Source organism: Danio aesculapii, chromosome 22 (assembly GCF_903798145.1).
Source record: "Danio aesculapii chromosome 22, fDanAes4.1, whole genome shotgun sequence".
Classification (NCBI taxonomy): Eukaryota; Metazoa; Chordata; class Actinopteri; order Cypriniformes; family Danionidae; genus Danio; species Danio aesculapii.
Genome location: NC_079456.1, coordinates 22811583 through 23099940, shown reverse-complemented (window position 1 = coordinate 23099940; position 288358 = coordinate 22811583). Strand labels below are relative to the sequence as shown.

The 288358-nt window shown below is 35.3% G+C and overlaps 3 protein-coding genes, 1 long non-coding RNA gene and 5 other non-coding genes across 10 annotated transcripts in view; 6 read left to right on the top strand and 3 right to left on the bottom strand.

Annotated features, from left to right (window-relative positions):
• The window catches only part of nr5a2 (nuclear receptor subfamily 5, group A, member 2), an 86347-nt gene extending 83857 nt beyond the window's left edge, over positions 1 to 2490 (top strand). For both annotated transcript variants that reach the window (XM_056448215.1, XM_056448214.1), the window contains exon 7: positions 1349 to 2490. In XM_056448215.1, coding sequence (XP_056304190.1) covers positions 1349 to 1596 — 248 coding nt within the window. In that variant the 3' untranslated portion in view covers positions 1597 to 2490. The remainder of the gene's footprint in view (positions 1 to 1348) is intronic.
• A 6270-nt stretch (positions 2491 to 8760) lies between these two features.
• LOC130216278 (uncharacterized) lies at positions 8761 to 42830 on the bottom strand. Its single transcript, XR_008835779.1, has 2 exons — positions 42744 to 42830; positions 8761 to 9195 (listed from the first exon to the last, which is right to left on the bottom strand). It is a non-coding gene; the product is annotated as an uncharacterized LOC130216278 (long non-coding RNA).
• Positions 42831 to 55048: 12218 nt separating this feature from the next.
• Positions 55049 to 201149, bottom strand: LOC130216579 (adhesion G-protein coupled receptor D2). Its single transcript, XM_056448474.1, has 25 exons — positions 201061 to 201149; positions 200860 to 200896; positions 200675 to 200702; positions 200233 to 200451; positions 199296 to 199934; positions 198786 to 198938; positions 196414 to 196484; positions 195961 to 196233; positions 195749 to 195860; positions 195385 to 195522; positions 195190 to 195295; positions 193522 to 193633; positions 192706 to 192761; positions 192484 to 192610; positions 190747 to 190850; positions 187060 to 187162; positions 185635 to 185788; positions 182430 to 182563; positions 180201 to 180316; positions 178717 to 178837; positions 119882 to 119923; positions 110507 to 110560; positions 106335 to 106494; positions 88902 to 88984; positions 55049 to 55315 (listed from the first exon to the last, which is right to left on the bottom strand). The coding sequence occupies exons 2-25, from the start codon at positions 200893 to 200895 to the stop codon at positions 55193 to 55195; spliced, it is 3264 nt and encodes a 1087-aa protein (XP_056304449.1). The 5' UTR covers position 200896; positions 201061 to 201149; the 3' UTR covers positions 55049 to 55192.
• Positions 201150 to 202568: 1419 nt separating this feature from the next.
• Positions 202569 to 240031, bottom strand: kif14 (kinesin family member 14). The gene is made up of 29 exons (XM_056448350.1): positions 238957 to 240031; positions 235639 to 235893; positions 235468 to 235555; positions 235284 to 235382; positions 235140 to 235192; positions 233242 to 233272; positions 233033 to 233140; positions 232483 to 232599; positions 231282 to 231400; positions 229930 to 230102; positions 229300 to 229447; positions 224981 to 225044; positions 224691 to 224875; positions 222767 to 222869; positions 222533 to 222687; positions 221178 to 221325; positions 220941 to 221093; positions 218638 to 218770; positions 218463 to 218556; positions 218183 to 218324; positions 215625 to 215728; positions 214630 to 214730; positions 210365 to 210595; positions 208122 to 208309; positions 207622 to 207774; positions 207398 to 207511; positions 205249 to 205314; positions 203399 to 203540; positions 202569 to 203306 (listed from the first exon to the last, which is right to left on the bottom strand). The coding sequence occupies exons 1-29, from the start codon at positions 239700 to 239702 to the stop codon at positions 202996 to 202998; spliced, it is 4524 nt and encodes a 1507-aa protein (XP_056304325.1). The 5' UTR covers positions 239703 to 240031; the 3' UTR covers positions 202569 to 202995.
• Positions 240032 to 249144: 9113 nt separating this feature from the next.
• On the top strand, positions 249145 to 249216 carry trnae-uuc (transfer RNA glutamic acid (anticodon UUC)). The gene has a single exon. It is a non-coding gene; the product is annotated as a tRNA-Glu (tRNA).
• An 89-nt stretch (positions 249217 to 249305) lies between these two features.
• trnay-gua (transfer RNA tyrosine (anticodon GUA)) lies at positions 249306 to 249392 on the top strand. The gene is given in 2 exon segments: positions 249306 to 249342; positions 249357 to 249392. It is a non-coding gene; the product is annotated as a tRNA-Tyr (tRNA).
• Positions 249393 to 249665: 273 nt separating this feature from the next.
• On the top strand, positions 249666 to 249738 carry trnah-aug (transfer RNA histidin (anticodon AUG)). The gene has a single exon. It is a non-coding gene; the product is annotated as a tRNA-His (tRNA).
• Positions 249739 to 264562: 14824 nt separating this feature from the next.
• trnae-uuc (transfer RNA glutamic acid (anticodon UUC)) lies at positions 264563 to 264634 on the top strand. Its single transcript has one exon. It is a non-coding gene; the product is annotated as a tRNA-Glu (tRNA).
• A 1791-nt stretch (positions 264635 to 266425) lies between these two features.
• Positions 266426 to 266498, top strand: trnah-aug (transfer RNA histidin (anticodon AUG)). Its single transcript has one exon. It is a non-coding gene; the product is annotated as a tRNA-His (tRNA).
• Positions 266499 to 288358: the final 21860 nt, after the last annotated feature.

The window sequence follows — 288358 nt, the reverse complement described above, 5'->3', positions numbered from 1 at the left end:
GAAAAGAGTGTAGAGCCTATATATATATATATATATATATATATATATATAGGCACAGTATATATAGACACAGTCAGAATGATAAAGGCAGACACATACCACATATAGACAGATAAATAAACACACAAAGAAACACATGAGACATGTGTATATAAACACACAATAAACACACAACACAAATAAACACACACAAATATAAATAAAGATACAGAACGACACAGACAGATATATAGACACATAAAGACAAAAACTGACATATACAGTCAGAAAGACAGACAAATATACAGATATATAGACACACAAAGAAACACAGATTGTAAGTACAGTATATAGATACAGAAAGACACAGATATATATATATAGATAGACAGACAGACAGACGGATATATAAACACACAAAGAAACACACATACTGTAAGTATATATAGATACAGAAGAACAGACAGATATATAAACACAGAAATACTGTACACAGGTAAACAGATATATACACAGTCAAAAAGAGACAAACAGACAGAGCTATAGATAGACAGACATACAGATATATAGACACACAAAGAAACACACATAAGTATATATAGATACAGAAAGACACAGACAGATGTATAAACACAGAAATACAGACAGACAGATATATAAATATTCAAAAAGACAAACAGCAATATATCTAAACAGGCAGACATATAGACAGACAGAAAGACAGACATAGATAAACAGACAAATATATAGGTATCGATACATAGACACACAAAGAAACAAACAGAAGTATATATAGACAGAAAGATATACACACACACACACACACACACACACACACACACACACACACACACACACAGAGATATATAAACACAGAAATACAGATAGATATATAGACAGTCAAAAAGACAGACAGATATATATATATAGACAAACAGACATATAGACAGACAGAAAGACAGACAGATAAGCAGACAAATATATAGACACAGGCAGATAGACAGATACAAAGACACAGTCAGGAAGGCAGACAAACAGACAGATATATAGACAGACAGTCAGAAAGACAGACATATTTACAGAAAAAATATAGACAGACAGCAAGATATATAGACAGAGACAGACAGATATACTGTATAGACAGACATAGAGAGAGACAAAAAGGCAGACATATAGATAAACAAACAAAAATATAGACAGACAGCGAGATATATAGACACAGGCAGACAGATATACAGTATAGACAGGCACCGACAGATAGACAGTATAGATCGACTGAAAAACAGACTGATGTAGATGCTGTACATACACAGACAGACAATCCCAGCACCACACTTCAAGACTCATAAAACCTGTCTGTTTTCCTCAGACGTGAAGAACCTGGAGAACTTCCACCTGGTGGAGAGCGTGCAGGAGCAGGTAAACGCGGCGCTGCTGGACTACGTGATGTGCAATTACCCTCAGCAGACGGACAAGTTCGGCCAGCTGCTGCTGCGGCTGCCGGAGATCCGCGCCATCAGCCTGCAGGCCGAGGAGTACCTGTACTACAAACACCTGAACGGAGACGTGCCCTGTAATAATCTACTCATAGAGATGCTGCACGCCAAACGTGCCTGAGAACCGGCCGCATCTCCAAACACACACCCCGCGCGCACACACACTGCTCCAGCACCACCTCAGTCCAGCGTCATACACACATAGCCTTCCAGATACCTACAAACGAGTGCGAGATGTGCACCGAACGCATGGGTTTGCGCTGGGTGGACATCTGGATCTGAAAAGCTGAAGGCGAGGGTTGGGCTCAGTGCATTTCTGCTGGAGATGCCAGTGTTTAATGACCTCTAGGCTGTGGATTTGTTCAAGTGTTAAAGTGGAAGCAGTCCTTATTTGTTTCTGTGCAGCTGATCCAAACGTCCACTTTACAGTCAGACTCGAGGAAAGACTGGGTTTTCCAGCGGTGACCCGAAGTTTGGCCGTTTGGCCCTTCTTTGTCTGTTTTAAGGCACACAAGCTGGGCCCGAGCCTGTAGGCGGAGGAGGATGGACAACTAGCCATTGCCTGCATCTGCGCCAATTATAAAGACTTTTATTCCAACCCCTCACCAAAAAACTCAACAAAACAATGTGTTTCTCCTTTCAAATTGGCAGTTGTTTCTTCTTCTTAGTCACTCTGAGGCTGCTTTTTGACATCATTGCTTCTGCAAATGTGAAGAAAAAAATGGGAAAGTCACAAAAACTGTCAAGAATTTTTCCATGTTTTATATGAAAGTCTTGAAATAGAGATGAGAAATTATAGTTTGAGCAAAGATACTGATGTCTGATATCAAAATTATTATTTATTTTAATTGTAAAGTACATTTTGTCATAAAATTATTTATAAACCTGAAGACGCCAAAGTAAAATCCCAATAGGTGATGAAACAAAATAATTCAGTTATTATATGGGAATATTAAATAGATTTGTTTTAATTAACCATTTAAAATTACAATTAACTTTTTTTTTTTTTTGGAAAATATCATGATGAAAACATTTTCACACCATTAAAATTAAACAATTTATGATAAAATTGAAATTTTGAAAATTTTTATTATTAATTTAAATAATCATGAAATTAATTTTAAAACTAAGTTAATTGTCATGAGGTGAAATAAAATTATTAAATATTTTGTTTGTAGAAAATCTGCAAAATCTGAATCTGAAAATAGAAAATCTGTGAGTATAAATGATAAATTATAATACAAATGAGAATTAATAATTAACAGTTTTATTAATACTTAAAAAATTATTAAAATTAAAAATAAAATAAATAATAATAAAAAAATATATATAGATAAAAACTGGCATGTGTGCATACGCATAATTAATAACTTAAAACAATAAACAAACTAACTCATCTTTCAAAATAATTCAAATAAAAGCTGCGTGATAACATTTACCTCACAACACACCTTTTTTCCCGTTATTTGTGTGGTATTTTTATTTCAAAATTTTGCAGTTTATTGATCAAAATGCAGTCCCAGAGTGAAGAAGAAACGCCACCTCCATCAACACAAGACCAAAGCCTGCAGAGAAGTAAAAAAGAAGAAAAAAAAAAGAAGGAAAAAAAATACAACCTTAACTATCAGTATTAATAATTTGTGATGTCACAGTCATGTGAGTCTTGCCTTATTTCATTTCCATGCTAGCTAACCGTGCTGATGTGAATTACGATATGTAAAATAAAAAGTACATATATATAAAGTATTAATGTTATACAATTGATCAAGAAATAAGAGGTGTTTACATTCATGTGGTCATGTGGGAGATTACTGTGATGCGTTCAATTGCAAAGCAATGATTTCGTAGAAAAACTAAAAAAACGAAACGGTCAGAACAGATTATATTCCTCTTGTTTGCTTTCTTAGGTGTGTACAGTTTTCATCTTTCTTGACCAGTACTTAATTATGTCGCGAGACACTAAATCAGAGAGGAATCTCACTTAATACTGAGTTTCGAAATGTTTTTTGGTAACATTTTGTTGTATTGTGCTGGCTTATTTCTGTGGACACCTGTTTTACGTTCTACGTTTGAAATGTACGTCACTGGTTAAGCTTAATTTATTGTTTTTGGCCTCATGACTCAATGTATTTGTTTACTGTAGCACGTTTTCTTTTTTCTTTTATATGTAGATACGAGATGCAGTTACGGAGCTAAATGGTGATTGAGTGATTGGCATTAAACGACCATCAGTCCTGCCACTGTAAAATATCAAGAGCTGTACTGACGTGACTGACTGGTGCATCTTTTCTAATGAATGTTTTCATGATAGCGTCTGTGTTCTTATACCAAAGACAGCGTCTGTCCTTCACCTGTACTTACCTGTTTGCTTCACAATGAACGAATGAGAGCTTTCATACTTGGGGACTGCCATTGTTTTGCTTCTCTTTTTTTTTTCATCTAATTGGTGTTAGGAGTCAACATGAAATCAAATTTGAGCCAATTTACTTCATCAATACTCAATTCTGCTCTTGTGTGTATAGATAAGTTTGTTTGATTGTTGTAATCAGATTACAAATGTAACAGGGCACAAAATAGTGTTGTGTTGTAGCCATACTGTTCATACAGCAAAGTCAAACAAACATAGAAAACAAAAGCAAAAGAAATGAGAAAAAATAAACAGCAAAGCAAAACTAAAAAGGAAATGACAGAAGGAAATGAACAAAAATAGAAAAAACAAGCAAACAAAATAGTAGAGGAAAACAAAGGTAGCCAACTGAAAGAAAAGCAAATGAATGGAAAAGAAAACAAAACACATGTCAATTAAGCAAGATGAAACAAATGCGAAACAAAACAAAAAGCAAAGGAGAACAAAATAAATCTATACAAGCTGTGAATAAAAGCTAAATAAAATGAAACAAAAATTAAAACAAAATAAGAAGCAAACTAAAACATAAAACAAGATCAATGGAAAGCAAAAATGACCAAAAAAATCACAGAATGGCAAAACAAGCAAAAAAAAAGCGAAAACAAAATTATAAAGTAAAAATGTTACTAACAAAAACAAACAAATATAAAAGAAAACAAAATGAAACAAAATCAAAGTTAAGCAAAACAAAATGAAACAAATACAAAACAAAACAAAAAGCAAGGAAAAGCAAAGCAAATTAAAAAGCAAAGTAGAGCAAAATCAAAACAAAATGGGAATAAATGCTAAATAAATTGATACCGAAAGCAAACATAAGCAAAACAAAACTAGAAGCGAAAACAAAATAATAAAGAAAAAATTTTACTGACTCAAACAAAAACAAACGAATATAAAAGAAAACAAAATGAAACAAATGAAAACGAAACGAAATCAAAGGAAAGCAAAACCAAATGAAACGAATACAAAAATAACCCCCAAAAAGCAAGGGAAAGCAGAACAAATTAAAAAGCAAAGGAGAGCAAAGTTAATCAAAATGGGATTAAGGCTAAATAAAATAAAACAAAGCAATTGGAAGCAAAACAATAAGCAACCTAAAACACGATTAAACAAGATCAATGGAAAGCAAAAATGACCAAAAAAATCACTATGTTACTAATGTTACTAACTCAAACAAAAACAAATGTATATAAAAGAAAACAAAATGGAACAAATGCAAACTAAGCAAAAAGAAAGGGAAAGCACAACTGATTAAAAAGCAAATGAGAGAAAAATTTAAACAAAATGGGAATAAAAGCTAAATAAATTGATTTCAAAAGCAAACGTAAGCAAAACAAAACTAGAATCAATCTAAAACATAATAAAACAAGGTCAATGGAAAGCAAAAACGACCAAAAAAAAAAAAAACAGCATAGTAAAACAAGCAAAAGAAAGTGAAAACAAAATAGTAAAGAAAATAAAAGTAAACCAAATGCAAATGAAAGCTAAATAAAGTGAAACAAAAAGCAAATGAAAGCAAAAGAAAAGCAAAGTGAAACAAAACAAAAGTAACAGTATCAACAAGCATATAAAAACTAAAATAACATTCCTGCAATAAACAGTACAGGAATAATGATAGCGCTAGTTATTTTTTTAAATAAAATTTTAGCATTAGCATACTTCTACATGCTATTTTATTGACAAACTTGACCTTCAACCTTTTTATCTGAGCATAAAAATCTCAACAAACGTGTCCATTAGTATTGTGTGGGTTCCCACAACACTTTACAAACTCATATTCAGCTTCATTGTAGCATATAATGGACACTATTTGTCAAATAAGAGTCTTTACACAATCTGAAACGATGCGTCATCTATTTGTTTTTAAGCACAAATAAAAGTAGGATGTAAATTTAATGAATGTAAATTGGCTCGTAAATTTAATTTCGCGTTGACTTTAAGGTCAAAAACTACAATGACTGTTGTAGCACACTAAAACTAAACGTCATATGTTCGTTCTTTATTTGAAACTAAACATAAATGACCATCATGGTGACAACATTTCACATCATCGCAATTTTTTAACGCGTGTTCTCAATGTAAATCCTTTCAGATGAAAATGGTGTAAAAAGTCTTTTGTACAAGTGATCAAATTTGCTGCATGGCATCACCCCCCCTCCCCCCATGTGTACATAAGGCCAATTTTTTCCTTTCTAGGGAAATTGATTTGTATTTGCCTCGTTTTGTGACTCTACTGTGTTGTGTGTGATCAGACCGACAATCTTAAGGAACCCCCATTTTGTTCCCATCAGCACCAGAAGTCCTGCTTACCTGCCTGAATGTTGGGATTTGGGATTTTTCTTGTTTGTTGCGCTGGAAGGCCTGCATCTCTGACGCCCCGTCTTGCCATAAAGAGTTTCCATACAAGCTCTTGGAATCTTTCCGTCATATTTTAATAAATGACTATTATGCCAAGCGTTGTCACTTTTATTTCCATGACCAGCAAACAATGCTTCATTCTAATAATCACTCAGACAGATTCACTCTTGATGGAGAAAGATTTGAGAATATCCAGTTGGCACCTTGATAAAAACGACATCGAAAACACATCCAAAATGCTAATCAATTTAATGTCAAAATCTTGACGTCTATTTGACATCAGCGCATTGATGCTTTTTTGACCACCAATAATGATCAAAGCAGTCAGGTTTTATTCATCTATAAGCTTCAATTACACATTTACACTGGATTTTGTATGCCTTCAATGCATGTAAACTACCTTGATGACAGAGCAACATCAAATCTAGCATGGCATAAAAAAAAAATCAATTCGATGTAATTTGACATCAAGGTAGTTTACATGCACTGTAGGGATTTAAAAAATCAGGTTTAAATTTGGAATTGAAACTTTCAGGTGAATAAAATTGTTCTTATATTATACTTTTTGCGTCATTATGTTGGTGGTCAAAGAAGCATTATGTGCGGATGTGGACATATGGACATAAAAAATTTGACATCAAATCAATGTGCATTTTTGACTTTTTTTATACCGTCCTCTCCAAGGTATATGCTTCATTTTATTATTTGGTTAAAAAAAAGATGAAAAACTTGATAAAAACGACATAAAAAGCACATGTCAAACATGCAAATTGATTTAAAGTCAAAACCTTGATGTCTATTTGACATCCGCGCACTGATGCTTCTTTGACCACCAAAATAATGATCAGCGTAGTCAGGTTTTATTCATCTGAAAGCTTCGATTACACATTTACACTGGATTTGTATCCCTACTATCCATGTAAACTACTTTTATGTCAAAGCAATGTCAAATTGACATCTAACACTGGTATCAAAAAATGTCTATTTGATGTAATTTGACATCAAGGTAGTTTACATGCATTATAGGGCTTAAAAAATCAGGTTTAAATGTGGAATTGAAGCTTTCAGATGAATTAAACTGTTCTTATAATAATTTTTTTGTCATCATGCTGGTGGTCAAAGAAGAATTATGTGCGGATGTCAAATGGACATCCAACATTAGGATCAAATCCATCAATTCCATGTGCATTTTAGATGTCGTCCTCTCTGAGGTATAGGCTTCATTTTATTATTTGGTAAAAAAGATAAAAACCTCGATGAAAACGACATCGAAAAACGCCAAAATGCTAACTGATTTGATGTCAAGATCTTGATGTCTATTTGACATCCACGCACTGATACTTTTTTGACCACCAAAATAATGATCAGCGTAGTCAGGTTTTAATCATCTGAAATGCTTCGATTACACATTTACACTGGATTTTGGTTTTTGTATCCCTACAATCCATGTAAACTACTTTTATGTTAAAGCAACGTCAAATTGACATCTAACACTGGTAAAACGTCAATTTGATGTAATTTGACATCAAGGGAGTTTACATGCATTAGGGCTAAAAAATTCAGGTTTAAATGCAATAGTGTCTGGATGCAGCCCTTATGATGCAAGCTAAGATTGCATCACTCAGCGATACATGTCAGACACAATGAACTCAATGGAGTGAGTGATGTCACTGTGACGAGTAGGGTTAGGTGAGCGCATTAAACAGCATTGGATGCAGCTCAGATTGCACTGCACCATGTCTGCATCCAGTCCCTCTCTTTAAACCTGGAATTGAAGCTTTCAGCTGAATAAAACTGTTCTTAAATATTATAATACTTGTGTAATTATGTTGGTGGTCAAATCGATGTGCATTTTTGACATATTTTGATGTTGTTTTGATGTCCTCTCCGAGGTATAGGCTTCACTTTATTATTTGGATAAAAAAAGATAAAAACCTAGATAAATATTACATTGAAAAGCATGTTAAAAATGCTAACTGATTTTATGTCAAAACTTTGATGTCTATTTGACATCCGCGCATTGATGCTTTTTTGACCACCAAAAATAATGATTAAATTTTATTCACTCATTCATTCATTTTCTTTTTGGCTTAGTCCCTTTATTAATCTGGGGTCACAATAGCAGAATGAACCACCAACTTACGCAGCATATGTTTTAGGCAGCTGATGCCCTTCCAGCTGCAACCTATCACTGGGAAACATCCATACACACTCATACAGACAATTTAGCTTACCCAATTCACCTATAGCACATGTCTTTGGACTTGTGGGGAAACTGGAGCACCCAGAGGAAACCCACACACACACGGGGAGAACATGCAAAGTATACACAGAAATGCCACTGACCCACCCGAGGCTCAACCAGTGACCTTCTTGCTGTAAGGCGAACGTGCTACCCACTGCACCACCGCCCAGCCCCAGCCCAGTTTTATATTCATCTGAAATTACTACAGAGCAACATCAAATCTATCGTTTTGATGTCCTCTCCGATATAGATAAATAAACACACCCAACTCAAAGGGCTCCTAAAAACATCTTTTAATTGTTATGCTGTATCTTTTATGTTACTTCCTTGATGCCCTAGATCAGGGTTATAACAATATCAAGGTGCCAACTGTGTAAGAATTGCATTTTCAAAACATACAGTACACACACACGTACCTGATCCTGCTCTCAAATACAGTGCGAAGATTAGTTAAAAAGATGCAAACTGCCAATAAATTACAGCCTATTCAAGAAGAAACCTGAACAAAGCATACAAATCTTGTGTTTATCATCTAAAGTGAACAGGTTTAGAGTTTGAATACCAAAACACGCAGATTTGAGGAATGAATTCAGTGAAGACACATGATGTTGTTGGGCTGAAGAGGTGAATTGTGGGATATTCGTTCGGCCTCCATGGGGTACATTCAGACTGCACTCGTTTGTAGGTCTGGCTTTAGCTTTTCTGAGAACCTCCTGTTAGAAATGAACAGCAAATACAGCACGTTAGCATACTTTATACATTTAGCATACATATGCCTTCAAACATGAAATATGTAATTTTTAAATTAGATATACGTTTTAGGAAAATATTACACTTTCATTCTCAGTATTTACAGTTGTTGCTTTTGAGTTTATAAAATAAAAATTCTACAAATTGCTTCATTTTTAGTTAGAAAACAAAAGTTTGCTAGTGTTAAGACCCTTAAAATGCACATTTTTTGATTGATGGATTGATTGATTAATTATTTGATTGGGAATTTTATAAGAAAGTTATAATCATTTTAATTATCTGTGGAGCACCTTTAGCTGTTAAAATGTGTAAATACACCTATTGACAAACCATTGCAGTATAAAAACAGTTTTAATCACAAACTGAACATTTATTAAAATTATAATAATAATAATAATAATAATAATAACAATAATAATAATAATAACAATAATAATAATAACAATAATAATAATAATAATAATAATAATAATAATAATAACAATAATAATAATAACAATAATAACAATAATAATAATAACAATAATAATAATAATAATAATAATAATAATAATAATAATAATAATAACAATAATAATAATAATAATAATAAAATAATAGTAATAATAATAATAGTAATAGTAATAATAATAATAATAATAATAATAATAATAATAGTAATAATAACAATAGTAATAGTAATAATAATAATAATAATAATAATAATAATAATAATAATAATAATAATAATAATAATAATAATAATAAAAATAATAGTAATAATAATAATGCATTTATTTTGAAACCTTTACAATTAAATTCCGGAAAGTACACTGAAAAAAGTGTTGCATGCAAACTGTTGCAAACAATTTATTTGTGTTGAATTTAAACAAACAAATTAAATTGAGCAATGTTCAACTTAATTTGATTGTTTAAATTCAGCCAAAATAAATTGTTTACAACCACTTAACGTAAAAAAATTGAGTAAATCCAAGGAATCATCTTTAAATAATTTTTTTCAGTGTATGTTCTTATATGTTTTTATATAATTTACAGCATTTTCATTTATCACTTTTTTTTCATTTAGCATTTTTTAATCAATTAAAACTGGTAAATAAAGTAACACAGTTGTAAAGACATCTTAACAGTTAGTAATTAATGAAAAGTTGCAGATCAGATTCAATATGGTTACATGAAAAATAAACAAAGCTATGTTTCAAAAATATTGTTTCAAAAATAACAATTCTTTAGGTCCAAACAGACCAAATATATTCATATATTTTTAGATGAATATAACTTCATATTATACGTACAAACTTTAAATGCAAAGAATATTTTTAAAAAATCTGAAATTTAATGAAATATTATGTATATTAAATGCATTTGCTTAAACTGCTTTTTTTGAACATTAAACTGTGTCCAAACTTGCACACGAAAAAAAAGTACAGTAGCAGACAGTAAAACACCTTAGAATATACATATATTTAAAAACCACCACTTCATTATTCTCGATCACAGAGGCATAAAACTAAACTGTGTTTCCCCTTTAAAACTGACTGAGCTGTATATCAAGTTCCTCACAGGAACAGATCTGACCTGTATTAAATGTTAAAACCGAGCGAGCAGACAGAATCTACTCGGGCCAAAGCCCTAAACCAACATAACCACATCATTTACTGAAGGCCGTGATTTCCAGAGCCGTCCTGCTGAGAGAACACACTGATCCGCTGACAGATTCACTCACACCGACACGTAATCCATCAATACAGTAGTCAAAGACAACAAGAGAGTAAGACTGGATTATTTCACAACGGCGATGAGTAAATACTGTATAACCTGGACTGGCAGCGATATGATCAACACTATTTACTATTGCTTAAAGAAAAAAATATGAATTCAGAACTTATTGTGGAAATAAAATACTAATGAGAAATGAATTATTTCAGACATTTAATGACATGTTAATCATATTCATGAAAATGTGTTAAATGATTCCTATGATGCTTTACATAAACAAGTTAAGTAAAGTTTCAGCTAAAATACCATATGGACCATTTGTATTACAATGCTGTAAGTAACAAAAAACACATGTTTTTATTTGTGTGTCTTTAAATGCAAATGAGCTTTTGATCCCCGCCCCCTTTTTCCAAAACAAGGCAGAGGCTTTATAGCTACTGCTACTTCTTTGATGCCCTAGACCACGGTCGTAACAATATCAAGGTGCCAACTGTGTATGCAATGCAATTTAAAGAAACACACACACGCGTGCACGCACGCACGCACACACGCACACACACACGTATCTGCTCCTGCTCTCAAATATAGTGCAAAGACGAATTAAAAAGACATAAACTGCCAATACATTACAGCCTGTTCAAGAAGAAATGTGCCTTGATTTCTCCGCCAATAACAATCGTGTCTCGTCAGTTTAAACTCTTTATTGATGGATTTCAAACAAAAAGAGTGTGACAATAAAATCCACACACACAAAAACATCAACACACAAGTTCATATAATGTTGGTTATGCCTGCAAATGTAAATGCTTGGAGAAGAAATCATACGTGTATTGGTATAAAGTGAATCTGTGAAACAACAGGGTTCCACACAATTCATTCATGTTGTCCCAACATAAACCGATTAAGTTGACAACACTTTTAACAGATTTATGTGCATTGAGCATAAAAAATTAAGTTGTCTCAATGAAATCTCAAGAAATCTGTTGTTTCAGCTCATTTTAAGTAGTTTGAACGGTGTAAAAAAATATTTTTTTGAGTGCAGTGCCACACTATCAGTTAGGGAATTTGTTCACTAAAAATGATCACAAATAAATTTTAAGCAAGTAAACTGGCTTCTGAATTGCACCTAAAAAATGACTTTTGCAGCTTTTAATTTGGCATTCCTGTTTTTAAGGCTCGCCAGTGGTTTACATTTTGTGGAGAACCTTCTGTATTCACTCTGGTGTAGTCTTCTCTTGATTGTACACCTAACTCCTGGAGAGTGTTCATGATCCGTCCAACTGTTGGGAAGGGTGTTTTCTTCACAAACAGTTGTTTTGGCCAAACCTAATGTTTTTGCTATCTCTCTGATGGGTTTGTTTTGTTTTTTTCAGCCTAATGATGGCTTGATTGACTGACAGTGACAGTTCTTTGGATCTCATATTGAGAGTTGACAGATTCCAAAAGCAAATAGCACACTTGAAATGAACTCCTTTTATCTGCTCATTGTAATTGGAATAATGAAGGAATAAAACACACATCTGGCCGTGGAAAGGCTTAGAAGCCAACTATCCGATTACTTTTGGACCCTTAAGAAATGGGAAGCAAATATGCAAACTGTTGTAATTTCTACACCGTTCACCTGATTTGAATGTAAATACCCTTCAAATTAAAGCTGACAGTCTGCAGTTAAAACACACTTTTTTTTTTCATTTCAAATTGATTGTGTTGCTGTATAGAGGCAAAAATGTTAGAGTTGTGTCGATGTCCAATATTTATTGACCTAACTGTGTATATATGCATAAAATACGCACATGCTCACCAGAGCTTAATTTGTAAATTGAGAGGTTTACATTTCTATGTAGTATACTTTTTCCTGCTGCTTGCAAAAATGTTACTGTGCTGTCATGGCAATGCTGGTCAACTAATGCCTCTTGACATTCATTGTCAAGCACATTTTAAAATGTGTAAAATTTAAGTTATTGCATAAATTTAAAAAAGTCTTACAAAATTGCTTTATATTTTTACATTAATTATTAGATAACTATTACAAAGCATTTTCGATTTAACATTTCGGTTTAGCCCAGAATTTTCCTTTCGGTGCATCAATACTATTAATTCAACTCAACCTGGCCTCATCCACTTGAACAGGATTTTTTTTTTAATCAGAATATTTAGATTTATTGTAATTTAATATTGGGAGGAAGAAACTTCAAGATCAAACTCTTTGAAGTGACTTTTATTTTACAGTATGCTAGAACTGCAGCGTTATGCACTAAGGACACATTTAAAACATGACAAAATATTATTAAATCAACGACTAAATGTGCTCCCAAAGTAAGAGATTTAATGTGATATTACTGCAAAGTGCACTCTTTTTTTATCTTTAAAGTGTTGAGAAAGTACAAGTGTTTTTTTTTTCTTTAAATCTCTCAATACAGTTTTTTAGATATAATTTTTAGATCTGAAGTACACCACAAGTGCACATTTACTACAAATAAGCGACCTTCCTTTTCTCCTGAATTTAAGATTTATTCACTCTCATGTTGTACAAAACCTGTAAGATTTTATCCCTTCTGTGCAGCACAAAGCAAATGAGCAATATCACACAAGGAGGAAACCAATATATCAGTACATCTGAGATTCATCCATAGGCATGAGACTATAGGCCAAGTAAAATATAACACAACCTAACTGCAATTCAGAACTTCAGAGGCTAATTCAAATTTATTTGTACTCTCATCTCATTCATACATTTTGCCAAGACTTCCTCATCCCCCAATGATAGTTAAGATTTAATAATTATCCATTTCTGTACAAATGAAATCATATGAATTTGTACGAATCATCTACTTTTTTGACAATGTGTTAAACAGTTATGTTTCCTCATGAGCTAAGTAAGGCTGGATTTAATGTTTAGACAACAGCTTGACAGCACAAGTGTTGAGGTCAAAAAAATATTGATGACCGTGTTATAAAATGCATGACATATTTATAATGGCTTCATGACAATCATGTTTATGACAGATTTATGACAAGTTTTTTGTCTTGGCAATGTCAAGTTGTGATGATGAAGACAAAACGAATGATCATGAGCGAATGACACTTGTGATATAAGCATGCATAAAATCTCATTTACATTCACAACATATGCTATGTCATGATTATAAGATCTAATGACAGTCTTATCAACAGCCCTTCAAATAAAATTTTACCGAATCAACTAAGGAGGTGATTAAAGACAACTACAATCTGTGACACAGCTGCAACAGTATTTGTACATTTCTAGTGATTTTGACCTTTTCTATCGCATGGCTAGAAATACCTTTCAGCCAATCAGATTTGAGATATTTTGAACTTCAATACATTTAAAGAAAAACGGGGACCAAAACCAAAGTAAGGCTTGAGATTTGAGTATATTATGATGCACTTTTCTAATTTCAAACACTTCAATATGCATCCAAAATTCAATAGAATAAGCCTGCATCTTCAACACAAACTAATTTTTGGGTTTAAAACACGCCTAAAGGACATCCAAACATACACATCTAGGCTAAAACAAGACTAAATTTGGACTGTCAATGATAGGTGGTAATCCAAAAATAGAACAGTCATCAATTAAATGACTACACATGTCTAATCTGTCTATTTGATCACAGTCAAAACTTAATCTTGTTTTAGCCAAGGTATCTATGTCTGGATGTCTATTAGATGTGTTTGCTTGGTAGATAAATGCCTATAAATAATCACTGTCCATCAAAAGAGGCCACAATTATATATATATGCGTGAAACTTTTAGCTGTTCTTAAAATACAGCTCGGAGGCCTTGACCCAAACTTCCCAACTAGTAATATGGACGAATTAATAGATGCATACTAAATAGGAGCGGTTGTATTGTTATGCTAAACCTCACCTCAACATGCAAAACAAATGTGGTGGGTTTGAAACGGAACACAGCGAAGGTCACCGTCCTTTCATTTAAATGCATGTATTATACATAAGTTTGTATATTAAAAAAAGAAGGACCACAAAAGCACTAATGTGTATTTTCTATCCTTATTAGTAATGAGGAAAAAGAAAACGAGATTAAAAAAAAAACTCTTTAAGCACCTGAACCTCGCTCTCAGCATTCCATTAATTACCCAGACAATGGCAACAACTTCAGAAGCAGATTTTTCAATTTCAGAGAGAGAGAGAGAGAGAGAGGATGGAGAGAAAGAGGAGAGGAGAGAAACAGAGGCAGGGAGAGGGGGAACGAGATAGATGGAGAGAGAGAGAGAAACGCATGTATTCAGGCTCTTCATGCTATACCAGCACTTAAATCCGACGGACCTCCCATAAAAAGACTCAAGGTTACGTCCGATTGAAAATCCTCACAAACAACCACTTCAGAAATCCATTAGAGCCAGTGCTAGAACATCTAATTCAAACATGTTGTCCTGTTAAAATGCTCGCGCAGTTCCTCTAAAACTCTCTTTCCCGCCGCTGCCGCTCGCCGGGCCTCTTTGTGAAGGCGATTACATTTCCACATTCTGTAGCACAAAGACATAATACACAGGGTCCAGAACGCAGCCCAAACAGAAGGTCAGACATTAAAAATGACCTCTTATTGTCACAAATGATAGGCCGCTTCGCCAAGAGTAATTTGTAACAATACCTCCAACTCGCAGTTCGCTGGAACGGCCAATGGAACAAAGTCCAGATATGAAAGTGTGTTTAATGAGAGTCGAGTGCACTAAGAAGCTCACTCAGTAGAAATTGTTTTAATTCTGTCTTCATTGCTCACATTGCCAACCTGTTTGATTTCATCTGTGGAAAACGGGATGTTTTGATGAACGTTAATGCTGCTGTTTTTCATTTAAGCAAATATGGATGCCATGAAGTGATTCATATTTATGTGTGATTGCTTATGAAAACACATAAGAATGCATCTTTGCATCTGAAAACACAAGACCACAGCAATTAGGAATGTGGTTTTAAAGCAATTCCTCTGCCATTGTTGCCATCAATTAAAACTCCACTGCCCAGCAATGTCCACCAGAGTGAATGACTTTGTATTAAATGTTTATTTCTCTACCATAAGCTGTCTCCAAAGATGTTTCAGAGAAAATTGGCACTAGATTTCAACCAGCCTCAAAACCACAGACCGTACCATCTTCACCTCTAAGGTCATCTGATACCAGCCACCCAGACGGCTGCTCCAATAATCGATTTACAGAATCAAAGATTTTCTGCACAAACTGTCAGAAACCATACTAGGGACGCTCATCTACAAGCTTATCGCTCTCATTGGGTCTCTTCCTGATAGCAGCTTCCCACCGTAACCAATTTGAGCTGTTTGGAGATGTTCGCTTCATGGATGAATTCCAGTGGCCTATGGTGGTGGTGAGGTTATGGTATGTTATCCAATGAACACAGCTGCATGTTATTAGTGGCATTTTGAACACACGAAGATACGGCAAGGAGATCCTGAGACCCACTGTTATGCCATTCATCCACAAACATCACCTCATGTTTCAGCCTGATAATACATGGCCCAATGTTGCTCTCATTCATTCATTTTCTTTTCGGCTCAGTCCCTTTATTAATCTGGGGTCGCCACAGCGGAATGAACCGCCAACTTATCCAGCATGTTTAATCCAGAGGATGCCCTTCCAGCTGCAACCCATGACTGGAAAACACCCATACACTCTCATTCACACATACACTACGGGCCAATTTAGCTTATTCAATTAACCTATACCGCATGCCTTTGGACTTGTGGGGGAAACTGGAGCAGCCAGAGGAAACCCACGGCGAACACGGGGAGAACATGCAAACTCCACATAGAAGTGCCAACTGACCCAGCCGAGGCTCAAACCAGTGATCTTCTTGCTGTGAGGTAATCGTGCTACCCACTGCGCCACCGTGACGCCCCCCAATGTTGCTCTGGATTGGCAAATACAACAGTGTGTTCCAGCTCCTGCCAATATCCAGCAACTTCGCACAGCCATTTAAAAGGACTGGACCAATATTCCACAGTTCACAATGTACAACCTGATCAACTCTATGCAAAAGAGATGGTTTGCACAGCGTGAGGCAAATATTGGTCACCAATTGTCCACCCCGGACCCCCCAACACAGTAAAACTGCACATTTTACAGTGGCTTTTTATGGTGGCCAGCCTAAGGCACACCTGTGCAATAATCATAATTTCTAATCAGTATTTTGATATGCCACACAAAGAAGAAGAGCTCACGTACACAGATTTAGACAAATGTGTGAATCTGAAAAATGGGAGGTAATAGTGTTCCATTTATATTTTTGTTGAGTGTAGCATTACAATTATTATTGTTGTTGTTTTTTTTTTTTCAAACTGCTGAATACACTTTATTGTATGAAAACGAGCAGTGTGAACATACTCCTTTTGCATTCCACGAAGAATGGTTTGGAAAGCATCAGATCTCTGAAATGAAATAAGATGTTGTTTAATTACTACTCAGTTACTTATAAAACAGAATATATGTTATGTAGACATAAGTAAACACAGTTAAATATTTGAGGCTACTCAGTTTGACCAAAGCCGCACAAAACAAACCCCAGGAAATTACACCCCGACTCTAAACAGAATCAGTTTCACCGTTAAAAATACAACCTCCAATCGTTTAAATTACTGCAGAATTATCAAAAAATCTATAACCTATAATAATTTCATAAGCAGTGAGACTCAAGCTTCATTAATGAGATCTGAGTTGCCTGAAACACTTAAATACATCCCAAGAATAATACCTCCAAAATGACATGCCAACAAATAGGCGCTTATGATAAAACCAGATCACTGACCACTGTTTTACAAACCAACCCAAATCCTCAAACGTGAAAAAATCTGCTTATTTTTAAAAAACTAATACCATTATTAAGGCGAGACACAGCAGACATAAACACTGGTTTCTCATGCACCTGTCAATTTAGAGAGCTTTTGGCTTTACAGTGGGGATTTTTATGTCTAATGTAAAGAAAATACATTTTAAAGTGTTTCTTTGAATGCATTTTAACAATTTCTGCTTGTAGATTTTAATTACAGTACATGTTTTAACTCAAAATTATTAAGTTTGATGTATTATAAATTATTAAGTCATAAATCTCCACTGAAATACACTAAACTGCATAGTTTTATTCATATCTATAATCTGAACGTTTCTACAAAAAGGCATGATCATCCACTCAAAAAATAGCTCATTGGATGTACTCAATTTAACTGAGGGCAGGATTTCCATCCAATAAATTTGTTAAGCACCAACTAAAAAAAAAACTATTTAGACAATCAAATACAATTGAGTTGGTCCAACATGATTTTATCAAATAAAAGTTTAAATACATTTGTATCTTTAATTAATTTAAACTCCAAGCTCTGATAATACAGTATCATGTCTTTTATGTGTCATACATTTTGAAGTCTCTCAGTTTTAATTAAAGTTATCCTAAATGAACTAAAAGACCGATTTTTGAGCATATTTCATGGATTACATATACAGTTGATTGAGACTGATCTCAGAACTAATTTCAGGATAGTTATTGCTCACTAAGCAAAGCATCAAACTGCAGTTTTGCTAATTACGCTGCCAACACACAAAGCATGGGTCCTTCTTTCTGCAAGGTGTTAATCTCCAAACTCAACGCATTACATGAAAATCTGCTAAATCTTCAAACTAAAGTGAAAATTAAACTCTAACAAGTCTTTCTATTACCTTTAAACACCCAAAATTTCTTTAATTGTCAACATTTCCCTCCCTTAATTCAATAAAAAGGTAATTCAATAAAAAAGGTAGTTGGACCAACACAATTCCTTCATGTTGTCCCAACCCAAAACGCTTAAGTTAACTTAATAGTTTACAAATTAAAGTGGACTGAACATAAAACAAAGAAATTAGCTGAAGAAATGAAAAGAATTGTGTTGTTTCAGCTCCTTTTTAAACAGGTAGTTTGAACAAGAAGCAGTAATTTTTTTGAGCCTACATTAATTGCCTGATTATAGAAAAAAAAATACTGTTACTCTAAAAAGTAAAATCCTAAAATCCTCTCTTTAAATAAGCTTTCATTTTAAAGTGAGGAATTTTGAAACACTTCATCCAATGCTTAAATGTTTGTGCTATAAAATGCATGCGCTTAATTCATCAAATAATGCCTCATTTGCAAATTTAAACAAAAGTCTGAGAAACTTGTGGATCACTGTGAAAGTGTGGTGAGAACCACTAGAGCATTTTTATCCTATACACCTGCAATGTAAAACAATAAATTTAGTCCATCAAATACTAAACGGCATACCAATATGGGTGCAAAAACACGCAAATATCTTCCGTTTCAAAGGTCTTCCAGTTTCACCCTTTTAATATGAGGGGAGGGAGCATCCAAGGCCACTTCTCTCCAATGAGGCGCAAGATTGAAGGCTTAAGTGTTTCTTTGTGGCCTGACAATGGCAAGTGTCAGGATGTTCAACGCATATGCTTGAAAATGTCACTCAAGGTCGTTGGAGCAGACAAACATGAATATATAACAAAATCAAACACTCTTTGTAGACGCGGCTGCATCTGCGAAATCACGCGTGTGCTGTATAACATGCACACAAATAGCATGAATCTCTAATAACAGCCTGGAAATACAAAAAAAAGCTGAACTTTGCAGGTGTTGAGGCAAGTCTCGCTCTCTGGCAAGGACGTTCAACCTTGAGTCGTGACCCAGTGATGGAGCGTTCAGGAAATAGCAGAGATTGGGACGACAAATAGCAAATCAAACACACAATGAGCACATGTACACACACACAGACACACACATACTGTACAGGTCAAAACTGCAGCTCTGGAATTCATCCATCCAACAGGCTGGCAGGTCATTTTGACATGGCAAGCTAACTGGGATTTACGTGTTAAGATAAAACATTTACATTATTAGTGTTTTGCAGAAGTAATGCTTCTAGCAATTTTTTTTACTTTTTTAACAGTTGATGACATTTCCATGTTGAAAAAATATTCTGACTTCAGATGATCCACAGATAAACCAAAGACAACTTTGTCCTTTGTATTGTATTGTATTCTGTTCTGTTTTTTCCAGCATAGGCTCATTTTAAAAACGAAGCCCTATATATGATTTCAGAGATCGCAAATTATGTAGCCAGAGCTACACATGGTTACATTTCATTTTTAAAATGAACGCTACTGGCCGGTATGACGCCATTCCTTTTCGCGATTCACATATGGTCTCCATATGGACGGCTTTCCTGCTGTTACCAGTTTGTCCCATTAGCTTTGACCATGATGACGGTGTTCGAGTACGGTGAAGAACAGTTCCAGAAGCAGGTAAGACAAAACAGATCCAAAAAGTAAAATCAACAAGTAAATAACAGGGTGAGAACGTGGTAAAATTTGAAAACGTGGTAAAAATCAGGCGAGGGCTTTTCTTTTTCTGGATTGCTTTTGAAAATTGTTGGTTGGGTTTAGGAAAGTGGGTGAGTGGGTCAATCAAAACAATTGGTTGGGTTTAGGGAAAGAGGAGGGTGGGTCAGTCAGTCAGGTCAGTCAGTCAGCCAGTCAGTAAGTCGACAGCGGCCTCTGATGGGCTTACACGAAAACAGCAGGCGCGAATGGCACTCTCGAGAGAAATTTGAGATCTGAAAAGCATTCACAGAGGCCTCTGGTGGATTCACGAAAAAAAATGCTAAAAAGTACCTCCTGGGACGTATTTCATGTTTCCAGAAATGTTTATGGAGGTACGTTTTCAGAAAGAGCCTGGGTTGTTTTTTTCAGGGCAGAATCAACCTTCCACCAATCAATCAATAAATCATAATGATTGAATAAAAGTATTTTAACCTTTGAAATAATTTCGGACCTATAGATGATAGATTTTCTAATTTATAATGAACACCAAACAAAAATCATTTAAAACAGCAGCATCTAATTACATTTCTACACACCAATTTGATTTTGATTAAAAATCATAATTTTTCGTTTTTTTTTTACAGAACAACCCCTTCCCTAACAGTTTAACCCCTTACATATGAGAAAATAAAATAATAATAGAAAAAATTAATAAAATAAGAAAAATAATACGACATAAATAAAGATAACTGCTATCCTAAATTCTTTTCAGGGGATGCATTTGTACATTAAGTTACATAGTTACCAAATTACATTGGTGACAGGTTAATTCATCTCTAAATGTACATATTTAAATATCTTGTAATACGTTTCCACCTCTGTCAGTCATTTTTTTCCTTTACACAGACCTGTTTAAGTCTCTGAATCCACCGAGCCACCTTTGGAGGACCTTCTCATTCAATGTACTCAAACAGCATAGTTCACCCAAAAATTGAAATGACCAATAAATGTATTCACTTTCAATTTCACTCAGTGTATATGACTTTCTTCTGTGGGATAAGCACAATCAGAGTAGTTTTAGTTATGCCTGGCCCTCCATGCCCTTTTTTTAGTTTAAAGTGCATACATCCATTGTAAAATCAACCCACACACCACCAGTGGGTTAATAGATGTCTTTTGAAGTGTGTTGATGTGACTTCCAGTGGCAGCCCAATGCACATAAGTTTCGGGAATAGACACGTTTCATGGGAATCAAACTAGCTTGCTTTACGTGCTTTGCGTACTGCATCATTTTTTCATAGAGGTCAGCCAAGATGTTGATGAGAACGTGCATTCGGCAGCCACCGGAGGTCAGTCATTTGAGTTTATAATTTAAAATTGTAAAAAAATTAAATACAATTGCGTTAACCCCCTAGTGGTGTACACTGAAAAAAAGATTCAAAGATGACTCCTTAGATTTACAAAATTTTTTAAAGTTACTTGGTTGTAAACAATTCATTTAGGCTGAATTTAAACAAACAAATTAAGTAAATAAATTTTATTTGTCTGTTTAAATTCAACCCATTGAAATTGTTTGCAACAATGTTGCAGACGTCATTTTTAGTTCTACGATGGTTTTATGCGTCTTTGGAAACTTTAAAAAAGGGTCACTACCTAATACCATTATACACCATGGAAGAGAACATTGTAACTATTCAGAAGATAGTCAGAAGTCATTTACACTGAGGGCCAGTAAATAATGGGGCATTTTTCATTTTTGGGTAAACTATTCCTTTAATAGTCTTCAAACAGCACTTCATTAAAGTCCACTTGAACTGGGAAGCTGCAACCTTTTTTTCCATATTGTGACGCAGTTCCTAGAGAAATGGAATATTACATATAAAAACAGTGCATGTGGCGTGCATCTTCAACTGAGTGAGCTGACTGGGTGTAGTGAAGTAGGCATTTCATTCAGAAAGATTGGGAAATGGTTTCGGACAGCCGATTCGAATGTTATCACTCGACTGAATAGGCGTTATCAGTGGTTATCAGCTGATATAGGTCAGTGGTAGGCTCAGAAAGCTGTTATCATCTATCCACATGGTTAATCAGCTATAGATCACATACGACTGTGGCCGGAAGTTAACGAGAATTATTTTTATTATTTATTAAATTTCCTGTTAATTGTGTTTTATTAATGTCTACCCTATACCCTAGCCCTAAACCAAACCATCACAGTAATTGAAAAACAGATCTGGAGTTCTCTATTATTATAGCTAAATTACCATGTGGATGGATTATAACAGCCTTCTGAGCCTACCAGTAGGCGCAGAAGGCCACTACAGTCCCATATCTATCAGCTGATAACACTGATAATACCCATTCAATCGAGTGATAACAATCGAAGCGGGTGAGTTTGGAAGAGTTATTACAACCTACCAGACACCTCCTTACTATTTCTGTTTGTTGTCAAAACTGATAGAGAGTTAGAGGGGCGCGGTTATGTATGTTAGCCACGCCAAATACCTCAGACAGACGTAATCTGAAAATTGAACTGAAAACAAACAGGAAGCGTAGTAGAATACAAGGGCAAACGTTTTTTTCTTAATGACATGCACAGATGAACTGTTCACCACACAACTAGCAATGTTCTTTCATTTATTCATTTTCCTTCGGCTTAGCCCTTTATTTTTTAGGGGTCACCACAGTGGAATGAACCGCCAACTCTTCCAGCACATGTTTTGTGCAGCGGATGCCCTTACAGCCACAACCCAGTACTGGGAAACTCCTATACAATCACACACTAAGACCAATTTTGTTTACTCAATTCACTTATACCGCATGTGTTTGGACTGCGGAGGAAACTGGAACACCCAAAGCAAACCCACGCCAACACGGGAGACCGTGCAAACTCCACACAGAAATGCCAACTGGTCCAGCCAGGACTTGAACCAACGACCTTCTTGCTGTGAGGCGACAGTGCTAACCACTGAGCCACCGTGCCGCCCAAATAGCAACATGAGCAATCAAAATCATATGGTTAGTTTTAATGTCCTTTGTACTTTAACAATTTCAGCCAATTAGCAACAAATGCAAGTGATAAGAAACAGTCTATCGTTCATCCATTGTCAATTTTGTCAGAGAAACAGCACTGAAGAACTCTTCTGATAAACAGCTGTTCGTACACAGCAGAAATAGTTGATGTCAAACGGCCAGTTATTTAGTCTGCCAGCCGATCCTTAGAGACCCTTCAGTTCCTCTACAACACAGCAGCGGCTTGATATCAGACACCCAGGCGAACATGACACGAAAAGAGGGCCAGATCAGACCAGGATCCCATCAAAGAGAGCGTGGAGGAGCTCCGGGGGGAGCCGTGGTGTTCATCTGTTTCAGTCTGCATCAGAGAGGAGGGCTGCTTTCTGTCACCTGCGGAGAGAAGAAGCAGGCAGAGCCGTCAAGCTGTCATTGACCTGTGGCAAGACTGTGGTGCTGCCGCCGCTGCTGTTGGCGAACGGACAAAACTGGATCTGCTTAACTTCAGAGAGATGGAGGAATTCAGACTGACGTCGTGTGATGTGTCGACTACAACAGGCCGTAGATCATGTGCAGATGTGAGATATTTCGGAGAGATTCAAAGTGAGTTTTCCCACATCTTAGGTTAATTGCTCTGGGGGAGGCATGCTAATTCAGAGACAATGGCATTCATCCGCAATTCATGAGCAAACTGATTTCAGATTCAGCTAGACAGCATGGAGGTGTCCATTTGCTATTGAGAATCCATAGAATGCTGGTATGCAACCAAGTGAAATGCAATCATAGCAGTGTTATATAAAAAAGTCAGACAATAGTGGTTTTCCCTAAATAATGAAAAAAACCTTCTTAGTGTGTTTCCTTGTATTATCCATGATTAATATTTAAATTAGTTTGATGATCTGAAAGTAAAAGTGTGACATGCAACAAAAAAGAAAATAAATTGGTCAGGGGGAAACACTATAAACAGTAAATATGAAGGTTTAATTCGCTGTGGCGTCCCATGATAAAAGCAGCAAATAAGCTGAAAACATACCTGTCCAACTGCTTGTTAACGCAACTTTCTAATCAGCCAATCATGGCAGCAACTCAGTGCATTTAGGCATGTAGACATTATCAAGATGACCTGCTGCAGTTCAAACCGAGCATCAGAATGGGGAAGAAAGGTGATTTAAATGACTTTGAACATGGCATGGTTGTTGGTGCCAGACAGGTTGGTCTGAGTATTTCAGAAACTGCTGATCTAATGGGATTTTCACGCACAACCATGTCTAGGGTTTACAGAGAATAGTCCGAAAAAGAGAAAATTTCCTTTGAGTGGCAGTTCTGTGGGCGCAAATGCCTTGTTAATGCCAGAGGTCAGAGGAGAATGGCCAGACTGGTTTGAGCTGAGCATCTCTGAATGCACAACACGTCCAACCTTGAGGCGAATGGGCTACAGCAGCAGAAGATCACACCCGGTGCCACTCCTGTCAGCTAAAAACAGGAAACTGAGGCTACAATTCACACAGGCTCACCAAAAGTGGACAATAAAAGATTGGAAAAAAACGTTGCCTGGTCTGATGAGTCTTGATTTCTGCTGCGACATTCTGATGGTAGGGTCAGAATTTAGCGTCACCAAATAAAAGCATGGATCCATCCTGCCTTGTATCAACGGTTCAGGCTGGTGGTGAAGTGGTGTGGGGGATATTTTCTTGGCACACTTTGGGCGCATTAGTCCCAAATAAGCATCGTGTTAACACTACAGCCTACCTGAGTATTGTTGCTGACCATGTCCATCCCTTTATGACCACAGTGTACCCTTCTGATGGCTACTTACAGCAGGATAACGCACTATGTCATAAAGTGTGAATCATCTCAGACAGGTTTCTTGAGTATGATAATGAATTCACTGTACTCAAATGGCCTCCACAGTCACCAGATTTCAATTAAATAGAGCACCCTTGGGATGTGGTGGAACGGGAGATTCGCATCATGGATGTGCAGCCGACAAATCTGCAGCAACTTCGTGATGCTGTCATGTCAATATGGACTAAAATCTCTGAGGAATATTTCCAGTACCTTGTTTAATCTATGCCACAAAGGATTAAGGCAGTCCAATACTAGTAAGGTGTACCTTTATAAGTGACCGGTGAGTTGTATGTGTTTTGATATATACAATCAACATTTTTAAATGAATAGTTTTACATTTCTTCAATTTATTATTTTAAATGTGTGTTATTTGAAGTGCTTCATGGGATCGTAGATCACTGAAGCCAATAAGTACAGTCTTTGTTTTTGTTTTTTGTCAGATTTTCTTGCTTTAAATTAAAGTTTGGCTAATTTGCTTACAAGGCTTACAACACTTTAATGAAGACTTTTTACAATCTATATGAGAAAAAGTCCTCGGGAAATGCACTAGGGCTCTATCTGGAATTAGATGTGCCACAGATGAGCGAACTTTGCAAAGGGGCCTTCAAAATAAGTGTTTGCATGATAGGTAACGTGCTACACTTCAAGAAAGCAGACTGTTACTTTAGATTGCTAAGTTTGGAAACATAAATACTTAAATATGTGAATACATTTGGTGCAACATAAGCAATTTACAAAGATATCAGTTTAAGTAGATGCTACAAACCAATTTTTGACTAAAAGCTTGAGATAAAGCATTTCTCAAATGAGCGAAAATAAACGCTAATTATAACCATTTATTTAGTTTTTTTGTAAATGAGCGACGTTTTTATGAATTTCTTTTGGCTGGCACTGGACACACATGGGGAGATCAGAAACCAAACTGCGTCTTTGATATACATGTCAGATGAAAATTTGGCGTTCATGAATAATGAATGCATGTGGTGGGGGAGCATCTTCAATGAGCTGTTCGTCCAGGGTCTAATGACTTCACCGGGAGACCAGCACCAGTCATTTCACACCACCAACAACCAGTGCTTTCATTAAGGCAACACACTGCAGGTCAATGAGGTAAGAAAAACTAATAGTTGATGGTTACATTAAGAATTGCAAATCGTTTCTAAAATAGTGTTTAAATATGCAAATAATGCATTATTAAATGAAATATGTGTTAATTTGCAAACATTTCTAGCACAAAAAGTCTGGCTCAGAATGTGAGATGTTAAATGTTTTAGTTGTACAAGAGAGCGTGGTCCTGTTATCTCAAAAAGCTGACCTGCATTTCAGTGTAAACAGGAAAATATGCTCAACATGAGCGGAAGCATCTTTTTTTTTTTTTTTTTTTGCTCGTTTTGTCCCAGCTGTGTGTTGGCAAGAACTTCACACAGTGCTAACAGATCTATTTCACAAACAGACAATACGGCTAATTGAGAAACAGTTGAGCTGTTGACACAACGCTTGCCAAGATGCAAAGCCATTTTTTTAATGTGTTGCAAAGATTGAGTATTTATTATTTAAGTTGTGACTGCTATGACCTTACATGAACTCCATTTGGTATGGGTGACTGGCAGTGCTAGGATTAAAATACCTTTGCATCCTGAATTCCAGGAAAGAAAGAAAAAAGATTAAATACTTTTAGCTGGATCTTTAAAAGTTAAGATAAAAATTATGGTAAGGAAACGTTATCGATGGGGAAAAGGCTGATAATGAATGTTTCCAACAAGCAATAGCTTAGAAACATGAGTAAACTGCAAAATTAAGTATAAATAAAATGCCAATGTTGTTTGATGGTAAATATAAAATATACAATTATTTTAGTTTCATTAGCTACGTTTCCCATCCACCTATTTTTATGCTCATTTTAAATATGTGCATAAAAACGGTTGATGGAAACGCCAAGATGTACATAAATTTTGAAAATGCGCATAAAAAACATGCGCATAACTGAGTAGGATAAACTTTTTATTCGATTATTATTAAAAGATGCACATAAACTGCGATGGAAACACTTTTACTGAACAAATTCCAGTATGCGCATTACAAAAAGTCATGTGATTTTGTTATAAGAGAGCATGTGATGATAAAACTGTGAGTGAATGGATAAACCAGCAGGCTGAGTACACTGTAAAACATCGGAAATGTTGTTTTCGTCATTCTAAAACGCCTTAACCATTTCAGTATTAGTATTATCATATTATTAATTACCTCCAGAATCAAAAGCATCTGTGCTCCGCGTCTCAAGCCTTAAAACCCCACTGTGCGTTCAATGCGTGTCAGGATTGCCTTCTGAAGCGCAAGTCATTTATTAAATGAAGAAAAGATTCACGCAGCTTCTCTTATCGCAGCAAATGAAATTTTTACTGGCACCAGATAATCAGGAAGTGACGATTTTGTTTGCTTTGACTTGTTGGATGGAAACGCCGCTTTATTTGCACATCTTTTATGCAATAATCCAGTTTTGTCCATAAAGTTAATTCGCATTTTTGGATGCAAACATAGCTATTGTCACTTAAGTGTCCTTTATTTAAAAAAAAATTATCTTAATGAACATGAAATAAAATGCTAATTTAATTCAACATTAGGAATAAGAAAAGTTAAGAAATAAATAATACAAAAAATTTATACAATTAATAAAAGATCAAACAATATTTGGATAGAATAGTTGGCAGTTCATTCATCTGCTGACAACCTCTGACAAATTAGGGACTAAGCCGAAGCAAAATGAATGAATGAATGAATGAAAGTATAAGTGTCTAACAGTACCATTACAACATCATGAACCTCCTTGGGTGACCTAAGGTCAAGTGCCATGCCGTTAAAGGGCAAAATGAAGACAGGAAAGGTCAGCAACTCTCCTGTCAAACTTCCAGCGTTTAACGCAAGATCTTTGAGTTGTATCATGATGTAATAAGTGTCACATTTGATGCAAACATCAAACAAATCTCTCCAAGCAGCCACATATTCAGAGATGTATAAATAAATGCACCTAAAATTGAGTGTTGTACGCAGGGCTTCTGATTTCTGTCTATCTGGGTGGACTGGGGTCAGTAAAGGGCCTGTAGGAAGTGACTTCATGAGTGAAAGATGTCAGCTTGTTTTCCTTTTTTCTTTTCCTGTTGTGTTCTGATAGGAACTTCCTCTCCAAAGGGGGTGGAAGTAGGTGTCACTCTCCAATCCACCCACATCACGAGGGGAAATGTCCATCACACGCCCCAACAGCCCGACGATGAGCAGACTTCAGATCCCCCGAGTGGCGATTAATTAACATTCTGTCTCCGAATCGATGACACCAGGATGACCATTTCCATTTGTCTGTACTTTATCTACAGTGTTGCACATCCATTCACAAAAACACATGTAGGTGTTCAGAACATGACTGTTTAATGAAAAAAATATGTAGAACCCTATGATTTCCGTATTGCGGATATTGTGGGTGTAATCATGGAATTCAGTTGTAAAAAAAGGGATTGTATAATTTTAACATTTAATGGAATCTGTTTATGAACTAGTGACAGATGTCTAGCTTCTCCAGCGCCTAGACTGCAGCTCCACACACAAAGTTTGGCCAGAAGAATAATAGTCATGCCCAACAGAGCCTGGTATCTCTCGAGGTTTTTTCCTCACCACTGTTGCCACTGGTTTGCTTGGATCGAGACTCGTGAAGCTGCGCTTCGGTGGATTTGCTCTTTAGTGTTTCAACTTTCAGCAGTGAAATTAACCACACTGAACTGAACTTCAACTCTGAAATCTTGACTAGAACTATGTTAAGCTGCTTTGGCACAATCTACATTGTAAAAGCGCTATAGAAATAAACATGAATTTAATTCATGAATATTTGGATTCTATTTGCCATGTTTTACTCACTTTGACAGTTTCTACACAAACGCAGGGTTCCACACAATTCCTTGGTGTTTTTCCAACACAAATCAATTAAGTTAATCATTTTTACAAATTTAAGTGGATGTTTTTAAACATAAAACAATTAGTTTGTTCCCCCCAAAAATTGTGTTGTTGTTGTGAATTGTGTTGTTTCAACCCATTTAAAATAAGTAAAATCGTAGGAGGTTGAAGACAAGGACAACTTTAAAAAAAAATTGTGTATGTCTGTATGTATGTGGTGTGAAATTATGGAACAGATTCTCAAACAATGTCAGGGTGTGTTACGTTAAGGAAAAACACACTAGTCAGATAAATCCAATAGCAAGTGATTTAACGTATTTAAAGTCAAGAAATGCCCAGAGAGCAACAAATACAAAGCGTCCAGCGTCAGGAATGGAAGTAGCAGAATCGGGGGTACCCGAGAGTCCAAAAGTGAACCAGATCAACGAGGTTCCCGACGAGACACAGAGAAACCATAAACAGGAGTAACGAATTGACAATGAAGCACGTAACAACGCTTCTTAAATAGGTGAATCTGAGTACCAACAGCTGGGCTGAAGACAGACCAGCTGATCCTAGTTAGTGAATCACGTGATCACAACACACAACAGAAGTACATGGAAGAATACAAAATCCCACGTGACAACATGACAGAAGGAGCGCATGCATCATCAATCGTGACAGGGTATTAATCAATATAAAAAGTTGTATACATGTATATTATTAAAGGAATATAATGAATAATAGAGTTGATTGAAAATGAACAAAATGAGAAAGGTATGTAGAAATTTCAATAAATGGCTGTTTGCAATACTACGTATTTTTTTGGGTCTATGTTATAAAATGTAAATGTACAAATGGAATCAAACATATAATTTGTCAAAGATGCCAAATAAATAAAATAAGTCTCATGTAAAGCTCATATGTCTCATGTAAAAAGAAGAGATAATAAACGAATGATGTGTGCGGTAATGAAGTGGGGAAAATGATAAGCTTGTACTTCATCTTGCTCCATTTTGACCATGTTGAAATGTATTTTGTTTAAAGAATTGTTTTGTGTATGATTTTTCTGTTTGAAATAAACCGAATCAAATCAAAGTTGTTTGATTATTCAGGTGTATGTAGTATGCACAAAATATTATTACAAAAATAAGCTGAATTACTGTGAACTGATTTTTGTGAACCGGTTTAACAAAAGCAATGATAAAGCTGCTTTCACAGGCACTGCAACTGACACTTTTAGGTATGCCATCCTTTTAAAAAAATGTCTCAGATGTGGTTGCAGAGGGAAAACTGTGCCCAGCAAACAAGTTCTGTTGTTTACATCTGTACAGTAGCTTCCCTCAGTGGGCCTTGGTGATCTAAAGCTGCCGGTGTTTTGCGGTCTGGCTTTTTTTTCCTGCAGAGTTAGTCACAGGAGCTCAGGTGGCCGTTCCAGAGTGACATAACAGCTCTGCGCCGCTCTTCCTCCAGCCGATGAAAGATTGGTAGGAGCAAGTGTCCTGCTGGCGATGCCCCGAAGCCACAGGAAACCTCATCGGCTGCGGTGTCTAACAAGGATGTGAGCTGTGGTGATGGCATATTAACGCCCGAGCCCCCCGATGGACAGTGAGAATAAAAAGACAACATGGCGATGATTCAATATGAATTGTTTCAGGTCAAACAATGGTTTTCACGACTGGCCGTTCAAAGAGTGTGGGAGAGGTGAGTCCATCTGCACTCTGAGGTTTGAAATATTTGTCATTGTTTTTCAGCTAAATGCCTCTTTATTTTGGTGTATTGTCAGTGGGATTGAAGGTTCAGCATGTTTTCTTCTGGTAGAATGTGTGTAAAGTTGAATATGTAATAACATTTACATTTATATAATGTATTATAATATAATTATGTAATTATATATTATTATTATTCATTTTATACTGTAATTATTTGTTTAGCACAAAAAAATCAACATACACATCTATGGTGAGAACAATAAATCACAAATTACGTACATGTAAAAAAGTAATGAATAAGTTAATACAATTCTTTTTTTTTTCTCAAGAAAATAATTATTTATTAAATAAAATGAAACACACTGTTTATATATTATTTCAAAAAGTACTATGAATGAAAGAATTAAGAAATGAATACCCAAAGCCCAAAGGGCAAAGTTGGCCTATGCTAACTAGTGTCACTCATCAGCAACAGCAGTAATCGGATCCTCAGAGGAAAGAAAGTCTTTAGCAGAGGCCTTTGAGGAGTTTGGCCTCATTGATCCAATCAAATGCTGTTTGAAACTGGCTACGCGGTCAGTTACAAAGCTTTGAAGGAGATCAGTCATATACTACTGATCATTTATACATTAGAAAGTCTAAAAAGGTCTCAATCAAACCATATTTCTATAGTGATTTAATTGAAATATTATGAAGCTATAATAATTCTTTTGTACATGCATAAATCAAAAATAATGACTTTATCCAATAGTTGCTTCTCCTTAGTGTCAGTATAGGGCGCCATTCATGAGCTCTGCGCAGTGACGTATTTTTCTGGATTTTGAACGTGTCTGAACTATTCCTGTCTATGGAGGATCAGAAAGCTCCTGGATTTCATCGAAAATATTTTAATTTGTGTTCTGAAGATGAACAAAAGTCTCAGGGTTTTGGGGTATGTGAGGTTAATTCATAACATCATTTTCATTTTTGGGTGAACAATCCTTTTACGACCTCTATAAAGTCCACCTTTTCAAGAGCCTACTCTGCTCTCATTGGCTCAAAGTGTTGTGATTAGTTCTACTATCCTTACAGCCCATATCAGAAACCAAACTTCCATTACCATCATCTGAATTTCAGCTCTGGAGTCATCAGCTCTAGACCTTGGTGGGCAGCAAACAAGTGGACCAAGACACACTATTTCAGTGGACAAACTATGATGTGGTATTTGAGTTAGAGAATTCCCTAATTAAAAAGCCTAACATCTGACGAAAATGTCTGAGACCTAGGATTTTTCAGTTTTCTCTTCCTCGCTGTCACAGAAAAAGAAGAAACAAGTGTGGTTTATTTATAAACTAATTTCAAGAGGATCACATCATTATGATCAACATGGCTGGCACCTCATTAGCTCTGTAATCTGCTCTATTAGATGATTACGGAAGCATTATAAATAACCAGAGTTTTTTACTTATCTTCATCTTGAAGTTTCCCCCCTTCCACCCCTACTTCCCACCCTTTTTTTTCGATAGGGCGACACGGTGGCCTCACAGCAAGAACACCGCTGGTCTAACCTCCTATCTGGCCAGTTGGCGTTTCTGTGCGAAGTTTCTATGTTCTCCCCGTGTTCGCATGGGTTTCCTCCGGGTTCCCCAGTTTCCTCCCACCGTCCAAAAAAAACACCATAGCCAATCGACTAAACCAAATTATCACCCAAGATAACCTTAGTTTACACTTCTCACACGGCGATAAGCAGGGGAGTTCTCGAGTCCTACCTGAGCTTGAACTCCCCTCTCGCCTTCTAACGGGAGGGAGCCCCGGGCTCGAGGATATTACGAGCTCAGGGCTCTCTCCCAGGACAGCAAGCCAAATACGCTTTATTGATTATCAGTGTGAACTCTTGCAAATATATCAGCAGAAACGGCCTCGGCTTCAACAGAACAAACAGACCAAATTCTGAATGTAATAGGATCACTAAGTATCCAATTGGGGAATATATAGATGGATGTTTCGACACTAGCGAAAGTCGCCTTGATGCTATATCCAATTCGGTCTCTGTAGTTCACGAGACTTTATCTAATTTGTCACAAAGAGTGTCTTCGACTGACTCTCGTGTAATGGAAACCGAAAACAGGATCTCTACCACAGAAGATACACTGCAGGCCCGCGAGAGTGAACTATCTACTTTGGAAGACGTAAGAATCTGCGAATAGTCGTTTTACACGAGAAAGCAGAGGGCTCTGCCCCGCTCGCTTAATTCCTGATTGGAAAGATGCCAAAATGGCTCGACCTTTCTTTGATCTAAGGCTTGAGATTGAGAGTGATCGTTCTGACCTGCTCCAGGAGGCAGTGACCCACCACAGAGCATACTGGTCAGATTTCTACGCTACGCTGACAAAGAGCGCACTATACAAGCAGCACTTGATTACACTCAGCTCAGCTCATCACAAGTTCTCAACTGATAAAGGCTGACTTTTTTATGTTTAGATTTGGTCTTATAATGAATTGATATTATAATATAATGATGCGGTGCTCATGGACATGCGCAATATACTGACACTGAGTAGAAGAAACTGTTGAAATTTTTTTGTTTTTTTCAGGTTTCTGCCACTCCAGTCTTTTAAATTATTGTTATGGTGGCAGAGTCCAGATACTAGTTATGTCTTGTCCTGTATGTTGTGCTCGGCTTGAGTTTTCTCAGGTCGAGCACTCCTTTTGTCATTGTGTGTCTCTGTGTAGGCGCCGTCGTGAGTGCGCTCAGGCCATGCACACTACCGCTTAATGCAGGCACGCGAGGTCTGTGCATGCTTGGGACACGCGCTCTTGTACTTCTGTTTGTGTTTTGTTCTGTCGGCATCGCGCTGTTTTTTCTCAGTGTTTCAGTCTGTCAGTTTTGGTGCAGTTAGCGCAGAGATGAAACATGCGCGTTGCATACTGTATGTGTGAGCGCACGGTAAGGTGTCTTCCATCTGTTGGTGTTTCTAAGCACGTGGCTCAGTGTTTACATTGTGGCCGCGTGCATCAGTGTTGTGCTTTAGTGTTGTCTTGTGAAAATGCGGTTAATGAGTTCTCTCATTGGCTGCGTGTTCTTGTCCCGTTTTACATGAGCACATGGCTTGTGGTGTTTTCTTGTCATGTGCTTTCCCGTCTATTGTCTAGTCCCACCCTCCTTTTAACCCATTATTAGTTTATCCTGTTCACCTGTCTGTTTGTTAATTATTTCTGCTTATATTCTCCTCATGTCTGCTGTCCTGTGCCAGTTCGTTGTCGTTTATTCCCCTGTCCTGTCGTGGTGTCCAGTCCTGATCCCTGCCACCCTGCCCAGTCAAGTTTGTTTGTTGTTTATTTGTTTTATTAATGTTTCCCCCTCAGGGTAGTTTGCTTTGCCTTTTATTTAATTTTATTTTAAATAAATACTTATTTTTACTGCACCTGAGTCCTCAGTTTTTTTCCCCACCCACTGATCGTGACTGTTTTCTGTAGGCAAAAAAAGTTTTATTATAGTTTTCAAAATATTTTAAATGAACCACTGAAAACATACGATCTGTTTAGAGGATGTTTTTGGTATCTTTTTATGACTCTGGACTTTGCTGTCAATGTGAGGTTGAGGGAGGTCTCGAATTAAATCTAAATATATTCATTTGTGTTCTGAAGATAGGTCTCAGAGTTTTGAAACAATATGAGGGTGAGTAATCATTGACAAAATTGCCATTTTTGGGTGAACTATCCATTTAAAAATCCTAGATTGGACCAAAATGCGATCAATTTTTAAGAAGAAACACTCATTTAATTTTTTAAATGTATTTAAGAGACTGTCAGTCACTAGTGGTGTTCATTTATGTCATTCTCCAGACCTTCCGCCCCACCAGAGCCTTTTCAGACTCATTCTCCATGTTTTGGCACGCGGAATGTTTAATTAGCTTTGACTGAAGTGCGATTGACCTCTCGTGTGGCTGTGGAAGAAATCCTGACAGCGCTGTGCAGGTGTGAAGTAAAACAGGAATAAGTGCAGCGGCCTGAGCCTGCAGTCAGGAGATCCCAGTGTGTGTGTGTGTGTGTGTGTGTGCACGTGTGTGTGTGTGTGTGTGTGTGTGTGTGTGGCTGACAGCAGCTCTCCTGCCAGGATGTGTAACCTCACACGGCCAAAACAGGAAGGCCTGCCAGTCACTTAGTGATTGACGCGTTGGCGGAAATTCATAAAGGTTCCAGAAGGGCTGCAGTCCATGTTCAAGGGTTGGTGACTCTGGGCCACCTGGTACAGTGCAATAAGGACGCACGAGAAAGAGCTCTGGTTACATGTAAGAGCATACTTGCCTGTCTTCCAGTTCTCCTCTGGGTCAAATAATGCCATGATAAATACTTGAATAAAGCAATAAATACTGACCCAGAAAAAAATTGTTTATGAATAAACAACAAAATAAAATAAAATAAAATAAAGCAGTAAATGAATGATAAAGATGGCAGAAATTATAAATACTAAAGATGGCAGGAAAATATGTAAATAATAATAATAATTTACATTTACATTTAGTCATTTAGCAGACGCTTTTATCCAAAGCGACTTACAAATGAGGACAAGGAAGCAATTTACACAACTATAAGAACAGCAGTGAACAAGTGCTATAGACAAGTTTCAGGTGTGTAAAAGTCTAAGAAGCAAAGCATTAGACATTTTTTTTTGAGAGAGAGAGAGAGAGAGAGAGACAGAGAGAGAGTAATAATGATACCTTTTAAGGTAATTCAAATTAATTAAAATAATGAAAAATATATGATAACTATGATAAATTATATCCACTTATGCATAATATAACATATCTATCTATCTATCTATCTATCTATCTATCTATCTATCTATCTATCTATCTATCTATCTATCTATCTATCTATCTATCTATAACAAACAAATGATAACTAAATAAATAAATTGATAACTACAATTAATTAATAAAACAAATTCCTTTTATATTTGAGCATATCAAAAGAAGGGCAACGCAGTGGCGCAGTATGTAGTGCTGTCGCCTTACAGCAAGAAGGTCGCTGCTTCGAGCCTCGGCTGGGTCAGTTGGCGTTTCTGTGTGGAGTTTGCATGTTCTCCCTGTGCTCGCGTTGGTTTCCTCCGAGTGTTCTGGTTTCCCCCACAGTCCAAAGACATGTGGTACAGGTGAATTGGGTAGGCTAAATTGTCCGTAGTGTATGAGTGTGAGTAAGTGTGTATGGATGTTTCCCAGAGATGGGTTGCAGCTGGAAGGGCATCTGCTGCGTAAAACATATGCTGGATAAGTTGGCGGTTCATTCCGCTTTGGCGACCCCAGATTAATAAAGGGACTAAGCCGAAAAGAAAATGAATGAATGAGTGAATACCAAAAGAAACTACGTAAACTGTAAAATGTCTGCAGTTCTGTTCACAAACGAATAAACAATATAAATTTAAAAACGTAAAATTAAAAAATTTACAGAAAACAGAAGACAAAAAAATTATAAAATATATAATTAAAATAATAAACTAAATAACTAATTAGTGATGCAAACATTTCACAAAAAAATGTTAATTGAAGCAAAAAAATATAATTAAAACTGTAAAAATTAAATAGCAGAAGACAAAACCAAATGAATAAATAAATACAGATAAAAAATTAAACGTATTTAAAAAATAAAAATACTATTCAAACATTGAGCGTCCAAATTACATTTCTAATAGCTAGAAATTTTTGTACCTGACACACACACAAACACAAAAAAAACTTGAGGGCCAACAGACACTAAAAAGGTTTGGAGTTAAATGGGATCAAGATGTGGAGATCTCGGCCCCAGAGCCCATCTGATCAAGTGAAAGTGTGAACAGGCTTGCTGTCTCACAGCTGAGAGTGATCATGACTGTTGCATCATGGGATGTGTCACAGTATGACACAACAAACTGCCAATTATCAATAACCACTTCAAACTGATTCACGCCCCTGGGAATCTGGAAACTTCCATGTAAAGCTTCAAGAGTGAATTATAGTCTGCGTACTGTGGTATTACCTAGATTTCTGTTTACGGTGAGCAAAAAAAAAAAAACTTCTTTTGATCAGATGACAATATCGCTCAGAGACCACCCAAAGAAAGTCATTTTACAAATTGCAATCAGATATTCAAAGTGTAAAAGGCCCAAGCAGAGATACTGACATCTTTTTTTCCTTGCCGGCCACCAGAGGGCTGCTGCTTCCTCTCACTGTTACAGGTTATTATTGCTGAATACTATTCCTAGTGTTTGTAAAAGATTCCAATGTATTATTATGTTGCCAACAATGAGAAATGATACAAAAAAATCTAATTTTGTTTTGAAAAACAGTTTTCCTGATTTATATGCAGATTAGTTATATTTTATATAATTCAATATATATATATAAAATGGCAACTAGATCATACCTGTCAAAATAAGGGATATGCCCACCAGAACACATCCCCGACCCACCCCAGAAAAACCCCCAAATTACTAAATATCTAGAGCTGTTTCACAGTAAATAAACAGTTAAACGGTCAGTAATATGTTTTATTATTAATATTCACAAAAGAAAAAACAAATAGTATACATTATCAGCAAATAAATTAGCAAACAATTTAGCATATTAAAATTAATTATGAAGCTGTTATAAATCCCATTAATCTTTTCTTAACTGTAGACACATTCTGATTAAAGAGCAGCGAATAAATCTCTTGTTTTTGTTTGATTACATTAAATAACAGAGGTGTCACTTTAAATACGCATGCATCTAACATTATAATGAAAGCATTCGATTGCTTTCATAAGTTTTTATGCTAATTTAGGATAAAATTAGTTGTGTTTGAAAAAAAAACCCACCAAGATTGACATCTTTAGAATTATTATTATTAATTATGTGCATATGTCTGTTCAAACATGCACCCAAAACCCAGACTTTCGCTCCTCTTCATATTGCATGTACAGAATCAGAACCCCCGCCATGTCTTTCAAATATGACAGTTTATTGTACACCAGTATTTTCAATGGAATTTCTGTGCAAGCTTGTTGCTACTGACGGGCGCTAGCGGTTACAACTGTCTTTCATCTCGTTTTACGCTTGAACAACTAACTGAACGCTAAGTCTATTAAACTGAATGTATTGTCATTACATTACAACATCGATGCTGTAAAAACAATCTTGTGAAAGTGAAAAAAGTCACATTAAGCTTTCACCGGAATTTTATCATTTGCTTTAAAACTCTAGCTGTGCATAGAGCCCATTCAAGTTCTAGTACAAATCTGAGTTGAAGACCGGTCAAACGAGTTGGGTTGGGATTTATATAATCCAAGTGACTCCTTTGAATTGACTGAATAAAAAGATTAATTTGTTTACTGATTTACTGATTATTTATTTCTTCTGCAAGCCACACCATTATGCTTGTAAGGTAGATTATCATAGGCGGGAGTTAGCTAAACCAATGTCTTGTACTATCAGCCAATCCTAAATAAATGTATATCCTATATTGTAATGTACTGAACCTTTTTATTTGACTCTATACATTTTCTTATTCAGATTATTTCACAGATTCGTTGACTCTTTCTGTGGGGGTACGGACTTATGCTTATAAATGTTTTAATCAATGAGTCACATTTCTGGTATTATTATTGGCTAGAGGAGGAGCTATAAAATTATTTTTCACAAAACACCATCCCCAATTAGGGCTCCATAATATATATTTTCAGCATCGATATCCTAATGTGATCATCCACAATAGTTACACTGCAAAAAATTTGACCTTAAATTCACAGTAAATTACTAATAAATAATAATTGCATTACTTTCACAGTAAATACTGTATGTAAATTCACAGCAATTACCATGAGGTAGTTCACAGTAATTTACTGTGATTTTGTTACATTAAATTACTGTAAAATTACCGCCATATATTGTAACTTCACAGTAGATAGTAATTTCATTACTGTGATTGTTACAGTATTATCTGGTAGAATTAACTATATTTTACTGTGGAAGCAGGCATTCCTCGACTTTTCATTCTGACATTTAACCTGACTTTGAAATCAATTTGGGTGTTTAACAGTGTTTGGTTTTATGAATTAATTAATTTTGGTTCCAGTTTATAATGTTTTGGCTAAGCACAAAGTTATAAAAATTTTATATTTCCATGTTAACCTTAAAAAACTAAACAAAGGTGCAGTGCACCCAAAAATGAAAATTTACTATGGCATTCATGTCGTTTCAAAACAGGATGATATTCTTTCAAGTTATTTTTGAAGATGTAACCAATTCGTTTTTGGAGCTGCAATAACATTATGTTATTTCTAAATATCAAACAAGTGCCAATACTGGCATAAAAGTTCATTTGTATTAATGTCTATGCTGAATAAAATAAAAAGATTTTGAATTCCCATAACTAACATGAAAAAAGATATAGACCTTTTTACAGTAATTTGCTGTAATCATGCAACTTGCCATACTTTCACAATAAATTATGAATACAACACATTACTGAATTTTTACAGGTAAATCATGTAAAGTGATACTAATGTAATGTACTGTAAAAATTTACAGTACCTGTCAGTTCCTGTGTTCCATTTGTTTTCACCATGTGACCTTCCCCATGTGCTCCTTTGTTCCAGTTCCCGCCATTTGTTAATGTTCATTATTTCCACCTGTGTCTCACCCCTGTACGTAATCAGCTTAATTATTAACCGTGTATTTAAGTCCCTGCGTTCAGTTAGTTCCTCGTCCAGTATTCTAAGTTGTGCTTTGTCGTCAACCCATGTCATTCCTGTGTCACCTGTGTTATTGATGTTCTTCCAAGTGATTGTTTGTAAACAAATATACATGTTTAATAAATCCTGCGATCATTTACTTTCCTGAGTGAAGGCGTTACATAATACTGTACCCAAAGAAAAAGTTTGTGACGTGTTTTCCCCTTGTTTTATTTTTAAAGTATTTTTTTGCCCCAGTGTTTTCTTTTCCTTCCCCTCGCAAACCCATGGATTCTATCTACACCCCTGAATTCCTGATCCACATGATGAAGCAGGGGGAAAGCAGCCTCAAGGATCATACAGACAGATTCCTGTTTCTGGCGAATCGATCCTGCTGGCCGGACGACATCCTCTGCGGGTTCTATAATTCCAACTTGAATGCCGCTTGCAGAGCACAGTCGCCCGAAGATGGTCCTCGGGGCAATCTCACCGCTTTTGTTGAGTGGACACTGGTGAGGAATAAACCATCATTAACCACCCGTATGGAAGAAGAACTCGACAGTGCCACTCCAGACCCAGGGACCAGCTCAACTACCATCTGCAGGGAGGATTCGAAAGAGCCCACTGCAGAGGGAGAGCCACCCGAGGTATGTAAGCCATCACCATTGAGAGCGACAGAGCGGAACATCACCGAGCAGGAGGAGCTTAACCAACCATCTGACCAGGTGTGTGAGCCGGCAACATCGCCGAAAGTGGGAGTCCTAGTGGACATCAAGGGACTGAGCGAGAGTCCCACCCACCTACCCACAGCAGAGGGTGAGTTTTCACTGGACCAAACCCCGTTGCTCATCGACTTCTGGAGCGAAGTCATACCCCTTCCGCTGTTTCCAGACAGCAAATGTTTGATTGCGAGTTCCAAGCAACTGTTCCCAGACAGGCTTTCAGCCCTGTTGATCCCCGAAGACGATAGCTCCAGGGTCATGAGCAGCACCTCACCCAATCCCATTCTTCACCTCCACTGATGTCATCATCCACAGCCATTCAGCCTACTCCAGCGCTACAGTCAGCTAGTCCCCCAGCTCACCCTCCAGAGGTCTTACCGAGGGCCTGCCTACCTGTTTTGCCGACCAGAGGTTGTAGCCCTACGCCATCTCCTCCATCCTCCGAGCTACGGACTCCGCCTCGGCCCTCGTACCCAACGATTCCACGTTGACTCTCTCCTCCCTCATCTCCTCCGTGAGCCATCAGCTTACCAGCTCCACCAGGCTCCCTCGTCCCTCTGGCTCCACCTTGGTCAGTCGTCGCCCTGCCTCCACCTATGGACTCCGCTCCTCTGGCTGCGCCTCATCCCTCCATCCTGCCAGCTCCGTTGAGCTCCTCCTTCCCTCGAGCTACTCCTCGGTCATCTGTCGCTCTGGCTCCGCCCCGGGCTTCCGGACCTGTGTCGTCGCTTCAGTCGTGTGTGCAGTCTGCTCTACCTCGGCCCTCCGGGACCTTGATGTCACCTTCGCCCTAGGGCTCTCAGTCTCCTCCTTGGGCTCCACCCCCAGCTGCGGCATTTTTCAGCGACCAATCCTCCTCCATGGCTCCTCCCTCCATCGACTCCACCCTGGGCCGTCCTCCTGGCTGTGTCCTGGGTCCTACACCTCCTGCTTCACCTCCCTTCCTGCCTCTTCCCTCCTGTGACTCCTCCCTGGCCACCTCCTCCTTTCCACACCCTCCAACTCATCTCCCGGTTTCTTCCTCATAGACTCTTCCCTGACCAACTCCTCTCACCCTTCTTTATTTTGTTTAAGGAACGAGGACACGCCTTTTAAGGGGGTGGGGGGGGGGTTACTGTCAGATCCTTTCCCATGTGCTCCCTTGTTTCAGTTCCCACCAACGTTCATTATTTCCACCTGTTTCTCACCCCTGTATGTAATCAGTTTAATCATCTGCTGTGTATTTAAGTCCCTGCGTTCAGTTAGTTCTTCGGCCGGAATTCTAAGTTGTGCTTTGTCTTCACCCCAAGTCATTCCTGTGTCTCCTGTGTTCTCCATGTCCTTCCAAGTGAGTGATTGTAAATAAATCTATGTGTATGATAAATCCTGCAATCCTTTTGCCTTCCTGGGTGAGTCAAGACGTTACAGTAACATGTTGTGAAAATCTGGACATTTTTACTGTGCATATCGCGAATACACGCATAGTTGAGTCTAGGCATGGGACGATAACCATTTTCAAAGTATACCATGGTTTGGAAAAGTCAATACCATTCTTAAGGTATGAGTAAGATTTTTTTTATTTACGTTTTTTTTTGTTTTGTTTTTTAGAACCACAGTCTCTTCAGCAGAAAAGATATCCAAAGATGCAGTTTTAAATTGTAAAAAAAAATATATATATTTAATTCAATAATTAATTTAGCCTGACATGTTTACTGTTCCAAAATATTTTATTTTGTTTCTCAAAATAAAATATATTGTTTTCAAAAGATAAGTTTTTTACCCAGACATTTAAAAAGAATATATTTTAGAGCAGTAATCGCAATACCGCAAAACTGAAACCGTGTTTTTTTTTATCCAAGGTTATCATGCTGTCAGAATCATATACTGGCCCATGCCTAGTGAGTCTGGATTATAATTTACCAATTCACAAATGTTTTTAAGGCCTGTGTGCATGTGAGGGTTTTAAAAGCATTCAGGCCTAAGACACTGTACCATTTGTAACTAACAAATTAATTAAGATTAATTTATTTGTTAATAAAAAAAAAAGACAATGCAGTATTATATTACATTTGGTTATTCAATTACTGTATACCTGAATAAAGTTTGACTCCTTGGGAAACAATAAAATGTTTATTTAAATTGTGTCTTTATCGAATTTATTTAAGCTTGTATATTGCTTATTATATTTTTGCACTCCTATACAGAATCATCCAAATAGTTATTCAACTCATCTGGTATATTTTGCAGAATAAAAAAATATCTCAATGTTTGATTTTTCCAATATCGTGCAGCGCTAATTACAATTGTGCTTTTTTTGTAAAACAGTGCTTCATTTTCAAAAAATCATAAAATATGAGGAATAGTAGCATCACTTTAATTCTATTTTAAATTGAATTGCTTGTAGATTGGCTAGATTAAAAGTAAGTTCATTAATATTGCTTGAAAAGAACAAAAAAATACAAACAAAGCATTGCTTAATGTCAGATTCTGGAGTCTGAGAGAATGGTTTGATATGGTTTTTGTGTCAGTGTAGAGGTTGCAAATTGATTTTCTTTTCAGATGTCAAATAACCTTGGATCCTTATTGATAGATGGCATGAGGCCTTACCTGTCCAGAGAGGTGGACACCAGTGTCAGGACATCGCATGTCTTCATTCAGGCTGTCATTGACACAGAGGAGAGACAGATGCCCTGTAGAGTCACATGACAGAGAGACAATTAATCAAAGGGAGGTGCAAACACCAATTAAGAGGCCAAGAGCTACAGAGGATGTGAGCATCAAACCACCAGCAAACAGTAAATAAAAACATTTGGAAACAATTTTATAGAAAAGAGTTCAAATCTATTAATACAGTGATTTACAACATAATATACTTGCTTATTATTCTGACCAATAGGTGGCGCTGAAATAAAGTCAACAATCTCAAATACTAAAGTGAAAAAAGATGTTTTGTTTGTCAACTTTTTTTCCAGGCTTGATCTGGAGATGTTTAGTTCAATTTGGTAAAACATTTTCTAGGAGTTCAAAATATTTAGAAAGTTTAGTAGATTATGGCTAGATTTAGCAACCACATATTGATTCTGATGCTCTCTACATGACTTGAGGATTCTATCAAGACTAATCTAAAACAATAGGGAAAAACTAGCATTTTTTTCAAAATTGTGAATATTTGACCACAAGGTGGCACTGTCTGAAACTTATTATACCTTCAGGACATGGTGCCAAATCATATACGAAATAATAATATGCTAATGTATGCATAAAATATAGCATTTCATGACAATTCAAAATGGCTGTTGGTTCCGATAGCCCATTCAGCAGTGCATTAACATGTAGCATAATGGTACGATCACACCAGACAAGGATTAAGCATCAAGCGTGAGTGATTACATGTTAAGTAAATGCATAGGCGCGATCAAACATCCTGTGGGAATGAGATGGCATGAATTACATGATTCAAGCAATGACATGGCACATTTTGGGTGCGCTTAACGAGTGATTCGAACAAAACGTTAAAGTTAAAAAATCGTAACTTTGGTGGAAATTCACGCTTTGTTAAGCAATCAAGCCATGTCTGGTGTGATTGCCCCATAACTGCCGTTCGGGTATCCCGAGATCCAATCCCCTTTTCTCTTCAAGTTCATATCCAACTACAAAAAACCCCCAATAAATAATAAATCTTTTAATTTATATAAAGGGCTGTTAGCAAAAATAGCCATTTATCCGATCTCCTGAACACTAGGCGGCACTGTGCATAAACTGTGTAAATAACATATGGTCATGGTTGTCATGAAGGCTGATTTATACTTTTGTATGAAACGTACAGTATGCGGCATAGCCCTCGCCGTGGCTGACGGCGAGGATGATGCACACCTCTCAAAAAATGTAACTAAATATTGCATAGCGCAAGCTCTGTGATTGGTTGGCTTGGTAGTGGTGTCAAATGTGGGTGGTGCTGAGAGCCAGATGGAGTGATTGTTTACAAGTGTCTTGAGAAGAAGCTCCAGATGGAGACTTTTGTTTTGTGTTTACCTTACAATTAAAGTTGTTGCATGTCCGCTGGTTCCCGCCTCTGAATGAGCAAGTTTTAGCTACTTATAGCATTTACAAAAAACAAAACACCCGCAAAAAAACAATACACAGAGGAACATAAAAACCTACTGCCAGCTAGCGTTTCGGAAGTGTTATTGCAGAGCAACACAAACAGCACGCAGAAGTATAAATGTACAATTACGCACAAGGCAGGTGCCGTGGGTCATGCCGATCACTCAACTCAGAAGTATATATCAATCTTAACACATGCCAAGTGTAGTCTAAATACACTTTATTAAGGTTTTGTCAAATTCCGTGGTTAATCGGTTTGAATGATCAGAAAATTACACTTTTGGTTCTTAGTAAAATCTGTTGGCAAAAATAGTCATTTATCCTATCTCCTGAATACTAGGCGGCACTGTGCATAAACCGTGTAGGTAACATATGGTCATGGCTGTCATGAAGGCTGATTTATACTTCTGCGTCGAGCACACATAGCATAGCCCTCACCCATGGCTGACACGCACCTCTCAAAAACTGTAACTACACATCGCAGTGACGTGTAGCGCAAGCTCTGTGATTGGTCGGATTGACGAGTGTGGGCGGTGTTGAGAGCCGCGAGTCCGATGGAGTTATTGTTTACAAGTGTCGAGTTGTGTGAAGGAGCTCCAGATCTCCAAGTTGTTGCATGTCCGCTGGTTCCCGCCTCTGAATGAGCAAGTTTGAACTACTTATAGCATTCACAAAAAACAAAACACCCGCAAAGAAACTTGACACAGAGGAACATAAAAACCTCATTGCCAGCTAGCTTTTCGAAAGTGTTATTGCAGAGCAACACAAACAGCACGCAGAAGTATAAATGCATGACTATGTGCAAGGTAGGTGCCGTGGGACACGCCAATCACTCAACACAGAAGTATAAATCAGTCTTAACACACGCTAAGTGAAGTCTGAATACACTTTATTAAGGTTTTGTCAAATTAAATTGTGTTAATCAAATACGCTTCAAATGATCAGCTTGAATTCAGTAAAAAATAGCAGAAAATAATTATCTACAGAAAACTACACTTTTGCTTCTTAGTAAAATAATAAGCACAAATTTATAGAGTTGGTTGTGATTGGGATTGAGTTAGCAACTGTGTTTAATATTCAGACTCTCCTTTTCATTTGTACCAAATTACACAGCTTTTTACCAAATAGGTGCCGTAGAATTAAACAAAATCTCTGTGGTCCCTAATTAGCCAGAAAGGTGGTTCTGTGCAAACAATGTACAAATAAACTTGTAAAATCCATATCTAACAGCTTGTAACTCTTCAATTCAACTCTCCAGCCAAAAAAAGAAGACAATCCATTGCACAACCTAATATTTTACAGCCCATCAATATAGTACAAGCTATATTTTTAAAACCTTTATCAAACGCCCTCAGAAAAAAAAGACACACAACAACTCAATGGCATAAATTCCCCAAATTTATGGTCGACTTGTGTTTAGATGCTATGATAGTATGGTAGGAATGAGCACAATCTTTGCCTGCCATCCCAGAGGGCTCAGTCCCCAATTGGTGGGTCTCTGTGTGCCCATAAATCTGGGGGGCACTTTGTAATACGCATCCAGTATAAGCGCGACATCAGGCCTACGAGCAGCATGTCCTGAATACATACTGAGCTTTCAACATCAGATGGATTCCAGAGCTACTGTTTCATTCAAGAGTCACTTAGTATTGAAGAGAGAAGTCAGATAAGCGCTAAAGAAAAAGTGTATCCTTCACAAAGCATAATCACTGACTTCTAAATACAAAGAACTGCATGGAGCAGATGTTTGAGAGCTTTTTAAACTACAAGGAATAATAGACTTCTTTGTACGTGCGGATTTACAATTGTGCCACAGTGAAATGGAAAAGGAAGAATGTTAAAGGCAAATTTGAAAAGAGGAGTAGGCCATTGCATAAATATGTTTTTTTTAAAGAACAGATTCCACAATAAGGATGATTTTGTAATGTTTTAATTAATGTGAAAAACTTTTAAATAGTTTTGTGTACACTACCTGACAAAAGTCTTGTTGCTTATCTAAGGAACAAAAAATGATAACCTGATTCTAGTTGATCATTTGGTATCAGAAGTGGCTAATATGAAAGGCAAAGGCCTCTAGATTACGGTTATTTAAGGTCTGGGTTTGCTTAGAGAAAAGCCTTGTCACTTAACAGAAATAATGTACAGTATTGAACATAAAGTCATAGTGCAGTTGAAAAAGAATTAATATTGTGTATGACTCCCATGAGCTTGGAGGAATGCATCCAAACATCTCTGCAATGACTCAAATAACTAATTAATAAAGTCATCTGGAATGGCAAAAAAAGTGTTCTTGCTGGACACCCAGAGTACATTAAGATTCTTTGGAATTATCCTCAATCCCTCCTCCTTCATCTTACCCCAGACATGCTCAATAATGTTCATGTCTGGTGACTGGGTTGGCCAATCCTGGGAGCACCTTGATCTTCTTTGCTTTCAGGAACTTTGATGTGGAGGCTGAAGTATGAGAAGGAGTGCTCTCCTGCTTAAGAATTTGCCCTCTCCTGTGGTTTGTAATGTAATGGGCAGCACAAATTTCTTGACACCTCAGGCTGTTGATGTTATTGCCATCCACAAAGATCTCTTGCACGCCCCGCACTGAATGTAACCCCAAACCATGATTTTTCCTTCACGAAACTTGACTGATTTCTGTGAGAATCTTAGGTCCATACGGGTTTCAATAGGTCTTCTGCAGTATTTGTGATGATTGGGATGCAGTTCAACAAATAATTCATCTGAAAAATCAATATACCTTTTGCCACTTTTCCAACTGATCAACTAAAAGTCAAGTTATTATTTGCTCTTAAAACTGTAATCGATGACAAGACTTTTGTCCGGTAGTGAATATATAAACCCATGTATGTGTCTATACACAAAACTATATTTTTAAGTAAATAAAGATACAAATTTAAAATCGGAAATTTTGTAAATTTGCGATGTTAAAAAATAAAATATGTACTAAAGTATGTTTATTTCCATAAAAAAATTTAAATATTTGTTGTGTTTAAAGATTTTATAGGTTTTTCTATGGTATAGTTGACAATAGATATTTAATATAATCAACAAACATTGATTATTAACTGGTGCCATATAATTATGCTAATATTTCATATTGTATAATTTATCAAAAAATTTAATACACTTCAACACTTTAAGGAACACTACATTTTTTGTAAATAGGCTAATTTTTAAGCCCCCTACAGGTAAACAGTTGAGTTTTACCATTTTTTAATCCATTCAGCTGATCTCTAGGTATGTCGGGAGTACTTTTAGCATAGCTTAGCATAAATCATTAAATTAAATTAGACCATTAGCATCTCGCTCAAAAACAAACGTAGCATCAATAAATTTTCTATTTAAAGTTTGAGTCTTAAGTAGTTAAATAGTATACTAAGACCGACATTATTTTATTTATTTACGTTTATTCATCTAGTTTCATTAGATGCAGGTACTGAGAGTAAACTCAATTCTGACCCCAAAGAACAGCCTCCTCGACACCGATGACTGTCATGGTCGGAAAGCGTTCTGTGTCAGGATTAATCTTCTGCAAAGGAGGGTGGGCTGGAAAAGCCAGAACTCATTTGGTGTGTTGCTATGAAATGGCTGCCCATCAGAAACATCTTCATCTATCTCTGTCTCATCTACATGGGTGGAAATGGAAGGATGACGGGCTGGATGGAGAGAGGGAGGGTGAAAGGGGCGTCCGGAGGAGAGAGGTCAACACATTCAAGGAGTCCATCATTCTGGCATGTCAAACGTCTCTTAACTGAGTTTGTGGAAGTGTCGGTGTGTGTTCAGTGATGCTACCCTCAGTTTCTTCAGGCTGTTCTGACATTAAACAACTCTGAGGAGACAAATCAAATGTGAGAAAATACATGTACTATTAAGTTATAAACAACAACAGCAATTGCAGCAGTAAAAATACTGATTGTTTCCAAACAGGTTTCTGAAACACTCCCTGGTCTGCCATTGTTCTGCGCTGTTACTTTCTTAACACATGGTTCAATGTTAGTCTTACATCAGCATTTCAGAAACTTCAAGGTTTTATCACTGGCCTGGATCTCAAAGTAGTTTTGATAAAGCAGTACCAGCTGAGGTAAACAGCTAGAGGTAAACAGTGTTAAACTCAGCGGAGGATTTAGTTTTGGAGCATCTGTTCAAATCATTGTGATCAGACAGGCGCAATTGTGTCAGAAACCAAGAATGAAATACCTGTATGAGCTCCAGGGACAATGTAAGACTCTGGTTTTTTTGCTGCTGTTTCTTGTCTAATGTTATATTTTAAAATTATGTGAGATCACAATGTTTGGGGGGGGTCATCAGATATTATACTTCTGGACAACTGGGTAGAAGGAGGTCCTTTTGTTATCAAAATGTTACAAAACTGCAAGATATCAAGCTCAAAGTATTGTTTTTATGTGCACACTAGCGGTGTGCATTTCATCATCCTCTTGTCAAATGCACAGATAGTTATATTCTAACTGCATATACTTCTTATGATAGCTTCTACTCTGGAATTGAAAGTGGGTGCACTAACAGGGCTAACAGTCACTAATGTACCTTTTGAGGCCATGAGAAGTGAGGTTTGCTAAGGGTGTACTCACACTAGGCTATTCAAACCATGCCCGGGCACATTTCCCGGTTTGTTTGACAAGTGGGAGTGCTCCGAATAAAGAGTGCAGTTCAGTTGGGCGGTCCTGGCCCAGTTGGAAGAGGTGGTCTGGTGCACAGTTCGATTGGGCTTTGGCGCGGTATGCTAGAAGTATGAGTGCAAATCGCGACTGAGTGCGAAACTGAAGACGCAACATCACTTTTAAGGGACCGTTTCATATGATTATTATTCACTCTTACTTTTCAATGAATGCAAATTGTCATCGTTTATCAAAGATACAAACCCCTGGATGACTTTCATGAAAATTTTCGAGCGTGTGTTATCGCATCCCAAACGACTTAAAATAATACAAAACAATATAACTAAAGCAATCTCCATTCAATTGAGTGAGAGCATTTTTCTTTAAAACTGAACAGTTGCATCATCAATGACATGATAAGCATGCTCAAGCTTTGAAGGTAAAACTGCAATGTGAGGCACAGTTCAAGACAACTGTGCCTAGTGTGAGTGCACCCTAACAAAGCTCTTACTAGATGGTCTCGTTATACCTACTTTTTGAATGGGAGATTGGACAAATCTGAAAAAGTGGGATAAATCGGCAAAACACAGGCCTCCATCACACTTACATATGTACCACACTGTACTTGTCCATTGTTTACAATGTTGAGGAAAAGTTAACAAGGGGTTAAAATAGGCAAATATCTAGTTTTAACCAGTACAAATACATTTTAATGCACATTTCAGCATCTACATCTGCAAATGGCAATATATGTACCTCAACATGGGCTGACATGAAGAACTCAATAGTTTCAGAAGACCTGGTAAACCTTCGGGGCTGTCAGGAAGTTTTTACTTTCTGGAAAAACCTGACCGTGTAGTTTTGGCCTGCTCTCTCCTTCTCCAACTTTGAGAGAAGCCAGGCACTGTAGGATAATCACAGTTTAATAGGAGCAAATATTGAAAGCAGGGGCTGACCAACCAGATCCCCTTTCCGAGCGCTCTATCCCAGTGCGCCGGAGAAAAACGCTAGCACATGGGAGTGTAAGAAATCGATAATTCCATGATATATCAATTAACGTGAAAAAATGGAGTAGAGCTTCGTATTGACGTCCGTTCTTTGTTTGTGTTGGAATCATCCAGTCGGATAGTGTTGGAAATGCAGGTCTGTCGAAAATCTGACAAGCAAAACAATTCACGTGTACTGATCTAAAGTTTCAGCATGAAAAACTAACAGAATCATATTGCCAGGGAATGAATGAACCATCCAAGAAGTTGTCAAGATAAACACATCCACGTCCTTTTTTTCTAGTAGGCATGCTCCTGTTTTTTTTTTTTTTTGTTCTTAAGATGAACTTGCGAAGTGAGTTCCCTCTCAGGCGTCCTATTTGCAATGCAGAGCCGCTGTATTCTGGGAGAGGGACATGTCCACAGACTGGGGGCTCTTTCTAATGATTTCCCGCACCTGCACATCTGCTGCCGTTTTAATTAATACTCCAAGGAGGTTTGTCGCAAGTAATCAAAAACATTGTCACTTACAAAATCCTTCATTATAGAACTACAATCAATACTTTCCATGAGTAAAAATAAGGGCACTTACAAAGTAAGCCACTTCGCAATAAACAATCTAATCAAGCAAAGCTGGGATAAAAGTGTAGAAAGATCTTATTTTGGGTTTTGTATGTATCCTAATGCACGCAGCAACACGTGGTGAAGTGCTGGGCATCATTTTTATTCAGGCCTTGGTTCCTCTGCTTCATGCAGGGGGAAGGGGTGGGGGTAAGCACGGTGGAGGCAGTAGTCGCATCAGCTTTCCTCAGCTCTGCAGCATCACCGCAACCTCTCTCCTTGCTGATTTATGACTTGCCGCTGACCTCTGAGGTCGTAACATGGTGATGGGTGACTGGCTCTCAACGGTAAGCTACTGGCACTTGACAAAGTGCCGAGAGCAGAATGAATTTACTCCTCTTTTCCTCAATCATCAACAGGCGCACGCCGGCTTGCTGCCCTGACCCCCTCTCATCCTGACTGCTATAACAAGATCTCCATCTCATGGAGGAGCGAGGGAGAGGGAGGCTGAAAAATTTACTGTCATTTCTACTTTCCAATGAGCTCCAGTGAGCACTTCTTTCACCTTCAGGTAGCTTCGTGTGCCAGGGATAAGGAGGGGAGAGATGGTTGGATGGGATGTGGACGAGGGCACTTCGATGCACCTGTCTAACTTTGGGTCGTTCGCCGGAGGTACTTCAATCTGCGTTCGCTTCCATCAACTTGATAACGACGAGTTAAATTTAATAAGCAAATAAATCTCCACAAATGCGAACATAGCTCATTCGTCAATGATATCCACCACGGTTGTGCCTGTTAGGTGCAAACAAATATTTACTAACACATTCATTAACTGTATAAGCAAAAGATCCATTCGGTTACTTCGCCTTTTATTGTTGCTACAGCAGCACTGGGAGGAGGATTGTAAATTTAGGCGATATAAAATGCATAATTTCCTAAAGTAGGGTTTTAAATTATCCAGCAGTGCAAATGTTGGCCCACTGTGGCAGGCGAGACACGGTAGGTTATAATTGAAAATAAAAAAGCCATTTAAAAGACATTCAATAAGCCACTGGGAAATTGATCAGGCTATAAAATCTGTCGCTACTAGGGCGGGTGGCTGGCACTCTCACAGAGAAGCTGCTTCAATCCTGACACAGCACTATCCCTGCAGGCTTCACGCTCTATATGACGGCATCCAAACACGAGATGCCGTGAAAATACACTTCCCGATGGAGATGATTTTCCTGTGTCCTAGGGCATGCATTTAAATTGCATGGGAAACATAATGCTGTAGTACACAGCAGAAGCCTCGGACTCTCTCTAGTAAAAAAAGAAGTGTCCATTGATTGTGTGGGTTCCCACAACACTTTACAAACTCATATTCAGCTTCATTGTAGCATATAATGGACACTATTTGTCAAATAAGAGTCTTTACACAATCTGAAACGATGCGTCATCTATTTGTTTTTAAGCACAAATAAAAGTAGGTGTAAATTTAATGAATGTAAATTGGCTCGTAAATTTAATTTCGCGTTGACTTTAAGGTCAAAAACTACAATGACTGTTGTAGCACACTAAAACTAAACGTCATATGTTCGTTCTTTATTTGAAACTAAACATAAATGACCATCATGGTGACAACATTTCACATCATCGCAATTTTTTAACGCGTGTTCTCAATGTAATCCTTTCAGATGAAAATGGTGTAAAAAGTCTTTTGTACAAGTGATCAAATTTGCTGCATGGCATCACCCCCCCCCCCCCCATGTGTACATAAGGCCAATTTTTTCCTTTCTAGGGAAATTGATTTGTATTTGCCTCGTTTTGTGACTCTACTGTGTTGTGTGTGATCAGACCGACAATCTTAAGGAACCCCCATTTTGTTCCCATCAGCACCAGAAGTCCTGCTTACCTGCCTGAATGTTGGGATTTGGGATTTTTTGTTTGTTGCGCTGGAAGGCCTGCATCTCTGACGCCCCGTCTTGCCATAAAGAGTTTCCATACAAGCTCTTGGAATCTTTCCGTCATATTTTAATAAATGACTATTATGCCAAGCGTTGTCACTTTTATTTCCATGACCAGCAAACAATGCTTCATTCTAATAATCACTCAGACAGATTCACTCTTGATGGAGAAAGATTTGAGAATCCAGTTGGCACCTTGATAAAAACGACATCGAAAACACATCCAAAATGCTAATCAATTTAATGTCAAAATCTTGACGTCTATTTGACATCAGCGCATTGATGCTTTTTTGACCACCAATAATGATCAAAGCAGTCAGGTTTTATTCATCTATAAGCTTCAATTACACATTTACACTGGATTTTGTATGCCTTCAATGCATGTAAACTACCTTGATGACAGAGCAACATCAAATCTAGCATGGCATAAAAAAAAAATCAATTCGATGTAATTTGACATCAAGGTAGTTTACATGCACTGTAGGGATTTAAAAAATCAGGTTTAAATTTGGAATTGAAACTTTCAGGTGAATAAAATTGTTCTTATATTATACTTTTTGCGTCATTATGTTGGTGGTCAAAGAAGCATTATGTGCGGATGTGGACATATGGACATAAAAAATTTGACATCAAATCAATGTGCATTTTTGACTTTTTTTATACCGTCCTCTCCAAGGTATATGCTTCATTTTATTATTTGGTTAAAAAAAAGATGAAAAACTTGATAAAAACGACATAAAAAGCACATGTCAAACATGCAAATTGATTTAAAGTCAAAACCTTGATGTCTATTTGACATCCGCGCACTGATGCTTCTTTGACCACCAAAATAATGATCAGCGTAGTCAGGTTTTATTCATCTGAAAGCTTCGATTACACATTTACACTGGATTTTGTATCCCTACTATCCATGTAAACTACTTTTATGTCAAAGCAATGTCAAATTGACATCTAACACTGGTATCAAAAAATGTCTATTTGATGTAATTTGACATCAAGGTAGTTTACATGCATTATAGGGCTTAAAAAATCAGGTTTAAATGTGGAATTGAAGCTTTCAGATGAATTAAACTGTTCTTATAATAATTTTTGTGTCATCATGCTGGTGGTCAAAGAAGAATTATGTGCGGATGTCAAATGGACATCCAAACATTAGGATCAAATCCATCAATTCCATGTGCATTTTAGATGTCGTCCTCTCTGAGGTATAGGCTTCATTTTATTATTTGGTAAAAAAGATAAAAACCTCGATGAAAACGACATCGAAAAACGCCAAAAATGCTAACTGATTTGATGTCAAGATCTTGATGTCTATTTGACATCCACGCACTGATACTTTTTTGACCACCAAAATAATGATCAGCGTAGTCAGGTTTTAATCATCTGAAATGCTTCGATTACACATTTACACTGGATTTTGGTTTTTGTATCCCTACAATCCATGTAAACTACTTTTATGTTAAAGCAACGTCAAATTGACATCTAACACTGGTAAAACGTCAATTTGATGTAATTTGACATCAAGGGAGTTTACATGCATTAGGGCTAAAAAATTCAGGTTTAAATGCAATAGTGTCTGGATGCAGCCCTTATGATGCAAGCTAAGATTGCATCACTCAGCGATACAATGTCAGACACAATGAACTCAATGGAGTGAGTGATGTCACTGTGACGAGTAGGGTTAGGTGAGCGCATTAAACAGCATTGGATGCAGCTCAGATTGCACTGCACCATGTCTGCATCCAGTCCCTCTCTTTAAACCTGGAATTGAAGCTTTCAGCTGAATAAAACTGTTCTTAAATATTATAATACTTGTGTAATTATGTTGGTGGTCAAATCGATGTGCATTTTTGACATATTTGATGTTGTTTTGATGTCCTCTCCGAGGTATAGGCTTCACTTTATTATTTGGATAAAAAAAGATAAAAACCTAGATAAATATTACATTGAAAAGCATGTTAAAAATGCTAACTGATTTTATGTCAAAACTTTGATGTCTATTTGACATCCGCGCATTGATGCTTTTTTGACCACCAAAAATAATGATTAAATTTTATTCACTCATTCATTCATTTTCTTTTTGGCTTAGTCCCTTTATTAATCTGGGGTCACAATAGCAGAATGAACCACCAACTTACGCAGCATATGTTTTAGGCAGCTGATGCCCTTCCAGCTGCAACCTATCACTGGGAAACATCCATACACACTCATACAGACAATTTAGCTTACCCAATTCACCTATAGCACATGTCTTTGGACTTGTGGGGGAAACTGGAGCACCCAGAGGAAACCCACACACACACGGGGAGAACATGCAAAGTATACACAGAAATGCCAACTGACCCACCCGAGGCTCAAACCAGTGACCTTCTTGCTGTAAGGCGAACGTGCTACCCACTGCACCACCGCCCAGCCCCAGCCCAGTTTTATATTCATCTGAAATTACTACAGAGCAACATCAAATCTATCGTTTTGATGTCCTCTCCGATATAGATAAATAAACACACCCAACTCAAAGGGCTCCTAAAAACATCTTTTAATTGTTATGCTGTATCTTTTATGTTACTTCCTTGATGCCCTAGATCAGGGTTATAACAATATCAAGGTGCCAACTGTGTAAGAATTGCATTTTCAAAACATACAGTACACACACACGTACCTGATCCTGCTCTAAATACAGTGCGAAGATTAGTTAAAAAGATGCAAACTGCCAATAAATTACAGCCTATTCAAGAAGAAACCTGAACAAAGCATACAAATCTTGTGTTTATCATCTAAAGTGAACAGGTTTAGAGTTTGAATACCAAAACACGCAGATTTGAGGAATGAATTCAGTGAAGACACATGATGTTGTTGGGCTGAAGAGGTGAATTGTGGGATATTCGTTCGGCCTCCATGGGTACATTCAGACTGCACTCGTTTGTAGGTCTGGCTTTAGCTTTTCTGAGAACCTCCTGTTAGAAATGAACAGCAAATACAGCACGTTAGCATACTTTATACATTTAGCATACATATGCCTTCAAACATGAAATATGTAATTTTTAAATTAGATATACGTTTTAGGAAAATATTACACTTTCATTCTCAGTATTTACAGTTGTTGCTTTGAGTTTATAAAATAAAAATTCTACAAATTGCTTCATTTTTAGTTAGAAAACAAAAGTTTGCTAGTGTTAAGACCCTTAAAATGCACATTTTTTGATTGATGGATTGATTGATTAATTATTTGATTGGGAATTTTATAAGAAAGTTATAATCATTTTAATTATCTGTGGAGCACCTTTAGCTGTTAAAATGTGTAAATACACCTATTGACAAACCATTGCAGTATAAAAACAGTTTTAATCAAAACTGAACATTTATTAAAATTATATAATAATAATAATAATAATAACAATAATAATAATAATAACAATAATAATAATAACATAATAATAATAATAATAATAATAATAATAATAATAACAATAATAATAATAACAATAATAACAATAATAATAATAACATAATAATAATAATAATAATAATAATAATAATAATAATATAATAATAATAACAATAATATAATAATAATAAAAAATAATAGTAATAATAATAATAGTAATAGTAAAATAATAATAATAATAATAATAATAATAGTAATATAACAATAGTAATAGTAATAATAATAATAATAATAATAATAATAATAATAATAATAATAATAATAATAATAATAATAAATAATAGTAATAATAATAATGCATTTATTTTGAAACCTTTACAATTAAATTCCGGAAAGTACACTGAAAAAAGTGTTGCATGCAAAACTGTTGCAAACAATTTATTTGTGTTGAATTTAAACAAACAAATTAAATTGAGCAATGTTCAACTTAATTTGATTGTTTAAATTCAGCCAAAATAAATTGTTTACAACCACTTAACGTAAAAAAATTGAGTAAATCCAAGGAATCATCTTTAAATAATTTTTTCAGTGTATGTTCTATATGTTTTTATATAATTTACAGCATTTTCATTTATCACTTTTTTTTCATTTAGCATTTTTTAATCAATTAAAACTGGTAAATAAAGTAACACAGTTGTAAAGACATCTTAACAGTTAGTAATTAATGAAAAGTTGCAGATCAGATTCAATATGGTTACATGAAAAATAAACAAAGCTATGTTTCAAAAATATTGTTTCAAAAATAACAATTCTTTAGGTCCAAACAGACCAAATATATTCATATATTTTTAGATGAATATAACTTCATATTATACGTACAAACTTTAAATGCAAAGAATATTTTTAAAAAATCTGAAATTTAATGAAATATTATGTATATTAAATGCATTTGCTTAAACTGCTTTTTTGAACATTAAACTGTGTCCAAACTTGCACACGAAAAAAAAGTACAGTAGCAGACAGTAAAACACCTTAGAATATACATATATTTAAAAACCACCACTTCATTATTCTCGATCACAGAGGCATAAAACTAAACTGTGTTTCCCCTTTAAAACTGACTGAGCTGTATATCAAGTTCCTCACAGGAACAGATCTGACCTGTATTAAATGTTAAAACCGAGCGAGCAGACAGAATCTACTCGGGCCAAAGCCCTAAACCAACATAACCACATCATTTACTGAAGGCCGTGATTTCCAGAGCCGTCCTGCTGAGAGAACACACTGATCCGCTGACAGATTCACTCACACCGACACGTAATCCATCAATACAGTAGTCAAAGACAACAAGAGAGTAAGACTGGATTATTTCACAACGGCGATGAGTAAATACTGTATAACCTGGACTGGCAGCGATATGATCAACACTATTTACTATTGCTTAAAGAAAAAAATATGAATTCAGAACTTATTGTGGAAATAAAATACTAATGAGAAATGAATTATTTCAGACATTTAATGACATGTTAATCATATTCATGAAAATGTGTTAAATGATTCCTATGATGCTTTACATAAACAAGTTAAGTAAAGTTTCAGCTAAAATACCATATGGACCATTTGTATTACAATGCTGTAAGTAACAAAAAACACATGTTTTTATTTGTGTGTCTTTAAATGCAAATGAGCTTTTGATCCCCGCCCCCTTTTTCCAAAACAAGGCAGAGGCTTTATAGCTACTGCTTCTTTGATGCCCTAGACCACGGTCGTAACAATATCAAGGTGCCAACTGTGTATGCAATGCAATTTAAAGAAACACACACACGCGTGCACGCACGCACGCACACACGCACACACACACGTATCTGCTCCTGCTCTCAAATATAGTGCAAAGACGAATTAAAAAGACATAAACTGCCAATACATTACAGCCTGTTCAAGAAGAAATGTGCCTTGATTTCTCCGCCAATAACAATCGTGTCTCGTCAGTTTAAACTCTTTATTGATGGATTTCAAACAAAAAGAGTGTGACAATAAAATCCACACACAAAAACATCAACACACAAGTTCATATAATGTTGGTTATGCCTGCAAATGTAAATGCTTGGAGAAGAAATCATACGTGTATTGGTATAAAGTGAATCTGTGAAACAACAGGGTTCCACACAATTCATTATCATGTGGTCCCAACATAAACCGATTAAGTTGACAACACTTTTAAACAGATTTATGTGCATTGAGCATAAAAAATTAAGTTGTCTCAATGAAATCTCAAGAAATCTGTTGTTTCAGCTCATTTTAAGTAGTTTGAACGGTGTAAAAAAATATTTTTTTGAGTGCAGTGCCACACTATCAGTTAGGGAATTTGTTCCACTAAAATGATCACAAATAAATTTTAAGCAAGTAAACTGGCTTCTGAATTGCACCTAAAAAATGACTTTGCAGCTTTTAATTTGGCATTCCTGTTTTTAAGGCTCGCCAGTGGTTTACATTTTGTGGAGAACCTTCTGTATTCACTCTGGGGGTAGTCTCTCTTGATTGTACACCTAACTCCTGTGAGAGTGTTCATGATCCGTCCAACTGTTGGGAAGGGTGTTTTCTTCACAAACAGTTGTTTTGGGCCAAACCTAATGTTTTGCTATCTCTCTGATGGGTTTGTTTTGTTTTTTTTCAGCCTAATGATGGCTTGATTGACTGACAGTGACAGTTCTTTGGATCTCATATTGAGAGTTGAACAGATTCCAAAAGCAAATAGCACACTTGAAATGAACTCCTTTATCTGCTCATTGTAATTGGAATAATGAAGGAATAAAAACACACCTCTGGCCGTGGAAAGGCTTAGAAGCCAACTATCCGATTACTTTTGGACCCTTAAGAAATGGGAAGCAAATATGCAAACTGTTGTAATTTCTACACCGTTCACCTGATTTGAATGTAAATACCCTTCAAATTAAAGCTGACAGTCTGCAGTTAAAACACACTTTTTTTTTCATTTCAAATTGATTGTGTTGCTGTATAGAGGCAAAAATGTTAGAGTTGTGTCGATGTCCAAATATTTATTGACCTAACTGTGTATATATGCATAAAATACGCACATGCTCACCAGAGCTTAATTTGTAAATTGAGAGGTTTACATTTCTATGTAGTATACTTTTTCCTGCTGCTTGCAAAATGTTACTGTGCTGTCAATGGCAATGCTGGTCAACTAATGCCTCTTGAACATTCATTGTCAAGCACATTTTAAAATGTGTAAAATTTAAGTTATTGCATAGAATTTAAAAAGTCTTACAAAATTGCTTTATATTTTTACATTAATTATTAGATAACTATTACAAAGCATTTTCGATTTAACATTTCGGTTTAGCCCAGAATTTTCCTTTCGGTGCATCAATACTATTAATTCAACTCAACCTGGCCTCATCCACTTGAACAGGATTTTTTTTTAATCAGAATATTAGATTTATTGTAATTTAATATTGGGAGGAAGAAACTTCAAGATCAAACTCTTTGAAGTGACTTTTATTTTACAGTATGCTAGAACTGCAGCGTTATGCACTAAGGACACATTTAAAACATGACAAAATATTATTAAATCAACGACTAAATGTGCTCCCAAAGTAAGAGATTTAATGTGATATTACTGCAAAGTGCACTCTTTTTTTATCTTTAAAGTGTTGAGAAAGTACAAGTGTTTTTTTTTTTCTTTAAATCTCTCAATACAGTTTTTTAGATATAATTTTTAGATCTGAAGTACACCACAAGTGCACATTTACTACAAATAAGCGACCTTCCTTTTCTCCTGAATTTAAGATTTATTCACTCTCATGTTGTACAAAACCTGTAAGATTTTATCCCTTCTGTGCAGCACAAAGCAAATGAGCAATATCACACAAGGAGGAAACCAATATATCAGTACATCTGAGATTCATCCATAGGCATGAGACTATAGGCCAATAAATATAACACAACCTAACTGCAATTCAGAACTCAGAGGCTAATTCAAATTTTATTTGTACTCCTCATCTCATTCATACATTTTGCCAAGACTTCCTCATCCCCCAATGATAGTTAAGATTTAATAATTATCCATTTCTGTACAAATGAAAATCATATGAATTTGTACGAATCATCTACTTTTTTGACAATGTGTTAAACAGTTATGTTTCCTCATGAGCTAGTAAGGCTGGATTTAATGTTTAGACAACAGCTTGACAGCACAAGTGTTGAGGTCAAAAAATATTGATGACCGTGTTATAAAATGCATGACATATTTATAATGGCTTCATGACAATCATGTTTATGACAGATTTATGACAAGTTTTTTGTCTTGGCAATGTCAAGTTGTGATGATGAAGACAAAACCGAATGATCAATGAGCGAATGACACTTGTGATATAAGCATGCATAAAATCTCATTTACATTCACAACATATGCTATGTCATGATTATAAGATCTAATGACAGTCTTATCAACAGCCCTTCAAATAAAATTTTAACCGAATCAACTAAGGAGGTGATTAAAGACAACTACAATCTGTGACACAGCTGCAACAGTATTTGTACATTTCTAGTGATTTTGACCTTTTCTATCGCATGGCTAGAATACCTTTCAGCCAATCAGATTTGGAGATATTTTGAACTTCAATACATTTAAAGAAAAACGGGGACCAAAACCAAAGTAAGGCTTGAGATTTGAGTATATTATGATGCACTTTTCTAATTTCAAACACTTCAATATGCAATCCAAAATTCAATAGAATAAGCCTGCATCTTCAACACAAACTAATTTTTGGGTTTAAAACACGCCTAAAGGACATCCAAACATACACATCGTAGGCTAAAACAAGACTAATTTGGACTGTCAATGATAGGTGGTAATCCAAAAATAGAACAGTCATCAATTAAATGACTACACATGTCTAATCTGTCTATTTGAGTCACAAGTCAAAACTTAATCTTGTTTAGCCAAGGTATCTATGTCTGGATGTCTATTAGATGTGTTTGCTTGGTAGATAAATGCCTATAAATAATCACTGTCCATCAAAAGAGGCCACATATATATATGCGTGAAACTTTTAGCTGTTCTTAAAATACAGCTCGGAGGCCTTGACCCAAACTTCCCAACTAGTAATATGGACGAATTAATAGATGCATACTAAATAGGAGCGGTTGTATTGTTATGCTAAACCTCACCTCAACATGCAAAACAAATGTGGTGGGTTTGAAACGGAACACAGCGAAGGTCACCGTCCTTTCATTTAAATGCATGTATTATACATAAGTTTGTATATTAAAAAAAGAAGGACCACAAAAGCACTAATGTGTATTTTCTATCCTTATTAGTAATGAGGAAAAAGAAAACGAGATTAAAAAAAAAAACTCTTAGCACCTGAACTCGCTCTCAGCATTCCATTAATTACCCAGACAATGGCAACAACTTCAGAAGCAGATTTTTCAATTTCAGAGAGGAGAGAGAGAGAGAGGATGGAGAGAAAGAGGAAGAGAGAAACAGAGGCAGGGAGAGGGGGAACGAGATAGATGGAGAGAGAGAGAGAAACGCATGTATTCAGGCTCCTTCATGCTATACCAGCACTTAAATCCGACGGACCTCCCATAAAAAAAGACTCAAGGTTACGTCCATTGAAAATCCTCACAACACCACTTCAGAAATCCATTTAGAGCCAGTGCTAGAACATCTAATTCAAACATGTTGTCCTGTTAAAATGCTCGCGCAGTTCCTCTAAAACTCTCTTTCCCGCCGCTGCCGCTCGCCGGGCCTCTTTGTGAAGGCGATTACATTTCCACATTCTGTAGCACAAAGACATAATTACACAGGATCCAGAACGCAGCCCAAACAGAAGGTCAGACATGAAAAATGACCTCTTATTGTCACAAATGATAGGCCGCTTCGCCAAGAGTAATTTGTAACAATACCTCCAACTCGCAGTTCGCTGGAACGGCCAATGGAACAAAGTCCAGATATGAAAGTGTGTTTAATGAGAGTCGAGTGCACTAAGAAGCTCACTCAGTAGAAATTGTTTTAATTCTGTCTTCATTTGCTCACATTGCAAACCTGTTTGATTTCATCTGTGGAAAACGGGATGTTTTGATGAACGTTAATGCTGCTGTTTTTCATTTAAGCAAATATGGATGCCATGAAGTGATTCATATTTATGTGTGATTGCTTATGAAAACACATAAGAATGCATCTTTGCATCTGAAAACACAAGACACAGCAATTAGGAATGTGGTTTTAAAGCAATTCCTCTGCCATGTTGCCATCAATTAAAACTCCACTGCCCAGCAATGTCCACCAGAGTGAATGACTTTGTATTAAATGTTTATTTCTCTACCATAAGCTGTCTCCAAAGATGTTTCAGAGAAATTGGCACTAGATTCAACCAGCCTCAAAACCACAGACCGTACCATCTTCACCTCTAAGGTCATCTGATACCAGCCACCCAGACGGCTGCTCCAATAATCGATTTACAGAATCAAAGATTTTCTGCACAAACTGTCCAGAAACCATCTAGGGGACCTCATCTACAAGCTTATCGCTCTCATTGGGTCTCTTCCTGATAGCAGCTTCCCACCGTAACCAATTTGAGCTGTTTGGAGATGTTCGCTTCATGGATGAATTCCAGTGGCCTATGGTGGTGGTGAGGTTATGGTATGTTATCCAATGAACACAGCTGCATGTTATTAGTGGCATTTTGAACACACGAAGATACTGCAAGGAGATCCTGAGACCCACTGTTATGCCATTCATCCACAAACATCACCTCATGTTTCAGCCTGATAATACATGGCCCAATGTTGCTCTCATTCATTCATTTTCTTTTCGGCTCAGTCCCTTTATTAATCTGGGGTCGCCACAGCGGAATGAACCGCCAACTTATCCAGCATGTTTAATCCAGAGGATGCCCTTCCAGCTGCAACCCATGACTGGAAAACACCCATACACTCTCATTCACACATACACTACGGCCAATTTAGCTTATTCAATTAACCTATACCGCATGCCTTTGGACTTGTGGGGGAAACTGGAGCAGCCAGAGGAAACCCACGCGAACACGGGGAGAACATGCAAACTCCACATAGAAGTGCCAACTGACCCAGCCGAGGCTCAAACCAGTGATCTTCTTGCTGTGAGGTAATCGTGCTACCCACTGCGCCACCGTGACGCCCCCCAATGTTGCTCTGGATTGGCAAATACAACAGTGTGTTCCAGCTCCTGCCAATATCCAGCAACTTCGCACAGCCATTTAAAAAGGACTGGACCAATATTCCACAGTTCACAATGTACAACCTGATCAACTCTATGCAAAAGAGATGGTTTGCACAGCGTGAGGCAAATATTGGTCACCAATTGTCCACCCCGGACCCCCCAACACAGTAAAACTGCACATTTTACAGTGGCTTTTTATGGTGGCCAGCCTAAGGCACACCTGTGCAATAATCATAATTTCTAATCAGTATTTTGATATGCCACACAAAGAAGAAGAGCTCACGTACACAGATTTAGACAAATGTGTGAATCTGAAAAATGGGAGTAAATAGTGTTCCATTTATATTTTTGTTGAGTGTAGCATTACAATTATTATTGTTGTTGTTTTTTTTTTTTCAAACTGCTGAATACACTTTATTGTATGAAAACGAGCAGTGTGAACAATACTCCTTTTGCATTCCAACGAAGATGGTTTGGAAAGCATCAGATCTCTGAAATGAAATAAGATGTTTTTTTAATTACTACTCAGTTACTTATAAACAGAATATATGTTATGTAGACATAAGTAAACACAGTTAAATATTTGAGGCTACTCAGTTTGACCACCAAAGCCGCACAAAACAAACCCCAGGAAAATTACACCCCGACTCTAAACAGAATCAGTTTCACCGTTAAAAATACAACCTCCAATCGTTTAAATTACTGCAGAATTATCAAAAAATCTATAACCTATAATAATTTCATAAGCAGTGAGACTCAAGCTTCATTAATGAGATCTGAGTTGCCTGAAACACTTAAATACATCCCAAGAATATCCTCCAAAATGACATGCCAACAAATAGGCTCTTAGATAAAACCAGATCACTGACCCTGTTTTACAAACCACCCAAATCCTCAACGTGAAAAAATCTGCTTATTTTTAAAAAACTAATACCATTATTAAGGCGAGACACAGCAGACATAAACACTGTTTCTCATGCACCTGTCAATTTAGAGAGCTTTTGGCTTTACAGTGGGGATTTTATGTCTAATGTAAAAGAAAATACATTTAAAAGTGTTTCTTTGAATGCATTTAACAATTTCTGCTTGTAGATTTAATTACAGTACATGTTTTACTCAAAATTATTAAGTTTTGATGTATTATAAATTATTAAGTCATAAAATCTCCACTGAAATACACTAAACTGCATAGTTTTATTCATATCTATAATCTGAACGTTTCTACAAAAAGGCATGATCATCCACTCAAAAATAGCTCATTGAGATGTACTCATTTAACTGAGGGCAGGATTTCCATCCAATAAATTTGTTAAGCACCAACTAAAAAAAAAACGATTTAGACAATCAAATACAATTGAGTTGGTCCAACATGATTTATCAAATAAAGTTTAAATACATTTGTATCTTTATTAATTTAAACTCCAAGCCTCTGATAATACAGTATCATGTCTTTTATGTGTCATACATTTGAAGTCTCTCAGTTTTAATTAAAGTTATCCTAAAATGAACTAAAAGACCGATTTTTGAGCATATTTCATGGATTACATATACAGTTATTTGAGACTGATCTCAGAACTAATTTCAGGATAGTTATTGCTCACTAGCAAAGCATCAACTGCATTTTGCTAATTACGCTGCCAACACACAAAGCATGGGTCCTTCTTTCTGCAAGGTGTTAATCTCCAAACTCAACGCATTACATGAAAAATCTGCTAAATCTTCAAACTAAAGTGAAAATTAAACTCTAACAAGTCTTTCTATTACCTTTAAACACCCAAAATTTCTTTAATTGTCAACATTTTCCCTCCCTTAATTCAATAAAAAGGTAATTCAATAAAAAAGGTATTTGGACCAACACAATTCCTTCATTTTGTCCCAACCCAAAAACGCTTAAGTTAACTTAATAGTTTACAAATTAAAGTGGACTGAAACATAAAACAAAGAAATTAGCTGAAGAAATGAAAAGAATTGTGTTGTTTCAGCTCCTTTTAAACAGGGTAGTTTGAACAAGAAGCAGTAATTTTTTGAGCCTACATATGGCCTGATTAAGAAAAAAAAAATACTGTTACTAGCTAAAAAGTAAAATCCTAAAATCCTCTCTTTAAATAAGCTTTCATTTTAAAGTGAGGAATTTTGAAACACTTCATCCAATGCTTAAATGTTTGTGCTATAAAATGCATGCGCTTAATTCTCAAATAATGCCTCATTTGCAAATTTAAACCAAAAGTCTGAGAAAAACTTGTGGATCAACTGTGAAAGTGTGGTGAGAACCACTAGAGCATTTTATCCTATACACCTGCATGTAAAAACAATAAATTTAGTCCATCAAATACTAACGGCATACCAATATGGTGCAAAAACACGCAAAATATCTTCCGTTTCAAAGGTCTTCCAGTTTCACACCTTTTAAGATGAGGGAGTGAGCATCCAAGGGCCACTTCTCTCCAATGAGGCGGCAAGATTGAAGGCTTAAGTGTTTCGTTGTGGCCTGACAATGGCAAGTGTCAGGATGTTCAACGCATATGCTGTGAAAAGTCACTCAAGGTCGTGGAGCAGACAAACATGAATATATAACAAATCAAACACTCTTGTAGACTCGGCTGCATCTGCGAAAGTCACGCGTGTGCTGTATAACATGCACACAAATAGCATGAATCTCTAATACAGCCTGGAAATACAAAAAAAAGCTGAACTTTGCAGGTGTTGAGGCAAGTCTCGCTCTCTGGCAAGGACGTTCAACCTTGAGTCGTGACCCAGTGATGGAGCGTTTCAGGAAATAGCAGAGATTGGGACGACAAATAGCAAATCAAACACACAATGAGCACATGTACACACACACAGACACACACATACTGTACAGGTCAAAACTGCAGCTCTGGAATTCATCCATCCAACAGGCTGGCAGGTCATTTTGACATGGCAAGCTAACTGGGATTTACGTGTTAAGATAAAACATTTACATTATTAGTGTTTTGCAGAAGTAATGCTTCTAGCAATTTTTTTTACTTTTTTAACAGTTGATGACATTTCCATGTTGAAAAAATATTCTGACTTCAGATGATCCACAGATAAACCAAAGACAACTTTGTCCTTTGTATTGTATTGTATTCTGTTCTGTTTTTTCCAGCATAGGCTCATTTTAAAAACGAAGCCCTATATATGATTTCAGAGATCGCAAATTATGTAGCCAGAGCTACACATGGTTACATTTCATTTTTAAAATGAACGCTACTGGCCGGTATGACGCCATTCCTTTTCGCGATTCACATATGGTCTCCATATGGACGGCTTTCCTGCTGTTACCAGTTTGTCCCATTAGCTTTGACCATGATGACGGTGTTCGAGTACGGTGAAGAACAGTTCCAGAAAGCAGGTAAGACAAAAACAGAATCCAAAAAGTAAAATCAACAAGTAAATAACAGGGTGAGAACGTGGTAAAATTTGAAAACGTGGTAAAAATCAGGCGAGGGCTTTTCTTTTTCTGGATTGCTTTTGAAAATTGTTGGTTGGGTTTAGGAAAGTGGGTGAGTGGGTCAATCAAAACAATTGGTTGGGTTTAGGGAAAGAGGAGGGTGGGTCAGTCAGTCAGGTCAGTCAGTCAGCCAGTCAGTAAGTCGACAGCGGCCTCTGATGGGCTTACACGAAAACAGCAGGCGCGAATGGCACTCTCGAGAGAAATTTGAGATCTGAAAAAGCATTCACAGAGGCCTCTGGTGGATTCACGAAAAAAAATGCTAAAAAGTACCTCCTGGGACGTATTTCATGGTTTCCAGAAATGTTTATGGAGGTACGTTTTCAGAAAGAGCCTGGGTTGTTTTTTTCAGGGCAGAATCAACCTTCCACCAATCAATCAATAAATCATAATGATTGAATAAAAGTATTTTAACCTTTGAAATAATTTCGGACCTATAGATGATAGATTTTCTAATTTATAATGAACACCAAACAAAAATCATTTAAAACAGCAGCATCTTAATTACATTTCTACACACCAATTTGATTTTGATTAAAAATCATAATTTTTCGTTTTTTTTTTACAGAACAACCCCTTCCCTAACAGTTTAACCCCTTACATATGAGAAAATAAAATAATAATAGAAAAAAATTAATAAAATAAGAAAAATAATACGACATAAATAAAGATAACTGCTATCCTAAATTCTTTTCAGGGGATGCATTTGTACATTAAGTTACATAGTTACCAAATTACATTGGTGACAGGTTAATTCATCTCTAAATGTACATATTTAAATATCTTGTAATACGTTTCCACCTCTGTCAGTCATTTTTTTCCTTTACACAGACCTGTTTAAGTCTCTGAATCCACCGAGCCACCTTTGGAGGACCTTCTCATTCAATGTACTCAAACAGCATAGTTCACCCAAAAATTGAAATGACCAATAAATGTATTCACTTTCAATTTCACTCAGTGTATATGACTTTCTTCTGTGGGATAAGCACAATCAGAGTAGTTTTTAGTTATTGCCTGGCCTCCATGCCCTTTTTTAGTTTAAAGTGCATACATCCATTGTAAAATCAACCCACACGAAGGAGGCCACCAGTGGTTAATAGATGTCTTTTGAAGTGTGTTGATGTGACTTCCAGTGGCAGCCCAATGCACATAAGTTTCGGGAATAGACACGTTCATGGGAATCAAACTAGCTTGCGTTACGTGCTTTGCGTACTGCATCATTTTTCATAGAGGGTCAGCCAAGATGTTGATGAGAACGTGCATTCGGCAGCCACCGGAGGTCAGTCATTGAGTTTATAATTTAAAATTGTAAAAAAAATTAAATAGCAATTGCGTTAACCCCCTAGTGGTGTACACTGAAAAAAAGATTCAAGATGATGCTCCTTAGATTTACAAAATTTTTTAAAGTTAACTTGGTTGTAAACAATTCATTTAGGGCTGAATTTAAACAAACAAATTAAGTAAATAAATTTATTTGTCTGTTTAATTCACCCATTGAAATTGTTTGCACAATGTTGCAGACGTCATTTTAGTTCTACGATGGTTTTATGCGTCTTTGGAAACTTTTAAAAAGGGTCCACTACCTAATACCATTATACACCATGAAGAGAACATTGTAACTATTCAGAAGATAGTCAGAAGTCATTTACACTGAGGGCCAGTAAATAATGGGGCATTTTTCATTTTTGGGTAAACTATTCCTTTAATAGTCGTGTCAAAACAGCACTTCATTAAAGTCCACTTGAACTGGAAGCTGCAACCCTTTTTTCCATATTGTGACGCAGTTTCCTAGAGAATGGAATATTACATATAAAAACAGTGCATTGGCGTGCATCTTCAACTGAGTGAGCTGACTGGGTGTAGTGAAGTAGGCATTTCATTCAGAAAGATTGGGAAATGGTTTCGGACAGCCGATTCGAATGTTATCACTCGACTGAATAGGCCGTTATCAGTGGTTATCAGCTGATATAGGTCAGTGGTAGCTCATAAAGCTGTTATCATCTAGCCACATGGTTAATCAGCTATAGATCACATACGACTGTGGCCAGGGAAGTTAACGAGAATTAATTTTTATTATTTATTAAAGTTCCTGTTAATTGTGTTTTATTAATGTCTACCCTATACCCTAGCCCTAAACCAAACCATCCACAGTAATTGAAAAACAGATCTGAGTTCTCTATTATTATAGCTAAATTACCGATGTGGATGGATTATAACAGCCTTCTGACCTACCAGTAGGCGCAGAAGGCCACTACAGTCCCATATCTATCAGCTGATAACACTGATAATACCCATTCAATCGAGTGATAACATCGAAGCGGGTGAGTTTGGAAGAGTTATTACAACCTACCAGACACCTCCTTACTAGTTCTGTTTGTTGTCAAGAAACTGATAGAGAGTTAGAGGGGCGCGGTTAGGTATGTTAGCCACGCCAAATACCTCAGACAGACGTAATATCTGAAATTGAACTGAAAACAAACAGGAAGCGTAGTAGAATACAGGGCAAACGTTTTTTTCTTAATGACATGCACAGATGAACTGTTCACGGGGCACACAACTAGCAATGTTCTTTCATTTATTCATTTCTCCTTCGGCTTAGCCCTTTATTTTTTAGGGGTCACCACAGTGGGAATGAACCGCCACTCTTCCAGCACATGTTTTGTGCAGCGGATGCCCTTACAGCCACAACCCAGTACTGGGGAAACTCCTATACAATCACACGAGCTAAGACCAATTTGGTTTACTCAATTCACTTATACCGCATGTGTTTGGACTGCGAGAGGAAACTGGAACACCAAAGCAAACCCACGCCAACACGGGAGACCGTGCAAACTCCACACAGAAATGCCAACTGGTCCAGCCAGGACTTGAACCAACGACCTTCTTGCTGTGAGGCGACAGTGCTAACCACTGAGCCACCGTGCCGCCCAAATAGCAACATGAGCAATCAAAATCATATGGTTAGTTTTAATGTCCTTTGTACTTTAACAATTTCAGCCAATTAGCAACAAATGCAAGTGATAAGAAACAGTCTATCGTTCATCCATTGTCAATTTTGTCAGAAAACAGCACTGAAGAACTCTTCTGATAAACAGCTGTTCGTACACAGCAGAAATAGTTGATGTCAAACGGCCAGTTATTTAGTCTGCCAGCCGATCCTTAGAGACCCTTCAGTTCCTCTACAACACAGCAGCGGCTTGATATCAGACACCCAGGCGAACATGACACGAAAAGAGGGCCAGATCAGACCAGGATCCCATCAAAGAGAGCGTGGAGGAGCTCCGGGGGGAGCCGTGGTGTTCATCTGTTTCAGTCTGCATCAGAGAGGAGGGCTGCTTTCTGTCACCTGCGGAGAGAAGAAGCAGGCAGAGCCGTCAAGCTGTCATTGACCTGTGGCAAGACTGTGGTGCTGCCGCCGCTGCTGTGGCGAACGGACAAAACTGGATCTGCTTAAACTTCAGGAGAGATGTGAGGAATTCAGACTGACGTCGTGTGATGTGTCGACGTACAACAGGCCGTAGATCATGTGCAGATGTGAGATATTTCGGAGAGATTCAAGTGAGTTTTTCCCACGATCTTAGGGTTAAGTTGCTCTGGGGGGAGGCATGCTAATTCAGAGACAATGGCATTCATCCGCAATTCATGAGCAAACTGATTTCAGATTCAGCTAGACAGCATGGAGGTGTCCATTTGCTATTGAGAATCCATAGAATGCTGGTATGCAACCAAGTGAAATGCAATCATAGCAGTGTTAGATAAAAAAGTCAGACAATAGTGGTTTTTCCCTAAATAATGAAAAAAACCTTCTAGTGTGTTTCCTTGTATTATCCATGATTAATATTTAAATTAGTTTGATGATCTGAAAGTAAAAGGTGTGACATGCAACAAAAAGAAAATAAATTGGTCAGGGGGAAACACTATAACAGTAAATATGAAGGTTTAATATTCGCTGTGGCGTCCCATGATAAAAGCAGCAAATAAGCTGAAAACATACCTGTCCAACTGCTTGTTACGCAACTTTCTAATCAGCCAAGCCATCAGGGCAGCAACTCAGTGCATTTAGGCATGTAGACATTATCAAGATTGACCTGCTGCAGTTCAAACCGAGCATCAGAATGGGGAAGAAAGGTGATTTAAATGACTTTGAACATGGCAATGGTTGTTGGTGCCAGACAGGTTGGTCTGAGTATTTTCAGAAACTGCTGATCATAAGGGGATTTGTCACGCACAACCATGGTCTAGGGTTTACAGAGAATAGTCCGAAAAAGAGAGAAAATTTCCTTTGAGTGGCAGTTTCTGTGGGCGCAAATGCCTTGTTAATGCCAGAGGTCAGAGGAGAATGGCCAGACTGGTTTGAGCTGAGCATCTCTGAATGCACAACACGTCCAACCTTGAGGCGAATGGGCTACAGCAGCAGAAGATCACACCCGGTGCCACTCCTGTCCGCTAAAAACAGGAAACTGAGGCTACAATTCACACAGGCTCCCAAAAGTGGACAATAAAAAGAGTGGAAAAAAAACGTTGCCTGGTCTGATGAGTCTTGATTTCTGCTGCGACATTCTGATGGTAGGGTCAGAATTTAGCGTCACCAAATAAAAGCATGGATCCATCCTGCCTTTATCAACGGTTCAGGCTGGTGGTGAAGTGGTGTGTGGGATATTTTCTTGGCACACTTTGGGGCGCATTAGTCCAAATAAGCATCGTGTTAACACTACAGCCTACCTGAGTATTGTTTGCTGACCATGTCCATCCCTTTATGACCACAGTGTACCCTTCTGATGGCTACTTACAGCAGGATAACGCACTATGTCATAAAGTGTGAATCATCTCAGAACAGGTTTCTTGAGTATGATAATGAATTCACTGTACTCAATGGCCTCCACAGTCCCCAGATTTCAATTAAATAGAGCACCCTTGGGATGTGGTGGACGGGAGATTCGCATCATGGATGTGCAGCCGACAAATCTGCAGCAACTTCGTGATGCTGTCATGTCAATATGGACTAAAATCTCTGAGGAATATTTCCAGTACCTTGTTTAATCTATGCCACAAAGGATTAAGGCAGTTCCAATACTAGTAAGGTGTACCTTATAAAGTGACCGGTGAGTGTATGTTGTTTTGATATATACAATCAACATTTTTAAATGAATAGTTTTACATTTCTTCAATTTATTATTTTAAATGTGTGTTATTTGAAGTGCTTCATGGGATCGTAGATCACTGAAGCCAATAAGTACAGTCTTTGTTTTTGTTTTTGTCAGATTTTCTTGCTTTAAATTAAAGTTTGGCTAATTTGCTTACAAGGCTTACAACACTTTAATGAAGACTTTTTACAATCTATATGAGAAAAAGTCCTCGGGAAATGCACTAGGGCTCTATCTGGAATTAGATGTGCCACAGATGAGCGAACTTTGCAAAGGGGCCTTCAAATAAGTGTTTGCATGATAGGTAACGTGCTACACTTCAAGAAAGCAGACTGGTTACTTATAGATTGCTGAAGTTTGAAACATAAATACTTAATATGTGAATACATTTGTGCAACAGAAGCAATTTACAAAGATATCAGTTTAAGTAGATGCTACAAACCAATTTTTGACTAAAAGCTTGAGATAAGCATTTCTCAAATGAGCGAAAATAAACAGCGTAATTATAACCATTTAGTTATGTTTTTTTGTAAATGAGCGACGTTTTTATGAATTTCTTTTGGCTGGCACTGGACACACATGGGGAGATCAGAAACCAAACTGCGTCTTTGATATACATGTCAGATGAAAATTTTGGCGTTCATGAATAAGGAATGCATTTGTGTGGGGGGAGCATCTTCAATGAGGCTGTTCGTCCAGGGTCTAATGACTTCACCGGGAGACCAGCACCAGTCATTTCACACCACCAACAACCAGTGCTTTTCATTAAGGCCACACACTGCAGGTCAATGAGGTAAGAAAAAACTAATAGTTGATGGTTACATTAAGAATTGCAAATCGTTTCTAAAATAGTGTTTAAATATGCAAATAATGCATTATTAAATGAAATATGTGTTAATTTGCAAACATTTCTAGCACAAAAAAGTCTGGCTCAGAATGTGAGATGTTAAATGTTTTAGTTGTACAAGAGAGCGTGGTCTGTTATCATCAAAAAGCTGACCTGCATTTCAGTGTAAACAGGAAAATATGCTCAACATGAGCGGAAGCATCTTTTTTTTTTTTTTTTTTTGCTCGTTTTGTCCCAGCTGTGTGTTGGCAAGACTTCACACAGTGCTAACAGGATCTATTTCACAAACAGACAATACGGCTAATTGAGAAACAGTTGAGGCTGTTGACACAACTCTTGCCAAGATGCAAAGCCATTTTTTAATGTGGTTGCAAAGATTGAGTATTATTATTTAAGTTGTGACTGCTATGACCTTACATTGAACTCCATTTGGTATGGGTGACTGGCAGTGCTAGGATTAAAATACCTTTGCATCCTGAATTCCAGGAAAGAAAGAAAAAGATTAAATACTTTTAGCTGGATCTTAAAAGTTAAGATAAAAAATTTATGGTAAGGGAAACGGTTATCGATGGGGAAAAGGGCTGATAATGAATGTTTCAACAGCAATAGCTTAGAAACATGAGTAGAACTGCAAAATTAAGTATAAATAAAATGCCAATGTTGTTTGATGTAAATATAAATATACAATTATTTTAGTTTCATTAGCTACGTTCCCATCCACCTATTTTAGATGCTCATTTTAATATGTGCATAAAAACGGTTGATGGAAACGCCAGAGGTACATAAATTTTGAAAATGCGCATAAAAAACATGCGCATGAACTGAGTAGGAATAACCTTTTATTCGATTATTATTAAAAGATGCACAGTAAACTGCGATGGAAACACTTTTACTGAAGCAAATTCTTCAGATGTCGCATTACAAGAAAGTCATGTGATTTTTGTTATAAGAGAGCATGTGAATGATAAAACTGATGAGTGAACGGATAAACCAGCAGCTGAGTACACTGTAAAAACATCGGAAATGTTGTTTTCGTCATTCTAAACGCCTTAACCATTTCAGTATTAGTAGTATCATATTATTATTAATTACCTCCAGAATCAAAAGCATCTGTGGCTCCGCGTCTCAAGCCTTAAAACCCCACTGTGCTTTCAATGCGTGTCAGGATTTGCCTTCTGAAGCGCAAGTCATTTATTAAATGAAGAAAAGATTCACGCAGCTTCTCTTATCGCAGCAAATGAAATTTTTACTGGCACCAGATAATCAGGAAGTGACGATTTTGTTTGCTTTGACTTGTTGGATGGAAACGCCGCTTTATTTGCACACTTTTATGCAATAATCCAGTTTGTCCATAAAGTTAATTCGCATTTTGGATGCAAACATAGCTATTGTCACTTAAGTGTCCTTTATTTAAAAAAAAATTATCTTAATGAACATGAATAAAAATGCTAATTTAATTCAACATTAGGATAAGAAAAGTTAAGAAATAAATAATACAAAAAATTTATACAATTAATAAAAGATCAAACAATATTTGGATAGAATAGTTGGCAGTTCATTCATCTGCTGACAACCTCTGACAAATTAGGGACTAAGCCGAAGCAAAATGAATGAATGAATGAATGAAAGTATAAGTGTCTAACAGTACCATTACAACATCATGAACCTCCTTGGGTGACCTAAGGTCAAGTGCCATGCCGTTAAAGGGCAAAATGAAGACAGGAAAGGTCAGCAACTCTCCTGTCAAACTTCCAGCGTTTAACGCAAGATCTTTGAGTTGTATCATGATGTAATAAGTGTCACATTTGATGCAAACATCAAACAAATCTCTCCAAGCAGCCACATATTCAGAGATGTATAAATAAATGCACCTAAAATTGAGTGTTGTACGCAGGGCTTCTGATTTCTGTCTATCTGGGTGGACTGGGGTCAGTAAAGGGCCTGTAGGAAGTGACTTCATGAGTGAAAAGATGTCAGCTTGTTTTCCTTTTTTCTTTTCCTGTTGTGTTCTGATAGGAACTTCCTCTCCAAAGGGGGGTGAGAAGTAGGTGTCACTCTCCAATCCACCCACATCACGAGGGGAATGTCCATCACAGACGCCCCAACAAGCCCGACGATGAGCAGACTTCAGATCCCCCGAGTGGCGATTAATTAACATTCTGTCTCCGATCGATGACACCAGGATGACCATTTCCATTGTCTGTACTTTATCTACAGTGTTGCACATCCATTCACAAAAACACATGTAGGTGTTCAGAACAGACTGTTTAATGAAAAAAGATGTAAACCCTATGATTCCGTATTGCGGATATTGTGGTTGTAATCATGGAATTCAGTTGTAAAAAAGGGATTGTATAATTGTTAACATTTAATGGAATCTGTTTATGAACTAGTGACAGGATGTCTAGCTTCTCCAGCGCCTAGACTGCAGCTCCACACACAAAGTTTGGCCAAGAAGAATAATAGTCATGCCCAACAGAGCCTGGTATCTCTCGAGGTTTTTCCTCACCACTGTTGCCACTGGTTTGCTTGGATCGAGACTCGTGAAGCTGCGCTTCGGTGGATTTGCTCTTAGTGTTTTCAACTTTCCAGCAGTGAAATTAACCACACTGAACTGAACTTCAACTCTGAAATCTTGACTAGAACTATGTTAAGGCTGCTTGGCACAATCTACATTGGTAAAAGCGCTATAGAAATAAACATGAATTTAATTCATGAATATTGGATTCTATTTGCCATGTTTTACTCACTTTGACAGTTTCTACACAACGCAGGGTTCCACACAATTCCTTGGTGTTTTTCCAACACAAATCAATTAAGTTAATCATTTTTACAAATTTAAGTGGATGTTTTTAAACATAAAACAATTAGTTTGTTCCCCCCAAAAATTGTGTTGTTGTTGTGAATTGTGTTGTTTCAACCCATTTAAAATAAGTAAAATCGTAGGAGGTTGAAGACAAGGACAACTTTAAAAAAAAATTGTGTATGTCTGTATGTATGTGGTGTGAAATTATGGAACAGATTCTCAACAATGTCAGGGTGTGTTACGTTAAGGAAAAACACACTAGTCAGATAAATCCAATAGCAAGTGATTTAACGTATTAAAGTCAAGAAATGCCCAGAGAGCAACAAATACAAAGCGTCCAGCGTCAGGAATGGAAGTAGCAGAATCGGGGGGTACCCGAGAGTCCAAAAGTGAACCAGATCAACGAGGTTCCCGACGATACACAGAGAAACCATAAACAGGAGTAACGAATTGACAATGAAGCACGTAACAACGCTTCTTAAATAGGTGAATCTGAGTACCAACAGCTTGGGCTGAAGACAGACCAGCTGATCCTAGTTAGTGAATCACGTGATCACAACACACAACAGAAGTACAGTGGAAGAATACAAAATCCCACGTGACAACATGACAGAAGGAGAGCATGCATCATCAATCGTGACAGGGTATTAATCAATATAAAAAGTTGTATACATGTATATTATTAAAGGAATATAATGAATAATAGAGTTGATTGAAAATGAACAAAATGAGAAAGGTATGTAGAAATTTCAATAAATGGCTGTTTGCAATACTACGTATTTTTTTGGGTCTATGTTATAAAATGTAAATGTACAAATGGAATCAAACATATAATTTGTCAAAGATGCCAAATAAATAAAATAAGTCTCATGTAAAGCTCATATGTCTCATGTAAAAAGAAGAGATAATAAACGAATGATGTGTGCGGTAATGAAGTGGGGAAAATGATAAGCTTGTACTTCATCTTGCTCCATTTTGACCATGTTGAAATGTATTTTGTTTAAAGAATTGTTTTGTGTATGATTTTTCTGTTTGAAATAAACCGAATCAAATCAAAGTTGTTTGATTATTCAGGTGTATGTAGTATGCACAAAATATTATTACAAAAATAAGCTGAATTACTGTGAACTGATTTTTGTGAACCGGTTTAACAAAGCAATGATAAAGCTGCTTTCACAGGCACTGCAACTGACACTTTTAGGTATGCCATCCTTTAAAAAAATGTCTCAGATGTGGTTGCAGAGGGAAAACTGTGCCCAGCAAACAAGTTCTGTTGTTTACATCTGTACAGTAGCTTCCCTCAGTGGGCCTTGGTGATCTAAAGCTGCCGGTGTTTTGCGGTCTGGCTTTTTTTTCCTGCAGAGTTAGTCACAGGAGCTCAGGTGGCCGTTCCAGAGTGACATAACAGCTCTGCGCCGCTCTTCCTCCAGCCGATGAAAGATTGGTAGGAGCAAGTGTCCTGCTGGCGATGCCCCGAAGCCACAGGAAACCTCATCGGCTGCGGTGTCTAACAAGGATGTGAGCTGTGGTGATGGCATATTAACGCCCGAGCCCCCCGATGGACAGTGAGAATAAAAGACAACATGGCGATGATTCAATATGAATTGTTTCAGGTCAAACAATGGTTTTCACGACTGGCCGTTCAAAGAGTGTGGGAGAGGTGAGTCCATCTGCACTCTGAGGTTTGAAATATTTGTCATTGTTTTTCAGCTAAATGCCTCTTTATTTTGGTGTATTGTCAGTGGGATTGAAGGTTCAGCATGTTTTTCTTCTGGTAGAATGTGTGTAAAGTTGAATATGTAATAACATTTACATTTATATAATGTATTATAATATAATTATGTAATTATATATTATTATTATTCATTTTATACTGTAATTATTTGTTTAGCACAAAAAAATCAACATACACATCTATGGTGAGAACAATAAATCACAAATTACGTACATGTAAAAAAGTAATGAATAAGTTAATACAATTCTTTTTTTTTTTCTCAAGAAAATAATTATTTATTAAATAAAATGAAACACACTGTTTATATATTATTTCAAAAAGTACTATGAATGAAAGAATTAAGAAATGAATACCCAAAGCCCAAAGGGCAAAGTTGGCCTATGCTAACTAGTGTCACTCATCAGCAACAGCAGTAATCGGATCCTCAGAGGAAAGAAAGTCTTTAGCAGAGGCCTTTGAGGAGTTTGGCCTCATTGATCCAATCAAATGCTGTTTGAAACTGGCTACGCGGTCAGTTACAAAGCTTTGAAGGAGATCAGTCATATACTACTGATCATTTATACATTAGAAAGTCTAAAAAGGTCTCAATCAAACCATATTTCTATAGTGATTTAATTGAAATATTATGAAGCTATAATAATTCTTTTGTACATGCATAAATCAAAAATAATGACTTTATCCAATAGTTGCTTCTCCTTAGTGTCAGTATAGGGCGCCATTCATGAGCTCTGCGCAGTGACGTATTTTTCTGGATTTTGAACGTGTCTGAACTATTCCTGTCTATGGAGGATCAGAAAGCTCCTGGATTTCATCGAAAATATTTAATTTGTGTTCTGAAGATGAACAAAAGTCTCAGGGTTTTGGGGTATGTGAGGTTAATTCATAACATCATTTTCATTTTGGGTGAACAATCCTTTTACGACCTCTATAAAGTCCACCTTTTCAAGAGCCTACTCTGCTCTCATTGGCTCAAAGTGTTGTGATTAGTTCTACTATCCTTACAGCCCATATCAGAAACCAAACTTCCATTACCATCATCTGAATTTCAGCTCTGGAGTCATCAGCTCTAGACCTTGGTGGGCAGCAAACAAGTGGACCAAGACACACTATTTCAGTGGACAAACTATGATGTGGTATTTGAGTTAGAGAATTCCCTAATTAAAAAGCCTAACATCTGACGAAAATGTCTGAGACCTAGGATTTTTCAGTTTTCTCTTCCTCGCTGTCACAGAAAAAAGAAGAAACAAGTGTGGTTTATTTATAAACTAATTTCAAGAGGATCACATCATTATGATCAACATGGCTGGCACCTCATTAGCTCTGTAATCTGCTCTATTAGATGATTACGGAAGCATTATAAATAACCAGAGTTTTTTTACTTATCTTCATCTTGAAGTTTCCCCCCTTCCACCCCCTACTTCCCACCCTTTTTTTTTCGATAGGGCGACACGGTGGCCTCACAGCAAGAACACCGCTGGTCTAACCTCCTATCTGGCCAGTTGGCGTTTCTGTGCGAAGTTTCTATGTTCTCCCCGTGTTCGCATGGGTTTCCTCCGGGTTCCCCAGTTTCCCTCCCACCGTCCAAAAAAAACACCATAGCCAATCGACTAAACCAAATTATCACCCAAGATAACCTTAGTTTACACTTCTCACACGGCGATAAGCAGGGGAGTTCTCGAGTCCTACCTGAGCTTGAACTCCCCTCTCGCCTTCTAACGGGAGGGAGCCCCGGGCTCGAGGATATTACGAGCTCAGGGCTCTCTCCCAGGACAGCAAGCCAAATACGCTTTATTGATTATCAGTGTGAACTCTTGCAAATATATCAGCAGAAACGGCCTCGGCTTCAACAGAACAAACAGACCAAATTCTGAATGTAATAGGATCACTAAGTATCCAATTGGGGAATATATAGATGGATGTTTCGACACTAGCGAAAGTCGCCTTGATGCTATATCCAATTCGGTCTCTGTAGTTCACGAGACTTTATCTAATTTGTCACAAAGAGTGTCTTCGACTGACTCTCGTGTAATGGAAACCGAAAACAGGATCTCTACCACAGAAGATACACTGCAGGCCCGCGAGAGTGAACTATCTACTTTGGAAGACGTAAGAATCTGCGAATAGTCGTTTTACACGAGAAAGCAGAGGGCTCTGCCCCGCTCGCTTAATTCCTGATGGAAAGATGCCAAAATGGCTCGACCTTTCTTTTGATCTAAGGCTTGAGATTGAGAGTGATCGTTCTGACCTGCTCCAGGAGGCAGTGACCCACCACAGAGCATACTGGTCAGATTTCTACGCTACGCTGACAAAGAGCGCACTATACAAGCAGCACTTGATTACACTCAGCTCAGCTCATCACAAGTTCTCAACTGATAAAGGCCTGACTTTTTTATGTTTAGATTTGGTCTTATAATGAATTGATATTATAATATAATGATGCGGTGCTCATGGACATGCGCAATATACTGACACTGAGTAGAAGAAACTGTTGAAATTTTTTTGTTTTTTTCAGGTTTCTGCCACTCCAGTCTTTTAAATTATTGTTATGGTGGCAGAGTCCAGATACTAGTTATGTCTTGTCCTGTATGTTGTGCTCGGCTTGAGTTTTCTCAGGTCGAGCACTCCTTTTGTCATTGTGTGTCTCTGTGTAGGCGCCGTCGTGAGTGCGCTCAGGCCATGCACACTACCGCTTAATGCAGGCACGCGAGGTCTGTGCATGCTTGGGACACGCGCTCTTGTACTTCTGTTTGTGTTTTGTTCTGTCGGCATCGCGCTGTTTTATTCTCAGTGTTTCAGTCTGGTCAGTTTTGGTTGCAGTTAGCGCAGAGATGAAACATGCGCGTTGCATACTGTATGTGTGAGCGCACGGTAAGGTGTCTTCCATCTGTTGGTGTTTCTAAGCACGTGGCTCAGTGTTTACATTGTGGCCGCGTGCATCAGTGTTGTGCTTTAGTGTTGTCTTGTGAAAATGCGGTTAATGAGTTCTCTCATTGGCTGCGTGTTCTTGTCCCGTTTTACATGAGCACATGGCTTGTGGTGTTTTCTTGTCATGTGCTTTCCCGTCTATTGTCTAGTCCCACCCTCCTTTTAACCCATTATTAGTTTATCCTGTTCACCTGTCTGTTTGTTAATTATTTCTGCTTATATTCTCCTCATGTCTGCTGTCCTGTGCCAGTTCGTTGTCGTTTATTCCCCTGTCCTGTCGTGGTGTCCAGTCCTGATCCCTGCCACCCTGCCCAGTCAAGTTTGTTTGTTGTTTATTTGTTTTATTAATGTTTTCCCCCTCAGGGTAGTTTGCTTTGCCTTTTATTTAATTTTATTTTAAATAAATACTTATTTTTTACTGCACCTGAGTCCTCAGTTTTTTTCCCCACCCACTGATCGTGACTGTTTTCTGTAGGCAAAAAAAGTTTTATTATAGTTTCAAAATATTTTAAATGAACCACTGAAAACATACGATCTGTTTAGAGGATGTTTTTGGTATCTTTTTATGACTCTGGACTTTGCTGTCAATGGAGGTTGAGGGAGGTCTCGAATTAAATCTAAAATATATTCATTTGTGTTCTGAAGATAGGTCTCAGAGTTTTGAAACAATATGAGGGTGAGTAATCATTGACAAAATTGCCATTTTTGGGTGAACTATCCATTTAAAAATCCTAGATTGGACCAAAATGCGATCAATTTTTAAGAAGAAACACTCATTTAATTTTTTAAATGTATTTAAGAGACTGTCAGTCACTAGTGGTGTTCATTTATGTCATTCTCCAGACCTTCCGCCCCACCAGAGCCTTTTCAGACTCATTCTCCATGTTTTGGCACGCGGAATGTTTAATTAGCTTTGACTGAAGTGCGATTGACCTCTCGTGTGGCTGTGGAAGAAATCCTGACAGCGCTGTGCAGGTGTGAAGTAAAACAGGAATAAGTGCAGCGGCCTGAGCCTGCAGTCAGGAGATCCCAGTGTGTTGTGTGTGTGTGTGTGTGCACGTGTGTGTGTGTGTGTGTGTGTGTGTGTGTGGCTGACAGCAGCTCTCCTGCCAGGATGTGTAACCTCACACGGCCAAAACAGGAAGGCCTGCCAGTCACTTAGTGATTGACGCGTTGGCGGAAATTCATAAAGGTTCCAGAAGGGCTGCAGTCCATGTTCAAGGGTTGGTGACTCTGGGCCACCTGGTACAGTGCAATAAGGACGCACGAGAAGAGCTCTGGTTACATGTAAGAGCATACTTGCCTGTCTTCCAGTTCTCCTCTGGGTCAAATAATGCCATGATAAATACTTGAATAAAGCAATAAATACTGACCCAGAAAAAAATTGTTTATGAATAAACAACAAAATAAAATAAAATAAAATAAAGCAGTAATGAATGATAAAGATGGCAGAAATTATAAATACTAAAGATGGCAGGAAAATATGTAAATAATAATAATAATTTACATTTACATTTAGTCATTTAGCAGACGCTTTTATCCAAGCGACTTACAAATGAGGACAAGGAAGCAATTTACACAACTATAAGAACAGCAGTGAACAAGTGCTATAGACAAGTTTCAGGTGTGTAAAAGTCTAAGAAGCAAAGCATTAGACATTTTTTTTTGAGAGAGAGAGAGAGAGAGAGAGACAGAGAGAGAGTAATAATGATACCTTTTAAGGTAATTCAAATTAATTAAAATAATGAAAAATATATGATAACTATGATAAATTATATCCACTTATGCATAATATAACATATCTATCTATCTATCTATCTATCTATCTATCTATCTATCTATCTATCTATCTATCTATCTATCTATCTATCTATCTATCTATAACAAACAAATGATAACTAAATAAATAAATTGATAACTACAATTAATTAATAAAACAAATTCCTTTTATATTTGAGCATATCAAAAGAAGGGCAACGCAGTGGCGCAGTATGTAGTGCTGTCGCCTTACAGCAAGAAGGTCGCTGCTTCGAGCCTCGGCTGGGTCAGTTGGCGTTTCTGTGTGGAGTTTGCATGTTCTCCCCTGTGCTCGCGTTGGTTTCCCTCCGAGTGTTCTGGTTTCCCCCACAGTCCAAAGACATGTGGTACAGGTGAATTGGGTAGGCTAAATTGTCCGTAGTGTATGAGTGTGAGTAAGTGTGTATGGATGTTTCCCAGAGATGGGTTGCAGCTGGAAGGGCATCTGCTGCGTAAAACATATGCTGGATAAGTTGGGCGGTTCATTCCGCTTTGGCGACCCCAGATTAATAAAGGGACTAAGCCGAAAAGAAAATGAATGAATGAGTGAATACCAAAAGAAACTACGTAAACTGTAAAATGTCTGCAGTTCTGTTCACAAACGAATAAACAATATAAATTTAAAAACGTAAAATTAAAAAATTTACAGAAAACAGAAGAGAAAAAAATTATAAAATATATAATTAAAATAATAAACTAAATAACTAATTAGTGATGCAAACATTTCACAAAAAAATGTTAATTGAAGCAAAAAAATATAATTAAAACTGTAAAAATTAAATAGCAGAAGACAAAACCAAATGAATAAATAAATACAGATAAAAAATTAAACGTATTTAAAAAATAAAAATACTATTCAAACATTGAGCGTCCAAATTACATTTCTAATAGCTAGAAATTTTTGTACCTGACACCACACACAAACACAAAAAAAACTTGAGGGCCAACAGACACTAAAAAGGTTTGGAGTTTAAATGGGATCAAGATGTGGAGATCTCGGCCCCAGAGCCCATCTGATCAGTGAAAGTGTGAACAGGCTTGCTGTCTCACAGCTGAGAGTGATCATGACTGTTGCATCATGGGATGTGTCACAGTATGACACAACAAACTGCCAATTATCAATAACCACTTCAAACTGATTCACGCCCCTGGGAATCTGGAAACTTCCATGTAAAGCTTCAAGAGTGAATTATAGTCTGCGTACTGTGGTATTACCTAGATTTCTGTTACGGTGAGCAAAAAAAAAAAAACTTCTTTTGATCAGATGACAATATCGCTCAGAGACCACCCAAAGAAAAGTCATTTTACAAATTGCAATCAGATATTCAAAGTGTAAAAGGCCCAAGCAGAGATACTGACATCTTTTTTCCTTGCGGCCACCAGAGGCTGCTGCTTCCTCTCACTGTTACAGGTTATTATTGCTGAATACTATTCCTAGTGTTTGTAAAAGATTCCAATGTATTATTATGTTGCCAACAATGAGAAATGATACAAAAAAATCTAATTTTGTTTTGAAAAACAGTTTTCCTGATTTATATGCAGATTAGTTATATTTATATAATTCAATATATATATATAAAATGGCAACTAGATCATACCTGTCAAAATAAGGGATATGCCCACCAAGAACACATCCCCGACCCACCCCAGAAAAACCCCCAAATTACTAAATATCTAGAGCTGTTTCACAGTAAATAACAGTTTAAACGGTCTAGTAATATGTTTATTATTAATATTCACAAAAGAAAAAACAAATAGTATACATTATCAGCAAATAAATTAGCAAACAATTAGCATATTAAAATTAATTATGAAGCTGTTATAAATCCCATTAATCTTTTCTTAACTGTAGACACATTCTGATTAAAGAGCAGCGAATAAATCTCTTGTTTTTGTTGATTACATTAAATAACAGAGGTGTCACTTTAAATACGCATGCATCTAACATTATAATGAAAGCATTCGATTGCTTTCATAAGTTTTTATGCTAATTTAGGATAAAATTAGTTGTGTTTGAAAAAAAACCCACCAAGATTGACATCTTTAGAATTATTATTATTAATTATGTGCATATGTCTGTTCAAACATGCACCCAAAACCCAGACTTTCGCTCCTCTTCATATTGCATGTACAGAATCAGAACCCCCGCCATGTCTTTCAAATATGACAGTTTATTGTACACCAGTATTTTCATGGAATTTCTGTGCAAGCTTGTTGCTACTGACGGGCGCTAGCGGTTACAACTGTCTTTCATCTCGTTTACCGCTTGAACAACTAACTGAACGCTAAGTCTATTAAACTGAATGTATTGTCATTACATTACAACATCGATGCTGTAAAAACAATCTTGTGAAAGTGAAAAAAAGTCACATTAAGCTTTCACCGGAATTTTATCATTTGCTTTAAAACTCTAGCTGTGCATAGAGCCCATTCAAGTTCTAGGTACAAATCTGAGTTGAAGACCGGTCAAACGAGTTGGGTTGGGATTTATATAATCCAAGTGGACTCCTTTGAATTGACTGAATAAAAAGATTAATTTGTTTACTGATTTACTGATTATTTATTTCTTCTGCAAGCCACACCATTATGCTTGTAAGGTAGATTATCATAGGCGGGAGTTAGCTAAACCAATGTCTTGTACTATCAGCCAATCCTAAATAAATGTATATCCTATATTGTAATGTACTGAACCTTTTTATTTGACTCTATACATTTTCTTATTCAGATTATTTCACAGATTCGTTGACTCTTTCTGTGGGGGTACGGACTTATGCTTATAAATGTTTTAATCAATGAGTCACATTTCTGGTATTATTATTGGCTAGAGGAGGAGCTATAAAATTATTTGTTCACAAAACACCATCCCAATTAGGGCTCCATAATATATATTTTCAGCATCGATATCCTAATGTGATCATCCACAATAGTTACACTGCAAAAAATTTGACCTTAAATTCACAGTAAATTACTAATAAATAATAATTGCATTACTTTCACAGTAAAATACTGTATGTAAATTCACAGCAAATTACCATGAGGTAGTTCACAGTAATTTACTGTGATTTTGTTACATTAAATTACTGTAAAATTACCGCCATATATTGTAACTTCACAGTAGATAGTAAATTTCATTACTGTGATTGTTACAGTATTATCTGGTAGAATTAACTATATTTTACTGTGAAGCAGGCATTCCTCGACTTTTCATTCTGACATTTAACCTGACTTTGAAATCAATTTGGGTGTTTAACAGTGTTTGGTTTTATGAATTAATTAATTTTGTTCCAGTTTATAATGTTTTTGGCTAAGCACAAAGTTATAAAAATTTTATATTTCCATGTTAACCTTAAAAAACTAAACAAAGGTGCAGTGCACCCAAAAATGAAAATTTACTATGGCATTCATGTCGTTTCAAAACAGGATGATATTCTTTCAAGTTATTTTTGAAGATGTAACCAATTCGTTTTTGGAGCTGCAATAACATTATGTTATTTCTAAATATCAAACAGTGCCAATACTGGCATAAAAGTTCATTTGTAGTAATGTCTATGCCTGAATAAATAAAAAGATTTGAATTCCCATAACTAACATGAAAAAAGATATAGACCTTTTTACAGTAATTTGCTGTAATCATGCAACTTGCCATACTTTCACAATAAAATTATGAATACAACACATTACTGAATTTTTACAGGTAAATCATGTAAAGTGATACTAATGTAATGTACTGTAAAAATTTACAGTACCTGTCAGTTCCTGTGTTCCATTTGTTTCACCATGTGACCTTCCCCATGTGCTCCTTGTTCCAGTTCCCGCCATTTGTTAATGTTCATTATTTCCACCTGTGTCTCACCCCTGTACGTAATCAGCTTAATTATTAACCGTGTATTTAAGTCCCTGCGTTCAGTTAGTTCCTCGTCCAGTATTCTAAGTTGTGCTTGTCGTCAACCCATGTCATTCCTGTGTCACCTGTGTTATTGATGTTCTTCAAGTGATTGTTTGGTAAACAAATATACATGTTTAATAAATCCTGCGATCATTTTACTTTCCTGAGTGAAGGCGGTACATAATACTGTACCCAAAGAAAAAGTTTGTGACGTGTTTTTCCCCTTGTTTTATTTTTAAAGTATTTTTTTGCCCCCAGTGTTTCTTTTCCTTCCCCTCGCAAACCCATGGATTCTATCTACACCCCTGAATTCCTGATCCACATGATGAAGCAGGGGGAAAGCCAGCCTCAAGGATCATACAGACAGATTCCTGTTTCTGGCGAATCGATCCTGCTGGCCCGGACGACATCCTCTGCGGGTTCTATAATTCCAACTTGAATGCCGCTTGCAGAGCCACAGTCGCCCGAAAGATGGTCCTCAGGGGCAATCTCACCGCTTTTGTTGAGTGGACACTGGTGAGGAATAAACCATCATTAACCACCCGTATGGAAGAAGAACTCGACAGTGCCACTCCAGACCCAGGGACCAGCTCAACTACCATCTGCAGGGAGGATTCGAAAGAGCCCACTGCAGAGGGAGAGCCACCCGAGGTATGTAAGCCATCACCATTGAGAGCGACAGAGCGGAACATCACCGAGCAGGAGGAGCTTAACCAACCATACTGACCAGGTGTGTGAGCCGGCAACATCGCCGAAAAGTGGGAGTCCTAGTGGACATTCAAGGGACCTGAGCGAGAGTCCCACCCACCTACCCACAGCAGAGGGTGAGTTTTCACTGGACCAAACCCGTTTGGCTCATCGACTTCTGGAGCGAAGTCATACCCCTTCCGCTGTTTCCAGACAGCAAATGTTTGATTGCGAGTTCCAAGCAACTGTTCCCAGACAGGCTTTCAGCCCTGTTGATCCCCGAAGACGATAGCTCCAGGGTCATGAGCAGCACCTCACCCAATTCCCATTCTTCACCTCCACTGATGTCATCATCCACAGCCATTCAGCCTACTCCAGCGCTACAGTCAGCTAGTCCCCCAGCTCACCCTCCAGAGGTCTTACCGAGGGCCCTGCCTACCTGTTTTGCCGACCAGAGGTTGTAGCCCTACTCGCCATCTCCTCCATCCTCCGAGCTACGGACTCCGCCTCGGCCCTCGTACCCAACGATTCCACGTTGACTCTCTCCCTCCCTCATCTCCTCCGTGAGCATCAGCTTACCAGCTCCACCAGGCTCCCTCGTCCCTCTGGCTCCACCTTGGTCAGTCGTCGCCCTGCCCTCCACCTATGGACTTCCGCTCCTCTGGCTGCGCCTCATCCCTCCATCCTGCCAGCTCCGTTGAGCTCCTCCTTCCCTCGAGCTACTCCTCGGATCATCTGTCGCTCTGGCTCCGCCCCCCGGGCTTCCGGACCTGTGTCGTCGCTTCAGTCGTGTGTGCAGTCCTGCTCTACCTCGGCCCTCCGGGACCTTGATGTCCACCTTCGCCTAGGGCTCTCAGTCTCCTCCTTGGGCTCCACCCCCAGCTGCGGCATTTTTTCAGCGACCAGTCCTCCTCCATGGCTCCTCCCTCCATCGACTCACCCTGGGCCTCCTCCTGGCTGTGTCCTGGGTCCTACACCTACCTGCTTCACCTCCCTTCCTGCCTCTTCCCTCCTGTGACTCCTCCCTGGCCACTCCTCCTTTCCACACCCTCCAACTCAGCTCCCGGTTTCTTCCTCATAGACTCTTCCCTGACCAACTCCTCTCACCCTTCCTTTATTTTGTTTTAAGGAACGAGGACACGCCTTTTAAGGGGGTGGGGGGGGGGTTACTGTCAGATCCTTTCCCATGTGCTCCCTTGTTTCAGTTCCCACCAACGTTCATTATTCCACCTGTTTCTCACCCCTGTATGTAATCAGTTTAATCATCTGCTGTGTATTTAAGTCCCTGCGTTAGTTAGTTCTCTCGGCCGGAATTCTAAGTTGTGCTTTGTCTTCACCCCAGTCATTCCTGTGTCTCCTGTGTTCTCCATGTCCTTCCAAAGTGAGTGATTGTAAATAAATCTATGTGTATGATAAATCCGGCAATCCTTTTGGCCTTCCTGGGTGAGTCAAGACGTTACAGTAACATGTTGTGAAAATCTGGACACATTTTTACTGTGCATATCGCGAATACACGCATAGTTGAGTCTAGGCATGGGACGATAACCATTTCAAAGTATACCATGGTTTTGGAAAGTCAATACCATTCTTAAGGTATGAGTAAGATTTTTTTATTTACGTTTTTTTGTTTTGTTTTTAGAACCACAGTCTCTTCAGCAGAAAAGATATCCAAAGATGCAGTTTTTAAATTGTAAAAAAAATATATATATTTAATTCAATAATAATTTAGCCTGACATGTTTACTGTTCCAAAATATTTGATTTTGTTTCTCAAAATAAAATAATTGTTTTCAAAAGATCAGTTTTTACCCAGACATTTAAAAAGATATATTTAGAGCAGTAATCGTCAATACCGCAAAACTGAAACCGTGTTTTTTTTTATCCAAGGTTATCATGCTGTCAGAATCATATACTGGCCCAGCCTGTGAGTCTGGATTATAATTTACCAATTCCAAATGTTTTTAAGGCCTGTGTCATGTGAGGGGTTTTAAAAGCATTCAGCGCCTAAGACACTGTACCATTTGTAACTAACAAATTAATTAAGATTAATTTTATTTGTAATAAAAAAAAAAGACATGCAGTATTATATTACATTTGGGTATTCAATTACTGTATACCTGAATAAAGTTTGACTCCTTGGGAAAACAATAAATGTTTATTAAATTGTGTCTTTATCGAATTTATTTAAGCTTGGATATTGCTTATTATATTTTTTGCACTCCTATACAGAATCATCCAAATAGTTATTCAACTCATCTGGTATATTTGCAGAATAAAAAAATATCTCAATGTTTGATTTTTCCAATATCGTGCAGCGCTAATTACAATTGTGCTTTTTTTGTAAAACAGTGCTTCATTTTCAAAAAATCATAAAATATGAGGAATAGTAGCATCACTTTAATTCTATTTTAATTGAATTGCTTGTAGATTGGCTAGATTAAAAGTAAGTTCATTAATATTGCTTGAAAAGAACAAAAAATACAAACAAAGCATTGCTTAATGTCAGATTCTGGAGTCTGAGAGAATGGTTTGATATGGTTTTTGTGTCAGTGTAGAGGTTGCAAATTGATTTTCTTTTCAGATGTCAAATAACCTTGGATCCTTATTGATAGATGGCATGAGGCCTTACCTGTCCAGAGAGGTGGACACCAGTGTCAGGACATCGCATGTCTTCATTCAGGCTGTCATTGACACAGAGGAGAGACAGATGCCCTGTAGAGTCACATGACAGAGAGACAATTAATCAAAGGGAGGTGCAAACACCAATTAAGAGGCCAAGAGCTACAGAGGATGTGAGCATCAAACCACCAGCAAACAGTAAATAAAAACATTTGGAAACAATTTTATAGAAAAGAGTTCCAATCTATTAATACAGTGATTTACAACATAATATACTTGCTTATTATTCTGACCAATAGGTGGCGCTGAAATAAAGTCAACAATCTCAAATACTAAAGTGAAAAAAGATGTTTTGTTTGTCAACTTTTTTTCCAGGCTTGATCTGGAGATGTTTAGTTCAATTTGGTTAAAACATTTTCTAGGAGTTCAAAATATTTAGAAAGTTTAGTAGATTATGGCTAGATTTAGCAACCACATATTGATTCTGATGCTCTCTACATGACTTGAGGATTCTATCAAGACTAATCTAAAACAATAGGGAAAAACTAGCATTTTTTTCAAAATTGTGAATATTTGACCACAAGGTGGCACTGTCTGAAACTTATTATACCTTCAGGGACATGGTGCCAAATCATATACGAAATAATAATATGCTAATGTATGCATAAAATATAGCATTTCATGACAATTCAAATGGCTGTTGGTTCCGATAGCCCATTCAGCAGTGCATTAACATGTAGCATAATGGTACGATCACACCAGACAAGGATTAAGCATCAAGCGTGAGTGATTACATGTTAAGTAAATGCATAGGCGCGATCAAACATCCTGTGGGAATGAGATGGCATGAATTACATGATTCAAGCAATGACATGGCACATTTTGGGTGCGCTTAACGAGTGATTCGAACAAAACGTTTAAAGTTAAAAAAATCGTAACTTTGGTGGAAATTCCACGCTTTGTTAAGCAATCAAGCCATGTCTGGTGTGATTGCCCCATAACTGCCGTTCGGGTATCCCGAGATCCAATCCCCTTTTCTCTTCAAGTTCATATCCAACTACAAAAAAACCCCCAATAAATAATAAATCTTTTAATTTATATAAAGGGCTGTTAGCAAAAATAGCCATTTATCCGATCTCCTGAACACTAGGCGGCACTGTGCATAAACTGTGTAAATAACATATGGTCATGGTTGTCATGAAGGCTGATTTATACTTTTGTATGAAACGTACAGTATGGCGGCATAGCCCTCGCCGTGGCTGACGGCGAGGATGATGCACACCTCTCAAAAAAATGTAACTAAATATTGCATAGCGCAAGCTCTGTGATTGGTTGGCTTGGTAGTGGTGTCAATGTGGGTGGTGCTGAGAGCCAGATGGAGTGATTGTTTACAAGTGTCTTGAGAAGAAGCTCCAGATGGAGACTTTTGTTTTGTGTTTACCTTACAATTAAAGTTGTTGCATGTCCGCTGGTTCCCGCCCTCTGAATGAGCAAGTTTTAGCTACTTATAGCATTTACAAAAACAAAACACCCGCAAAAAAAAACAATACACGAGAGAACATAAAAAACCTACTGCCAGCTAGCGTTTCGGAAGTGTTATTGCAGAGCAACACAAACAGCACGCAGAAGTATAAATGTACAATTACGCACAAGGCAGGTGCCGTGGGTCATGCCGATCACTCAACTCAGAAGTATATATCAATCTTAACACATGCCAAGTGTAGTCTAAATACACTTTATTAAGGTTTTGTCAAATTCCGTGGCATGTTAATCAAGAACGGTTTGAATGATCAGAAAATTACACTTTTGGTTCTTAGTAAAATCTGTTGGCAAAAATAGTCATTTATCCTATCTCCTGAATACTAGGCGGCACTGTGCATAAACCGTGTAGGTAACATATGGTCATGGCTGTCATGAAGGCTGATTTATACTTCTGCGTCGAGCACACATAGCATAGCCCTCACCCATGGCTGACACGCACCTCTCAAAAACTGTAACTACACATCGCAGTGACGTGTAGCGCAAGCTCTGTGATTGGTCGGATTGACGAGTGTGGGCGGTGTTGAGAGCCGCGAGTCCGATGGAGTTATTGTTTACAAGTGTCGAGTTGTGTGAAGGAGCTCCAGATCTCCAAGTTGTTGCATGTCCCGCTGGTTCCCGCCTCTGAATGAGCAAGTTTGAAACTACTTATAGCATTCACAAAAAACAAAACACCCGCAAAGAAACTTGACACAGAGGAACATAAAAACCTCATTGCCAGCTAGCTTTTCGAAAGTGTTATTGCAGAGCAACACAAACAGCACGCAGAAGTATAAATGCATGACTATGTGCAAGGTAGGTGCCGTGGGACACGCCAATCACTCAACACAGAAGTATAAATCAGTCTTAACACACGCTAAGTGAAGTCTGAATACACTTTATTAAGGTTTTGTCAAATTAAATTGTGTTAATCAAATACGCTTCAAATGATCAGCTTGAATTCAGTAAAAAATAGCAGAAAATAATTATCTACAGAAAACTACACTTTTGCTTCTTAGTAAAATAATAAGCACAAATTTATAGAGTTGGTTGTGATTGGGATTGAGTTAGCAACTGTGTTTAATATTCAGACTCTCCTTTTCATTTGTACCAAATTACACAGCTTTTTACCAAATAGGTGCCGTAGAATTAAACAAATCTCTGTGGTCCCTAATTAGCCAGAAAGGTGGTTCTGTGCAAACAATGTACAAATAAACTTGTAAAATCCATATCTAACAGCTTGTAACTCTTCAATTCAACTCTCCAGCCAAAAAAAGAAGACAATCCATTGCACAACCTAATATTTTACAGCCCATCAATATAGTACAAGCTATATTTTTAAAACCTTTATCAAACGCCCCTCAGAAAAAAAAGACACACAACAACTCAATGGCATAAATTCCCCAAATTTATGGTCGACTTGTGTTTAGATGCTATGATAGTATGGTAGGAATGAGCACAATCTTTGCCTGCCATCCCAGAGGGCTCAGTCCCCAATTGGTGGGTCTCTGTGTGCCCATAAATCTGGGGGGCACTTTGTAATACGCATCCAGTATAAGCGCGACATCAGGCCTACGAGCAGCATGTCCTGAATACATACTGAGCTTTCAACATCAGATGGATTCCAGAGCTACTGTTTCATTCAAGAGTCACTTAGTATTGAAGAGAGAAGTCAGATAAGCGCTAAAGAAAAAGTGTATCCTTCACAAAGCATAATCACTGACTTCTAAATACAAAGAACTGCATGGAGCAGATGTTTGAGAGCTTTTTAAACTACAAGGAATAATAGACTTCTTTGTACGTGCGGATTTACAATTGTGCCACAGTGAAATGGAAAAGGAAGAATGTTAAAGGCAAATTTGAAAAGAGGAGTAGGCCATTGCATAAATATGTTTTTTTAAAGAACAGATTCCACAATAAGGATGATTTTGTAATGTTTTAATTAATGTGAAAAACTTTTAAATAGTTTTGTGTACACTACCTGACAAAAGTCTTGTTGCTTATCTAAGGAACAAAAATGATAACCTGATTCTAGTTGATCATTTGGTATCAGAAGTGGCTAATATGAAAGGCAAAGGCCTCTAGATTACGGTTATTTAAGGTCTGGGTTTGCTTAGAGAAAAGCCTTGTCACTTAACAGAAATAATGTACAGTATTGAACATAAAGTCATAGTGCAGTTGAAAAGAATTAATATTGTGTATGACTCCCATGAGCTTGGAGGAATGCATCCAAACATCTCTGCAATGACTCAAATAACTAATTAATAAGTCATCTGGAATGGCAAAAAAAGTGTTCTTGCTGGACACCCAGAGTACATTAAGATTCTTTGGAATTATCCTCAATCCCTCCTCCTTCATCTTACCCCAGACATGCTCAATAATGTTCATGTCTGGTGACTGGGTTGGCCAATCCTGGGAGCACCTTGATCTTCTTTGCTTTCAGGAACTTTGATGTGGAGGCTGAAGTATGAGAAGGAGTGCTCTCCTGCTTAAGAATTTGCCCTCTCCTGTGGTTTGTAATGTAATGGGCAGCACAAATTTCTTGACACCTCAGGCTGTTGATGTTATTGCCATCCACAAAGATCTCTTGCACGCCCCGCACTGAATGTAACCCCAAACCATGATTTTTCCTTCACGAAACTTGACTGATTTCTGTGAGAATCTTAGGTCCATACGGGTTTCAATAGGTCTTCTGCAGTATTTGTGATGATTGGGATGCAGTTCAACAAATAATTCATCTGAAAAATCAATATACCTTTTGCCACTTTTCCAACTGATCAACTAAAAGTCAAGTTATTATTTGCTCTTAAAACTGTAATCGATGACAAGACTTTTGTCCGGTAGTGAATATATAAACCCATGTATGTGTCTATACACAAAACTATATTTTTAAGTAAATAAAGATACAAATTTAAAATCGGAAATTTTGTAAATTTGCGATGTTAAAAAATAAAATATGTACTAAAGTATGTTTATTTCCATAAAAAAATTTAAATATTTGTTGTGTTTAAAGATTTTATAGGTTTTCTATGGTATAGTTGACAATAGATATTTAATATAATCAACAAACATTGATTATTAACTGGTGCCATATAATTATGCTAATATTTCATATTGTATAATTTATCAAAAAATTTAATACACTTCAACACTTTAAGGAACACTACATTTTTTGTAAATAGGCTAATTTTTAAGCCCCCTACAGGTAAACAGTTGAGTTTTACCATTTTTTAATCCATTCAGCTGATCTCTAGGTATGTCGGGAGTACTTTTAGCATAGCTTAGCATAAATCATTAAATTAAATTAGACCATTAGCATCTCGCTCAAAAACAAACGTAGCATCAATAAATTTTCTATTTAAAGTTTGAGTCTTAAGTAGTTAAATAGTATACTAAGACCGACATTATTTTATTTATTTACGTTTATTCATCTAGTTTCATTAGATTGCAGGTACTGAGAGTAAACTCAATTCTGACCCCAAAGAACAGCCTCCTCGACACCGATGACTGTCATGGTCGGAAAGCGTTCTGTGTCAGGATTAATCTTCTGCAAAGGAGGGTGGGCTGGAAAAGCCAGAACTCATTTGGTGTGTTGCTATGAAATGGCTGCCCATCAGAAACATCTTCATCTATCTCTGTCTCATCTACATGGGTGGAAATGGAAGGATGACGGGCTGGATGGAGAGAGGGAGGGTGAAAGGGGCGTCCGGAGGAGAGAGGTCAACACATTCAAGGAGTCCATCATTCTGGCATGTCAAACGTCTCTTAACTGAGTTTGTGGAAGTGTCGGTGTGTGTTCAGTGATGCTACCCTCAGTTTCTTCAGGCTGTTCTGACATTAACAACTCTGAGGAGACAAATCAAATGTGAGAAAATACATGTACTATTAAGTTATAAACAACAACAGCAATTGCAGCAGTAAAAATACTGATTGTTTCCAAACAGGTTTCTGAAACACTCCCTGGTCTGCCATTGTTCTGCGCTGTTACTTTCTTAACACATGGTTCAATGTTAGTCTTACATCAGCATTTCAGAAACTTCAAGGTTTTATCACTGGCCTGGATCTCAAAGTAGTTTTGATAAAGCAGTACCAGCTGAGGTAAACAGCTAGAGGTAAACAGTGTTAAACTCAGCGGAGGATTTAGTTTTGGAGCATCTGTTCAAATCATTGTGATCAGACAGGCGCAATTGTGTCAGAAACCAAGAATGAAATACCTGTATGAGCTCCAGGGACAATGTAAGACTCTGGTTTTTTTGCTGCTGTTTCTTGTCTAATGTTATATTTTAAAATTATGTGAGATCACAATGTTTGGGTGGGGGTCATCAGATATTATACTTCTGGACAACTGGGTAGAAGGAGGTCCTTTTGTTATCAAAATGTTACAAAACTGCAAGATATCAAGCTCAAAGTATTGTTTTTATGTGCACACTAGCGGTGTGCATTTCATCATCCTCTTGTCAAATGCACAGATAGTTATATTCTAACTGCATATACTTCTTATGATAGCTTCTACTCTGGAATTGAAAGTGGGTGCACTAACAGGGCTAACAGTCACTAATGTACCTTTTGAGGCCATGAGAAGTGAGGTTTGCTAAGGGTGTACTCACACTAGGCTATTCAAACCATGCCCGGGCACATTTCCCGGTTTGTTTGACAAGTGGGAGTGCTCCGAATAAAGAGTGCAGTTCAGTTGGGCGGTCCTGGCCCAGTTGGAAGAGGTGGTCTGGTGCACAGTTCGATTGGGCTTTGGCGCGGTATGCTAGAAGTATGAGTGCAAATCGCGACTGAGTGCGAAACTGAAGACGCAACATCACTTTTAAGGGACCGTTTCATATGATTTATTATTCACTCTTACTTTTCAATGAATGCAAATTGTCATCGTTTATCAAAGATACAAACCCCTGGATGACTTTCATGAAAATTTTCGAGCGTGTGTTATCGCATCCCAAACGACTTAAAATAATACAAAACAATATAACTAAAGCAATCTCCATTCAATTGAGTGAGAGCATTTTCTTTAAACTGAACAGTTGCATCATCAATGACATGATAAGCATGCTCAAGCTTTGAAGGTAAAACTGCAATGTGAGGCACAGTTCAAGACAACTGTGCCTAGTGTGAGTGCACCCTAACAAAGCTCTTACTAGATGGTCTCGTTATACCTACTTTTTGAATGGGAGATTGGACAAATCTGAAAAAGTGGGATAAATCGGCAAAACACAGGCCTCCATCACACTTACATATGTACCACACTGTACTTGTCCATTGTTTACAATGTTGAGGAAAAGTTAACAAGGGGTTAAAATAGGCAAATATCTAGTTTTAACCAGTACAAATACATTTTAATGCACATTTCAGCATCTACATCTGCAAATGGCAATATATGTACCTCAACATGGGCTGACATGAAGAACTCAATAGTTTCAGAAGACCTGGTAAACCTTCGGGGCTGTCAGGAAGTTTTTACTTTCTGGAAAAACCTGACCGTGTAGTTTTGGCCTGCTCTCTCCTTCTCCAACTTTGAGAGAAGCCAGGCACTGTAGGATAATCACGGTTTAATAGGAGCAAATATTGAAAGCAGGGGCTGACCAACCAGATCTCCTTTCCGAGTGCTCTATCCCAGTGCGCCGGAGAAAAACGCTAGCACATGGGAGTGTAAGAAATCGATAATTCCATGATATATCAATTAACGTGAAAAAATGGAGTAGAGCTTCGTATTGACGTCCGTTCTTTGTTTGTGTTGGAATCATCCAGTCGGATAGTGCTGGAAACGCAGGTCTGTCGAAAATCTGACAAGCAAAACAATTCACGTGTACTGATCTAAAGTTTCAGCATGAAAAACTAACAGAATCATATTGCCAGGGAATGAATGAACCATCCAAGAAGTTGTCAAGATAAACACATCCACGTCCTTTTTTTCTAGTAGGCATGCTCCTGTTTTTTTTTTTTTTTTGTTCTTAAGATGAACTTGCGAAGTGAGTTCCCTCTCAGGCGTCCTATTTGCAATGCAGAGCCGCTGTATTCTGGGAGAGGGACATGTCCACAGACTGGGGGCTCTTTCTAATGATTTCCCGCACCTGCACATCTGCTGCCGTTTTAATTAATACTCCAAGGAGGTTTGTCGCAAGTAATCAAAAACATTGTCACTTACAAAATCCTTCATTATAGAACTACAATCAATACTTTCCATGAGTAAAAATAAGGGCACTTACAAAGTAAGCCACTTCGCAATAAACAATCTAATCAAGCAAAGCTGGGATAAAGTGTAGAAAGATCTTATTTTGGGTTTTGTATGTATCCTAATGCACGCAGCAACACGTGGTGAAGTGCTGGGCATCATTTTTATTCAGGCCTTGGTTCCTCTGCTTCATGCAGGGGGAAGGGGTAGGGGGTAAGCACGGTGGAGGCAGTAGTCGCATCAGCTTTCCTCAGCTCTGCAGCATCACCGCAACCTCTCTCCTTGCTGATTTATGACTTGCCGCTGACCTCTGAGGTCGTAACATGGTGATGGGTGACTGGCTCTCAACGGTAAGCTACTGGCACTTGACAAAGTGCCGAGAGCAGAATGAATTTACTCCTCTTTTCCTCAATCATCAACAGGCGCACGCCGGCTTGCTGCCCTGACCCCCTCTCATCCTGACTGCTATAACAAGATCTCCCATCTCATGGAGGAGCGAGGGAGAGGGAGGCTGAAAAATTTACTGTCATTTCTACTTTCCAATGAGCTCCAGTGAGCACTTCTTTCACCTTCAGGTAGCTTCGTGTGCCAGGGATAAGGAGGGGAGAGATGGTTGGATGGGATGTGGACGAGGGCACTTCGATGCACCTGTCTAACTTTGGGTCGTTCGCCGGAGGTACTTCAATCTGCGTTCGCTTCCATCAACTTGATAACGACGAGTTAAATTTAATAAGCAAATAAATCTCCACAAATGCGAACATAGCTCATTCGTCAATGATATCCACCACGGTTGTGCCTGTTAGGTGCAAACAAATATTTACTAACACATTCATTAACTGTATAAGCAAAAGATCCATTCGGTTACTTCGCCTTTTATTGTTGCTACAGCAGCACTGGGAGGAGGATTGTAAATTTAGGCGATATAAAATGCATAATTTCCTAAAGTAGGGTTTTAAATTATCCAGCAGTGCAAATGTTGGCCCACTGTGGCAGGCGAGACACGGTAGGTTATAATTGAAAATAAAAAAGCCATTTAAAAGACATTCAATAAGCCACTGGGAAATTGATCAGGCTATAAAATCTGTCGCTACTAGGGCGGGTGGCTGGCACTCTCACAGAGAAGCTGCTTCAATCCTGACACAGCACTATCCCTGCAGGCTTCACGCTCTATATGACGGCATCCAAACACGAGATGCCGTGAAAATACACTTCCCGATGGAGATGATTTTCCTGTGTCCTAGGGCATGCATTTAAATTGCATGGGAAACATAATGCTGTAGTACACAGCAGAAGCCTCGGACTCTCTCTAGTAAAAAAAGAATTCCCTTAGTAGAAAGTGGTAAAATAAATGATAGAAGACTGCAAGAGTGGGCACAAGTGTGCCGGGGAAAAAAAAACATATTCCGCTCCTGCTTCTTTAACTTTCAATTCTCCCAAGCATCTCTGCTTCACAGCCTCTGGCTATTGCCTTTCTCAATCTGTCCCTGGGGAGGCAGGAGTTATGGGGCCTGTCGATTGAGGAGAAAGGGATGTTATTCCCCTGTCACCCTCACCCGGTCCGCCAGCAGCCCTGCCCTGATCTATGGCCACCGTAGCGGGGTAGAAGTGTCTTGATGCACCATTGGTTTCCAGTGCTGTCACCCCCACCCGATGCTCAAACTCATACTACCTTTACAACCCCCTCACCGACCCTTTAAAACAGCCCCCTCCAGGATTTTTGTCAGAGATCTCTTAGGGGCAGGGATGTGACACGATAGGTTTGAGGAGGTTACCCCTAATGGACAAGGTCTAGTTGGCGTCAAAAGCAGGATTAAGTGACACCTGGCAGGTGTTCAGCTGAAAGGGCAGATTGCACAATCTTATGGATGGTTGATCACGGCACTGAGTAACTGTATCTAATGGAGATCACTGACTTCATCTGTTGGGGATGATATTTTTGATACTTATTTAAATACTAATTCATATTAAGATGAGTTAGATTTGTCCTAAAAGCATTGTCTATGTTATCTATAATCAGCTATTGGCCATAATGAATTAAGATACTTCATGCACATTTTTTTTTATTAGATTATGGATGCGCAGCTTCACAGTGTATTATTACAAAGTGACATCACCAACTAGTGGCCTGGCATGCATAATATGGCATTTTTTTGTAGTTTTCAGTCTTTTTAAGAGTATATATATTGGGGGGTTTCAATTCATAAGAATTAGGTGTCTTATACATATAAGTTGATGATTTGATGCTTTTTTAGACACCTGACTATTAATATCAGAATCAGAATCAGTTTTATTGCCAAGTGTGCTAATATCTAGCTAATTATTAGAAACATTTAACACAATACGCATAACTGTCATGAGTTGTGCAGAAAGGAGCAAGTGCACAAGCAAGCAAGATTTAACAATAGGTTTAATAATCCAGAAAGAAAGTTACAAGTATCCAGACAGGTGTAAAACAAAGACAAGGAAACTAACCAATACAACAAAGTGAACAATAACCAACCAACAACTGAAAGAATTGGTCTTAAAGGAATGGAACTCAAAGTTGCTGAGGTTATTATTTCAGTATGTTGATGTACATCGATCTGAAACAGAATACTAATTAGGGGCGGGGTTTTCTTTTTGTGAATCATTCAGTCTTAGCAAACTAATGGTAAAAAAGAGTGTGGTTACGAATATTGTGGCTGACACTATCAAACTGATGCAAACAGAGAAGGTCCGCCACTCCAAACGCAGAAGCAAAGGGTCAGACTTTGATTAAAGATTACCATAACATATTAATTGTTCACCTAAAGAATGACAATGTGCTCTAGCAAAGTAAGGCTTGTAAATATTGGTTCACATCAACTTTAAATATACAGGGAATGAACAAACTGAGTGGCAAAAAGGTGATAATAGCTAGATGGTTGACGGGTGAATCAATTAAGTACTAGTTGGCGTCAAAAGCAGGATTAAGTGACACCTGGCGGGTGTTCAGCGGAGAGGGCGGATTACACAATCTTGTGGATGATTGATCATGGCACTGAGTAATTGTATCTATTGGAGATCTGACATTAACTGCTGGGGATTATATTTTCGATACTTATTTAAATACTAATTTATATTAAGATTAGTTAGATTTGTTCTAAAAACACTATCTACATTATTATATACAATCAGCTAATACCCATAATGAATAATGAACAAGCCACAAACTAAGTGGAAAAAAGATGATAATAGCTAGATGGATGGCGGGTTAATCAATTATCAAACAAATTGTCACAAAAGTTATATTCCCAATATCATTGTATGTATTTTATGTTGTACAGATAAACACTGGCCATAATTTTCATTAACAATTTATCAGGTGAAAAACCATATAATAACACTAATCACAATATACAGTCAATTTGGGGGGAATTTATATTTTTTTCTATAATAAAAGTTTAAAAGTCCTGTATTATCAAAATTAATCTGTCCAAAAATAATTATGACCCTGACATATAACTGTTATAATTGATTACTTTTCAAAATAACATTTATGTCACATAAGAATGCCCACACATGTCGCCAAGCTAACTTTTGTCTACAATAGAGAAAATACATCAGACTAAAACAATGAAAAGAATGACTCCCAAACGAGCAGACAGACACACATCTCCATGAAAGTCCAGGAGCATTTTGTTTGCAATATAAATATGGGGGCACAGATGTCAGATCTCCACACGTATGAGAAGAGCAAAGGGCAATATTTCATTTGACATGTGTCACGAATTAAGAAAAGGGGCGGAGAGATGGAGGAAAACCTCGACCCACGAGACACTGCAGATGAGATGGAAAAACTCTTTCATTAGCCTGCGGGCAGAAGTGTGACGCTCGACCGACCAGACTGACTCTAGATATGAACTATAAAGGAGCGGATGGAAAAACACTGATGCAGGTGGTTATGTGACAGTGACCCCGGCGGGGACGACATGACTGAATAAATAGACAGATTAATAAATAAATATCTGTAAAAAAAAATGGGAGACCGAAGAGGTCTGCCATCCATCAAACACCCTATTACCAGCAAACCTGGAGCTATATGCATAAGCCAAAGCAGATACAAATTCAACTTTTTCCTTACGATTTTTTTTTATCTCCCACATCCATCACACCAACACACACACTTAAACACAAAGGCCGGTTTGAATTATGAATAGATTTGTTTTCTCATGTCAGGAATTTTATAGGCAAAATCAAAGAGTTAAAAATAAGGGATGGTCCTCAGAGAGAGGAATGTAAACATCTATCTAACCACTACCATATTTCTGTTTTAATCTGTTTATTTGGCTATTTATTGGAACAATACGTAGTTGTGTATTCAGCTTGTGCAATCAAATGACACGGTCTTCATTTGGGAAAACAAACAGCAAACATCTTCAATAAAATGTCAGACTGCTCGGTTTTCGAGGTCATGTGTAGTCAATCTTTGAGGTGGAGAGGGAAGCGGGCATGAAAACAGACGGATTCAGCTTCGCTAAAGATCCTCGTGTAACACTGGATGGATTATGAGAGTTACGCTGCATGTTGGTATGCAATAACAAATAAAGGCTGCTCATTAGAGGTTGACATGCAATCATTTGTTGTGACATGCAACATAAACGAGCTGATGTAATTGGTAGTGACACCAAATATAAACTTTCATTTGCAACAGTGAAAATGAAGAAATGCATCAATAAATGAGCAATCATATGATGACTAAAGAATTTTAACACTAGGGGCCCTATCATAAACCCGGCGCAAAAAGGTGCAAGATCTGTTTGGCAGGATGTGTTGCTACTTTCAGACCAGCGCAACCCTAATTTTCCCATTTTGCGCAACGTTGTTTAAATAACCCATCAATTTGTGCCACTTTGTGGACTGGGTGTGCCGGTCTAGAAAGGAGGTGTGTTAAAAGGTCTAAAGTCCAGCGCAGAGCACGTTAGTTGTGCGCCTCAAACGCATACACATTGCTCAAAACACACAGGATGTACAACAATACACAAATATCTTTACAAATGAAAAAAAAAATTAAAGGAATAAAATGTTACAAAATTATTATTTTTTACATAAATATAAAAACCACTGCCTCTTCACCTCAGGGGGCTTTTTCAGTTTATTAATGACAACATGCTTTTGTATAATGTTATTGTTATTAGCATTATTTAATATATGCATATTTATATTTGTTTTAATAAAAACAAGTTTAGATTTGTCTACTTGTCAAGTTTCGACCACACTTTGTTATTATTGTTTATTTATTCGTTTGCTGGAAATTAGAACTGAATTTAGAAATAGATTTGAAACAAATCTTTGAGCTTAACAAACAAAATTAAATATGTAGGCTGATGGATGTCTTCAACACTGTTTCATTATCCATGAAATTGATAAATTGCGTTATTTTTTATTAAAAATACAAAGCACAAAAGAGTTCTGAGTATTTCAACCTTAAATGGCCATAATGGACAAATTGGCAATTTTTTATTGGCCTTCAACAGCTAACTGTTAAAACTGATTGTAAAAATGGCAAAAAAAATACCTGCAGTGTCTTTCAAAATGAACAATAAATATATTAATTACAATGACAAGACAAGTAATTATATGACGTAATATTATTTATATTTAAATTGACAAAATCTCCAAAATACTGTACATACACTGCATGACAAAAGTATTCTCATCGATCCCTGTTGTAAGAGCAACAAATAATAACTTGACTTCTTGACTTGACCATTTGGAAAAGTGTTATAATTTTCCAATGAATCATCTGTTGAACTGCCTCCTAATCATCACAAATACAGCAGAAGATCTATTAGAACCTGCATGGACCCAAGATTCTCACAGAAATAAGACAAGTTTGGTGAAGGAAAAATTATGGTTTGGGTTTACATTCAGTATGGGGGCGTGCGAGAGATTACAATGGTTACATTACAAACCACAGGAAAGGAAAAATTCTTCAGCAGGATAGCACTTCTTCTCACACTTCAGCCTCCACTTAAAGCTCCAGGATTGGCAAGCCCAGTCATCAGACATGAACATTATTAAGCATGCCTGGGCTAAGATGAAGGAAGCATTGAAGATGAATCCAAATAATCATGATGTACTCTGGGAGTCCTGCAAGAACACTTTCCTTGCCCCTCCAGATGACTTTATTAATGTTATGTGAGTCATTGCATAGTATAGATGCAGTCCTCCAAGCTCATGGGAGTCATACACAATATTAATTCTTTTTCCACTGCACCATGACTTTATATTCTACACTGTACATTATTTCTGTTAGGTGACGAGACTTTTGTCTAAGCAAAGTCAGAACGTACTGTTCTAATTAAATAATTCATAATCAAGGCATGATCATTTTTGATTCTGGTAAAATCAGCCTAATCTAGAGGCCTTTGCCTTTCATATTAGGCACTTCTGATACCAAGTAATCATCTAGAATTATTTGTTGTTCCTATACCTTGGGTAGGCGACAAGACTTTTGTCAGGTAGTGTACACATAAGAACAATTTATATTTAAAATATAGAATTAATATTTGTATATAATGGAATAAAAATATGAATAAAGTCTTTAATACTTTAAATATATCAATACTTTATCTGTTTTTCTCACTCTAAAGTATAAAAATAATTAAAAAATTATATCATAAAAAATAAAATAATAAAAATATATTTCATATAACTGATAAACTAATCAGCCTTTTTATTTCTGCTAAACTATTTCATAACAGCAAGTTTATTCGAACAGCAACTGTAAATAAGAGACAAGTATTTGTATGTTTCACTACAGAACTAAAAATCATCTGAGTTATTATTATTAATCAAAGTGACAATGAATCAAAGTTATGCTCAATCTATCATCAATCAAAAGCTTTCAAATTTTGTTACATCTCACAGTTTCCTTCAGTGCATCTTACAGAAAGCTTTAGAAGAGAAGAGCGCGGAAATGAACTTTTCTGCCTTTATCAACCTTTTCAAGCTGACCCTTGAAGAAGTGTGGCCTTTTGATAGACGTGTCTGTCCTCTCTTTTCTTGAGGTCACTTTTTCATTCATTCAGAAGTAGAAAAAGAACGAAAGCACAGAAAAAAATACCATCCCAATTGACCTTCAGGGTGATTGCTGAATGTACTGAAGATATACCATAACATGATGTTTTTTTCCCCCCGATTTCCTTTATGATTAAAGCATGGCGTAAATTAACGTTTATTTTTTCCAAGACATGAATTGATCAAAAGTGAACGCCTTTTCACTTGCTTTCAAGAGTTATCTGACCTTCAGTGGAAGAGAGACAATAATCAGTTATATGTAATCAGCATTTATTGTGGCTTCGGCCCTATTTGTTACAACACAAGGCCTTTCACAGTTGAGTTACACATATGTTTCTTCATAGTCGCTGGGTGACTGGTTTAAAAAAATTGCGCAGCATTAAAAACAAATATTCAATCATGGCTCGCATTGCAACCGATTATGTCAAGATGATTAGTTGCATCGCTCATATTCACGCGACGCCCCTTCTGCATATGCATATGGCGCACTGAAACCGCCGCTTCTTTGCTCTGGGTGGAAATTCAGCTTGAGTAATGGGCTGGATAATGCTGGCTGTCAATCAATATGAATTAGTGCAAGTGTCTGGTTCTGCTCTCTGATTGGCCACATCTTGCTTCATCTGTTTTTTTTGTGTGTGTGAGAAAAGAGACAAGTTTTAAGAATAAGAGGGAAATAAAGGATACATGATTGTTAAAGTGAGTTAACATATCCCGTACAGGGATACTTTTTGCCATTAGACTGATTTTTCAACTGCTGAAGGTAAAACTTATTAGTGTATTACATATAGCTCATGCTCCATGAAGTATTTTGGTAAATTATTTACTGTAAATATTAGTAATAAATAATAAAATTAGTAATATACATTGCTATGAAGTTAATTTGCAGACAACTTTAGAGGGAATTTTCTCAGTATTTAATAGTAATAATATCAAGATTTTTCTTAACCCTCAGATTTTCTTAACCCTCAGTGGTCCACGGTCACATATTTATTATATGGATAAGGTTAGGTGTTTGTCATTGTGCAGATTATACTTTTTACAGTCTTCAGTAACAATATGAAGAACTATATAGTACTAGATACGTTAATAAACCAATATGTAATATTGTTTATAACTAATTATATTAAATGTATTCATTTAATGAATATTTAATAATTTAATTCTTAAATAATGCATAAAATGTGGTTGGATGTTGTTCTGAGAACTCTTACCTTTCAAAATAAATGTACAGCAATGAATGCGTGTGTGTCTTGTTATTATGATGATATGTACTCCATATCTAATAAGCGTTTTCTATACAACTGTAAACACAAATTTAGCAAATTCATTCTTTATAAGCTTCTCATTAAAAAACAACTAGCTACAAAGACTGCTTGAGGGTTGTGGCTTTAGATTGATGTATAGTCTGTCAAGATTACTTCTTTTTAATGTAATCTATCCGTAAACATTGACATGTTCAAAAACAGCACCCCAGTGCATCCACATCCTGACGCTAGCTAATGTGTACTTTTACTTTAAAATGATTATTAGATATCCATATCCATATATAATTGAAACTCCATTATGCAGTTGAAATTCAGATTTTTGACAAATTTTGTGGCAGGTTTTCCTCAAATTTGCAGCATATATTTATGACATTTCTTTTGCTTTTTTGCTGTTAACATATACACAAATGTTCATTTCTTAATTCGATTTTTGACCTCAAGAACCATTGGTGTCACTAATTCATATATGAAAAAAAGTAACACTAAGAGAAACAGAGAAATGTAAGTGTTTACTTCTTAAAGGCAGAAATTTGAGCAGTGTCCTGGCTATCCAAAATATGTGAAAATTCTGCAGCAATTTTTTAAAAAGTCACCAAATTTTATGACATTTGTTTGATTTTGCGATAAATTCAGTTATCACAGAATTGCAAAATTCTGGAGGGTCTGATTATAGTACGATAAATATCATTTGCCACTTTTTTGTTGTTGTTTACATTAAGTTTTTATTATTATCACTATTATTTTTTTTGTTTGTTTTTAGGGGTTTTTTACCCTTTATTGGGATATGACAGAGGCGGTAACAGACAGGAAAGCATTGGGAGCAGAGAGAGGGGAAGGATCGGCAAAGGACCTCGAGCTGGGAATCGAACTCGGGTCGCCATGAGCACCACAGTGCTATATGTCAACAGACTTAACCACTAAGATATTGGTGCCGACTCATTACAAGTAATTTAAAAATATTAAATACTGAGCAAAACAAAAAATGTTAACAATTAACTGAGCATACATTTATTTAAACAAATACAAAGCACAACTAAGACCAATTATTCAAGACAGCTATGTAACAATGATATAGCTTTCTATATAATTCACAAAATGCCTTTTTTTCTTCTCTCATTGTAAAAATGTCAACACGCATGAACTCCCTCTGAGATTTACTCCACTTCAGTTCTGAAATGTAGGGGTCAGATCAGCCCGTCAGTTGTCTGTATCTGGAGAACGTTAAAGTCCCCAAACAGGTCTACCAAATTAAGAGTTCACCCTCTTTGACAATCGCTACTTTTCCATAATTCAGGACAGGTTTGTATAAACACACCGCCATTTGAAAACACACACACACATATATACACACAAACCCAAATATACATCATTAGAGCTGGTCAGTCAACGCTTACAAAGATGATTCGTTTTTTGGGGAGGGTTGATTGATAAATAAACTCACTTGTTTTCTGGAAACTCTGAGTGATGTTGTTGTCACTGTGGGTTAAGGAGCTGCTGGAGTGGCTGGTGGTGATCGTTTGCCTGTCGGAAACTGCTGGGACAGGAGAGCTGCCTGGACGAGAGCTGCCTACTGAACTGGAGGGCCTGGAGCTGGTGCAGTTCTGAGAGTAAAAAGGAGCAGTTCAGATGTGGTTCACACAGAACACATTTTTGCTTTCTAATGTGCTACTTTTCTGATGTTTTTCAATGTAAACAGGGGCTTGCATGGATATCTGTGACCATTAAGCTCTCATCTAAAGAAGTCTACATCCATAAGATCAACCATCATGTTAGACAGGAGTAGCTGATCTTCAGGTACTCGCTCTCATCGAGCGACACGTGAATGCTACATGAACTTAAAATTACTTTTACACACAATGGTGCTCATCATTGTTAGTTCCAAAGCAGTGGACCAATCAGAAGTGCTCGGAGGTGGAGCCACTGTTGCAACTTTCTGTTTACAGGTGCTCAATGGCTGTGCCCGGACAGCCTTGTGCTTCATGCTGCATTTTTTTCAAACCATTCCGAAGTGTTGCGTCTTGCACTTTCAGAAGCAAAAAGAAGCGTTCAGAAGCGTTTCTGTGAACAATGAGCCCGTAGGCTGCCTTAACACTAGTGCATTTTTGTTTAAAACTGGTGTTTTAGAATGAAAACAGATTTTTTAACAGACTGGATCACAGTCCAAACACCCTAAAACCATTTAAGCTCACTAGGCCTGCATATATTTTGCCGGCATCTGTACTCAAAGTCTACTGCTCATGCAATGGTCAAATAAGAGGGGTTTGACGAATTAGAGAATGATACGCAATATTCCAGAAGAGGGAGAGAGAGATAGCCACACCTCCATTTATAAATTTGTATTTGGGTCCATTAACACTAAAATGCAACACCTAAACACCACTTTAGTGTTTCAAAAATTCACATTTGTCATGGGTTGAAGATGTTGGAAACAAGATGCAACCGTGACAAAACTGCATTTTAAAACAAAAATGCACTGGTATACACAGCACATAAGTGTAGAGAGTAGTCTATGAAAGGTCCAGCACTGTTCACTGTGCTTTAAATAATACTAAGCTAGAAGAAGTGATGGAAAATAGATGGAAACAATGATAAAAGCTCATGCTGAATGTCAAAAATGTTATTGCAACAGAAAAAATGTTTAGGGTCAGAGAGAGTAAATAGTAGTTGTCAAAAATGAACTACAAAAATATTTGGAGAAAAACACTCAAGAACTAAAGCTGAATAGTAAAAAAAAAGTAGTAGTATGATAAAAAAATTGGGCTGAGGGAGGGAATTAATTGTCATTCATTTTAATATGAATTGGAAAAATGTTAAAAACATCATGTTTTTTTTTTCCTTCAGGCATGAAAAACTATAAAAATAGAGAAAATATTATTTTAATTTATTCCAAGAAATATAGATGGCCTAACCATAATAAAATTACAGGAACTACCATTGAATATCTCAAATAATTACATAAAAAGTGGAAAAACATGATTCATTAAGTGCTGAATAAGATATTGTACAGATTCTGCATGAACAAATATGGGTGCAATGTTGAAAAAAAGTAACAGAAACTAATACTAAATACAGAAAAAAAGGCAATTTTGTTAATACATGACCAAGAAGTACACTGACATATGGATGTACGACAAAAATAAACGCCCACAAAAGACTTACAAGAATGTAAACTAGACTTGACATAAAACCCCTCGTATCGCAAAATAACCTTTAATGGGCTTTGACAAGCAAACGTAGTAAAGATAGCATCTGAACAGGTTTATTTTTTCTCCCAAAAAAAGTAACTACAACCAATCACTACAGTACATCAGCAGGTAATATCATGAGTGTGAACATTTGATGACAGGAAACACATATATGTAGTGCACATCTCTCTCTTTCGAGTCTTATATCGTGTCAAAACTTGAATTAGGATCAAAAAAACTAATCTGCTTCCAATTTATATCTATATTTCAGGGCTGTCAGGGATCCAGACCCTGCTAGTATTGCAGGACGTTCGTTTTTCATTTGGCCGGTGGAACTGACAGCTTTATTTTTCGCAAGCAATCTGCCACAGTATGTACAAGTGTGAGGTCGTACAGGTCAGGAGACAGTTGGTATGAAGAGCCATGGCAGGACGGGTCTGGGTAATGAATAAACACAAGAACGGCAAAGTTTTGAAGCCATCAAGTAAAGAGAGATGTTTAATAAGGCACTACATATGCTCAACAAATGGGGCTTTAATATCATGCTGTACTATAATCATTATAAGCCATTTACAGAAAGTTTCAAGCAGATTGGCTAAGTGAAACATCCTTGAGAAACCTGTATAATTACAGGACTCAATGCATTATGATTTTAATTCATTCAGTAATAGTCTAGGGTAAATCAATTCAGATCTACACTATCATAGTTACAGTATATCCTTGGTTTAATAGCTGAAGTGTGTGGTATATAGATATATTGATGGCAAGCATAAAAAACTACAGAAATATGTAGAGGGCTAAAAACAAGAAGAGTTGTGTTGATAGCTCTGAGAAAGAATGACAAGCAGAGGGACAGACTGAAACTAAAGTGGGAAAAACAGACAGACATATAAACAGGAAGGCAGACAAATAAACAGATAAACAAAAGGACAGATAGATAGATAGACAGACAGACAGACAGACAGACAGACAGTAGGGTAAACGAATAAACAGAGAAACAGAACGAAAGATAGATAGATGGACAGACAGACAAATAGGCAGACAGAAGGGTAGATATACAGACAGATAGGAGGGTAGATGAATAAACAGACAAACAGAAGTATAGATAGATAGACAGACAGACAGACAGACAGACAGACAGACAGACAGACAGAAGTATAGATAGACAGACAGACAGGAGGGTAGGCAAATAAACAGACAAACAGAAGGACAGACAGACAGACAAACAGATAGATAGACAGATAGATAGATAGATAGACAGATAGATAGATAGATAGATAGATAGATAGATAGATAGATAGATAGATAGATAGATAGATAGATAGATAGATAGATAGATAGATAGATAGATAGATAGATAGATAGATAGATAGATAGATAGATAGATAGACAGAGACACAAAAACAGGTTTCTAAGATGTTCTGAGTAGTTGCTAGACCAGTGTTACCAATGGCTAAAATATTCTAGGTGGTCACCAAGGTGGGCTTGTACAGACATAATAAACATCAGATTACTCTACAATGAATTGGAAAATCTTAAGGCTTCCCTCAGGAAAAAAAAAAACATCCATCTACAGCACGTCCTGTATGTTATCACTGCTATATTGGAAGTCAGTCCATTCCCTGACCAATGCCCTCATCCAATAAAGAGAAGAGTACATTTTCCTATCCCATCCTGGACCTCGTCCAGCACTGAAGCTATTCGGCGAGATACAGTATATCACCTTCAGATTTATGGTGCAAAACGGCATTAGCTAAGAAACCATCCGCCACACGCGGCCGGCGAATCTCATCGCAGCGTGGACTTTGAAAATTGGAAAATTGCCCAGAGAGCGCTAAAGGGTCCCGCTGCTAATATGGCCCGCCACGATTTATCAGCTGCTACCTGGCGCTCACGTTAGGGGCTGCAGTCGTTTTTTACAAGTCCCAGTCTTAACGGTGTCGGGCCTGTCAGGGGGGTCAAAGGGAAGAGGGAGGGGGCCATATTCTAAAATCAATCCGCCTTTAGAAATTGTCTCATTCCGTTCTCAATGACCTGGTGGCGCGGCGAGGGCCGAGCGGGACAAACTGCCGCAGGCCATAAACCGTGACAAGCCCGGAGGAGAGTTAATGTGGCCATTCATAGAGGAACCGCTCCGAGTGGAAGGTGCTGGCTGTGGTGGGATGAGGGCGGAGGGTGTGTCGGGGAGGGGGTCTATTAACTACTTTTAAACTGCTTTGGTGAAGCTAAGTGATCTCCGTCAACAGCAGCCCAGCGTATAAATACTAGCCTGACAGTTTAATGTGAAGGGACGAGCTTCCGCAGGATTAGAAACATGTAACCCAGGGCTGCTGCTTGACATTGGCTGAATTGAGGTGGCCTGAGTGGGTGTGTGATTGAGGACCTGGAGGCAAAACATGCAAATACAAAAAAAAGCATGCAAACTTACGGAGAAATTTAGAGCTTTTCTTCTTTCCTTGAATCTGTTGACTGTGTTTCGAACCTGTGGATAACAAGGATGGGGGAGGATGGTTAAAATGTCATGACTCAGTACTAAACACTTCATACAAAACGCTTTGAGTCTTGGCCCCTGGAAGGTGAAATTCAATCCCAACTGGGAATAGAGAAAGCAAATAGCCGCCATTGCGTAAAAGTCAATGAGTGGCGGCGAGCGAAATGTTCCAGTTTGTCACACGTAATGCATCCTGAAAGTGACATGTCGAGTGGGCAAAGTAAGGAGAACGTCTTAACCTCTCATCCATCACACGGCATGGGATGAGGCGGGGGGGCACGCAAATAATGCAATGGAGGAAACGACCACCCTTGCAGAACAAATTACATTTGGACTGTGTGTGACACGCACAATGCAATAAAGTCCTGTTTTATTTGAGTGGCGTGCGCTGATAACTCGTAAATATACATCAAATTCAAGACCCGTTTCAAGAATCCTTTTTATTGGGCTGAGAGCAATGGCATTTTGTTAACCAGAAATATTTATTTCAAGCAAAAAAGGGGAAAGATTCACCTAAAAATGTGCTTTCTATTATATTTTTGTAAAAATTACTTTTAAAAAGATTCAACTTGAATAATATATGGTGTAAAAATAGTGATTATTTTGTTTCATTTTATAGACTATTTTGAGGGATGTAAAGAAAAACAATGCTTCTATAGCTTCCGAGAGTCTAAAAAAAAAAAGGCACATATTGATAAATAATGTTATAGCTGTTTTAACATTAGGTAATGATTGAATTGCCTCTTGTTACAGTTATGAAATATGTTGATAACAAACAGGAAATGTTTATGGGCCAATGACATGACCACAATGAAATGCTCTATTTGTTAAAACACTGTTTTTAGTTTATTGTTTTGTTATTATTTCAGTTTTTTGTTTTCTAAATGTTTGCATATTCATTCATTTCTTTTACAATTTGGTTTTATTAACTTTTGATCAGTATTTTGTTGCTTTTTTTTGAGTGTAAAGTGCCATAAGAAGATAATACCTTACAAAATAGTAAAATACCTTACAAAATAGTTTAGTAATACATTATTGTTGTTATTATTTTTGTATTATTATTATTAATAGAGATTTAAATATAATATTTGAATATTAAATTCAAATATTTACACTTCTTAAATCAGAGATGCCCAAAGTAGGGCCCGAGGCCCAAAGTTGGCCCATTGTAACCTTTGGTTTGGCCCACCATCCCATCTAAAAAGAGAGAGAATGATGGAAAGGGTTTGGGGTGAATGCCTTTAACATCGTCTTTTCTAATTTATTGTAAACAAAATGTAATTTGACAATTTGGTTGAAAGAAAACTTAAATAAATTTAAAAAATGTATTAAATGTTGTAAATTAATCTTTTTAAAATGTAAATACCGTCACTCGACAAATACAGGACTATGCAGAAGACATCAGCAGATAAATCAAGGAAAAAACTAGTTTAACTCCGTTCTGTTATAAATGAGATTTTTTTGTTTGTGCTTCAATACGTTCACTATAAAATGTAATATATATATATATATATATATATATATATATATATATATATATACACACACACACATATTGTATCTGTTCATAAAAAGCAACGTTTTCTAGTTATCTAATATCTAGTAATCTATCAAATGTTTTATGAACATATCATAATATAAAACTATAATATAATATAATATAATATAATATAATATAATATAATATAATATAATATAAAATAATATAATATAACATAATATAATATAATATAAAATAATATAATATAATATAATATAATATAATATAATATAATATAATATAATATAATATAATATAATATAAAATAATATAATATAACATAATATAATATAATATAATATAAAATAATATAATATAATATAATATAATATAATATAATATAATATAATATAATATAATATAATATAATATAATATAATATAATATAATATAATATAATATAATATAATATAATTTCAAAGTGTACTGGAAACTGGTCAAATCTAAATGTTCAGTATGTATAACAATATTCCACACTGTCCACAATCCAATCCAGCTGTTCCAGGGCCTGCTAGATTGTATTATTTCCCAGCCTGGCTGTCAGAGACTGAAAGCAACAGCACTGGTGAATATGCATTAGCTCTTATGACTTCATTAGGCTCTGCTGTTGTCATAAATTATTGCTGCCATGCAGATACACACACACACACACACACACACACGCATATGCATGTTTTGAATAGACACCATGAGCGTGACGACAGAGTTAATGAAGAGCATAGGAAAGCTCCGACAGCTCAGAGTCGACAGTAATATGTCAGATTTGCAATATGTTTCCCCTCTCTCAAGCTTTCTTTTCAACAAATCAAGTGTGATGTGGCTTTAATGAATGGACCTGGGAAATCAAATCACTTTATTCCAGCTAAAAATCACAGAAAGCTATTGAAAAAAAAAAAAACAAGTGGTTCGAAGTTGCTGCCTTTAAAAGCAGTTTAGTTGTTTTCCTCTCAAGGTTTTTTTTAAAGTGATGCAGCCCTAATGTTCAATATAAAAATACATTAGATGCAATTTCCATATGAAAGCAATGCAAATGGATGCATTTGCCAACGGAAAAAGACAGGTCATAAATACATGGATGTCTATTATGGAGTATCAAATGACTAAATTATATAAATATTTTTAAATGATCAAAGCAATCAGTTTTAATTTGCTTTACTCTGATCTGCCGTATATAATTACTAAACATTACATATTTATAGGCAGTTTTTGGACATAAATACACTATGCTATGTTCTCATTGAATAACAGATGTCTCATTTTTAATTTCTACATGCTTTTATAAATCACAGATCAAAGCAAAAAACAAAACAAAAAGAATTAAATTGACTGAAAGTTTACTGTTGTTTTACATTTTACAGTCATTTAATATATATATAAAAAGTCTAGTTTAATTTAAGGTTTTGGTTTAATTTGAGAAAAAGTTCAAACTGTTCATACAGTAGTTTACCTAAAATGTGAAATTTGTGACATTTGTACAAAACGTTTTTTTAAATCGAAAAAGTGTTATAATGTCAATGAATTAGACATGCTTTTTGATCGCTAAATTTGATTACAATTATTACAATAGAATCCAGAGATATTAAACTGTCATTTGAGAGGGGAGATTTTCAGAAATGTTTTTAAAGGGACAGTTCACTCCAGAAGGAACATTTACCAAGCGGCAACCTCCCGCTCTCGCTCGGATAGCCAATACAGAAGTAACTGAACCTGCAATTCATTGACTTTGGGGGCTGGCTGCAGGAACTCCAGATGTTCACTGACTGCAATGCTGATTGGCCAATTTTACAGCTGATAAAAACATGTTTACAGCCTGGTACAAAAGATGGTTTTGGTGCATATAGCTAATTTTACCCTTCGAGACAACTGTGAGGGGGTGAACTTTTTTATAACTCAACTGTTTGGTTTTTATTAAGTTTTATTAGGTCTGCATAATTAAGGGCGTGGCCACTTGAGTGACAGCTAGGTCTCGCTGCTCGCTGTCTTATTTCCTTAGCTGATTTCGGCTGATTAGCCGCTGAACTCTGCAAATTCATCATATTTTTGTGTTGTTTTATGTGGCTTTACACAGTCAATTGCCTTTTGGAATAATCTCCAACAATTATCAGATAATATGGCATGCTGTGTGCACTTAATTGTGCTTGCCTCCATTTCCCAGGTGAGTGAAATTATATACTTGTATACCATATCTATAAATGTATTTGTTTTACTTAGGTTTATTTATCATTTATATTTTCGTTTAGAACTGTTAAGCACTCCAGAATCTGACAGATTGATTAGCAGTAGGCTATAAAACAGTCATCTGAAAGGGTCATACAGGGGTTATGCCTGGATTTCATAAATAGCCTTGCATTTACAAACACAGACTATATTTTAAGTGTTTGGAAGTAATTCGCACTTTCCTCTGGTAGAAAAACATCATAAGAACAATGCTTAGTGGCTCAATGTATTACATCAGTATTTTTAAAAGTCTAAACACTTTATTGATATAGAGTACAACCAAGCCCATGTGGTCAGAACACAAACAAGTCGCAGGAAATGAAGTATTAAACGTTTCTCAACAAAGAAAAGCCTGTCTAAGCTAAATGCTAGCAGGCGTTTGTAGCTCCACTGACGCTCCGCCTCTTTGCCCTTATTTTGAAACCCCCGGTGGGTGCGATGATGTGCGAACTAAATGGCGACGGTTGGCCACGCATACTTGTTGCTTCATTTGCTCTCTTCAGAAACCTATGGGTGACGTCACACACACTACGTCCAAATCTTTTACAGTCTATGACATTTACTTGTCATATACTGACCATTAACTGTTGCAGAACTTTTTGAATTTCATTCTTCTGTTGAACACAAAATAAGATATTTTGAAGAAAGCTGAAAACCAGTAATCACTGACTTCCATGGGAGGGAAAACAAATACTATGGAAGCCAATGGTTACTGGTCATCAAAATATCTTTGTGTCTAAAAGTATAGGAACTCATAAGTTTTAAAACAAGTAAAAAGTGAGTAGGGGTGACAATTTTTACTTTGGAGGGAACTATCCATTTAAAGGTCCTATGAAGTGCTTTGAAATGTACATTTTTTATTCGATGTTTAGCGTAATCTCAACTGAAAAAATTAAGAGAGGGTGGGATTATAGAGTAGCCCCTCCCCTTTAAAAAAACAGTCAATAGTGTTCTGTTTTTATCACCGCTCTGCCAGTGAGAGTGGTTGAGATCGAGCACATCAAATGAAACGCAAATGAGAAGCGCCTTGAAGGGGACGGGCCCTGTCAGATACTAAAGAGCATTTGATTGGTCAAGATTTAATAAGAAACTGAAGTATGAGATGATGTGAAAAAAACGTTGATCGATATCGCCGGCAAACTGCAAGCTTCACATGTTTATAACAGTTTTATTTTTTCTAAACACGATTTTTGTCACTGTTTTGGAGCACACTAGCAGACTGAACAGACAGAAACTAACATCTTTTACGTTTTAATTTCACATGGCATTTAATAAAAAAATGTAAAATAATCATGAATTCTGCAAGAACTAAAACAGAATTTGGAACAACAACATGTTTAATATTAACCGATTAACTGTATTTGACCTTTATTTTGAAACTTACAGCAAAATGAACGTTGTTAAAACATAAAGTATCCTCAAATCATCAAATATTTTATTTGTATATTGTTTTGGCTGGGAAGTCATAGGTGGCCAGTAACTTTGCTACATTGGCCCTTTAATGAAAAAAGGTGTAAATTACATAATCATTTACTTCTATTTTAAAAATGTTGAAAACTGCTAACCAATTCGATAGCATTTTTTCATACTATGGAAGACAATGTGTGCCAGCAACCAGCAAGTCTTCTTTGTAAATAGTGAGTACTGAAAAATCTATTCTGCAAAATTGTTGCAAACAATTTATATGGGTTGAATTTAAACAAACAAACTAAATTTAGTAATGTTCAACTTAATTTGTTTGTTTAAATTCAGCCCAATAAATTGTTTACAACCACTTAACTTAAAAAAAATGTAAATCCAAGGAATCATCTTTGAATCATTCTTTTATTGTAAGTTATAATTTTTGAGTGAACTATCGCTTTAAATGTGTCATTTATGGGTCAATTTGGCTACTCAGTAAATTACCTTCCATTTAAAACTTCTGATTATCAAAGTCACAGCTTAGATTGGAATATGTTAAATACATACAGTATTTATTTTTGCTCACAATCAGAGATATACATATCTAAAGTATAAAATTTTATTGTGACTTACTGATAATACTGAGAATAAATCACTTTTTTTGGTAACACTTTATGTTAAAGTAAAAGGTAATATCTTGCTATAAATAAACCATTAACTAAAACCATTAGCTCAATAAAGTACTAAATTGAGGCTTATTAATAGCTGGTAAGGTAGTTTGATTTAGATATTGAGTAAAATCAGGTAGAATAAGATGATAATTTATAATAAATACTAATAAACAGCCAATATCTTAATATGAAGGAGGTAATGAGCCAGTAGGTAATAGTGAGAATTGGCACTTAAATTAAATTGTTACCATTTTATAAAAGATTTCAAGGTTTATATTTACTATATTTACTAGCATAACAATGAACAATGCATTTATTGCAGTATGTATCACCTTTGTAAATGATAATTAATAAAAATAAAGTTGTTCATTGTTAAGGTTAAAGTTGTTAATGTTAACTCAGTGCATTAACAAATGCTAGCAACCATCATTTATCATTTTAACAGTGATTTAGTAAATGTTAAACTAAATGCTGTACAAGTATTGCTCATCATTGGCTTGTGTTAGTGAACACATTAACTAACAAGAACTACTAAAAATGTATTGTAAAGTGTGACAGATTTTAAACATTGTCAATTGCATGTTTCTTCATTAACTTAAACAGGGAGGCGGATGCTTCTTAAAATGAGTGCAAACTATTTGTTCAATATGTGAAAAAAAAAATTCTGCACCTCAAAATTGGATGAATATCCTCAAATTTTCACAGATGGCGAATTTTAATCTAGTATAGTTTATTGTAAATTTTGTAAACAAAAAAAAAGAAAAGAAAGCAGCAATTATTACCAAGTATATTTACAAAATGCCCTTTGAAAAAAAAAAAAGTAAAGCGGACATGAGCTGCTCACAAATTGTGAAGACCCCTGGGTCAAGGAGAGCCGGGGGTTGGAAAATAGATTCCGACGCACTAAAAAAGCCTGTTAAGCAAGAATGCGGCGATGATTTATTTTACAATGCGGAGAGGGTCACCGGCGAGTCTCTGCTGTGTCAATACGGGGCTCGTCTCAGGGCCGTCTCCTTACACCTCTTTTGTAGACACTGAAAAGGTAGAAGCAAAGCTAGACAAAAGACAGGGGAGATCCAGCTTTACTGAGAGGAGGACATGAAGAAGTGAGAGAGAAGAACACAAATGTGAAGAGGGCTAAAGGCCTGAAAACTGCACTTACCTGCAGACATATGCGTGCGCTTCGTCTGATACACTATTCATATTACTTAATTCAGTTATTTTGTTATTTTATTTCATGTATTTTAAGATTTGTTGCGTTAAATAATAAAAATCATCATATTAATAAAATTTTAATATTTATTTAAATTAGTATGTATTTATATATCTTATTAAATTCATCTCTTTTCTATATTGATTTTTAATATGTAAATTGTGTCCTAGCAGCTTAAATAATTGTATAATTTTTATTCATATAAATAATATTCATGTACACAATCCTGCCAATAATAACAATAACATATTTAAAATGTAAACAGACTATATTAGTTAAAAATATAATTTGACACAGTACAATATTGTATAACTATTACTGATTATTACAAATGTTTATTTAAATAATAATTTATTTCTCTTTAAGATCACATCAATTTAGATTTGTTTTATTAATTAATTTAAATATGTATATAAATTAATATGCATTGACATTTTTGACCCTTTATTATATTTATTCATATAAATATTTATGTAAACAATCCCGCCAATAACAATACATTTAACATGTAAATAATGTAATTATACTTATTAATAAGTTGATATCGTACAATAAGAAATGATTAATGACTAATTATTACAAGTATCAAGTTAAAGTATGTATTTCTCTTTCATTTATTTGAACTTATTAGAAACATTTTAATAATATTAACAAAAACATAATTTATATATTACAATATAATAACTAGTTATCTAAATGAGTATTAAATGAGTATTTCCTTTCTGTTAACTTTTATGTAAGTATGATTGAAATATTTACTCTTAATAATAAAAATAATGATTACCAGATAGACAGACAGACAGAAAGACAGATAAATGAATGACAGAACAATAGAATGGCAGACAGGCACAGACAAACAGACAGACGGACGAACGGACGGACGGATGGATGGATGGATAGGTAGGTAGGTAGGTATGTAGGTAGGTAGGTAGGTAGGTAGGTGGGTAGGTAGGTAGGTAGACAGACAGGACTGACAAACAAACAAATGAATGATAGAACAATATTTTGGCATACAGGTAAACAGAGAGACAGATAGATAAAAGAATGACAGAACAATAGACAGACAGACAGACAGATAAAAGAATGATAGTACGACAGACAGACAAACAGACAGACAGACAGACAGGTAGACAGACAGACAGACAGACAGACAGACAGACAGACAGACAGACAGACAGACAGACAGACAGACAGACAAACAAACAAACAAATGAATGATAGAACAATATTTTGGCAGACAGGCACAGAAAGACAGACAAATATATAGATAAAAAGAATGACAGAACAACAGACAGACAGAGAGAGAGACAGACAAGCAGACAAACAGACAAGCACACAGGCAAACAGAGAGCCAGGTAGATAAAAGAATGACAGAACAAAAGTCAGTCAGACAGACAGACAGACAAGAGAATGATAGAACAACAGAGAGACAGACAGAGAGATAGACAGACAGACAGACAGACAAAAAATGATAGTACGACAGATAGATAGATAGATAGATAGATAGATAGATAGATAGATAGATAGATAGATAGATAGATAGATAGATAGATAGATAGATAGATAGATAGATAGATAGATAGATAGATAGATAGATAGATAGATAGATAGATGCTTATTTGTTTATTATGGTTTTAATAGCAGCTATTGTAATTATTTCATCATTCATCTAATTAAGCTAATGTATTCATTCATGGAGAAGTTAACCAAAGTGACTCTTACACTGACCGATGGCTCCTGCATGTGTGCCTTACTCATGTTCAGATTTGAAATTCAAGAAGACAATTTGGCGCCTATCCTCCTCATACCCAATTCACAGCACTTGCGTTGAGTTTTTGGGCTCTTTAGAAGAGCATCTAAATGGTAATGGCCCTTCTGCAGGTAAATTTCCAGCCCATCGTCTCTGCCGTCCCGCATACATATGCGTTTCTCCACGGCGCCGAGCCTGAGCTGCAGCTCTAATGTCAGAATGTTAAATGGAAGACCATGAGTTTAAAAACTTAAAGAGGCAGTGAAATATTGGCCAATGTGCTTGAGGGATGACTGGCTCTTTACTCCGGGTGTCAGTGTTTAATGGTGGGCCTGGATGCATATAAGTTAGCCCAAGCATGAAGGGCAGTGGGACGCTCGTGTGGAAGAAAGAAAAAAGAGGCTGGCTTTCAATCCGCCAGGCTTTTTTTTTTCTTTTTGGAGAGGCGGGGGTCCCATCAGAAACATCATGTCATTTCTCTCACTCACTCAGTCAGCCTTGAGATGCACTGCGGACTCACCTCAGTGTTGTACACTCCATATATCAGGAAGATGAAGAGACCCTGCGAAGCAAGAAAAAAGAAAGAAGTTGTTAGGAAGCTTCTGAAACCAACCTTTGGGATCTGTTTAAAATCGGGATATTTTGCTCATTCCAAGTGTTATTTTATTAAACGGTCAAAAATGATGCCATGATTTTCCAAGTATAACCGCATTGTATCCAACATGCAGATTTTTTTAGCCCATCAATGAGTATGTTTACAAGGACACCAACAGATAAAACAGATATATTTATTAAAATAATATTTTAATCACCAAACATATTTAGAAATTAAAAAAGATATATTTAAATTCAAGCAAAATATTCCCTCTTTTTTAAATTTGTATTTAAAATTTTTCTCTAACATATATATTTGGGTGTACTAGTTTTTGGAGTGTTATCGTATGTTATTTTGTTAGATAAACTCCAGATTTGGCTTCAGAACTTACTAATCTAATTTATATGCACAAATATAATATTGTATAGCTTCCTATTAAAAATATGAATTTAAAAGATAGATTTGTGAGGAGTGTACTTATATATGCTGAGCACTGTATTGTATCAAAGATTTTCTTTGTTTACCAAACATGTGGTTTAAATTGAATTTGGATTGTAAACCTTAAGGTTAACTTTAAAGTTATTATTTTTTTATTTTGTATGTAAAGTCTTTAGTTACAATCATTCCTCAAAATTGCACAGAAATAGCAACAAGGATGGATGGATGGATGGATGGATGGATGGATGGATGGATGGATGGATGGATGGATGGATAGAAGGATGGATGAGATAGATAGATAGATAGATAGATAGATAGATAGATAGATAGATAGATAGATAGATAGATAGATAGATAGATAGATAGATAGATAGATAGATAGATAGATAGATAGATAGATAGATAGATAGATAGATAGATAGATAGATAGATAGATAGATAGATAGATAGATAGATAGATAGATAGATAGATAGATAGATAGATAGATAGATAGATAGATAGATAGATAGATAGATAGATAGATAGATAGATAGATAGATAGATAGATAGATAGATAGATAGATAGATAGATAGATAGATAGATAGATAGATAGATAGATAGATAGATAGATAGATAGATAGATAGATAGATAGATAGATAGATAGATAGATAGATAGATAGATAGATAGATAGATAGATAGATAGATAGATAGATAGATAGATAGATAGATAGATAGATAGATAGATAGATAGATAGATAGATAGATAGATAGATAGATAGATAGATAGATAGATAGATAGATAGATAGATAGATAGATAGATAGATAGATAGATAGATTATGTCTGGTACCACCAACCAGCAAGTGAATTAATGACTGAATGTGAAACAAATGTTGAAAAAGTTGGTAAATTTTGGGATTTACAGATTTTTAATAATTGAAAATTTTTATAATTGAATTATAACATTTTAAGAACATACAATCTGAGAACAACCAATGTTACTCATTAATTATGTAAAGGACACTGGAGGATCTTGAGGATGCACGTGCAGTTTATTACAAGAATGGTGAGGCTGGCAATGGTCAACAGGTCAAACAGGTACATGCACAGCAATCCAAAGTCGTGGTCAAAGTACAGGCAGCAATGAATCAAAACATACAAACGAAGCAAAGGGTCAAACTTGGCTAGGTTAAACAAGAAAAAACATGTTGTAATGCTCACAGATAAACAAGACTCAGCAACTGGTGTCTGTGCGGCTTTTAAAGTCCAAGTAATCAGTTCATAACGATCCTCCGGGATTTGAATCTACAAGCCTGGATCGCTGGTGAATGTGACATTATTGTTCGAAATCTACATTTTTGACATACATTTTTATTTTTATTAAAAGTAAATATAGACAAATATATTTAACACAAGTAAATAAAAAAGTGTGTATGTGATTAGGCTACATGTCATTTTAAGTGGTTTTATGTTTTGTTTACAATAGTACAAAAAAAATATGGAATTTTCTCAATAATATCTGTTTACTAAAAATGTTTCAGGGAATATATTTGTTTAATAAAAAAGTATTCAGGGAAATAGATTGTAATTGTTTAGTAGTAAACTTTATTGTCCTTGACAGAAAATTTGTTGTGTCATCACCATATTGCTGCAGACATTCCATAAAAACAAATAATAAAACAATACAAAATACAGTAATTACAATAAAAATAATCATAATTAAGTTAAATTCTTGTTAAATAAACCCAAAAGAGTTACAAAGGATTTCTTATTTCGATTCAACCTACACTTAGGGACTCTATATTTCATACCATAGGGAAGCAATTTATAATGCGGAAACAAAAAATGAGTTAATTCGTTCAGAATCCTTTCCACCTGATCAAGGACACAATTCTCATATAAAAACCAAGACTTTTATTTCAGTATGTTGATGTATTTCCAATTAAAACGAAATATTGAGTGGGGGCAGGGCTTTGCTTTGAACATCATCACTCAAAATCACAAACTAACGGTAAGAGAAGATATTAATTTGCATTTGCTATGCAAACCCTCAGGTTGACGTTGACTTAATGTCCGCCAGTCCAAACCCAGAAGCAAATGGTCCAATTTTCATTGAAGATTACCAAATCAAACAAAAACTTTAAGTAGATTTACTTGCACTAATTAGTTATTCAATTTAGAAGTAACAATATGAGCAAGCAAAATAAATACAGCTAATTTTGATTTCACGCTGACTTTATAGAAAGCTTAATGTTTTAACAAACATGCTTTAAATGGGTCTCCAACAGAGTTCACAAAACACTTGTCTTTACGTTGGTTATTTAGAAAATGATGCATTGTATATACAGTAGATAGTTCAGCCACAAATTCCGTTACCATTTAGAAAACACACCCCTGAACAGGCTTAATGAGAAAATGTGCCCTGGCGTACATTTTTGAGACCCGAGAAGTATGTGCTCATGGGTACATGTGCACTAAAAATGCAATTGCTGCAAGCAATTAGTTATTAACAAACTAATTAAATTTAGTAATGTTCAACTTAATTTGTGTATCTAAATTCAGCCTAAATAAATTGGCCAACATATTGTTTACAACCACTTAAGAAAATGTAGTAAATCTAAGGAATCATCTTTGAATCAAGGATACAGGGCGGTACCGCTGAATGCTTACATCCATATGAAGGACTATTCGGGTGCGAATGGTTCGAGATCGACAAAGAACAGTTCTAGAAAGCAGGTAAAACTAAACCTTAAAAAAAAGCAGCGCAAGGTCGCAATAAACACATGCGGCATAATGGCTTTTACCATGCTTTTAGTTTGCTTTTGAAAACACTATTGGTTGGGTTTTCAGAAAGGGGGTGTGTGGGTCAGTCAACGGACACGCATGAGAAGAAGGACGTTAATATTCACAAAAATGTATACAGGGGATGTGTACTGGATTTACGAGAAAGTGCACATGAGAAACGTCCCAGTAACATATATGAGATTGTGAAAAATGTCCACTTTAATTGTCGACTAGGCGCCCTCTACTGGATTTGTGAAAAACAAAAGCTGCAAGACAACTGTAATGTGAAGCGGACGCTGACAAAGGAAGTGTGGATCCAAATGCAGGTTTATTAAACCGAGAATGGTCAGAAAAGCAACGGTCAACACAGGTGCAAACAGATGTATACAGGGAATCCAGAGTCGTGGTCAAATAACAGGCGAATGGTCAGTCCCGGCAGCAAACACCGTAAACAATAAACAAACAAAGCAAAGATTGGTACACGGCAAGACAAGGCAAGGGAAACGCTTTGTAAAGACTCAGCAATGAAGTGTGTGTGTTTTGTGTATATAGTCCTTGTAATCAGTGCATAATAATCCTCCAGTTGTGAGTGTGTGCAATCAGCAGAATCTGGAGCAGGTGCGTGTGAGCGGTGCATGACTGGAACTTGTAGTCCATGTAACGGCGGATTTGTAGTTCTAAGCGATCTACGTGTTTATCAGCGATCCGAAGCTGGTGGATCACTGGTGATCATAACAACAAAGCAGTCAAGGCTGCATTCATTTTCCTTCGACTAAGTCTTATTTATCAGGGGTTGCCATAGCGGAATGAATCACCAGCTATTCCAGCATATGTTTTAAGCAGCAGTTGCCCTTCCAGCTGCAACCCAGGGCTGGGAAAAGTCCAGGATACATATTTGTTGGTTTTTAAAAATAGTCCTGGCCATACAGTACATTTCCAATGAGCCTTTGTTGGATTAGATTGACAAAAACACATCTTAATTTCTTATAGCCATAAAGACAATTTTAAAACAAAAATGTGTATTTTGATTGAGAATCTTCAAGTATTTGCAAAGTTTCCTTCCCTCACAAAAAAAACCCTGCATTTCTGAGAAATTTTATACATCTGGTTCAGGTCAAAAGGTTTTATGAGGTTTATAAAGAACTGTATGAAAACCTTTTCTGAAACCAGTCTGAAGACCAATATGCACAACCCTACTTAAAACTTTAGCCCAAGGTTTCCAACGCTTTGTGGAAGCCTATTCTTTTCTCAAAAGCAACCAAGTAAGCGGCTAATCGAGAAAGATCGGTGGCATAGGTAGTGTGAAAGAAAGCCAAATAAAGGGAAAAGAAAAACCATTATAAGTTTATAAATCTCTGAAAAGAGCATGAATAGGCTGCCCTTGGATGCAAAGAAAAGGAGCACAAAAATGGCCGTTTTTCATTATTTTTCATGATTGTGACCATTCACTGCATGAATTGTGCATCTTTAGGTCTGGGGGAGTGAAAAAGAGGACACGTGAACAACAAAGATGAGGGTGAATTAAAAGTTGAACTTTAGATGTTAAGACTTTAGATGTTAAGACCAGAAAATCATTTTAGAGCGTACATGCTGGAAAACATAATAAACGTCGTAACAAAAAATGTGGGATTTACAGTAATTAGCCATCAAATGAGATAACAACACAACACCAAAATTAATTTATCTTCAAGATGTTCAGAAATTGTGCTTTTAGTTCTTAAATGGCCCCAAAAAATGAAGAATGAACAAGAAAACTGGAAACGATAAAATGTTTAAAATGTTTCTTTCTTAAATATCATAATTTTCTTACCCTTGAGACATTTCAAACTTGTACGTGACTTTTTTCAATGGAACAAAAACAGTATAAATGGACACACACGGCAAGGATAAATAAATGACTGAAATTGTTTTGACAAAGTTATTTTTAATCAAAAATCTGTGACACTTCTAAACATTCCACCCGATCTCACTTAAAGTCAAAATATTAATCAACAAAACAAGTATAAGATTGAAACATTCAGCTAAAAATAAAAATACTTTAAATACTACTAAGGATGACAAAAGCCGTAGACATTTTGTCATTTCAAGAGTAGAAAATAGATCATTTTAACCAAAAAAGTTGAGTTTGAAAAACGTATATGGAATGGAAATAAGCCGCTAAATTATTAAACTTTAAAGGGCACCTATTTTACCTCTTTTTCAAGATTCGAGATAAGTCTTTTGTGCCTCCAGAGTGTGTCAGTAAAGTTTTCAGCACAAAACACCCATCAGATTATTTATTATACGATTTGGAATATTGGAATTTTCTGCGCATGTTTAACTTTGCACTGTTTTTGCACAACAAATGTGACCGGATACACATTAAATATCCACTACTGTATGGATATAAGACACCTTATGATAATGTATAAAATATCCACTACTGTATGGATATACGACACGTTATGTTAATGTATAAAATATCCACTACTGTATGGATATACGACACGTTATGTTAATGTATAAAATATCCACTACTGTATGGATATACGACACGTTATGTTAATGTATAAAATATCCACTACTGTATGGATATACGACACGTTATGTTAATGTATAAAATATCCACTACTGTATAGATATACGACACGTTATGTTAATGTATAAAATATCCACTACTGTATAGATATACGACACGTTATGTTAATGTATAAAATATCCACTACTGTATAGATATACGACACGTTATGTTAATGTATAAAATATCCACTACTGTATAGATATACGACACGTTATGTTAATGTATAAAATATCCACTATTGTATAGATATACGACACGTTATGTTAATGTATAAAATATCCACTACTGTATGGATATATGACACGTTATGTTAATGAATAAAATATCCACAACTGTATAGATATACGACACGTTGTGTTAATGAATAAAATATCCACTACTGTACGGATATACGACACGTTATGTTAATGTATAAAATATCCACTACTGTATGGATATAAGACACCTTATGATAATGTATAAAATATCCACAACTGTATGGATATACGACACGTTATGTTAATGTATAAAATATCCACTACTGTATGGATATACGACACGTTATGTTAATGTATAAAATATCCACTACTGTATAGATATACGACACGTTATGTTAATGTATAAAATATCCACTACTGTATAGATATACGACACGTTATGTTAATGTATAAAATATCCACTACTGTATAGATATACGACACGTTATGTTAATGTATAAAATATCCACTACTGTATGGATATATGACACGTTATGTTAATGAATAAAATATCCACAACTGTATAGATATACGACACGTTGTGTTAATGAATAAAATATCCACTACTGTACGAATATACGACACGTTATGTTAATGTATAAAATATCCACTACTGTATGGATATACGACACGTTATGTTAATGTATAAAATATCCACTACTGTATAGATATACGACACGTTATGTTAATGTATAAAATATCCACTACTGTATAGATATACAACACGTTATGTTAATGTATAAAATATCCACAACTGTATAGATATACGACACGTTGTGTTAATGAATAAAATATCCACTACTGTACGGATATACGACACGTTATGTTAATGTATAAAATATCCACTACTGTACGGATATATGACACGTTATTTTAGTGTAGAAAATATCCACTACTGTATGGATATACGACACGTTATGTTAATGTATAAAATATCCACTACTGTATGGATATACGACACGTTATGTTAATGTATAAAATATCCACTACTGTATAGATATACGACACGTTATGTTAATGTATAAAATATCCACTACTGTATAGATATACGACACGTTATGTTAATGTATAAAATATCCACTACTGTATAGATATACGACACGTTATGTTAATGTATAAAATATCCACTACTGTATAGATATACGACACGTTATGTTAATGTATAAAATATCCACTACTGTATAGATATACGACACGTTATGTTAATGTATAAAATATCCACTATTGTATAGATATACGACACGTTATGTTAATGTATAAAATATCCACTACTGTATGGATATATGACACGTTATGTTAATGAATAAAATATCCACAACTGTATAGATATACGACACGTTGTGTTAATGAATAAAATATCCACTACTGTACGGATATACGACACGTTATGTTAATGTATAAAATATCCACTACTGTATGGATATAAGACACCTTATGATAATGTATAAAATATCCACAACTGTATGGATATACGACACGTTATGTTAATGTATAAAATATCCACTACTGTATGGATATACGACACGTTATGTTAATGTATAAAATATCCACTACTGTATAGATATACGACACGTTATGTTAATGTATAAAATATCCACTACTGTATAGATATACGACACGTTATGTTAATGTATAAAATATCCACTACTGTATAGATATACGACACGTTATGTTAATGTATAAAATATCCACTACTGTATGGATATATGACACGTTATGTTAATGAATAAAATATCCACAACTGTATAGATATACGACACGTTGTGTTAATGAATAAAATATCCACTACTGTACGAATATACGACACGTTATGTTAATGTATAAAATATCCACTACTGTATGGATATACGACACGTTATGTTAATGTATAAAATATCCACTACTGTATAGATATACGACACGTTATGTTAATGTATAAAATATCCACTACTGTATAGATATACAACACGTTATGTTAATGTATAAAATATCCACAACTGTATAGATATACGACACGTTGTGTTAATGAATAAAATATCCACTACTGTACGGATATACGACACGTTATGTTAATGTATAAAATATCCACTACTGTACGGATATATGACACGTTATTTTAGTGTAGAAAATATCCACTACTGTATGGATATACGACACGTTATGTTAATGTATAAAATATCCACTACTGTATGGATATACGACACGTTATGTTAATGTATAAAATATCCACTACTGTATAGATATACGACACGTTATGTTAATGTATAAAATATCCACTACTGTATAGATATACGACACGTTATGTTAATGTATAAAATATCCACTACTGTATAGATATACGACACGTTATGTTAATGTATAAAATATCCACTACTGTATGGATATAAGACACGTTATGTTAATGTATAAAATATCCACTACTGTATGGATATACGACACGTTATGTTAATGTATAAAATATCCACTACTGTATAGATATACGACACGTTATGTTAATGTATAAAATATCCACTACTGTATAGATATACGACACGTTATGTTAATGTATAAAATATCCACTACTGTATAGATATACGACACGTTATGTTAATGTATAAAATATCCACTATTGTATAGATATACGACACGTTATGTTAATGTATAAAATATCCACTACTGTATGGATATATGACACGTTATGTTAATGAATAAAATATCCACAACTGTATAGATATACGACACGTTGTGTTAATGAATAAAATATCCACTACTGTACGGATATACGACACGTTATGTTAATGTATAAAATATCCACTACTGTATGGATATACGACACGTTATGTTAATGTATAAAATATCCACTACTGTATAGATATACAACACGTTATGTTAATGTATAAAATATCCACAACTGTATAGATATACGACACGTTGTGTTAATGAATAAAATATCCACTACTGTACGGATATACGACACGTTATGTTAATGTATAAAATATCCACTACTGTACGGATATATGACACGTTATTTTAGTGTAGAAAATATCCACTACTGTATGGATATACGACACGTTATGATAATGTATAAAATATCCACAACTGTATGGATATACGACACGTTATGTTAATGTATAAAATATCCACTACTGTATAGATATACAACACGTTATGTTAATGTATAAAATATCCACTACTGTATAGATATACAACACGTTATGTTAATGTATAAAATATCCACTACTGTATAGATATACGACACGTTATGTTAATGTATAAAATATCCACTACTGTATAGATATACGACACGTTATGTTAATGTATAAAATATCCACTACTGTATAGATATACGACACGTTATGTTAATGTATAAAATATCCACTACTGTATAGATATACAACACGTTATGTTAATGTATAAAATATCCACTACTGTATGGATATACAACACGTTATGTTAATGTATAAAATATCCACTACTGTATAGATATATGACACGTTATTTTAGTGTAGAAAATATCCACTACTGTATGGATATACGACACGTTATGTTAATGTATAAAATATCCACTACTGTATGGATATACGACACGTTATGTTAATGAATAAAATATCCACAACTGTATAGATATACAACACGTTATGTTAATGTATAAAATATCCACTACTGTATAGATATACAACACGTTATGTTAATGTATAAAATATCCACTACTGTATAGATATACAACACGTTATGTTAATGTATAAAATATCCACTACTGTATAGATATACGACACGTTATGTTAATGTATAAAATATCCACTACTGTATAGATATACGACACGTTATGTTAATGTATAAAATATCCACTACTGTATGGATATATGACACGTTATGTTAATGTATAAAATATCCACTACTGTATGGATATACGACACGTTATGTTAATGTATAAAATATCCACAACTGTATGGATATACGACACGTTATGTTAATGTATAAAATATCCACTACTGTATGGATATACGACACGTTATGTTAATGTATAAAATATCCACTACTGTATAGATATACGACACGTTATGTTAATGTATAAAATATCCACTACTGTATGGATATACGACACGTTATGTTAATGAATAAAATATCCACAACTGTATAGATATACAACACGTTATGTTAATGTATAAAATATCCACTACTGTATAGATATACAACACGTTATGTTAATGTATAAAATATCCACTACTGTATGGATATACGACACGTTATTTTAGTGTAGAAAATATCCACTACTGTATGGATATATGACACGTTATGTTAATGTATAAAATATCCACTACTGTATAGATATACAACACGTTATGTTAATGTATAAAATATCCACTACTGTATGGATATACGACACGTTATGTTAATGTATAAAATATCCACTACTGTATAGATATACGACACGTTATGTTAATGTATAAAATATCCACTACTGTATAGATATACGACACGTTATGTTAATGTATAAAATATCCACTACTGTATAGATATATGACACGTTATGTTAATGTATAAAATATCCACTACTGTACGGAAAACACGTTATGTTAATGTAAAAAATATCCACTACTGTATAGATATACGACACGTTATGTTAATGTATAAAATATCCACTACTGTATAGATATATGACACGTTATGTTAATGTATAAAATATCCACTACTGTACGGATAACACGTTATGTTAATGTATAAAATATCCACTACTGTAAGGATAAACATTATGTTAATGTATAAAATAATCCAGATTTAATGGCCACAAACCAGGACTGAATCGTCTCCTTTTATAATTGTACTGACATCCAGCTGTGGTGATAAGGTAAAGATGCTAAAACTGCTGTAATTCATTATGAACATGCATTTTAAAAAACGTTTTAAACTTGTAAAACTCATTCTTGATCACATTTGAGGATGATTGATGATCACAGCGAACTGAACAGATCTTTTAATCCCAGTTGCTTTGCGCATGTCCTGGCTTGTTGATATGATTATACGCGTTACTACACAGTTCTGTCCACACAGCCTACAAAAGATTATTCTCATCATAGGTGCCCTTTAAAACAAATCTTTTAAAAAAAGGAAAATAAAAAGGGGTCAGTAAAAAGATGAACAAGTTAGATGCTTTAATACCAGAAAATGTTATTTTCAAAGTTTGATGATACACAGGAGAATGTATAACAACAAAAAGTATGAGAAAGAAACTGAAAAAGTATAAAACTAAGCAAAGATTCTAAAAGTCACCCTGAAGACATTCTAAATGTGTGCCTTTCTTTCAAAAGAAAATGGAAAAAAGGTGAGAGTCAATAAAAGACTGGAATTTTCAATATCACAAACTGTTATTTTCAATCGAAGATCTGTCATAGTCAAAATATTCCACCCAATTTCACCAGAATTCCACAAATTAAGCAACTAAAATTGACAGAATCAGCCAAAAATAAATAAATAAATAAATAGAAATACTTTTCTTTCTTAAACTGGACAAAAGGAAATTTCTGCCAAAAACATTTTGACATTTCAAGAGCAGAAAAGGGTTCATTCCAATCAAAAACTTGAGAGTTGGAAATAAGCAGCTAAAACCTACATTTCTCCCTTGCTCTGTTGAATTATGTAGCTTTTCTTTCTGAAGTGAAACAAAAATGGTGAAGACTAACAAAAGTGTGTAAAGGACATTCAAAACACGAATGAAAAGTTTAGCAATACTAAGAAGTCAAAAAACATAAATAAACTAAATTAAAAGTCACCCCGAAGACATTCACACAGATGTTTACGATCTTCTGTTTACAGTAGCAAGTTGGCATGACAACTGCTTTATTTGACGTTAGCATTGCGAAGGAGGCACTTTTTTAAGAAACATTGCTGCGTCTCACATTTTTAAATGCAAAATTCTGTGCTTGACACGTTAAAAGTGTACTTTAAAAGCACAAACAAAAGGTCCAAACTCATACTTCTCGTTACTCAATGGAATAAAAAAAATAAATTGAATTTTTTCGTAAAAAGCAAGTCAATGAAAGATTTTTGACATTACAAGCGTTATTTTCAATGAAAAAGTTGAGAGCCAAAACCTGATTCAATGAAATGTATCATTTTCTCACTCTCAAGATGTTCCAAACTCTTACTTTTCTATCTTCCGTTGAACAAAAACATTTTGAAACGGCGTTAAGGTGAGTAAATCATGGTAGTATTTTTTTATTTTTGCTGAATTGTTCATTTAAAACCTTTTTTAGCAAACCCATGAACCAACCAAGTCAGTCAAATGTTTCACGTATCAGCGTGTTTGTGTATTTTACAACTCAAAAATCTGTCCTCACTTATAAAAACGGAAGAAAAGGTGATAGAAAAACCCATTCGGCTTAATAAAAGCTCTAGAGCAGGGTTGGAAAGGTGCATGAATGAACTGCCCTTGAGGAAAGAAAGAGGGCACATATGCCAGTAAAAGAAAAGTGCCAATATTTCATTATTTCTATAGTGGTGGGGATTGAATATAAAAGTTAAGAACGGAAGGAGGAAAATTAAAAGTTGTAATAATTAAAGGTCAATACTTTTAAGTGATTTATCTATTTTTTTGAATTTTGCCATCACACCGACAATATTCTCAAACATAAAACACTACACTTCCCACCAATTGTGCTCAAACACATGAAATTCAGTATCAAATGATTGAAGAACATTTTTTTTTCACAATTTAACTGCTAAAACGTTCGATTAGCTGCAGAAATCAAGACCTTTTGATCGAGATATTGATTAAAGTAGCAGATGATTGTTGTGTTTGGCTTTGTAGGTTTAATATCTGTGTTGTCTGACGGCTCTGATCGAGTGGCATCAATCAAGCAAGGGTTTGGAGTGTTCAATTAGCCTGGGCTGGATCACAGTTCATCATCATTGACAACATGATTTGGAGGCCATTCAGATGTCCAGTGTGTTGCAGAAGCTCCTCATTTCAGACTCCCATGAGGCTCTGCTGTGCTATCAACTACTGTCAACGCCATCCTCAAATAGAAGAAAATCCAGAGGAATTATTGTTTGTGTGTGTGTGTGTGTGTGTGTGTATAGTCATTTAGCAAAATCAAAATGTTGTGCATAAATAAAATTAAAAGTAACCTTGTTATAACAATTAACACTCAGAAAGGTATAAAAATCTGTCACTGAGTGTTACCTTTTCACTTTTGTACCATACAGGTGAACACTAAAATCTTTAGGGTACACCTTTTGTAAATTTTAAGGTACTATAAAGTCCACATTTGTACTTGTTAGGAGATAACATGTACTTTTAAGGACCTGTTAGGAACAAAAATACCCCTTTTAAAAAGGTAACACCCCAGTGACAGATTTTTTATGTTTATTTCTGAAAGTGTGGTATATACACGAAGAGTTCATTTGCAAATTGTTGATTTTTTTTTTCAATTGTACTCTTTAATGCTCAAATGTAAGCACATGATTCCTGTAAACTACAAAATACAATGTATGGTTTTATAGTTTACAAAAGTCTTATTTGTTTTTTTCAATTGTACTCTTCAATGTACAATACAAAACCATGATATCTGAAAATTGAGTAACCTGTTTTGTAAATAAACTATTTATACACTTATGTAATGAATTATATTTATTATTTATAACGTTACGATTATTACTACAACCCCTGGCAAAAAGAATGGAATCACCATGGAAGATATTCATTCAAATGTTTAATTGTGTAGAAAAAACAAACAAACAAACACATACATGACACAAAACTATTTTCATTCAACAATACAACCTTCTGGCTGTATGAAACACTTAAAAAAGAAAAAGAAAGAACACTGTAGTCAATTACAACTGTTTTAACAGATCAAACAAAGGAAAAAAATATGGAATCACATAAATCTTAGGAAAATTATATGAAATCACTAAATAAAAACACCTCCAGTACTTTGTTGTACCATCTCTGACTTTTATAAAAGCTTGAATACTTTGGATTAAAAGCATTCTTCATCAATCTGTCCCCGTCTTATTGCAGTTGCCAGATCAGCTTTGCAGGTTGGAGCCTTGTCATGGACAATTTTCTTTAATTTCCACCACAGATTTTCAATTGGATTGAGATCTGGACTATTTGCAGGCCATCCCATTGATATTATATGCCTTTCATGTAGGAAAGTTTTTTTTAGATTTTGCCTTATGGCATGGTGCATTATCAAGCTGAAAAATGTCATCATCACCAAAGATCCTTTCAATTGATGGAATAAGAAGTTCTAGTTGATTGAAACCATATAAATCCAGTTTTCAGAGTTGAAGTTTAATAATAGGGATTTGTTACAATGTATTTCTCTTTACAAATGCCTTTACATATTATTATTATTCTAATAATAATAATAATAATAATTATTATTATTATTATTATCGTCAACATAATTCACAAATATTTAAATGTTTAAATAGTTAAATTAATATTTCACTCTCAACAAATACATTTAGCAAACATTATGATTATTATTATCATTAATCACAATATTTAAATATTTTACAAAAACACACAAAAAGTTTAAAAACAACATGTGTTTCACATGAAGATATTTGTATTGTACACAGATACTGAAATATTAAATATATTTAAAGAAATAAACAACAGTCCTTCCTTCTTTGAAATGCTCTTTAGCAACAACAACATTATTATTATTATTATTATTATTATTATTATTATTATTATTATTATTATTCATTGTCAAATAAATAAATACCAGTCCTTATTATTATTAATTTTATCATCATTATTATTCATTGTCAAATAAATAAATAAATAACAGTCCTTATTATTATTATATTATCATCATTATTATTCATTGTCAAATAAATAAATAAATAAATAAATAACAGTCCTTATTATTTTTAATAATATCATCATTATTATTCATTGTCAAATAAATAAATAAATAAATAAACAACGGTCCTTATTATTAGTAATATTATCATCATTATTATTCATTGTCAAATAAATTAATATAATTATTTCATATATATATATATATATATATATATATATATATATATATATATATATATATATATATATATATATATATATAAAACATTGAACTTCTTTTCAGCAAACATGACAACATAACAAATAATGCAGATCTAATGTTAGCTGTATCAGTAAGTTTACGCATTAAAGTGAAACACTGTTAGCATAGATTAAAAGTTAAATCTGGGATTAAATTTGCGAAAGGTTTTAGACTCAGTCTGAAAGCAGCTCTGGGCTCCTCTAAGGAATAAATACCCCGAGACAGCAGGGGGGTAAAAGACAAAGCGCTGTGAAGCCCATTGTTTTACATTACACTGTCAATTTCCTCTTTAGTATTGCAAATGAATTAGGCTGTTTTTTGATCATATGCCTTATTCGTGTTTAATCTTTCATTGTGTTCGGAACAAAGTGGGGGAAAAACATCCCTTGCATATTATGGAAAATGAGCAATTAGAATATAATTGAGTTAAAAATACAATGGCACGGTTGGATTGTTTAAAAAGTTAATTCATTAATGTCGAGCTAAAAAACAAACACGGAAAAATGGAGCACATTTAAATGCATTGTGTTTTTTGGGGGGGTTCGGAAGGGGGGGCGGACGCATTTTCTTTTGAACTGGTCTGTAAAATGGTGGAAATGTATGCAAAGAGATTGTATTGCTATACATCAAACAAAAAGCATAAATTATCTCCTAACAAAACTAATTAGGAAACAATTCCGTTGTTTAAAAACAGAATGTTGTGTTCCAAAAAACGCAGAGCACCCCCAGAGAACAGAACGCATTTCAGAAGTGGGATTTCACTCCGATAATCAGTAGAAATGCAGATAATGCTGCTCTGAAGGAGCAAACAGATGGAGAAATGAACATGTTTTTCATATTCTCTAGTCTTTTCTATGGAATTACAAAAAAGGCAAAATTAACTGAAATTCTAGAGCTGTAACTGGCATGTTTAATTATTTGCTTTGACATGAAAACTAACATCTATGATTGATGTCAAACAGACTGCATTTATTATTTCTCAGAGGGATTTTTTGAGGTTTGTCAACTTTATGCCAAATTAAACCGTATCTATCTTGAATTAAGAATAATTTAAGAGAGTTTTACTAATTTGTCCTCGTAAACAACATAAAAAAGTACACAGGCAGCAAAAAAACAGGAACAGGTATTGTAATTCTTAATTATTTGGTTGATCAGATCACTTCATTGAAAATACAGTGGTCCCTCGCCCTAACATGGTTCACCTTTCGCAGTCTGGCAGTTTCACACATTTGTCTTTAGTGCAATATGACATGCTTTCTTTACAGTGCATTGTGCTCTGCGTTCTGATTAGCACATTGTGTTCTGCGTCCTGATTGGCTATAGTCCATTGTCAATCAATCTCCTCTATGCCGTGTGTCCTGTACAGTACAGAATGCGCTCAGCTTGCCAAATTGACATAAATCTTTGATCACTAGCACAGTGTGACTCTGAAGTGCTGTACTGTATTTGCAAGTTTTCTCTAACCCCATCATGTCGATGAAACATTCTGCATCCTTAAAGGCACCCACAGTAGCACCCAAAAGGCAGAAGATGCTAGCATCACACAAAAAGTTGGACTTGTGGACATGCTAAAGGAAGATGGAAGTTGTGCGAGTGTTTAAACAAGAGAGAAAAGTATGAAAATGTTAATGCCTGTCTGAGAAAAGTGTATAAAGTGTGCAGTGAGAGGTTTTACAGCCTTAAAACATCTATAATAATTGTAAAAAATAAGCTCACTACTTCGCGGATTTCACCCATTGTGGGCTATTGAAGGTATGAAGTACATTGAAAACAAACACCTGGGTGTACTTTACCCAGTTTATTACATGGCTACTTGCCACAAATCGTAAAAAATTGGACACAAAACATTGTTATAAGCTGTAATAGCTTATTAATTATGTAATTAAAAACCTGAAAGAAACTAAACCAGCTGAAAGGAGCATACACTAGCATGTATTACTCAGTCACAATATGGTGGCATTGCAGAGGGCTTTTGTACTGTATACAAATGAAGGGCATTATTTTGCAAAACCAACCATCTGAATGTACTTCATCTCACTTTTTACATAACTACTGGCCACAAAACTTAAAAATTAGTCAACGTTATTCAGTCACAAGATGGCTCCAAACAGTCACAAAGAGTGACATGCAAGCATATAAATATGGATGTGAACGTATTCATTGATGGTCAAGATGATCTGAACTACCCACATGAGCCTGTGTTATTAGTTTAGTTTAATAGTTGTACTTTTATTTTATCTCAGAACACCATATCATAGAATGTCACAACAGACCAATCAGAATTAAGCATTCCAGACAGCCATGTAATAAACATAGATATCACTTTTTTGGAAAACAAAATGCAGGTTAATTATGTACTTTATACTTTTGCCACTGTGCTGTCCACCGTACACTACCTGACAAAAATCTTGTCATCGATCCCAGTTGTAAGAGCAACAAATATTAACTTGACTTCTAGTTGATCATTTGGAAAAATGGCAGAAGGTAGATTTTTCAGATGAATCATCTGTTGAACTGCATCTCAATCATCACAAATACTGCAGAAGGCCTATCGGAACCCGCATGGACCCAAATTATCATAGATTTCAGTCAAGTTTGGTGAAGGAAAAATCATGGTTTGGGGTTACATTCAGTATAGGGGCGTGCGAGAGATCTTCAGAGTGGATGGCAACATCAACAGCTTGAGGTATCAATACATTTATGCTGCCCATTACATTACAAACCACAGGAGAGGGCAAATTCTTTAGCAGGATAGCACTTCTTCTCATACTTCAGCCTCCACATCAAAGCTCCTGAAAGCAAAGAAGGTCAAGGTGCTCCAGGATGGACCAGCCCAGTCACCAGACATGCACATTATTAAGCATGTTTAGGGTAAGATAAATGAAGAGGAGGCAGGGAGGAAGAGTCCGGCAAGTACACTTTTTTTGCCATTCCAGATGACTTTATTAATGTTATTTGAGTCATAGCAGAGATGTATGCATGCAGTCGTCCAAGCTCATGGGAGTCATACACAATATTAATTCTTTTTCCACTGCACCATGACTTTATATTCTATATTCTACATTATTTCTGTTAAGTGGCAGAAGTTTTGTCTAATTTTTACCTTACTGTCCTAATTAAATAATAAAAAAAAAATCAAGGCATGATCATATTTTATTTTGGTAAAATAAGCGTAATCCAGAGGCCTTTGCCATTCATATAAGCCACTTCTGATACCAAATAATCAACTAGAAGTCAAGTAATTATTTGTTGTTTCTAAAACTTGGATAGGTGACAAGACTTTTGTCAGGTAGTATTTCAACACCATAACTCTTTCGGATTTTGATCGTAATGAAACGTGCCCATTTTGAAAAGCTGTTTTTATAATGATAATTATTCAAAAAAAGCGCTATACAGATAAAAGTTAATCGAATAGTACAAGCGCAGCTGAGATCACGGTTTCAGAGAAGGCCTTTGCTCCTCGATTTCTCTGACACGACACAGAAACTCGTCCTCTTTTATGGATGTCTGCCTTCACGCTTTCACTTACTTCGCCTCGCAGTAATAAATGATTATAAATCTTCACAGCTGACCACCTCGTCTTTTTTTTTCTTTTTTTATCCCCTAATGCACCAAAAGTTAGCGAGACGAGCAGCAACAAGATTCTCCTCTTCTTTTTTGCCTTTATTTATGACGTTGTCCTTGGTAAGGGAAATTTCAATGTACTGAAATGAAAACTATGATTAAAGGGACACAGTGTATGGGCAGAGAAGAGAATAGCGGCGCTGCTATATAGATATATAAATAAATATGATGCTGCTTCTGGAACAAATGGAGCTGACCAAATGGAGTGACAATGTTTCAGAGAGAGATAGAGAAAAAAAAAGCAAAGCATCTGATTTTAGTAAGCAGTAATGGAAGGAAACAGTATCTATCCACTGGACTAATTTATCCCTGAGAAAGACTTTTTTTTTTTTGGTCTTTCTCTGTTCACGGTTGGAAGCAATTTCTCAATTTAGAGAATAGCGAGGGACTTTGATGACGACACGAGGAGTATCAGGTGTGTGTTTGTGTGTGTGGTTGAAGGCTAGGTTGAGGTTATGTTCAGGGCAATCTCAAACAGAGGTTGGTTTTGCTTGGTGCGACACATATAAACACACAATTACACCAGCAAAGCCAGATGAGCGTCAACATCTGTTGTGATAGTGTGTCTGTGTGTGTGGTTTTAAAAAGATACTGAAATGGCAACAAATACACATATATTTTATGTATTTTTGTATGTTGCTAAGATTATTTTTATAGGCATCTCAAAATTAAATGCATTATTATTGTTATCATACACATATAAATATTTTACCTTTTTTGTGATGTGGAAGTGCACTTATTTTTGAGATTATTTTAGAACTTCCGACTTAGTCGCCAAATGGAGAAATGACTAGGAATAATAAAGGCTTAAAGTTAGGCCATAAATATTGACACAAACATTTTTGTCCCTATACACAAACACAATGGATCTGAAATGAAACAGCAAACTGTTAGCTTTAATTTGAGGGTATTTACATCCAAATCAGGTGAAAGGTGTAGGAATTACAACAGTTTGCGTACTGTATGTGCCTCCCACTTGTTAAGGGTCCAAAAGTAATGGGTATAGATGAATTGGGTAAGCTAAATTTTCCGTAGTATATGTGCGTGAATGAGTATGTATGATTCCTTAGTGATAGGTTGCAGCTGGAAGGCCATCACTGCGTAAAACATATGCTGGATAAGTTGTCAGTTCATTCCGCTGTGGCGACCGCAGATTAATAAAGGGACTAAGCCAAAAAGAAAATTAATGAAAGAACATCAAGCTGTATTACGAGCCGTTTTCAAAAAAAAATAAATAAATCAATGGAAGTGAATGAAACGGGAAGTCTCGAGCCAAAAGATTACAATGGCTGCGCCTGCTTATACATGAAGAATAAGGTCAATACAGTAAACAAAGCACAGTATGAATTGTAAAAATGTTATATTGTTATTATATTGTAAATTATATAATACATCATATAAATATAAATTTATATGTATTTCAAAAGAAGTAAGGATTGCATGCATTACGCACACATTAATAAAAAAAATTAAATTCATTTACATTACATTAACTATTTCAATTACATTTTTGTTATTTTTAAATAAAACACATATTATAATCACATATAATTAAAGCATTAATATATTATAATAGCTGTTGCTATTGTTTTATTGAAAGTATAATAAGAAAATGGATGCGAAAAGTTAAATAATAATAATAATAATTGCAAAACAACTATGTAAATGGATTGTGGGTGTATACTGAAAAATAATTGTATAATTAGACATAATAATTCTAACGTGTGGTTGTCATGATATACATGAAAATTGTATAATTATATATCTAAAATATTATTATTATTTTTTTCCCAGTGTTGGACTGTGGCTGAGAGGGCATACGCTGCATAAAACATATGCTGGATAAGTTGGCAGTTAAATCAGCTGTGGCGACCCCTGATAAATAAAGGAACTAAGCCAAAAAGAAAATGAATGACTGAATTTTATTTTTATTATTATTACTTTTATTATAATTAATGATAATAATAATAAAATAATAATAATAATAATAATAATAATAATAATAATAATTAATATGAAATAATGCAAAACTAATTTGAAAATACAAAACTAGAATAATCCTAAATCATACCAACTTGAATTCTATTTGAAATTATTAAAAACATTGGGTTAACACTTTAAAATAATTGTCCATTAGTTGATGTTAGTTAATATATTTACAAGCATGAACAAACAATTAGCAATACATTTATTACGGTACTATAACAGTCCGTTCCGTATGTGTTTTCTTCGGTTCCATGTTTTCATTGGTCATGCTCGGTCATTTGAGCTGTTTCTTCTTAATTACAGTAGTCATTTTGTCTCCACCCCTCATCATATTGTTTGACCTAATGGTTTACACCATATATATATTTACACTATATATATATATATATATATATATATATATATATATATATATATATATATATCCCTCTGTTAAGCCATTTGTTGTCTGTCGTGTACGTTACTTCCAGGATTTCTCAGTGTTTTGTTCTCACTGTCCTCGTTTTGATTTTAATTTGAGTTTAATACACCTGAAAGACTTCATTTGGATCCTCACATTTGTTTCATTCCTTAGTATTAAATCATCTTTGTTATCATTAGTTAATGTAATTTAAGTTAAATAATGTTAGTTCATGTTAACTCACTGTGCATTAACTAATGTTAACAAGCACAACTTTACACACATTAGTTAATGCTAAACTATGAATAATTAATGCTTTAAAAGATTATTCCTACTTAGTTAATGTTAGTAAATGCATTAACTAACATAGACCATTTCTTTAAAGTGTTACCAAAACATTTTACTGCAATTATAGGAAGAAAAAAACAGTATAAAGATTAAAAAATTCAATTAATTAGTGCTTTATCTCTGCACAGCCATCGAATTAAACATAAATGTAAAACCTAATGGTGTATATAATTGTGACGGCGGCTAATAACACTGAAGTCGATTCTGTCCAAGGTCAGTGAACGTGCATCGCTAATATCGCTCTTCAACAAATAAATCCTGACTATCCCACAGCTAATGGGCACCCATTCTAACTTTCATCTCGCTCAGATTATGCACAGCAAACGCAAAGAAATGTCTCTTCGTGTTAAACTAAAGCTGAAGAATCAATCCTGGAAGGGTCAAAAGATCCAGGCTTTCTCTGTTTGTGTCAAGCAGAAAGTCCTGCATGTGGCAATAATTACCGAAATAGGAGACAGAAAAGCTCTGGAAGAAAAGAAATCAGACAGTTTTCACGCTTTTTTTCTTTTTTTTGTTAGGAGACCCACTAATGTCTCTGACGCCCCCCAGAAAAACAGTTTAATTAAGTTGTATACACAGCGTTTACTTTAAGTGCCAGCGGTCTTTTTAAAAAGGGGCCAAATGTCAGCTGTGGGTCTTGACGCTGATGTACTGCAGAACCGGATCGAATTCGGAGACGTTTTGGGAAATGTCAGAGAGCGCAAAACCAGGCCCAGCTGTGAAACATGGAGCTTGGCAGAATTCCTTCATGAAAATGTGAAGGGAGGGTTGAAATGATGGACATCAGCCCTCTTAAAGTCAGCTTGAACTCTAAATTAAGGTGAGAAATAGCAGGTAAAAACACTGTAAACACGCTTCTCCAATTTAGAGGTTTGGGGTGTTTTTCAATATAAGCATACACAATTCACTTTTAAGTAATGGTGGGCAAAGATTAATCGCAATTAATCATATCCAAAATTAAAGTTGGTAAAATAATATTTGACTAGATATTTTTCAAGACACTTCTACACAGCTTAAAGTGTCATTTAAAGGCGTAACTCCATTAATTAGGTTAACTAGGCAGGTTAGGGTCATTAGGCGAGTTATTGTATAATGATTGTTTGTTCTGTAGACTATCGGAAAAATATTAAAGCTTAAAGGGGCTAATAATTTTGACCTTAAAATGTTTTTTAAAAAAATAAAAAACTGTGTTTATTCTAGCCAGAATAAAACAAATAAGACTTTCTCCAGAAGAAAAATTTGCTCTGTTAAACATCACTTGGGATATATTTAAAAAAAGAAAAAAAAAATCAAAGTGAGTTTAATAATTCTGACTTCAATTGTTCATATATATTTTATATACACCTAACTAAAAATTCTCTCAAATATATGCATGCACATGTTAATAATATATACAATAAATCCACAGCATACACACACTTATATTATGCCAAAACAAACTTTTATTTTGTTTGCTATTTATCACGAATAATCTTTGCCCAGCACTACTTTAAAATGTTCCTTTAGCATATATATTATACATTTGTGTTTGTAGATTTCAATTATAGTACATATTTAAAGGTGTTTTCTCAATATACAACATTTTATCTTAAAATACTTGTGAAGATTTTTTTTTTTGGCTGTATTTTCAGAATTATGAAGAGACTTTTTTTAAATAAAACTATTGACTTCATCCACTGTTCAGATGTTTATGCTAGACATTTATGCAAATTTAAGCTCCATATTTAAATATAGCATTTTAGAAAACTTAATTCTTAATGTTATCAATCATCTGATAACTACTTTTATTAGATAAAAATTTATTTTATTATTAATTTTAATAGTATTTTTCAGACTTAAAAATAATGTTTTTATCTTATTTATCTTAACAATTTTTTTTTACAACGTTTACCTTAAACATTTCCCTTGAAATTAGAATTGAGGAAGATTATCACTGAATAAAATGTGTAAAAAATGTCGGCTTTAGGCTTTAGCACTGATGTTTCTAAAGTTGACGACTAGCGTTTTGGACAAAGATCGGCCATTATAAAACACTGCAACATGTGAACTTGTACTTACTTGGATTCGATTTCAATCTTGGACTTTTTGACATATTAAATAGCGGGTTCGAATTTGCTACACTTGCCCGTTAAAATTATGCCTGTCAATGACGAAATTATTTGATCCAATCTATCAACACTATAGCCAAACATATTTCATATGCCTGCATGCACAGGGTGGTCTCACGGGCTGCTGGAATAAAGAAAACTAACGCACTGCCAGTCAGTTTTGAAAAGTCCTGGAATGAGGCAGGATGGGGCAAACGGGTTCTGAAAAAAGTGAGGGAGTGAAAATTGAAATTACATTGTTTGTCAGTGCTTATGACCGTTAAGATGGTAAAGCATTGCAGGTTAGAATGAAACAAAAAAAAAAATTAAATATTGGATTTGTGCAAGGATACGAACTGGAGAAATTAAAGTCAGAGGGGGTCACTAAAAAAATGTAAAAAAAACCCAACAATAAACATATATTGTATGAACACACGCGCTCACGCAGCACGCGCACACGCACACACACACATGCACACACACACACACACATTATAAAATGCTTCTGGGGCTGCACGGTGACACAGTGGGTAGCACGTTCACCTCACAGCAAGAAGGTCGCTGGTTCGAGCCTCGGCTGGGTCAGTTACGGTTTCTGTGTGGAGTTTGCATGTTCTCCCCGTGTTCGTGTGGGTTTCCCCCGGGTGCTCTGGTTTCCCCCACAGTCCAAAAACATGCACTATAGGTGACTATAGGCTTAAATTGTCCGTAGTGTATGTGTGTAAATGGGTGTGTATGGATGTTTTCCAGTGATGGGTTGCAGCTGGAAGGGCATCCGCTGCATAAAACAGATGCTCGATAGGTTTGCGGTTCATTCCGCTGTGGCGACCCAGATTAATAAAGGGAATAAGGCGAAAAGAAAACGAATGAATGAATGAATGAATGAATGAATGAATGAATGAATGAATGAATGAATGAATGAATAAAAAGTATCTTTAAAAAATTACATTTTACTGTTAATGATAAAAATAATAAAACCATCAGTAAATTCCCACAAAATTTCAGATTGAAAACTTTTTTTTAAAAGACTTTAAAAAAATTTACTATGTTAACCAAATTCAAAGCTACTTTTAATACACATCAGATTTGCATGAAAATTCAGCTGTGCTTCATCCGTCTTTACACTTTATCAATTTAAATAAAAGTTGAGTCACATTAATAAAATCTTCACAAAATTTCTGATTTAAAATTTCTAATCGACCACATTGCCAGAATGAAATAAAACATTTAGTTTAACCCACATTACATAAAAGCTCAGGTCACATAAACAAAATCACCACAAAAATTTCAAATTCAAAATATCTGATTGACCACATTGCCCAAAAGATTTTTAAAAAATGGCCAAATCCACATTTGATAAAAGCTCAGTCACGGTAAGAAAATCCTAACAAAATTTCAGATAAAAAAAATGTCAGATTCATCACAAAATGTCAGATGGACCACAGCCTCAATGAAAAAAAAATGGATTAATCCACATTCAATGAAAGTTCAGTCACATTAATAAAATCCTCACAAAAATTTAAATTCAAAATTTCAGATTCAACAGAAAAATTCATCATATTGTCTGAATGAAATAAAAAGGTTTTCTTACTCCATATTCAATAAAAGCTCAGTTACATAAACAAAATCACCATTAATTTTCAACATTCAACATTTAAGATTCACAACAAAATTTCTAATTCAAAATTTCAGATTCACCACATTGCTCGGATGAAATAATATGTTTGGTTTAATCCACATTCCACAAAATCTCAATAACGTTAACAAAACCCTCACAAAATTTCAGATTCACCACAAAATTTCTAATTCAAAACTTCTAATTCACCACATTGCCCAAATAAAATAAATGTTTGGTTTAAACCACATTCGTTAAAAGCTCAGTAACATACTGTAAACTAAATCACCACAAGATTTCTGATTCGTAATTTCAGATTCACCACATTGCCCGAAAGAATTTTAAAAATGATTTAAACCACATTCAATAAAAGTTCAGTCAAATGAATAAAATCCTCACAAAAGTTCAGATTCAAAATTTCCAATTCACCACAAAACTTCTGATTGACCACACTGCCCAAATGAAATAAAAATTTGGTTTAATACACATTTGATAAAAGCTCAGTCACATTAATAAAATCCTCACAAAATTTCAGATTCATCACAAAATGTCTCATTGACCACATAGCCCGAATGAAATAAAAATTTGGATTAATTCACATTCAATGAAAGCTCAGTCATGTTAATAAAATCCTCACTAAATTTTAAATTCTAAATTTCTGATTCACCACAAAATTTCTTATTTATCACATTGCCTGACTGAAATAAAAAGCTTTTCTTAATCCATATTCAATAAAAGCTCAGTCAAATAAAGAAAATCATTTTAAAATTTCTGATTCAAAATTTCCGATTCACCATATTGTCCAAAGGAAAAACAATTTTGGTTTAATACACATTTGATAAAAGCTCAGTCATGTTAATAAAATCCTCACGAAATTTCAGATTCACCACAAAATTTCCGATTAACATACAATGAAAAAAAGTTGGGTTCAATCCACATTCAACAAAAGCTCGGTCACATGAAAAAAATCAGGTTCAAAATTTCAGATTCACAAAAAAAAAAAAAAAATCGGACTAAATTTCTGATCCAAAATTTCAGATTCACCACATTGCCCAGATGAAATAAAAAAAGTTTGGTTTAATCCATAATTGATAATAGGTCACAAACAAAATCTCATCATTTCAGATTTGAATAAAAAATTTGGTTTAACGCATTTCTGATAAACCTAAACAAAGTTCCTACAAAATTTCAGAATCGCATTGCCTGAATGAAGAAAAACGCTTTTACACATTTTGCATAAAAGTTCAGTCACATTAATAAAATAACTGATCTCTGATTTAACATAAAATTTCAGATTCACCACATTGCCCACATTTCTATACTCTCGCACACGTTTTTTGCTAGAAGCTCAGTCATATGTATAACTTCAGATTCACTACAAATTTTCTAGATTCAAAATGTCAGATTCCCCATGATGAGCGATCAAGAATCTTTTCTGTTTGCTTTCAAGGTGACTCTTCTGTACGAGTCTAAAGACAGAGCGAGCAATGCATCAAGCCAGAATGAGCACACATAAGGCCCTCTCGAGGCCTGGAGGAGCTGTAAAGGAGACAGAAAAAGCATTTTAGGGAAACCCGCGGGCCACCCGGCAGCGAAAAGAGGCAGTCAAGGGAGGCGGGGAGAGTTATTAACTTAGCCCTGAAAGCCCTTCTTAATATAGGGTCCGGCGGTGATAGCTAACAGAGCCTGGCAGAGGTGACAGCTCTTGGACCTGCTTGAGGAAATCCAATTGAGAAGCAGCCAAGAGGAACAACAAGCGCAAAACAGATGTTCCCTGCTATCGCTGAGCGCAACCGTGTACACAGCAGAAACACACACTTTCTGTTCTCAAATTGGACGCAAAAAAAAAAACAACAACATAATAACAAGCGGGATCATTAACGGGCACATTTCTGCATCTGTCTTTAACAAAACGACTGGGCTTGATATGTCGTTTTATCCACTGAAGGTTAGTCAGTAAAAGATCACATTTTTCAGTCTTGCGCAAGGTGGAAGAATATGACAATAGATTTGAAATTCAATGGTGAAAATATGGTTTCAGAAGCAGATCTTTAAATGGCATGTTCTGTTCTGAAACCTGTAAGTTGATATGATTGAGGAATTTCAAACTTGTTTAAAGAGAGCAAAGAAAAGTCGCATTGTGTTGCGTACAGCCTGTTAACAGAGCGCTATTTGATGTTTAGCATATTTATCGTGTGTCAAATTCATGTCAACAAGGCAAGTTTTTTTTTATATATATATGTTTATTGATTTTTTTTTATCAAAGACGCAAACAATAACAATGCAGGCTACAAAACAGCACACTCTTCTTATATATGTCTTTTATATCTTATATCTTTTAAAGTTTTAACTGGAAAAATCATGTTAAAGTTTTGTGTAAATTTTAACACATGATGTTTTATGTGTGTCTAATTTTGTCTCTGAAATTTTTTGTGCTGCCATTTAGGCCAGGACCCCATGATAGAAAAGATGCATAGCAGAGCCCCAAAATTCTTGGTAAAGTAAAGGATAAATGAATAGATAAAAAAATTAAAAATAAATAAATAAATAAATGTATATATACAAATACATACACACATATACACATTCAAATGACATGACTAAAAAAAAAAAATCGACAAGGTAAGTTGATTTGATGAAACTGACTCACTTGATCATGAATCAGTTCAAACAAAGGGATTCATATGATTGTCTGAACCATATTTTAGTTTTTTTAAAGAGCACAAACAGGTTTTTAGCTAATTTTCAGGTTTGTTTAATTTTTTCAGTGTATTGTCGTTATTGAAAATTCATTTATTCAAATTTTGTAGTCACAATACCTGATCACAAAAAATAAAGAAATCACAATATTGTTTACATAAATAATAATGCATAATAATACCTACTTTTATATATTTGAATGTATATGCAAATTTACATTTATATTACAATAATTACAATAAACAGACAGACAGACAGACAGACAGACAGACAGACAGACAGACAGACAGACAGACAGACAGACAGACAGACAGACAGATAGATAGATAGATAGATAGATAGATAGATAGATAGATAGATAGATAGATAGATAAAAAATTGAGTTTGAATTTTAATAACTAACTAGAGATAAATTTCCATTTAAATATCCTGCTGTAAGGCTAAAACATATCTCTTCTTTGTATATTCTTAAATCCCTTTTATATTATCTATATAAATAATTTGTATTATTTACTTTCTATGTTATTTTTTATAGTATTCTTTTTATATGGACATTTGTTGCTGAAAGAACAACAAAAGTTTCGTTTAATTATTTGTACAATGACAAATAAAGTCCATTCTCCTCTATTCCGCCTTTTGGTGCCATCGCAGAGAGGTCTATAAGTCAATTTCTAAAACCTTTTCATTCAATGTTGCTTGCTGGTGGAATGACCTTCCTATTCCCACTCTGACTGCGGATACACTGATATTCTACAAACGACAACTTCTTGTGCGTATTGCCTCTTCTTGTTGAATCTCTGAATACCTCCTCATTTGTAAGTTGCTTTAGACAAAAGCATCTGCTAAATGACATTACAAGTGTAAAAGTAAATGTATTCTAGGTAATATAATGTAGTCATGTTTCATTCAATAGTTTCAATAATTGAATCAATTAGACAGACTAAATCTGCTAAGGTATATATATATATATATATATATATATATATATATATATATATATATATATATATACATATATATATATACACATATATACACATATATACACACATACACACATTTGAAGTCAGAATTATTAGCCCCCTTTAAATTATTCTTTTTTTTATATTTTCCAAATGATGTTTAACAAAGCAAGGAAATTTTCATAGTATGTCTGATAATATTTTTTCTTCTGGTGAAAGTCTTATTTGTTTTATTTCAGCTAGAAAAAAAGCAGTTTAAATTTTTTTCTGAACCATTTTAACGTCAAACTTATTAGGCGCTTTAAGCTAAATTTTTTTCAACCCTCTTCAGAACAAACCATTGTTTTACAATAACTTGCCTAATTATACTAACCTGCTTAGTTAACCTAATTTACCAAGTTAAGCCTTTGAATGTCACTTTAAGCTGTATAGAAATGTCTAGAAATATCTAGTAAAATAGTATGTACTGTCATCATGACAAAGATAAATTAAATCAGTTATTAGAAATAAGTTATTAAAGCTATTATGTTTAGAAATGTGTTGAAAAAATCTTCTCTCCGCTAAACAGAAATTGGGGCAAAAAATAAACAGGGGGGCTGATAATTCAGGCGGGCTAATAATTCTGACTTTAACTGTATATATTCAAATGTATATAGCCACAAAATTCCTACACACTATTTAACATTAAACATAAGTAGTTCACGACTCGTTTCTTACAGTGTGTGTAAAAGAAAGAGAACAGATTGAACGCCGCAAATCCAAAGTAACTAAACAGTGAGAGCTCATGGCGCACATGTGTGCAGAGAGACTGAATGGTAAACAAATTTGCTTTTAAACAAGACAATTTCACATTGCATGCTTCGCAGGGCCAAGTCAAACATCCTTGCAGAAAATTGATACAAACTCTTAACACATGGGTCAAGCCACACGCTTTGAACTCGAGGAGAAAAGGAGGCCCCGTGTGCCAAAAAACTGTTTAATTAAAAATACTTAGGCATCCAACAGACATTTCTGAGTGCCCCCGCTGTCAGAACGCATGAGACCAGCCTGCCAATCTCAGGCAATTTATAATTACATACTTTCCACAGAAAGCAGGGGGAAAAATGTCAGGCTTCGCACAGCTAAGATGGAACAGCTGGGAACGGGAATTTGTTAGGAAACACAACGCTCTGAGCTGAGCTTTTTAAGATGGAAATACAACGTTTAAAGGGTAGATGTGTTCAGTATCACACACCTGCAAGGTAAATAGTATTGAAAAATAAAAAAGCTAAACGCAAAGCAAAGCATAAACAAAACAACAACAACAAAAATAAAATAATATAAAATTAAATTAAAAATAAATAAATAAATAAATAAATAAATAAATAAATAAATAAATTTAATTAAAATGAAACGAAAACTAAAAGATACTAAATGAAACAAAACAAAACAAATAATTAAATAGATGGTTTCGATTATTTTTCTATAATATGTAATACAGTCACTTAATTTAGCTATTGATTTAGCTATTTTTTAGTATAGTTAAATACACCACCAGTTGTTCCTCACAAAATAAAGCCTGACAGCCTGATGTAAAGTGGAGGATTTTACAACAGTGGATGACTACTTGCCACAAAACTAATCAATTAGACACAAAATATTGATCCGAGATCCTTTCTGCTTGATTAAATCTGCAGAAAGACATACGATTCGATGCTGCAAGATGGCGGCAAACAGTCCAGAACAGCATAGTGACAAATAATCATCTAAAAAGCAGAATAAAGTACATCCAGCTGGTTGTTTTTACAGACTGAATCCTTTCAGTGTTACACAACAGCCGATAAACCTTTCGGGCTTTATTCTGCGATAACAACTGCCTGGAATGCAGTTATCGATCAATCAGAGTCAAGTATACCAGAGAGTAATTCTTTTTTATTATTATTCCTGTTAGTGTGGTGTAACCAACAAACAAAATTCTATAAAAAAAAAAACTATGATAAAGAATAAATAAATATAATTGTACATTCTTTGAAAAGTTTTGTTTAATATCACACCAGCAATTATGTTTTTGTGTGGTGCAAATTTGAAGATAAAATGTTACTGAAATTTTAAATTCAGGAATTAAAAGAAAAAAAAAGTAGTTTGGCATAATCTCATTATAAATGAATTGCAAATTAAAATAAACAACGGTGCATTTTTATGTTTTTAGTTACATGAGTACATTTAGGTGCAGTAGTTGTGTTTTTAAAAAGCCAATGTTTAAGTGACTGCACTTAATATTATATTATTCATTCATTCATTTTCTTTTTGGCTTATTTTCTTTATTAATCTGAAGTCGCCACGGCAGAATGAACCGATGCCCTTCATACGCAGCGGATGCCCTTCCAGATGCAACCCATCACTGGGAAACATCCATACACACTCATTCACCACATACACTACGGGCAATTTAGCCTAGCCAATTCACCTGTACCGCATGTGTTTGGACAGTGGGGTAAACCGGAGCACCTGGAGGAAACCCACACCAATAAGGTGAGAACATGCAAACTCCACAGAGAAACGCCAACTGACCCAGCCGAGACTCTAACCAGTGACCTTGTTGCTGTGAGGCGATTATATTATAATATATTATATTATATTATATTATATTATATTATATTATATTATATTATATTATATTATATTATTTAACACCATTGCTAAATTAACAAATAAACGGCCGTTCGTAATCTTTGGAACAAAATGTTCCGCCCCATATTAGTAGTGATGACTTCATTAATTTTTTCAGTGATAAAATAGAAGGCTTTAGACAGGAAAAAAGGAGATATTAAACTTTCTGCACTGCCTTATACTTCAGATGCAGTAAACATCCCACCGAATCAAAATAACCTACAGTGCTTCAAAATCATAGAACAGGAAGAGCTAGATAAAATTATAAATAGTTCTAAACCAGCTACGTGTATGCTGGACCCAATTCCAACAAAGTTACTAAAAGAAGTGCTACCTGTTATAGGAGAACCTCTTCTTAATGTTATCAACTCTTCCTTATTTTTAGGCCATGTTCCAAATCTTTATAAGCTAGCTGTTATTAAACCTATTATTAAGAAACCACAACTGGACCCCAGCAACTTAGCTAATTATAGGCCTATTTCAAACCTTCCATTTATATCTAAAATACTAGAAAAAGTTGTTTCTGCTCAATTATGCTCCTTTCTGCAGACCAACAATGTTTTTGAAGTGTTTCAGTCAGGTTTCAGAGCTCATCACAGTACAGAAACTGCATTTGTGAAAATAACCAACGATTTACTCTTAGCTGCTGACCAAGGGTGCATCTCGCTAATAGTTCTACTCGATCTTAGTGCGGCATTTGACACCATTGACCACGGTATCCTCATAAATTGCTTAAATTCTACAGGTGTCCAGGGACAGGCTCTACAATGGTTTAAGTCATACTTATCTGACCGTTACCAGTTTGTGAATATTAATGGATGGCTTTCACAAGTCAGCCCAGTAAAGTACAGGGTGCCTCAAGGTTCAGTTTTAGGCCCTTTGCTGTTTACAATATACATGCTACCCCTGGGAGACATTATTAGAAGACATGGGATCAGCTTTCACTGCTATGCAGATGATACTCAATTATATATTTCAACTAAACCTGATGAGATGTCTGAACTTTCTAAGCTAACTGAGTGTATTAAAGATGTTAAAGACTGGATGACCAACAATTATCTTCTCTTAAACTCAGACAAAACAGAATTATTAATTGTTTGGCCTAAATCCTATACACAGCAGATCTCAGTTAGCATTAGCTCTACTATAAAAGATCTGGGTGTCATATTAGACAGCAATTTAACTTTTGAAAATCAAATATCTAATTTCACAAAAACTGCCTTCTTTCATCTGAGAAATATTGCTAAGTTCTAAAGTATGCTATCCATTTCAGATGCAGAAAAGCTAGTCCATGCTTTTATGACTTCTAGGGTGGATTTCTGTAATTCTCTGTTTGCTGGCTGCCCAGCTGCCAGAGTTCTTACCAAGTCTAGAAAATTATCACATCACCCCAATTTTATCCTCCTTACACTGGCTGCCTGTTGAGTTTCGTATTGAATTTGAAATTTTGCTTCTTACCTATAAAGCTTTAAATAATTTTGCTCCTGTTTATCTAACCAATCTTCTGTCTCTCTACAATCCAACTCACTCTTTAAGATCTCAAAACTTCTGGTAGTACCTAAAATAGCAAATTTCAGTAAAGGAGGTCGAGCCTTCTCATTTATGGCTCCTAAACTCTGGAATAGCCTTCCTGATAACGTGCGAGGCTCAGACACACTCTCCCAATTCAAAACTAGATTAAAGACCTATCTGTTTAGTAAAGCATACACTCAGTGCACCACTTAGCAGGCTTCCACACAGGTTTCTGCATCTTGTTTACATACACTATGAGCAGCAGCTACGCTAATTATTCTCTTTATTCTCCATTTCCACCTGGGGATACTCTTCCTGAGGCCCCCAGAGACTATGCAGAGTCACTGATTCAATCCTAGACCAACGACGAGATGATCCCAAGGTTTCCATAGCCTGGACCAGGCCGTATCCTGAGCAGCTACTGTAGTGGTCATGGAGGAGTGGAGAACATGAGACTGATTCCTGTGATGATCCAGGGACAGACGAGTCTTCGCTGAGTCCAGCTTCCAGCCTACGCCGCTGAGACTGCAGCTCTGCACAAGACGTTTGGCCAGCGGAGAAATTAAAATGGTCGTGCCCAACTGAGCCTGGTTTCTCTCAAGGTTTTTTTTACTTCACTTCGCCGATTAGTGAAGTTTTTTTCCCTCTCCTCTGTCGCCACAGGCTTGCATGGTTCAGGATCTGTAGAGCTGCGCATCGTTGGATTTGCTCTTCAGTGTTTGGACTCTCAGCAGTGATTTTTAAACCACACTGAACTAAGCTAAACTGAACTGAACTTAAACACTACAAACTGAACTACACTGTTCCTATTTACTATGACCTTTTATGTGAAGCTGCTTTGACACAATCTACATTGTAAAAGCACTATACAAATAAAGGTGAATTTAATTGAATATTACATATTATATTATATTGTTAACATGTTCACATTCCATGAAACTCTGACACTTTTCCATCTTTTGTGCAATACTGTATTGAACACTTTCTCTTCACATTCAATCACCGTGTAGTATTTCATCAAATTTTGTGTTATACTATTCTTGTGTATATGAAAACGCACTAGTCAATTACAGTGCAATTTTTTATACTGTGCATTATTTCATGCTTTTTTACTTAAGAGATTGCTCTAATTTCATTGTACTAAGTACTTAGTACATAATGACAATTAAGAATCTTGAATCTTAAAACCTCGAACGCATTTAAAGGGTTAAAAAAAAAGAGTTTTTGGTGCATAAAAGTGTTTTTGAAGATTTGTACGATTACAGTAGAACCAGAGAAGTCACATGGAATGTTTTGACAACATTTTTGGTTCCTTTTCTGGACTATGTTTCTGTTTATTAAGGATAATAGAGCTCCAGGATTTCATCTAAAATATCAAAATTTGTGTTCCGTGGATCAACGAAGGTCTCGGAATATAAATGACATGAGGGTGAGTAAATTTAATAACAGAATTTTGCCCTTTAGGGCAACGCAGTGGCGCAGTAGGTCATGCTGTCGCTTACAGCAAGAAGGTTGCTGGTTCGAACCTCGGCTGGCGTTTCTGTGTGGAGCTTGCGTGTTCTCCCTGTGTTCGCGTGGGTTTCCTCCAGGTGCTCAGGTTTCCCCCACGGTCCAAAGACATGCTGTACAGGTGAATTGGGTAGGCTAAATTGTCCGTAGAGTGTGAGTGAGTGTGTATGGATGTTTCCCAGACATGGGTTGCGGCTGGAAGGGCATCCGCTGCGTAAAACATATGCTGGATAAGTTGGCGGTTCATTCCACTGTGATGACCCCAGATTAATAAAGGGAATAAGGCGAAAAGAAAATGAATGAATGAATGAATGAATTTTGCCCTTTAATAAATTAACCCTTTGTCATATAAAAAAAATTTAATTTACAAACAGTAAATTGAAAGTCATTACAATTTTTAAGTATCTTATTATCGTATATGAAGTATTGACCTTTTTGATTTGAATGAATTAATTAAAGCTTGATGACACTCATAATTAAAACATGAATCTCTTTTAAACTGTTTGAAAATCTGTTTAAAAATGTCAATAATGTTCAATATCACACATCTGCAATCAAGAATTCAATCTACTTCAAATTCAAAGCTAATTAATACAGCATTAAAAACATGACAGATGCAGCATTGCAACACAGGACTGGAGATTTGATTTAGAAGCAGGTTTCCTTCAATAAAAGCACATCTTGAGTAGTGGCAGTGTCTGGGACTCGTCTTGTTTTGTTCTTCAGATGTGAGTGGGTTTGGGGTTAATGGCATGTGCCCGAGTCGTGCCACATGCGGTTAAGACACTTTACACAGAGCGCATCAATCCTGATTCAGAATAACTCGACGCGGACGTCACATGCGTTTAGGGTTGACCACGGCTCACGGGACTCCTAAGTGAAAACGAATGGTAGTTCATCGACATGAGCACTTCATCTGTCTTCATTTTACAGTCTCTTTGTCTCTTTTGCACTTTGTGTTGTTGTTGTTTTTTAAAGTTTGTCTGTCTGTAAAATAGGCTTCATACTGTCTGATCATTTTAGTAAGATGTTTATATTAAATTCAGTTTGTACAATATTGAAATGCAAGTGTTATATCATTATTACACTCTAACAAATGCTTGGTTATTTCAATGCAATTCTGAGTGTCATTTAGACTAATTTTATTTTTTTTTTATTAAATTCATAGGACCAAATTTTACACAATGTTTGGGTTTGTCTATATTTTAGTCAATTTTGCTTTAAATAACCCAGCATTTCCTAGACTGTACATGGGTGTGCTTCTATCATCAAATTTTTATTTTAGTTTTGAGATATTGAAAAATATAATAAAGTCATGTTTTTTTTTATTCATTAAGAAACAAATAAGTAATGAAAATCCATTTATTGACATGATGTGATTTATTTTTTAACAATTTTCTATGGATCTATTACATAAAGCAAAAATGCCTTAGAAAACAGGTTTTCTTTACATAATTCTTCTATACAATTAATACTTTTTTTTATCATTTTCCGAATTCAAATGTATTTTAGAATCATTTTTGTGGGGCTTAATGGGGAAAAAGCACTGACAACAGCAAAATATAAATGTTCAAATAAAATAAAAAGCAAAGTTAAATCAAATTAGGTAGGTAAACTTTAAGACATTTTTAAGACCATTATGAATGAAATTTTAGACTTCTAAAGGGCAAAACGCGAAGGGAATTTTTCAAATGGCCCAGATGGAAAAGATTTTTATTTGTCCGATCAAAAACTTATCATAATTTAATATATTTAATAATACAATAATAATTTAATAATAAATAAATCACATATTAGATATTTCTTAGAAAAATATTTCAATATTGTGTAAAAACAAGCAAGCTCTACTTAAACTTAACATAGACTTTCTTTAACATAATTTTTAATAAATGTACAATTGTTTTAAAAGTTTTAAAAACTATAATAAACTAAATCTATGCAAAACAATTATTTCATGTCAGTGTCCTAAGCAGTAAATACATGGAGCACTTTTAAACAAATGTTATTTAAAAAATAAACAATTAAACCATTACGGTGAATAGAGTTAAAAATTACCTTTTTAAACTTTTTAAATTGTTGGTGGTTGTATGAGTGTTGGACAGATTGTGTAGATTTACATGAACATAGGAAAATAATACCTGTTTTAAAAAAGACGTAAGACCGACAACACAATATTTCAGTAAATTTAAGACTTTTTAAGGCCTAAAATTCAGATTTTGACATTTAAGAAATTTTAAGACTTTTTAAGACCCCACGGATACCCTGTAAATGTACCTTATGAGAATTAAACAAAAAGCATGTTATAATTGAAGGTTGTTCCCATTCTTTAAATATAAAATTCCAGCATTTGCCATTAAAAAGACGTTTTAGGCAAGCTCAAGTAAAGAAAAATGTGTTTCAAATGCTTAGAATTTTAAATACTGGGTTTCAACTATCAATCGGGTTAACTGAGTTTTTAATATGATTTCTGCAATGATCTTGAATGTATTTGTGTTGCTTGTTTTTTGTGATGTGTGTGATGTGAATGCTGATGTGATTATGTGGTGAGGCCAAAGATACATTTTCACTTGTGGACAACACAAAAAGTCATTAAACAAAATAAATGTTTGAAAACTCAACAGATTCTGTACTCAAAGAAAACATTTTTTTTGAGGGGGTGATGTTTATACAGCTATACAACCTTTTTTGATATTGAAGCAAAAACAACAACAAAAACAACAATAATAAATGTAAATATAGAATAATAAATATTTAAAAATTACACTGTAGAAGGCAATTATCTGACTTTAAAAATTAAAAAAGTTTGAAATGAAATTTGTGCATAATTATAAAAGTTAGGTCAACTTAACCATTCCAAGTTACAATAATTTACTAACTGTTTTAAGTAATGTCAACTTTTAAGGCAAGTAAAGTAACTACACAGTATTTTTAACATTTAATGGTTTAAATTTTTAACAAAGATTGCATTCCTACAAACATGCTCATTTTTTATCAAATCAAAAGAATTGTCCTTTTCATAATTCATCCCTCCTTTTGTCACTGACCCCTACATAAACTTAACCAAGAGCTGAAAATCCTCAAACTGACTAAAATAAATCCCAAAAATGCCAGTTGAACCAATCTCAGGCACTTGCCTTTATTCGAGGGCTAATGAGTCCAGTTGAGACGAGTTTTGACGCACTTCATGCATTAAGTTGGTTTTTGGAGTTGAACTGAGCCCAACTCAAAGGCAGATGATTGACACATGCTTTGACTTAATGATGATAATTACTTAGAAAAACAAAGCAAGAGACCACATCTGCACAGTATAAGAAGCCCAACTCCATAGCCCAGAGTCCAGCTGTCAGCGGCGCTGTGCTTTTTCCCACCTAGGGTGAGCAACTCAAAACAAAACCCACCGAAGCGACATGAACCAGATTAATATGAATCAACATATCCTTGTAAACAATGGTTAAAGGCCATGTCGCAGGGGAAATGTTAGCTAAACGACAGTCCTGACACACAGGAAGGGCAAAAGGACTGACTTTATTTTTCTTTTTTTAGATATCTTTCTTTGTTTCAAACTATATTGAATATATTTGGGTTTACACTCGCATTAATAAATGAATTATAATAATTTTATACATTTTTATTTTATTTATCCTCTTTACAACTTTTTTTGTCTCAGAAAATTTTAAAGAGTTTAGAGTTTATATCTCACAATTATTAGTTTATATCTCTCAATTTTTTGCATATTGAAATAATGAATATGCATTTTACAATTCCAAATCTTTGTATCTCCCGATTTCAAGCTTACATTTCACTAAATTTCACTAAATTCAGAGTTTACATCTTACAATTCCAACATACACATACTGCAATACAGACTGCATTTTACAATTCCATTTTTTTAATATATATTTACCTTTTGCAATTCCAAAATTCGAATTTCCACATTTTAATCTTCAGTAGCTACTCCAAATGTTATTTCCCAATTCCAAATTTACATCTTACAATTTCAAAATTTGCACACTACAATACTTTTTTTTTAAAAATGCCAATCTCGCAATGCACATCTTACAATTGCAGGTTTGATTATTTTAGAATCTTTTTTATGTTTCACAAATTTGAGTTTACATCTCGCAATTCCAATATCTGGATACTGCAATTCTTTATTTACTTCTTCCCAATCCAAATTTACATCTAGCAAATTTGAGTTTTTAATCTCACAATTCAGAGTTAACCTCACACAACTGCAGCATTTACATACCTCAAGAGCGACTTCGCATTTTTCAACTCCATTTTTTATATATATATAACAATTCTGAATTCGCAATTCCAAATTCCTATCTCAAAATTCCAAATTTACATCTTACATTTTCAAGTTTAGATCTGATGATTCAGAGTTTCTCACAATTCTAATATTTGCATACTAATTCCAAGTTTTCATTTCACAACTCCATCTTTTAAATCTAGCAATTTAGAGTTTACATTTTGAAATTACAAGTTTCTAAGGTGGCACGGTGGCACCTCACAGCAAGAAGGTTGTTGGTTTGAGTCCCGTCTGGGCCAGTTGGCATTTCTGTGTGGAGTTTGCATATTCTCCCTAAGTTCGCGTGGGTTTCCTCCAATTTCCCCACCAGTCTAAAGACATGCGGTATAAGTGAATTGAATAAACTAAATTGGCCGTACTGTATGAATGCATGTGTGAATATGAGAGTGTATAGGTGTTTCCCAGTTCTGGGTTGTGGCTGGAAGGGCATCCTCTGCGTAAAACATATGCTAGAATAGTTATACAAACTTTAACTTAATATTTTAGTTAGTTTGATTGATGTCAGGGGCGACACGGTGGCGCAGTGGGTAGCACGTTCGCCACACATCAAGAAGGTCACTGGTTCGAGCCTCGGCTGGGTCAGTTGGTGTTTCTAGGTGGAGTTTGTTCTCCCGTGTTCGCGTGGATGTCCTCCAGGTGCTCCGGGTTCCCCCACAGTCCAAAGATACAGTATGTGGTATAGGTGAATTGGCTAGGCTAAATTGTCCGTAGTGTAAGTGGTCAATGAGTGTGTATGGGTGTTTCTCAGTGATGGGTTGCATTGTGATGGGTTGGGGCATCCGCTGCGTAAAACATGTGCTGGATAAGTTGGCGGTTCATTCTACCCAGATTAATAAAGGGACTAAGCTGAAAGTAAAATAAAATAAAATGAATGAATGATTGATGTCAGTTGAGACGACTAGAAAAGTTAATTTGATTCAACTAAAATAAATTAAGCCAGGAGGATTTTTTTAAAGTGCAGGTTTCTAGCTTACAATTCCAAGTATACAATCTGCATTTGGGAGCATGAGTTTACATATCATTTTAAGTTCACATTTTGCAATTCCAAGTTTATATTTTTTACACTTTTCAGTTTACATCTCAAAATCCTAAACTTCATTTTGATTTTATACCTAAAAAAATTCAGTTTATATCTAGGAATAATGTGTTGATGTTTTACAACTCTGAATCTATATCTCACAATTTACTTATTTATTATTATTATTTAAATCTTGTAAGTCCAAGCTTTTTCCAAGTTCACATCTTATCTTCAAACGAACATTTATTTATAATTTCTCTTTAAAAGTATGTCTCACCACCGTTCTTTCTTTTTTTTAAATCTACAATTAATATTAATTTATAAGATGTAAACAATGTATAAGATTGATAAGATGTAAACTCTTCATTTTAAGATACACTACCGGTCAAATGTTTTGGGTCAGTTTTTTTATTTTCAGGATTTTTTTTTCTCGATAACGATTCTGTTCATCAAGGTAGCATTTTCATATTAAATGCTAAAAAATGCTAAATTATTCAATATTTTATTACAATTTTAAAATAACTGTTTTCTTACTGTATGTACAGGGTTAGGGTTAGGATTAGTAGGTAGTTTCAAATGAAATTATTACTCCAGTCATTATTGTTTTTACTACTATTACCATTAATAATAATAATATTATTAATAATAATAATAATATTAACAAATATTAGAGGGATTTATGAAGAATCATGTGACTCTGAACACTGGTGTCATGTTTAAAATCACTGGAATAAATTACTAAATTAAACTATAAACTAATTTTGAATAGTTATTTTATAGAGCAATAACATTTCACAATTTTACAATTTGCACTTATTAATGAAATAAATGCAGCCTTTGTGAGCAGGACAAGCTTATTTTAAAACATTTTTAAATTCTACTGACCCCAAACTTTTGACCGTTGAAGATCGTGTAGATCTAGAATTTCTAGCCTCATTTATTTGCTCCTTTACGTTTCATGCAGTTTTTTTCACGTCTTGAAAAGAAATTCTGATTCTAAATTAAATAAACGGATTTTTGATAGGTTTATCATTCACTTGGCAAGATGACCTCAAATATGAAATTGTCACGCAAACCAACAATTAAAGCGCTTCATCCTAGTCAACAACAAGCAAGCCCTACAATTAGGACTTCTTTCAGATGAAATAATGATTTAAAAAGAGCACGGCCATGAATAAAACATCTCCTGTTTATTTTGAATTTCATTTCCATGCAAAAAACCCAGAATTGCTCACTGCTAAATTGGCATCAACATTTGACAGCCTTTTTAAAAGAAAAAAAGCTTTTCTCTCGCCCAGACTGACCCAGTTCTTGTTAATTATCTGCAAAGTATACATCAAAGCCCACCAAACAGTCCGCGGCACTCAGATTAAAGCAGATTTAAAAGATATCCACGCAAACCGCCCATCTCATAAACCTATATCAGCTGAAATGATAAACGGAGCAGTAATTTGGGTGTCGAAGTGCTTTCTGACACCAGAGCTTGAACATGCGAGGGTCGTGTTGTTTTAAGAGGGGTTGTGAGGTCGTCCCAAGCGGGTCATGTGATCCTCGGTCTCCTGCCAGGGAAGCCAAGTGATTTGCTTTCCTATGACACAAACTATTACTGCACGGAGCCGTTGGGTAATTATAAAGCAAATAAATGCGGGTGGGTGCCAAACGCGACAGGCTCTTTTGGTGGTTCGTGTGAGCCGTGGAATTCCCTTTCCTCTCCACAGGAAACATGTTATTCACTATGATTATTTTCAACGCTTTTTTGGACAGACTCCAGCATCAGGTTGCCTTTGCTTTATGCGGTAGGCCGAATCTCACACATATATGAGCGTAATGTATGTAGAAATATTTTGCCGATGGTGATTTTCTAATTATTCATGTTTGAGCAATATTAGCCAAAGGGAGAGAAAAAAATACATTTGATATGTATTTGATTAAATTGCTCCTGGGTGTTTTTTCTATGCGTTTTTTATCCTATATTAAAGGATTTTAAAAATGAGTCCTCAGATAGATGGCAGATACTATTTTTGATTTATCTTATCAACTATATTAAGATAGTTTACTTATATTTACTTGATAATTATGCAAATAACATATGTGAGTGCATACACATGTACTGTTGAAGTCAGAATTATTAAACATAATTTTTCAGAAATATTTAAAAATAAATAAATAAAAATAAAAAAAAAAATAAAAGGGGGTTTAATAATTCTGACTTCAACTGTATGTCGTACATCGTGACATATACCAACCCTTTAAAAAAAACTGAATTTGTACTTTAAATCACATAAAAAGATGATTTTCAAACCAAAAGTCTCTATTTCATTCCTAAATTGCATTCTGAACAAATAAACATCTTTTTTATATGATTAGAAGCCTTCCAAGTCATTTATAAAAAACAATAAAATATAAAGCAATAATAATAAAAAATAATTAAATCACTATTCACTAATTACTAATAATAATCAAAAATAACAATCACTAAATTGTTCATAAGAAATGTTTTGGTGGGGGAAAGACACATAACATTTTACTTAACATTTTTTATTATTTTATATTCTAGAAGCATCCAAAAATTCATTCATGTGAGTACATACACATAAACATACACAAATAATTAACTAATATACATATTAGAAATTATTACTAATATACATATCTAATATACATATCTTAGAAATTATTTGTAAAGTATGAGCATAAATACTTTTTATGAAACTTAAAAAAGAACTTTGCTTTTCCACTGTACTTATGCTAGCATTTCTTCTGAATTGAAAATAAAAATACTACTATTTATTTTGCAATTCTACCATTTTTTAATGATAATTACACAAAATATCAAATGCCCGCACCTGTGATTGGAAAGCAGGGTTATCCCATCAAATGTTCATTTATTAACTCTTCCTATCATAAAAAATAAATAAAATAAAATAATAATAATTAATTTATTCTTTAGTTAATTTCCTTTGGCTAAGTCTCTATTTCAGAGGTTGCCACAATGGAATGAACCGCCAACTATTCCAGTACTGGGAAACACGTACACACTTTTGTTTATTCAATTCATCGGTATCACATGTGTTTGGACTGTGGAGGACCCAGAGCATAATAATAATAATAATAATAATAATAATAATAATAATAATAATAATAATAATAATAATAATAATAATAATAATTGTTGTGTAAAAATAAATAAAAGCATGCTTGAAAAATGGCCCCTTGTGTTATGGCAACCTTGGTTATTTTATGCAAAAACTCTAAATGATAACATTTTTGTTAAAGTAAGAAAAATTGTTACCAGCAATTTACAAAATATAACCTTATAATAAATAAAGTTATGTTTTGCTCATACACATAGCAATATATTCACCCACACCCACACACTTACACAGAACTATTATTGTATCGTATTGAGACTCAATCAGCAGTACATAATGGTATTAACAGACATTTTTCTTTGTTTTCTATAAAACATATTCTTTGTTTCCTTTATTAAACAATTCCACTTGACAAACATTTCCCTGACGAGGGCTTTGGGGAGCGTTTGACCATGGAGGCCAAAGGGACTGAGAGACGAGCTGGACACCTGTCTTGACTGAGGGATTCCTGTCCTGTTTTTGTTTGTTTGAGAATTAGACCATTGTCTCTATGAGGGGCTTGTGGTGTTTGTCTCAGCTGCCCCCCTGTGGACTACAAATAATTTCCCAAAACTATCTGCTAAAAAGTTCATGAGGTGTTAGTTGAGAAACAAATTAAATAAATTCTAATACATTTAATTTCACATTAAAGAGGAAGTGAAACACTCAGTTGTGTTTACATTATTCTGTACATTAGTTTTTCCACTTTAATGAAATTATATTAAACAAACTTGACTAATGTAACTATTTAGAATAAAACGGTATGTTTTGCTATAGCTTTTAGCGCATGGGTGCCGCCATCTTGGAATGTCGCTGTGTCTGACATCATGGGGTGGGTTCCGTTCCCTGACCTGAACAGATACAATAGAAATAATGGACTGAACAAGGAGACTGGAAGGAGCTTGTGGGCGTAGATTGCAGAGCTGGTGCAAACGCAAGCATCAAAGTCTAACATATACAAAAATGTTTATACGTTTTATATATATATATATATATATATATATATATATATATATATATATATATATATATATATATATATATATATATATATATATATATATATATATATATCTTTCATTTGATGCACTTTGTTCCACTCTTTCATACTGGTGCAGCGCTGCCTGACGAGGGGATCTACATTCAGACTAATGTAACAATTAAAATCATACATGACTTCACGCTTTACTAAGTCACATCTTTGTGGATTTTGTCAAGACATATTCTCTTATCAAGTTGATCAACTCACTCTCTGAACATGTAAGACAGATGTAAAAACCTGGCATGTAAAAAACTGCACCGATCTTAGTTTGGTTTGAACACAAAAAGAGGTGAAGGCTGTAGTGAAAAGTGAAAGTGCCCACCCCCATTACATCAGCACCGGACCTTGTTAAAACCCAGACAGGCAGTCAGGCAGCGTAATACAGAAAGTGAACCAAAGCGCATTAAATGATTGGTAATTAAAAGAAAAAAAGAAAAATAGAATAAATATTTTTTTTATTTTAGACACACACCAGTTGCTTGTATTTTCAGCAGATCCACACCTACAACTTCATGTATTGGGTAAATTATGCTTTGCAGTCTCCGTGTTCAGTCCATTACTTCCACTGTATCTGTTGAGCTGAGAGAATGGAACCAACCCTGTGACGTCAGACACAGCGATATTCCAAAATGGTGGTGCCCTAGGTCTAAAAGCTATAGTAAAACATGCCGTTTTTTTTTTCAAAATATTTACATTAATCGAGTTTGTTATATATTTTCATTAAAGTAGAAATCAATTTTCAAAATAATGTAAACTTGACTGAGTGCTTCACTTCCCCTTTAACAGGTCTTTTCTGTTCTGTTCTGTTCTGTTCTATTCTATTCTATTCTATTCTATTATTTTCCAGTACTGGATTGCGGCTGGAAGGGCATTGCTGCATAAAACACATGCCGGAATTGTTGGCAGTTCATTCTGCTGTGACCCCTGATAAATCAGGGACTAAGCCGAAGGAAAATGAATGAATGAATTCTATTCTATTATACTATCTATTATACTAGCTGTGTGATTAAAAGAACACAATATTAAATCGTCATCTTTTTTATTGTTTTCATAAAATATGTTACGTGGAGCATAAACATAAATGAGTGGAACTAGTTGGACAATGCAGAATTTTTTTTTTTAAATAAAACCGCTGTAATGAAATAAAACGACAAAAAGAAACAAAACAGACAAAAAAGCAAAACAGAACAAAAAAAAAACAATACAACAGAAAATAACAAACAAAAACTAAAAATGCAAAATACAAAGCAAACAAAAAACAAAAAGAATAAAAAAAGAAAAACATACAAAAATAAAACAAAGAAAAAAATTCAACAAATCTAAACAAACCAGACACAAAATACAACAAAAAACAACAAAGTAAACACAATAAATATAAATAAATCTTTAAAAAAAACTAGTGGCGTAAATATTTACCATAATTTATTTTGTTTACCTACTTTATTTATTTTTAATTAATCTACTTTTACATTAATCTACTGTATGGAATGCTGTAGTTTTAATTTAAAAATGTAAATAAATAAACAAAATCTGGCAAATCAGAGTCACTGGGGTGTAACCAACATGCAGAAAGCCTAACCAAAATATAAAAAAGTTAACAAACAAAAAATAACATCATAATAATTATAAAATAATTATTTTAAAATCATAATTATGTATAACCTAGTTAACAATAGTTAGGCTGTGGGATCCATCTTACTATACAACACATAAAAAACTTGTCCCGAGTTTGTGACCCCAAACCCCCTTTAAACTCTCTATCCTCAAAGTTATTGATAGAGGGGAATTATGAGCGTATAATGCTATGGACAATGCATGGTGGAGGGCCTATTATATACCGGTAATGGATAGCGCTGAGTTTTTGAATGACATTGCAGCGAGATTGGATGACGGAGGGTTGTGCGATTTATGACCAAATGAAGCACCTCCACTCTCCCCCCCCCCCATCGAAAGCCATTTATTTTCAGCCTGATAGAGAAGCACATGCTGGTATTTATGGTTCAGGAGTTGGTAAATAAGACTTTTGGGGCATTATGTTGCTTTTATTTTACAATATTTTTGATTCGTAGATGCATTACCAACTTGTTACAGTCTAAAGTTAGCAATAGATTTTAAGAAGACAATTTACAGTAATGCTCTTTAACTATTCTTTAATTAAAAATGGCAAACTGAAACGAATAAGGTGACACGGTGGCACAGTGGGTAGGGCTGTCGCATCACAGCAAGAAGGTCGCTGCGAGCCCCGACTGGGTCAGTTGGCATTTCTGTGTGAAGTTTCATGTTTTCCCCGTGTTCGCATGGGTTTTCTCCGGGTGCTCCGGTTTCCCCCACAGTACAAAGAGATGTGCTGTAGGTGAATTGGGTAAGCAAAATTGTCCATAGTGTATGTATGTATGTATGTATGTATGTATGTATGTATGTATGTATGTATGTATGTATGTATGTCCTGGTCCTCCAGGCTGTGGGTTGAGCGTTGGGCTAATAACCCACCTCATAAAAACTAGATGTTACGAAACACCAATATATCACCTTCGATCACCAATATATCTTCGAACACCAATATATCGCCCTTGGAGTAAATAAGTACTGTAAGTAAATTGAAATGATTCACAATGTCGTAACTCCATACCAAACCACTTAAAAAAAAACAACTAAATCTGTACAACTTTAAATAGCATAAAAATTATGATTTTCAAACCATAAGTCTCTATTTCATTCATAAGACGTATTCGAATATATAAAAAAAATGTCATTTGAATAAGGTTAAAAGCCTTCTAATTAAGTAATCGTAAAAAATAAAAATAAAAACACGAAATAATAAAAATGTTTTATAAAATAAGCAAATCAAGCATTTTTTACAAAACATTTGTAAATTTAGCATCTATTTCTTGCTTTTTTATTATAATAAAGTAAATAAATACATTTTTGATCGAAATTTTATAAGCTTTTTCAAAAAGATTTTAAACAAAATATGCAAACTAACCATTTCACAAAATATGATAAAATATTGTAAAGCTATTTCAAGTTTAAAGGTGTGTACAAAATTGGGATGCTCCAATCGATCTGCCGAAGATTGGTATCAGCCGTTAATTACATTTAATGACTTGATCAGTACTCGCCAATCTGGCCGATCTCATTAACCAATCGCAGGGGTTTGTTTATGAGTTTGCAAGCAGAGGAAGACGCACATGCACTCCCATATATTATGCATAGCCTACAGTAGCCACAACATGTGAGGAGGTAAAATGATAACTGGGGGCGTGCGATCGATGCGCTCGCGTCACAACAGCTAAAATGTATACAGATGTGGTGCGACCTCGGTTTATACAGCCTTTTAGCTCTACTCACGTGAGTGATGGTCTCTTTGTTGCAAGCGCAAACAATTATATTTGAAAATATTTGAATGTCTGCATGTATTTAGGTCTTTTTACATATAACAACTGAAAGTTCTGTGCTTTTGACAGTATTGCATGTTCACTAAAAGCTGGCAGGAATTATTAGATAAAACTTTAAAAAAAACTTTTTTTTCATGAACAGTTAATAATATATCTTCTTGTAACATACTTACTGCAATAAACAGTAGTTTATAGACCTGTTTCCCTTTAGTAAAACAGTAATGGATTTATAGGTGATTTATAGGTGTGCATTTTAACTTCTTATGCACAAATACCTTTTTTTGATTGAGACATGCTGAATTCTTCTTTCATCATTTGCAGTGTTTCCAAATTGCATCTTGTAATTTTTCTTACCAATTTTTATATCTGTGTTCTACTATTTTTTGTAAATTTGCTTCTGGCCATGTCCACATGTCCACACTAAATGGTTATAAGAGACTTGTTTAAGGGATTATATGCAGCATACTTCATTTATTCCCTTAGGTAAGACGAGATCTTCACTTAAGTATCGTCCTTAGAGGGAAAATATGCTTAATGCATTATAAAGATTGAAGCATCAGAATCGGTACTTGGTATCGGCCAATCACCATGACAAAGAATTTGTATGCGGTATCGGCTGCAAAAATACATATCGGAGCATCCCTAGTACAAAATATGCAAATAAAATTACTTATTATACTTTAATTTACTTAAATTACGTGCAAATAGAGACTAACACAAATAGTGTGTTATAAAAAATGTTCTGGGGAGAAAAGGCACAGAAAATATATTATATTTTATATTATTTTATATTCTAGAAGTTTCCAAAATTCATTAAAAAATGCTACATGACAAACACTTAAAAATTATTAACTATGCAAAAATAGCAATTTCATTTTTTGTATTAAAATTTTTTTTACAAAACATGCAAACAAAGCTATTTATTTTAAATGAATAATTTTAATTAAATTCTTACAAAGCTTTTTGTAGAAAATATGCAAATTGGGCTTCTTTATTAAAGATAAAACATTTAAATAAAGCTACTTTAAGCTTGTAAGAACATTTTATGTTTTTACAACAACTTTTATATAAAATAAAAGGCCCAAAAACATTTACAATAAATCTAGAAGCTCCCCAAAATTCATTAAAAGTTGCTGCATGAAAACCCCTTTATTAATGTTTCTGAAATATGCAAATGAATCTTAGGTCTCTAAATAAGAGCAAACTGCTTCTCATGTCATTTCCCCCTCACTCAAAACAGCAGCGAGTGCGGCCGATGAAAAGGGCTTGTCAACATGATTCCTTTTATTGATTTAACAATAAAGTCCTGTGGCTTAAGTTTTATGTTGTTATTGCTGCCTATTGAAAATACAGTGAAACATGGAAGGGCGGGAAGAAAAAAAAAATCATGACAGAAATTTCACATAAGGCCATCTAGGACTCTGAACGCCCGCCGGATAAAGTGCGCCTGTAATATTCTTCACGTTTTCAAGGGCGTTCCCTCAGACAGCAATGAAAATTACGAACGTAATCCTCAATCAAAGCAACTTCAGATGGCAGAATGCTTCATTCAGCGCCCCATGCGGTCCGCCATTCATAGGAGCGCACGCCGTCTGGCTTTCTTTTCAAAAACCACGGGCCGTACGGAGGTATTTAAGAGCCTGAAACGTCTATATGAAGCACTTAAACACAAGGTCTGCGCCATTGAGCGACTCGAGCACCCTGTGGATGCACAACGGAGGTATGTTTTCAATGCACGTCAAAACAAACAGAAATGATGTGGCGTAAAAAACCTTAATTGTTGAAGTGAAAGAAGTATCGTGAATTGCTTTATAGACCAACTTTGTATGTAAGTTTGCTGTTTGTGTGACTAAAAGAGTGGTTGGTTTTCCTAACAAAACACTTTTTTTAAAGCTATAAAAGGAGCCGTGGGCAAAAGAAAAAGTGGAATTTAGTGAGAAAAGAGTTTGGGCTTAGGCACATGGGAATTGTATTTTCACCTGCCACTATTGAAAAAGGAAAAGGCTGGCAAAATATCCAAGCGGTGAAAACATCACAGAGGCTTGCCGTGATTTCCTGTGGATTTCGCATCTACAAAAAACCTCTGACTCCTTTTCTGTTTGGACTGATTTGAAGCCAAAATCTGTAGTAATTTTTTTATTACTTACTTTACTATTTTTATGACAAAACTACAGGTATAAACTATTTTGCTTCATATTATCAGTTAGTAAAGGAGCAGTTGGGTTTAGGCATTGGTTAATATAAGGGATGTTCATTCATTCATTCATTCATTCATTTTCTTTTCGCCTTTATTAATCCGGGGTCGCCACAGCGGAATGAACCGCCAACTTATCCAGCACGTTTAACGCAGCGGATGCCCTTCCAGCTGCAACCTATCTCTGGGAAACATCCATACACACTCATACACTATGGACAATTTAGCCTACCCAATTCACCTATACCACATGTCTTTGGACTGTGGGGGAAACCAGAGCACCAATGGGAAACACACGCAAAGCAGGGAGAACATGCAAACTCCACACAGAAACGCCACCTGACACAGCCAAGGCTCGAATCAGTAACCTTCTCGCTGTGAGGTGACAGCACTACCTATTGCGCCACTGCGTCGCCCGATCTCATCTAATATCAACCTAATATCAACACGATCTCTCAGCAATTCGTAACTTTTTGATTTAGTGGCTAATTCATATGAATCTCATTCATACAATTCAGTTTGATTTGCTCACCCCCAATGACGGTTGGGTTTAGGGGCGGGGTTGGGTGCCACACCTCCTTTTTAAAATTGTATATTTTCGTAAGACTAAACTCGCAGAAATTCATTTGAATTAGCCACTACACCTACAAAACGTAAAATATTTACATTTCCTCATGAGATAAGGCTGATGATATAATTAAAATAAGTTTTTATCGTAATGAAAGGCAGAGAATAAAGCAGTAGTTAATAACTGAAATTGACACTTAAGCTAAAGCGGTACCGAAATGTATTATATTACAAAAGTTTATGTTTAAAATAGACACTGTTCCATTCAAGTTTTTAATTATCAGGCATACCTGTATCACCTTTTTCTAAATAATTATTAAGCCATAAAACGATTTTTAACACTGATGAGAGGTTATATTACTTGTTTTTCAACATGTTAAGCAATAATGCAGAAATTTAAGCTCCGTTATCATGGATTTATAGAAATAAATTTAATTATATCGTATTAGCTACATCGAAATGAAAGAAATTCTAAAAAATAAACAGTCATTTCATGTTTTTATGAAAGTAAATTTAATTTAAAAACAGAAAAAAAGGTTTTATGCTTTTTATACAGATGTTTTTGTATTTTACAAAAAGGTTTTATAAAATATGCAATTTCATGCATTTTCAAAAACTGCTATGATTTATGCAAGTAAACCTAATTCACACATTTTTATGAAAATTTAGATTTTTTTTTTTTTTTTTTACAAAATATGCCATTATAACTATATATGTATATAACAATATATGATTTCTTATGCAAAAACACCATTTCATGCATTTTATAAAACCTAATTCTTAATCTTAATTGGCACATTTTAATAAAATAAAACTTTTTCATGTGTTTTTTTACTAAATGTTTTACAATATATTTTAAATAAGGCTTTTACATGAAACCCTTTTCTTGCTAAATACACTGTTAACATTTCCCTGTAGAATCTACAGTAACTTACTGGCAGCATTCGCCAGTAACTTACTAAATCAATTTACAGTACTATTTATCTTGCTTTATATGTACAGTATTTACAGTATTGTATATCTTAACTGTAAAATATAGAGTAATGTTCACAATACGTCTTTAAAATACAGTAACATACTGCATAAATGTCCTACAGTAAAATATAGTTCATATTACAGTAAAAACTGTGTAATTTAAAAAAATTGTTAACAGTGTATGTAAAACAAAACAGGTTTTGTTAGGAAAATAACAAAACAGTGTATTTATGTAAAACCTATGAAGCGGTCTATATTTAAGGGATAGTTAACTCAAAAATTATCATTCTGTTACCATTTACTCATCCTCCAAAGTGTTACAAACCTGTTTGAGTTTCTTTCTTCTGTTGAACACAAAAGAAATATATTCTGAAGAATGTTGGAAAAAAACAGCCATTGATTACCATAGTATTTTTAGTTTCTACAACAGATCTCAACAGCTGCTTTTTCCAACATTCTTCAGAATATCTTCTTTTGTGTTCAACAGAAGAATGAAATTCATTAAAGTTTAGAGCCACTTGAGTGTGAATAAATAAGTAAATGTTCATCTATTTAATGATATAGCAGCTTTCAGCAATGAAGGACACGAATAATCAGACTTTCCACAGTTCTTCAGTTTCAAATATATAATGTCTAAATTAGCTAAATAAATGTTATATCCATTTCTAGTTTAGTATTAGAAAAAAAATGCTGTTTGAGAACAATCCATAGGAAAACATTATTTATAGCATTGACTAAAATGTGTTTATGATTTAAAGAAAAACAACATCGGCATCTATGACCAATTTTACCTTCAAACATGCAAGTTTAGTTTCCGTACTGTGCCTCAGAGACATAAATATGCTTTTTTTCTGACCTCAAACTAGGTTTAACATCCTTTTAATGCAAAACTATGCCATAAAATATGAACAAACAAACAAAACACGGCTGAGAAAATGAAAACAAGTGAAGCAAGTAAACTGTGACTTTGTTTCAGAAAGGCCTACATCAATTATCACTGCGTTGAGACATTTTTTAATTAGTGTGGAAAATGAACTATTTATAGTGTGGTTTAATGATGTGAGTCCGGCTAAATCTCTATTGATTTTCTGGTGATATATACAGCTCTATTACAGAAACAACTGATTAAGGAGCTTCACACATCGCAAACATGGGATTCAAACCGCACAGGCTTGTAACGCATAAAGAATGACACACTTTTATTTCTTTGATCGAAATAACACATCAATGTTCTGTATGAAGATCACAAACAAAGATATTGACATTGAGCATTGTGAAATTAAATTATTCTGATTTAATATCAGAGCTGATTTTTATTATTTTAGATGAAGGCAGATATATATTAAAATGAATGTAGTATTCTATATAATATTTCACAACTGCTTAAAAAACTATTTTTCGTTAATATTAAATATGTATTAAATATAGTTTAATAATTAAACAATTTAATAAAAAATAAATGAAACAAACCACACTGAAAATGACAAAATGAATATAAATTATATATATATATATATATATATATATATATATATATATATATATATATATATATAAATTATATATGTGAATATATATATATATATATATGTGAATATATATATATATATATATGTAAAATATATATATATATATATATATATATATATATATATATATATATATATATATATATATATATATATATATATATATATATATATATATATATATATATGTGAATGAGCAATATCATACAAGTAGCAGTGCAATATGATACAGGTGGGAGGCGTGTGTTGGCACAAGGCTGCAGGTGTCCCACCAGTGGCGATATACAGGCACATCGCACTGCTACGAATGTGATATTGCATTCATACAACAGTTCGATGGCATAATCGTGTATATAAAAAAGAAAAAAATCAAACACAGAGTTTCAAAAACCTTTTGTAAGAGGAACTACTTTCTTCCGCCATTCATTCGCATCTGCAGCTGACATCAGAAAAGCAGAAACCGTTGCTAGTCACTTTAGAGCTAGTATTTGAATGATTCTCTAGCATAATGTCTAAAGTGATGACAAAACAGGTGATTTTGCTCACATTTTAAGATTATAAGGCTGAACGGCATAAGACGCCATCAGTCTACAGCAGGGGTCTCAAACTCAATTTACCTGGGGGCCACTGGAGGCGGAGTCCGAGTGAGGCTGGGCTGCATCAGGTTTTCCATAAGACATTAATAACATTAATAAATATTCATTTCTAATTTGTTTATTTTTTCATCTTATTTTGTGTTTAAACAATAAAGAGATTAGAGAAGATTGGAATTTTTTAACACAAATAACATGAAAAAAACAAACAAAAAAAATTTTTTATAAGAAAATCAATCAATCAGTAATGGTAATAATAATAATTAGATTTACTGTTATGTGCTTTGCTGTTGTTACAGGAAAAAGAAGCAACACTGTGTTGTTGTCATTTATCTTGGCTTCTTTCACATCATATAGAAATATATGTAATGTTTATTGTGTGAGGCACTGCAAATGCAATGCAAGTAGCGTGATGCAAATAATTGGTTCGGGTTACTGGGACTGCCGATGAAAAGGTGTCGACATGTGACTGCAGATAACTACATTGGCGGCACTGAGTTCCTTACTTTTCTTTTATCCAATCGTGTAAACATAAATTAGATTTCATTTGTCTGAGAAAGAGAGAAAGAGAGAGCACACATTACCTCTCTAAGTGCCATTTCAGTTCACTTCCAAGCGAAAAATTGTATTTAATCACTCACTCTGTCTAATCTTCAAGAAGAGCCCACAGTAGCTCTTCTGTCATGTTCTGTGGCTGACTTGACTCGTGTTGCTTCTGTCTACGCTATATTTATCCAGGCACATGAAAATAAGCTTGATTGCCTCTTTGCAATTTCGAAAATACAGATATTATTTAGGCAGGCCACTATGCCATTATTTAGTTTCACTGCTTACTGCGCGCGAAACAATAACCACCAACCAATGAGAATAATTGTTAGAATAAGAAAGATGATTGGCTGAAAATATTGCGCGAACACACAGTCCACGCAACCTTCGCATACACATTCTCTCTCTCTCTCACACACACACAGACACACACACACACACACTCACGCACACACACAGGTATTCACTGCGCAAAAGTATCCGTATCAATGAAATGATCCGTATCAATGAAAATAAATACCAGAAAGCAAAACATGAACATCTGACATGAAAATCTGACGCATGATCCTGCTCAAATTAAGCACTGATTTATTTACATTTATCAACGTCCCGCTGGGCAGCAACTTCAATAACTTATTTGAAGTGTTGCGAAAGAAGTGTGCTGGGACGAAGTCCAGCCGATGTCCCACCCCCGAGAGCCACATACCCCACCGTGATTGGTAGGTTCGTTCAGCTCCGTATACAACACTGTAAAGTGCCATCCATATTAAACTTGCGGGAAGCACTAACATTAAACTTTCAAATTAAGGCAAAGCCACAAACTATCGTGGGCCGCTAATTTGAGACCCCTGGTCTACAGAGATTTCCCAGTATTTCTTTGTTGCATTAGGGAGATCATAATATTAGTATAGTATAAATAAAGCACTACAACATACAAAAGAGAGAGATCGACTTTACCTGTATAATAATGATCTGATCAGGAGCAGTTTGAAATTATGCTGTTTTTCTCTTCTGACTTACTATACGGTCTCTGTCGCCATCTTGTAGATAAACATTGTCAATCATCTTTGTCAATCATCTCAGAAATTATAGATATTTTTAAATAGGCACTATCCTTATAAATAAACGGCATAGTAATCTGAACAACTACATTCTCCACTAAAAAGTACATTATGTTGTCCAACAGCAGCAATGTTTGTCAAACTGTAGAGTGTCCTCTGCTTGTCGCTGTATGTGGGTGGAGTAATACACAAGGGCGAAGATTTAAGATGCTGGACGAGTGCTGTTATTTGCACGGCTATCAGTCAGTCAGATTCAAGAACCAGACAGAACTGCTGTATGAATAAATATACACATACATACACGTATGGTTACATGTGTTATTAATTATAACATATTAAATATACATTTTATTTTTACTCAAAATGATTTCACTAAATATTTCTTATGATTTAAGAATTGAATGTGTACAGAACAAAATTGAAACGTACAAATAAGGAAAAAAACAAACAATGAGCCGTTTTTGTATATTTTTAAAAAAGAATTGACACCTGAGGTGGTCAGTTGTGCATTTATCTGAATTTAAAATACTTACTTTGAAATTTCCATCAGCCAATCAGAATCAAGTATCCGACAGCCCCTTGTATAAATAAAAACTATACTGCTATGTGTTTTGAATGCTAATGTAAAGCTTTTGCACATAGACAGCATTAAATAAATATACAAATAAGAAAAGAGTGACCTGTAAATTATGGAACTTATTTTGTTTTCCTGCCAGCTAAAATCTGCATTATACATAAATTAATAATGACTAAATTAAGCTATACTTCACAGAATGTTCAAACAACTAAAAATCTATCAAGTTGGCTGAAATAAAGTAGCTTTAAATAACAAATTCACTCACAATTAGAAAATGATTTAACTGGGAAAGGAAGTACCATAGGATCTGTTAGGAATCCTTTGTCGTTTGCCAAAAATAATTTCACCCACAGCTCCTAAAAGAGAAACACTGAGATGCAGAGAAAACCTGGACTTCAACTGCTAATAGAGATATGAATGAATCGCACAAACGTGAGAATAACATCACAGAGAAAAGGCTGAGTTTACCCAAAAGTCTGAATAAAACTTCATTCCACTCCAATAAAAGACACACAGATGCTCTCAGTCTGAGCCGTACCCATGTTAAACAGCAATTATCTCTTCACTCAAACATAGTTTACCTCAGCCTAGCCACTGCGAGCCTCAGCTCTAACGCTAAAGCTGTTTACATGGTGTCAACTGTGTGTGCAAAGTTACAACTTGAGGCTTTACACACCAAAGATGATCATTAAAACACTAACTATAAAGAAATGACAAGATTACACAAAAGTTTTGTGTGCAGGCGATGTCCGTAAAATTAACTAAAAACGCTGTATTCTGCATCCCAGGTGGCAATGTCCCAACACTACACACATGCGCAATTACAGTCCTGTGATTCACTATTGTCACTTTTATTGCCAAGTACTCGTGTTTGACACACATAATACACATAAACATGACATCAAAATCACATTTGCGTAGCTCCCCTTGTACACTGACTAAAATGGTTGTTAATATATTTATTTATTTATGTTTTAAGCCAGCACAAACTGGAGTTTGCTGTAGACTTACAGTATGATGATGCGTTTCTGGAATATTGAGTAAGGGGTGGGTTCTACTTCTGTTGTCAGAGAAGGATTGCCATATCAGAGTGAAAGCAAATGGTCAGGAATTGATTAAAGATTACTAAAACAAACTTTTGTAGACTTTTAAGACCAATAATGTGAAATCATCTTGGTTTCATGCGGACTTGCACTTTGAAGCAGTGCAAGTCCGCAAAATTCAAGGCCCCAAAAGACCACTGTCCTGTAAATGGACGTTTTTTATTTGCACTGATGTACATTAGTTATACTGTCTATTTTTCAGATGACAAAATGGTTTAAATCCTAATAGTGTGTTAGTTGTAACTGGCACTACATTTGCTCACGTTCTGCTGGTACAACGTGATTAACCCTATTAAACATAACATTGAAATCACATTTTATAACAAAATAAACGTCCTTAAGTCTTCTTTATTAGACTAAATAAACATTAAATGAATTTTGAACTTGAATTTTGCCGTTGTTGATACTGGATTTGGCAGATTTCTACAGTACACTCTCATCTAGTGTCTAGATGTCCTGGCTAGTGTAGATTTGAATCCAAAATTAATACAAATAAATAATCAAAAACCTTTAATCCACTTTTGATCCACACTTAGTTCTTTTCTTTTCATCATCAGTGTGGATAAAAAAACTCTATGAATATGATTGCTGAAAGATAAAGCTGTGCAAATGTCTTTTTTTAGACCATTAACACTTTTTTATAGAAAAAAAAATGTGATGTGGTTTCATTTCAGGAAAATATATATATATATAACAGCAGGATTTTATGGACAAAACTCACAATTTTGGTACTGGTGGTGGGAATGTATTAAACAACTATTCGACGTGTGACTTGGGGATAATTACCTTACATAAGTTGTTTGGTTTTAGAAAATGTGACTTGTGTTTGGGAAAATGTGGTAAGCAGAACCATATTTTGACAGTATTTTTTAACATTGGCTTTCTATAGCAAAATTATTATTCATTATTTTTATAAATAAAATATTTTGTGACTATAACTTAATTTGCACCCAGAAGAGATACATATTTCTAAAAATAGCAGTAAGGAAGGAAAACTTTGCAAATGCTCAAAGATGTTTAAAATACATTATTTTATGAAAAAATAACAATTAAAAAAAAGAAATGTACTGGTTTGTGTTCAGGGAGAGATTATTGAAAAAACTTTGTCCTGAAAATACTATAATTTTGTAATTAATTGTAATATTTATGTAATAATTGTAATAATAATTATTGCAATTATCAATTAAGCGCATAATAGTACTGTCTAATTGCGTTTAAAACACGTCGTGCCTTTTCACATATATTGAACATGAAAATGTGGATGAATAAAGTATAATGATCACATTTTTCTCACGAAAGTAAACATTTGCACAATTAAAATGAATGCATTTTGTTTTATATATTTTTATTATATTTTTTTCTCTCAATTTCTGTTTAACAGAGAGAATATTTTTTCAACACGTTTCTTAACATGATAATTTTAATAACTCATTTCTAATAAGTGTATCCTCTTATCTTTGCTATGATAAAAGTAAATAAAATTTGACTAGATATTTTTCAAGAAACTTCTACACAGCTTAAAGTAACATTTAAAGGCCTAACTAGGTTAATTAGGTTAACTAGGAAGGTTAGAGTAATTGTATAAGAATATAATATTACAGCAATATATTGATGAATAAAGGTGATTGTAAAAAAGAACAAATTGAGAAAGGTATGAGAAAATTTCAGTTCATGACTGTTTGCAATGCCATGTATGTTATGGGTCTATGTTATAAAAAGGAAATGCACAAATGGTGAATTAATACATAAAAGATGCCAAAAGAATGAAATATGTCTCATGTAAAAAGAAGAGATAAGTAGTTGGAGAATGACTGACGTATAATGTGTGTGGTAATGGGGTAAAAACAATAATAAGATTATAACAAGAATGATAATATAGATATAGATATAGAATAATAAGAACAGCCCTTCATCCCACTCCATTTCGACCATGATGAAATGTATTTTGCTTAAAGAATAGTTTTAAGTGTAGGATTTTTTTTCAAAATAAATCAAATCAAATAAGAAAAAAATCTAATATATGTTGTATGAAGAACCTATTTTGTAAGAAATACATGTCAATTTCCTTCATGTTTTTGAGTGATATTACGTAAAAAAAAATTTATTATATTCAATATTCAATTCCATTTATTCCAACAGGGTTAATTCATTCTGGTAAATCTGTATATGGAATTGAACATTCTCATAACTTTCATACAGTGTTATATTACAATAAATCTCCTCAGTAATACTGAAAAAAGTAATGGAGTTGAACCCAGACTGTGGTTGTGCTTGCGAGCGAGGGTGAGAGAAACACTCTTACCTGCAGTGAGTTGAGAAGACTAAAGATGTATGCGATGACCACGGAGAACGGCACCAGCACACCGCAAAGCCACGTCAGGCCCAGGATCGGCAACAGAACCAGCACAGCTTTCACAGCCGCCCTGAAACACACAAAATACACGCATAATCAGATTTGATAAGGCAGAATTAGCTGATTTATATCATGCGTACTTGTATTTACAAAGTCTCTCCGTAGATTTTTACACTGCGAAAAAGAGATTCCGGGGTTCATTCCCAGCACAGCGGGAGCTGCTGCTTATTCTCACATTGTGACAATTTCCACGCTAAATAGCTTTTAATTCTGTTTAGTGTAAAATTACCTCGCTAGTCAGGTAACCGCTAAAGCAAACCAGCTGCGGTGCGGATGGGCCCTGCCAAGCAGAGGAAACGTGTGTTTGATTTTCCTTGGGTTTGACCAGCGGCTTTCAAGCGTCACATTGATATTTCTGCAAACACAGAGGCCTCAGCGACTGCTGCCGGAGGTCGAAACACTGGGGACGGATGGCAGCTTAATTTGCGTTGTGGTTATTTACGGTCTCAAGGAGACGCTGAATCTATAAACTAACAGGGGGATCTGTATAAACAGCTGCTTTTAAAAATATATAACAGTTTAAGATTTGTGTAAAAAAAAATCCAACCTGTCAATTTTGAGATTTTAGAAACACTTTTTAATAAAATGCTTAATGTAAACATCCAAAATACCCTTTTAAGTGTATTTTGTTGCTCTTAATCGATTTGTGTTTGTTGGTTTTAAGCACAATGTTTATTTTGATTGTTTAGTTCTCAAAATAATATTTTTTTAATCCTGTGATAAAATCAGTAACATGTTTAAATCTATAAATCTGAATTCCGAAAAGCTTTGTTCATACATAATTTGCCTGATAAAATATTGTAAAAAAATAACTTGTGAAAAAAAATTTTCTTGTGAAATTTTCTCATTTTATTTTATGAATTATGGAGTGATTCAAAAACAGATTTCCCAAATCTACTCTGTAAAAACTTTTCATTCTAATATGTAAAAAAAACATTCAAAGACAGGTTTTTGTGAAAGAAATGCATGCAAATGAGCACATATTTAATTAATTGATGCCTCATTTGCATATTTAAATATAACATTATTAAAAATTTGTTCTAAAAGAATTCTTATAATAATTAATCAACTGAGAAAGTACTATTATTTTTATTTTTTTACTGTTCACCTGCAGTTTCTTACCTTAAAGTAGCAAAAAAAAAAACTTTACATTTGATGTTGAAAGAAGCTGTAATGTGCAAATTAATGATTTTAATGAAAAGCCAGAATGGGTGAGGATCAATTTAACTCGGAAACAGCCAAACACGAGCTCAGCTGTCAAAGGGTGCCTCCATGTGGTGAAGCGTAAGACAAAAAAACAGTCTAATGGAGCACTGAGGAATGAGCTAATGAGGATAGCGTGTGTTAATATGAAAGGAAGAGAGCCGTCTTGCCTGATCTGCTCAGAGATTTGCTCTTCAGGGCTGTTATTGAGGGCCATCATTAAAGATCTCCTCTTGGCGGTGGCGATGGTGATCACTACTACGCGGGTCAGAATCATGATGTTCACCTGAAACACACAAAAGCAAAGAATAAATAATTAACACATAATATACAAGTGAATTCAAAATTATCTGCCCTCCTGTTTTGTTTTTTTCAAATATTTCCCAAATTATGTTTAACAGAGCAAGGGATTTTTAAAAGTAATATTTTTCTTCTTATTTGTTTTATTTCGGCTGGAATAAAAGCAGTTTTTAATTTTTTAATCCATTTTAAGGTCATTATTATTAGCCCCTGCGTACTTGGTTCCGGGTCCGTGACATCATTTACTTCCACATTCTTTAAATTTTAAAGGTCCGTACTGGCACAATACCCCTATAAGTGGATCTGTTCTCTCATCAGTTGGAATATTATAACTTTTGCATAGATTATGATCAAGACATTTTTCTTTTTCCTATGATTACTGACATGTGCAGGAACCAACAAAATGAATTTCAGCAACCTAGACCACACAGAACCTAAAAAGGTACACTTTCAAATTTGAGTTTACAAAACTTTTTGTAACCTTTTTTGGAGGGGTTTATTATAAAACAGACAACATATAGAATTATCTGAATCACTTTTAACAGTGTTTTATGAAAATTCAAAGGGTTTTCTTTGAAATTATACCAAACATTTGCTTTTACACCTCTGCATGTCGATTTGGGAAGCTTTTGAATTTGGGTAGGCAAAATCCTGGCGGAAACCCCAAAATAGCACTTGACTTTAAGAATATTTTTTCGAAGGCCTACAGAACAAACCGTCAATATACAATAACTTGCCTAATTACCCTAACCTGCCTAGTTAACTTAATTAACCCTAGTTAAGCCTTCAAATGTCACTTTAAGCTGAATACTAGTGTCTTGAAAAATATCTAGTCAAATATTACGTACTGTCATCATGACAAAGATAATAGAAATCAGTCATTAGATATTAGTCAGTTAAACTATTACATTTAGAAATGTGTTGAAATTGTAAAAATATATTACAGGGAGGTTAATAATTCATGAGGGCTATTAATTCTGACTTCAACAGCATATGTTATAGACATGAATACTCAAATTATAATAAACATGCATACAGTTATTTCTAAGTATAATGAACAGTAAATATATGCAAGCATGCATATAGTGTATTAAAGTATATAATGTACTAAAGCAATGTAAATTACACACATATTTAAATACACATATTTACATTTATATTTATTATTATTATTATTATATAAAGCAATTAATCAGAATAATATACTATAAATATTATTATAGATGACATACACACAATAACAGCATGTGTTACTTTATAAACATGTCTGTGTTTCTGCATGAAAGCTATCACAACAAATAAAATCCTAAATAAAAGTTTGTATTTTCATAATATACGTGTGTGTATGTGTGTGAACTGTGTATATCGACTTATATATATACAATATATACAAACATAACATTCAAAAATGCACAAAGCAAAAATATTAATATATAATTTGTATTATTTACAGTTGAAGACAAAATTATTAGCCCTCCTGTGAAACTTTAATTCTTTTTTTCAAACATTGTTCCAAGCACTGTTTAACGGAGAGATGTTTTTCAAGACATTTTAAAGATAATAGTTTTAATCAGAAATTTCTAAATCACTGATTTTTTTTGTCTTTGCCATGATGACAGTCCGTAATATTTTACAAGACACTAGGTTAATTAGGTTAAGTTTGGTTAATTAAGCAAGTCATTGGGCAACAGTAGTTTGTTCTGTAGATAATCAAAATATTTTATGGAGCTTATAATAAACTGCTTTAAAAATTAAAACAATACTTTCTCCTTAAGAAAAAAAATATATTATAGGAAATACTGTGAAAAAAATATGATAATCAATACTGTGAAAATTTTCCTTGCTCCGTTAAACATCACTTAAAAAAATCACTTGAAAAAGAATAAAACGTTCACAATAATACATTGTATTACAACTGTATATATGGATATTTATATATAAATATGAATAAAAAACAATATATACACGAATGTGTGTATTTACATAATCTTAAAAAAATACACCCTAAACACACATTATTTTGGATATGATTAACCACTAAATAATTCATTTTAGCATTTGTAAAGTGTGAAACAGTGATAACAGAAGTAGGGGCACACCATAATAATGAAGATGACGGGTCCTGCGAAGCCCCATATGACGCCGTTCTGAACACTGAGCCAGCAGTGACCGTCAGCAGTGTATTTCCCAGAGGCAGAGGCCAGTGTGATGGTGACAATCAGCACTGGCAGACCTGTCAAACAACATACATTTCTATATTACACATGACTGACTGTGACAGGAAAAAAATTAAACAAAAATAAACCAAACTGCATTTGGAAATGAGTGACGCTGCAGTTTACAGAGCCATTGTTTAATTACTTTGATCCTCATTATGATCAGTATATCTGCTGTTATTGCACTGTTTAACAGTCTTTGATGTCCCTAAAGTGTGTGTGTGAAATTTCAGCTCAAAATACATCACAGATCATTGTTTAAAACTCTTAGAAACTGCCATTTATAAGCTTCGATCATAATTGTGCCTTTTGGTGACTGTCACTTTAAATTCAAATGTGCTGGCAGCAAGAGGGTGGAGCTACAAATGTCAGTACTTCAGTGTGATTGTCACTAATGGGCGGGGCTCTCCTCCTCTGAGGACATGTACAATGGGAGAATGTTAATCAAAGTGTTTCTGCAGACTATATTTATGAAGTCTGATTATAAAAAATGAAATTAATTCATTTGTATCATTAGAAGCTGGTTATATTCACACGCTGTTGCAACACAACTGTGTCAAAAACCATTATAAAAGTGATTTTTGCATATGAGGTAACCTTTAAGACATTTTCATTAAGTGTTTTTTTTTCAGTCTAACGTAAAGAAAACAATCAAAGTAGTTCACATAAAAAAAATTCTAAAATCCAAATTTGCGCTTCTTGTTTTTATATTTATATAGTAGTTATTTTTGTAACCAATGTATCTGCACAATTCATTACTCATAATCTTTTATCGAATACCATAACCTTTCCTGCTCCCTTAAAGCAATTTTTCTTCCCTTCTGGTCACATGGAATACCTTTAGGGCAGGGCTATCAGAGTCTCGCTTTCATCCATTCGTCAATATTCCTCCATTTCTAACCAATCCAATAGGTTCCCAAAAGAGTGGATGGACACCACGATCTGGGTAAAAATAGATTAACTCAGCTTCCATTTATTACTAGTTTATTGTCGTTTGACTGGGCGGCCTTCTTTGAAATGCCTCTCAGACATGCAAGCGCAGGTACTATCTCTCTGAATATGGAAACATCAAATTCCTCAAAAGTGTTTGCCAAGCTCACGTTTAAATTTCATATTTGGAATCACCTATGAAATCTAAAAGTCTTATTAATTTTCTTTATAATTTCATTTTTTCAGGTTGACTGAGGTGATGTCAAGAGTGTTCTATAGTCTGTGTAAAGAAACCAGTTGTCATGCAACGTTAGCCCTGCCTCCTAGTTCTTCTGAATGGCTCACTGCTTTAAAACTGACATTGAGGAGCGGTGCTGCGTGTAAAAGTTGACACGGGGTGCTGTGAAAGACACAAAGCACAAGCTTAATAGTGACGCACGTCTATTAAGTGTGTTGTTTACATATAAAAACCATTACAAGTAGTGCATTAGAATAGAAAATGTGTCCTTAAAGGGCACCTATGGTGAAAAATCTACTTTTTAAGCTGTTTGGACAGACATATGTGCATTTATAGTGTATAGACCGTCATATTGGGGTGATATAAACACAGTCCTTTTTTTTCAATTTAGCAACATAAAAAACGGTGAACCAATTGGAGCGGTTTTCAGATCTACCGCAACTTTATGTAGGAGTGCGGTCCCCCCGCCCACCGAATTGATTGACAGCTGCAAGTATTAACATGTGCCGGTAGTCACATGTATAATCATATAAACAAGACCAGATGCGCGCAAAGCAACCGGGAATAAAAGGTGTGTTCAGTTCGTTAGGATCATCAATCATCATCAAATGTGATCAAGAGTAAGTTTCACATGTTGAAAATGTTTTAAAACAGTGCACGTGTGTAATAAATTATAGCGATTTAGCTTAGCTTTACTTCATCAGCACAGCCGCGTGTCAGAACAATTATAAAGGGAGTAGCTTCAGTCCCGGTTTGTGGACGTTAAATCAGGTTTATTTTGTACATTAATATAAGAGATATCCATACAGCAGTGGAGATTAGCCTGTATCCTGTCACATTTGCGTGCAAAAAGAGTGCAAAGCTAAACGGGCGCTCTGTCTGTCTGTGTGTGTGTCTACTGCGGTGTGTGTGTGCGCGTGAACTTTTTGTGACCCTGCCATGCAACTGCACAATAAATATTAATTGGTAAAGTTCTTACTGAAGTATTTCTCACAAACGCTACGTGAGATCTGCTTCCTTTAAGTCTGTCTGTTGTCTGACCCAGCCGAGGGAGGAGATTAAGGCACGCAGAAAGGCACGTAGAAACGGTGGGCGGAGAGGACTAGCCTTAAAGAAGCAGTACACCAAAACCGCCACCCAGTGAAAAACTGTATAAATAGGAATTTAATAAAAGGTATAATAAAAAACCTGATGGGTGTTTTGAGCTGAAACTTTACACACACTTTCTGGAGACACAAAAGACTTATATTAAATCTGAAAAAAGGGCTAAACTAGGTGCCCTTTAAGTGTTTCTTTTGTCCATTTTATCAATGTGTGTTTGTAGATTTTAGTTACAACTTTTAAAGGCTGTTGTGGGATTTTTTCATATATCTCCACTTCAGCAACACTCACACCAAACTGCACAGTTTTATTCATATCTGTATTCTGAAGGTTTTTACTCAGAGATTTGTTCATACATAATTTGCCTGATTACATGCAATGTTTAATTCTACCAAAAACTTCTAAAAAAGTGTTTTTCTGGATATTTGCAGTATTTATGATTTAAAGAGTGATAAAAATATCACCTCAGCAAAAACCCTTAAAAAAAAGAAAAAACGTATTTTGAATCTGTTCCTCCAATGTTAAGATTTTTTTATGCAAATTAGTACATATTTCATTTAAACGATAGTTAATTTCCATATTTAAACACGATTTTAGTAAATTCATAATACTGATACAAGTTGGTCATTCCTTATTTAATCAATCTGGTGAGTATGTTGATAAATATTAGTTTTAAAAAAAAATAAAAGTTTTTTTTTGTTTAATGAAACGTGTTTTCATCTTTGTCAAGTATAAAGTACATTCTCTATCAGATCAACAGGTTTCCAGCATAGCTATACCATCAAACCCAACCAGTAACTCAGTAGACTGTAACATTACCCCAGCCAATCAGGTAGTAGTATTTCATGTGGCGGTCTTCACTCAGATTAACGCTCACTACTTTGCTCCAGAGCAGCAGGCCTTCGACCAGCATCCAGCTGAAGGCAGCCATGAAGAACAGATGCATCAGAGCTGCCACAAGCATACAGGCCACCTACAGGGCAAAGGTCAGAGAGCAGACGCTCAGGGGTCAGCAGGTCAAACGGACACACAAAAGTGGCTGTGTGTCAGTTCATGCAGTGCCAAGTATAACAGCAACACTAATGTTGTTTTAAGTTACTGTCAAGCCTGATGGGACTATTTTGTAACTGTTCTTAAGACTGGCACTTGAGGATATGAGTTAATATAGTGAAACAAATCAATGAAAAGATTGTGTACTATATAATAAACATTTTTAATTTATTTATACATTTGTTACTATTTTTAAAAACTAAAATAGACATTATATTTTGACACTGATATAAAAGCTGAAAAAACAAATTTATAATAAAAATGCTATTTATATATGATATAAATATATGATAACAAATAATAATATATTTATAACAAAATGAATACTACATAATTGTAATGAAAAGTAATGAAAAATTAATGGTTTGGCACCGTTTATAAAAGCTTAATTACATAAAAATGCTAAATAATGTACTAAAATTACTCAAACAAAAAGAATCAAAATGTATTGCATTTTTTATTCTGCTTCTATTAGCTGAAATTAAAAATCTATATTTTTAATAAAAATAAAAAGCTGAAAAAATGATTAAATGTTTGCATTTGCAACAACTATCTGAAATAATAAAACAGATTTTCTAAAATATTTTATTGTTTTTTACCTATTTATTAATAATAAATTATTGTATTATTTTTATATTATTCTAATTATAAATCATAAAAACATATTAAATTATAAACTAATAGATAGTAATTCTATTATATACAGTCATAATATAATATTCTATTACAGTAATAATTATAATCTGCAAATTATATGATACTTTTACATAAAATGAAGGATACATAAATATTACCAGCTACTGAAAAAAAATCATATTTAAATCCTTTTATAGCTCTTTATGATATGACTAGATTTATTATTTCAACTATATTATGCTTTTTTAACTATAATAATAATTATAATAATAATAATAATAATAATAATAATAATGACAAAACAATATAGTTGTGGCTACTTTTAACTAAAGCCATACGAATTAACATGTAACAGCTAATAATGGTTATAAGAATAAAGCTGAAATAAAATAAAATGAAAACATAAATATTTATAAAAATATAAAAGAGCTTCATAAATAAAAGTACATAAATAATACTAAAATAAAGGAGCCAATTTTACAGTTTAAAATGGGGGGAGCAACTTTATCTCACGTTTTGAATGTTGTGTACCAAATAAAAGTGTGAAAAACGTGATACCTTATTATGAACAGCAGACCCACTGCACAGCAGAACAATCTGAGCACAAGTCAGAGACACAAACAGGTTCTTGTGGACTGATGTACGGTCTGATTTCGGGATGCTGTTAAAATAAAGAAACACTTCTTGTCACATTTATTGACATTAATTTGCTAACATTTGCCTTACTTCTGTTTGGATGTTTACTAATGTTATAATATTGGAAAACATATTATATATATACAGTTGACGTCAGAATTATTAGCACCCCTGAATTATTAGCACCCCTGTTTATTTTTTTCCCCAATTTCTGTTTCACGGAGAGAAGATTTTTTTTCAACACATTTCTAAACATAATAGTTTTAATAACTCATTTCTAATAACTGATTTATTTTATCTTTGCCATGATGACAGTACATAATATTTTACTAGATATTTTTCAAGGCACTTCTATACAGCTTAAAGTGACATTTAAAGGCTTAACTAGGTTAATTAGGTTAACTAGGCAGGTTAGGGTAATTAGGCAAGTTATTGTATAATGATGCTTTGTTCTGTAGAAAAATTTAAAACTGCTTTTATTCTAACCAAAATAAAACAAATAAGACTTTCTGCAGAAGAATAAATATTATCAGACATACTGTGAAAATTTCCTTACTTTGTTAAACATCACTTGGGAAATATTTAACAATGAAAAAAAATTCAAAGGGGTGGATAACAATTGTAACTGTGTGTATATATATAAATAATTTTACATATATATATATATATATATATATATATATATATATATATATATATATATATATATATATATATATATAAATATATATATATATTTAAGAAATGTTAGGAATATTTGTGAATTAGCACTAATTTAATGAAACAATGCTTTTTGTTTTTCATTTACGAAAATTTGTGGGACATCTGCAATTCTAAATATAATCAATCAACTCACACACTGTAAAAAATCCTGGGTTGCATTGGCACAACATAAAGGTATTAAGCTTATTAGTTTTACAAATTTAAGTGGATTGAACAAAAAAACCTGTAGTTTTTAGTAGTTAAGAAGTTCAAACAAATTTCATATTTTTCAATTCAATACTACAAATTTCATTTGTAGTGATCAATGAGTCATAGCTATGAGTTAATTTTCGCTGTCCTGTTCACACCTGCAGTGTGTGGTCTTAATCAGATGAAGTGGGAGTGTTTGCGGAGGCTGTAAATCTCTGAAAGAATCAGCTTGGTTGATACGGCGCTGATGAAGCTCTTTTGGTTTGAGTCGCTGCTTTAATTAACTCCCTCTGTAATGTCCCCATAAAACTTCAGCTTCAGGCTCATTTGGCACAGAGCGCTAATTAGCCGATTAGTGGTTTTCAATAAGAATTCTGTCTCAGGCCTGAGCGCTATTGACAAGCGTGAGGACTGTGATTGTGAGTCCATGTTATGAGTCTTATGAGCCCAAACACTCAGCCAAAAAATGAACACTCAAATGAGAGTAACAAAAGGTTCCCGGCGAACAAATGACACGGTGTTACTTTTGATAATTGGCTAGCCAGTTTGTTTGTTTTCTATTTTAAAGTTGCCATAAAAAATAAACAAACTTATTTACTAAATAGAAGGAAACTGTAATGTTTATTGTTTTATTGTATGAAAATGTAATTTCCCTTAAATAAAAAAAATTATTATTCACTAAATTTATAACACTCATTGTTATTTTATTAATTACACATTTTTATTGATAACTAAATAAATAATAAGTATTACTAGCAAAAAACTGTTACTAGTATTAATTTAAAAAATAATATTAATAAGTAGTGCTAATTCATTCATTAAACTGTATTGTTATTATTATTATTATTACTATTATTATTATTATTATTATTATTATTATTATTATTACTGCTGTTTTAACGAGTTTTTGGGGCGGCCTTTCCTCCTGTCCACTGACCATTCCCAGCATGACTGCCTTCTCGAGTGAATTGCTACGCATGGCATGGCCAAAATAGGATAATTTCTGTTTGGTAATCTTGGCTTCCAGGGACGTTTTTGGCTTGATGCATCCTGGGACTTTTTGTTAGTGATTCTCACTTTCCACGGGATGTGCAGCAGTCTCCTCTAGCACTACAACTTGAAGGTGTCGATCTTTCTTCTGTTTGTCTTCTTGCTCGTCCAGGTCTCGCAGCCATAGGTTGCTATGGCTTGCTTTAGTTGCGGTACTGATATGCTTTTTTCCAGATGGCGTTCATGCACACCAAGGGTTTCAGGTATTTCAGGTATTGTGTCCTCATTTTGGTTAATCTTGGAACCAAGGAATATAAAGTCCTGATTTCTTTATTGTGCATCTTCCATTCTCAGAGGTCATCATCACCTTTGTTTTCTTGGTGTTCAGGCGCAACCCCACTTTCTCACTTTCTTCTTGCACTTTCAGGACGAGTCGCAATAATAATAATATATTGTTATTATATTATTTATGAATTTATATATATATATATTTCTCTATTTAATGCTTCTTAAAATAATTATTACTATTATTACTATAATCCTCATCATTATTTTATATAACAACAGTTAAATACATTAAATTAGTAATAAAACAGCCCCTTCAGGATTTTGCAAGTCCAATGGTTCTTCAGGTAAAACAAAGAAATAATTTACAAGGATATTTTTGACAGAATTTTCAGATTTTCACAGAACAAACACAAGAATTGAAGCAAGTAATAAGTTTCGAAGTAAGGCATAAGTCATAAGCAGGCCCACACGGAATCTCTGCACGTAGAAATCTGCAGATTTTTATCCCATCATTGAGTCTATTTATTTGCTTGTGTAAATGTGTGTAAATGTATATTTATTCAGTTTTAAATAGATTTCAGTAACATTACTGATTAATATAAAATGTTCATATGATTTATTTACAACACAGTTTGTAAAGTAATTTTTCAGTTTTTTAATAGAGATTTTATATGAGAGACGTGCTTTGTTAACCAAATAAGTGGATCTAACTGGATTTGCATTGTAAACATTAAATAAAAGTTAAAAGGTTATTATCTTTTTCAGATTATTAAGATTTTTGTCATGATACTCCCAAATCATTCCACATAAATCCACAAATTTTTTACAAAATTCTGCACAGAAAAAGCAAAAAAACTAAATCGCAGATTCTGTCTGGCCCTAAAAAATGGTCCCTACAAAGTCTTTCAAAAATATTTTTGCATTTTAGCTTATATGTAGAATAAATATTTAGCATATTTAGAATAAATATTTTGCATTTTAGCATAAATATTTTGCATTTTTAGCATATATTTAGAATAAATACTTTGCATTTTTAGCATATATTTAGAATAAATATTTAGCATATTTTGAATAAATTTTTAGCATATATTAAAAATGTTACTACTGAAAACAGTTCCAAAACATTATAAAAATGTAAATAAAATTGATGAAAAACAAAGACTTATTTAAATAACACAAAAATTACAAACTAAATAATGCGAAAACATCTTAAGTACTTATTTCTATTTTTTTTTTTTTCAAATTAAATAAATCTTCATGTCTACTAAAAAATTATTTATCCCCAGTTAAAAAAAAAAGTTAATTTAAGGCATATTGGTGGCACTTTTGACCCCCATAACAGTCCTCAGGAAGCCAACACCAGAAGTCAGACATGATAAAGACGGTGAATGATGTGGTGTATGGGTGAAAAGCACTTACTCCAACACGGTAAACAGCATCAAGGTCACCAGCAGTGCACAGAGAGACGCTCCAGACCCGATAAACGTCAGCTTCGTCAAAACACTCTCCTCTTTAGCACTCCACTGTGGAGAAAACACCATCAGAACACAATCGTGGAGCAATTATGCTCATATACTGATATGCATTATGTTTAGGAATAAAGCAAAATCATATTTGCTGTTTATAAAGTTTTACAGAGGATATATACATACATATAACGCTGGATACTAAATTCAAGGCTTTATATGATACAATTGTAAGCTAACAGTGACCTCTAGTGGACAGATTGTGTTATAACAGATATTCATTGTGGCATCTAAAAACACACATTTCATTTTAATATAAAAAAAAGTTATATTTTTTATAAGGAATAATTTTGTATAGGACAAAATTATATACTTAAGGCTCCATATTTTTATATAAAAATAAAATACATAACAACATTATTATATAGTGAATGTTATTATAACCTTAAAAACCAGTTTTCTATTTTAATATACATTCAAATATAATTGATTCATTTTTTATTACTAATATGCTTATCTGGCTCTTTTTTTGTTTATTTTGGCTTATTATTTAAAAATTATTATATATTGTTTTTTCAAGATCCCCTAATGAATAGATTGCTTAGAATAAGTAAAACCTATTTACAGTAAATTATTTATATATATATATATATATATATATATATATATATATATATATATATATATATATATATATATATATATATGTGTGTGTGTGTGTGTGTGTGTGTGTGTGTGTGTGTGTGTTTACTGTAATATGCTCATTTAAATTTAAAATAATAAATAAAAAATGTTTATAAAATAAATTATAGAAATATCATTTTATTAAATAAAATAACAAATGAAATTTATTTTTATCTTAATTTAAAATCTTGCTTACCCCAAAATTTAGGGAAGTATATCACTAATAATACAAAATTATTAAACAGCAATATTTATCATTTGTTTTTACATATTAATTGAGATGATGACCTCCGTGAAGTTGGCACCCCACAAAAACAAATAATCCCCGAAACTATGCCATTCGTTTGTGCTACGTTTGTTCTGATTTGTGCCGCAAAAACGAACGTTTGTGCTGGTTTAGGGTCTGAGATATTAAGCATTATTTTTTTTGACCGTGTGATGTCACCTTCCACCCCATGTTGCTCAAATTACTTCAAATCAGCACAGGTTGTTTGTGCTCGATTCGTGCTGGTTTGTGCCGTTAAAACAAACACGTTATCTATTTTCCTTGTTTAGATATAATTAAAATATTTCGGGAGTCGTGACGTCACTCTACACCCCAGGGTGTCTAAATCTAGAATTGTGCTGGTTTGTGCCGTTAAAATAAACACTATCTGCTAGATAATTGATGCATGAACTGATGCTGGAAATTCTGCATTGCATCACAGGAATAAATTAGATTTTAAAACATATTACAATAGAATTGTGATTTTAACAATTAATAATATTTGACAATATTTATATAATAATATATATATAATACATAATTATTTAATTATATAATTTAATAAATATATAAATATATTTAAAAGATATATAAAATATGCTATTAATATAATATACGCATATGTGAGTAAATTGTAACTAATATAATTTCTTTTACATTTATTATTCCATTTATTAAGAATTATTTGTTAGAATTCTTTGTTATACATTTGGTTACACTTTTAACACACTATAAACATACCCGTGACTCCATATAATTCATGAGGACAGCAAAATTGGTGGTGTGGTTGCAAAAGCAGGAAGTGACATCAAGAGGTGAAGGCACCACTCTGCACCCTTTGTTGGACCAAGCACTTGTATGACCTGGCCTGTGAACACAAAAACAGACTTAACCAAGACCTAAAGTAATATGATATGACAGAAAACAAATAACCGGAATTGTAAAAGGATTATATTTACTTACATCAAGCCAATATTCCAGAAGACACAGACGGGAGTTACTTGCTTAGAATATCCAGTCTAATCCAAGAAAAACAAGTAAAAAAGTCAGAGTAATATTTCTTAGGTATGAATGATATATTAATTATAGTTTTATTCCTATGTTTGATTTTTTCAGTTATAGTTTTTGTTATTTTAGCAAAACAAAATAAAATAAAATAAATAAAAATCAAATATAATACTCAGCAACATTGCCAAAAAGTTGTCCTGTGTATCATCAGCATAAGTGTTTATCGTCTATAAAAGTTTAAACATTGAGCCTCCCTGATTCCATCAAAACACCTGAGAGCAGTCTACTCAAATCTGTCAATCACTTTTCACCTCGACCAATAGCAGGGTTCGGGGCGTAACTACTATCCACTATATACTTGGCTTGCACATTTTAAAACTGCACCTGTTTTCACTTTATCTAAACTCCATCTTACAAGAACTCAATAAAGAAAACGATGTTTTCTATAAATGTACCACAATCATGTTGCACTGCTTACTTCAATCTTAAACACCTCTCTTGCACAATATCCTGCCCAACATTGTTCAGTCTCATGTAAAGTACTTGTATAGTCTGTCTTATGTGTACAGTTTAAGTATTTTATGATAAATGTTAGTTATGCATAGGTTTTTTAAAATAGCTCTTATGTTCAGTGTTGTGTTTGCATTTATGATTAATTCATGTAGCACCGTTGTCCTGCAAGACACGACATTTCGTTCCTCTGTATGTCCACACATGTAGCGGAATGACAATAAAGCTCAACTTGACTTGACTTTTGTTTTTGTTTTTTACCATTATCCCAGAGGATAGAGTGTACTGGACAGACACCGGAATATTTTCTGCTCTGGGAACATCCCGCACTGTCGCCGAGATCACTGCTGTGGCCAGCTGACCAGTGTGATACCTGCGAATATATAAAAAAGTAAACGTGTTGAACTGATGAAAAAAAATGTATGTATAAAATGTTATTATGAATTATTTAAGTTTTTTCCCCCAATAATTATAACAACCATATTTTGCTAAAAGCCTTTTTTGGTTTTGTTCTGTTTTAGTTGAATAAATTAAAGCAGAATCATTCTGGAACGAAACAACAAGACAAACAAGAACGTTATTCTTAGACACAAATGTTCTGCTCCTTTTTTAGAATTTTTTTTGTTGTCAAAACAGACATTATGTCTAAAATGTAAACTCACTCAATTCAACTTTTTTATTTGTTGAACAGTTGTATAGGGCGACACGGTGGCGCAGTGGGTACCGCTGTAGCATCACAGCAAGAAGGTCGCTGGTTTGAGCCTCAGATGGATCAGTTGGCATTTCTGTGTAGAGTTTGCATGTTCTCCCCGGATTCGCATGGGTTTCCTCCGCTTGCTCCGGTTTCCCCTACAGTCCAAAGATATGCGCTATATGTGAATTGGGAAGGGCTAAATCGTTCGTAGTGTATGTGTGTAAATGAGAGTGTATGGGTATATTTCCCAGTAATGCGGTGCAAAACATATGCTGGATAAGTTGGCGGTTCATTCAGCTGTGGCAACCCCTGATTAATAAAGGGACTAAGCCGAAAAGAAAATGAATGAATGAATGAACAGTTGTATAAAATCAATATCAGAACTGAGATGATCCATGCTTGTATTTAATAAAAGGGCTCTTGCTTGTGTTTAATATAAAAAAGCATGCACAAACCTATGCAGGGATGTTTTAACTAATATTTGTAACTAAATTATATAAGGCTTTGTTATGCAGTGAAGGCTTTTGAATTCTCAAAGTGTGTTTCTGTTTTGTGACAATGCCAGTTCAAACGTAGTAAAACCATACACCAACTTTATCGTACACAAAAAAATTTGCACACCCTTAAAAGTGGCTGCTTTTGTCCCATATTCTTCAGGATGTCATGTTTTGTGTCCAACAAAAGAAAGAAATTCATAAAAACTACTTTCAAATCCGCCAATCACTTTTCAGCTTGACCAATTGCAGAGTTTGGGGGTGTGGCTACATTCAAAAACATTCATTTATTTAGTTTCCTCAGGCATAGTTTCTATTTTGGAGATCACCACAGCGGACTGAACCACTAACTTTTTCAACATATGTTTTATGTAGCGGATGCCCTTCCAGCTGCAACCCAGTACTGGAAAACACAACTGCTAATTTAGTTTATTCAATTCACCTATAGCGCATGTCTTTAGACTGTGGGGGAAACTGGAGCATCCGGAGGAAACCCATGCCAACATGGGAAGTACATGCAAACTCCACACAGAAATGCCTCCTGGTCCAGCCGGGACTCAAACCAGCGACCTTCTTGATGCGAGGTAACTGTGCTAACCACTGAGCCACCGCGCTGCCCCCATTCCAAAACAATATATACAATATTATAGACAAAAAAAATGAAATACACCCCCTAAGTGTGTACTAGGATGAAAAGATTGAAGTCTTAGGTATGGAGAGATTGAGTTTGCTCTTGCTGACCTCTTGCCGTCTGTCAGTTGTTCAGCTGTGTTTTTGATCTCCAGTCTGGACAAGATCTCAGCCAGGTTACTGTAGTAAGTATGAATAAGCATCACTTCCTTATGGCCTGTTGAATAATATTAGCAAACAGATGCTTTGTAAAAACATTTGGCATGACATTTATCTGCTGAAATCAATCAATCCATAACAACTTACCTAAAAAAAAAACTCGCTGCATTTCTGACTCTGGTATGAGGATTTCATCATGGCTGCCAAACTGACCGCCGTGAACCGAGGGTTTAAAAACACAACCGCAGCTCACCTGTGTCAGTCGTCGCGGCTCCAGATGAATATCTAAGGAAGCACTTGGTCTCGTGACTCTTGATATAACAAGCCCTTATCATTACTTGTATGTTTTGTATGATAGTACAGCTAAAAAAAATGGCTAAATATTAATCACTGTTTAAATGCAAAAAAGACTTTATCTTTATTACTCTAAAACCTCTCAAGAAAACAAATATTGACTCTTTATTTTTTGTCATGCTACCTAGCCATGATAAATAAGGCACAAACACTGTACCCATGTTCTTTGTTGACATTGTGAAACTTTTGCGTTCGGCCCAGAGTTTATCTGCCAGCATCCATAGCTGCTTGTCAATATTTTCTAGCATTGTCAATGGTCCCGGGTTACTCTAAAAAAAAGGAAAAAAAAGGGAAAAATACTTATAAACTTGACTTCCAAAAGTGTAGGGTTTAATCAAACTTTCAGTCTCACAAACAAACTTCACGTGCTTTCAAATCCTCCCACTTTTCGGCCATATTGGGGTCAATGAGCCTGCTGGCTAGTTCCAGGTTATTGCGGATCATGGATATGAAGAGTTCAGGAGGAAAGCCTATTTTATTGAGTTGAATGGCTTTCTCGATGGTTTCAGTGAGGTACAGAAGATCAGAATGTGTTAGGATTTCTGTATTGCTGTCCAGAACTCTCAATACGGCACTCAAGAGGGAAACATGACTAGTCAGTTCGTTCTCGGAGAAAAAGGTCGCATTTGCATTTTCAGTATGCTGTGGTAAAAAAAGAGAAAGATTATATAAGATCGAGTCATTTAATTAGTTAAAATACTGAATGTAAGGTTAAAATTGAGAAGGAAATGGATTTACAAGAGTAAGAAGCAGTTTCTTGGTGAATTCTGAAAGTTTATAGCGCACCTAATAAAAATAAGTCATGAGCTCTGTTTAACTCACAGGTTTGGAATGAAACTCGCTGCTGACTTTTGAGAAGAATGAAGTCCTTGGAAAATCAAAGTCCAGCTGCACTGAAATGAAAATACACAAGGTTGCATTTCAGCACAAGAAAGAAACAGTATTTAGACAGTGCCTGGCTCCAAAAATACAGTAAGTTATCAGATGTAGCATGTATTGATAGATATATAGTTGGCTATAGTGTGGGGCGACACGGGTGCGCAGTGGGTAGCAAGATTTTTGCGTGGGTTTCCTCTGGGTGCTCCGGTTTCCCCCACAGTCCATAGACATGCGCTACAGGTGAATGGAATAAGCTAAATTGGACATGGTGTGTGTATGTGAATGCAAGTGTGTATGGGTGTTTTCCAATGTTGGGTTACGGCTGGAAAGGCATTCGCTGCATTGAACATATGCTGGATAAGTTGGTGGTTAATAAAGGGAATAAGCTGAAAAGAAAATGAATGAATGAATGAATGAATGGCTATAGTGTGTAACTATGTTTCATAATTCACATTTTTTCTTGAAGCTGAAAAATAACCTGAATGTTTAGCAAAGATTTATAGCTTGTATTAGTCTGGTTCCATGTATGGCATGGTTGTATGGAACTTCACACGAATGCTTCGCAATTTGTCAGGATGTAAAATATGAGTGGTTACTTCAATTTTGTTGGGACTTTAAGCCAGTACCATTGCAAGCTTAACTGGTGCTTTAAAAAATTGAGGATCGTGCCACCCTCACGATGTTCATGCTGCCCTTTTGCGGACAAAACTGAAGAGTGGAGGGGTTGTAAAATCATGTTGTGTATCACTGCATCTGTCCGATTTTCATTTGTGATGTGTGCATGGAGATGCAATCTTTTGAATTTGTGTTGTAACCTATCTCTAACCAATATTATACATCACAAAAATTATTCAATAATATAAACAAGCAGTAAAATGATTGTATTATATAGTGCAATTATATAAGTAATAACAGTAACAGCTGTAGCAGGAATAGAAATGTAAAGGCGTGGTTACACTGCACTTTTCGCCCCTTAGACTTCCATTCATACGCACACGAATGCGACATAACGAAAACGCAGGCTTGTTAGTTTCACAGTTCACTGCATTGCAAAGTTGAAGCGTGGTGAACTCTGACCTGCGAAATCGCATAACGTGACTGCATGAGACCAACCGAAGATCAAAATATGAACTCAGTGTACAGAAATTTAAAATATGGACCAATCGCTCGCTTTTTAAAATGTCTAATCATCTTGTTTAATCAGCATCGTATGACAGAATTTCACATACTCAAACTCTACTGTGACCACGGCATAAGGCAACGAACCCAAGAATGAGTGATTGCGCTGAAACTCTGACTCCCTTCACACCAATGTGAAAGCACTTGTAATAATTATTTTACTGTAAAAAAATGCAAATATGTGTATAACAGCTAGGGGTGCTAACGATTAACTGATTTCACTACTAACAGCGATTTAATTTGTCACGGTTAATTAGTCGTAAAGGCTTCTCAACACTGCGATTCTGCACAGAACAAACTGCTGCAACTTAAAGTTATGCCAACTGTGCCAAGACAAGAGACAAGAACTGACCATTCAGCTTCATACTTTGCATGGAATATACACATTTCTACTCTAGAGAACAAAATACAAAAGTGAAAACACCAAACAAGTTCATTTATAGTTGATCAAAAGGGCCTGTCAGAGAGGGTTCAGCAGCCTTTGACTACATTATATTCTCTTTAAAAGGGAAATACTTAGCTAATATGTTGCTTAGATTTACAATAGACAAATACTATATATTTTTTTCTTATTTTTATTTATTTATTAATTCATTGTTCTGTTTTTTATTTTCACTGTAAAATTATTACTTACGTTTAAATGCCAAAAACTTTTTCTCACTTGTTTTTAAATCCAAAGAGAAATGGACTATGATAATGATTTCTTTTTATTATTTTGTACTGTACTATTAAGCTACTGAGCAGCAATAAATAACACTTTAAAATATAAGGAGTTTTCATGTGATTTTCTATAGTAGTGTTTTGAAATTAATAAATGCATAATAATCATGCATGAAATCGTGATTATTCCTTAGACTAATATCATCAAAATCTATAATCGTTGCATCCATAATAACAGCCTCTAAATAAATTCCAATAGATTAATATATTAATATAGTACTGAATCATATCGCAGAACTTTTGAATGTACTGGCAAATATTGTGTTGCTGTGAAAGGGAACCAATTTCAGATTGTAAAACGACAAGGAGTTTGATTTACAGCAATAGTCACAATACAAAAGAAAATATCTTTTGTTCAATTTTGTAAGGACTTTGTGTTTTTTGAAAATAAAGAACGCCTTAAATCAGATGATTACCTTTGGGGACCAGGCAGACGCTTCCTCTGTGTGTCCAACACGAGTCATTAATAGGTTTCCCACTTACAGGGTCGAAGGTTACACAAGTCTTGTTCGAAAAATTCTGATTCAACCCAGAGATGAGAATTTGGTTTGGTGGTTGGCTTCTGGAACCTAAACAAATCACAGACAAAAAAAAATAATTAAGCAGAAAATGGATTCTTTTGTGTAAATTCATCTGTCTGGGGCCAAGTTTGCATTCAGTCTGCCAATTTTAAGATGTCACCATGAGTCATAGTTCTTAATCTCTCCAAGTCTGTAAAGACCATATGTCCACGCTTCAGAAAAGAGTAAGAAACTCTGGGTCCATGACTCATGTGATGGCAAGTGCATGTTCTGAAGGGTGGGTCTCAGCATTACAGAATAGATGAAATATTTACAACCATTACCAATAACATTTTGCTGTATTATCTTTGGTGAAAGAGTGGAAATTATTATGTGAAGGTGCAAGACCACCTGCATCGACTGTACCTTGACATGGCGAGTTCCCTCTACGTGTCTGTAGGGAGGTTTCAATTTCTAATGCGGATTCATTCCACCTGAAGAACAAGCCAGAAGGAACGGGTGAGCAGGTTTTTTCCATGCTTTGGACTTCAGTTTGGAGCAGCAAACGATCCCACATGTAAAGCTGCGTAATGTTTCCACAAAGCGCTTTGTTGTTGTTGTAGCCTCCGTAGGTCTCCTGGTCTTGTCCAATCATAAAAAGACCATCACCTCCAATGTGATTGGTGGAGTTGAGGAAATTCCCAGAACCCACCATTTTTCCATCCACCCAGATGACCCACTCCCCGCTATTCCCGACCCAACTGGCACATACAAAGTGCCAGGAGGCGTCGTTGGGAAAACCGTTTAGGTAGGTGGTGTTCGACCCATGCACCAGCAATGCAAGCTGGACAGGTTCGTTCTTCACGATTCGTGTTCGGAGTTGAAATTCTTTAATGAATAGCTCTATGGCATATGAGAAGATTGTGGAAAGCCCCTGACAAGTTGGATCTAACTGGAGGTGAGTGCAAACTGTAAGCGCTTCCATGTTCGGGAACTTAAAGCGAAGGCGAGCTGATTTCCGGTGCGGCCGCTTAGGGAATTCCAACATGTATATGTCTGGAGAACCTAGAAACATAATATAGAATTATTATGTAAAATAATATAGAAGTGCCAACCCAATCTCACGAGGAAATGTAACTTTTTTTTTTTAATTGTCAGACAAGTGGCTAATTTGTATGAATTCATAGAACATATTCATTTATTTCGTGAAAATCTACCCCTCGTTGGGATATGAGCAAATCTTACTAAAATGTACGAATGCTATCATACAAATTAATATGAATTAGCCACTAAAGCAAAATGTTTCAAATTGCTGTAAGAGAGAAATGGATGTGCACAGGAAAACGTAAGGTATGGTGCTCACCACTTTTTTGGAACAAGCCTGCACTTTCTATCCATACAGGTTGGTTTATATTTATAGACCGTAGAAAATTGTTAAGTTTTTGAATTTCTTCAGTATTGGAAACCTTCGCCAGGGTCCCTAGACGCTGATGGCAGACCTCACGGGCAATGTTCCATGGCTGTCGATCTGGCACATACTCAGGGTAAAAGTCATCATATGAGAGCAAGGTTTTGCTATCCACTGTAAACACAGGAGTATTTTGTTTACAAACACAAACAGACTTCGCAAATACTTGGCAAAACAACCTGCAACCAAGTTGTAATTCTAAACATGTGACTTCAAACTCTCTTTTGGGTTGTGTTTTAGATACACGTGGTTTCTTTCACATTAACAACTGTTTAAATAACAGTAAAATATAACAGGAATAAGTTTAACATGATTAAAAGCTCATATGAATGCTTACCTTTTTCCATGCGGTGATAAATGAGAAGCTTAAAAAAAAAGTTCTGCCATTATACACAAACCAACACTATGAATTATAAATTTGTGTGATTATTAACAATATAAGTAAGTTATTCATTACAGGGAAACCTAATGTTTCCATCAGATAACATTGTAAGTTATTAGGATATGAACTAGCCTACTTACAATAACGTTGGAGTAAATAATTTTTAACAGATTCATGCTGTGGAGGGAAAAAAGGCAACATCCATAAACAGTGACATTTAACAAAGAAAATACTTCGACATCTTTAAACGAAAAACAAAACACTTCACGTGGTGCAGAAACGTCAAATAAAATGAATGAGCATCTTAAAGCTTTAAATAAGCATAAAAAATCGTCCATTACCTGATATGAGGTAAAGTCTTAGTCGTATGTCATAAAAGCAACCTCGAAGAGAAAAGTTTAATAACAAACGGTTTAACGTTACAGGCGCTTTCCGTTGAATGCGAGAAACTCCTGTGTGAGATCATCAGAACGAGCTCGCGCCTCCCGCTCTGACAGCAGTTCCCGCCACTCCCCTCATGATACAAATAACTTTAGGTTTTCTGTGTCTGAAACATTAATATGCATTTGAGTTGTAAATAATAACTACATTTTGCTATCAAGTTATTTGCGAAACCATTAAATTTAAACTATACAAAGATTTATGTTTGTGGTTTGTGGTAAATAGTAATAATCAAAAATAAATAAAGTGTTGGGTTAAGTTACTTTTAAATTTAAATCTATCCAAAGGTTGACCAATATGCTGTATAATACCAATCACAAAGAGAAAGATATAAAATTATAGCTAAAACAAACAATTCTCACTGATAAAATGCCAAGCCATAAAGGTAAGTTTTCAACCAAGCATTAAAAACAGACAGAGATTATATAGGTCTAATACAGAGGGGCAGAGCATTGCTGGACAATGTTGGACCAGCTACTGCAAAATCATGGTTACACCTGCATTTCAGCCTTAACTTAGGGATGCATACTCAGTTAAAATAGTTGGGTTAAAATACCCCAACATATAACCCAACTATATGTTATTATAGCACCAAGTATGGGTTATTTTTAACCCAAAGCATTGGGTTAGATAAACGTAACCCAATGCATTGGGTTATTTTGATTAAATGTTATTTTTTCCATTCTGGTATTACTATTCCTACTATTACTGCTATTAAATGTCATAATTATGGCTGTGTAAATAAATAACATACAGGTTTGAAAAATATTGAAAATGCTTTTTTCCATTACATTTCAAGTTCCAGACATTTAAAAAAACAAATCAAGAATCACAAACAATGAAGAAATAGAACAAAGTACAGACAGTTAGCAACTGTGCAAGCAGAAAATCATGTGTGGAGCAAAATATGGAGTTCTGTGTGCTGTAGAGACTGTCCAGCAGCTGCAGCAGGCTTCACTCAGTGTCCACAATCCACAATACATTTAACCACATTCAAAAGCTTCTAAAAAATAAATAAATTAATAAAAAAAAAAACTGTAGAGATGATTTAATATAGATCGGCTATAAACTGTGCATTTGTATCATCAATAATAAGAGTGCTGGTGAAACAAATATATTAAAAAAAACCTACCCGAAGAGGTAATTTAATAAAAGAAATAACAATATTATTGCGTTAGAGCTTAAATAAACATAATAACGCAAAAACAACATTGCGCATCCATATTAATACAGCTGTTCTGTGTCAGTTAAATCAGTTGACCATTGATGACTGAAGAGAGCGACCAGGCTGATGTTCAGTCAACAGGTCTGACAGATAAGGAGCCAAGCCATATAGTGATTTAAAAACTAACCATATTTACAATCTTAGGTCACTTAAGAAAACTACTAGTTACATTTTAAGGATGGTAAAGGAATGGATCACATTTAATCAAGACAACAGACCTCATTCCAAGTGAGTGTTTATTACTGAAAGTATAAATTATTACTGAACAATTCCATGATCCAGAGAACATGCTGCTACAAATGCTAAAAGTCACATCTCCATGTGTAGAAAAACAGCTGTGACAAAGCCTGTGCAAAAGTTTCAAGTGCAAAATATATCCAATAAGTGAAGTGTTTTTTCATTTATAAAAGAATTACATGCTTGATAATCCAAAACACACAGAAACCCCTTTTCATACATTGTACCATTGAGCCCTTCATTAAAATCCAACAAAGAAATCAAGAGGTCGTACAAAATCTGTAGGCAAATAAGGGTAGACCTGTATGAGTGCAAACAGAATATACATAACAATTTTGCAGTTATGCCAAATATCATTATATACTTAACTAAATCACACCCATCGGGCGTCTCTGGAGCATGTGCTAATGCCTGAGGAAAGTGAATACACAACTTTAGGGACGGTTCGATTTCTGCTGCTGTAACCTGATTGAACAAAGTGTCTGTTTGTGGCTCGCTTCTGAATTTCATCTGTGCTGTTAGCAAACACTGCTAGCAAAGCCTGGAGTGCTGAATGAACTTCATCCTGAAGCTGAAGACCATCTAAACGTCCTATTATTTGACGAGGAAGGTCGCTGATGATTTTATCAATCGCCTGGGATGAAGACTGTATCGTTTCACTGAGGGAAGTGTCGCTGCTCCTACCTGCAATGTACATTAATAAAATGAGCTCATCTCCTATTTGCTGTAACTCTGAAGTGTTTGGTATATGAATGCGGTGATGTAAAATGCTTTACCCTTCAGAAACCGTGACAGAGATGAATGCAGGTCTTTGATGGCTTGGTTCAGCTTGAGGAGTTTGGTGGTGGTGCTTTGAATGTCACACAGGTTTGAGCTTTCATAATCTACACAATGATTCTCAGTGGAGTCTGGGCTCTCCTGTGAAAGAGAAGATGGACAAACATCTCTTAAATGGAAAGTTCACAACACAAAAACCACACTAAAACAGTAAAAATAAATAAATAAATGGACACACAAACATATTTACACAGATAAATACTTTAAACTTAAAAAAACACCACCCACTTCAACAGCCAAGAAATTATTATAGTAAAAAAAAAGAATCAGAATGATCATTATCTCTTCCCTCACTAAAATGATGAAGAATGTTCCTGGTTCACACTATATATAAAAGTAAAATGTGATGAAGAATTAAAGACTAAAATTTCAGAAGACTGGCATGATATTTGGGAAATACACCAAACTACCACTAGTTCACAAGTTTGGATGGAATTTTCCTAGAAATGCCTTATACGCTTCTTTATAACATCCAAGATTAAAAGCAAACAGACCTCCAAACAACAAATGTGCTGGAGGAAGTGTGGTCAGGAAGAAGCAGATGATATACCCCTATTGTCTGGAGTTTCTCTTTGGGATGAAGTGCAGATTGTTATTTCTGAGGTGTTTGGATACAGAGTTCCTAGGACTATACTATTTTTGTTTATGGGATATATTAAGGACACTGTCCACAGAGGTGACCAATATTTGTGTAAGATTCTTCTTGTGGCATGCAAAAAGACTATGGCTTAAAGACTCAACATTGAAACACAAGTAGTGGTTTGAGATAATCCCCATTTAAGTGAATGTTAATTGGAAGAGATATTGGAATCTTATGCGTTTGGCTTTTTTTTTTACAAGTAAGTTTATGGGGTGTATATATAGGTAATTATGTATGGGCATATTGATTTGTGTATGTATTTAGCGATATATGTTAGCATGTTTTTTTCCTGTTAAATTATTGTTCTGTATTGTAAAAAAAAAAAAAAAAAAAAAAGAAACTAAATAAAAATAATAATAATATAAAAAATAATAATATAAAAAAAGCACCCACAAACAAATCTAAATCGAACAAAACTAAAACAAAAATTACACCAAACCTACACAAATGCAGCCCCCTAAAAAACAAAATAAAAATATTTTTTAAAAGCATACACCTAACAGACTAAACAAAGAAAATCCACAAATTAAATGAAAATTAACAACACACCAAACTTTACCCAAAAACAAAAGCTGCCCCTAAACTTAACATATATAAATAAATAAAAAATTAAATAAACACAACTTAAACTTTCTAATCTCCAATAAAAAACAAAGACAACACAAAAAAACACACCAAAATCAAACAACGACCTCTAAAACAACAAATAATACAACAAATAAAAACCAAAACTACAAAACCAAAACTATTTATATTTTGTAATATAATATATCATATTTAAAATCATAAACAATCTCCCCAATATATATGGGTTTCTTATTTGCTTTCACCCATACAGTTTAGGACTGTAGGTTTGAAAAAAATGAGCGAGTAGGTGGGACGCATTCATTTCTCCTTATCCCAGCATCCCATTCTCTAGCAGAACAATGACGGCGAGCCTGTAGTTTGTGTATTGAAGATAACAGTTACAGCCACATTAAGGTGACAGACGACACTCCACTCAATCTATTTATTTTCTAAACAACGAAACGACCCAAGACGTGCGATAAGAGCGCTCGGGGTTGATGTTTTACAATCGGCGTCCCACTCGGTCATCAATCCAAACATGTTAACCCTTAAATGACAAAAACAGCTGTTTGTGAGACGCACCAACAAACAGCAGTGGAAGTAGTTCTGGAGAGAGTGAGCCACGTCCATCCATTTAGAGATCTGCAGCTGTAAAACAAAAACATGAAAAATTATACAATTTTGCTGAATTGTGCATCAATATCAATTAATGTACATGCAGAAATTTACATTATACTACAGGGCTGTTGAATGCTTGATTCTGAGTGGATGATAAAGGCACAGGTGTCAATTCCAGTTCCTGGAGGGCCGCAGCTCTGCACAGTTTAGTTTCAACCCTGCTCCAACACACCTGTAGGTTTCAAACAAGCCTAAAGGACTCAATTAGCTTGATCAGGTGTGTTCAATTAGAGTTGGAACTAAACTGTGCAGAGCTGCGGCCCTCCAGGAACTGCATTAAACATCCGTGTTCTAAGGTGTACAGATATTTTCAGATGAATGCAGGGCTAAAGTAATTCCAGACAGGTCTTGATTGTTCCATATAACTACCCTCAGTGAATGTTTTCAGTTATTTTACAGCCTACAATTGTCGAAAATCAAATCAAATTTCTTTGAATGAGATGCGTAACAAACTAGTATTACACACAGGAGCAGTTTGAGGACACAAACCAGACAAATGTCTAAAACACAACAACTAAATGATGTCTTTAGTTGTGGGAACCATAGTATCAGAATAAATGATTCCAGAGCATTGAATTATTGTAAAACAATCCACAACCAAGGTGTAGTACAGCATCACCACCTTAAAGGGGGTGGGATTCAATTATGAGAGTCACGATCCAAGTCCAATAACGATTTGTTACCTACTTTTTTTATCTGTACAACATTACATTTTAACCAGAATTGTAGTTATGATATGCTTATGTTTAATAAATGAAACCTCTTTTATGTCAGTACTGCCCTCTTAAAAATTATTTAATTAAAAGTATTATTAAAGTATGAACAAGCACTGAATGTAATATTAAAACGCAATTATGAAAAACAAACTATTCTTATTCCAAAAAAAAAAAAAAAAAAAAAAAAAAAAAAAAAAAAAGAGCGTCACAATTTGCTTCCAAAATTAAGAAAATATTATGAAACGTTACAGCCTTAGAATTTTTTAAAATAAAAATTAAATTCACAATAATTTTGCCTTCAACTGCAAATAATAAATGTATAATTCTTTTGTGTTTTACATCTGCTATCTACTTTTTTTGGTGTTTAGCATATTTAGTTTACTTTGTCCTGTTCTTTCATAGATCAAGTTGTCGATTAAATGTCAGAGAATTTTATTCTAGATTTAGTCATTTAACATAATGAATTAATTAATAATCACGTTTATTATTTTTTTAACTTGTCATCATAGTCACTGCAATATTTTAATAATTATTGAACTATTGCAATTATTGAACTGTTGCATCCATAACGGTCCACTCGTACACAATTTATTTCACCTGATGTAATGCTGATGATTCACAGGGCAACTTTTTGAGCAATGATGCTGGGCAACCTTGGAAAATTATCCCATAAATGGGCAACTAGGTGAGACAGAGGGTAACTAATGAGGGCAAGGGGTTACAGATACAATATTTTTGCCCATTCTTAATAGGAAAGCAACTAAGCAACATCGCTTTGAAAAATTGATCAAAAAGTTGCCCTGTGTATTATCAGCATAATGGTCTGATTTATTATAAGGTATTTAGTGTACAATTGACCTCCTCTCTATGTAATACCAATTGATAAACCAAATCTACCAAAACAATTGTTTCTTTGTTGTCAAAATATAATTTAACTTTAGCAAGAAATGTGCAGAATTTGAGAACAGAGTTGTTCATTTCTAAAAAAAAAAAATTTGTTACATTTATAATTGTTAAAAATTTCATATCTTTAAATCAGTATTGTGAATCATATCGAATCATGAGTTGAGCAGTTTCTAAAAAAACTAAACAAAATAAATAAAAAAAAAAACATCAAACTTAACCATAGTTTGTGCCGTTTTTAACAGAAAAAAAGTAGAAAATCCAGATCATTAAACAAACATAATCAAACTTTATGAGAAAACAGGTGATGCTGTAGTGTATATTATGAAAAAAAATGTATGAGAAAATATACCTTGCATTGATGACAAAGGCTACTTTAACCCTATATCCTGAGATTATGATAAATTCCCGATATTTTTATTAACAGGACGTACCATTGATCCCGCATGAGAATCTTGAAGTATCTCCTCAGTGATCAGCAGACCTACAGAGAGAAGATCTTTCACACTCTGACACATCCCATACTGCAAGCAATCCACAACTGAAATCTACAGAGAAGACAAGCACAAGAACAGCGTTTTGCTACTTCATTCTGCATGTTTGAAATTTCGATAATGATTGGTCATGGCTGACCGCAACAGATTAGGAAATTACCCACATTGTCTATGATTTCTAAATTCTGTTCATTCAAATGAAGATCAGTGCCATTAACTGCAGCCAGAAAACCGATAGTCTTTAAAGCTGCGTTCATACATTCGGCGACCCTCTTCCGGGCCTCTGTCACCATGGAAGAGATTTCAGAGTCACAGCCCTGAAAAACCAACAAACAGAAAGACCAGCACCAGCATTTTAACTCCAGCACTGACACTTCACATTTGTCACATTTACTAAATACATATATGTGTATGAGGTAATTATATATATATATATATATATATATATATATATATGTGTGTGTGTGTATATATGTGTGTGTATATATATATATATATATATATATATATATATATATATATATATATATATATATATATATATATATATATATAACTTTCATACAAATAAATATGCATATGAATTTTTTTTTTCCTCTGGTAACCTATCAGCACTAAAATGATAAGTAAACAACATAAACCCATATACACCATTAACAAGCACCTGTATAAGTAACTGCAGGTATCCTCCGATTTTCTTGACCTCCATCTTGAGCTCCTCGGCTCTCTGAGACACAGCATTAGAGCCGTGTGTAATGCTGGGGACCCATTGCATCGTAATGAACACAGCCCTTTCAACAGCCGACGTAGCCTTCACTAGATGAGTCTGGGCTTCAGTACTGCAGGCAAACACTGCTCGCATACACACACAAACACAACCTAATGAGCCTCTCTGAGTTTAATAATGACACTGATGAATGACTGTTGATTTAGCTTTGTTAAAAGTCCCCTTGAAATGCGCAGCTTTGTTCGAAGTGTGAAGTAATTTCAACTTAACATGAAAGGGGGTGGGGCATATCAGATAGTTCCGCCCATTCTTAAAGCTCTCCCTTACAAGAAACTATTGCTATATGCGCTTGAGCTCAACCATTCTTACTGGCAAAGCTGTGATAAAAATGAAATGTTATTGGCTGATTTTTTTAAAAGGGGGAGGGGCTACTCTATATCCCACCCCGTCTTTGTGTTTCAGTTCAAATTATGTCGAACAAAAATCCACATTTCAAAGCACATCATGAGACCTTTGAATGTTTGTCGGGTATCGGCAGGGAATGCGTTGTGGCATACAGTGATCACTCAGCGCTGAAAAAAAAAAAACTGGGCTTAAAGGAACACCTTTATTGGAAAAAGGCTCAGCTTCCAAGTCTCCCAGAGTTAAACGGTTGACTTTTTTTTTTTCTTCAGTCGATTTCTTGTTCTGTCAAGGCCAGAGGCTTAGCAAAATGAATTGAATCAGATTTGACTATTTGCTTTCATTCAAAAATATGTAAATGAACTGTAAATCCCTAAATGAAAAGATATGTTGAACACATTAAATCGTACTAAATATGTTCTGTTTGTCTGATGGAGCGTGAGCCCATCTCTTGTTTCTGTATGGTTTCAAGGCACCTTCTGAAAACACCAAATGGAGTAAAATTACACAATGCATGAGAATCAGCTGATGCCATGGTACAACAAGAGGGTTTCTTGACTATTACGCCAGAATAAGAGTATAGTTCCTAGTAATATTGGCCTAAAAAAAAAAACAGTAATTTTTAAAATTTATTATACAAGCTTTAAATAGTACAACTATCAAAACTCTTTTTGATCAAATCTGATTAATTATGCTAAGCTACGCTAAAAGTATTCCCATCAAAACAAGCAATTGGCTGAATGGATTAAAAAAAATGGTTCAAGTCAACTGTTCACCTCTAGGAGACTTTTAAAATGAGCCTTGGAGTGGAGTGTTCCTTTAACAATGTCAACTAGCATTGATAATTCTCTGATATATTCAAATGTTTACATAAAACGTTGTAATAAACGTTTGCTTAGACCAGAAACGCCCAAACTAGGGCCCGCAAGCCAAAGTTGGCCCATCCTAACCTTTGATTTGGCCCACCAATTCAAAATGGTTGGAGCGAATGCCTTTGTAATTTGTTTTGTTTTGTAAATGAATCAGATTTTTAATATGTAAAAGCTGTAATGCAACAGAGGGCAATGCACGAGACATCAGCAAGCAAATCAAGGCAAAGGCAGGTGCAGCTTAGGGTATTCTCATTGAACTCCATTGTGTTATTAATGGCATTGTTTTAAGTTTTTACTGTAATAAGTTCATTATACTTTTTTCAAAATACTGCATTAGTTATAAAATTAGGAAATTACTCATGGAAACTTTGGTGGAATATAGTTTGGTATACTTCAGCCCACAACCAGTTTTGGTTTTCGGCCCATCATAAGAAAAAGTTTGGGCACCCCCACCTTAGACACTCAAAGTTACCAACTTCATTTGTATTTTGTAGTGGGCAAGGCCATTCGCATACTAGAGAGCATTTGATTGGTCAGATGAAGAAAAAATTGTTTATTCTCATTGATGGAAGTGAGAAATAAACAGTTGAATGCTTATACCTTCTTAATGTAAATTATGTTATTGTTTTGTAGCACACTAGATACCTTCAAACTCAATTCCTGGAGGGCCGCAGCTTTGCACAGTTTTACTCTAACCCTAATCAAACACAGCTGATGCAACTAATCAAGGTGTTCAAGACTACTAGAGACTATTAAGAAGGTGTGAGTTGAAGGTGGTTGGACCTAAACTATGCAGAGCTGTGGCCGTAAAATTGAGTTTATAAGACTCACATATTGATACTAACACCCAAAAAAAAAGTTAATTCTGATTTCGGTGGGACTTGGCAAAAATTGCCAAACACTTACAGTTCTCCTCACTGTCTTCATCCAGGTCCTCATAGAGGTCTGTGATGGACCTTACAGCGCTGTGAACTGACAGCAGATCTAGGGTCAGTTTGTCGGCCAAGCTTTCACTCTCGTCAGCTGATTGGCAGGAGCGCAGACGAGCAACAGCAGAGCCAATCAGATCTTTGCAAATGGCTGGGAGGGCGGAGTCAGAGGTGCTGGAGTGCAGAGAGGGGGGCTTGTTCATCAGACCTAATAAAAAGACAAGGAACTCATGCTTTGATAACTGCTCTGAAACTACTTAATTTTAGATTTTTTTCTTTTTTTTTTTTTTTTTTAAGAAACTGATGAAAGGAAGTAGTTACAAAAAATTATCTCTCTTTGTAAATCAGGGTATATACAGAAATCATGGATGTAAATGTAATGCCTTTTAAGAGCTTTTTGAAAACTCTCTCCATACATTTTAAGACCTCCTCCTCTGTTTTAGGCCAAGCCACTTTAACTTACTATACATGAATTGTCTTAGTTTTGCTCTGAGTTTGAAAAAAGGGCTAATTCACAATCATTCTTTTTGTTTTTAAGAGGAGACACATACCACATACTGTACATCACTTGATCATTTAATTTGAAGTTAGCACGAAGTAGAGATCTGCGCGGGACTGAATTTTTATTCCAGCTCCCGGCCAGGTTTTATTCCACATCCTACTTGTCCAGTTGCATAATCAGCCTTTGTTCACCCGCTGCCCGACCAACCACGGCCCTGTTTCCTACCCGACCCAACTGTGCACTCTAAATTTAGATCTGGTTTCCAAAATCTCACTGTTAATTTGGGTACTACCAAAATAGAGAGATAACAGATAAAAGTGTAGGTTGTGCAAGGATTGTAGGCTAAATGTGAGTTTTGTTTGCACCTTTGTTATGAGACATGAGTACCGCGTGACATGTGGTGAGGTTTGTGGCTGGTGAGGCACAAAGTCAGATTTACAAACATATCCACTAATATATTTGCCAACTACCGATTTCATATATCGCATAAGCATTATTTCTATACACATAGCAGGTACATATTGGGCCAAGAAAGAATGTAAAATGTATAGTGATTAAATATGCCTCCCAAAAACAGAGTCCAGACAGCCTTTAACAAGCGGCACAGCACAGCAACATGGTGGATGCGCGCGCTTCACATAATCCTGTTCATAAAAAGCAACACTAATAATTCCAAATCTCTTTGGACAAATATACATGTATTATGAAAATATGATACAAAAAAACCTTGGAGAATGGCATTTAAGACTTCTAAATACTTTTTAAGAGCCTTGATTTTTTTCAAAAACTGATTTATCAACTTTTTAAGACCCTGTGGACACCCTGTAAATATTCATAGTTTACATATTCAAACAACAATATATTCTAGAGGCTGTGAAAGACGTGAAAGTGAATAAGATTTTTAATAAATCCTGCAACTGACTAACAAATTATTAATAACATTGTGATGAGGACTTGAATTGACAAAACAAAAACCAAGAAAACATTTATGCATGCATATTTGTATTGAGTGACCAACTAAAGTAGCAATTTATGGCATTCCGAAGAATGTTTAAAGTCTGCATGAATTGGAAGATGCTGCAGAATTGTATTTCAGTACGACGTGTGTTTCCAACTGAGACCGAATATTAAGTAGGGGGCGGGGTTTTTACTTTTGTGCTCCTCCTCTTATCATTAACTCATAGCCAACAAACAGAGGGGCGTGGATAAACACATCTCACCCAAGCCGTCAAAATGACATCAGAGAAGGACTGCTCTTCCAGAGGAGAAGCAAATAGTCAGATTTTCATTAAAGATTACCAAAACAAACACATTTTCTGTGGATTAACAGATTATATGTTCACCGTAAAATTACCAACGTGCGCTAGCAAATTAGACATTGCAAATTTCTATAGTATGCACAGGTTTGTTGATGTCTATTTGGTCTCCATTGACATTCACCATACAGAAAGAAAAAACCCTTTTTAAAAAGATATATCCTATTCTGAGGAAAATATGCAAGCTTTATACAGTACAATGAGGTTGAGAAATAATGACAGAAGTGGTATAGGTTGTTTTCACATGACGTCATTGATGACACGCAAAATCCAGATGGAGGGTAGGATGTGGTTCTTCTACATAAGAATCGCTATCAGGACAATCAAAATGTTTCTGTTTTATGTCGTTTATAATTGTTTAAATCGGCCAAAATAAGAAATGCCAAACAGCTTTTATAAACTTCCAAAAGTTTTAGCTTTTTTATAAAGGGGAAAAAGTTCAAGAAACTGGCTGAAAAACCGAAGGTGGCATGTAATAAACATTTATCCAATACATCCTTGTGTCCAAACTTTTTTGATTGCTATAATTCGTTTGACAGCACTAATAAAAATTATATACAGACCTCACTATGTGTATAAATATATTAATGTGTTATATGAACATCAGATACAAACACCATCACACTTATACAAAATCCAGCAGAATATAAATAGTAAGCTCCCGTGTAATCACTGCAATGAAATCTCCGTCTTATTTTGCAATAACTAAATATGGGGATTTAACAAAATGAACAACCGTAACGTTAACATTGAGATGCGCAGCAGTGGTGAATGTTTGTTGATGGTAAGTTTATCGACCTAACAAAAATGAAGCGCAACCCTTGCGATTAATACTAGATGGTTATTACTGTGGAGCACTTCTTTTCCCCCTTACAAAAATAAATAAATAAATAATGTAATGTAGACTATGAGTTCACGCTTTTATATGCTTTCATCTGTTATTTCGTGATGTCTGGAAGATATCCGTATGCGGAAAAACTATAGTCAGTTATAATAATAAACATGTTTTTGAACCACATAGTGAGGTGTATAATGTGTACAACTCTTTTTTTTCATACACATTTTAACTACAAAAATTCCATGACTTTTCCAGAACTTTCAAGTAAATTTTCTTGACCTAATGTTTCATGTAATGTCTACATATACGTGGCAAATTATAAGAAACTTTAAATTTATTACAGCATATCATAAAACACGCAACAGATTGAATTTAATTTTATATCCATGTTAAATAGGTGATGCTTACAACAGCACTGATAATGTGAGAGCATGTTTTTGGCCAAGAAAAGAAAAGTAAAAACAACTAACCTCTATTCCAATCCACAGATATTTGTCAAACTAATCGTAGATAATCTTAATAGTTTGTTAAACTAGTAATAGTAGGTAAAACTATTATAAAGCCACGATCACACTGCACTTTTCGCTCCATAGACTTCTATTCATAGCCATGCGAATGCGGCAGACCAGAAACACAAGCACGTGTTTCGCATTTCATTGCATTCGAAAGATCGCAGGTAAGAATTCACATCAGGTGATTGTGTGAGACCAATAGAAGATAATTTAAAATAAGAAATTTAAAATATGGAGCAATCGCTGACTTTTATAAATGTCTAATCATATTGTTTAACCCCTTTTCGCAGTGCCTTACGAATTTTGCAAGCACAAGCTCTAGTGTAACTGTAGCTTAAGTCGCTTTAGACAAAAATGTCAGATAAATGACTAAATGTGAACGTAATTTCCATGGCTTTTTTCAAAACCTTGTGGGTTTTTCTGTTTTTCCAAACTTTTCCAGGCCTGGAAAATGCCATGTCAAAATTCCATGACTTTTCTGGGTTCTCCATGACCGTTTAAAGCCTGTTTGTTAATAAATGCTACAGAATACTGTAGCATAGTAAACTGCTAAACTGTAATAAACAACATTAGTGCATCGTGTTGGTGTATACTTATAGCAAAGAAAGCAGAAGCCTATTGCATAGTTTATTACTACGGTTGTGTTGTACCACAGTAACAATATAATTACTATGACAGTTTAATTCAAGTAATTATCTATAGTATGCTTCCAAACACTATAGAATTTACTATAGTATTTTTTCATGTAACGTAATAGCTTATACAGTATTTACTGCCTTGGTGACAGGAAAATATATTTTAGTTTAGGAGAAAACTCGGCCCTCTTCATGATATAAGTTTATGGCCAACATATGTGGCTATTTTCTATTTATATCTCCTTTGAAATATGGTATAAATATGGTATAAATATTTTCCTCAATATCTCTAATTCTGTTTTTTACTTCCTGCCCTCCATCTAAATTTCACACGTCACCAGAACCACGTGATTGAAAACAACCTATTTTGGAGAGAATGTTCCCTTCAATGGTACTAATTTGATTGATTACACACATACAGAACATAAAAATACATTACCAGTGGACTGTGAGGGAGCGCAGTGTAAACTTTGAATGGGGTGAACTCGGATCTCATAGAGGCGCCCAGATATCCTCCTGCTCTTTAGCAAACTTCTACTCCTGAGCAACAACAAAAACAGAAAAATAAAGATCTAGACATGGAAAAATGCATTCTGAGCCATCACTAATCACAAAGACTATTTAATTCTGCTTTAGCTGATAAGATACAGACTTTGATTTGAAGTTATGAACATTTACTGTATGTTAATGTTTGGGAATCTTTTTTTAAAAATCAAACTCCATAATTCAGAAAATACAACAAACATCCTTCAAAGTTACGTCCAGCGTTCTCCAGCTTCCAGTGCCTAGACTGCAGCTCTGCACATGAAGTTTGGCCAAAGGAGAAATGGCCGTGTCCAACTAAGCCTGGTTTCTCTCAAGGTTTTTTTCCCCTTCACTTTTGTCAATCGGTGAAGTTTGTTCCTCCTCGCCATTATCGCCACTGGCTTGCTTGGTTTGGGACTTGAGCTGCACATCGATGGATTTGCTCTTCAGTGTTTGGACTTTCAGCAGCAAAAATTAAACCACACTGAACTGAACTAAACTGAACTTCAACTTTGACAACTGGACTGACAGAGCTTCAGTTTACTAGAACTGCTATGTTAAGCTGCTTTGACACAATCTACATTGTAAAAGCGCTATAGAAATAAAGATGAATTTTTTATGTATTTTTGCCAGCAGTTTTTCCATCTTATGTGGTGTAGAACAGTTTTTGATGAATCAATATTGAATTTGGCTGTAGTCACATGCTCATGTAGGCAATAAAACGGTAAAAAGGCTTCAGGAACATGCTTTTCCATAGAGCTTGGTTTATAAGAGGAAAAATAGCATCACAGTGGAAGACAAGAACCAGCACTGAGCACAAAGTCTGTTTCTGTTCGCTCATTCCTCCACAAGGAAACACAAAGATCTGAATCATGAACCATTTATAAGAATACAAACACACGGAAATACCTTCTGCGAGAGAAAGAAGAGGTTGAGGAAGAGGCCGATAGGTCTGGTTCCCACTCATCATTAGGGTCGTAAAACACGTCGTCATCTTTAGAGGTGCTTTCCCCCTACAGCCAATAAACATCAGAATTGATTTAGCCTCCGATTCTTTTACGATAATAAGAGCAAGTGCCAATACGACATGCTTGCTGATTTTACTGGGTAATTACATGGAAATAAACAGGTTTCAAATGGCCTCAAATGTTATTGCATTCAAACAACTCGATGTCCGATGTTAAAAACTCAGCACTGCGTTTGTGTCCAGTGTACCGCAGTTTCCAAGTGAAAAGCCACATAAAAAATAAAACTAATCATAATGAAATAACATATTTTAAGTCAATTGGCCAATACAAAGTTGCACATAAAAAAAAAACAGAATTTAATACAAAAACATTTTTATGGTAAACGAGTAGGAACGTAACAACGTATCGCAAACTAGTAGAAAATTGATTAAAATATGTGACGATTCAAATCTGTTGAGATGACGATAAAAAAAATGGCGATATAGTTGGAGAAGGAGAACTGTCTGGCTAGTTTTTGTGGTATCTTCTGTTCCTTTTTTCTCTGAACGATACATATTAATGTTTATAAGGCTGGATTCACACCAAACGCGGAGCAATACATCACTCGCTTTAGTTTACTTGCGAAATGTTTGTTACTTTAAGGAAATTCTCAGTTCTAGTTCAATTGATTGAAATTGAGCAAAAGATGTAACGGGGAATTTCCACATGGTTTCAGAAAACATGACGCGCATTCCACACATTCTTGTTGCCTGGTGAAAATTTGCCTATATTTACATGTCTTTCAGTGACTTTGTATGTAATCTATTCATGCGAATACTTCACTTCGCTTTTGATGTGATCCCAGAATAAGCGCAGTGCTGCTTTGGTGTATTGTTTTTTAGGTTACCACTGTAAACACTGCTGTTCATACTCGCTATCTGCTGCCATTTAGCTCATTTAGCTCCCTGTAGTTTCCTTTAGATGGTTTATCCATTTACTTTAGGTGTTTTATGTTGTAGGCCAATAGTTTTACAAAACCTAAGTCAGCTTTTTGCTTCAAATTTTGCTTCTAATTTAGATTAAAAACTGCTCATGCTGCATGTAAGACGCCTTTTGTTTGGATCATGATTAAAATGCAATGGCTGGCTCTATTTTTTAAATGGAAAGAATCCTTGATATATTTAAGCCTTGCCTGTTTATATAAACATATATATATTTGATTTGGGCTTTGTTTTACATTTTTTATTTAGCTTGACAAAGACACTTGCATGCAGCAATGGTTTAATAAAAAGGACACCTTTCATTTACTGTAAATCATACTGTGAGAAAACCGGATTCAAAATGAAGAATCGAATCATTCAGTGAATCGCTATTTCCCTATTAATGAGGTTGTAATTTAAAATTAAAATAAATAAATAAATAAACTAAGAAAAACACTACACCAAAAAAAGATAAAAACAACTAAAAACAAGATAATCCGCAAATAAAAACACTAAACCAAAATACATAAAAGCAAAGCACCAAACTAGAAAGATAAAAAACAGAGCCAAATAAATCAAAAAGTAAAAAAAAGGCAAAAAAAACAGAACAAAGGATACAAAGAATCAAAGACTGAACAAATGCAGGACCACACACACACACACACACACACACACACACAAAACCAAAAAAGTCAGATAAATGCCAAATTAAAATAAGGCGTCAAACCAAATAGAACCACACCAAAAGATATAAGAAATCAAAGACAAAACAAAAGCAAACACACAAAACCAAAAAGGACAGATCAACAAACACTAATTTAAAATAAAAACCACACCAAACAAAAGATGTAAGCAATCGAAGACAAAAGAAACACCACCAAACACACATACACACAACCAAAGACATAAACAACTGCCAAAATAAAATAAGGCATCAAACAAACAAAAGCAACCAAAGACAAAACAAACACAACACCAAACACACATAAAACCAATAAAAGACAGATAAACAAACCCCAAATTAAAATATGGTGTCAAACCAAATAAAACCATACCAAACAAAAAATAAATGCAACCAGACAAAACAAACACACACACAACAACATAAAACCAGAAAAGACAGATAAACAAACACCAAATCAAAATAAGGCATCAAACCAAAAACCCACACCAAACAATAGATAAAAACAATCAAAGACAAACCAAAAGCAAACAAACATACACACAACATAAAACCAAAAAAGACAGATCAACAAACACCAAATTAAAATAAGGCATCGAACCAAATAAAACCACACCAAGCTAAAGATAAAAGCAATCGAAGACCAAACAAACAGAACACCAAACGCACACAAACACCACCATCAAACCAAGGAAAAAACAAAAATATACAACTATGTATAATCATGTTTTCAAACCAAAGACCAGTGGCCACAACCCCTAGATTAACCCTGGAGACTGATGTCACTTGTCACAATGTAATGTCAAACTGGTAGCGCCCTGAAATATTTACATATACGAGCAGTTATTATTAATGCACCTGCTCGATCTCCCTCATGGCAGCTAGGTTGCTCTGGAACTTCTCCAGACTCCAGAAGGTGGAAATGCCCAGTTTGGTGTTCTGAACCTGGACCTGCAGTTGAGCATCTCCACCCTCCACCTCTTTATCAGCCGACTCGTGTCTGTCATCAAAACACAAACACATACAAACTCTTTAATGTCCAGAATAAAAAAAAAAAGCTGAATTTTACTAACAGATAATCTGAACAAACAGCTATTAACAAAAAATATTGTCCATCTCACACACTAAATAACTGTACCTGCTGAAGACTGTGTGTTTTCGGAGTTTGCCGCTTATTTTGTTTGCTTCTTCAATCATCAAAGACAACTTCATGGCATCCCATTGGGGAATGGCTACAAATATTAAAGAAGACGATGGTGAACATCACACTGATGGAAAACTCCATGTCTTTTAAATAGAAAGTGTGCCTGTACCTGTTTTAGGGGTTTGAGTGACTTTGAGAGCACGTTTCCTCTCAATCTGAGCCAGATCTTCTGCGATCTTCCTCTTCTCAGCCTCAAGAGCCTCCACAATTTTAGCATGTCGGACATCATGATCAGCCATCGCCTATAAAAAAAAGAAATAATGATAAAAAATGTTATAAAAAGCACAACAAATCACATATCAATCCAAGAGCAAAACAAAAAGTTGTATATAATAACAAAATAATTTGCCAAATGGATGAGCAAAATTATCTTGTTTTATAGCAAGATTATTTAGATTAATCCACTGGCAGATTATTTTGCTTGCTAAAAGGAACTCACCTAATTTTGAAATTAGTTCTAAAAACAAGACAATATTTTTATTTGTCTAGAAAATGCTTCTTGAGTTACTATTTTATAGATATTTGGACTAAAAAAACTAAAGCCCTTATCAGAGGAGACTAGACTTGGAGACGTTTGAGGATATTCTGTTTCTCAGACGTACATTGTGATTTTAATCTCGGCTGACTCTCCCATGTCTGTCTTTTTCTCACACGACCTCTGTAAAAATTACAGAGCAAATTACCTAATGTTTTTCAGCAAACACAGCATTCCTATGAGAAATCTAATCCTGTCAGAAAATGTATGTCAGTGATTGTCGAAAATATTTTTTACAATCATCTTGTCACAGGGTACCTGCAGGTTTCACCAAACCAAATGCAAGACTTTTTAAGACTTTTTTAAGACCACGAAGATTGAAATTTCAGACTTCTATAGGGCTAAACGCTAAGAATTTTTTAATGGCCCAGCAGAAAAAAAAAATATATAAAAATCTGGTCATTTTTTAGCCACATATTTTGTATATCAAAACAAGCAGACCTTAGTTGTATACATACATAATTTAAAAAAAAACTCTTTAAAAAAACTAAATGTATACACAGCAGACTTATAAATATTAGTAATGAATATTTTTGCTAAAGTTTTATTGAGATGTGTTGCTGGTGATTGGGTGTGTGTTTGGGATCAATTGGGTAGCTTTATATAAACAAAGGAAAATTAGGACCCGTTTAAAATGATTTAAGACCTACAAGTCAATATTTCAGTGAATTTAATACTTATTAAGGCCTAAAATTTTATTTTTGAAATTTAAGACATTTTAAGACCCCGCGGATACCCTGTGTGTGTTCGGTTGTTCACGTTGACTTAAACTATCTCAGGTTTATGCTTTCTGCGCATAAGTAATGAATGTAAATGTGTTTGACAGCCGGCATATATTGTCAGAACTGTAATATCAGTTTCAAGTAAGAGTAATTTCATTTCGGCAGTCCATTACATAACATGACATTTATTTATGTTAAAACGTATTTATTATTAAAAATATATAAAATTATTACATTTGTAAAAACAAGTTAACTTAATCGATTTGTGTTTGTATAAAACCATCATGTTCAAAATTTGTTAAATGTGTGTTTTGTTTTTTTATTACATTTTTTAATAACTTTCATAAACATTAAACAAGTTAGGATGTTTTACTTTACACTACCATATGCAATCCACGCATCCTGAACACCCATATGTAAAACACAGACACTCACAGACACTGTAATAAACACAGAAATGTTAGTCCCATCCAATTCCAAACATGAAATAAGAGACATTGCATGAGAAGAATTTGAACTCAAACGTTATTTGAAAAAGTAGTCCCATCCGAATAGGGCTTAAGATTGGTTTTTAGAAAGAAAAGCATTTTTTTTTGCAGTGTAAGGTTAGGGTAAAGCCATATAATAAGCATTTTTTTGCAGTATGAAATACATTACGCCTATGAAGAGTCCTTGTAAATCTTATACAAGTGTGTGTTACCTACAAGTATGTCTGTGGAGAGAAATTTTTTCTATGAAATTTTCAGAGATGAATTAAGATATTCACTTTTTAAGTCTGACGTCAGTTTCCAGGTCCAATTGCTCTATCAAACTGTACAAAGAGGCTCAACAAATGGTACTAATAAACGTTTACAAATCACTGTAATACTTTCGAAAATCACGATCGCAATGTGTATCCAGCCTAATATCAGATGGCCAGAAAGTGATTAAGTGTTTTACATTTTTAAATATTGGTGTCTGTGATGCAGCAAGTCCAGAGACTGGTGTGTACACCATGATTTTTCACAAAATTCACTTTAAAGCATGATAAAATAACTAAAAAGTGGACATAAACAAATATTTTCTCAATTCAGAGAAAATAGAGTAGAGGCTTGAACCTGGAAACAGTATATCCATACATCATGTCTTAACACGAGGATTAAGTCAACTCTTTACCTGTCTAGTGGCCTGGGCTTCCATCTGCAGCCGTCTCTTATGGCTGCTGACTTCCTTCTCCAGTAGAGTTTTTGCAGACTGCAGCTGCTCTATCTGACTGGCGGCCCTCTGTTTATGCAGCTCCTGTTCTCTTTTCCTTTTACTCTCCTCCTCCTGAAGAAGAAAGCATCAGTGTCTGAGGAACTGGAGTACAGACCAATGCTAAACACTGGCTGTACTATGTGATGTAGATCTCACCAGCTCTCTCTCCAGAGATCTGATCTTGATCTCGTACAGACACTTCTGCTCGCTCAGCTCTTTCTGTGCCATCTCTTTAGCCACCTGAATGCCCTGCATCATCTCCTCTTTGGCCTTCAAGCGAGCCTCCTGGATCTCAGCTTCCAGTCTAGCAGGAACATTGACAATAAAGATTAAGAATTAAACTCTTCATGATATTTGGCAAACAATTTTATACTTTTTGTCCCTGTGAACTTTTTGTCCCTGAGTTTCCTTAAAAATGTATATAATAATAATAATAATAATAATAATAATAATAATTTTTTATTTAAATCACACTTTACAAAGTTAAAAGAATAGTTTAAAAATTAAGCCGTTTTTTTAACACAAAAGAAGATATTTTGAAAAATGTATTTACAAGTATTTTTCGTTCCTACTATGGAAGTCAATAGCTACCATCAAAAAGCACTTTTTAAAATATCTTCTTTTGTGTTCAACAGAAGACAGAAAGTCATAAAAGCTTCAAAACCACATTACAGAGAGTAAATGGTAGGGCAATTGTCTTTTTTGGTTGAGCTGTAGATTCTACATAAAAACAAAACACTACACAGATCAAAAGAGAGAGAAAAACCCCCACAAAGAAAAGCTAACCAAACAAAACACATTAATCCAAATAATTTACAAAATTAAAGCACCCAATCAAACATGACATCAAACAAAACGTGAAAAAAAAAAAAAACACGATCAAACATTGACAAAAAAACAAAATCAAACTGACAAACACCAAATCAAATAAAAAACAGAACCCCAAATCAAACCATAACCAAAACATAAAAAACACTAAATCACAACAGAAAAAGGTCAACTAAAACATTAAAGCAAACAACAACAACAAAAAAAATGCGTAAAATCACACTAAACCAAACTTTACAAAATAAAAGAGAGAAAGACAAGGACCTCAACACACCAAAGAAAACAAAATACCAAACCAAGCACGACAATAAAAAAAAAAGCTGAAGACACCAAACAAAAAACACAAAATCAAAACACCAAATCAAAAGAACTACCACACCAAACGGAAACAAAACTCCAAACAAAAAACAACAAACCAAAAAAAACAAAATCAAAGCAAGCCAAACACCACCACACCAAACAAACCAAAACAGGAAAACAAAAAATGCACAGAGACTCACACAAAAACACTATAAATTAACACCTTACCAAATCAAGAAAAAAAAACCCTCCATTTTTTAATTAATAAAAACAAAATATTTATTTAATTATTTTAATAATATTGATTTAATTTAATTATTAAATTAATATATAAAAGTTGCCAAAAGCAAAAACAGCAAACCTAACACCACACTCATACTCACTGGGCTCTCTGGGCCGACAGCAGCTCATTTTTGGCAAACTCAAAGTCCTTGTGACCGTCTCCACTGCTCCAGAAGGACGTCCGTTTCCCGCTCTGAACCTCTGCAGGGTGGTTAAACCGAAAGTAATGATCTCCTCCAAGAATCACACGGTCTCCCTGAAAATCAAACAAGTAAACTTCTGAATGTTTTTTTTTTCAGAATGAAGAACTTTTCAGAAAAGTGAACAGAACGTACGTGGTGTAGAACGGTGCACTCGGACACAAGATGTCCATTCACAAAGGTCTTGGCGTTTGGCATTGGTTTAATGCTGACAGTACCTTTCACACTGGAGATGACACTAAAAACGGAAGTAAAAATACAAAGAAAATAAAAACTTAAAATGATGCTAAAACTTAAAAACAAAGCATGTTGCTAACATGAAGTCACATGTTGGTAGCATGTTTCTAGCTTGAATCAGCATATTGAGGGCTCAGACTGATTGATGGCTCATAGATATCTGACAAAAAAAAAAAGAAAGATTTTCTTGATATCCACAATTAGTTCTTTGTTTATACTAGCAAGATTGAGGATTAAAAATAAAGTAAAAAAAAAACAACTGAATAAATAAATATAACAATATTAAAGTATATTAACAAAGCAATTATAAACAAATAAAATAATTAATTTTAAAAATACATAATACATTTTAAAATTCCATTTTCCAAGAAATTTCAAATCAATATGATATACCACAATCCAATTTTTTAAATACCCTCAACTGCATCATTTCATTAAATCTTTGTCCGATAAGGGTAAACTGAGATTTGAACATGTAGCCATAAAGCAAATTGTAACAAACAGTTTTTCCAAAGGGCTCATATCCAAAATATATAAAGTTCTGTCTAACTCACGTACTTCTTCCTTTGAGAGTTTGAAATGTGTGTGGGAAAAAGATTTAGGTCATGAAATTGAAGATACAGATTGGTCTGTAATATGTAACAATTTGTATTCTAAATGTACTTCATTGGGTGTTCATGAGGAACATTTCTTCACTGTTTCTGGTACTGTGACAAAGTCATCTCTTTTTGGAAGAAAATACATAATTTTCTACAAGGACTCTTTGAGATAAAATTCAGTTTTTCTCTAGAATTGTATTTGTTGTATGGCGGAGTAGAGAATGTGTTGGACTCCCACACCAAACATTTGTTTTTAACTTTGGTCTATCTGGCAAAGAAACTTATACTTTTATTGTGGTCATCTCCTCAGGTACCCTCCTTTAAAATGTAGTTGTCTCAAGTGTGTGCGTTATTTCCACTTGAGAAACTCACCTATGATATACATCAAAAGTCAGATGACTTCTAGCAGCTATGGACACGTTTTTGGCATAACATCAATAATTTCTCCCGATTTTCTATTCTTAATATATATATTTTTTTCTCCTAGCTTGACTGTATTACCATGTAAACCTGTTTGCATATTTCCCCCTTTTACTATTTTTTACTTCCACTGTATGACCGAGACTGTATTTGTATGCTGATGTATCAAAATAACCGACAACTAATTAAAAATATATAAAAAAATAAATAAAAATACATAATAAGTAAATAATTATAAATAGGTAAAATTAACCTAAATAAAAAAAAAGTAAAATGTAATTTTTTTTGCAAATATACAAATTAAATAAATAAATAAAAGGTATAATTAACTAAAATAAAAAGAAAATGTCAAAATTATATTTACAAATAATTTACAAACACAAATTAAATAAATAAATAAACTAAATTAAAACTATATTAAAATATATTAATACAAATAACAATGAAATAATTCATTTAAAAAACACAACAAACAAGTCAATTTAAGTAAATATGTAAAATTAACTAAAACAAAAAAGAAAATTTAAATAAAACAATATTAAAATATATTACTAAAAATAATGATAAATAAAATACTACATGTATATAAATAGTAAATGTAAATAAATAAATATAAATGGTTAACATTAACAAAAATATTAATTTTATAATTAAAATTAATTTCCAACCATATAAATTACATAAATAAATATATTAAACAAAAACAAATTAATTAACTAATCAGATCTACACAATTCTTTTAATTGAGTTATCCTTAAAAAGGTGAATTTTCACCAAAAAGTGAGGTGTGTGCCAGTTCTCACCAGTGCTGATCGGCGATGAGCGCTCCAGACAGCTGGATGTCGTGTGCCGACTCAGACTTGAGCTTGCCGACCTTGGTTTGGCCCTCTTTAATCATGTACAGCAGCATCTCTGACAGCTGCGGATCCTCATTCAGGTTCACAAGGTTAGGCAGACGATTATCCACTTTAAAGGTGACGCCGGCGCGCTAAACGACACACAGAGAAGAAGCAAAAAGAGACAGAAAATGGCCATGAAACACATTTGAAAAGCTCATCGATCCATCACACACTGTATAGGGTTGATGATTTACCTGAAGCTCTTTGGCTTCCTCGCGTTTCCTTCTCTCGGCCTCTTCTAGTTTTTCCTTCCAAGTTCTGGACACAATAACACGGCAAATAATTAGAAACATATGAACAGGGTTCATACACATTTTTTCTACTAAAATTACATGACTTTTTCATGATTTTTCCAAGACTTTAAAATAAAGTACATTTTCATGACGTAATGTTTCATGCAATGTCTACGTTTGCATGGTAAAAGAAAAACAATGCATGTTCAAATTTATTACAGCATATCGTGAAACACGCAACAATCTATTTAGTTTCTATTTATACTTACATCTATGTAAAATTGATTTAGATAATGCTTACACCGCACCAATAATGTGAGAGTATGTGATTGGCCAAGGACAAAAAAGTAGTAAAGACAACTAACCTATATTCAAGTTTAAAGATATCTGTTTTCCATGACTTTTCCAAAACTTTGTGGGTTTTTCTGTTTTTCCAAAACATTTCCAGGCCTGGAAAATGCCATGTCAAAATTCTAGGACTTTTCTAGGTTTTCCTTGACCGCATGAACGCTGTTTTAATCATCTATAAATGTTTGCAATGTTGTAAAATATTAATCACAATTTAAAACACATGTTAAATATCCAAAAATACTAAATTATATATACAAAATTAAGTATTTAGTAGTGTATATTATTATTTTTATTAATATTTATATTATTATTATTATTAGCTAAAATTGTCCGTAGTGTATGTGTGTGAATGAGAGAGTATGGGTGTTTCCCAGTGATGGGTTGCAGCTGGAACAGCAGATGCTGAGTAAAACATATCCTGGATAAGTTGGCGGTTCATTTCGCTGTGGCTATCCCAGATTAATAAAGGGACTAAGCCGAAAAGAAAATGAATGAATGAATGAATTATTATTATTATTATAGTCATCATTATCATTTTTATTGTTATTATTGTTATTATTTTCCACCATGAAATGTCTTACTTACAATTTTATTTTAAACAAATTATTTAAGATAATAAACTTTTTTAAATGCAAATGCATACACAGATTAAAACAGAAACTGCATTCACCTAACTCGTGCTAATTCAATGGAAAAACCAGTCTTAGCAAAGTTTTATTAAAAAATAATTATATTCATAACAACAAATCTGCTGGTCTAGTTTTCCACTTATGTTGGGCATGATGTCATGGGCTGGGAAAACAGCCCAACATGTTTCAGCCCTTCAACATCCCGTCTGCTAAGAGCTACAGCCACATCACACTATTCTACTGAACAAAGCCATAGGGACGAAATACATCTCAGCTGTTTACATTTCCAAACCATACCCTCAAAACTCAAACTAACCTGGCTACAGACCGAAAAGTTACTGCCGAGTTTGTCACTTTTAAATGCTTTGTGTAAGTATTGATAATATTATTTCATATTTTTAAAGTGACCTACATTACAAAAATAAAATAATATTACCAACATTATTATCATTTTTTATAATATTCTCAATATTATTTCAAATTAAAAATATGACAATTTCTAATTTCCGGTGTTCAAAAACTGAAACAAGAATGCCTCCCATTCACTTTTGCCAGATTCGTCGGCCCCACGTCAGCGGGGTTGCTTGCTGCAGAAATAGACCCTTTTCACATGACGTCATGTGGTGTGCAGTTTCACTCCACGCAGTGCATCTTTACTTCCGCCTACACAGAACTCCCCATAAAGGATTCATTCAGTCAGCTGTATATTTACTACAGATATGGTTAGATGTTAGACATAGTCACTACGGCTGCTTTCTAACAATAAGAAGACTGCATTTTAATTATAAGAATAAAATGTAGTCTTATTAGATCATGAAATTATTTGTAACATTATTAATTAGGGTAAAATATATACAGATATTAAATTAAAACCACCCAGTAGGTGGCAGCAGGACACTGTCTAAAGGTCTTAATTCAAAAAGGAGAAACTGAAAAAAAAAAAACATTAATGGATCAGTAAATAATAAATGATGAAACTGATTGCATTTAGAGATAAAACACTTACCAGATAATATGAGAAAATTTAATAAAGAAATTTACTCACGCTGGAATATTCACACATTTATAGCAGCATCAAAGTAAAAATAAATACATTATTGAGAAAATAAACTTAATTAATAAATGAAAAGGTTGCAAACATATCATTTTCTTGCTAAACAATAACTTATTCCTATTCTTAATAACTTAAGCAATCATTTTTAAACTCAGAAAGAAGTTCAGTATTGAAAGAGAAACATTACACGTCCAATACTTTAACAGAATTAAATCACAATGTGCAATATTAATATATTCAGTTGTGCATTTTCCAGAGAAGTATCCAATTCATTCAAAGGTAAACCGGAACTAACAATAGCGTTGCCGATAGGGGAAATTGAAGTGGCGTCATCAATGAATGCGTCAGCCAATCAGATTGCTTTTTGCAAATACCCCAGCTCAGACAGTAGCCAACTGTGGTCTAATTTCATTGGCTGCTGCTGCCATGATGTTTGCATTAGCTCTGTGCTGACACTAACATCCCATATGAATGTATCATAAATATAAAGAAAACATCCAAAATTGGTAAGTGTTTCTTTTGACACATCACTCAAGGCTAGTTTAAACTTCTGCGTCAAGTGCAGGTGGATGGACAGGTGCGATGACAAATAATTACGACAAAAATAATGTCATGATTATGAGAAAAAAAAATTAATGACAGCTCCCCCAAATGTATGCAAATTAGCACATATTTAAAGGGGTGGTCCACAGTGTATTTTTAAGGCTTGGCTGTTTATAAGATGCAAAGCAATGTGTGCTCATGCTTCACTTGTAGAAAAAAATCTCACTTTGATTATATACAGTTGAAGTAAGAATTATTAGCCCCCCTGATTTTTTTCAGCACATTTCTAAACATAATAGTTTTAAGAACACATTTCTAAAAACTGATTTATTTTATTTTTGCCATGATGACAGTAAATAATATTTGACTGGATATTTTTCAAGACACTTCTATACAGCTTAAAGTGACATTTAAAGGCTTAAGTAGGTTAATTAGGTTAACTAGGCAGGTTAGGGAAGTTAATTAGGCAAGTTATTGTATAACGATGGTTTGTTCTGAAGACTATCGGAAAAATATATAGCATAAAGGGGCTAATAATATTGACTTTAAAATCTTTTTTAAAAAATTAAAAAAGTACTTTATTCTAGCTTAAATAAAAGAAATAAGAAAAAATATTATCAGACATACGGTTAAAATTTCCTTGCTCTGTTAAACATTATTTGGGAATGATATAAGAGAAAAAAAATTCAAAGAGGGCTGATAATTCTGACTTCAACTGTACAGCTACTCTGCTTACATGAAAACGTCCTAGTTCCTCTGAAAGGCCCACCCTCAAGAGGCTCTGATTGGTCAGCTAACATAATGTGCTGTGATTCGCGGATCAGCTCACGCCATGCCCCTACAAGCCCGCGCTTTGGCGCTGTGTAAACAGTAGCTGAATCAGACAGAAAATGAACACAGACAGTCATCACGCCTGCTCTCTAAAATAAAATCTGAAAAGTGTCTTTCCCATTGTTTACATTCTTATTTACGTCCTTTCTACAACATATTGTTAACGCTAGAAACTGTGCATGTAATTGATCAATTTTAACAAATAACAACACTCAGAGGTTGTGGCTCACAATTCACAGCTTCGTCGGTTGGAGTTTTTAGTCGAATCCAGCACTGAATTGAGAGAGATTCTGGAAGCTCTCCTTTGTCAAATGCTAGAGCTATATCTTTTTATAATTCTCTGGAACATAATTAAAATTAAACTGCAAGCACTTCTCTCTTTGTGTCATGTCCTTTGGAAGCCCAAATGTGTTTGGGTGGCATTTTAGCTTTCTCTACTATAACATTACAGCGCCTCTGACCACGCCCCAATGCAGCGCGGGGTGTATGCGTGTGGTGAATGCGCGTAATCTGCAGGGTTTATGATCTCATTAACATGGATGTATTTTTTGTAGTCCTAAAATCCGTTCGCTGTAGGCTTTGCTAAGCTAACTGTGTAAAAGCCAATATCTCCCTTTGCATTGAACTTTGAGCATATTACAATCAGAGATGTTGTTTATTTTCACACAGCTACGTTACACATCAACTAAAGTTTAAAATATAATATCGTAGTGGACCACACCTTTAATGAAATAATTAATCAGTTGCATATTTATATAGAACACTTCAGAAAACTACATTTTAATAAGTAAGTTTGGAATCAGTGAATTTGTTATACCAGTTTTTAAATTTTGATTTAATAACTCTGCTTTCTTTGGTTTATATGCACACACCTGTGAGCTTCAGCCATTTCGTGCTCCTGTTGGCAGAGTTTGTTCTTGAGCGCTGCAATCTCTTGCTGAAAGAGTCTCATCTTCTCCGGCTCGACACCTTGAGAGCTCATCTGAGCCGCTCGCAGCTTCTCCACCTCTGCCTTCAGATCTGCACACACAGATTCAGAAAACACTCTAATCTTACATAACAAAAACATCTTAGAACAGAATTAATATCAAAATTAAACTATAATGTATTAGAAATGATTAATAAATAATGGCACAGTATCAATTAATATTATTATAATACATGATTAATAAATAATAATAATAATAATAATAATAATAATAATAATAATAATGGGTTGTATTATTTATAACTAATTATAATGTGAACAAATACAAGCAAACGCATTTTGGTCAATATTTTCAATAACAACTATCATCAACACAAAAAAACTTTCCATTTTAATTTCTGTCAGTGTCTGTACTGACCACAGATCAGTGTGAGTGACAGTAGTGAATGTACTGCCCTCTAGTGGAGCTGTGGTGTTGTGCAGTGTTTCCACTTCATGACTGTTAAAGCAGCTGATGGAGCACAAACAGACAGACTAAATGAAGAGAATGAACGAGGAAAAACAGCTGTCTGACCTCGGATCAGTTTGGCATTGGTGTCCTCGTTGACTTTAGCGATGTTAATGATCATGCGGGCCTGCTGGGCGTAGCGCAGGGTGCTCAGACTCTCCTCCATGTTACTGGCCGCAGGACTCAATGTGGCGATCATGGCCGTTTTGGAGTTTCCACCAAGGCTTTCCTTCAGTAACCTGAACACCAGAGAGAAATTAACCACCTCTTAACCACCGCTTTTGACAGCAAGATTTCAGCAAATAATCATTTGCATTTTTTGATGTCCAATAAACATTTGAGCCGGTGTTGAATTTTTTTGCTGGTACTATTGTGCATAGTTTATCAGCACTCATTAGGCATGGGCCAGTATAAGATTCTGACGGTATGACAACCTTTGATAAAAATGTCACAGTTTTACGGCATTGTGATTACTGCTCTAATATATATATATATATATATTTTTTTTAAATGTCTGGGTACAAAACAAAAACTTTTCCCCATTGAAAACAATATATTTTATTTTTTGAAAGATTTATAATATTTTGGAGCAGTAAACATGTCAGGCTTAATAATTCAAATTAATCATTGACTTCTGCTGTATTCATTTGTTTCAAAAACACTGACTTCTTTACAATTTAAAATGGCATCTTTGGATATTTTTTTTTGCAGGAGATACTGTTGTTCTAAAAAAAACTTTTAAAAAATGTAAATAAAAAATCTTACACATACCTTAACGGTATTACAGAAAATTTTGGCAGTTTTAAAACCTTAACTTTTCCAAACCGCGGTATACCTTGAAAACGGTTATCGTCCCATGCCTAGCGCTCATTTGTTTTCAGAATCTCTCAATTAAAATATTTAGCTCATATATAAGAAACATTCATTTATTGTATGTCCTTTTTTTGTTATTCATTTTTGCTGAGTAAACAGTCCACAGAACAAAAAGGCAAATTTATTTTAAACATTCACAAAATTACAGTATAATCATCATAAAAAAATGTAAGTTGTTCTAATTACATGAAGTATTTTAATAATTGTTTTATTACAATAATAATTTATTACTACTCTTAAAAAATCAGAACTTAGTAAATTAATTGAAATTTCACTTTCTTGCAAGTATACTCCACAGATCAAGTAGACGAGAAATTATAAAGAAAACAATATTAAATTTCTCAATTCATACAAAGATCGTAAACAGTTCTAGTTATTAATACATAAATTATATTTGTAAATAAAACTATATATATGAAACTAAATATATAATAGCATTTATATCATATACAATATATAAGCTTTATAAATGTAATTGTCAGCACTTCTGGAACTATTTTCCACTATATTGTTTATAGTGGAAATTCACTATATGTTTCTCTCACCATGTGAGCACAGACTCTCTGTATGGAGTAAAGACTTTCTTTCTGCTCTGAGACTGTTCCGAGAGCGACGAGATCACCTTTCCCAGCGTCAGCAGAGACTTGTTGATACTCGCTCCCTCCTATAAAAATACATACATTCACATTGCAAAATGGCAAACACTTTTGTAAAAAACAGACACACTATAATATAGTAAAAGAACTGAAACCAGAATACAATAGTGGTTCTCAATTATCTGCCACATGGGGATTAATTGGACAGATTAATTGGAGGATATATATATATAAATATATAAATATATATATATATATATATATATATATATATATATATATATATATATATATATATATATATATATATATATATATATATATATATATATATATATATATATATATATATATATATATATATATATGCAGTGCATAAACAAAAAAAGAGGTCATACATTTTTTTGAATATATGAAAACTGTGTATAAACATGATTAAGAAAAAAAAGAGGTTGAAAATTTTACTCTTAATGACTATAATTAAGCACTGGTTTAAATCAAACTAAAAGTGCACACATCTACAGGGTTAGTGGCATAGTAATATTCTAAATATTTATTGCTGTTCTTCCATGGTTGAAAGCATTCCTGCAATATATATTTTCTGTTATTTTAAAGTCTGTGTAAAATTAAAATGTACAGGGTTTATTTTGGTAGAGCACATACCGTAGTTAATCTTTAGGTGAACAATTAATCCGTGTAAATTAATCCAGTGAATATTTTTTATTTTATTTTGTTAATCTTCAAAGTCTGATCATCTGCTTGCACATTTGGAGTTGTGATCCTTCTCTGATGTCTTTTTGACAGCTTTAGCCACAATATTCTTAATCACACCCTCTTAAGGCTAGTTTACTATGAGGGAATGGTGTGCAAAAAGAAAGCCCTGCCCCCTACTCAACATTCCACTTCAGTGGGAAGCACATCAACATACTGAAATAAAAGTCTCAGCAACTTCCAGTTCACACAGACTTTAAAAATGTACATACAAAGACTTATTTTAGGATATCCTTTATTCTATATGTTTGTGCAGTCCCAATTTAAATAAACACTAAATAAAACAAATGTTTATATACACGTCACCCATATACATAGGAGAAAGAAGCAGAATGTAATCTTCAGATTGACTAAACAGAGCTCTTGAATGCTGGATTACCCTGAGCCGGTCTCCGCTGGTCTGGGCTGAAGTACAGCGCTCACTTCCTGCCAAATCCACCAGGTTTATCCGGCTGGTGATGCGGTGATCGTGTTCCTCTTCCTCCACAAACTCCGTCTGTGCACATGAAGAAATATCAGGTGGGTAAAACAGTCACAAATCCACTCTTTAAGCAATAGTCCATACGGAAATTACAATTCCATCATCATGAATTTAACCTCCATTTGTTACCGACTGCTCTGTTTGATTTTCTATCTTTTGTTGAACAGAAAAGAAGATATTTTGAAGCAGCCATTGACTTCCATATTAAGAAAAGAAATACAATGGATGTCAAAGGCTGCCGGTTTTTAACATTCCCCGAAATATCTCCTTTTGTGTTCAGCAGAAAAAATTTAACTCGATTTTGTGAGTGGAACAACTCGAGGGTGAGCAAATGATGGCTAAATTTTACATTTTGGGAGAACTGTACCTTTAAATAATTTATTTTCTGGTTAATATAGCACTTTTTTGCAATAAGGCACATGTAAACAAGCTCATCAGAGGGTCTTACTTTGGTTTGTGTCATGACCAGAGTGAAAACGGAGTGTGATCTGGAGCTTTTATCATTCATGCCGGTGGCGGCTGTGGCTCTCTGTTTGTTACCCAACTCAAGCCAAGTCTGTATAGATGAGGGAGGGGGAAATTAGGTTGTAATAACAATCACAGAAACAAACAGGCAAAGAATAATTATAGTTACCTACAGACAGACTTCAAAATTACCTTAATGTCGGAATAGGATGTGACGACATTACTGAAAGAGAGTTCAGAGATTAGCAATAATAGCACAATAGTAGAAAAATCTAAATGAAATCACAACACAAAAAATAGAATAAAGACTAAATGAAAACAAGTCAATCAATAAATAAATCAAAGACAAAAGCCACAAACATAAACATAACACCACCACAAAAAAAGAAACCAAATTACTTAACATCTCACAAGTTAGAATAAAAAAACATGACAAAACAAATCCACAATACAATAAATTAATGTCAAGTTTTGCTTTTTGTTTTGCTGCTCTGTTGTTTACAAGCAGTCCTATGATACATGAATATATTACCGAAATTATACATAAAGAAATTTGTAGTACCTCAGTACACAACTGAAAGGTTTTTTCAGTTCAGTTAAAAAACTACGTTTCTTAAGTCATTTACCTATTTATTGGTTAATAAGTGTTATCATTGTTTGCAGGTGAGATGTCTTAAGTTTGACTATATCTGGGTTCTTTTGTATTTCCTGTTTGACCTGATGAAGACTTTGTGGTTAGGCCTGTCACAAATCAACTTATTTTACAACACATGGACATGACCTCAATCATTTTTAGTGAAGCAATATATATCGCCCATTCATAAAACCAATTCTAGTAACATTTTAGCTTATTATGCAACATCTCTCTCTATTGGAGCTGTCAGTGTGAATATGGTTAAAAAACACTATAGTTAGTATTTAACTATAAATTACTATAGTATAGTTTCATGTGGGTGCCTGACAACTGAATATAGATCTGGTAGCAGATGTCGCAGTCTCTGTTACATTTTACCTTGCACTATTTTGTTAATATTATTATTTATTTAGGATATTTTCACATTCTGATTCCAATGCCTAGTTATTAAACAGTTAAAATGACTATAATCTAATGAAATAACATTAAGAATAAAATATTATGTGTTCTTTGGAAGAGTGTTCTTACATTGTGATGATATTATATTGTAATTTTGACATTATATAATAAGTGGCATAAAATGGTCTTAAAATGACAATAATATTGTTTATCGCAATATACTTTGGTCCAATATATTGTACAACAAAATACAATAGATATCGTGACAGGCCTACTTGTAGGCTGAAACGTTGTCTAAGTAAATTGTCTTATGAGAGCTAAAGTGGCAGTGTGCCGAGTTTACAACATAAACAAAAACACCATAAAAAAAACACACACACACACACACAACATAAAACAAAGCAAAATACGGCCCCAATCACACAAAATGTGTTTTTTCCTATTTTGTTGGGTTTTTTTGTAGTAAGAGGTGCCTTTTTAATTGTCTATTTGCAGAGAGCATTTTTCACACTGTTTATGCAGCCTTGTGTTTTTGCTGAAGCAGTGTAGTTGAAAAAAAGTCAACCCTTAGCAGAAAAGCAACCAATGGCAATTAGCATAAAAGCAAACAAAGCCAGCTCCAAGACCATTAATTCAGTGTTTGCCTCGCAACATAAAAAGCGCAGCACATTTTTCTATTCTAAAGTCAACCAAAAAGACAAACACAGTGTGTCTTGTGTTTTAAGACCTGAAAAGAGCATTTAATTTTAATTAATTAATTAATTAATTAATTAAAAAACAAACAATAAAACATTTATTTTTACTAAATTTGGAGGAAAATGTAATTGAAAAACAAAGCAAAAAAAAAAAAAAACACAGTATAACAAATACTAAACAAGCCAAAAACCTAAATAAAATAAATAAAAAACAAACACACAAATCACAAAAAAACAACAACAGCCAGAACAAAACTCTTGCGAAAAATAAATAAATAAACCAACAAACAACTCAAAACTAATAATAACAAACAAAACAATCTATCGCTTTCTATGGCCTGTTGCTTGGTTTAAGTGCTTACTTGGACAGATCTGCAACATAAGGCCCATATACTGGATGCTCTCTGACACGCAACTGGAAAAAAAAAAGAAAAAACAATGAATGGATCAGTAAGAAAGGCAAATAAACTGCACAACACTCAGCATTATTGAGCCATTTTTCTTACAGGCATTTTCTTCTGATTTTGTTCATCCTTGGCCACCAGCAGATCATGGATCTTCTCATTGTAGACCTCAAAATAACTCATCTCCAGATGACAAGATATCTTTAACATTAAAAAAACTTGCTTAAATAAAAGGTTAAATGTAGAATTGACACATAAATAGCCATAATTGAGTAACCATCTTAACCTCTTTGGTTTCAGATCTGGCCAATCTTGAAAAAAGCTCCTCGCAGAATCTGGGAATAACTCCAGTTTCTTCACCAAAACCCATCATACTAGACAACACACAAGAAATACACTTCAAATGACGGATCCAAAGTTTTAAATGCTGAACAATGCAAGAGATCAAATTACTTACGTGTAGGACTTTCCAGACCCTGTTTGTCCATACGCAAAGAGACAGGTATTAAATCCCTCAAATGCTCTTTCAAGCAAAGGCCGAGCCAGTTTTTCATAAACCAGCTGCTGACTGGAAAAACTCGCATCCGCTTCATTGATAGAGCAGAAGGAGAAGTCAAAGGTGAATTTGTGGGTTTGTTTGGCATCCGGATGTTGCACTAAAGTGTCCTGGTTTTCCATGAAGATCACCTGTGGAGCTTTTTCATTCTTCTCCCTGCAAAGGATGATGAAATATTCAGTATGTAAGTGTCTGTGATAATAGTGATATATTCTAAATAAGAACATTTTATTACATTTTAAGAAATAACATTTATAATCGGGCTGCATTATATTGGGAAAATCTAACATTGCAACATTTTGTTTGTTTTGTCTTCGATGTACATTGCATTATGAATACAATTTGACCAGATGACTTGAATGTCCTTTAAGAAAGAATGTATAATTGTTGGGATTGGGGTGATTCTGTTGGTGTGCGCATCTGCATAGAATCTAATAAACAAAATAATAGCATAGTTAAATACAATAAAGAAAAAAATACAGTTGAAATAAACAGTGTTTTATTATTTTCCGAGTCTAACAGCATTTCATTATTAACGTTACTAACGGTACAATTTCTTATGTCTGACTGCTTTTAAAATCCTCATCCAGTCATAGGCCTCTAATCACATGCAAATGATAGATTATAATACTCAACACTGACATAGTAAGACTCAACATTGCATATGCTGCGATGTGACTATTGCGATTTATTACATTGCGATATCAATGCTGAAATAATATATTGTGCAGGTAACAAAGTAACAAAAAAAGAATGATAATTTATTATATAAATAAATCATTTTACATTTAAATGTTGATATCCAACTCAAACTAAATAAAAAAAAATAGAAAATATTCAGAATTTTCTTTTAATGAGTAATTTGCTTATTTTTACTGTATTTATTTAGTACATTTTTCAATTATATATTATATGAAAGACATTTAATTATATTCTAAAATATTGTAACACTTAAAATCTATTCAACACAGTTACACAATTATTTACTCTAAAGGAACACAACATTTTAAATGTTAGATGTTATAATAAATTTATACAAAATATACAACATATTATTATTATTATTATTGTAAACAATATCATTATATTACAATTTTGACATCTAACTTATCCAGTTCACTTCCAACAAACTAAATTCTACAACTAGAAAATAGTTATAGAATAATATCAAAAATAATAATTATTAAAAGTTTAAGCTGCAGATTTGTAATTATTGAAAATGAATTTATTTGTTATTTTTTTATTATTTACTGTTATTTTAGAATTCCTGTCCAATATTAAAACAGGTGAAAAATTCCAGTATGCTAATAATGCAGTGACAAAGTTATTTATGAAACTTTTTTTGTAGAATGTGTTAGGGCTGCACGATATTAGAAAAATATCAAGACATTAGAAATTAGAAAAAAACAGACATTGCTTTTTTTTCTGAGATATACATTGCGACGTGAATATAATTTCACCAGATGAATTGAATAGCTCTATTTGGAAAGATTTCATTCATTTAGATAGATTGGGATAATCAAGTCTTTTTCTATGCAGTGTGTTTGCATAAATTATAATAAATTACAAGCAAATATAAATAAAACAGACGAGAGATAAAAGTTAAATAAACCGCTTTATGATTTTCTGTGGAGTCTAACAGTTAGGTATAGAAATTGAACAATCAAACATAAAATAACATGGTCACCATTGTATAATCAATTAAATAATAATAATAACAACAAAAATAATAATATATTTATGTTTAAATATTAAATAAATAATATAATCCTGCAATGTGACTGTTGCAGATACAAAAATTGCGACATCGATGCTCAAACGATATTGTGCAGCCCTAGAATGTGTTATGATTTTCTTATTTGTATAATAGGAGTCTTTTGTACAAATCGAAACATTATAGACTTTCTTTTAAAAAGTAACACTTTTTATACTAAATTAAAATGAAAAAAAAAAAACATTTAAAACAAAATAAAGGTTTAAAAATCAGAAAATTTCTTAGAAAATAAATGCAAAAACTAGAAACTACTATGGAATAATATGCTAATAAGTAATAAAAATGACTGACAATAAACAATTTTTAATAACAATGTTTAAAAGTTGAGGTTAACATTACAATTTTAAGATGATGTTCCAAAAAAATAGTACACACAAACTAATATTCATTAATTTTACTTTCCTTTATTCATCAAGGGTCGCCACAGCGGAATGCACCGCCAACTAATCCAGCATACGTTTCACACAGCGGATACCCAAATTAATTTATTAGAGAAAATTATTAAAGGAATAATAAAATGTAATTAAAATAGGTTTTTTTTTTTTTTTTTCGCAGTAACTCATTTGAATTTAAATGTATAATCTTTCTATTTCTATGAGATGTTTGGTGACCAGACTCTTATTTTCATTAATAAAACTGTTTAATCAAACGTTTTTTGCGCCAAAATGGATTGTTTATATTCACTGAGAAATGGATATAAAACATTCAATACATTGTTTTAACATCAACATCGCAAAGTGTACATCTGCAATAGTCATATTGCAGAATCTGCAATGTTGAGGCAGGATTATAGTTGACCAGGAACCGTAGTTGTTCATGTTTTTAAGGCCTGTGATTGTGTAAGTACAAAAAAATCCTAATGTTTCTAACTTTTTAGAAAGATTAATTGTTTTTAATTTCATATACACATTGAAAACCACATTGTTATTTTACATTTGGTTATTCGATTTGTGTATTAAGGCCAAACGGTTGTTGTTTTGTTTTCATTTATATCTTTGCTCAGGTGTTTTTATCAATACTTGTGATTGATTGATTTTATTTCATGCAGATGCACTCTAAAATCCTAAAAATTATGTAAATTCCGAGCTATTAATTTAATTTGGCAAAATTATATTGAATATTGCAATATTTAAATAGAAGAAACGTCTGTTTTTTCCAATATCGTGCAGCCCTGTACATACATGTCCACTTCTGAAACAGGTCAAGATAATGTAATGTCCTGCGTGGTCATTTTTTAATAGTATAAAATGTAATTTTTAAACATGCAATGGCAAGGTTAGTTATTAGTTTATTGTAGTTTTTTTTTATTACAGCTATTTTGTAGAGTCAAAACATTCTACTTTTTCTTTTTTAAAAAGTAACAAATTTATAACCTATAAACCAAGACACCAAACAAATAATAATTTAAGCTAAATTTAAAAGTTCAAAATCAGACAATTTCTTACCTAGAGCTGAAAGGTCTTACTCGTACAGCAACCGTGACTGCGCTGTTCTCCATCTTCAGCTCTTGAGCTTGTAAATCACTCATTTTGCTCACACTTTCAACAGGAGCGTGTCCTTCAACACTTCTTCCTCCATGAGGTGTGCTGGAGCTCATCAGGGCTGCAGGTCTCCTCACCTGTGCTGGCTGTGATGCGGGAGTCATGTGCCTATTTAAACCACCAACTAGAAGCTTCTCCCCTACAGATCTCCCACTTTCACTGCTCATCTGTGGAGGCTTCGCTCTTCTGGCAGATGCTGGCTTTGGAAATGTGGGTTTAGATGCATCTTTACAAGCCAGTTTCTCAAAGACATCCCTCTTGACGCTTAGCTTCTCAAACTGGGTTCTTCTTGTTGGTGTCGAAACTGTTTTGTTCTCCTCTTGTGTGGCTTTCTGAGCTCCCCATGAGGTTTTTGCAGGTGTTTTGATGGTTTCTTGAGTCTCTTTAGGTGCTGGGTTGGGTTCTGTGAGGACTTTGGTTCTGTTCAAAGAGCCGGTTCTGGTTCTCCTCTGAAGGGTGAGGCGCTTTGGGTTCTCCTGTATGGTTTCCTCATGATGATTTCTGCTGGTTTTTCTCTGAAGAGTGAGTTTGGATGGTGTTTTGAATGTGTTTTCCCCATTTTTACTGAGTGCTGAGATCGTGTAGGTTTTGTTCATTTCTTTGGTTTTATTATAAGATGATGTGACCTCTCCATTTGATAAATCCATCATTTAAAAGTCCAAAAATAAATCTAAAATATGCACTTCAGTCCACAAATTGTATCATCCTTCTATAATAATAAGCTCACAGAAGTCAACAACCTGCCAAATTACATTTAAAATCCATATTTGCGTAAACTGACCTGCGGGTGTCGGTGTTATGTCATTTAACAGCCGTTTTGTGAAATAAAAGTTGCTTTCGTTGAGGATTAAAAAACCGCAGTCCTTTCTTCGTCTCGTGTAGGTCGGTTTTGGCGTTTAGATGTAAGTAACCGGCTGACTGTACTCCGCCTCAATAATAATAACAACAACAGCTCACTGTCTGTGCTCCGCCATACCGCCTCTCCGATTCAAAAACAATCCGCGTGCTGTGATTGGTCGGCTTAGATTGACGTAAAGTTGACGCAGCGACGTAGATAGACCAACAGATGGCAGTGTCTATCAGAGTAAACCTATTGGAGTAAATAGAGAGTATCTGAGCTTGCCCAAATGATGACGCGAAACAAATATATAATAATTTATAGTAAAATCTATAGTTTTTGAGCCATGCTTTAGTAAATTGTATTATATTGGTTATTTGTTATAGCACAACACTTTGTTAATAAATGCTGCAGCATACTGTCGTATAATAACTATAGTGGACTAATAAACTGCGTTTATTAGTTAAAATATTAATTAAAATACGTTTTTACTACAGTGAACTGTGGTGTATTGTAGTATAAATTTCAATTTTTTGACGTTGTTGTATTACCATAGCAATATTCATTCAGGTACTTTACTTAAGTGTGTGTGTGTGTGTTTAATGTTTGTTTGAAAATTAATTTGCATAGTTTAAAGCTAATTTGCAGCCCTCATCCCTGTTTAGGCTTCACATTTAAAAAAATAATCCACAAATAAAAACAATACAACAAACATTCATTTTCTTTTCGGTTTAGTTCCTTTATTAATCTGGCGTCACCACACCGGAATGATCCGCCAACTTATTCAGCACATGTTTTATGCAGCGGATGCCCTTTTGCTTCAGCTGCAACCCATCACTGGGAAACATCCATACAGACTCATTCACACACACTATGGCCAGCTTAGCCTACCCAATTCACCTATACCACATGTTTTTGAACTTGTTGGAGAAACTGGAGCACCCGAACATGGGAAGAACATGCAAATTCTGCACAGAAGGCAACTGGCCCAGCCAAGGCTTGAACCAGCGACCTTCCTGTGAGGCAAACGTGCTACCCACTGCACCACCGTGTCACACAACAAACATGTACAGTATCTACAGAGCCACAAACAAAAAAATGTAAGTCAATCTGCATACTAAAGAGAGATGTATACGTGACCAACCTAAAAGAATAAAACTTTATGTTCACATTGCTGTCAAGATTTCAACCATTCTTTCAGCTTTACTGAAAGAACTGGGAGTTCTGATCTGATCTAATTTTAAATCAACAGGCAAGGCATTCCATAGATGTGAACCTTTCACTGAAAAGGATGGCTGACCCATAGTGGTTCTGCATAAGCGGGTTCTACAAATCCCACTTCCTGCCCCTCTAGTCTTTGCCCATCACTGCTGAATTTATTTACCAACTCACAGACTATTTTAGGGGCAAGACCATGTATACACTTAAACATGGTTATTCAAAATGAAAACTTAAAAAAAAAACTAACAAAAAATCTTTACAAAACTTAACTCATCAACTTCCAGTAGCTCTATCATGTCTACCATGTGTGTAGAGTCTATCATGTACAGAGTCTACATTTTATAGAGTGTATCAAGTGTGTATATGTATATAGAGTGTGTATCTTGAGTGCAATGTGTGTATGTGTATCATGTTTGTAAATGTATAGAGTGTATTGTGTGTAAATGTGTATTGCATTCTCTTCTTTTTCATTCTTTTATACCCTGTTTTAACCTGTTTTTTTTTTTCATTTTTATTATTTGTTTTTATTTTTGTTATATTTGTCTCTGAAATGAACTATATAAATAAACTTGCCTTGCCTATATGTATAGAGTGTATTGAGTGTATATGTATGGAGTGTATTGTGTTTATATGCATAAGGTGTATAGGGTGTCATATGCAGTGTATCACGTGTGTATATGTATAGAACTGGGCTCTATCCAAGACAGAAGTGTGTTGTGTGTATATGTATAGGGTGTATCATGTATCAACTTCCAGTAGCTCAGTGGTAACCTGACTCTCTTCTCATGCCAGAGACTCCGGTTCTATCCCAGACAGGAGTGTATCGTGTGTGTGTGTGTATGTATGGTGTGTAATTTCTGCGTACGTGTAGAATGTAACGTGTGTATATGTATAGAGTGTATCATGTTTGTAAATGTATTGAGTGTTTTGTGTTTATATGTATAGGGTGTCATATGGAGTGTATCATGTGTGTATATCTATAGACCCGGATTTTATCCCAGACAGGAGTGTGTCGAGTGTATATGTATAGAGTGTATTGTGCGTATATGTATAGTGTGTATCATGTGTGTGTGTATATGTATAGAGTGTATCTTAAGTGCAGTGTGTGTGTACATGTATCATGTAGTGTATCGTGTGTGTTTGTGTGTTCATAGAGTGTATTGTGTGCGTATATGTATTGTGTTTATATGTATAGGGTGTCAAATAGTACAGTATACATAAACATTGTTAGCTAGTAGCTACAATATTAGGATATACTAGACTTGCTGTTTATTTGTTAGAATATTTACTGGAGAAAATATTTATATTCACTGTATGTAGTATACTTGATCATACAATATAAGGTTTGTATAAAGTGTACCATGTATCAGTAGTGTACCATGTGCTTCCCGTAGCTCAGTGGTAAAGTGTCTTTCCTCTCATGTCAGAGACCCGGGTTCTATCCCAGAGCCTGACAGGACTGTACCATGTGTGTATATGTATAAAGTGTACCGTATATGTATAGGGTGTATCATGTGTGTAAATGTATATAGTCCATCATGTGTGTAAATGTATAGGGTGTATGTATAGAGTGTACCATGTTTGTGTATTATGTATAGAGAGTTTCATGTGTGCAGATGTATAGAATGCATTGTGTATGTATAGAGTGTATCATGTTTGTAAATGTATAGAGTGTATTGTGTTTTTGTGCATGGAGTGTATTGTGTGTATATGTATAGGGTGTATCATGTGTTCTCAACTTCCAGTAGGTCAGTGGTAATATGACTTTCAACTCACGCCAGAGACCCGGGTTCTATCCCAGACAGAAGTGTATCGTGTATGTATAGTCATATGCATATGTTTAGAGTGTATCGTGTGTGTGTTTACGTATAGAGTGGGTTGTGTGTATATGGGGTGTATCTCTCCTCTCACACCAGAGACCTGAGTTCTTTCCCAGACCCTGAAAAGACTGCATCATATGTGTGTATATGTATAGGGTGTATCATGTGATTATGTAAAGAGTGTGTCATACAAACGTATATGTTTCTTTGCATGTTTCATGTACTGTATTTGTGTATTCATAGTTATTTACGTAAATATACACAATACACATGTAATTACAAACTTTATCTTGAATGTATTTACATTGCTATTACATGGTAATTACATCCCAGATAATATTAATCAATGTGTTTCTTTGTAAATTTTTTATGTACAGTGTATATATAGTTTATACTTAAATGTACACAGTATACATGTTATATGTAATTACAAACATATATTTTGAATGTAATTACTAGTTAGAATGTAAATGTAGTTACGCCCAAGATAAAATTTATAAACTTAAATATTTCTTTGTATATTGCATGTACAGTATTTGGTTATTTATAGTTGTATACGTAAATATACACAGTACATATGTAATTACAAACGTTTATCTTGTGTGCATATACTATGTCATTACACTGTAATTACATTGTAGTTACATCCAAGATAATATTTATGAACTTAACTGTTTCTTTGTATAGTTCATGTACAGTATTTGTGTATTTATACGTAAATATGCGCAGTACATATGTAATTACAAACTTTTATTTTGAATGTAATTACATTGTCAACGCATTGTACTTACATTTGTACTAAAATTGTTATAACACTGTCAGTACATTATAATAACAATGTAATAACGTTGTAGTTACATTGTTAAAGCATTGTAACAACATAGTTTTAACATTGTCATTACATTATAATTACTATGTAATAACACTGTAATTACATTGTTACAACATTGTATTAATAACGTTTTTATGTTGTAATTACATCTATGATATTATTGTAAATGTGTTTTTGTATATTTAGTGTACAGTATTTGTGTGTTATAGTTATATACATATACACAGTAAACATGTAATATGTAACCACAAACTTTTATCTTGGATGTAATTATTATGTTGTTACATTGTAATATCACTGTGATTACAGTGTAATTGCATCCAAGATTTACAAATCCTGTTTGTGTATTTCATGTTCAGTGTGTATTTATAGCTATATATTTAACTATGCACAGTACACATGTATGCGATGTGTAATAACAAACTTTAATCAAATATATAAACATGTTTGAACCAGTGTGCAATTATCTTGAATGTAATTACTGTGTCGTTACACTGTAATTACATTGCAGTTACATCCAAGATAAAATTTATAAACTTCAATATTTCTTTGTATAATGCATGTACAGTATTTGGTTATTTATAGTTGTATACATAAATATACACAGTACACATGTAATTACAAACGTTTATCTTGTGTGCAATTACTATGTCATTACATTGTAATTACATTGTAGTTGCATCCAAGATAATATTTATGAACTTAACTGTTTCATTGTATATTTCATGTACAGTATTTGTGTATTTATACGTAAATATACGCAGTACATATGTTATTACAAACTTTTTTTTGAATGTAGCTACATTGTCAACACATTGTGCTTACATTTGTACTTACATTGTTATAACACTGTCACTACATTATACTTGCATTGTAATAACATTGTAACTACATTGTTGTAACATTGTATTAACATGTTTTAACAGTGTAATAACATAGTAATTACATTATAATTACTATGTAATAATATTGTAATTACATTGCTCTAACATTGTTATAACATTGTAATAACATAGCGTTCATGTTGTAATTACATCTATGATATTATTGTACATGTGTTTTTGTATATTTGGTGTACAATATTTGTGTTATAGTTATGTACATTTACACAGTACAGATGTAATATGTAACAACAAACTTTTATTTTGGATGCAATTACATTGTGATTACAGTGTAATTGCATCCAAGATTTACAACTGTGTTTGTGTATTTCATGTCCAGTGTGTATTTATAGCTATATACTTGAATACGCACAGTACATATATATGTAATATGTAATAACAAACTTTAATCAAATTTATAAACATGGTTGAACCTGCGCGCATTTACTGTTGTTACGTTGAAATTACATATGTCATTTCATTGTATTTACATTTTAAATATATTCTAGCTACATCCAAGATATTTATATATGTTTCTTTGCATATTTCATGTACTGTGTTTGTGTATTCATAGTTATTTACGTTAATATACACAATACACATATAATTACAAACTATTAGCTTGAATGTAATTACATTGCTATTACATGTTAATTACATCCCAGATATTATTTATTAGTGTGTTTCTTTATATATTTTATGTACAGTGTATTCTTATAGTTTATACTTAAATGTACATAGTATACATGTAAAATGTAATTGCAAACTTTTATCTTGAATGTAACTACTGTGTTGTTACATTGTAATTACATTGTAGTTACTTCCAAGATAATTTTTATAAACTTCTATATTTCTTTGTATATTGCATGTTCAGTATCTGGTTATTTATAGTTGTATATGTAAATATACACAGAACACATGTAATTACAAACTTTTATCTTGTGTGCAATTACTATGTCATTACATTGTAATTACATTGTAGTTACATCCAAGATAATATTTATGAACTAAAATGTTTCTTTGTATGTTTCATGTACAGTATTTGTGTTTTTATACGTAAATATACGCAGTACATATGTAAATACAAACTTTTATTTTGAATGTATTTACAATGTAAATACATTATACTTACATTTGTACTTACATTGTTCTAACACTGTCACTACATTATAGTTACAATGTAATAACGTTGTAATTACATTGTTATAAAGTAATTACATTGTAATAGCATAGTTTCAACACTAAATACATTGTCATTACATTATAATTACTATGTAATAACAATGTAATTACATTGTTCTTACATTGTTATTACATTGTATTTGCATTGTTATAACATTGTAAATACAGCTATGATATTATTGTAAATGTGTTTTTGTATATTCCGTGTACAGTATTTGTGTGTTATAGTTATATACATATACACAGTACACATGTAATATGTAACTACAAACTTTTATCATGGATGCAATTACTATTGTTACTTTAAAGTTTGGCACTAGGGTTTAAGAGGTAACATTTATTGTGATTAAAATTTGTGGTAAGTAGGTGGCAAAATATCAAAACCACAACCAAAATACTGCAAAAATAAGTGAATTTATATACAATAGTGAAAGTAGTCAAACAGCAAAAAAAAAGTATTATTTACAAGATCTCTCAAAAGAAAATCAATCAATCAATGTATATTATGGATGGGGAAACGAGAATTAAGTGGCACCAAATAAATGAAAGCAATTTAACAAAAACCCCAAATCTAGCTAATATTTACCCTTTAAACTATCTAATAGAAAATAAACAAACAAAACATCTTCAGCGTTTCACGCTATACCTAGAACTACTCTTCTAACCAAAAATACGGAGAAAACTTACAGCGGGTGGCGCTCACTTCAAAACTAGTGTGTTTAGACAGAGGAGTTATCTGCGTGATGCCAGGCGTATGTCACGTGTGTTAATGTATATAATCCATCATATGTGTATGTATGAAGTTTGTGTAAGTATGGGATGTATCATATGTGTGTATATGTACAGAGTGTTCCGTGTGTGTATATCGTGTGTGATTGTTTATAAGGACTAAGCTATTAAATACTGTAATTCTCCGAATGGAAAATCTATATGTATGGAGTGTATATGTATAGAATGTATCATGTGTGTATATGTATAAAGTGTACCATGTATGTGTATCATGTGTGCATATCTATAGAGTGTGTATTTATAGTCTTATGTGTTCCTTCCAGTCGCTCAGTGGTAAAGTGTCTTTCCTCTCATGCCAGAGACCCAGGTTCTATCCCAGAGCCTGACAGCACTGTATCGTGCGTGTGTGTGTGTGTGTATGTGTATAGGGTGTATCATATGTGTAAATGTATATAATCCATAATCTGTGTAAATGTATATGGTGTATTTATGCATATGTATAGAGTGTACCATGTTTGTGTATTATGTATAGAGTTTCATGTGTGCAGATGTATAGAATGCATCGTATATATATATATATATATATATATATATATATATATATATATATATATATATATATATATATATATATATAGTTTTTGTAAATGTGTTAGTTTTGTGTGTTTGGAATGTATTGTGTACTATAGAATGTATCATGTGTGTATATGTATAGAGTCTTTCATGTGTGCATATGTATGGAGTGTATCATATATGTATAGGGTGTATCATGTTTGTATATGTATGGAGTGTATCATGTGTCATCACCATCCAGCAGCTCAGTGGTAACGTGACTCTCCTCTGATGCCAGAGATCTGGGTTCTATCCCAGACCCTGACAGGACTGTATCCTGTATGTATGTATACTGTATGTGTCTATATGCATAGGGTGTATCATATTTGCAAATGTATAGAGTGTATCGTGTGTATCAATGAAGTCTGTATATGTATGAAATGTATCGTGTACACACAGGATACACTTATAGGCCTATTCATTATTGATTAATTTAATATTAAACACACTGTAATTAAATTTAAAAAAGAAAGGCATAACTTCAGGAAAAGTGCTCACTGCGGTTTCCGTGATTTCTGTGGTTGCTTAGTTTCTCTGCCATTGGCTTGTCAGTGGTGCGACATTGCATTGTTTGAATCAGAGAATAAGACTAGGCCTATATAGCCTATTTTAGTTATTTAGCATAATATATAGTTATTTAGTTTAATTAGTGTAATTTATAAATATATAAACTTTTGGATTTAGCAATAGGCCGAGTATAAAACTTAATTTACTTGTAAATACAAAAGATTATGCGGTTTAGTTTTTTTTTTTTTTTTGACTGTATCGTGTGTGTATATGTGTATTGTGTATAGCGTGTATCATGTGTGTGAATGTATATAATCCATCATGTGTGTAAATGTATAGGGTGTATGTATGCATATGTATAGAGTGTACCATGTTTGTGTATTATGTATAGAGAGTTTCATGTGTATGTATAGAATGCATTGTGTATATGTATGGAGTGGATCATGTTTGTAAATGTATTGTGTTTTTGTGCATAAGGTGTCATATGGAGTGTATTGTGTGTATATGTATAGGGTGTATCATGTGTTATCAACTTCCAGTAAGTCAGTGGTAACATGACTCTCCTCTCACGCCAGAGACCCGGGTTCTATCCCAGACAGAAGTGTATCGTGTATGTATAGTCATATGCATTTGTTTAGAGTGTATCATATGTGTGTGTTTATGTATAGAGTGTGTTGTGTGTATATGTATAGGGTGTATCTCTCCTCTCACACCAGAGACCTGAGTTCTTTCCCAGACCCCGACAAGACTGCATCATGTGTGTGCATATGTATAGGGTTTATCATGTGATTATGTATAGAGTGTGTCATTTGAAATCCACTTCCAATAGCTCAGTGGTAACGTGTCTTTTTTCTCACGCCAGAGACCCATTTTCTATTCCAAACCCTGACAGCACTGTATCGCCTGTGTGTATAGGGTGTATCATGTGTATTTGTATAGAGTGTATCATGTGTGTCTTCAATATTTGTATATTGCATGTACAGTATTTGGTTATTTATAATTGTATACGTAAATATACACAGTACACATGTAATTACAAAGTTCACCATGGAGGTGAAAAGGAAGTTCCCTGACCAGGAATCAAACCCAGGCCACGGCGGTGAGCCCGCCGAATCCTAACCACCAGGGAAGAGCCGGCAAAAACTTGCCAGGAATCCTGGAAGAGCATCCCATCCACACAACCTCTTGCCATAAAAACAAAGCAGAATGTGTGGTGACGGAACTCCAGGTTGACATAGCCTTGTCCTTGTTTCAAACAATGTGCTAACAAGGTGCTGAACAGAGTGCCAGTGGCACAAAGGATAACCCTTATAACTAAGGATCAGAAGATTCTAGCTTACGGAACCCATGAGACTGTGTATGAGAGAGTGCATAAATGTATGAGTGGTACTTGTGCAAGAGGGGCAGTGAAATGCACACAATCAGAAAGAACTAAAGTTTGTGCAAAGACTGGCCCTTACAAGTGATAGCTCCCATATGGTCTAGCGGTCAGGATTCCTGGTTTTCACCCAGGCGGCCCGGGTTCGACTCCCGGTATGGGAAGGCTTGAGCATTTTTGCTTCTGCCCTTTTTGGCCAGCAGACGAAGTGCAGCAACCTTAAGGGGGTGGGCTTGTGGAAGACTCTTGTAAGCCTTCGATATCTCAGTTGGTAGAGCGGAGGACTGTAGGTGGGATGTTGGCAATCCTTAGGTCGCTGGTTCGACTCCGGCTCGAAGGAGGTCTTTTGCGCTTAGAGCTGCTTTCATGCCTGTGCAGTTCGAATACGTCTTAGTTGCTAGAGCTCAAAGTTCTCCTCCTGGAGAGGAGAAAGTCTCAGACCCTGGATCACAGTTCTTCTAGGGAGGGACTGTCACATGTTCTGTAAGAGCATCCTATCGACACCACAACCTGACATAGTAACAAAGCACAGCATGCTTTGAATGAACTCCGTGTTGACAGAGCCGTGTCCTTATTACAAGAAACAAGCTAACGATGACAAACTAAGCAGACAGGGCCAGTGGCGCAATGGATAACGCGTTTGACTATGGATCAGAAGATTCTAGGTTCGACTCCTGGCTGGCTCGCTTTGGACTGTCAGTCAGTGCAGTGCGGTCGCCTTTCCCCCCGCTGGAGCTGTTCAGTTCCACTCTGGAGTGAATCGAGTTTCTGGGGCTGCCAGCACAGAACCTGTTGGGTGCTCCTCTGGTTTCAAAGGCTGTCCCAACTGCTGATTTTTATTAACAGCTACACCAACCAAAAACCCAGCCTACTTGTTGCAAAAGTCCCCACCACTTAGAAGTCACCCAGCCAACTTGCAGCGTAATCTCTTCTACTTGTAAGTCTCTCAATACCTAAGTGCTCTGATAAAACATGCATAAAAGAAACTATGGCTTTTAACCTCCTCTTGGAGAGGAGAGAGTCTCCGACCCTGGATCTCAGGTTATCTATGGAGGGACTGTCAGGAATCCTGGACGAGCATCCCATCCACACAACCTCTTGCCATAAAAACAAAGCAGAATGTGTGGTGACGGAACTCCAGGTTGACAGAGCCTTGTCCTTGTTTCAAACAATGTGCTAACAATGTGCTAACACCAGGGAAGAGCCGGCAAAACTTGCCCTTAAGCCTAGTTGTGGGCCTCCACGCAAGTGTGCTGCAGCTCTTCTGAAAAAAATACGTAAAGCACTTTGAATTGTGTGTATATGTATAGAGAGCATCATGTGTGTGTATATGAATAGAGTGTATCATGTGTATGAGTGTATATATGTATAGGGTGTCAAATGGAGTGTATCATGTGTGTATATGTCCCAGACAGGAGTGTGTCATGTGTATATGTATATTCATGTGTGTATATGTATAGGGTGTATCGTGTGCAAATGTAAGGAGTGTATCATGTGTGTGTATATGTATAGAGTGTATCTTGAGTGCAGTGTGTGTACATGTGTAGTGTGTATCATGTGTGTATATGTATAGAGTGCATCATGCGTGTTTATATGCATAGAGTGTATAGAGTGTATATGTATAGAGTGCATCGTGTGTATACAGATAGAGTGTATTATGTTTGTGAATGTATAGAGTGTATTGCGTATTTGTATTGCGTTTACATGTATAGGATCTATAGGGTGGCAAATAGAGTGGATCGTGTGTGTATATGTATGGAGTGTATCTGTATAGATTGTCATCAACTTCCAGTAGCTCAGCGGTAGCATGACTCTCCTCACACGCAAGAGACTCTGACAGGAGTGTATCATGTGTGTATATATATAGAGAGTGTATCATATTTGCAAATGTATTGTGTGTGTATATGTGTAGTTTATCGAGTTTGTAATAGATATATATGCTGTTTAATATTGTGTGTATATGTATAGAGTCCATCATGTGTGTATATGTATAGGCTGTATCATGTATGTATGTATGTATATGTATAGTGTCTACCGTATCATCAACTTCCTGTAGCTCAGTGGTAATGTGACTTTCCTCTCATGCCAGAGACCCAGGTTCTATCCCTGACCCTGACAGGACTGTGTAGTGTGAGTATATGTACAGGGTGTATCATGTTTGTAAATGTATGTAGTGCATATGTATTGGGTGTGTTTATATGTATGGAAAGTCATGAATGTATATGAGTGTATCATGGATGGAGTGTATTTGTATAGGGTGTATCACGTGTCATCAACTTCCAGTAGCTCAGAGGTGGCGTGACTCTTCTCTTACGCCAGAGACACAGGTTTTATCCCAGACCCTGGCAGGACTGTGTCGTGTATGTATAGGGCAGGGCTATTCAATTGGCGGCTCGCGGGCCGAACCCCGTCCCCGAGGCAATATGTTCCGGCCCTCCAAATAGTGTGACCACATTAAGCGAGTGAGTGGCACGAGCAGCCGAAAACATTTGGATATGTTTGTAAAAAAGGCCTTTTGCGCAATGCACTGATATCGCAAACAGAGATGCAGTGATTAGCCGATTTCACTATTAACCGCGCTTGAATTAATTATGGTTAATTAATCGTAAAGGCTTCTCAACGCCGCGTTTCTGTTGCAAGAAACAAAACTGCTACAACTAAACAAAGTTATGCCAGCTGTGCGCTAGTTTAAAGTTCCGAGTTTATACTGAGACTTATACGCACGCACATTGGATTAACTGTAGCAGCAGGCTGTTCACATATTGTGTCTTTTCTGCACGCAAGTTTATTATTTCCAATGGAGATCCGCGCATATAGGGAGCGGTGCTCGCATGGCTCGCAAGCGGACCGACGCACTCGGATTATTACACAGTAGAAATTATCTCATGTTGTAGTGGTGAGAGTTGTGCCTGGCTTTCAGTGCAATGTAAACAAAAGATATGTTAGAAGAATTATTACAAATTATTAAAATGATTATGTATGTATGAACGCAGATGATAACAACAGTGCATTTAAATTCTTAGCTAATATAAAGCCTAAATTAACATTAGACAAATACTTTTTTTTAATTTTTTTTTTCTTTGTTCTGTCGTTTATTTTCATTGTAAAATTATCACTCAGATTTAAATCAATAACGTTTTCATTTATTTTTAAGTCTAAAGAGAGAAATAGACTATAGTTTGTTTCTTTATTAATATTTTGTGCTGTATTTGGTTACTGAGCAGCAATAAACAACACTTTAAAATATAAACAGTTTTCTTGTGATTTTCTAAACTAGTAGTGTTTTGAGTTTAATAAATGCATAATAATCGTGATAACCGTAAAACCATGACTAATCTTCAGACTATAATCGTACAACTAAAATCTATCATTGTTGCGTTCCTAATTGTTACGCAGTTTAAAACATAACAGGAGGTTTAAGGAGGTTCAAAAAAGTAATCAAAAGATGGTTGTTTGATGAGGATAATTAGTTTGCATGGTGGACAAGGATGTTTTTATTTTATATGTTACTGGATTGTGTATAGGGTTGTAGCTGGAAGGCCACTCGCTGCGTGGGACGTATGTTGGATAAGTTGATGGTTCGTTCCGCTGTGGCGATCCCTGATTGATAGAGGGACTAAGCCGAAAAGAAAAATTCATGAATGAAGGAATGTATTTGTGAATTATTTTGTTCCCGTTTTAAAAATGTATGAGGTACTGTCTGTTTTATGCATCATCGGTATTTTGAAGCCAAACTTTGTTTTATTTAACAGCGAGGACCACAATGGAAACAAGCCCAGGGTTTTATTGTGTTTTTATCCTCGACAGTTTTTATTTCAAAATGTATGGGATACTTGTACAGCTTGTCTAAAATCTGTCAAATAAAATAAAATTCAATTCAATTCAACATATGAAGGTGTCTGATTGTAGTAGAAGCCTACTTAACTCTACTGCACAGTGTCACCATATTGCAACATAATACTTATGTTCATTTCCCTATCACTGTTTCTTAAAGACCAACATAATTTTTTTGTTGGAAAGAGAAGACCTTAGAGTAGCCAATGATGTGCTTTGATTAAGTCACATGACATGCTGTGTTTTTCTGTAGCGCAATCTATGACAGACTGACGTTTATTATGAGTTGTTGCTGAATGCAAATGTAAACGTCAATAAAACAAAGAATCAAATGATGTCAGATTCACAAAAAAAATCTGTAACATCACCTCCAGTAAGTTATGATGACATGGTCATAACAATATATTTTTTAATTAAATTAAAATTAGTTTCTTGTAAATCAATCAAATGTATGTGTTACCAAATGGCAACACTGTGCAATAGTGGAATGTGCAATATTGCAATGGGTTAGCTAGTAAAAGTGGATATGAGATGGGTTTTAGTGACCATGAGAATGATGCAAACTGGACATTTGATAGAGACAGTTCAGGTAAGTTAGCTCAGAGGCAGATAAGACAGGCGTTGTATAGTAAATAGTACAATATACATAAACATTGTTAGCTAGTAGCTACAATATTAGTATATACTAGACTTGCTGTTTATTTGTTAGAATATTTACTGAAGAAAATATTTATATTTACTGTATGTAGTATACATGATAATCCAAAAAAGAATGGAATAAATAACAGCTGTTGTATAAAGTGTACCATGTATTTGTAATGTACCATGTGCTTCCCGTAGCTCAGTGGTAAAGTGTCTTTCCTCTCATGCCAGAGACCCGGGTTCTATCCCAGAGCCTGACAGGACTGTATCGTGTGTTTGTATAAAGTGTACCATGTATAGGGTGTATCATGTCTGAAAATGTATATAATCCATCATGTATGTAAATTTATAGCGTGTATGTATGCATATGTTTGTGTGTTCTGTATAGAGAGTTTCGTGTGTGCAGATGTATAGAATGCATTGTATGTATAGAGTGTATAATGTTTGTAAATGTACAGATTGTATATGTATTGTGTTTTTGTGCATAAGGTGTCATATGGAGTGTATTGTGCGTATATGTATAGGGTGTATCATGTGTTATCAACTTCCAGTAGGTCAGTGGTAACATGACTCTCCTCTCACGCCAGACACTCGGGTTCTATCCCAGACAGAAGTGTATCGTGTATGTATAGTCATATGCATATGTTTAGAGTGTATCGTGTGTGTGTTTACGTATAGAGTGTGTTGTGTGTATATGTATGGGGTGTATCTCTCCTCTCACACCAGACCTGAGTTCTTTCCCAGACCCCAACAAGACTGCATCATGTGTGTGTATATGTATAGGGTGTATCATGTGATTATGTAAAGAGTGTTTCATACAAACGTATATGTTTCTTTGCATGTTTCATGTACTGTATTTGTGTATTCATAGTTATTTACGTAAATATACACAATACACATGTAATTACAAACTTTATCTTGAATGTATTTACATTGCTATTACATGGTAATTACATCCCAGATAATATTAATCAATGTGCTTCTTTGTAAAATTTTTTGTACAGTGTATTTATAGTTTATACTTAAATGTACACAGTATACATGTAATATGTAATTACAAACTTATAACTTGAATGTAATTACTGTGTCGTTACATTGTAGTTACATTGTAGTTACTTCCAAGATAATTTTTATAAACTTCAATCTTTCTTTGTATATTGCGTGTACAGTATTTGGTTATTTACAGTTGTATACGTAAATATACACAGTACACATGTAATTACAAACTCTTATCTTGTGTGCAATTACGATGTCATTACATTGTAATTACATTGTAGTGACATCCAAGATAATATTTATGAACTTAACTGTTTCTTTGTATGTTTCATGTACAGTATTTGTGTATTTATATGTAAATATATGCAGTACATATGTAATTACAAACTTTTATTTTTTAATGTAATTACATTGTCAATACATTGTACTAACATTCGTACTTACATTGTTATAACACTGTCACTACATTATAGTTACAATGTAATTACATTGTCATAATATTGTAATAACATAGTTTTAACATTGTAATTACATTGTCATTGCATTATATTTACTATGTAATAACATTGTAATAACATAGTTTGAATATTGTAATTACATCTATGATATTATTGTAAATGTGTTTTTGTATATTCCGTGTACAGTATTTGTGTGTTATAGTTATATACATATACACGGTACACATGGAATATGTAAGTACAAACTTTTATCTTGGATCTAACTACTATGTTGTTACATTGTAAAAACATTAATTGCATCCAAGATTTACAATCCCTGTTTGTGTATTTCATGTACAGTGTGCATTTATAGCTATATACTCAAATATGCACCGTACACATGTATACAATATGTAATAACACACTTTAATCAAATTTATAAACATGTTTGAACCTGCGCGCAATTACTGTTGTTACATTGTCATTACATATGTCATTTCATTGTATTTACATTTTAAATATATTGTAACTACATCCAGGATAATATTCATAAACGTAAATGCTTCTTTGCATGTTTCATGTATTGTTTTAGTGTATTCATAGTTATTTACGTAAATATACACAATACACATGTAATTAAAAACTATTATCTTGAATGTAATTACTGTGTCGTTACATTGTAATTACATTGCAGTTACTTCCAAGATAATATTTATAAACTTAAATATTTCTTTGTATATTTCATGTACAGTATTTGGTTATTTATAGTTATATACGTAAATATACACAGTACACATGTAATTACAAACGTTTATCTTGTGTGCAATTACTACGTTGTTATATTGTAATTACATTGTAGTTACATCCAAGATAATATTTATGAACTGAACTGTTTCATTGTATATTTCATGTACAGTATTTGTGTATTTATTTGTAAATATACGCAGTACATAATTACTTTTATTTAACTTTTATTTTGAATGTAATTACATTGTCAAAACATTGTACTTACATATGTACTTAAATTGTTATAACACTGTCACTACATTATAAATACAATGTAATAACGTTGTAGTTACATTGTTATAACATTGTAATAACATAGTTTTAACATTGTAAATACATTGTCATTACATTATAATTACTATGTAATAACACTGTAATAACATTGTAAAAACAAAGTTTTTATGTTGTAATTACATCTATGATATTATTGTAAATGTGTTTTTGTATATTTCGTGTACAGTATTTGTGTGTTATAGTTATATACATATACACAGTACACATGTAATATGTAGCTACAAACTTTTATCTTGGATGTAATTATTATGTTGTTACATTGTAATATCACTGTGATTACAGTGTAATTGCATCCAAGATTTACAAACCCTGTTTGTGTATTTCATGTACAGTGTGTATTTATAGCTATATATTTAACTATGCACAGTACACATGTATGCGATGTGTAATAACAAACTTTAATCAAATATATAAACATGTTTGAACCTGCGTGCAATTATCTTGAATGTAACTACTGTGTCACTACATTGTAATTACATTGCAGTTACTTCAAAGATAAAATTTATAAACTTCAATATTTCTTTGTATTTTGCATGTACAGTATTTGGTTATTTATAGTTGTATACGTAAATATACACAGTACACATGTAATTACAAACGTTTATCTTGTGTGCAATTACTATGTTGTTATGTTGTAATTACATTGTAGTTGCATCCAAGATAATATTTATGAACTGTTTAATGTTTATGAACTGTTTCATTGTATATTTCATGTACAGTATTTGTGTGTTTATACGTAAATATACGCAGTATATTTGTTATTACAAACTTTTTTTTTGAATGTAGCTACATTGTCAACACATTGTACTTACATTTGTACTTACATTGTTTTAACACTGTCACTACATTATACTTGCATTGTAATACCATTGTAACTACATTGTTGTAACATTGTATTAACATAGTTTTAACAGCGTAATAACATCGTCATTACATTATAATTACTATGTAATAACATTGTAATTACATTGCTATATTATTGTTATAACATTGTAATTATATTGCTTTAACATTGTAATAACATTGTACTTAAATTGTTTTAACATTGTAACAACATAATCTTCATGTTGTACCTACATCTATCATATTATTGTACATGTGTTTTTGTATTTTTGGTGTACAGTATTTATGTTATAGTTATACATATACACAGTACACATGTAATATGTAACTACAAACTTTTATCTTGGATGTAATTACTATGTCATTACATTGTAATAACATTGTGATTACAGTGTAATTACATCCAAGATTTACAACTGTGTTTGTGTATTTCATGTACAGTGTGTATTTATAGCTATATACTTAAATATGCACAGTCCAGATGTATGTAATATGTAATAACAAACTTTAATCAAATTTTATAAACATGTTTGAACCTGCGTGCAATTACTATGTCATTACGTTGTAATTACATTGTAGTAACATCCAAGATAATATTTATGAACTAAAATGTTTCTTTGTATATTTCATGTACAGTATTTGTGTATTTATTAGTAAATATACGCAGTACATATGTAAATACAAACTTTTATTTTGAATGTATTTACACTGTAAATACATTATACTTACATTTGTACTTACATTGTTCTAACACTATCACTGCATTATAATTACATTGTTATAAAGTAATAACGTTGTTATAACATTGTAATAGCCTAGTTTCAACACTGTAATTACATTGTCATTACAATATAATTACTATGTAATAACAATATAATTACATTGTTATAAAGTAATAACGTTGTTATAACATTGTAATAGCCTAGTTTCAACACTGTAATTATATTGTCATTACAATATAATTACTATGTAATAACAATGTCATTACAATGTTATAACAATGTTATTACAATGTTATTACATTGTTATAACATTGTAATAACATTGTTATAACAATGTTATTACATTGTTATAACATTGTTATAACATTGTAATAACATTGTAATAACATTGTAATTACAGCTATGATATTATTGTAAATGTGTTTTTGTTTATTCTGTGTACAGTATTTGTGTGTTATAGTTATATACATATACACAGTACACATGTAATATGTAGCTACAAACTTTTATCTTGGATGCAATTACTATTGTTACTTTAAAGTTTGGCACTAGGGTTTAAGAGGTAACATTTATTGTGATTAAAATTTGTGGTAAGTAGGTGGCAAAATATCAAAACCACAACCAAAATACTGCAAAAATAAGTGAATTTATATACAATAGTGAAAGTATTGAAAAAAAAAAGCAATTTAACAAAAACCCCAAATCTAGCTAATATTTACCTTTTAAACTATCTAATAGAAAATAAACAAACAAAACAACTTCAGCGTTTTCACGCTATACCTAGAACTACTCTTCTAACCAAAAATACGGAAAAAACTTACAGCGGGTGGCGCTCACTTCAAAACTAGTGTGTTTAGACAGAGGAGTTATCTGCGTGATGCGAGGTGTATGTCACATGTCTTATTGTATATAATCCATCATATGTGTATGTATGAAGTTTGTGTAAGTATGGAATGTATCATATGTGTGTATATGTACAGAGTGTTCCGTGTGTGTATATCGTGTGTGATTGTTTATAAGGACTAAGCTATTAAATACTGTAATTCTCCGAATGGAAAATGTTTATGTATGGAGTGTATCGTGTGTATATGTATAGAATGTATCATGTGTGTATATGTATAAAGTGTACCATGTATGTGTATCATGTGTGCATATCTATAGAGTGTGTATTTGTTGTACCATGTGTTCCTTCCAGTAGCTCCGTGGTAAAGAGTCTTTCTTCTCATGCCAGAGACCCAGGTTCTATCCCAGAACCTGACAGGACTGTGTGTGTGTGTGTGTGTGTGTGTGTGTGTGTGTGTGTGTGTGTGTGTGTATGTATAGGGTGTATCATGTGTGTAAATGTATATAATCCATCATGTGTGTAAATGTATAGACTATATGTATAGAGTGTACCATGTTTGTGTATTATGTATAGAGAGTTTCATGTGTGCAGATGTATAGAAGGCATCGTATATATGTATAGAGTGTTGGTATTGTGTACTATAGAATGTGTCATGTGTGTATATGTACAGAATGTATTGTGTGTAAATGTATCTGTGAGGAACCGAGCCAGCACGTATAGTAAGGGGCATACAAAAATATTTTAAAAATAATTATTTTTAATAAAGTCCAAAAAAAGTTCACAAAAATTCAAAAAATAAATAAATGAAACAATTAAACAAATTGAAAAATTAATAAACTAAACAAAGAAACAAACTGAGTTCAAACCATGACTAAACCAAAAACAGAACTCCCTGAAATGACAAGACAGAGCACATTTATACCAGAGGGACTAGTCCACAATAAACAAGGAGGGGGAGACAAAAACAGACAGTTCACAACCACAACAAACTAAGTCACATATCTAATTACAAATCTAAATAATAATTACATAAATTCTAGATAAAGCAAAATTAAATATAAATCTAAAGAAATAAGCACTGCAAATCATTAAATGAAATTAAACTGAACATCAGCTCTCCCTCTAAGCCATTAAGCCAATGGTATCGGCAGGCGGAACCAAAAGATGGCACTTTGCAGCATGTCTGCCCTTTAGCATGTCGGACCCAATTGGCAACCTCCCGCTCTCCCTCGGGAAGCCAATACGGAAGTAACTGAAACTGCAATTCATCAAAATTCCGCCAGTCCTGGCTCCAAAATAGAGCAAATTGCAATTGAGCCCACTGTTAGAATGGCCAACTTTACAGCAGAAAAAAAGGTGTTTACAGCCTGGTACAAAGAACGATTTTGGTTCATATAGCTATTATTACCCTCCATGACAACTGTGAGGGGGTGAATTTTTTTATAACTCATCCATTTCCTTTATATTAGGTTATATTAAGTTTGCATAATTAAGGCCGTGGTCACTTGAGTAACAGCTAGGTCTCACTGGTCGCCGTCACTTCACCTCAGCTGAATCCGGCAGATTTGCCACTGATCTCGGCATATTCATCCTATTTTTGTTTTGTTTTATGTGGCTTTACACAGTCAGCTGCCTTTTGGACTTATTTCTTACAATTATCAGATGATATGGGATGCTGTGTGCATTTAATTGTGCTCACAAACCATTCACGTGGCCTCTGTGTCCCATGTGAGTAAAGTTATATACTTGTATACCATCTCTATATATGTATTTGTTTTATTTAAGATCATTTATCAATAATATTTTTCTTTAGACCCGTAAAGCACTCCAGAATCTGACAGATTGATTAGCTGTAGGCTCTAGAACAGTCATCTGAAGCGTTGTCATACAGTGTTATGCCTGGATCTTATCATTAGTCTTGCATTTACTAACACACACACATCTGAAGTGTTTGGAAGTAATTCGCGTTTTCCTCCTGTAGAAAAACGTCATAAGAACAATGCTTACTGGCTCAATGTATTACTACAGTGTTTTTGAGAGTCTAAACACTTTATTGATATAGTGTACAGCCAAGCACATGTGGTCAGAACACAAACGAGTCGCAGGTATCAAAGTATCAAGCTTTTCTATCAAAGTAAAGTCTGTCTGCCAGGTCTAAGCAGAGTGCCAGCAGGTGTCTGTAGCTCCGCTCACTCTCCGCCTCTTTGCCCTTGTTTGGTATCCCGCCGTGGGTGCGAAGACGCGCGAACAAAATGGCTACAGTTGGCCGCGCCTACTTGTAGCTTCTTTTGCAGTGTTCAGAAACCTATGGGTGATGTCACGGATACTACGTCCATATATTTTACAGTCTATGGTCGGACCACACCCAGACACTCCATTCCTTGTCGGTTCTGCAGCACGGTAACTTAAACTCAAAGAAAACTAAATTAACAAAACATACAGTACAGATAATTAATTTAGTGTGCACCCAAAATAGTCATACATGTACTGTGAATAATAAAGAAAATAATGAGAAACAGAAACAGTGTACGTGTCTTACTTAAATCAGATATGAAAGAAACAAATATAAAAACTCTATTTAACCAAACGAATAAAGCAACTTAAATGAATGTGTATAATGCGTGTGTGTGCGTATGCGTGCATGCCTCACCTTCAATGTGTGGTCACCACACTGGCCATCACAGTATCATATGTGAATTTGTATTGTGTGTAAATGTATGGAGTGTATCATGTGTTATGTATATGTACAGAGTGTATCATGTGAGAGTATACGTGACTCTCCTCTGATGACAGGGACCCGGGGTTCTATCCCAGACCCTGACAGGACTGTATTGTGTGTATATGTATAGGGTGTATCATGTGTGTATGTATGGAGTGTATCATGTGTGTATATGTATTGTGTGTAAATGTATGGAGTGTATCATGTGTGTATATGTATAGAGTCTATCATGTGTGCATATGTATGGAGTGTATCATGTGTGTATATGCATAGGGTGTATCATGTGTGTATGTATGGAGTGTATCATGTGTGTATATATATATATATATATATATAGAATGTATCATGTGTGCATATGTATAGAGTGTATCGTGTGCGTATATGTATTGTGTGTAAATTTCTGGAGTGTATCATATGTGTATATGTATAGAGTGTATCGTGTGTATACGTATAGAGTCTATCATGTGTGCATATGTATGGAGTGTATCATATGTGTATATGTATAGGGTGTATCATGTGTGTATATGTATTGGGTGTATCATGTTTGTAAAGGTGTATTGCGCATAATATAGATTAATTTATTATCTATGGGCAGAACCACGGGCTGGGCCTTAAATGTTGATATTGTTTTTACTAAAAAAAATAATAATAATAATAATATAAGTTGGACAATTACGGGGCCATGTAACATGTTTTTGTGTTTGTTATATTAGTGCTTTGTTTTTTTCCTGCTATGTGTTTTTCATATTCATTTTTATTTTACTTGATGCATTTGTTATTTAATGTTTGAATACTGAAAGAAATAACAGCCATCGTTTAAATGGTTAATTTACCATCAAAATGCATATTTTATATCATTATAATACCTTGGAATAAAATCCTGCAGGCACTCCTGCTACAGATAGACTTTCTGGCTGATAGACATTACCTGTTCATTTTAGTGCTGTATTGTGACTTTTCGTTGGGGCTTCAGCTGGTACCGACCTCACGGTATCTACCGTATCGATGTCTAGATGACAGCAAGAACGAGATGAAATGAAACCTCAGATTCAATGTGCGGCTGCACAGTTTCTTTACAGTTTCAGCAAATTTTGACTATAGGCTCATCTTAATTGGTTTTTTATTAGATTGAAAGCTGACAGACGCAGTACATTTCAGTTTTGGAAGAGAGCTGCTTCAGTAATGAAAGACACAGTTGGTGGACATACACACACGCGTGAACGCACACACACAGGATACACTTATAGGCCTACTCATTGTTGATTTATTTCATATTAAACACACTGTAATAAAATTTTAAAAAGAAAGGCATAACTTCGGGAAAAGTGCTCACTGCGGTTTCCGTGATTTCTGTGGTTGCTTAGTTTCTCTGCCATTGTCTTGTCAGTGGTGCGACATTGCTAAATTACTTTTGTTTTAATCAGAGAATAAGACTAGGCCTATATAGCCTATTTTAGTTATTTAGCATAAAATATAGTTATTTAGTTTAATTAGTGTGATCTATAAACATATAAACTTTTGGATTTAGCCATAGTTAGATTTAGCATCATTCTCATATTTTTAAGCTATATTATCTTTTTATAGACTGGCATAGGCCTAATAACGCATCACGGCCAGACATTTATAGTTTATATAAAAACGAGCACTTACCTCATTTTATTGTGATCATTATGCGGATCATATTGCATATTTATTTCTTCAGTAGCCTTGTAAATAATGTATTTTATTGATAGATTGTTTATAAGGACTAAGCTATTAAATACTGTAATTCTCCGAATGGAAAATGTATATGTATGGAGTGTATCATGTGTATATGTACAGAATGTATCATGTGTGTATATGCATATCTATAGAGTGTGTATGTGTAGTGTGCCATGTGCTACCCGTAGCTCAGTGGTAAAGTGTCTTTCCTTTCATGCCAGAGACCCGGGTTCTATCCCAGAGCCTGACAGGATGGTATCATGTGTGTAAATGCATAGAATTCATCATGTGATTCATCATGTGTGTAAATTTATAGGGTGTGTGTACAGAGTGTACCATGTTTGTGTATTATGTACAGAGAGTTTCATGTATGCAGGTGTATAGTATGCATTGTGTATATGTATGGAGTGTATCCTGTTTGTAAATGTGTTGTGTTTTTGTGCATAGGGTGTCATATGGAGTGTATTGTGTGTATATGTATAGGGTGTATCATGTGTTATCAACTTCCAGTAGGAAGTGTATCGTGTATGTATAGTCATATGCATATGTTTAGAGTGTATCATGTGCGTGTTTATGTATAGAGTGTGTTGTGTGTATATGTATAGGGTGTATCTCTCCTCTCACACCAGAGACCTGAGTTCTTTCCCAGACCCCGACAAGACTGCATCATGTGTGTGTATATGTATAGGGCGTATCATGTGATTATGTATAGAGTGTGTCATTTGTCATCCACTTCCAATAGCTCAGTGGTAACGTGTCTTTTTTCTTACGCCAGAGACCCAGTTTCTATTCCAGACCCTGACAGGACTGTATCGTGTGTGTATATGTATAGGGTGTGTCATGTGTGTAAATGTATAGAGTGTATATATGTTTGGAGTGTATTGTATATATATATATATATATATATATATATATATATATATATATATATATATATATATATATATATATATATATATATATATATATATATATATATATTCCTCTCATGCCAGAGACATATCGCGTGTGTGTATAGGGTGTATCATGTGTATTTGTAAAGAGTGTATCATGTGTGCATATGTATATAGTGTACCGTGTGTGGATATGTATAGAATGTATCATGTGTGTTTATGTATAGAGTGTATCGTGTGTATATGTACCGAGTGTATTGTGTGTATATTTATAGAGTGTATCATATGTATAGAGTGCATTGTGTGTATATGTATAAAGTGTATCATGTGTGTATATGTTTAGAGTGTATTATTTGTGTATATGTATAGAGTGTTTTCTGTGTATATGTATAGAGTGTATCATGTGCGTATATGTATAGTGTATCGTGTATATATGTATAGAGTGTATCATGTATGTATATGTATAGAGTGTATCATGTGTGTATATGTATAGAGTGTATCATGTGTGTATATGTATAGGGTGTATTATGTGTGTATATGTATAGAGTGTATCGTGTGCATATGTATAGAGTGTATCGTGTGTGTATATGTATAAAGTGTATATTTATAGAGTGTCTCATGTGTGTAATATGTGCACGTCCTGATTCTGCAGAGTTCTAAGCATTCCAGGGTCAACAAGGGTGATGGAGAACTAAGACCGTGTAGAGATTACAGGTCCTGAATGCAGCCACAATCAAATTTGCCTACCCTTTGCCTCTGGTTCCGGCTGCTTTGGAGGAGCAGTGATACAAGTGATAGCTCCCATATGGTCTAGTGGTCGGGATTCCTGGTTTTCACCCAGGTGGCCCGGGTTCAACTCCCGGTATGGGAAGGCTGGAACGCTTTTGCTTCTGCCCTTTTTGGCTAGCAGTCAAAGTGCAGCAACCTTAAGGGGGTGGGCATGTGGAAAACTCTTGTAAGCCTTCGTTAGCTCAATTGGTAGAGCGGAGGGCTGTAGGTGGGATGTTGGCAATTCTTAGGTCGCTGGCTCGAAGGAGGTCTTTTGCGCTCAGAGCTGCTTTCATGCCTGTGCAGTTCGAATACGTCTTAGTTGCTAGAGCTCAAAGTTCTCCTCCTGGAGAGGAGAAAGTCTCAGACCCTGGATCACAGTTCTTCTAGGGAGGGACTGTCACATGCTCTGTAAGAGCATCCTATCAACACCACAACCTGACATAATAACAAAACACAGAATGCGTTGAATGAACTCCGTGTTGACAGCCGTGTCCTTATTACAAGTAACAAGCTAGCAAGCTTTTTGCTTTGCTGTCAGTGTGGTGTGGTGACGGAACTCCAGGTTGACAGAGCCTTGTCCTTGTTTCAAACAATGTGCTAACAAGGTGCTTAACAGAGTGCCAGTGGCACAAAGGATAACACTTATGACTTTGGATCAAAAGATTCTAGCTTACGGAAACCATGAGACTGTGTATGAAAGAGTGCGCAAATGAATGAGTGGAACTTGTGCAAGAGGGGCAGTGAAGTGCTTGAGCGTTTTTGCTTCTGCCCTTTTTGCCCAGCAGTCAAACTGCAGCAACCTTAAGGGGGTGGGCTTGTGGAAGACTGTGTATGAAAGAGTGCGCAAATGAATGAGTGGTACTTGTGCAAGTGGGGCAGTGAAGTGCTTGAGCGTTTTTGCTTCTGCCCTTTTTGCCCAGCAGTCAAACTGCAGCAACCTTAAGGGGGTGGGCTTGTGGAAGACTCTCGTAAGCCTTCGATACTTCGGTTGGTAGAGCGGAGGACTGTAGGTGGGATGTTGGCATTCCTTAGGTCACTGGTTCGGCTCGAAGGAGGTGTTTTGAGCTCTAGCGACTAAGACGTATTCGAACTGCACAGGCATGAAAGCAGCTCTGAGCGCTTTCATGCCTGTGCAGTTTGATTATTTCTTTGTCGCTAGAGCTCAAAGTTCACCATGGAGGTAAAAAGGAAGTTCCCTGACCGGGAATCGAACCCAGGCCGCAGCGGTGTGAGCGCCGAATCCTAACCACTAGACCACTAGACCACCAGGGAAAAAGCTGGCAAAAGCTTGCCCTCAAGCCCAGCTGTGGGCCTCTACTCAAGTATGCTGCAGCTGCTCTGACAAAAATAAATCTAATGCTTGTAAACTCCTCCTGGAGAGGAGAAAGTCTCAGACCCTGGATCACAGTTCTTTTAGGGAGGGACTGTCACATGCTCTGTGACAGTCTCTGAGCTGCAGCAATACCTAAGTGCTCTGATAAAACATGCATAAAAGAAACTATGGCTTTTAACCTCCTCTTGGAGAGGAGAGAGTCTCCGACCCTGGATCTCAGGTCTTCTAAGGAGGGACTGTCAGGAATCCTCTTGCCATGCTCTTGTTCAACTCCAGCTCGAAGGAGGTCTTTTGCGCTCAGAGCTGCTTTCATGCATGTGCAGTTCGAATACGTCTTAGTCGCTAGAGCTCAAAGTTCTCCTCCTGGAGAGGAGAAAGTCTCAGACCCTGGATCACTGTTCTTCTAGGGAGGGACTGTCACATGCTCTGTAAGAGCATCCTATCAACACCACAACCTGACATAATAACAAAGCACAGCATGCGTTGAATGAACTCAGTGTTGACAGAGCCATGTCCTTATTACAAGCAACAAGCTAACGATGACAAAATAAGCAGACAGGGCCAGTGGCGCAATGGATAACGCGTTTGACTATGGATCAGAAGATTCTAGGTTCGACTCCTGGCTGGCTCGCTTTGTACTTTTGCTTTGCTGTCAGTCAGTGCAGTGCGGTCGCCTTTCCCCCCGCTGGAGCTGTTCAGTTCCACTCTGGAGTGAATCGAGTTTCTGGGGCTGCCAGCACAGAACCTGTGGGGTGCTCCCCTGGTTTCAAAGGCTGCCCCAACTGCTGATTTTTATTAACGTCTACTACAGCTACACCAACCGTAAACCCAGCCTACTTGTTGCAAAAGTCCCCACCACTTAGAAGTCACCCAGCCAACTTGCAGCGTAATCTCTTCTACTTGTAAGTCTCTCAATACCTAAATGCTCTGATAAAACATGCATAAAAGAAACTATGGCTTTTAACCTCCTCTTGGAGAGGAGAGAGTCTCCGACCCTGGATCTCAGGTTATTTATGGAGGGACTGTCAGGAATCCTGGACGAGCATCCCATCCACACAACCTCTTGCCATAAAAACAAAGCGGAATGTGTGGTGACTAAACTCCAGGTTGACAGAGCCTTGTCCTTGTTTCAAACAATGTGCTAACAAGGTGCTAACACCAGGGAAGAGCCGGCAAAACTTGCTCTTAAGCCTAGTTGTGGGCCTCCACGCAAGTGTGCTGCAGCTCTTCTGAAAAAAATACGTAAAGCACTTTGAATTGTGTGTATATGTATAGAGAGCATCATGTGTGTGTATATGAATAGAGTGTATCATGTGTATGAGTGTATATATGTATAGGGTGTCAAATGGAGTGTATCATGTGTGTATATGTCCCAGACAGGAGTGTGTCATGTGTATATGTATATTCATGTGTGTATATGTATAGGGTATATCGTGTGCAAATGTAAGGAGTGTATCATGTGTGTGTATATGTATAGAGTGTATCTTGAGTGCAGTGTGTGTACATGTATAGTGTGTATCATGTGTGTATATGTATAGAGTGCATCATGCGTGTTTATATGCATAGAGTGTATAGAGTGTATATGTATATAGTGCATCGTTTGTATACAGATAGAGTGTATCATGTTTGTGAATGTATAGAGTGTATTGCGTATTTGTATTGCGTTTACATGTATAGGATCTATAGGGTGTCAAATAGAGTGGATCGTGTGTGTATATGTCAGACTGGCGTTTATTGTGAGTTGTTGCTGAATGCAAATGTAAACGTCAATAAAACAAAGAATCAAATGATGTCAGATTCACAAAAAAATCTGTAACATCACCTCCAGTAAGTTATGATGACATGGTCACAACAATATATTTTTTAATTAAATTAAAATTAGTTTCTTGTAAATCGATCAAATGTATGTGTTACCAAATGGCAACACTGTGCAATAGTGGAATGTGCAATATTGCAATGGGTTAGCTAGTGAAAGTGGATATGAGATGGGTTTTAGTGACCATGAGAATGATGCAAACTGGACATTTGATAGAGACAGTTCAGGTAAGTTAGCTCAGAGGCAGATAAGACAGGCGTTGTATAGTAAATAGTACAATATACATAAACATTGTTAGCTAGTAGCTACAATATTAGGATATACTAGACTTGCTGTTTATTTGTTAGAATATTTACTGGAGAAAATATTTATATTTACTGTATGTAGTATACATGATAATCCAATATTAGGTTTGTTTTTAATAACATTCAGCAAAAAAGAATGGAATAAATAACAGCTGTTGTATAAAGTGTACCATGTATTTGTAGTGTACCATGTGCTTCCCGTAGCTCAGTGGTAAAGTGTCTTTCCTCTCATGCCAGAGACACGGGTTCTATCCCAGAGCCTGACAGGACTGTATCATGTGTGTATTTGTATAAAGTGTACCATGTATAGGGTGTATCATGTCTGAAAATGTATATAATCCATCATGTATGTAAATTTATAGCGTGTATGTATGCATATGTTTGTGTGTTATGTATAGAGAGTTTCATGTGTGCAGATGTATAGAATGCATTGTATGTATAGAGTGTATCATGTTTGTAAATGTACAGATTGTATATGTATTGTGTTTTTGTGCATAAGGTTTCATATGGAGTGTATTGTGCGTATATGTATAGGGTGTATCATGTGTTATCAACTTCCAGTAGGTCAGTGGTAACATGACTCTCCTCTCACGCCAGACACTCGGGTTCTATCCCAGACAGAAGTGCATCGTGTATGTATAGTCATAATGCATATGTTTAGAGTGTATCGTGTGTGTGTGTTTACGTATAGAGTGTGTTGTGTGTATATGTATGGGGTGTATCTCTCCTCTCACACCAGAGACCTGAGTTCTTTCCCAGACCCCAACAAGACTGCATCATATGTGTGTATATGTATAGGGTGTATCATGTGATTATGTATAGAGTGTGTCATACAAACGTAAATGTTTCTTTGCATGTTTCATGTACTGTATTTGTGTATTCATAGTTATTTACGTAAATATACACAATACACATGTAATTACAAACTTTATCTTGAATGTATTTACATTGCTATTACATGGTAATTACATTCCAGATAATATTAATCAATGTGTTTCTTTGTAATTTTTTTATGTACAGTGTATTTATAGTTTATACTTAAATGTACACAGTATACATGTAATATGTAATTACAAACTTATATCTTGAATGTAATTACTGTGTCGTTACGTTGTAGTTACATTGTAGTTACGTCCAAGATAATTTTTATAAACTTCAATCTTTCTTTGTATATTGCGTGTACAGTATTTGGTTATTTACAGTTGTATACGTAAATATACACAGTACACATGTAATTACAAACTCTTATCTTGTGTGCAATTACGATGTCATTACATTGTAATTACATTGTAGTTACATCCAAGATAATATTTATGAAGTTAACTGTTTCTTTGTATGTTTCATGTACAGTATTTGTGTATTTATATGTAAATATATGCAGTACATATGTAATTACAAACTTTTATTTTGAATGTAATTACATTGTCAATACATTGTACTTACATTTGTACTTACATTGTTACAACACTGTCACTGCATTATAATTACAATGTAATTACATTGTCATAACATCAGAAATCAGAAAGAGCTTTATTGCCAGGTATGTTCACACATACGAGGAATTTGTTTTCGTGACAGAGCTTCTACAGTGCAACAGGATTACAGAGACAGGACAAAAAACAGATAATAAATATATTTTTTTAAAAATAGAAGTAAGTAGTGAGTGCAAATATACAGATTGACAAGTGTATGTACATGTTTATTACTATATACAACGTTATATGTGCAGCTGTTATGTGCAAATTGGCATATAAAGTGTGTTGTTAAATAAGTGTATATGTGTATAAAAGTGTATAGCAAGTAGTGATGTTGGTTCCGCAATTATTATCATCAAGTGTTCATGAGATGGATTGCCTGAGGGAAGAAACTGTTTCTGTGTCGGGCTGTTCTGGTGCGCAGTGCTCTGTAGCGTCGACCAGAAGGTAAAAGTTCAAAGAGGCAGTGTGCTGGGTGTGAGGGGTCCAGAGTGATTTTGGCAGCCCTTCTGCTCGCTCTGGATAAGTACAGTTCTTGGGGAGTAGGAAGGGTTGTACCAGTGATTCGCACAGCAGTCCGAACTATTCGACGTAGTGTTTGGAGGTCGTATTTAGTAGCTGAGCTAAACCAGACAGTTATTGATGTGCAGATGACTGATTCAATGATGGAGGTGTAGAACTGTTTCAGCAGCTCCTTTGGGAGGTTAAACTTCCTCAGCTGACGAAGAAAGTACATCCTCTGTTGAGCTTTTTTGACAACGGAGTCAATGTGAGTGTCCCACTTCAGGTCCTTAGAGATGGTGGTGCCCAGGAACTTGAATGACTCCACTGCTGCCACAATGCTGTCCATGATGCTCAGTGGGGGGAGAGCAGGGGGGTTTCTCCTGAAGTCCACTATCATCTCCACTGTTTTGAGCGTGTTGAGCTCCAGGTTGTTGTTACTGCACCAGACAGCCAACTCCTTAACCTCCTGTCTGTAGGCAGACTCGTCACCGTCCTGAATGAGGCCGATAAGTGTGGTGTCGTCTGCAAACTTCAAGAGCTTCACAGAGGAGTCTTTTGATGTGCAGTCATTCGTGTACAGGGAGAAGAGCAGTGGGGAGAGGACACACCCCTGGGGGGCGCCAGTGCTGATTGTGCGGATGCTAGATGAGAATTTTCCCAGCTTCACCAGCTGCTGCCTGTCCGTTAGGAAGCTGTTGATCCAATGACAGACAGAGGTGGGCACAGAGAGCTGAGTTAATTTGGGCAGGAGAAGTTTTGGGATGATGGTGTTAAACGCCGAGCTGAAGTCAACAAACAACATCCTCACATAGGTCCCTGGTCTGTCTAGGTGTTGCAGAGCATAATGCAGTCCCATATTAACCGCATCATCCACAGACCTGTTTGCTCTGTAGGCAAACTGAAGAGAGTCCAGTGAGGGTTCAGTGATGTCCTTCAGGTGAGCCAGCATCAGTTTTTCAAAGGACTTCATGACCACAGATGTTAGTGCCACCGGTCTGTAGTCATTTAGTCCTGTAAGTTTGGGTTTCTTTGGGATGGGGATGATGGTGGAGCGTTTGAGGCAGGAGGGCACTTCACACAGCTCCAGTGATCTGTTGAAGATCAGGGTGAAGATGGGGGCCAGTTGGTCAGCACAGGATTTTAAACAGGCTGGTGTTATAAAATCTGGGCCTGGTGCTTTTTTCCTCTTCTGTTTCCGGAAGACCTGGCACACCTCCTCTTCACTGAACTGTAGGGCAGGTATGAGGGAGGCGGGGGATGGTGGTGTTAATGGTGGCGTGAAGAGCAGTTCAGAGTGGGTGTGGGGGGTTTTCTCAAACCGGCAGTAAAACTCATTCAGGTCGTTTGCAAGTCGTTCATTGTCTACAGTGCTGGGGGATGGTGTCTTGTAGTTTGTGATGTTTTTCAAACTTTTCCACACAGATGCTGAGTCGCTGGAAGAGAACTGACTCCTTAGTTTCTCAGAATAGTTCCTTTTTGCGACTCTGATCTCCTTTTCCAGTGTGTATTTGGCCTGTTTATACAAGGCCCTATCCCCATTTCTGTAAGCAACCTCCTTGGCCTGACGTAGCTGTCTGAGTTTTACAGTGAACCATGGTTTGTCATTATTGTATGTGAGTTGAGTCCTGGTAGGAATGCACACGTCTTCACAGAAACTGATATAAGATGTTACAGTCTCTGTGAGCTCATCCAGATCGTTTGCAGCAGCTTCAAAAACACTCCAGTCAGTGAGGTCGAAACAGGCTTGTAGATCCCGCTCTGTTTCGTTAGTCCATCTTTTCACAGATCTTAATACAGGTTTGGCTGTTTTCAGTTTCTGCCTGTAGGTTGGAATGAGATGAATCAAACAATGGTCAGAGTGTCCCAAAGCTGCTCGTTGGACGGAGCGGTATGCATCCTTTATTGTAGTATAACAGTGATCCAGTATATTTCTGTCTCTTGTGGGACATGTAACATGCTGTCTATATTTCGGCAGTTCACGGGACAGTTTTGCTTTGTTAAAGTCCCCGAGAATGATTAAAGCAGAGTCCGGGTGTTGTTGCTCTAACACCGTGATCTGATCAGCTAGTTTCTGTATCGCCAGACTCGCGTGCGCGAGCGGAGGAATGTAAACACTGACGAGGATGAACGAGCAGAACTCGCGCGGGGAGTAAAAAGGCTTACAGTTAATAAACAGTGCTTCGAGATCTGGACAGCACATCTTCTTTAAAACTGTTACATCTGTACACCACCTTTCATTGATGTAAAAGCATTTCCACGTGATTTCCGCGTTGATTCTTCGTCGCGATCCGCTCTGAACAGCTGATAGCCCGGTAGGTGAAGCGCGTTGTCCGGTATGGTGTCGTTCAGCCAGGTTTCCGTGAAACACAGGGCAGCTGAATGCAGAAAATCCCTGTTTGTCTGAGAGAGCAGAATGAGTTCGTCTATTTTGTTGGGTAGAGAGCGGAGATTTGCTAGATGAATGCTAGGCAGCGTGGTCCGAAATCCGCGCTGTCTGAGTTTCACAAGCGTGCCTGTACGCTTTCCTCGTCTGCGCGCTTGAAAGCGTTTGAGCAGCACCGCGGCTCCTCCGACTACGATGTCCAACAGAACATCAGATAAATCCAGGTATGGAAAAATATTCGGTGGTGTATGTGCCCGAATGTCCAACAATTCGTCTCTGGTGAAACTAATTGTAGGAAAATGACTCGAGACAGGACAAACTAACAAAAACACAAACACTACTGCAGAGCACGACACGGAGGCTGCCATCGTCATCGGCGCCATCTTTAATAGTTTTTTTAATCGGCGCTAAAACATAGTTTTAACATTGTAATTACATTGTCATTGCATTATATTTACTATGTAATAACATTGCATTTACATTTACATTTAGTCATTTAGCAGATGCTTTTATCCAAAGCGACTTACAAATGAGGACAAGGAAGCAATTTACACAACTATAAGAGCAGCAGTGAACAAGCGCTATAGACAAGTTTCAGGTGTGTAAAAGTCTAAGAGGCAAAACATTAGTAGAAATTTTTTTTTTTTTTTTTTTTTTTTGAGAAAGAGAGAGAGAGGGCACAGTTAGTGGTATAGCCAGAGAGGCAATTGCAGATTAGGAAGGAAAGTGGAGACTAAACAGTTGCGTTTTTAGTCGTTTCTTGAAGACAGCAAGTGACTCGGCTGTTCTGATGTAGTTAGGTAGTTCATTCCACCAACTGGGCAGATTGAATGTGAGAGTTCGGGAAAGTGATTTCTTCCCTCTTTGGGATGGAACAACGAGGCGACGTTCATTCACAGAACGCAAGTTTCTGGAGGGCACATATATCTGCAGAAGTGAGAGCAGATACGAAGGAGCAAAGCCAGAGGTCACTTTGTAAGCAAACATCAGAGCTTTGAATTTGATGCGGGCAGCAACTGGCAGCCAGTGCAAACGGGTGAGTAGCGGAGTGACATGTGCTCTTTTGGGTTCATCAAAGACCACTCGTGCTGCTGCGTTCTGAAGCAGCTGAAGAGGTTTGATAGAACTAGCTGGTAGCCCGGCTAGCAGAGAGTTGCAATAGTCCAGTTTGGAGAGGACAAGAGCTTGAACAATGAGTTGAGCTGTATGTTCAGATAGGAAGGGTCGGACCTTTCTGATGTTGTAGAGTGCGAATCTGCAAGATCGAGCAGTTCTAGAAATGTGGTCAGAGAAGTTCAGTTGGTCATCAATCGTAACTCCAAGGCTTTTTTACCATTTTGGATGCAGTGATGGTTGCTCCATCCATCTGGATTGAAAAGTTATGGTGAAGAGTCGGGTTGGCAGAAACTTCAAGCATTTCCGTTTTCATGAGGTTAAGCTGGAGATGATGATCTTTCATCCAGAGTGAAATGTCTGACAGGCAGGCTGAAATGCGAGCTGGAACCGAGGGATCATCAGGGTGGAAAGAGAGGTATAGCTGGGTGTCATCAGCATAGCAGTGGTAGGAAAAACCATGTTTCTGGATGACTGTTCCTAAAGATGCCGTGTAGATAGAGAAGAGAAGTGGCCCAAGCACAGAGCCCTGAGGTACCCCAGTGTTTAGATGCTGTAGGTTGGACACCTCTCCCCTCCACGACACCCTGAATGACCTGTCCGAGAGGTAGGAACTGAACCATTGAATAACAGTGCCTGCGACGCCCAGTGACTCAAGCGTAGATAGCAGGATCTGGTGGTTTACAGTGTCAAAAGCAGCTGATAAATCCAGCAAGATGAGGACAGATGATTTAGAGTCTGCTTTAGCCAGTCTGAGATCCTCCACGACCGAGAGCAGGGCAGTCTCAGTTGAGTGGCCTTTCTTAAAGCCAGATTGCTTGTTGTCCATGAGGTTGTTTTGAGTAAGAAAGTCTAGGACTTGATTGAACACTACTTTCTCCAAAATCTTGGCCATGAATGGAAGCAGGGAGACCGGTCGGTAGTTTTCAAGTAGCGTTTGATCCAGGTTGGGTTTCTTTAGCAGAGGGGTTACCCTAGCCTGCTTAAATGAAGTAGGGAATAGACCAGAGTCAAGAGATGTGTTAATTATGTGAGTCAGTGTTGGTATGACTGCAGGAGAAATGGCTTGCAGGAGATGAGAGGGAATGGGATCTAGCGGACAGGTGGTTGCATGGCTTGATAGCACGAGATTGGACACCTCAGACTCAGAGAGCTGGGAGAAAGAGGTGAGTGTGTGTGGTGTTGGTGGTGTATCTTGCGTGTTTGTTGTAGGTGAAAATTGAGCACTGATTTTTGCAGTTTTGGTGCAAAAGAATGTAGCAAAGTCATCAGTAGTGAGTGTGGAGGATGCGGGTGGAGGAGGAGGGTAGAGGAGGGAGGAAAATGTTTTAAAAAGCAAGCGAGGATTGGTGGCACTGTTGACTTTCTGACGGAAGTATGTCTGCTTTGCAGAAGTAACCTCAGTCGAGAAAGAAGACAGAAGAGTTTGGTATGTTATGAGCTGTTCAGGATTTTTAGTTTTTCGCCAACTTCTCTCAGCAGCCCGAAGTTTGAGCGATGCTCACGGAGAACATCAGAGAGCCAGGGTGCAGGAGGACTGGCTCGGGTTGGTCTGGATGTCAGAGGGCATAGTCTGTCTAGACATGATGTTAGCGTGGAGCAGAGTGTATCAGTGGCACTGTTCGTATCAAGTGCAGAGAGTTTGCAAGATGGAGGAAGAGAGTTAGAAACAATGGTGGATAGTCTGTTGGGTGAGAGAGAGCGTAGGTTTCTGCGAAAGGCAACTAGAGTAGGAGTGTGTGGCGGCTCAGGAGTAATGTGGATGTTGAGAGAGAGAAGGAAATGATCCGATGTTTGTAGTGGAGTTACTAGTGTTTGGTCAGCGAGGCAATGTCGAGTGTAAATAAGGTCTAGTTGATTACCTGATTTGTGAGTAGCAGAAGTAGGTGCTCTTTTGAGGTCGAAAGATGCAAGCAGAGTCTGGAAGTCAGCAGCTTGAGGTCTTTCAATGTGGATGTTGAAGTCACCTAGCACCAACAAGGGAGTGTCATAATCAGAAAAAGATGAGAGAAGAACATCCAGTTCATCCAAGAAGTGACCTAATGTACCCGGTGGGCGGTAGATGACAACCACATTTATGCGAAAGGGGTGGATAATGGTGACTGCATGGAATTCAAAAGAGCTGATTTTTGGCAGGGACGGTCTCTGAGTGAATTTCCATTCTTTGGAAATCAGTAGTCCAGTCCCACCCCCTCTCCCTGTCTGACGAGGAGTGTGGGAAAGAGAGAAATTAGTAGAAAGAGCTGCATGTGTAGCAGTGTCCTTCGGTCTCAGCCAGGTTTCAGTTAGAGCCATGAGACTAAAGTCAGAATGAGTGGCTATGGAGGTAAAAAAATCTGCTTTGTTAACAGCAGATTGACAATTCCAGAGGCCCACAGAGAGAGAGAGTTGTGAAATAGAGGATACATGAATTGATCAAAGGTTGTGAGGGTTGCGCCTGCAGCGTACCTCCCGTGCTCTGCGAGTATTAGTAACAACAGGAATTAGTAAACACATAATAAAGTGCAAGGAAAACAATAATGGGTGCAGAGAAAAGGAAAAAAAATAAAATAAAATAAAGTAAGAAGTACTCAAGTGCTTTGTCGGTGTCTTTGCTCGGTGGAGTCGCACAGGTAGAGTCGATGGTCTTTACTCTCGTCGGTCTTCACACGAGGCTGCCGCGACCGCTGCCGCGGTGAGACTAGTCGCTTATATACACCCCCGAGCGCTTTGCTGATTGAGCTCAGGTGGACACGCCTCGAGAGTGAAAACACCCGAAACTGCAGCGGTGGGGGGGGGGGGGCGCGAAAAACCTCCGGCTCAGCACGCAAGCTCTTACAGTAAACAAAAGGAAACAGTGGCTAAAACTTGCTAGTACTAAACACAGATAGCTGAAAAACAATTTTAAATGTCCAACAACCAATACACAACCAGCTGAAACAAGTCTAGCTGTTCTCTAACCAAACACTAAACACAGATAGCTGAAAACAATTTTAAATGTCCAACAACCAATACACAACCAGCTGAAACAAGTCTAAGTGTTCTCTAACCAAACACAGCAACTGAAAACAGGTCTAAATGTACTTACTCGGTGTTGCTCTCGATGCTAAAGTGCTTCTCCTGCTAGCTAAACCAAATGTGTTCAAATATATAGCCTTTACCTGGCGTTTGGACACGCCTCCAAAGTTACAAAACACCCGAAACTGCAGCGGCGGGGGGGCGCGAAAAACCTCCGGCTCGGCACGCAAGCTCTTACAGTAAACAAAAGGAAACAGTGGCTAAAACTTGCTAGTACTAAACACAGATAGCTGAAAAAACAATTTTAAATGTCCAACAACCAATACACAACCAGCTGAAACAAGTCTAACTGTTCTCTAACCAAACACTAAACACAGATAGCTGAAAACAATTTTAAATGTCCAACAACCAATACACAACCAGCTGAAACAAGTCTAAGTGTTCTCTAACCAAACACAGCAACTGAAAACAGGTCTAAATGTACTTACTCGGTGTTGCTCTCGATGCTAAAGTGCTTCTCCAATGTTATTACATTGTAATAACATTGTAATAACATAGTTTGAATATTGTAGTTACAGCTATGATATTATTGTAAATGTGTTTTTGTATATTCGGCGTACAGTATTTGTGTGTTATAGTTATATACATATACACGGTACACATGTAATATGTAACTACAAACTTTTATCTTGGATCTAACTACTATGTTGTTACATTATAAAAACATTGTGATTACAGTGTAATTGCATCCAAGATTTACAATCCCTGTTTGTGTATTTCATGTACAGTGTGCATTTATAGCTAATACTCAAATATGCACCGTACACATGTATGCAATATGTAATAACAAACTTTAATCAAATTTATAAACATGTTTGAACCTGCGCGCAATTACTGTTGTTACATTGTCATTACATATGTCATTTCATTGTATTTACATTTTAAATAAATTGTAACTACATCCAGGATAATATTCATAAACGTAAATGCTTCTTTGCATGTTTCATGTACTGTTTTTGTGTATTCATAGTTATTTACGTAAATATACACAATACACATGTAATTAAAAACTATTATCTTGAATGTAATTACTGTGTCATTACATTGTAATTACATTGCAGTTACTTCCAAGATAATATTTATAAACTTAAATATTTCTTTGTATAATGCATGTACAGTATTTGGTTATTTATAGTTATATACGTAAATATACACAGTACACATGTAATTACAAACGTTTATCTTGTGTGCAATTACTACGTTGTTACATTGTAATTACATTGTAGTTATGTCCAAGATAATATTTATGAACTGAACTGTTTCATTGTATATTTCATGTACAGTATTTGTTTGTAAATATACGCAGTACATATGTAATTACAAACTTTTATTTTGAATGTAATTACATTGTCAACACATTGTACTTACATATGTACCTAAATTGGTAAAACACTGTCACTACATTATAAATACAATGCAGTAACGTTGTAGTTACATTGTTATAACATTGTAATAACATAGTTTTAACATTGTAAATTCACTGTCATTACATTATAGTTACTATGTATCAACACTGTAATAACATTGTAATAACAACGTTTTTATGTTGTAATTACAGCTATGCTATTATTGTAAATGTGTTTTTGTATATTTCGTGTACAGTATTTGTGTGTTATAGTTATATACATATACACAGTACACATGTAATATGTAGCTACAAACTTTTATCTTGGATGTAATTATTATGTTGTTACATTGTAATATCACTGTGATTACAGTGTAATTGCATCCAAGATTTACAAACCCTGTTTGTGTATTTCATGTACAGTGTGTATTTATAGCTATATATTTAAATATGCACAGTACATATGTATGTGATATGTACTAACAAACTTTAATCAAATATATAAACATGTTTGAACCTGCGTGCAATTATCTTGAATGTAATTACTGTGTCATTACATTGTAATTACATTGCAGTTACTTCAATGATAAAATTTATAAACTTCAATATTTCTTTGTATAATGCATGTACAGTATTTGGTTATTTATAGTTGTATACTTCAATTCACCTTTTTCAATTCAATTCACCTTTATTTGTATAGCGCTTATACAATGTAGATTATGTCAAAGCAGCTTCACATAAAAGGTAACAGTAAATAGGAACAGTGTAGTTCAGTTTGTAGTGTTTAAGTTCAGTTCAGTTTAGCTTAGTTCAGTGTGGTTTAATAATCACTACTGAGAGTCCAAATACTAAAGAGCAAATCCAACGATGCGCAGCTCTACAGATCCCGAACCATGCAAGCCAGTGGCGACAGTGGAGAGGGAAAAAAAACTTCACCAAAGGCGGAAGTGAAGAAAAAAAACCTTGAGAGAAACCAGGCTCAGTTGGGCACAACCATTTTAATTTCTCCGCTGGCCAAACGTCTTGTGCAGAGCTGCAGTCTCAGTGGCGGAGGCTGGAAGCTGGCCTCAGCGAAGACTCGTCTGTCTCTGGAGCATCACAGGAATCAGTCTCATGTTCTCCACTCTTCCATGACCATCAGTCCAGTAGCTGCTCATACGTAAATATACACAGTACACATGTAATTACAAATGTTTATCTTGTTTGCAATTACTATGTTGTTACGTTGTATTTACATTGTAGTTGCATCCAAGATACTATTTATGAACTGTTTAATGTTTATGAACTGTTTCATTGTATATTTCATGTACAGTATTTGTGTGTTTATACGTAAATATACGCAGTACATTTGTTATTACAAACTTTTTTTGAATGTAGCTGCATTGTCAACACATTGTACTTACATTTGTACTTACATTGTTTTAACACTGTCACTACATTATACTTGCATTGTAATACCATTGTAACTTCATTGTTGTAACATTGTATTAACATAGTTTTAACAGTGTAACAACATAGTCATTACATTATAATTACTATGTAATAACATTGTAATTACATTGCTATATTATTGTAATAACATTGTACTTAAATTGTTTTAACATTGTAATAACATAGCTTTCATGTTGTACTTACATCTATGATATTATTGTACATGTGTTTTTGTATATTTGGTGTACAGTATTTGTGTTATAGTTATGTACATATACACAGTACACATATACATATACACAGTACACATGTAATATGTAACTACAAACTTTTATCTTGGATGTAATTACTATGTCATTACATTGTAATAACATTGTGATTACAGTGTAATTACATCCAAGATTTACAACTGTGTTTGTGTATTTCATGTACAGTGTGTATTTATAGCTATATACTTAAATATGCACAGTCCAGATGTATGTAATATGTAATAACAAACTTTAATCAAATTTTATAAACATGTTTGAACCTGCGTGCAATTACTATGTCATTACGTTGTAATTACATTGTAGTAACATCCAAGATAATATTTATGAACTAAAATGTTTCTTTGTATATTTCATGTACAGTATTTGTGTATTTATTAGTAAATATACACAGTACATATGTAAATACAAACTTTTATTTTAAATGTATTTACACTGTAAATACATTATACTTACATTTGTACTTACATTGTTCTAACACTATCACTGCATTATAATTACAATGTAATAACGTTGTAATTACATTATTATAAAGTAATTACGTTGTTATAACATTGTAATAGCCTAGTTTCAACACTGTAATTACATTGTCATTACAATATAATTACTATGTAATAACAATGTAATTACATTGTTATAACATTGTATTTACAGCTATGATATTATTTTAAATGTGTTTTTGTATATTCTGTGTACAGTATTTGTGTGTTATAGTTATATACATATACACAGTACACATGTAATATGTAGCTACAAACTTTTATCGTGGATGCAATTACTATTGTTACTTTAAAGTTTGGCACTAGGGTTTAAGAGGTAACATTTATTGTGATTAAAATTTGTGGTAAGTAGGTGGCAAAATATCAAAACCACAACCAAAATACTGCAAAAATAAGTGAATTTATATACAATAGTGAAAGTAGTCAAACAGCAAAAAAAAGTATTATTTACAAGATCTCTCAAAAGAAAATCAATCAATCAATGTATATTATGGATGGGGAAATGAGAATTAAGTGGCACCAAATAAATGAAAGCAATTTAACAAAAACCCCAAATCTAGCTAATATTTACCCTTTAAACTATCTAATAGAAAATAAACAAACAAAACATCTTCAGCGTTTTCACGCTATACCTAGAACTACTCTTCTAACCAAAAATACGGAGAAAACTTACAGCGGGTGGCGCTCACTTCAAAACTAGTGTGTTTAGACAGAGGAGTTATCTGCGTGATGCGAGGCGTATGTCACATGTCTAAATGTATATAATCCATCATATGTGTATGTATGAAGTCTGTGTAAGTATGGGATGTATCATATGTGTGTATATGTACAGAGTGTTCCGTGTGTGTATATCGTGTGTGATTGTTTATAAAGACCCAGGTTCTATCCCAGAACCTGACAGGACTGTATCGTGTGTGTGTGTGTGTGTGTGTGTGTGTGTGTGTGTGTGCGTGTGTGTGTGTGTGTATGTATAGGGTGTATCATGTGTGTAAATGTATATAATCCATCATGTGTGTAAATGTATAGGCTGTATGTATGCATATGTATAGAGTGTACCATGTTTGTGTATTATGTATAGAGAGTTTCATGTGTGCAGATGTATAGAAGGCATCGTATATATGTATAGGGTGTTAGTATTGTGTACTATAGAATGTGTCATGTGTGTATATGTACAGAATGTATTGTGTGTAAATGTATCTGTGAGGAACCGAGCCAGCACGTATAGTAAGGGGCATACAAAAATATTTTAAAAATATTTATTTTTAATAAAGTCCAAAAAAAGTTCACAAAAATTCAAAAAATAAATAAATGAAACAATTAAACAAATTGAAAAATTAATAAACTAAACAAAGAAACAAACTGAGTTCAAACCATGACTAAACCAAAAACAGAACTCCCTGAAATGACAAGACAGAGCACATTTATACCAGAGGGACTAGTCCACAATAAACAAGGAGGGGGAGACAAAAACAGACAGTTCACAACCACAACAAACTAAGTCACATATCTAATTACAAATCTAAATAATAATTACATAAATTCTAGATAAAGCAAAATTAAATATAAATCTAAAGAAATAAGCACTGCAAATCATTAAATGAAATTAAACTGAACATCAGCTCTCCCTCTAAGCCATTAAGCCAATGGTATCGGCAGGCAGAACCAAAAGATGGCACTTTACAGCATGTCGGCCCTTTAGCATGTCGGACCCAAGCGGCAACCTCCCGCTCTCCCTCGGGAAGCCAATACGGAAGTAACTGAAACTGCAATTCATCAAAATTCCGCCAGTCCTGGCTCCAAAATAGAGCAAATTGCAATTGAGCCCACTGTTAGAATGGCCAACTTTACAGCAGAAAAAAAGGTGTTTACAGCCTGGTACAAAGAACGATTTTGGTTCATATAGCTATTATTACCCTCCATGACAACTGTGAGGGGGTGAATTTTTTTATAACTCATCCATTTCCTTTATATTAGGTTATATTAAGTTTGCATAATTAAGGCTGTGGTCACTTGAGTGACAGCTAGGTCTCACTGGTCGCCGTCACTTCACCTCAGCTGAATCCGGCAGATTTGCCACTGATCTCGGCATATTCATCCTATTTTTGTTTTGTTTTATGTGGCTTTAAACAGTCAGCTGCCTTTTGGACTTATTTCTTACAATTATCAGATGATATGGGATGCTGTGTGCATTTAATTGTGCTCACAAACCATTCACGTGGCCTCCATGTCCCATGTGAGTAAAGTTATATACTTGTATACCATCTCTATATATGTATTTGTTTTATTTAAGATCATTTATCAATAATATTTTTCTTTAGACCCGTAAAGCACTCCAGAATCTGACAGATTGATTAGCTGTAGGCTCTAGAACAGTCATCTGAAGCGTTGTCATACAGTGTTATGCCTGGATCTTATCATTAGTCTTGCATTTACTAACACACACACATCTGAAGTGTTTGGAAGTAATTCGCGTTTTCCTCCTGTAGAAAAACGTCATAAGAACAATGCTTACTGGCTCAATGTATTACTACAGTGTTTTTGAGAGTCTAAACACTTTATTGATATAGTGTACAGCCAAGCACATGTGGTCAGAACACAAACGAGTCGCAGGTATCAAAGTATCAAGCTTTTCTATCAAAGTAAAGTCTGTCTGCCAGGTCTAAGCAGAGTGCCAGCAGGTGTCTGTAGCTCCGCTCACTCTCCGCCTCTTTGCCCTTGTTTGGTATCCCGCCGTGGGTGCGAAGACGCGCGAACAAAATGGCTACAGTTGGCCGCGCCTACTTGTAGCTTCTTTTGCAGTGTTCAGAAACCTATGGGTGATGTCACGGATACTACGTCCATATATTTTACAGTCTATGGTCGGACCACACCCAGACACTCCGTTCCTCGTCGGTTCTGCAGCACGGTAACTTAAACTCAAAGAAAACTAAATTAACAAAACATACAGTACAGATAACTAATTTAGTGTGCACCCAAAATAGTCATACATGTACTGTGAATAATAAAGAAAATAATGAGAAACAGAAACAGTGTACGTGTCTTACTTAAATCAGATATGAAAGAAACAAATATAAAAACTCTATTTAACCAAACGAATAAAGCAACTTAAATGAATGTGTATAATGCGTGTGTGTGCGTATGCGTGCATGCCTCACCTTCAATGTGTGGTCACCACACTGGCCATCACAGTATCATATGTGAATTTGTATTGTGTGTAAATGTATGGAGTGTATCATGTGTTATGTATATGTACAGAGTGTATCATGTGAGAGTATACGTGACTCTCCTCTGATGCCAGGGACCCGGGGTTCTATCCCAGACCCTGACAGGACTGTATTGTGTGTATACGTATAGGGTGTATCATGTGTGTATGTATGGAGTGTATCGTGTGTATATGTATTGTGTTTAAATGTATGGAGTGTATATGTATAGAGTCTATCATGTGTGCATATGTATGGGGTGTATCATGTGTGTATGTATAGAGTGTATCATGTGTATATATATATATATATATATATATATATATATATATATATATATATTGTAGCGAGTTAGAGGGAAAACACTCACACAGAGGGTTGTAGTACAGACTTTTCCCCGGAGGGTGATTTATTTACAGGTATAATGTGCAGTGGATAGGGGTGTAAAGGTGCTCTTCTGGCCAGGAAGCGTGCAGGTGCTCCGGGGATAGAGAGTGGGGCCGTGATGGGTTGGTCGGTGGTTCAGCAAGTTAGCTGCTTGAGTCCGCTGGGAGAGAGAGAGAGACACAGAGGTTAGCTCGGGAGTCATTGGTAGAATGAAGCTCACCCTTGGTTGTCCCGACGCTGCTTATATCGGTGTCCCTTAATGACTCCCAGCTGTGGTTGATCCACTGTGACGAGAAGGCAGCTGGGGTGAATTTGGGACCATGGCGACATTGAATTAGTATACTCGCCACAATATATATATAGAATGTATCATGTGTGTATATGTATAGAGTGTATCGTGTGCGTATATGTATTGTGTGTAAATTTCTGGAGTGTATCATATGTGTATATGTATAGAGTGTATCGTGTGTATACGTATAGAGTCTATCATGTGTGCATATGTATGGAGTGTATCATATGTGTATATGTATTAGGGAAGCAGACGGACAAGTTAGGTGAGTATATAATGAAAGATGTTTATTACAGCAGCGGAGCACACAAGGATAACAAAGGGGATGTGACTGTAGTATGGTTGAGCTGATATTCCTTCTGAGCAGGATGGATGACAGACACTGAGGGAGACCCGAATGCACACACCAGAGGGCTTGCGGGGAAGACAGACTGACGACACACTCAATATAGACAGGACACCGGGAACACTGGACAGACTGGAACGAAACAGAGATCAAGTAAGTTCAAGCGATTAGATAAATGTGATAGTGACTACCAGGAGGTACTCGCTATGAGTCCGCTTCGTGGGAACGAGACCGGACACTGACTGAAGTGAGGTGTGTGCTTATATAGTGAATAGGAGTGATTGGGTGCAGCTGTGCGTGGTTAATACTCAGGTGATGGTGATCGTTGCGTGATGCTGGTGGAAGAGCCTGGCCAATCCGTGACATTACCCCCCTCCCCAGGGCCCGCTCCTGAGGGCCTAGACCGCCGACGCCGTGGTGGTCTACCTCGTCCACGAGGTGCTGGGAACTCAGGGTGATTGGAGTGGAACTCCTCCGTAAGTGCGGGATCTAATATATCGGATCTGGGGACCCAAGACCTCTCTTCTGGACCATATCCCTCCCAGTCTACGAGGTATTCCAGATGACCACCACGACGTCGGGACCGTAGAATGTCCTTGACCTTGTATATGGACCCTTCTTCTGACATCAGTGGAAGAGGGGGTTCCTCTTCATGGCCAGGCTCTGTGGAGGGAATCAGAGGGTCGTGAAAGGGTTTAAGGAGTGACACGTGGAATGTGGGGTGGATTCTATATTGTGGTGGTAGCTGTAACTTATAGGTGACTGGGTTGACCTGTTCCAGGATGGTGAAGGGACCAACAAATCTGGGACTAAGTTTTCGGGAGGGCAGTCGCAAGCGGATGTCTCTGGTGGAGAGCCAAACTTTCTGCCCCGGAGCATAGGCAGGTCCAGGAATCCTCTTCTTGTCTGACACCCTCCTTGGCTCGGCGAACTGCCCTCTGGAGATGGTGATGAGCATCGTCACAGACCCTCTCGCTCTCCCGGAACCAGTAATCTACTGCGGGGACGTCAGAAGGTTCGCCATCCCAGGGAAAGAGTGGAGGTTGGAAGCCCAGAATACACTGGAATGGCGTAAGTCCGGTGGTAGGTTGCCGCAGGGAATTCTGGGCGTATTCCGCCCAGCCCAGAAACTGGCTCCAGGAGTTCTGATGACCGTGACAGAAGGTCCTGAGGAACCGCCCCACTTCTTGAATCTTCCTCTCAGTCTGGCCGTTGGTCTGTGGGTGATAGCCAGACGAGAGACTGACGGTCACACCTAGGAGTCTAAAAAAGGCTTTCCATAGTCTGGAGATGAATTGGGGTCCTCGGTCCGAGTCTATGTCTTCAGGTAGCCCAAAACATCGAAAGACATGGTTAAATAGGTTTTCAGCGGTTTCTAGGGCTGTGGGTAGACCCTTCAGAGGAATCAGACGACAGGATTTAGAAAATCGATCTACAATGACTAAAATGCAAGTATTACCTTCAGACGATGGGAGGTCTGTCATGAAGTCAACTCCTAGGTGTGACCAGGGGCGGTTTGGGATGGGCAAGGGATGGAGTTTTCCTGCAGGTAGATGACGAGGACTCTTTGACATGGCACATTCTCTACAGCCTTGGATGTATCTCTTCACATCCCTCGCCATGTTCGGCCACCAGAAGCGTTGGGATAGCAGCGAGAGGGTGTTGTTGGCCCCGGGATGCCCTGTGCCCAGAGAGGTATGACTGGAGTGAATAAGATCTACCCGTTGATTTTCAGGGATGAATCGTCGATTGGGGGGACAGCCCGGCGGAGTTCTGGATTCTGGGGTAGCGACAACTGTTGGAGCGGACCAGGTGATGGGACAGACAGTGATCTGATCTGGGAGGATGTTGGCCGGGGTCTCACTTATTTCCTGTTGGTCATGGATTCTGGAGAGTGCATCCGCCCGGATGTTTTTGGATCCTGGTCGATATGATATGGAGAACTGAAATCTGGAGAAGAATAAGGACCACCGGGCTTGACGAGGACAGAGTCTTTTTGCCTCTTTAAGGTACTGTAAGTTTTTGTGATCGGTGATCACCTGGAATGGGTGTTTAGCTCCCTCCAACCAGTGTCGCCACTCCTCCAGGGCGAGCTTGATGGCTAGAAGTTCACGGTTTCCGATGTCATAGTTCTTTTCCGCCGGGCTGAGCTTTCGGGAGAAGTAGGCGCATGGATGGAGTAGTGAGGGATTACCATGGAGCTGGGACAAGATGGCTCCTACTCCGGTGGTCGATGCATCCACCTCGACCACGAAAGGTAAGTCGGGATTGGGGTGAGTCAGGAGTGGAGCCTGCGTGAAGGACTTCTTGAGTTTTTGGAAGGCTGCGGCAGCTTCGGGTGACCAGGATAGCGTTTTGGGTTGATTTTTTAGGAGGTTGGTGAGCGGAGCGGTGATAAGACTGTAGTTGAGGATAAAACGTCGATAAAAATTGGCAAACCCTAGGAATCGTTGGAGTTCTTTAATGGTTTTAGGTTCAGGCCAGGAGATGACGGAAGTGACCTTCCCCTCGTCCATGCGAACCCCTTTTCGGTCGATGATGTATCCGAGGAACTGAACAGATGGTAAGTGAAATGAGCACTTCTCAGCCTTGAGGTACAATTTATGGTTCCGTAGGGTTTGTAGGACCTCCGCAACGTGGTGGCGATGTTCGGCCTCACTCCGGGAGTAAATCAGGATATCATCAATATAGACAATGACGGAGACATGGAGGAACTCCCAGAGGACTTCATGGATGAAATTCTGGAATACGGAGGGGGCGTTGACCAGACCATAGGGCATGACCAGGTATTCGTAGTGCCCAGTAGGGGTCACAAACGCCGTCTTCCATTCGTCCCCCTCGCGTATTCGTACCAGGTTGTATGCGCTGCGGAGGTCCAACTTGGTGAATATCCGGGCAGATCGGAGATGTTCCAGGGCCGCAGGGACGAGAGGAAGTGGGTACCTGAATTTGATGGTGCCTTGGTTCAGAACTCGGTAATCTATACATGGCCGCAGCCCTCCATCCTTCTTGGCCACGAAGAAGAAGCTTGAGGCAGCGGGTGACGTGGACTGGCGAATATACCCCTGACTCAGAGCCTCCTGAATGTACTCCTCCATGGCCTTAGTTTCCGGAAGGGACAACGGGTAGATCCTACCTCTGGGCATAGGAGCATCTGGAAGCAGGTCTATGGCGCAGTCCCATGGCCGATGTGGAGGTAGCTGGGAAGCTCTCTTGGGGCAGAATACATCCTCGTATGAGGAGTAGATCTTCGGGATCTGGATGGATCGTTTCTCGACTGGACTTTCGACAGGCGTGGCGTAGACAGTTATGGGTCTCTGAATCTGCAAGGGTAGGTCGGGAAAACAGCTGGAGACGCATTCGTTACCCCATCTTTTAATCTCTCCTGTGTCCCAAGAGAGGATGGGATCATGCTTCACCAGCCACGGGCGCCCTAGGATGATGTCCATTGATGCTCCCTCCAGAACCAGAAATTGAATTTCTTCCTTATGAAGTAACCCTACTCTGAGGGTGACGGGTTCACATTTACGATGGATACGTGCCTGGGAATGGATATCGGTGGTTATAGGTTGAATCTGGTAGACGTGCGTCGAGGCTTTGGTGTGGAGCTGGAGGCGGCGACAGAGGGCGTGCGAGATGAAATTTCCGGCTGACCCGGAGTCGATGAGGGCCGTGACTGAAATAGAGACAGAATGGGCAGTTAACTGAACATTGGTGGTGAGAAGGTGCATTTTCTCAACGGGAGAACTGAACACACTCACCAATGAACGTACTGGACGAATGGGACAGTCCAGCCTGACATGTCCTTCGGCACCACAGTACATACACAGACCCCGGGTCAGCCTCCTCTGTCGCTCAGTAATCGTAAGTCTACCAGACTCGACAATCATAGGTTCTGGTTCTGGAGGGACGACTGGCTCTGGCGGACGAAGGAGTGCTTGTGAGATTGATGGGAGATCATGCTGGTAGACCTTCAGACGATCAGAACATCGAAGTGATTGTTGGATGAATTTTTCCAACCCCATAGTATCGTCGAGGGCTGCCAGCTGTAACCTCAGGTTGGGCTCCAATCCG

Coding starts and splice junctions, on each gene's coding strand:
- LOC130216579 (XM_056448474.1), bottom strand. CDS start 200,895: ATGAATCTGTTAAAAATTATTTACTCCAACGTTATT. Junction 200,703..200,859: donor TTATTTACTCCAACGTTATT/GTAAGTAGGCTA, acceptor TTTTTTTTTAAG/CTTCTCATTTATCACCGCAT. Junction 193,634..195,189: donor CAACTGACAGACGGCAAGAG/GTCAGCAAGAGC, acceptor ATATATTCGCAG/GTATCACACTGGTCAGCTGG.
- kif14 (XM_056448350.1), bottom strand. CDS start 239,702: ATGATGGATTTATCAAATGGAGAGGTCACATCATCTTATAATAAAACC. Junction 218,557..218,637: donor CACTCAAACCCCTAAAACAG/GTACAGGCACAC, acceptor TAATATTTGTAG/CCATTCCCCAATGGGATGCC. Junction 214,731..215,624: donor TCTTCTTTCTCTCGCAGAAG/GTATTTCCGTGT, acceptor GTTGTTGCTCAG/GAGTAGAAGTTTGCTAAAGA.